The sequence below is a fragment of the Rhinolophus sinicus genome, linkage group LG04 (genome assembly GCF_036562045.2).
Source record: "Rhinolophus sinicus isolate RSC01 linkage group LG04, ASM3656204v1, whole genome shotgun sequence".
NCBI classification, from domain to species: domain Eukaryota; kingdom Metazoa; phylum Chordata; class Mammalia; order Chiroptera; family Rhinolophidae; genus Rhinolophus; species Rhinolophus sinicus.
The window spans coordinates 164817193-165043982 of NC_133754.1; the positions used below are offsets into that span (position 1 = coordinate 164817193).

Consider the following 226790-nt stretch of genomic DNA (forward strand, 5'->3'; position numbering starts at 1 on the left):
AAGAAGCTTTAAAAGCCAGTGTGTCTTACCGTGTTTTCTTTTCACGGTGACAGGATGACTGGCAGTGTGCCAGTTAGTGGCTGCTGTCAGTCTGGGTCTGAGGATGCAGTCGACATGGAGCAGAGCCAAAGCGACTCATGAAGGACACGCAGTGTAAACAAGAAGGAAACATTTGTCGTCTGTCATTGAGATTTTCAGAGTTGTTTGTTACTGCAGCATAACCTAGTCTCTCCTGACTCACAATACTCATTTTCGGATACGGGAACTGAGGCACATTTAGAGTGTGTCAGGAGTCTGGCTTGAGTCTAAGCGCCTAACCACTAGTTGGTATTACCTCAATGAACCTCAATTCCTGGTTTATGAGGTTTATTCTGTACCCTACCATGTTTCCCCGAAAATAAGACCTAGCTGGAAAATAAGCCCTAGCATGATTTTTCAGGATGCTCGTAATATAAAATAAGCCCTACCATATTTTCCCGAAAATAAGACCGGGTTTTATATTAATTTTTGCTCCAAAACACGCATTAGGGCTTATTTTATATTACGAGCATCCTGAAAAAAGCATGCTAGGGCTTATTTTCCGGTTAGGTCTTATTTTCGGGGAAACAAGGTAGATGAAGGCAAATGAATGCTGTTTCTTTCAGTCTCATTCATCTAGTTCTCACTCATTCCATTGCCTGTTTTCTTTATAGCTTTAAACATGTTTGGCATATTTATTTTACAGCTGACGCTGGTAAAGCGCAAGGAAACTGAGGCGTTCACAGCTGCTTACGGATGTTCTCATCATGGGTATAACTAGAGACCCTATCATCCATGTTCCCAGCTCAGGACACACTCAAGGAAAGAATTCCTAAACCTCCACTTCGCCCCACCGAGCTTCCCATCTTTGGTGTCTGGGAAAGGATAATAATTGCTATGCTTTATTTAGTATCTGCAATGCTCCAACAACCACACAAATATGATTTCTAATTCTTAAAGCTACACTACCAAGCAGGAATTATTCCCATTCTTCTTGATGAGGACATTGCGGTCCCATAACACAAAGGTGTCTAAGGTCACACACCTCGCATGTTTTAGGCTCCTGATCCCACCTCAGAGCCACCTGACACTAAGGCCTGTGTCCTTTCCACCAGGCTGCTATTGTAGCAAGCATTGCTCCAGCTGGTCTCTTTTATCATCTGTGACCTGGGAGGTATCTGAGTCTTTCAGTATATTCTATGCTAAGTAATAATTAAAATGCTTCTGAAGAAGGAAGGGGCGGCAAGCTGAATCTAGGCAAATTCCTTGGAAAGCCTTAATGTAAGAACAACAACAACAACAACAAAAGAAAACAGGCTTAAAAAAACAAGTAAAACAGCCAAAGCAGTTTGAGGTTTTAGTATTTAAATAATAAGGCCGAGCATAGAGCTGAGGAGTCTTTGATTCCACCTTTCTGAGCTCTCGACCAAACCTTAATGAAGCAAACCTCCACGGGAGGCATCCCAATTAGCCCTATTTTCCAGATGATCTGACCAGGACCCCAAAGTCTGATTTCCTGTCCCTCGTGTTCATCTGGGAACAAAACTATCGCTATTGAGAGACTATGCACCAAATACCACCTGTACATATAACTGCCTGATTTTTACAACAGGCTTATGTTGAACCATTGATCATTGCTGTCTTTCAATATTTTTTTTCTGATAATGAGCCAATTTATAATCTAAAGCCAAGCGCTGTCAGGCCTGGTCTTTTTTTTTTTTTAAAGTGTCATCATAATTATTATTTGGTATTGCCATCTGAGTCACATTTTTAAAAATTAAAGGCTTTCTTGTGCTTCTGGAAGCTACTTCTTCTGGAATATTTTGTCCTCAAAACATCCCCTCACAGCATGGCCTCACAAATACCGAGTCATTAGTGTAACCTTCTCAAAACCCTTTCTCCTTCTTGATCCCATTTTCAACAAAACCCCCAAATCATAACACCTTATTCACACAGCTGCCACTCACAGAATGCCTACAACATGCCAGGCCTCCTGCTAGATGCTGGGAAAAATGCAAAGCTATACAAGGCACAGCCCTGCCCTCACCACTCAGTCTCAAGGGCATTAAATATAAAAATCAGTACTGTTACGTGATATTAACAATTGGAAGCCAGGTAGGGTATTTTGCTTCTAGAGAGAAATCAAGGTTCCATCCACTTCCCCAAGCCTCCATTCTATCCCCACAATCAAGGAAACGGTGTTGATGGGAATTGATCAGGTTTAATATTCCTTGGACCACAGTGCCAAGAAGTGATGTTTTTGGTTATAAAAGCAAAGAGACTGAGCGCTGAGGCCCCTGGGCTCTCTCTGGACTCTTTGCAATCTTCTTTCTCCCTGGACTAGGAGTGAGAGAGACCTGGGGCTACCGCCTCCTTGGGAAGGACCTTTGTTTCCTGATGTGGAACCAGAGTGGAGCCCAGGAGGAGACCACAAGGCCTCCCTAAGCTGGCAAAAGGCTTTCTTGCAGTTCCATAGCAGATGACATTAGGACATGAGCGTTAAGAGAAATTATCCAAAACATGATCAATTCAAGAGAGTACAATCTGTCCTTTCAATGTCATACTGAACTGCTGTTTAACAGGCCTATCCAAGAATTATTTGATGTGTCATGAGAAGGTACCATTCTATGAACATGCTATTTACTACTAATTAAGACTCAGACTCAATAACATTGCCTTTTAACTTATAGATTTATGACTTGTAGAGATGCAGATGATTTCTGATAAGTAGATAAGATAAACCCAAAGGTTTTGGTTTTGTTGCCCTGTGGGACATTAAAGCAACTTTGTATCTAACCCAGTGATCTTATTCTGACATTTCTTTTTAAATATAGATTAGAATTTATACTTTGACAGAGACCGGAGACCAATCAGTGATAAGGAGAATTCCTTTCCCTGGCCTTGTCCTCCGGCATTTATGTCCCTTGGGAACCTCAAAGGGGAGTGGCTGTGGCAAGAATAGATTTCAGTGTATGGGATCTTAGGTTCTGGCCAAATACCCCTCCATGTCTTCGAATCAAGACCAGAAGTGACATATTGTAAAAAGCAGAAGTTTAAAATCAAATTATGTGCAACAAAATGCATAAATTAGTATTGGATAATAACCCAAAATATGGAATAAATATCCATGAGTTCATACTGATATAAATAAATGATTGAAGAAATAAGTAAGTGGGGAAGAAGAGAAAAATCTCCTGTGCAGAAAAATCCCAAATAACTTATATAGACCCTCTGCCCTTAAGGAGGGGGGAGCATAATTCCCCCCTCCTTAAATCTCTTAATTGTGACAAATGTACCAGACTAATGGATAATACTAATAACAGGAGAAACTGTGGGGTATACAGAATCTCTGTATTAGTTTCACGATGTTTCATAACACCACATACAGATTTAAAAAAAAAAAAATCAAATTGAATCCCAATTCCACAGCTTATTGACTGTAACCTTCGATAAGTCATTTAACCTTTCTAAGTCTCATCCATAAAATGATGATAATATTACCTGCCTCACAAGATTGTAATAAGGCTGACAAGCGAAAGTACCTGGTTCTCTCCATCTTCACTTTAGGGCTATTCAAAGGCACTTGAATGAACCTGGAAGGTGTGGGGTGGTAATGCACTCTCATTTGCCTGGAAACCAATCTCCAATGCATCTTCTTGAGACACTCTTTCGCAGTGCCAGGTAATGAGCCCAGCCAGCATAAAGCTAAATAAATGTAACCTCAGCAATTTCAAAAATACATCTCCAATGCCCTCCCAGTCTCGCGTTCTTGGTCTCCAAAGAAGGAAGGATGGTGTGGAAAATGTGGTTGAGTTTGTCTGGGCTTGCAAAGAAGAACAAAGCTTGAGTGTGGTATGTGGGGAAGGGAGCCTGGCCTCAGAATAAGCCTGAGGGGCTTTGGAGGGTGATTAGCTAAAGAGAGGAGCCAAGCTTCTCCCCTAGAAGCTTCTGTTTGGATAGGGTAGTCACACAGTCCACATGGGGCCTGGAGCTCAGGGATCAGGCCGCTAGGCAGAGCTGGGGTGCTCCCTGGCATGCCTCTCTGGACCATGAACTGGGCTTGGGAGGATGTGGGACTTTGATAAGCTGTCCCTTACAATCTGTCCCTTTTTCTTATCCTGTTATTGTTAATGTGTTTGTGTGTGCAATCGGTTTCTCATTGCACATTTTAAGGAAGTTTGGCTGTGGTGAACTGTTCAATTGGATCTGCTTTCCTCTAAAAAGGCTCCTGTGTTAGGTCGGCATCATCATTTTCACGGTTTTGTTCATCAGGATTCAAACCACCAGATGCTTTCTAAGAAAGGGAGTTCTACTTGCACATGCCTGTTTTATCAGAGAGCTACACCAGAGGGCAGTGTGGGTGCTCTGTTTTGGAGACGCCCTTTGTTCCTAGAGTGTACAGCTGAGTAATGGGTATTCTCCTGGTGTTTTCCTGAGTAATGAAAGAGGAAGGGAGGTATATTCATTTTCTATTGCTAGTGTAACAAATTACCACAAGCTTACAACACCCATGTATTAGCTCACAGCTCTGTAGGTCAGATGTCAATTGCTTTCACAATCACAGATAGGAGGCAACAACAGGTGTGGCTGGTGGTGAGGTGTGATCCAGGAAACTTAAGTCTTTTACATTTGAGCCATAAACTTGGCTAGTGAACTTTCTCTGGCTACAGCCACTTTAGTCCAGGAAAAGAAAAGGACAGGATTCACCGGGTTTGTGAAGAGCACCCGAGAGCCACTGAAACGGGATTCTGCTAGGTTTACAAACTTCCCTGGGTGTTCCTGAAATTGGACTTCAGATCCAAGTTTCATTTCCTGTGACAGGAGAGCTGGGACGGTATTCGATTCAACAATACTGAAATTTTTCTAACTCTCAAACAAATTTAAAAGCCCCTCCTGACTCTAGAATTTTTCTTCTGAGGTCTAGACCCCCTTCAGGCTGCTCTTTAACTGTTCTCTTTTGCAAGTTTCCCTGGGAGGAAATGAACCTTTCAGGGCTTCAAAATGAACAATCAACCAAAATCCTCCCTCCACTTTTGTTGCTGTTGCAATAGACCCATCGATGTTACGCTAAATGGAGAACCGCAAAGCAGAACTGGGTTTAGCTGTACTGTCCCATCGTATAAGACAGAGAAACTGAAGCCTGTGTTTTCTTATTTTCTCAAATACGCTGCATTTTCCATTTTAGAGAATAGAAGCAGTTGAAGACAGGTCTGTGTTCTCTCTTGACTAGAGACATTCTTTTTTCTTTACAAACTTTGTTAACCAATTAGGAATCTTCACTTACTTCTTACTTGGTATTTAAGATACATAGGGTTTTGCTGTTCAAATATGGTGAAGAAACATGTGCATTTAAGTAGTATACTTGGTTCCAAGATGTGAGGAGATGCTGGAAACCTCTACAGACTCCTTGGGATCCCAGCTGCCAAGCAGTCACAAGAGAAAGAGTGTGCGAATGGGCTCTTCAAAGAAAATAGCAAATGCTCCTCTTTCTTCTGCTTCTCTCCCTGACAGTCCTGCAAATAAGATACGGTTGTTAATCTATAACAGGAAGGGGATGCTAAATCTGGTGGACAGTACAGAAGATGCTACAATGAGGGAAAACTCTGTGGGGAACGGCTTGTTACTTGAGTTGACTTTGAGACACTTCATTGCCTACGTCTGTTCTGCCAGCTGGCTTCACAGGGACCATAAAGCCTCCAAAAATACTTTGTGTAAGATTGTGTGTGTCTTCATTAATTTACCCGGGTGACTTCAGGTGGGGCATCACTCCACAAGGAGAAGTCGGGTCCCAGCACAGACATCGAGTCACGCTCATGGAATCACCAATGCCCACATTGTCACAGAAATCCGCTCACCCACTGCTTCCTTTTTGGCAGCCTTCCCTCGGCTCAGGGTGCACCCTACTCCCCTATCAAAGCTGACTTTGTGTTTCTCACTTTTATCAGCACATTTCCATTCAGCAGCCAGGCTGTCCTGGACCAATGGCACTGTCTAGTCAATATGCCTAGCACATAGCAGGCACTTAAAATTCATTAGCTGAATCCAACATGTCCTCCTTGACTTCCAAATTAACATTTTCTCTCAGCTGGATGGGATGGCTTCCTTCCCCAATTGAGATGCAGTTTTCTCTGACTCTGTACCAGGACTGGCCATATGAGTAAAGAAGATAAACTATCCCCACTTTCAAAGACATTGCCCCAACTGGTGTTACATACTTGTAAAGATCCTAGGCATTCATTTTTCTAAACCCGCATTAAGAATAGTTACACATTAAGCTGGTGCTCCTCGGTTCCAAATGGACATTGGGCTTATTTAGGGCCTTTCTGACAAACAAATTGTCAAAGCATATGGCTATTTTCTTTACTGATACCACAGTTTCTCTTCTACAGATTGACACCAGAGAAAACACTTTAAACCTCTGGACCCATGAGAGACCTGAGGAGCGGAGAGAAGGGAGAAGAAAAGGCCAAAAGGGAGATAGAATATACTAGAAAAAAGTGAGACTATGCTGAGAAATAATCCCAAAGCATAAGAATGCCAGGTATAAGATAACAGTCTTGCCTTTCAAAATTAGAATAACCTAAATGTCCAATATTAGAGGAATGATTAGGTAAAGTATAATCTATTCATACAACGTGCAGGCATCAAATGTTTACTTTGAAGAATGTGTCACAGCAAAGGAAAAGTTTATGGAATGATAGTGAAAAAAAGCAAAACAAAACTATATTGTGCTGTAATCTACTTATCAATTTATGTGTATGTACCGTGTTTCCCCGAAAATAAGACCTAGCTGGACAATCAGCTCTAATGCGTCTTTTGGAGCAAAAATTAATATAAGACTCGCTCTTATTTTACTATAAGACCAAGTATTATATTAATTTTTGCTCAAAAAGATGCATTAAAGCTGATTGTCCGTCTTGAGAGTATGATGCTAAGCGAAATAAGTCAGACAGAAAAAGCAGAGAACCATATGATTTCACTGATATGTGGTATATAAACCAAAAACAACAAGAGAACAAGATAAACAAATGAGAAACAAAAACTCATAGACACAGACAATAGTTTAATGGTTACCAGAGGGTAAGGGGGGCGGGGGGTGGGAGATGAGGGTAAGGGGGATCAAATATATGGTGATGGAAGGAGAACTGACTCTGGGTGGTGAACACACAATGGGATTTATAGATGATGTAATACAGAATTGTACCCCTGAAATCTATGTAATTTTACTACAATTGTCACCCCAATAAATTAAAAAAAAAAAAAAAAGCTGATTGTCCGGCTAGGTCTTATTTTCGGGGAAACAGGGTACCACTGTTAGACTGAGGGAAAAGTAAGGGTGGAGGGGAGGTCAAGTGAATAATAGTACCCTAAAGAGCACTGACATCCATGGAAGGAGTGCCTTCAAAGGAGATAGAAAAGACAAAGCAAAGACGCCATGAAAAGGAGTGAACCAAGAGAGCTTGAGGTCCTAGAAGCTGGGAGAAGATGACACGTTCAAGGTGTCAGGCATTTTACATATATTACTACACTTAGTCCTCACCAAGAGTGGGTGACCCCATTCTAGCCATTTGTGTGATGAGCAAATTTTGAGCAAAGTTTCAAGAGGAGCTGAGCAAGCTGGACAAGATCTCAGGATAAGGGAGTGATAGGATTTGAGCTGAGTTCTGCCTCTTAAGCAAAGCCCATGCTCTCTGCTTTACCCCAGGCTTCCTCCCTGCCATATTAAAACTTTCTTCTAAATGCACTTGTATATGACGTCATGATTTAGAGGGATCAGTCAGTTGCATTTCCTATTCAATGAGTACACTTCTGATACAAGGAAGGACAGAGGTAGGAGGGAAGCGTAAGACAATGGACCCCAGGGTGATCAATTAGTATGGGAATTGCAAACTGCATTGCTTACAGGGCAGGTAAGGCAGAAGGGGAAGCACTGTGGCAACCTGGAGCATGCAGACACTGTCTAAAGGGGGCAGGAATCCAGGAATCTCACGGGCTGACATCAGCTATTCCAATTTGTTGAGAGACACCAGATATCTGGATTTGATCTTTCTCCATGAAATTTTCCATTTTTAAAAGTGGGGAGCTAAATGAAAACATTGTTAAACACTATGCAAACAAAACAATTCTGTGGAGGAGATTGAGCCCAGGTTTAGGCCACTGTCGTTGTATCTCTCCGAAGGTAATTTGTCTTCAGGAGCTACACCTTCATGTAGAGCCAATCCTCGCAGGCTAAGAGGAAATCCCCGAGCTGGGCTTGGGTGGAGGTGCTCCTCTTTCCATCTTCCTTCCCCAGCTTCTCTCATTGGGCCCATCACTCAGTTTTCCATGATGAATTCTTTGTTGGGTTCTGTTCCATGGAGTTAAAGGAGCACGGAATGTCTTTCAGCTCAGCCCTTCCTTTCTAGGAAAATAAATGGCTAGTTCCCTGGAGTTGGGGATTTTTTTATGCAATGAATTTCCTCTTTTGAGATTTATGGCAGTAGCTTTGTGAGAGATTTGTAGTAAGTAGTGTTCGGGCTGTATGTCTTAAATCCTCAATGCCACAGTCATAACTCTCCAGGAAGGAAATGATAAAAGATCACAGTAGCTAATATTGCATTATGATGATACTGTCTCCGCAGAAATGATTGCCGTCTTGCTACTGCTGTCTTACTTAGGAAACGTGAGCTCTTCAAATGTGCTTGAGATATCTATCTTGGTGGTGCTTTGTGAGATCCAGAACCTACAGGTGAAGAGAGCAAACATTTACTGAGTGTCTTCCGCTCCCCTTTTCACTAAGGATCAAAGAAATGAATGTTCCCAAGGTCTCCATCTGTAAAACCTCTCTGGTTCCAAAGCAGATCTTGTCTACCACAACACATGGAATATATTTTTATATATAAGAGAATGTCCAATGAATCAAGGTTGATAGGAGAAAATGGTGAAATATTCTTATCTTTTTAGGTTTAACCTGAATCTGTTTCACTTTTAGATTTAGTGTGTAGTGTATGGGAAGCACAGGAGATAAACAGTCTAAATGACACCATGAGGAAACAATCAGACAAACCCAGACTATGGAATAAAGACAATCATCCCAGTCACTTCGAAAAGCCAATGTCATCGTGAAAAATGTTGGGGTACTCGTCTAGACTAGAAGAGATTGAAAGGACAAATTAACAAATGCAATATATAAACCTTGGACCCTGATTCCAATTTTGGGAGCAATTGACAAAATGTGAATATGGGCTAGATGTTAGATGATTTTAGAGATTATTATTAGTTATCTTAAGTAGGATAATGGTACTGTGGTTATGCAGGAAAACAAACTTATTCTTAGGAGATATGTGCTGAAATACTTAGGAGTAAAGCATCATGATGTCTGCCCTTTAATTTCAAATGACTGAGAAAAAAATTAAATAGGTGTAAAATATTATCAATTGCTGAATCTAGGTGGTGAGTATGTAGGTATTATTACACTATTCTTTTAACTTTTCTGTGCATTTAAATTTTTCACAGTATAGCCACGGGGATACGAAAGTCAATTTGGGGAATGTAATCAATAATGTAAAGATTTTGCAGAGTATCAGATGGAAACTTGTCTCATTAGGGAGACCACCTCAGGGATGATGTAGATGCCTGATCACTGCACTGTACACCTGAAGCTGAAGCTGAACAATAATAAATGTCAACTACAATTTTGTACATATATATATATATTTTTTCACTATATATATATATAGTCACAAGAAGTGGAGTACAGGATTAGGAATAGAGACAGTGGAAATGTAATGGCTGTGTGCGATGTCAGAGGGGTAGTGGATGAGGGGAGGGGGGTTATCACTGTGTGAGGGATATAAATGATAAATTTCTAACTATTACATTGGTTGTACACCTGAAACTAACTAACTAACTAACTAAATAAATAAATAAATAAATAAATTTTTCATGGTGTAAAGTGAACATACACAAATAAAAAACTTGATTAAGCTGCCTCAGAATGATGGCGAGGGGGCTGCCCTGAATAAGGTCAAAGCATTTTATAATTCCGTTAGAAGATCAAAACTATGGACAAGCTTACATAGCTTAGACTATATGTTCATTGTAATAAATATAAAAAATACTTTAAAAGGATAGATGTACATAACTATAGCCATGTAAAACACCATTTGCAGGTGGACATGAACTAGAAATGTATCTATTAGGTTAGTGATTTATTTTTTCAAAATTACTCTTGCTGTATTATCTTTTCCATTAACATAGTCTCATAAAGTAAGCTCATAAATCAAGATGGAAAAAAATCATAACTCTTTTGCTCTGGTGTTTAGTTACAGATGAATATTTTTCTTTTAAGAGCTATTCTTGAAGCCCAATGAAAAGAAATACTCTATTTTTATCATCAGTAAATACATTGAGTTTATTGTATTACTAATAACAAATCATTGTGGAAACCTCAGCTTCATAATTCTAGAGTGGTTAAAAAGATCTGGGAAATATAACAATAAGTGAAATTAAATAATTAAAAATTCAAAACAGCTTCAGAAAGTTAAAAGTTGGTTCATGAATGCCCAAACAAATAGTTTCATCTAAATTATAAGAAAAACCATCTAAAAGAGTGATCAGCAAATATAGGGTGGCCCCTTGTTTTTTGTAAATAAAGTTTTATTGGAACACAGCCATGCTCATTCATTTATATATTGTCTGTGGCTGCTTTCATGCCACAATAGCAGTTAAGTGGTTTCAACAGAGACGGTGTGGCATGCAAATCCTAAAATATCACTATCTAGTCCAAAAAATATTTTGCCCAGTCCTAGTCTCAAAGAATATATGTATGTAAAAAAGGATTAAATGAAAACATGGAAAAACAAAGTTGATTCATTATGGTAGAAGTATTATGATTTTTTATTCATATTTTTAACATTTACTCATTTTATTCATATTTTTAACATTTACTCATTTAACATTTTATTCATATTTATAACATTAATTATGGTTATAATGTGGTTTGTTCATTACATAAGTGTTTTTAAGAAAAAATAATTGAATGAGTCTTATTACTGCTTTTACAGTATGTGAAATTGTGAGGAGGGAAGCCAATAGCAAATATATATTATATAGTTATTAAAGCCTGACATGGAAATTCTAATTCTTACGGTTGCGCCAAAGAAAAGCAGAAATACAGAGGGAGAAGGATTATCAAGGTAATTCTCACAGGATTGTTCATAATAACAAAATAGTGGAAATAGGGTAACCATTAAATAAATGATGGTGTCTATATCGTGAAATATTATACAACCATAAAAATGATACTTTAAAAAAGGATTTATTACTTTTGTAATTAGAAAAAAATATTTTTAAAGGATGAGGTAATTTTCACTGACAATGAAAAATGTTCATGATAGTGGTATTTAAGAAATAAATTACAGAACATTTCAAAATATCTATTTACAAGCATTATCTTCATAAAAATATCTGGAAAATATAAACTATATCAACAGTAGTTTAGGAATGATAGTTGGGAGGACTTTTCTTTCTTCTTAATAGAATTCTAGAGTATTTAATTTTTTTATGATCATGTATAACAAGAGAAAAAAAATATATATATCCATATTTTAAAATAATACTTATTAAAATTTTTAAATGACCTAGTTAAATGTGTATGAAAACTAAATACAAAATTACAGAGAGAATATGATCTCAAGTTCAAGAATAAAATGTATACAAGAAAAAGTCAAAATATTAAGTGTTGCTTCTGGGTGATAGCATTGTGGATGATTTTTACCTTATCTTTTTTTATACTTTTCTCTATCTCCCTGATCTTTCTACAATGAACATTTACAACTTGGATAATCCAGAAAAAATCTTAAAGTAAGAATTTGTTAAAATAACTTTTAAAGGAAAAGAAAATTATTACAGCTACTGCCAATCCATATTACCTGACTTTTGAATCTCTTTCTCTCTCTGTCTCTCTCTCACACACACACGCACATGCATGTGTGCAGTAATTCCTGACAATAATGAGTTCTACTATTGTAGCTCTAATTCCTTTAGTGACCCACCCATCCACACAAATCCACACAAACTCAGGCAAACAAGTAGACCACTGTCCCTGAGATTTGTCCAAAGCACCGTTCTCTACTTCTTCTGGTCCACCCTTCCTTACTTTTCCTCCTTCCCTATGTCTTTAAGGCTCATCTGTCTCTACATCTCAGTAAATGATACTTCTGGCCTATTATGCTCTTTTAACAAGTTCAGGGAAGATTTTAGCCTCCACCCTCTTCCATGATTCTGTTAGTCTCCATCCGGAAGTTTACCATAAAGTCTCAGAGAGGAGACAATTTTCATTTTTGGACCCATCCTCACCTCAGGATCCAGGCAATTTAGGTGGCCATTCCTCCCCCACCCTGCCTGGGCGGGGGGAATTGAACAGTTTACATAGGCAGCTTCTTTGAACCAGTCTCCCTCAACTTGCTGGGTGGGTCAGATTTTGCAACCTAAACTATGTGCTGCAATGATATAGGATAAAAAGAAAAGAGAATGATTAGAAAAAAACAAAGGAAAGAAGCACAAATTGAAGAGCAGAGCTTCATTTTTAAGTGACCAGTTTAAGGAAGGAGATGAGTTTTCTGCCTGACTTTGATTGTCCAGGTCTAGGCTGGGCTCAGGGGAGCACCCGGAGGAGGCAGAACAGAAGGCTCACTGCTTATGGGACTTGAGCTCTCAGTATTCAGGTCCTCCCTAGACCTGTGTGTGTTGCCATGGGCTTGACATGTTACAGGTGGCTATCTTGGGTTTAAATATTCTGCCCCCTATCTTGACTCCACAAGTCAATTAAGACTTCTTTGGAGGAGTGGGTCTGCCCTGCCTCACTAGGCTGGAAACAAAGGGCTCAGCTCCGTGAGGGGAATGTGGTCAGCCCTCTCTCTCAGCTCACTAAGCAACCTGTTGACAAGCTTATAATTACCAGAACTGTGCGCTACACAATGAATGTTCTTGGGGATTTTAATGATCGAAGTGAATGACCAAGCTTCAACATTTGGAACCATGCTTGAGAAGAATAATTGCTTTAAAGTGTTTCATAAATTGTTGCTAGGAGATCACATCAAGATGGGCCTTTTTACTTACAACTTGAAGTTCAACTGGCAGGAAATTCTCCCATTCAAAATATTATAGATAGGCAAACATAACAATTCAAAAGAGAAAGAAAGACAGAAATCTACTGCCTGTTAGAGAAAATCTTTCGCCTGAACCAAAATGCAGAATAAGAGGCAAGACAATGTTGATGCCAGTTATGGACTTGCATCTCAGTTCTTACTAGTTATATGATCTTGGACAATTCTTTTAATGTCTTTTATTCTTGTTTTATAATCTGAAAAATGGGACTACCAATAGCTCACTCATAGAATTAGAGATAACGAACACATGAACGTACTCTGCACGTAATACTCAATATTTTATATATTAATTATTTATACTCACCTATTCCAAAAGGTTTTGAGGTAGCTTACATAATTATTTCCTGTCTTAGTTTCTGTTCCTGACAAAGCAGCTCCTGACACAAGGTATTGGGTACAGGTGGCTTATTTGGAAGGTAGTACCAGGAAGCTCAATTGAGACAGTGAAGAAAGTAAGATTGGGAAGGGAGAACAGTCAATAAAAATTGCATCAATGAGCAGGAAAATCCACTATGGATCAATCCTGCTGGGAACCCTCTGAAGGACCATGTAGACCACATCTCAGCATTCTGCCGAGAGATGGGGAAGCTCAGGTATTTACCCATTGACTCTCATCTCAAGGTGGTTAAGGCTTGCCCCTGGGAGCCTTAAATAACCAGCATCTCCACCGTGCCCCTAGCAGTCTGGTAATTTCTGGGCGGACAGAAGAAAACACTCAGGAAGAGAAGCAGGAAACTGCAGTTATGTGTGCCCAAGAACTATCTTCCTCCAGCTGCATGTGAACTTGGAGGTGGGCGAAAGGAATATGGGTGGGGCATCAACAGAATCTGCTACACTTCAGATTCAACAAGGTAAAATTAGTTGATAAGAAACTGAAGTCAAATAAGAGTAGATAATCTGTAAATGTTGCTGTATCTAACACAAGGTTGTTTTGTAGAACGGCTGGCTGTGATGACATAACATTTTTTTCTTTTTTTTCTAGATTTCCAATCAACAAAATAGCCTGGAACTTGGACGAGGGTTCTACATTAGTGTGGGCAATAAATGGTTGAGCAAATCCTTTATATATGGCAGCCCCTTTTTGACCATGATTCAGGGGATTTGGAATATTCTTATGGGATTCAACTATAGCTGGACTTCAGGCTTCAAGCATTAAATTTGAACTCTGGGCACCCAACCTCCATCCAGTTCCCTGTCAGGAATCAGAAAGGTGAGCTACGGAAAGGAAAGAAGGAAGTCAAGAAGGGAAAAACAAGCAGGAGTACTTACTTCAGCTACTTCCCTGTCTAGTGGTCCCTCCCCTGCCTGACAGCTACTTGCCATCTACATCACTAAAAAAGTTAGGCGGGCTCAAACTTAGCACTCCTTAGTATGGAAGAGCAAAAGCAGTTATCCTCCAAAGTATTCTCAGCATGTCTGTTCCTCACCCAGCCCTGAGAAGAGCGTTAGCAGAAACCTGATGTTCCCAAAGGAATAAAAAGCCATGTTGATGGTATAGACAGGAAGGAAAGGGATAAGGCAGGGCAATGTCCCAGGAGGAGGCAGAAAGGCTGGCAATGCCTCCCCCCAAGACCCCCAACCTCCAGCTCTCTGCCAGGAATCAGAAAGGTGAGCTACGGAAAAGAAAGCAGGAAGGAAGTCAAGAAGGGAAAGACAAGCAGGAGAGAGGCAACCATTATATAGCCTCCTGATGGGAGAACACAACACAACTTATGAAGTAGTCTGGCTGAAAAATTGAACCTGAGTTTGATCAAGGCTCTAGCTTTATCTACCGATGTGCAATATATGCAGAGGACAGAGAAACATGCTAAATGCCACTACGGGATGCATGAAAAATCCAGACTGGGAAACTCTATAGAATAAACAAGCAGGTTTCTTCAACAAATAAAGAGAAACCCCATAGATTCAAAGAGACTTACAAAAAAAAAAAAAAAAAGAGAGAGAGAGAGAGAGAGAGAGAGACTTACAAGATATATTAACTAATTGCATTGTGTGAATCTTATTTAAATAATAAAGATAATTTCGATCTTTATTCAAACAAAAATTATGAGTTTATGAGAAAGGAAATTTGAATACTGACTGAATATCATATTATGAGTAATATTATGATATTGTTAATTACGTGGGTCATGTTTATTTTAAGATAAGAGTCTATCTTTTAAAGATACATAATTAAATATTAGTGGTGAAATTACATATTTTCTGGAATATTCTTTAAAAAGAATAAAGGAGATAAAGGTAGATAAATAGGCTTGGTCATGGGCTGATGGACACCTGGGGCTCTTAAGCTATTTTGTCTATTTTTGTGTATATTTGAGATTCTCAACAATAAAAAGGTAAAAATACAAAACAAAATAACAACAAAACCCACTAGGCAAGTGTACTACCTTTAGGAATGACCAAGAGGCTTATGAAGTCTATTTCAGCAGGGGGTGTATGTTGGATCTGAGGACATGTTCGTGAGGAAGCTTTGGTTTCCCAGCCCTAAGAAGGATCAAGGTGAGGTCCAGAGTGGAGGGAGCAGAATGCAACAAGATTGACACCTGGTATTAGGGATCCAGCCTCCTGCCATCTGGCCCCTAACAATCCAGCCCATAACACTGGAACCAGTGTCTGATTCCAGAATCCACATTTTTCACCCTTTTTACCAATAGGCTAAATTGTCTACCACTGAAGGGACACTGGCTTGGGTAAAATCACAGGTACATTCAACAACATTATAAGTTGTTGATTTCCATGGTCTAATCATCCTCTGCACCAGGCCCATTTCTCCAAGCCCACTGGTACCCTCAGCCTGTAATGTCACAGTGTGATACAATAATTCTCCTTTTCCCTGCCTCCACCCAATGCTCCTCTATGACAAGGGTTGGGGCGGGGGGAGGGGGGAGGACAGTGAATGTGTGTGTGTGTGTGTGTGTGTGTGTGTGTGAGAGAGAGAGAGAGAGAGAGAGAGAGAGAGAGAGAGAGAGAGAGAGAGACACAACAAACCAGACTAGCTTAAGCCAAAAACAGGGACGTAGTGTTCAGCTTCAGTCCAGGTACCAAACTCAACCTCTTCACCAATCTCCACAAGACAATCATGCATACTAAACATCCCATTCATTTAATATATTGTACCAAATATTTGTACATCTCCACAAAGTTCTCCACAAGGGGTTCTTGAGGCAAGGGGTTCTTGAGGCTTTGGGTTCCATTGTGCAGCAGACATGTCTCTGGTGGTCGTACTCTCTTCCCTCCACCTCCCTGCCCTCTTCCTTCTCTGCCATCTCTTAGGAGCAATAACATTCCTCTCCTTGTCTCATGCAAAGCAGTTTAGCAGATATTTTTTCTTGATGGATAAGGCCCTTGGGACTTCACCTTCCACTCCAAATGTCATTTCAAAGTATTCCTTCTAATCAAATAGAAAGCTCTCTCTAAGAGAGTTCTGGTGACCAACATTTTCTCACCTCATTGCTTGTCAGTCCTCACAGGTCTGCTATTTGGCTGTGGATAAAGCTGTACCTCAGGCCCAGACCAGATGAGTTGATAATTAATAGGACAGAGAGCCTCCTCACGGGACAGCATCCCTTGGCTAAGGAGCCTGTCAATTCATCCCACTGAGTCACCACACTGCCCAGAACAGTCTCTGGCACACACAATGGCTATTTGATACTGTTTGTGTAATACAGAGTAGCTTGAGTGATTAACCAGCATCTCTTATGAGGCAGGGAAAAGACGATACACAACACCAACAGAGAAAGGCAGGGCTTAGAAGGGCCTATGAGATGCAGAGGCCAAGCAAGATAGGGTGAAAGGAATTATTGACACTTCCTCCCTTGGGTGGAAGGTGGTTTTCTGTACCTAGAAAATGTATCCATGTATCTGCATTTAGTGCCTTCTATAATACAGAAGGTGCCAAAAAAATGTATACACATTTTAGCAAAGGAAAACTATTAAAATTGTAATAATATATACCAATAACAAAAGATGAATACAAGTCACGTTTGACTTCTGCAATCACAAGAGGTGCTCAAAGTGGTTACCATCAGTGTCCAGACACTTCTGATTACAGCGAACTACTGCTTGAGCAACGTTGACCAAAGTGTCCACTTGTATACTTTTATTTTGGCACCCCTGGTATATATTTACTTTATATCCTTGTTTTTTATTTCATTTGTTTTGAAAATACAAGACTGTAGGAACTATTTTAAGAGAAATCCAGATGTTCTGAAATGACCCAACCTAATTTGGCCACTCAACAGCTGCCAGGCTCTTTGAGTAGACATCAGTCACCTTTCGTACTTATAGGTGAGCAGTGACATACATCCTCTACAACGTCTACACCAAGTGAGGTTTAGACCAAAATGTGCCAAAGCTACAAATGTTTACTAGCCAGCAGGTACAAGAACTATCCTCCAAGGGGTTCTTGAGGCTTTGGGGACCCATTCTCTGCTTTAGGCACTACAAGTAACGTAAACAAAACAGTTCTCAGGTGGACACAAGATGATGAGAAGACCAGCCAGCCTTTTATAGGATCAAGTCACAGCCTTCATGAAGGAGAGAAACACAGGACAAAGGGAACACTAGAGCCCAATCACTATACAAGAAGTCTAACCACTGAGCTGTTGCTGCCTTATACTCATCCATGCAAAAGCAGTGGGGCTTCTGTCTTTCTAAGCAACCATATGTCCTGGACCATCGTTTATTTTACCTATTCAAAACTATTTCTAAATGGGCCGGCCCGGTAGCTCAGGCGGTTAGACCTCCATGCTCCTAACTCCGAAGGCTGCCAGTTTGATTCCCACATGGGCCAGTGGGCTCTCAACCACAAGGTTGCCAGTTCAATTCCTCGAGTCCCGCAAGGGATGGTGGACTGTGCCCCCTGCAATAAGATTGAACATGGCACTTTGAGCTGAGCTGCTGCTGAGCTCCCAGATGGCTCAGTTGGTTGGAATGTGTCCTCTCAATCACAAGGTTGCCGGTTCGACTCCCATGGTGGGCTGTGCCCCCTGCAACTAGAAAACGGCAACTGGACCTGGAGCTGAGCTGCACCCTCCATAATTAAGACTGAAAGGACAACAACTTGAAGCTGAACGGCACCCTCCACAACTAAGATTGAAAGGACAACAACTTGACTTGGAAAAAAGGCCTGGAAGTACACACTGTTCCCCAATAAAGTCCTGTTCCCCTTCCCCAATAAAATCTTTTAAAAAAAGAAAAAATTTCTAACATACCTTATACGAATTAAAAACATTTAAGTGAGATTTTGATAAGGATATTTGAAGTGTTATATAGCCATCTTTGGAGTATTAATTCCTGATGAGAGAATTTTAAAAGCTAGCCACTCTGTCCCAGGGTATGTATATATTATACATATATATTACACCATGTTTAAAAAGTATTGGTAAAGTAAATGACTATGCAGACAACGTGACATTAAAAAACAGTATCTATTCCTTGATGGGACAGGAGTTGCAAGGTTATAGGGAGAAAGGAAAAGGCCCCTTTTGGAAGGGGCAGTAGGAGGAATCCAAGTAGGAGAAGCTCGGGAGAAAGAGGACGATGCACAGATGAGGCAGAGTCTGATTGAAGGTCAGCTGACAAGCCGAACTTTCCTCTGCTGACATATTACATGATTTGTGTTTCTTTTCATGTTGGAGGCTGTTCCATCCTCTCTGGACTTGAAAGAAGTGATTTCAGCCCTCCTTTGATAACTCCCCTTTTTAGAAGGGGCAGTTTATTTTCCTGCTGGCGGCACAAATGTAAAAATGAGGAACACATCTGTTTGCACCTGTAGTTACCCACTTGCAGCCACAATTAGACATAAGCACTCTCCAAAAAATGGCAAACGCAGTTAAGCATGCCTGCAATTAAGTAATTATGGGCATCATTAGTTGCATCATTAGTCACATGAGTAACTTTTATGGTCGCCATGGCTACCTTCTGATACCAAATTACCCACCCAACAAGGGAGCATTTGGGCTGAAAACTGACCCCCTCGTTCTCCAATGTTGTGGAAACTTTGTGCTTTCCCCCCCTAATTATTTCACTCAAGTGAATGGGGAATGTTTGCAAATACAAACTTTTGATGTCAAACCAAAAAGAAATGATCACCCTGGGTCCTGTGTGTTACCCATTCAGTTTTTCGTTTTTGTTTTTGTGGTTTTTTTTCATTTGACATACAACAAATCAAAGCTAGCATTTTTTTCCCCCGGGGAGAATAACTCGCTTGTGGTATCCAGGTGACAATATAATCTTTCATGTATATAGTCTGTCCAATAAAGTTTTATTTTACACCATAGTTATCATTTCCCAATTTCAATATCTGCTACAGATTTTCAATTGGAGAGCTTTACTTCCTGTTTGAATTGAAATGATTAGATCTTTTTTACCCCAGAGGGTTTTACTCTGAAAGGGAAATGGGCCTAGACTAGGAAGATCGTTCCTGCTTAGAGAATGATGATCTATGAAAACGTCATTGAGAAATGTATTCTTAATGAATCACCAGCCTGAGAATAAAACACCATGTTCTTCAAAACCCCAGGAAATACATATTCACACACTAGAGCAGAGCGGGGTAGGGAGATGCATGTTTTAATTTATATTTATTTATATAATAATTTCAAGATGCTTGACACAGCAACCAACTAATCGTCCCTCAGTAAACAGCATGTTTCAGATTTACCCGTCCCAGAGACTAGTAGCTAGGACTTATCACTCCCATCTAAGTGTTTACAAAGTATGGAATAGATGACTGAATAGCTCAGAGTCCATGATCTGTCCTTTGGCTTCACTCGCCATTTGAAGAGAGGAAAGATTCGATCAGGTTTTTTGATCCTAGTGACTTTGGATAAAGAAGAAAATCTGTCTCTAGAGCAGTGCTGCCCTTTGGAACTTCCTGTAATGACAGAAATGTCCTCTATCTGCACTGTCCAATATGGCAGGCACTACCCACAGGTGGCTAGGGCGCACTTAACATTTTCGCTGGGACGTTCGTCTGTAGGCGAATGGTATTTCCATGCTGCTGACTGCAGCGTTCGACTTTACCCCACGAGCCCAGTGTTCCAGAAAGGAGGTTTAGGAAAGCAGATGTACATTTTTCTATATTTTTGTGGTTTTCAGGAATGAATAACAATAGGAACTTTTTATACTTTAAAGTAATAATTTACTTTAATAAAATGTAGCACCTTAACTGTATTTACTTACAAATCTAAATACAGTAATTATTTTTTGTGGATTTTTCACACATTTTGAAGAACAAACTTGAAATCTATTAATGCAGTGAAAAGGTTAAAATGGGACTAGAATGACTGAGGACCTGATTTTAAATTGTATTTAATTTCAATTAATCTACATTTAAGTAACTACATGAGACTAGCAGCTACCACATTGTACAATGCAGCTCTAAAGTGTATGGCTATAGCCAGAAAAGGAGGTCGACAGTGGCTCCAAATATGAGCAAATCTGTGATAAACGGACAGCAAAGTATTTGAATCCCAAATCCCAGGCATAGTTTTGGCTTTACCACCTATCAGCTCGAGGCTCATCATACCAGCACGGGCCAGGGAGCTGTGTCCTACACAACTAGACTGAGAAACAACAGCTTGAACTGGAGTGGAGTGGGGGGAGGTGGAAGAAGGGGGGGGAAGAAGCAAGATGGGAAATGTTCTTACACAAATTAGGACCCCCAAGCTAAACCTGCCTTAAGCCAAAAGGGAGACCATGAGTTTGTATCTTAACCCTCAGACCTATGCTGGCTTCAGCCAAGTAGATTCCGGCTTCAGTTGAAGTCATCTGGATCTGGTTCCCCCAATCTCTTGGCTCCGCATTCTACTATGCTGACAGCCGGCCGAGTCCCTACAAACCCTCAAATCTACCTTCAAGATAAAAAGTGAGAATCTCCATCACATGTGTCTTATAAAGATCCTTCATTATGGCTCATTGTCTCTGGGGCAACTAACTAGCCTTGTGTTAAAGCCAGGTCTCCTCTGGAGCCTGGGGTTGCCTCAGCCTTGCCCAAGCCACAGGGGCTGAGAATGGGGTGGGGGAGGGGAGGGAGAGGAGTTTCCCAGAGGTAAAGCAGAGTACATCTAGGGGGAGGATGAATTGATGCATGTACAGTGGTAGAAAACAACAGATGTCCTCTGGAGTCCTGCTTCCAGGACTTTGAAAGAGTGAAGTTCTGACACCTTAAGTAATCATAGCACAGTGAATCCAATTCCTCTGAATTCAACACATTTCAACTAACACACCCTAATACTACCTGGGAGCCTTCTGTTTCTAAGCATATACATGTGGTAGCTATTTTGGAAATGGCTTATTTTGGAAATGTATCTGGTCTTTTACCTTCATACATGCTATTGCTTATACAACAGATCAGATTTAGTATTTTCTACCAGCTGGGTTTTAGGATTTTATAATCTTTAGGTATGGTGCTAAGAATGGACAATAGTTCTTCAGAGATTCCATTTCCACTTCACTTGAGTGGCATTCATTCATGCTAATACTGCCTTAAAACCCAAAACACATTCTGCCAGTTTGCTTTCTTTACTCTCTATTATTCTGGGGGAGTGGGGGGAAGAAAGAATCGGGCAGTAGAGTAGCTGTTATTTGTTTATACATCCAACAATTATGTGCCAGGAGTGGTGGTTGGTGCTGAAAGAGCCACCAAGAGAACCAGATATGACAAGAGAGTGGTGTGGGTAGAAAAAGCACTGGACTTCTAGTCAAAAGACCTGAGTTCAAGTTCAGACTTTGACAGTAATCATCATGGTGCTTTGGAGACAGAGGCCTTATTTGGAAGATTTTGAAAAATCCCTTGAGCTAAAAAAAACTCTGATTTTACGAAAGGTTAGATCTCCATTAGCATGACTAAAGCTTGAGCCTGACCTTTGAGAACTAAGAGAGAAAAAATACTCCCTCACCCTCAGAATTCAGCACACATACCTCCTCTGGGATTCAAGCTGAGAGGATCAAACTAAAGTAGGAGACATAAAAGGAGCTTTTCATTAACTCTTAGAAATTGTTTTCTCCATGGGACCAGCTCATCACAAAAGAATCCCCAGGAGCTGGGGCACACACCTACTGCAGGAGAAGGGGGGCTCAGAGAAAGAAGGGTCTTCCACAATGAGCCGGAATTTACCAGCTGAGGAGTGGGGGTATGGGAGAAAAACATTCCAGGCCTTTGATAGGCTGGGGCAAAGCAGAACGGAAGCTGGGAGACTGACAGTAGCAGTGGGAATCATTTGCTCCTCTGGAACCTCAGGCCTGGGAGTGAAGAAGGGGGATCTCCAGAGGTATCCATACTTTCCCCAGGTTGGCTTTGCATATCTGCACTCTCAAGTTCTCTTGAGTTCCAGGATCCTGTATCCAGTCCTTAGCTACAATCTCTATGAAACCATCCTGCAAACAAACTGGAACAAGAGTTATGTGGTCCCCAGGGTTCTTGGCCTGCCATATCTTTGGTAGAGCCTCCACCTATACACAGGACCTGGTGGAGTAAGGGAGCCCCTGACCTCTCAGCCAGTCATCAGAGCCGGAGGATGAGAAATGCTGGTGACCTGTGTGTGTGTGTGTGGTGGGGGGGAGGGTTCAGAATGAGCCACCCCAAGATGTGCTTCAGTGGTATGCAGATGATTTTGAGCTAAAGGCAATTTTAGCTTCAGGCTCAAGAGAAACTTCTGCCCTTCCCTTTAACTACCTAGAGCTTGAATTAGGGGCCTTGCCCATGTCAATGAAAAAATATCCAGCCTAAGAGAAAGCTTAATAAGAGTTTATTTGAGCCAAACTGACGACAATTGCAGGGAAGCAAAGTCTCAATGGATTGAGAAAATGCTCCAGCAAATGGCCATTTTGCCACTTATTTTATACATTAGAATCAAAGGAGGAGGGTTACATGAAATCCATTGGTTGTAGATTAAGGGCGTGAGAGAAAGCAAAGTGGGGAAATCTCTGGGATTGGATAAAAAGTAAAATGGAGAGACACACACTTCTTTTACATTGGTGGGTATGGGATAGTTAATAGCATTTTACAGCACATAGAGATGGTATTTGGGGAACAAGATAACAATGAGGAATTTTGTAGTTTCCTGCTCTGGTGTAGTGGGTTGTGCCCCCTGGGGGGCTCTGGAAAAGGGGATTACTCTGACATTCCAAGGGTATGTTATCTTAGATGCAAAAAGGACAGACAGGCTCACTTAAGGTAAAAACTGACTTGTCACGGTAGCTATAGGCCAAGGATGTGACTTAACGCCATGGTCCACCTTAGTTAGGAATTTTTATGTTCACACCATCCTATGTGGTTACTTCCAGTCTCCTGAGTTTGTCAGGTTTAACATGTGGCCTCTTTTCCATCCACACCCATAATAAGACACTGTCAGAAATAATCCCTTTTTAACCCACCTACAGAGCAGGGCAAACTTCTATTTGCTAAACATCTTCTACACGAAACATTTACTTGTCTTATTATCCTGCAATGACCCTTTGAAGCCCTCAAGGTGCATTACCTCATCCCTAACTCTGAATGTCTTATACTTGTATACCTCAACCCCGCTTTTTATCTCTGAACCTCTCATGTATGAGGGTTCTCTGACTCTCTGATGTATAATATGTGGGGTACCCATGCACAGGAGATTACATTTTATTTCCTCTTATCAATCCTTTTCTTGTTGATTTGATTACTTGACCAGCTAAGTGAACCAGAAGAGGGAAAGGGGAATTTTTCCCTCTTCTCCATACCTGTTCCTCCATATCCCTTGACTAGGAGCTGAGAGAAGAAAAAGCTCCATTTTCTTGGAAATGCGTTTCCAGGTCAGAGCTTCTGTCATCAGGCTGAGATGGGAGGTGATGAGAAAGCAGGTTGTGTCACAGACTTACTGTTCTTATTAAGATCTAACAGATTTTCTTTAATAAAGATTTCTTCATTTGCCATATGCCCTTAGGACAATTTCTGCAGATTTTAATGGCTGGGATTGTTGACAAAAATTTCCAAAGAGATGTAGAAAAAGATGTTCACTATATTGAAGTGAAGAGTTTGCAAACGTGGAAAATACAAAACCGAAAGTGTGCTCCACCAAGACAATGGGAAGGCTGCCTTTTATAGGGAAAGTTCCCATCCAAGTTCCCAATTGGTTCAATTTTATGCAAATGAGGTTTAATAGTCATACAGTTCTGATTGGTCAATATCATGTGTTCTCATTTGTCATTACGGAGCAGTTCTGATTGGCCAGTATTGATGGAAATGAGGACATATTGTGCAGTTCTGATTGGTGGGGCAGGTTTCAGTCCATTGGTTGAAAGACAAAATTAGGGCTTCCCTGCAATGGTTGACTAAGATGGCATCAATAAGCATTCATAGTGCAGGAAGCCAAGAGTTCAATCTGAGGTTCTTCCCAGTATACAGAGTACGTGAGATTGCCAGCAAATGGCTGCTAGACTCTTATTATTTATAAAATTTGGATCCTCTGTTGACCATGAAGAGACCATCTTAGCAGATAAATTCCTTCTCAAGGGTTCATATCAAATGAATCTTCCCAGGGAGACATATATATATAGTTATGGCTGTTTCTCTGAGGAACTCTTGAAGAGTCCGTAGAACTCTTAGTATCACTGTTATAGAAGTAGAAGTCCTGAGGATTTTAAAGAGGGATTTTTAAACATGATCAAAAGATTCTTCTGGCTATTGTGTGGAAAATGGAACAAAGGGAGAACAGAATGTAATCAGGAGGTAAATGGAGTTGCCCAAATGAGACATAATGGTAACTAAAGTGGTCGTGTGGAGATGGTGTAATGGATGGGACCACATTTATCTTTTGTTCATTATTACAACCTCACCACCTAACACATTAGTAGATACTCAATAAATATTTGCTGAATTAAATAATGATTGACAACTGTCAAGTTTCAGCTTTGGAATTAAATTCACACATTTTCAAGCTTCCCATCATTGATGTCTCTTTTCCTCTGATTCTAGAATATAGCAAAACTTTTGTGAAAAGGAATGAAAAGTTACGTAGGAATTCTAGTATATCAAGAAGACTTTGTGTATACTAAGATGGGTCATTTCATCTGAGGCAAGAAAGCTTTACAGAAGAGAAAACATTTGATCAGACCCTTGAAGGATAATGCTAATAATGCTATAAAGGAAAGCGGGGGAGGTAGGGCATATCAGACTCTGCTGACTACGTTTTTTTTTTCAGAGGAAGGAAACATTTTAGTTAGCAGAAAGCCTGTGGAATATTGGCTGCATTGATAATCCTAATAAATTTATCTTCATCCTTTCCTCAGTGTCCTTAAATGTAAATTAATGAGGTGAGTGATGTGATCTGTACAGATCTGGCCAGCTCTAACATTCTAAGAGAGAGTCTGTGTACCCATGAATGGAAATCTGCAGGGAACAAATTTTGAAAGAAACAAAATGCTCTTCCTACCAGATGCTAAACCTGAACTAGGACCAATGCATTTATTTGGAATACATGTTGTTTCTCCCTTACCCTTGAACTTCTCACAGATGGAAGTATATTTTAGAAAAAGGAAAATAGGTTTTGTTGAACAAATAATCATTATTTTGGTCACTGGCAGAGATTTTCAAAACTCAGCAACATTTAAATGAATAAAACACTAGCAAAATCTGCTGCCCTTTTCCTGTACTTGCTTGATTTCTAATAATAATTTCAATTTTCAATTGTATACTAAACAAATTTTGGAAGTCAATGGATCCTTTGAAAATCTTATGTATGGAACACAACACAGCAAAATACACGTATCCTCAAATTAACACATGCAATTTGAGGAGGTTCCCTAAAGCTTAAGAGCCCAGAATTCCAGAGTAAGTTTATATTGTGATTTATAATTTACAAAGGGCATTTTAATGTCTTGTTTAACACTTATAACTCTGGGTGAAGCAATATTAGCATCCCCTTACAAATAAAGAAATTGGACCTCAGATTACTACTCATATTTTTACAGGAAAGTAAGAGAAAGCATTAAGACTGCTTACCTCCAACACCCACTCACCCCACCATGTTGTTGGTCTCCCAAGGCAAGGAGGAGGAAAAAAAAGCCCAAAATTGATTCCCTAAGAAGAGACCCCTTCATCACCCCATTATCAAAGAAATTGGGACATCAAAGGGTTATATCTCTCCCCAGCTTCAGGGGCTGCAAGAAAATCACCGTGTTGCTGAGTCCCAGGTCTGGGAGAGAAAGACTGAAAAGTAGCAAGTTACACTCAAATTTGTAGTCTATATTCATACCATTGAATTTGATTGGTCCAAAAAGTTGCAACTTCTGAATTTATTTAAAATGACCACAAGTTGGCAGTGCCTTTGAGCACCTGGCAGAATGAAATGTATATCCTCTCTGGGGCAAAACACCTTTATCCTAGACCACAAGGATCCCATGTATAATTTTTAAAAATATATTCATATGAGCACAGTCAAAAACAATCAAGCACACATACAAGGTACCGTGAGTAAGAACCTTTTAAAATAAAAGAACAAATAGATAACATCAACAGACTTTCACATATCTGATGTCAGAATTATGAGACCCAAGCTATAAAACAATTATGCCTACTCTGTTGTTGTTGTTTTAATAGGTAGGGAAGGGGTATTAAAAAAAAAAATTCCTGGAGAAAGTAACCTAACATATTTGAAAAAGAAACAGAAAGAATGTCTATAAATAAAAATTATAATAACCAAAATTAAGCACTCAGTAACAAATTAAATATAATTAAATACAGAATAAATGAACTAAAATTAGGTCAGAAGAAATTACCCAGAATGTCACATGAGAGGTAAATATATGGAAAATATGAGCATTAAAAATACACAGAGGATAGAATGAGAATGTACATTCCATTGAAGCTCCAGAAGAATGGTTATGTCCCTTATATCTCTTTAAATAATTTTATAATAAAAAATAAACACACATGAAAGAGAGAACATAGTACTATAAACTCCGTCACCCAGATTCCATGAATATCAAGATTTTGCCACAATTTTTTCATTTTCTCTTTCTATTTATGTCTTTTTTGGTGTGTTTTAAAGCAATTCCCAGAGCTAATATCATTTTTTGCCTGAGAGGCAATATTTGAATACCAAATGGCTGAGAGTTTTCCCAAACCAATGAAAGCTACCATCCATACAGATTCAAAAATTTCAACCATTCCCAAGCAAGATAAAAAGAAATCTACATCTAGATACTTTCTACAGAAACCACAACATACCAAGACAAAGAGAAAATCAGAAAAGCAACCGGGGGATTACCTTACTTGCTCAAGGCCAGGCAGCTTATGAATGACAGTCAAGCCTCCTTTTGGGATCATTTAGTTCAGAATTCAGCATCTTTCCCTAATACTACATTAAGCCCCTATCCTCTAAGCCCCTTGCCCAGGTATCATTCAGAGAGCTGATCTATTTATGTACTCCTTCAGCAGCGGGGCCGGACAACTAATACCCAGGCTTTCGCTCTTCTGTTTTTACTGAAGGATTAGTTCTAGGCAGGGGCTTCAGACATCAATGACTCTTTGTCTGCATTTATAGATGAGAAAACTGAGTCCCATGTAAAGAGATATGCTGAGGACCCTACAGCTAACACATCATTGTTTTGATATCTAGGAAGTTCATGGTTGTGATGAAAACTGCTAACCATGTTCCAGATTTCTGAAGAGAGCTGGTTACAGGAAGAAAAATTTAAAAGATGTTCCATCTGATTGGAGAGTTGATCTGTGTAAATATTTCTTTCTTTAATTTCCTAATGAGATAAAGGAATTGGATGTTCTTTGTAAAAAAGCAGTCAGAGAAGTAAATGAATACCTTCTGCCCGGGAAGGTTCGGAGCAATCAAAGAACTGGTTGAATTAAAGCCACTAACAGTTGAAGGTTAAAGGAGACAGGAGAGAAGACAATAAAGTGACATTTAATTCCAGCCTAGTCCAAACGTTGTTGGAAAGTGTTAGCTGTACAAAACATTTCAATCAAACTGTGTTTGGAAAATCAGGACTCAATGACTGATGAGCTAAAGAAACCAAAAAATTTACCAACATTTTTTTAAATAAAATGTTTTTCAAATTTTTAGAAGACTTCACATATCAGAAATTTCACTTTCTTATTATAGAAATTTCAGAAAATATTGAAAAATATATACAATAAAATAAAAGTCATCAATAATTCAGTAACTAAGAGTTACCCATTGGTAATGTACAACTGTTTCCTCATCTTTCTTCCATATACCTAAATATGTTTTTACAACTATCACTGTGATAAATATTCTCATTCATAAATTTTTGAAAGCAATTCTGGTTATATCCTTTGACTATATTCCTAGAAGTGAGGTTATAAAGGTATAAAATAATAGATTTGATAAGAGATTGGGCTTTTAGTCAAACAGAGCTGTATTTGAACACCAACTTTGCCACTAACGAGCTCATGCTTATAACCCTGGCCTACTTATAAAACTTCTCTACGTCTCAGTCATCTCCTCTGTAAGAAAAAAAAAAAGAACCTACTTCAGCTTAACATACATCATAGGTTCATATTAAAAGTTAAAATAATGGAATGAATGTACCGTTCCTGGAATACATACAGGAAGTGATCAATTATTATTGTTGACTTTGGATAACATGATTACTAAGACTTTTGTCTTTTGTATACTTTTGTAAAAGTAAAAAGGTATACTTTTTTATACTTTTGTATATTTTCATAAATTAGAAAGCATTTACGTATTGCTATTGTTGCAGAAAAACATTACTCTTTGTAAAAGGTAGTGATACTTCTTTATTGGGAAGTAGTCATATTTCCATGATTTGTTTTCTTCTCTTTCTGCAACACAAAAGTAAGACCCTAGGAATCTCTTTGGTTTTAAAGGACTTGTAGCAAAGTAATAACAATTGATTCCTGTTGAGTGCTTACTATATGCCAGGAACTTTGCAGTGGTATGCCAAGAGCAGGGTGGTAGGAGTGGCTGGCTCTGGCTCAACAATAGAAGGTGCATTGTCTGCAGAGAATTTTACAAAACAATCAAGCCCAGTCTGTCTGCTTTTTATTATTACCATCTGCCTGCAATTTTAAATAATGTCAGTGATAAAATGCCCTTTCTGAAAATATCTTTGGTTGGTCTACCTTTGAAATTGTTGAATTTTAATATTAATAATGTATATTTGTGTTATATAATAAGTGTACATACACTTATAGATATGTTTATTACATAATATGAATATGTAATACTTGTTGCATAATACTTCAAATTAGCAAATATTTATTACTTATTGCTTAATAAATATGGTATATTCTTAATGGAAGTTAATCCAGACAACCCCTAGTTACACAGTCCACCCTGACATATGTGGACACAGCTTCATGAGTTTGCTTCAAGAATAAGTTTATAACAGTTAGGAATTGTTCAAGTTCATTTAGGGCATTATTCGTTTATCCAACCCCTGTGGTAAGACATATCCCAAAATTTAAACAGTAAATACAAATAAAGAATTACAGCACAGTAGTTCTAAAGAAGAAATGGGATTAATTTAATTCAATCATTCCATGTAACATTTTTTTAATAAAAATTTAAAACCTAAAACGATAAAACTGTGAACTGCAAGGTATAATTGTTTAGTAAGTGTATATCTTAGTTCAAACTGTGGGGGAAGAAGAATAACTTTCCCTTTACCCTTCTAGGTTGTTGGCTGAGACACCCTTGTAATAAAAAGACAGATTAACAGAAGAAAAACAAACAAGTTTGATAACATGCATACCTCCTCTATACATGGGAGGTTCCCAGGAAAAGTGAGTAACTCTGAAATGGCCCAAGACACCACCTTAAATACCATCTGCAGCTAAAGGCAAAAGAAAGATGGGGGGTTGGGGAGCAACTTTTGGGGATTACCAGGAAAGAACAGCAAGTAAGGGTATGGTTGTTATGCAGATTTATTGGTACCTTCTTCATTGATAAGAGTTTCTAGAAATTTAGTCATCCCCTCTTTCTGGTACAGCAAGGAAGACCCCCTTACAAATGGAGATTTCCTTTATACATATGTCTCTGACACAAGGGTAACTTCTACCTAGTTTTCAGAGCTTTCTCCTGTGTCTGTTATATCTTTAAAAATAATTTGGCTTAAAATAATCTATATGCCAAAGAGGCATATTTTGGGGTAACAAATTCTGCTTCCCTTCAATACAAAACATACATTTAGTTCTTAAAAATTTGAAACTAAAAGATAAATTAAGAAAATGATTATTAATGAAAATAATTTTATTATTTAAATGAGTTAAAAATGATCTGTTCCAGGTGTCAAACATGCCAAACACACCATTTGTAACCTTGCAAACTGTTACCCTTCATTTAGTTATCACAGATGAGGACACAGGTTCTTCTGTAACTTGCACAAGGTCCACAGCTACTAGTAGTTTGCTGAGCAGATTATCAAACACACAGTTGTCTGATGCCACAGCCCAAGATTGTACCCAGTGTGTGAGGATGTTTGAGATGCTAATGAGAAAGGCAACGTAAGAACTAGAAGTTGTGATGCTCCTTTTGCCTTGCTTTAGAGAAGGTCATTACCTTTGCCATGAACCTTGACTCCTATGATTGTAAATTATCTCTATCAATACTCTCCTAAACAATTACCCAGGGGCCTTCTGAAAGAGTTTATGCACCTTCCCATAGGAAGCAGTTTATTTTCCTTTCCCAGAAGAAAAAAAGGCCCATTAAGCTTCTAAATAAGACCTTTTTTGCTAAATAACATTAAAATAAAATAATATAGAGGGCCCATTTTTTCAGAGTTTAGAAGAGGCTACAATGGTAAGCAACATGGGCCTTCTCAAATAGGTTGGTACCCGAAGGTACTGAGCTCACTCCATATTAGCATGCCTTGACATTTACTTCCTAGAGTGGTTCCAACATTTACAGTGTTTTAAAATGTAAGACTGCTCTCAGGCCACAACTTTAATTCCACTGTGACATTCTCCTTTCCTTTTACCTGAAGTCATGAATGAGTTGTGCTTAGCAGCATATGAAGAAAATTGCTGATATCAGGTAAAGGACTGGTAATAGAATCAGAATTTTAATGCTGGAAGTTTTGGGATCAGGTTACTGAAGGCTTTCCTCTGGCAAAATTTAAACTAGAACTTTCAGTGAAAGGTCTCCCTATGGAAGGATTTACATCCTAGGAAGGCACTTGTGTAACAGAAAGGGGCAGGAAGAAGAAATGATAAGAATTCACACATAAACCTTCATTAAGGGAGTGTTGTATGTTATGTAGGTTCTCATATTTTCGTCTTCACAATGATCTAAATGAGTTTTATTCATCCCTATTTTACAGACGGGAAAGCTTTTGTCCTTAGCAGAGGCTTTGGGACTTGCCCAAGGCCTCACCATTAGTGAGTGGCAAAACAGGTATGCAAACACATCTGTCTCACGTTCAGGGACCTTCCTACTATGCTACCACTGCCTCCCACACATGGCCACTTCTATCCGTCAAATGGCATGATGAAGTTATGAAAAGAAAAGACAGTGGTTAAGAGCACAGGCTCTGGGTTCAGCAGATTGGGTCTAGATGCTAATCGAGCCACTTGATAGCTATATGATGGTGGGCAAATTATACCTTGTAAAGCAGTGACAGTAAATGCTGACCATATATTACAGTTATTGTACAGTTCCTTCTTCTTAGTTATGTGAGGATATGATGAGTACTAGCTGATGAAATGCAACCAAAAGAGAGGAGATTCAAGATGGCAGAGTAAATACTGTGCCTGCTTCCTTGCATGAGAACATTAAAATTACAACTAAATTATAGAAGAATCAACTTGGAGAACTATCTGAAGTCTGGCTCAACAAAAGTTTTATAACTAAAGATATAAAGAAGCCATGTTGAGACCAGTAGGAGTGGCGGAGATGCCAAACGCCTGGCCCCAAACCTCCATGTGGCGATTGTGAACTGGGAGAAATATCTTGGTCATGGAGGTACCTCCCTGAGTAGCGAGACACCCCAGTCCCACACTGATCTCCCCAGCCCAGAATACTGGTGCTGGAAAAATGAACCCTCATAATGTCTGGCTGTGAAAAACTGTGGGGATTTCAGCTATCCATGTGGGACAGAAGGCTGCAGGAAACCCAGACATCTTCTTAAATATCCCGTGCACAGACTCACTCATTCTCAGGCACTCACCTCGGGCTCCAGCGGAGGGATGGTGACTTGGGAGGCATCGGAGGCATGCAGGGGACAGACTTAGGTGTGTAGCTTTGAAGTGAGGGCTGGAGGACAGTCAGCATTTTCCCTGTATGGGGTCTTCCTCCCTGGCAGTTGGCAGGTGGACGCCATCTTTCCTGTGCTGAGCCCTCCCTCACAGGACAAATCTGAATCTGATTGGCCTGGTGAGCTCTGCTGGGACCCTGCCCCACCAAACTCCCCCAACAGAGGCACTTTCTCTGCAAGCAGCTAGTCACACCTGCATTGCACTCTTTCTTGAAAAACTATCAGAGTCCACAGGACCCAGGCAGACAATAGCTGGCCTCGTATGCTCTGAGAAGTTTGCTGAGTAGCTCCAGGCTCAGCACGGGCACCAAACCAGAGTGTACATAAACCTAGTGACTCCCTGCCTCACCCAACTCATGTGCACCACGAGGCTTCATCAGGATCTGATCCTTAAGGGAGCCGGCAGGGGGCAGCAGGCCTCGCAGTGTCCTGGCTTCTGTGGAGCTGTCCCAGGCCTGGTATTGGTGGCAGCCATCCTCAGGTTGCAGTGTGGCCTCTCTTACATATATCCAGGTTTAGCACAGGCAGCAAACAACTACGGGTCACTCTGTAGCTCCTACCAGGTAGTTCCCGACCTGTCACAGGCAGTGGGTGACCCAGGCCTGCACCAGAGCCCCTCACAAGAGGTTCCAGAACCAACATACTTGGAGGTTGGCTTCAGTCCACAGAAATCACCACCCAATTAGCCCCACAAGTGGCACACCCAAAAAGCGGTCTTAATAGGCACCAGAATCTGCTGGGGCAAATCCGACTCAGTGGTGTAAGTCCCCTGCACAGTGACCTGTAACCTGTGGATGTGGCCAAACTCCACAGCTAATCAGCCTGAGGGGCAATCCCACTCACTGATGTGCCAATAGCATTTAAGGCTCAACTATAACAGGAGGGCACATAACAAACACAAGGGACACTCTTGGAGCACCCAGAGCAGGTGACCAGGGAGACTGTGCCAGGGCCCCACAGGGCACCTACTACATGAGGCCACCCAGCCAAGACTGGGAGACAGAGCAGATCTACCTAATGCATAGAAACAGAGAGGCAGCCAAAATGAGGAAACAAAGAAATACATCCCAAATGAAAGGACAGGAGAAAACTCCAGAAAACGAACTAAACAAAATAGAGGCAAGCAACCTACCAGATACAGAGTTCAAAACAATGGTTATAAGGATGCTCAAGGAACTTAGTAAGAACTTAGAGAGACAGCAAGCATAAATAAGGACACAGAAACCATAAGAAAGAACTACTCAGAAGTGAAGAATGCAAGAACTGAAATGAAGAATGTACTGGAAGGAATCACCATCAAACTAGATGAAGCAGAGGTTCGAATCAATGATTTGGAAGACAAGGTAGCAGAAAATACCCAATGGGAACAGGGAAAAGAAAAAAGAATAAAAAGGAAAATGAGGATAGTTTAAGAGACATCTGGGACAACATCAAGCATAACAACATTCACATCATAGGGCGTACCAGAAGGAGAAGAGAGGAAGCAAGGACTGAGAATCTATTTGAAGCAATAATGACTGAAAACTTTCCTAATCTGGTAAAGGAAATAAACGTACAAGTCCAGAAAGTTTATAAACAAGATGAACCCAAACAAACCCACCCAAGACACATTATAATTAGAACGGCAAAGGTTAAAGACAAAGAGAGAATCCTAAAAGCAGCAAGAGAAAGGCAACTAGTAACTTATAAGGGAGCTCACATAAGACTGTCAGCTGATTTCTCATCAGAAACTTTGCAGGCCAGAAGAGATTGGTACAAAATATTCAATGTGTTGAAAACCAAGGACCTACAATCAAGATTACTCTATCCAGCAAAGCTATAATTTAGAATTGAAGTACAGATAAAGAGCTTGCCAGGCAAGAAAAAGCTAAAGGAGTTCATCACCATCAAACCAGCATTATAAGGAATGTTAGAGGGACTTAAGATGGGGAAAAAAAGAAAAAAAGAAAAAAAAGGAAAAAATCTAAATTATGAATAAAATGGCAATAGCTACATATCTATCAAGAATAACTTTCAATGTAAGTGGATTAATTGCTCCACTCAAAATACATAGGAGCACTGAATGGATTAGAAAACAAAACCCTTACATATGTTGCCTATAAGAGAAATCACTTCAGCTTGAAAGACACACACAGATTGAAAGGGATAGAAAAAGATACTTCATGAAAATGGAAACAAACAAAAAGCTGGGGTAGTAATACTTATACCAGACAAAATAGACTTTAAAACAAAGGCCATAACAAGAGACAAAGGAGGACCCAGTAATCCCACTTCAGGGTATTTATCTGAAGAAACCTAAACACTACTTCAAGGGGACATGTTCATCCACATGTTCATTGCAGCATTGTTTACAATGGCCAAGATATGGAGGCAGCCTAGGTGGTTGTCGATGGAAGAATGGATAAAGAGGAGGTGGTACATATATACAATGGAATATTTCTCAGCCATGGAAGGGAATGGGTTCTTGCCATCCACAGTGGCATGGATGGATCTGGAGGGAATTATGCTGAGTTAAGTGTAAGAGAGAGAAAGACAGACACAATGTGATTTTGCTTATATGTGGAATATAAAGAACAAAATAAACAAACAAAACAGAAACAAACTCATAGAGACAGAAAACATATTGATCATTTCCAGATGGGAGAGGGGGTTGGGAGTGAGTGAAAAAACAGAAGGGATGAAGAAGTACAAATTGGTTCTTACACAGTAGTCATGGGGATGTATGGTACAGCATAAGGAATATAGTCAATAATATAATAACTTTGTATGGTATCAGATGGGTACTAGATTTTTGGGGGATGATAGATGGAAGGGGGTTAGCGGGCAGAGTGAAAAATGTGAGGGGATTAAGAAGTACAAACTGGTAGTTACAAAATAGTTATGGGGATGTAAAGCATGGGGAATAGGGTCAATAATATGGTAATAACTATGTATAGTGCCAGGTGAGTATTAGAATAGTCAGAGGGATCATTTCTTAAGTTATATAAATGTCTAACCACTATACTGTACACCTGAAATTAATATAAAATAATATTGAATGTCAACTGTATCTGAAAAATTTAAAAAGGGGGGAAAAGTGAAAGGGAATAAGAGGTCCAAATTTCCAGTTATAAAACAAATAAGCCATGGGGATGTAATGTATGGCATATGTAATATAGTTAATAATATTATGATACAGTGTCAGATGGTGGCTGGACTTATCATGGTGATCACTTCTTTAGGTATATAAATGTTGAATAACTATGGTGTACACCTGAAAGTAATATAGTATTGTATGTTAGCTATATTTTAATTAAAAATCTTTTTAAAAATTTGAAAAAAAAAAAAAAAAATTAAATACAACCAAAAGAATGTGTGTCATTTCTGTGCTGAAGCAGTGAAAAATCCATGGGTGATTACCAATTTCTTCTCTCTAAGAAGTTGAGAGACTTCACGTTGCACGGCACACAGCTAAAGTATCTGTGATCCTCCCTAAACCTGGGTACCTGAATGATTATATGGAGCAGACACTACCATCCCACCTCTCCCCAACCAGGCCAACTGCTGTGTCATACATACTGTAAAGGAGAAGTAAGCCTTTGTTGTATTAAACCACTTAGATTTATGATAAATTTGTTGTACCAACATAATCCAGTCTATCAAGACTATTGTTACATCTCATTTTATTAATCTCTAAAATAGTGATAAAAATTTTTACTTCATAGAATTATCATCGTGAGGATAAAGAGATTTCTATAGGCTACACCTGAATATATTGTCAAACTAGCATAAGGCAGGAGGAACGAGTTGAATATTACGACAATCTTTGTGAATCACTGTCTGTTTGTTTTTCCCAAATGTAAAGGAAAGTGGAGTACATGATGTACAAGATTCCTCACCACTAACGGCAATGTTTTGTTACTTCTCACCCCTAAATTTTTCTGTCTTCTAAATTCGGTTATTCAATTGTCTGACTCAAATTCATTGGTGATTATTTCTGTGTCAAACGCTGTATTAGAAGCAGACTTCAAAGGCAATTCATAAGAAGGAGCAATCTGGACTTTCTCTAAATCCAAACTGAAAACAGGGTGCCCATTTTCTGGGAATGGAGAGAGGATAGTCTGGAGAACCTTGGCTTAGTTTCTCTTTCCTACTTTTGAAGAAGCCATAAATGAAACTCTCCAGGAGGGAGTCTAGGAAGGCTGGTGATAGCCATGAGATGGCCCTTCAGGAGGGGAACAACATGTCATTTTTGCTTTAGTACTCATCTTAAATATCTTTCTACATCCCTGCAATAGGCTGAGGGGGAGTAAGAGAGCAAAGGTCTCAGACTAGCAGCATCTTAATTATGGAGATTAGAAATACTTTATGCAATGGACACAGACTCTTCTAAATTACATAGTATTATGGAAAATGACTTTGTCTAGTGCCAATGAGAAAGGAGCTCTGAGAAAAAGAACAGGTGGATTTTGACAGTTTGTCCAATAAAATAATAGCTGGGGGGACACTTTGAAAACCAGGCCAATGCTACAATTTTCATAGCCTGACACAAATCTCTTAACAGGACTTAAGGGAATGACTGTAGCTCAGTTTCAAATTGCTTGTCCAGCCAGACCTCACAGCCTCCCCACCTCTGCCTTCATTTTGTTCCGCACCACACTAGGAGACAGACTACTTACAGTAGCACTTGGAAAGTGAGTAAGTTGGCGGTCAAGTCTGGGCTCAATTCCCAGGAAATTTATGTCCTTTGCTCACTTGGAGAAATTGTTAGTAACCCAGAAGTGGTACCTTAGTATTCTGAACAAGTTCAATTACCTCCCATGGCCTAGTGATTTCCTGCCAGACATAGGAGCACATGGTCCTACACAAATTGAGGCCCATTGAGAGCATCCTGAAGACTGAATGCTTTGGGCAGAATATGGAGGACTTCTGTCAATCATCCTTAGGCATCATTTTGCTAAATTGAGCAGCAGAGTTCACTAGCAGGGGCAACAGCTTTAGCACCTACTGTTTTTATTATTTAATCTCTCCTTCCTTTAGACTTCCTTTTAAGATATCATCATAGTGATAGTTTTAAAGCAAAATCTCCCTCTGTTACCTATTTGCTCTAAGTGCTGTGTTCTTCTTGTGCGTATGAGGTGCAAACTCCAAGGAGGCCAGGGATAATGCAGATGGGAGAAGCTGGCTTCCATTAGAAAAGACTTTAGAGAGTGTTGGGAACTGTGGCAAATGGAGAACTCATGGCAAGATCTCCATCCCACATGCTCTTCTTGCAATGTGACATTGATATTTCTTCCATTGGAGGTGGGTGATGGTGGCATCTATGGTCCCTTGAATCTGAATGGGACTGTGACTATAGCAAAAGTCATGCTACCGTGTTTCCCCGAAAATAAGACCTAGCCGGACCATCAGCAACCGGTTCTTATTAATTTTTGCTCCAAAAGATGCATTAGAGCTGATGGTCTGGGTAGGTCTTATTTTTGGGGGAAACACGGTATCTCCTTTCTGAGGCGGGGTTATAAAAGGTAAGGCGGTGTCAGCCTGGTCCTCTTGGAACCCAGACACCATGCTGCCAGAAAGCCCCGGTTACACAGCCAGGTTCCTTGTAAGATTCTGGCTAACAGCCAACAGCCAGCATCAACCACCAGGCATACGAGCGAGGAAACTTTATTTCCTCATCCACTGTCTGATGAAACCACATGAGAGCCCCAAGCGAGAACTGCCAGCCTACCTGCGCCTACTCAGTCCCTAGAACTGAGAGATGATAATATATAATCGTTGTTTCAAGTCACCAAGTTTTAGTTTGATTTGTGATACAATAGATAACTGGAGCATCCAACAGATTTTATTCATTTCTAAGCCTACACCTTTGCTTAAGTCATTTTACACCTGAAACTCTTTCCCCACCATTCACTTATCGAAAAAACAACCTGTCCAACAACCAGCTCAATGCTGCTTCCTCTATGAAGCCTTTCCTGACTATCACATTTAACAGTGATCTGTTATTTTTCTGTACTCTGGACACTGCATACTTTCTCGACTATTAATAGGTCATTTAGGAGGACTCCTTCCCCTCTACAGACATTTAATAAAAGTATTTTAATACAGTTTAAAGACAACACATGCTATAAACAATATCAAAGTCTATAATTCAGAAAGTGTCTCCCATCTGTCTTGCTCCATTTCACCCCCATTTACCCCCATCTCCTTTCCAAAGGTGATTGGTCTAACAGAGTGGTATTTATTCTTCACAACCTCTTCTACACACACACACACACACACACACACACACACACACACACACACACACTTCACATAAATAGGATTCCATTGCAATACTGTTTTGTAAAGTGCTTTTTTAGTCAAGGGTACATTGTAGTTATCTACATCAGTTAATACCAATCAACCTTATACTTTATAATACCTGTCTAGTATTTCCTATTATTTAACCAATATTCTATTTATAGAAATTTAGGTTTCCCCCATTTTTTTTTCCTTCTTGAAAACCAAACTGTATTGCTGTTGCATACATTACTAGAAGAATTGCCAAGGTAAAAAAAGCGCATTTTTTAAATGTTGCTATAAATTCTTACATTCCTCTTCAGAAAGAGTTAATAATATCCCCATCAATAGTACACGAGTATATGATAGTACTGTGACTTTTTCTGACACTGGATACTATCAAGCTATTAAATCTTTGCCAACTTGATAGGTGAGTAATGAAAGCGCCTGATTTTTCAGTCTTAATGTTAGTGAGGTTGAGCAGCACTTCACATTTTATGAGTCCTTGTATTTCTTTCACTGTGGATTTTGTCTGCTATGTCCTTTGCCCATTTTTCTATGGAGAGTTTTTTAGTTTTTGTTTTTAATAGATTTTTGAGTACTGTAGATAATAAATGTCTTAGTCTATTTAGGTTGCTTTAACAAAATGTCATAGACTGGGTGGCTTATAAACACCAGAAATGTATTTCTCACAGTTCTGGAGGCCACAAGTCCAAGGTCAGGGTGCCAGCATGCTCAGGTTCTGGTGAAGGGCCTTTTCTGGGTTGCAGACTGCCGACTTCTTGCTGTGTCCTCACATGGTGAAAGGGGCTTGAGATCTCTCTGGAATCTCTTTTATAAGGCACTAATCCCATTCATGAAGGCTCCATCCTCATGACCCAAGTACCTCCCAAAAACCCAAGTCCTAAAACTATCGTCTTTGGGGGGTCAGGATTTCAATATATGAATTTTTGGTGACACATACATTCAGACCATTGCAGTAAATCTTTTATATATCACTTTGCAAGTATTACTTACCTGTTTGTTGGTTGTGTTTATTTATGGTACCTTTTCCATCTAGTTTAAAAAGGTTTAATTAGTTAATCCAATTTGTTTTTGCTAAGGTATTAGGCTATAATGTCTTCCAAAGAAAAGTTCTGTATTTCCAATATTATATAATTAAATGTTATTCCAGACGTTTTACAGAAAAAAAGCCAAACATTTTTAAGAAGGTAATCATTAAATATTTCAAATAACCTTTTCTTTGAGATATTCTTGGGCATTTATACATCTAATTTCCTAAGAACTCATTGATAAAATTCATTTATTCTTTGAAAAAATATTTATGACACATTCTTGGATATCAAGCTTGTTTCTAGGTTTTTGGTACACAGTGGAACTTGCGTAGTGGAAGTAAGAATATAATGGTTAACAAACAAAAAATGTAATGTAGCTAAGATTTTTTATAAACAAAATGAATCAATCAATCTCTGTGGACCCCCTCTGAGTTTATATACTATGTGGACTCATTCCTCTCATTACATTTAAGCTATACTCTAATTCATGGTTTAAATGTCTTTTCACCTCACTAAAATGTAAACAACTTAAGGGCAAGTAATGTACCTCATTCATCTTTGAATCCCTAGCATCTAGCTAAGTATCTGGCTCATTATAATGACTCAAGAAGTATATTGTTAAACAAACAGATTTCTGTACTTTATAAATCGCCTCTTTCCTTCTCAAATGAATATTCATAATCCTGCCTCCCTTCCCCCCTTTGCTCACCACTCCAAAATAAAACCAACACTAGTTTTATGTTGGAAACAGCTCAAATCCCCAAAGACTGATGTTTGCATATGTGATACTTAATCAAACAGGCTTAGTTGTTAAGAAGGAGTCAATTAAAAAAATTATTGAACTACAGATTTAAAATGTCATTCAGAAAAGTATAGGGAAATGCTATCCTCTACTAAACACCAATTCACAGTAAGAGATTTTTAAGAGAACTTGTAAGTTTTCTGATCTTGCAACAAAAATCCAAGTGAAACCATAAATAAAAGCCAGAGTTATTAATTAACACTGGAGAAACATCAACTTACAAGTGTGGACAGAAACAAAGTTGCAGAGCTAAGGATTTATAAGTCTCACCAGAGTCTTGCTGGAAACAATGTTGTATTATTCTGTCACATGCCTGAGTTCAGGGAAGCTCTTTTCAGGGGTGCTAACTTCAGGGTTTTAACCGGGAGGCTGAGATACATTTCCATCTTCTGAAATAGAGACTTGCTCTTTCCTCTCTGGAAATGAATGAACAGTTACAGCCCTTGGTTACAATTAGTTTTCGCTTTTGGAGCATTTCCCAGGGGTGACGTGAACGCTTGCAGGAGGTAGTTGTGAGGCAGATCTGGAAGCTTGGGTTCTGCTGAGGCAAACGTGCTCTTGTGGGATGCGGCTATGCACAGTATGTGCTAAAATGTAAATAACACAGCCTAAGCACCAAATGCCTCTTTTTTTATTTTTTAATTAGAGGACTATTTTGAGCAGTTATAGATATATACAGATGCATTTATATTTCTGTTACGCAAAACCCTGAAATCATGAGAACAATGAGTCAGGCTTTATTATAGCATCAGAAAGACTATTAGTGCAATGTTTTCCCTCGGTGAGTGGCCAGCACCAAGCCCTCCATCTGAAGCTGGAAACCCTGGAATTCACATGGCCAATTATACGATACTAAGACCACTGAGAAGCGTTTCTGGCTGGCTCAGCTGGTGATCTGTTTTTACCCTGCAGCACCAAGATTGATAGACCTTATAATTTTATCCTGGTTAGGGCAGATGCTGTTCTTACATAAGTTTTATTTTAAAATCCTCTTTTTCTCAAAACAAAAAACAAAAGCAAAAACCCCTAAGCCCTTCCCAGTGGCTTGCCTTGATGACACCTCTTGGTGGTGATATCAGTACCACGATCACGGGCTAAGAAAAAAAAAACTTCTCTTTCGAGATCTCTGAATTTGCAGTAGTTTAATTTCATTGAATGCTGTGCATGCTTGTTTATGAGAAAGAACGTAAAGGAACAGTAATTTGGCCCCTTCTAAATCACTCCTTTTATGAGGCTTCTTTGGTTGTGAGGGGGATGGGAAAGAGACTCCTTAGAAGTCACAGAATATAAATTCAGGAGCTGTTAGTTTCTCTCATGCTAATGATGAGGTATAATTTTAAAACATCACATTCATATGCATATGTGGTGCATATGTACATAATTAGTTTATTTACAAGCACCTCGCAGAACCTTAGAACTTGATAGTCCCATTAACCCTTAAAGGGAAAATGAGTTCAGATCAGTCAAGCAAAAAGGAATGTGCTCCCTTTCAATTATATTCACTCATCATCCATGTCTTGGAAGGAGACCTCCAAAGAAGTGAAATACATTTTTTCTGAAGCACTGCCAGTCTGTTACAAACGAGTATTTATCTGCTTCTGCCGTTCTAATTACAAAATAAGCACTAGCTGCTACATGGAATAACTACACTGAGCAAAAAGAGTTTTATAATCTGAGAGAAAGGCTCCTATATTGACTCTGCTAAGAGATACAACTCCCCTTTCCTTGATTATAAAGAAGGAAGACAGATGGTTTCTTGTTTAAGACTGTAATTTTACTTTCAGCCTCCTCCCTCAGTTAAAAACAAGATGTACTTTGAGGCTGTGAGGGAAAGTCTCAAGGGAAGGCTTTTTATTCCTGGTTGCATTGAATAATTCAACAAACACTTGAGATTGCTGAGGGAGGTACAAAGAAGAAAATGCTCTCCCTTGTTCTCAGGGAGTTTACAATCTAATTGTGGAGTTTACAACCAGAATTGGGACTACAGCCATTAAATTTTATTTTTTCACTTCTATTTTATGGCCTAATGTTACTGGTAACACACTTAGGATTCACCAGCCCAGAGGTATGGTGGATCATCTGATCAAACTGAAGAGCACAGGGAGGCGAATGCAGAGGAAGAATTAATGATCTCAAGCAGTACTTGTTGAGCGTTGACCGACCTACTAGCTGTTTTCATGTTATTTCATCTTGACAACAACCTTCTGTGGACATCCCAATTATTTCACAGAGGAGGAGAATGAGGTTTAGAGAAGGGATTCGTCCAGTAACATCTAGGAAATGATACTGGAACACATCAACTAGGAATTCTCTGGCCTTTTCTTTAGCTGTCCCCAGGTTCCCATCTTGACTTTCCTTTGCTTAGATTCCCTTTCCAAAGCTCGTTAAAGTCTACTTACTTCTGTGCTATTTCCCCCCCCCCCTTGGATTTTGGGTAATCGTTAAAACTTGATGTCTTTTATTTGGTCAGGCCTTCTCGAGTCTCATTCCCTTGCATCTCTGCAAATAAAAAAAATAATTTTTTTTTAACTGATTCTGTCTTTGAGACATTCTTTGACAGGATGAAATGAAACATAAAAGGCTTATAACAGTGCCCAGTACCGTGGTTCTCTTAACATTAACCACGATCTTTAGTTTTATTCTTGCCACCTTGTAACTGTTCTCATCTCACACTATTTCCCAACGACTCTTTTGGGGCTGCAAATTCCTTGAAGGTCGTGACAACACCTAGTCTAACTTGTTGCTACAGGGACTTGTAAGAAAACAAAAACTTGTGTCTTCTGTTCACCTCTTTATTCCCAGCGCCTTTAAGCTACTGGAACTTAGACTGTCTTCCGTCTGGATAAGAAAGTTTAGTTCAGCTCCAATATGGCTCTGAGTTGGGAGACCTGGAGAACTTTTTGCCTTTTCCCTATTTTGGCTCTTTATAACAATTTTGACCTTGGGTGCGTTTCATTACTTTCTTAGCCCCCTTTCAAGGCTGTTTCCACATCAGCAAAATGAGGCCAGTAGCAACAGACGCTTGTTTCTCTTCGTCTCCTATCACTTACCCCTTCTCCAGGGAAGGTTTATTGTGTACGTTCCCTCTGGATAAAAAGCTGCCGTCGGAGCAGTAAGAAGCCATTAGGGTCTCTGGGCTGCGCTCCCAGCGGGGACAGCGAGCAACTCCGGGCGCCTCGGCCGTGTCTCCCGGTCCGGAAGCAACCCGGCCCAATAACGACTGCGAGCCCGCCCAGCCCTCGGGAGCCTCAGCCCCGGCGCCCGCGCCCCGAGCCAGCGCTCTGCCTCGGTGCCACCGCTAAATGGGCTCGGCACCGCGCAGGCTCCGACGCGCGCCAAAGGGCCCGGCCTCGTTTTGGCCACCGCCGCCCCGCCGCCCGCGCGGCGCTGCACTGGGGGCGGGGAGTCTGATGGGAGACGCGCGCGGCGCTGAGGAGGCGGCGGCCCGGGAGAGGGAGCGGGAGAGGGACTGGGCGCGGGAGGCGGGAGGCGGGGGACAGGGGGAGGCGCCGCCGCCGCCCGCCCCTTTCCGCTGGGGAGCAGCTGCAGCAGCAGGAGCCGAGCAGGAGCCGCGCAGCCGCCGCCGCCGCCGCCGCCGCCGTGGGATGTGGCCGGAGCTTGCCCCGAGCCGCGCCGCCTTCTGAGTGCCCGCCGCCGCCCGAGCCGCCGCCGTCACCGCCGAGCCGTGCGGGGCCAGGCCGCGCCCTCCCCGGGCGCCCGCCGGCTCGCATGCCGAGGGGCTCCGGGGCGTAGCTGCGCGCCCGGCGCCGCCTCCGGGCTCCCCCGGCCCCGCCATGGGCTGCTGCAGCTCCGCCTCCTCCGCCGCACAGGTGAGGGTCTCCCGCCTCCCGGCCGCCCGCCTGGATGCCTCTCCTGCACCCCACTCCCCGCGCCCCGTGCCCCGCGCCCGCCGCCCGATGCCTCTCGCTGCCCGCGTCCCTCGCCCCCCGCTTAGCCCGCCGTGCACTCCAGAGCCCCCCACCCCCCCCCCCGCCTCTCCTGCTCGCCTGTCCCGCAGATGCCCTCGCGCTGGCTCCCCGGCTGCCGACCCGCGGGCGCTTCTGCGCGGCCCCCAGGGCGCTCAGCTCTTTTCCGCCCCTTCGCGACGTGGCCTCCTCCTCCCAGTCACACCTGAGCAGCCCGTCCCGCTCGCTTGCAGGTAGAGGCCACACAGGGGCCTCCTTTCTGCCCCAGGAGGCACCCCCTTCCCTTGTCGTCTGGCCTTGCTCCTCTCTTCCCTCCCCATCACCGACTATTTTCTGTGCTCCCAGGAGGAGTACCTCCAGCTTGGGCTCTTCACCCGTCTTCCACCTTATTCCAGTTTCTGCTCCATTAGCAATCTGTCCCTTTTCTCCTGCCTGCCGCCCCCCGTCCGGGTTCAGGTGTTTACGTGTGTCCTGGAGCCCTTCCACGGCCCACTTCCCAGATCCCACCCGCTCGTCTCCCCCCCCCCCATCCCCCTTTTGTGCCTTGACCCCGGGCACCGCGGCCTCTTCTCACACCGAGGCCCCTGCGGGAGCGCGGGGACTAGGCAGGAAAGGAGATTGGGCACCTGGTGGGTGACGGGAGCGCTACGGAAACTCCCTCTTTGTTGCCAGTGTAACAGGAGGAAAGGTGCCGAATTTAGTTTTTCTGTGGGCACTGGCTGAATGTTGTCGCTGAGGGCTGAGATGCAGAGATTTCTCCTAGCTGCTACCCTGCCCCCATTCAAATTTCGCCAACCTCCTCGCTCTCTCTTGCGGATCCGAGCCCTTAACCTGGATGGAAATGTTTAGACAACTGTATAAGGATCAAATGTAATAGGACTTGACTGCTGGCCACTAATAAGTGAGAGGACCTGTTTGTAAATTACCCAATTTAGTGGATTAGTGAGTGTATTTACAAATACGATAAGAAGCAATCAGGAATACTGCATCAAACTGTCTGGTGGTGGTGTATGAAAAATAGGCTCTGACAACGCCTGGGATGTAATCTCACAGTTTCATTAGGGTAGAATTTAACTGTGGTCTTTGATTTGTTTGTTTGGGGAGGGGGGAAGACAAGGGCTCATGTTTTTAGAAATAAAGGCTGGTGGGCTCTTGGTGAAGAAACATGCTAGTTTGGAAAAAAGAAAAAAATCCTCCAGAGATCTAGCATCTGTGATAATACCAGAAGTGTTTTGCTGCTGTTAAATGACTATATATAACTCAGTTTTAAATAACCTGCATACTTGTTCTGAAAATCTGAGATCTGTTAGAAAAATGACTAGAATTGCAGATGAATGGAGGACATTTATGTTTTATCAAGTATCCATCCTTTTTGTCTAGTTCTTTTTTTTTTTGAGTGTTTGCTTACCTGTGTGCTTTTTTTCCCTACTAGTATCATAGACTGGTTGGTTTAGTTAAACCTTTCTATTTAGTTAGAATAGCAAAGAAAAACTATGTGGTGCTGTTGTGAAGGAGAGGTTCATAGACCAGGGTTTTCATATTAGCAAATAAAGATGTAGAATTACACAACACCTTTCAACTAGTTGGGGATTTTGGAGTGGAGGGGGGATCAAGTTGAGTGCTATTCATCTAATATTTACTTAAATATTATTTTCACCCAAAAGGTATCTTTTATATTGCCTTTCTTTTAAAGAACTGGGTAACTTTACATCCTCTTTTGGTGGTGAAATGCTTTTAAGTCAGGAAAGTACTGGTAGTTGATGGATGGTTTGTTCAGTGCATGAACAATTAAATTTGGGAGGGATGATGCTACACCAGAACTCTGCTTTAATAACAGGTATTAGTAAGTCTTGGCATTTCTCTAGCTCCCTATCGTACTTTTCAGAATGCTGTCACATACCTTTATTTTCTTTGCTTTTTCCTCCTCTTGGAGCCACCGTTTCCTTCATGCCATGTTCTACAGACAAGATGTATGTCATGCACCCCAAGGGGTGCGTTTTTTTCCCCCTGTGAATTCCTATAACCAATCAGCAGCTGTCACATGCCTTTTAGTTCAGCTTTAGGGACTTGTAGTGCTCACTGGAGCATTGAGGAGCAGATTTTGTGCCGAAGAGCTCATCATTTTTTTTTCCCCTTGTTTGAGATTTTGGCATCATTCTTCATTTGTGAAATGTTACCAATCTGCTGACATTTTAATATTCCATTTAGGAGCATCACCAGCATTAAAATATTACTGTATCTGTATGTGTTGTGTTGAAACAAAATAGGGATGCAAGACCAAATCTTGTCCAGTCAAGAACCTCCATATCACTTTGAGCCTCTCCTAACGGCCTCAACTATATTTTCAGGCAGAATGTTTCTTTCATCCCTTCTACTGGATTGTAAGCTTCTGGAGTATAGGAACTACTTTTGTTTTCCTCATCTTTGTATCCACTGCAGTGCCTCACTATACCTTGTACATAATCGCTGTTCAGCAATAGTCAATGAACAGATTATATACACAGATTTGAACATCTGGCTCCCAAGTGACATTGAATATGAATCCACCCCTGACCCATGTGTTGTTTCACTTCCATGGGCTGGTTGACTAATTCTACCAAGGCATCTTCTTCTAAACTCAGATTTGAACTGTTGAAGTTAAATTTCACCCGCCTTTCCCACATTCCTTCCTATTGTGTCAGTGGTAGTGTCAGTTTACAAAATGAAGCAGGTTTTTCCTTTTCTTCTGGGCGCTTTGCTTAATGCTTATATTTCAGTGAGAGCAGTGGTTATAATATTTTAAAAAAAAGCTTGTCTGCAAACTCTAATGATAACCTTCGTGCCACATCAAAACAATGTGCTTTGAGGTAGTCTGCATTTCAGCTTAGCTTTTCTCTGGTTTGTCAGCAACTTTAAAGCCCTGGCAGGTTTTAGCAATGTAGATTAAGTGTGTTTCTTTCTCTAGTAGGGATTCACTTTTAAAATCTAATTTATTTTACCTTATAGTCTCTTGCTATGTTGTAGACTCTCCTAAGAGAGTTCATGGTCTTCTAAACTGTTTTATCTCTTGTAGTCTGTCCTGGAATTATTTTCATTTTCTTGGCAGTATCTGGGTATCATAGTTTGCCACCAAAACAATTATCTTGTTTTAGGATTTAGATCAAAGAGAAGTGTCACATTCTATACTAACTTGTATTGCATTGCTGAAGGAGCAAATGATTGGCAAAATAATTTGTCCTGTATCAGGCACGTACATCTAAGAATGTGAAGCATGTCTTATGAGCCAGGGCTCTTACAGAACTCTTAATTATGTTTCGTTTTTTTGTTAGTGACCATTACGAGTTGTATCTTAATATTAGTAATTGCTCAAAACAAGCCAACACATGATGATAGCCTTTGCCTAAAACTCTCTTTGAAGGGAACATAAAAGTGAGATAGTCTTCTTGAGTTTTTTTTTATAACACTAATCCTCTCTAAGACTCTTAAAATTTATTCCCAGCTCTCCCTAATTCGTTTGTTCTGTTACAACCTGACATAATTTCTACTCTTATAATGTTAAACTTCAAAGTCCACTTGTAAATCTTCAGATTTATTAAATGTTCTTTCCCATTGACAAACCAGTTTGAATGAAGGAGGCTTTTGAAAGATTACTTAGCAAATTGCCCTAAGTCTTTGTCGTTAATGGTTAGATCATTATTTCTCACAGTAGTGCTTTGGAGGCCAGGAGATTGCCAAGTGCTCTGAAGTTCTCTCTCCTTCAGTTCTAACCTTAGAAATTGTGGGAGGGATGGCAGACAGTCTTTCTGATTGAACAAACTGCTCCTTTGTCTGGCTTTGGGATAAATTGTACTCATCTGTCTTGTCCCATGGTCTTCAAGTGGAGAGTTACATATTTGACTGTATTTTTTTCTAGCTCTCATATCTTGTCTTGGGAGTGATGAAAAACAATCAAGTGGTCCACAAATACTGGTTAACTTTTGAGTATGTTAACTGTTCCTTAACAGAATTTTAATAATACTGTAGTCTCCATTTGCTTTGTGGCATTTGAAGTCACAGGATAAACATGAAATTTGAAGAGTATAGTGCGAATTATCAACAAAGACTAGGTTGTTCCATTAAAATATTTCCAGCAAAATAGATTTGCTCTAACTAACAAAAAAGTGTCTAACTGGCATTAAGACAGTTTTTAGGATTTTTTTGTTTTGTTTTGTTTTGTTTTCTTCTTCTGAACACTATGCTGATAAGCAAAGAAGAGCAACTGCTCAAAAATTGTATAGCATTAAAATTGGCTGGATATAATGTGCAAATTTATTGCTATGTTTCGCAGCCATTTTCATGTCTTTATTTCTACATTTTTATGTCTGAAGTTGATATTACTTCCATTTCATAGCTGAGGAAATGGAGACTTGGAGATTGGGAAAGTTGGCCAAAGTCGCAGAGCTACTAAAGGAAGCAAACCACACCCCAGGTCTTCCGAATCTGAGTCCTACACTGCTCTTTCTGTGCTAACATGTGTGCTTCCCAATCTTAAATTGCAAATCACTTTAGAAAAGTTCCACTTAATAACATTTTTTTTTTTTTTCAAATTGGGAGATATGGGGAACAGTGTGTTTCTCCAGGGCCCATCAGCTCCAAGTCACTGTGCTTCAATCTAGTTGTGGAGGGCACAGCTCAGCTCCAAGTCCAGTGGCCGTTTTCAATCTTTAATTGCAGGGGGCTCAGCCCACCATCCCATGTGGGAATTGAACCGGCAACCCTGTTCTTCAGAATTCACGCTCTAACCAACTGAGCCATCTGGCAGACCCTCAATAACATTTTGAATGAAGGAATTTCCAAGTTAATTCATGCCACCGTTTTGGACTTCCTACAGTTATTAGCTGGGGAGCAACATAGTATATATAATGTAGCAAAACTAATCCAGTTAGAATGTTCCCAGTCTTAACAAATAGTGTCAAATACTCTTTGATGTGTTAATTCTATCATTAAAAATGTTATTGGCTGGGGAAGATAATTATTTGTAAAATTTTGTCTATATTCTGTATTAATTGATTAATAGTTGTTTTTTATGGCCCCCTTCCCCCCCCCAAGAAGAAAGAAATATTTTAATTTTGTAACTTTTGCTAAGATTTTTGGGACCCTGGGGGATATTAGAGAAAAACTAGCCCTACTATCTCACTTTTCTATTGAGCCAAACTAGAATTTAGACATATGAAGTGGTCTGAGGCAGAGAGATAGATATCTTATGAGGTAGCTAGGACTAGAAACCTAATTAGTCTCTTAATCTCTTGATCTTTCTGTACTACAGTTAATTCTTAATGTCTTAAATCTCCTTACCTTTGCAACCGTGGCTGCACATTGGAAACACTTAAGAACTCTAGAAAACACTGATGCTGGGGTCCCACTCCCAGAGATTCTGATTTCATTTGTTCAGGGGTGCTGCCTGGGTGTCAAAATTTTTTTAAGTTCCCCTGTTGATTCTCCTGGGTTGCAGAGGTTGAAAACCACTGTTCCATACCCTTTCTGTAGGTAATATCATCTTCTGTGGTTTCAATTGCAGTCTGTATGCCAACGATTCTCAAACTGAATTACTGAGTTGAAACAAACTGCCCTCGCCCTCTGATCCTTATACCCAACTGATTGCTTAGCTCTTTCACGAGAGTATCTTGTAGGCAAGTCAAACTTGGCATGTCGAAAACTGAACTCAAAATTTGTGTAACACACACCTTTTTCAGTATCTCTGGTTCACTGAATGATACCAGTATCCTGGTGTGGAAACTGGAAACCTGAATCATGTAGGGAACTTGCCTTTCATTAGTTCGCATCTAGTCATGACATCTTACCTCTTTACCCTTCTCAACACCACTGCCAGCGTTCTAGTCCAAGCCTCTGTCATCTCTGGCCAGAACCCTCCTCGCAGATCTCCCTGCATTTGTTCATGCTTTCTTCTAATTTTTCTCCCTACTGCAGCCTTGGTGATCTTTAAAAAGTAGGAAGCTGATTTTGTCCCTCTCCTACTTGAAACCCTTAAGTGGTTTCCAGTTGCTTGTAGGACAAAGACTAGAATCCCTGACAAGACCCCGCATGGCCTGTTATCTCTTTCCAGCATCATCCTATGCCTCGCTTCTCCTTATTGTTTGTGCTTTATCCTCACAGATGTTTCTGTTGATTATGTGCCTTGTTTTAGAGCTTTTGCACGTGCTGCTCACTTGTCTTAGAAGGCTCTTTGCTTTTCTCCCTGCCTTTGGCTGGCTACCATTCATCCCTTAAGTTTCAGCCTAAAACTCACTTCTTTGGAAAGCCTTCCTTGATCCTTCAAACCAGGTCACGTCTCCTCGTTAACCCCTCACAGCCTTATATATTTTCTTTCCCCTTGACCACTTAGAACAATAAAGTAATTGCACAATTAGTATTAACTTCTAGACCAGGAGTTGGGAAAACTACAACCCATGGGCCAAATCTGATCAGCTGCGTGTTTTTGCATGGCTTGCAAGCTAAGAATGCCAAAAATGTTACCTATATTTTTTTAACAGTTGAAAAAAAATCAAAGGAACATTGAACAAGAAATTTATTTCATAAAAATTATATGAAATTTGTATTTCATTGTCCACAGATAAGTCCCCCCCCGAAAAAGTTTTATTGGGACACAACTATACTCTTACATATTGTCTATAGGTGCTTTCAAGCTACAAAGGCAGAGTCAAGTAGTTAGTTATGACAGAGACCTTATGGCCTCCAAGTGTAACTATTTACTCTGTATCCCTTTACACAAAATGTTTGCTGACCCCTGGTCTAGACTGAGCTGATGAAGACAGGTTCCACATCTGCTTTGTTCATTGCTGTATTTTCTGTGCTTGGCTGATACCTGGTACATATGAACAAATTAACAAATCCACAGATGGATGTGGATGAACTCCTACCTTAACAATTCTGATGCTTTTAAATTCAATACAAACACTTTTTTAAAGGATCAATATTTTAGAAGATTCTTAACCGAATTTTCAGCAGCAATCATAAGTGGCTTGTCCGTTACAGCTGTACATCTCATTTGTGAAGCAGGTGTGCTTGTGGAGGTTTCAGTTAACAGGTTAAGGTGGGTGGGGAAAAAAAGATCGGTCCACTCCAATATCAGGCCAGTTGGATTTATAGTGCTGGTGTTTTTGTAGCAGGTGCAAATGCTTGGTGCTTTATGTGTAGAGTTATAAAGAAAAAGTGTTTGAGCTGGTGAAAAACTTCCGTCATTAAAGAGGCATTGTTCTCTGTACTGTGGGAATTCACTCTGAAAATGGTTCAAGTTTCTGGCACAGTAATAATTCTTCCCTTTTAGTAGTTTTGTTTTCTCATTTGTTTGGAATATAGCATAGCATAATGTTCCGATTTTGAATTTATGCATTGTATCAAATTTAGTGCTCTTTTTAAGAGGTGATTTTTGAAAGAGATTTGCATTTTTCAGTATGTTTTAATGTACTCAAAAAGGGGGTGTTAGTTTTTTCCCCTAAGTGGACTTCTTTCTGATTTTATATCAGTTGTATAATAGGATTTACTTAAAAAACATTTGATTGATAAACTGTTGCAATTTATTTTTTGTGAAAATAATCATATTATTACTATTTTTTGATGCTCTCTTTAATATCCCACAACCAAATATTTAGACATTTTTGTCTTGAAAGTTATTTTTATTCTTCTAATTTTTAAGGTTGCCAGACAGATATTGTGAAAATTGTGAAACATAAGTGTTTGATGTCTGGATACATTTGTATAATGGAAAATAGCAAAACGACGGAAAAATTGAATACAGACAGTTATTTTAAGATGTTCCAGTAGCAATGCTGGTGTTCAAGTTTGCTCTTTATTTTTGCTAATGTAATGATGAGAACGATGTTGTAAGATTTTTTTTTTCATTATGAATTGCCTAGGATGAATTCCGCTGTTAATAAATTAAAACAAACAAACAAAACAACTCTTAAACTAAACAGCTAAAACCTTAAGGAAAATTTGTTATCTCATGTAAGTTGAGAGGTAGGGTGGCTTCCAGGTTGGTTAGTTCAGTGGCTTGACGATGGCAACAAGACCTGAGTTCTCTTCTTGTTCCTCTTTGGCATTTTCAGGAAGGGTAGCTTTTCCTCCCTTAGCTCCCCTCGCCGTCCCAAGATAGATGTGGTACTTCCTGCCTGTCTCTTACTGAGCTGATGAACCCCAGTGGCTTTCCTTTCAAAGGAGTTAAGGAGGGCTGCATACTCATTCTTAAACAGTCTCTAGCAAGGGGGAGACAAAGGATCCAGAAATTGGCGTAGACTAACCAGGATTTCCCTTTGAGCCATGTGGAGGACAGAACAACACAGGAACAAAATTAGTACCCTGCTAGCAAGGCAGAGGGAGAATGGTGACTGGGTAGGCAGCCAGTGGTATCTGCTACCTATTCACACTTCTGTAGTGTTTCCTAACATTTTGCTTATAGTTCCACTATAAAATTTGTCATAGTTCTTAGTTGAAAGTCAGTTATCTTCCTGTTCCCATAGTGATACAGCTCCAGCCACTGCTGAGCCCTTTTCTCTTTTCCCCATGCCTACTGCCTCTTTTCCATTCTGAGGCAAGGCTAGCTTCAGGATACAGAGGAACATTTAAGGTTGGAATACTGATTTATAGTAATTAGTATTCCCACAGGCACTGGGCCCCAAGAGAACCTGGGGGGTTATTACATGTAACCTTTTCCTTCTAGCTCCCTCAATTTCCTTTTTTACCTCTTCTGACTTCTCACCTCTGTGTGTATTTATCTTTGTCTGATTGGTGCTCATTTTTTCTCTTATTTTTTTCCTCTTTTCCCCTAAAATGTTGTTTTTCCTTTTCTTCCTACCCTACCTGATACATTTAAGGAGCCATAATACAGTCTAAAAATTGCATCTCTGCAACACATAGCTAATTTACAGAGGGGAAATAGTAAACTAATATATAAATATATTCAGTCTTGCTGATAATCGAATTAACTCAATTCAAAGCACAGAGACACCCTGTTACATCTGTAACTTTGGTAAAAGTTAACAGAATGATAATTAATTGCTCATGTGGTTTTGACTCAAGTTTATTTTATTGATTTGCTGAATAAATTGAAATGACCCTGTTGGGACATTGTTTGACAACATATACTGAAAGCCATAAAAAAAGTTGACGCTCTTTGTTTAGTAATCCAAAAGTATAGTGCAAGTATCTTTACATGTGGTATTATTTATAATAGCAAAAGATTTTAATTTTAAACATAATTGTTTCTGGAGTAAAATTTCTTTTCTTAAAATAATGTTCAATTGAATTAGTCTGTGAGATGTGTCTCATGTTGCCATCATCCCCAGCTAAGTGATCCTCCCTTAATGGGTGAGTGACCTGCTATCTGTAATCAGAAGTCCTTTCCCTACTGCTGCTCTAATGGGCTCCTAGAATCCAGAGAATTGAACACCGTCGTGTACAAGCAGGAGTACGGGCTGTGTAGCCAGATGATAAGGGTTTGAATCTTAGCTCTGTCATCAGCTGGGTTATTTGGGCCAAATCCTTTAACCTTTGGTGCCTCAATTTCCCTAGTTGTAAAATGGGAACAACAATAAAACCTACCTCATGGCTTGTAGCAAAGTGCACAACCCATGAAAATATCTCAGACATTACCATGTGAATGTAAACTAACTCTCTTCGGTGTCTTCATATCCATTAATCCTTCCCTAAAAAAAATTTAAAAAAATAAAATATCCTGTGTTTGGGATTTGGGAAAGGGATCCTGACTTCCAAAAATTTTGTGTCAGTAAGATGAGTGCTAAGGGTGAAATAAGAAGCAAAAATGGGACTAAGTTGGGTGTTAGGCGTTCAGGGAATGGAGAGACTAAGAAGGAAGGACTAATTGGAGAGTGGGCTTCTTGACAAGGACCATTGATCTGGCCTTGAATGGGGCTTAGAAAGAGTAGGAAGATAGACAGATTTTAGTAGAAAGCCCAGGAGACAAGAGGACATTCCAGAAGAAGGAAGAGTTGAGCAAAGGCAAGGAAACCTTTAAATACTGCATGTCAGTTTCAAAAGGAGACCGGGCCAGAGTAGAGAGAAGAGATGTTGCATGTAAGGAAGGCAATGATATATGAAGGGGAGGGAAGTGGACAGACATGGAGGATTTTTCAGAATGATTTAAGGAAGATTCATCTGACAGCATTGTCTGTGCCTGAAGTGGCAGAAGGGGAAACAGAAGCCACCCAGGAAGTTGTTCACTAACTCGACCCAGAGTGTAAATGGGAAACAGGAAATACATAGAGTTGAAGTAGGACAGACTTTCTTAACTTAATCTGGATATGTGGGATGAAGGAGAGGGATAAAACCAGTTTAGAGTGCCATATAATTAGAGAAAGGCATTATGATTGATAGACATGGGAGTGGCGATGCAGACCAGTATGTGGGGAGAAGATGAAGTTTTATACAGACGGAGGCTGAGTTGATGTTGATATTAATACCTCCATGTAGCAATCTCCCACAGGCAACTGAAGACCCAGTACAGGATTTCTGAGAATGCTGTAAGTCACGCGCGTAGAGGAGATGCATTTTTTTGGGGGTATGGGGTGTCTCTGAGGGGAAAGGAAGGGTATGAAATACGAGAGCAGACAGCTAGGGAATAAGTGCAGGGAATGGTGGTGACCAATCATTAACAGGGTTTCCAGTGCTCGTTTCCCTGGTTGTTCTTATATAGTAAATTTCATTTTGTTCTTGCAACTCAGATGGGTACCAGTGTAAGCCCCATTTTATATGTTAGGAAACAAGCTCAGAAAGTTTAGGTGGCTTGCACAAGGGCACCCAAGTAGCGTAAAGCCAGAAGTAGTAAAAGCCTGTGCGTTTCCTGCTGCACTACAGTTTCCTTCCCTCTGCTGTACTGAGAACCACTGTTATACGTTTAGGTAGCATATTAAAGGTACCTTAGATATCACTTTTCTGTTACTGAAATTCAGAGAGTGTGTGTATTATTTTCTCTCAATTTAAAGAGTGTGTGTAAGGAGGGGGGTTAAATCTGTGCAACTCAAACTAGAGGTCAAAGTGTGACCATTTGGAGCAGAGTCTGTGTAAGTGGTGGTTATAACCTTCAGACTGTGGATCCTTGACTACTATTCATTTCCTCTGGGGCTCTTCTGCATTTTCTTGTAAGAACTTAAATCTGAACAAGTCCGTCATGTAATTACAGTTGTGTTGTTTCCTTATAACTCAGATTCTTGAGAATACAGTTTTATAATAACGAATATATATATATATGTTATATATATACATATTATGTATATTATATATGTTATGTTATATATTGTATATATGTATATATACATATATACATATACACATACATATATATATATATATATATATATATATATATATATATATATATATTTAGTCAGTCTTTGGAGAGCCATGGCCTCTGAAAGGGTTAATATAATTGATGCTAACGTTATTTAATATTGAGTGCCAACAAAGCTCTGGAGCACTGCTATGAAAGGAAAGGGTGAAGAAATGGCCACAGTGAAGTTGACTCGAGCACAAATGATTAACGTGCACATTAGGATCAAATTACAAAGGCAGGGATTTTGCACCACCAGGGCAAAGGCTGAAATTTTTTCAAATCTCTTTTGCATGTGATTTTGTATTTTCATGATTCTAAAAACATCAGGTGTTGTAAAATGATTCCGAAGACATCAAGTTTTAAAGTATAGCATATTAAATATATTTTGAAACCAGCCACACTTTTACATCAAGAAAAAACATTTTGGAATAGACACCGGTGGTTGAAGCAGACTTCGGTAATGAAGGTTTGGAAATGATATTTTAATAAGGCTCTTGATTTTAAAATTGAGTGCACGTCTAGCTTTGATGATACGTTTTAGAAGTTTATAAAGTCAGCCAAGACCAAGTGGACCCCCGTTTCTGTTGAGGCAGTGAGCAGCAAACAGAGCAGGGAGCCTCCTGGGGAGGAAGGAGCACTTCCCCGTGACCTGCTTCTTACCAGGCTCTGTACTCAGTGGGTGGTGCCCTGTATGCCATCCCATTTAAGGATACAAGTGTTCTCATGCAAGAATACCTTAATCAGGCTTTCCCCAAGTATGTGCTCCCCAAACACAAGGATGTCCTCCAAGAAAGGGTTGAGGTCTAGAAAAGTTTGAGAAGTTCTTGCTTCTGCCATACCACCCTCCTAACACCTCGCACTCACCTCCCCTTCTCTCCCCATCTGTAGAGTCACAGTGTGTAGTAGCATATTGAGGACTCTTTGCTCCGTATCCTTACCTCCAGGAAACCAATTTAACTTTGCTTAACAGCCCTTCATTGAACTGATTTGTCCTTCACAATTTTTTTTCATTATTTCTTGCCCTATTCTGCACGACACTTATTGAGAAACGGTGCTTGAAATATTCCCTCTCAGTTCCATTCTCTTAAGTGAGAACAAAAGTGAGAGTAGCAGCAACAAGAATGTTGTTGGATCAGTAACCTGTAGGCAGATAGGCAGCCCTCTCCTCGTATCTGCAGCTGAGAACTTCAACGTGTTCGTTAAAATTATGGCAAAATAATGTAAATGAATTTCCAGTCACTTGTGTATATTATGATAATTTAAAAGCCTTTCATGTGAATTGTTTCTCAGATTGTTGTTTGAGATCTCCAAGAAGGTAAGGAAGAGGAACAGGTTTACAAAAGGATCCTTCAAGTTTCAAACTTCAGACTCTGGACTGTTGTGAGGCCAGCTGGGCCAACAGCAAGAAAGGGAACCAGCCACCTGTGGTTGGGAGTTTTCTTCTCCTTTCCTCCAGATGTGTGGGAGAGACACTTAGGGGCAGTTGTATTATCTCAGCACTCCAAGTGGCCACCCCGAGATGGGACCTGCAGATGGAATACTGACAGTGTTTTGTTGGAGGAAGAATTGAGGACAGAGATGATGTTACATGGGCTAAGCAAATAATAAATCCTCAGTAAATGTTTATTGAATAAATGTGGTGGGGGACCGGTTATTCAGGAACTGATATTTTGTCTTATGGTGTTAATGATACTTTTCAAAATTACTATTAAAACAAATAGAATCTGTCAATGGAGAGAAATAGGAGTGAACCCGAAAATTAAAAGTAGCCACTATTTGAAATGTTTTAAGTTAACTCTGGTGGTTTTGAACCTGACCTTATTAGTAGGTGTTCCTACAGGATAATGATATATTGGTGAAAATGTTACTACAGCCAGCCAGGGAAAAGAAAAAGAGCACATCCTAAGCTAGAGACCTCTGGGCCTTGTCAACACCTAAGGATGCTAGGTAATCAGCACTGGTGGATTTATAAGAATGAGGGCTTCCCTTCTGCTACACCTCCCACCCACTCCCCCCCACTTTTTTACTGGCCCACCATGAAAGCTCTTCTAGACCATCTCAGTGCCTTCCTGGAAGCAGAGTGGGTAGAGCTACCGATGCTACATATTTTCAAAGTATGACTGAAGGGTAGAGAGCCCCGCTGCAAAAAATGACCCCTCCTTGTGACCGGGGTGTGGGAGTGATGAAGCTCTGAGAGCAGTGGGAAGGCAGTGTAAAGAAAAAGGTAAAAATAAAGAATGTTGGTAAAATAAACAAAATTCCTGGCCAGCCGCATGTTTTGGTTCAGTTCAACATTCATTGACTAGTGTGCCGCTTTGGCTGCTAAGGACTGGATTCAACCAAGAATGAGACTTTGCTCTAGAAGTCTACATAGTCTCTTAGGTGAGACAGTACAGGGGATGTGGGGCCCTCCACAGACTGTCTGTATACCCGGATCTCTTTCATAAATAGCCAAAAGTTATACTGGTTTACAATGTATAAAGCATGGGTAATTTCTTGGTAGATGCTGAATTCATTTTTTTTAATTTATTTTTTTATTACTTTCAGGTGTGCAAAGCAACATACTAGACATTTAAACCCTTCATAAAGTGATAACACACCCCCAAGCTACTACCCCTCTGACATCGTATACAGCTGTTACAGTATCATCAACTATCTTCCCTATGCTGTGCTCCACATCCCGTGACTATATACCTATGTATTTAGTTACAGTTGACATTCAATATTATTCTGCTTCAGCTTCAGGTGTAGAGCACGTTGGTCAGGCATCTACACAGTCTATGATGTGATCCCCCTGATAAAGCCAGTGCTCATCTCACATCTTACATGATCTTTACAACATTGTTGATTATATTCCTCATACTGTATTAGCTACCAATTTGTATTTCTTAATACCTTCACCTTTCTCACCCTGCCCCAACGCCATTCCCATCTAGCACCCTGATAGATCTAGTACCTATCTGGCACCACACCTAGTTATTACAGTATTACTGACCATATTCCTCATGCTGTACCCTACATCCCCATGACTACTGTGCAACAACCAATTTGTACTTCTTAATCCCTTCCCCTTTCACCCATACTTAACCCCCCTCCCATCTTAAGTCCCTCTAAGATTCCTTGTAATACTGGTTTGGTGGTGATGAACTCTTTCAGCTTTTTGTTGTTTGGGAAGCTCCTTATCTGTCCTTCAATTCTAAATGATAGAATGCTGGGTAGAGCAATCTTGGTGTATATCATTGCTTTTCATCACTTGGAGTATTTCCTGCCACTCCCTTCTTGCCTGCGAAGTTTCTGTTGAGAAATCAGCTGACAGTCTATGGGGGCTCCGTGTAGGTAACTAAGTGCGTTTCTCTTGCTGCTTTCAAGATTTTCTCTCTGTATTTAACCTTTGGCATTTTAATTATCACGTGTCTTGGTGTTGGCCTCTTTGGATTTATCTTGTTTGGGACTCTGTGTGCTTCCTGGGCTTGTATGTCCATTTCTTTCACCAGGTTAGGGAAGTGTTCTGTCATTGTTTCTTCAAATAGATTTTCAATTTCTTGCTCTCCCTCTTCTCTTTCTGGTACCCCTATAATGCAAATATTGGTACACTTGATATTGTCCCTGAGGCCCCTTAAACTCTCCTTGATTTTTTGGATTGTTTTTTTCTTTTTGCTGTTCCAATTGGGTGTTTTCTCCTACCTTACCTTCTACATCGCTGGCTGGATCCTCTGTTTCATCTAATCTACTGTTGATTCCCTGTAATATAGTCTTTGTTTTCATTATTGTATCCTTTATTTCTGACTGGTTCTTTTTTATGGTTTCCATCTCCATTTTTATGCTCCCTGTCTCTCTGTAGAGGTTCTCCCTGAGATCGCTGAGCATTCTTAAAACCAGTGTTTGGAACTCTGCTTCTGATAGATGGCTTAGCTCCATTGCACTTAGTTCTTTTTCTGGAGCTTTGTTCTGTTCTTTCATTTGGGAAATGTTTCTTTGTCTCCCCATTTTGTCTTCCTCCCTGTGTTTGTTTCTATTTATTAGGCAGGGCTGTCATGTCTTCTGATCTTAGTAGAGTGGCGTTATGTAGTAGGTGTGCTGTGGGGGTTCAGTGGCGCTGTCTTCCTGGTCACCTGTGTCATGCTCCAGGTATATCCCTTGTGTGGGTTGCGTGTGGCCTCCTCTTGTAGTTGAGCCTTGGTTGATAAGTGCACATCAATGTGAGGGACTGACCCTTGGGGTCACTGGTTGTGAGGACTGGCCGTGACTACAGTGGAAGAGGTGTTGTGCAGGGGCTGACCCTACAGAGAAGGATCTGCCTCAGCAGGGCTCTGGTGCCTGCCCAATTCGCCCCTTGGGTGTGTTGTACTTGGAGGCTGCTCGTTGATGCTCCAGCTCGTTTTGAAGCTGGCCACTAGGGGTGCCAGCCCCAGGACCCCCTCAGAGAGGATCTGCTGTAGGTCTACTTCAGCCACAACCCATGCCCCACCCAGGCTACCCATAGGAGCCACAAAGAAATATGCAGATGGCTGCCGACATGCTGTGCTTGGAAGCACCTTGAGAGGCCAAGTTGCAAACCAAGGCCACCTGGTTTGGAGCTGCTCAGCCAGAGGTACAGGACACGCTCAAGGCAGATGCTGCTTGTCTGGATTCTGCAAGTCTTTGAGAGACCCTAGAAAAGTCTGCAGCTTGAGCCAAAGCAGATGTTGTGCACAAAAAAGCCACTGGATGTGGCCTGGGTGTGCCCGAAAATTGGGCGGAGCCAGGTCTCAAATCGCCAGGGCATGGCAAACTAATGGTGGAGACTCAGAAATGATGACCATCTGTGTTCGCTCGCTCGGAAGGGGGAGGACTCAACAAAGAAACAATGGCTTCCATCAGCTTCCCCGTCCAGGAGAAAGCTGCCTCTCCAGCCCCCATCCCAAGCTAGACAACTCAGTTCTCCCATATGACTCTGCCACCTTTCCATCTTCTGCCCCAGCGCTGAAGCTCAGAGCCAGTGATTCCACTGGTGGGTAAATCCACACACAATCCCTTTAAGAGAAGGGCCTGTGAGTGCAGCCGCACTCAGTATTACTCAGTGACAGTCTCTGCTGGTTTTCACAACCAAAAATTATGAGGACTTCTCTCCTTAGCATTGGAGCCCTGGGCTAAGATGGGACTGGGATCCCTCACGCCTTTAGGGGGTGAGGGGGTCCCCCACAGCTGAAAGAGTCCTCCTGATCTTCAGTGGTCACACGTGGGAGTGGAACCAACCCATTCCGCGTCTCTGCCCTTCCTACCAGTCTGGAGGTGGCTGCTTCTGCACGTCCTTAGTTGAAAGACTTCAGTTCAGCTTGATTTTAGGCAATTCTCAATAATGGTTGTTTTGTAGATTAGTTGTAATTTTGATGGGGTTATGAGAGAAGGTAAACACAGTGTTTACCTACTGTGCCATCTTGGTTGTCCCTAAATTCATTTTTAAAACCAAGAGCTAGAAATACGAAAGTGCCCTAAAGAAACATAGACATTATTTTTGAGGTATGATCTGTGTCTGTACTTAACTGGTAAGGATGGAGTTCAGCACACTTTAAGATAAATTTATTGTATCTGGAGGCATGACAGTATTTTATGACACAGAGTGAACAAAAAAATACTGTCCTTGAGTAGAAAATAACAAAACTTCAGGAGCCTTTAGACAAGTCACATTGATTCTGAGGCAGTCCCACAGAAAAGATATGTTTAATATTTTTATTTCCATGTTGAAATGACCAATGATTAAGCTAAGGTGTGATTTTTGTTCTTTGGTACTGCAAAATTCTAGAAACTTTAAAGTGGAACAAATCAAAGTGCTTTTGTTTGTTCACTAATCTCTGTTGGCTCTCTTGTTGGTCATCTGCATCTGTTCACTGAGTCACTGATCTCTGCCCTTTCACCCTGCCTGGAAGCCCAAGCACTTTGGTGATGGTCTCAGCGTGTCCTACCTAACTGGGTACTGTGGCCTGCGTAATGTCCTACGGCCACCGATCCCCCGGGGTCCAGAGTCTTTCTTTACTTCATCTCTTACCACATCAGACCATCTTCTTGTTTCTCTTCCAGCCTTCTCCCACTCAGACATGCATTTTCTTTTCTGCTCTGTAAGTATTTATACCTCATCTGCTTCCAAAAATATTTTAGGTGATTTGTAATCAAATGTAAATATATTTAAGAGTTTTGAAATGATAAATCAAAAGCTAACAGGAAATAGAGATGGAGTAGAAGTAAGAAGCACACGTGTGCTAAGTGCCTGAGCTTCCTTACCTATGTGTTCGAGGCCTGCTTTAGAATGGTACTAATTCAAAGGAGACTATTACATGGAATCCTTTTACAGAATTCCAAACTGGCAGGGATTTAAGAGGTCTGTCATCCAGCCCACCAAGACATCACTTAGTGGACAGTCCACTAAGTGTATTTTGTCCAGGCTCTGCTCAAATACCTCCATCAGCAGAGAACTCACCACTTGCTGAGACAGTTCATTCTATTTCCACGCAGTTAATAGAAGTCTCTTTTCCTTTGCACAGCTGAGCTTTTTCTATGTGACTTTATTGTTGGTTCTTATCCTGTACCCATTAGCCAGATAGAATAACCAAACCCCTGGAGATAGAACAACTGAAATCAGTCTTTAATGTGTGCCAAGTATTGTGTGTGTGTGTGTGTTTTAAACTTAAAAGCCCTTAGTTTATATTAATACAGCCATATCTAAATGTCATAATTCCAGATCCTGTACTATTCTGAATTCCCTTTTTTACCTCTTATGCTTTGATTTATAAATTTAGTCATTTTTCATTTTTATCAGAGCTAAACCTGCATATATTTTAAAGAGTTAAACATTTCTAGCAGGATTGTTCTCTTTTTTATTTCTAAACCTCTCCCCCATTTTCTGCTGCCCCAAGACCATCATGTTTAAATGTTTGACTAAATCTCTTGCCTTTTCCCCTTTGTAGCTCTAACATACATATATTGTTGTCTCCTAAATCTTCAGTGTTTGGAATTAATTTTGGCCTGCGTTATGGAAGATGAAGATGGAACTCTCTTCCAACACTATTTTTTGCCTCGATCCCAAGTACATACTCCCCAGACTCCTTGGCATAGCAGAAACAGATCCAGATCACCAGAGACCTAAGGCCCAGGGATATCTGAGGGTGTGGGTGAGAAGAGAGGCTGAAAACATCGGAACTGGTTAATGGTCTGTATCAGTAGGTAGACCCTCAGATCACTTCCCCAACCAAGTAGCTTAGATAACACACTGCCCTACAATTTGTTATTTTTACATTTTATACTTAGGTCTGTGTTACATTTTGAATTCACTTTTATATAAGTTTTGAAGTATAGGTTGGATTTTCATTGTTTTTGTTGCATATGGATGTCTAATTTTTTTCAGCACAATTTGTTGAAACGCTATACTTTTTCCATTGGGTTGCCTTTGTACCTTTTTCAAATATCAACCATATATACATGTATCTATTTCTGAACTTTCTATTCGGTTTCATTGATCTGATTGTCTTAATACTAATATCACATAGTCTTGATTATGGTAGCTTTGTAATATATATTGAAATCAGGTAATGTGAGTTCTTTAACTTTTTTCTTCCTTTTGAAAAACTATTTTGGCTCTTCTAGTTCCTTTGCCTTTCCTTACACATTAGAGAATCAGCTTGTCAATATCTACAAAAAAGTTCAGCTGGGATTTGGGTTTGGCTTGCATTGAAACTATAGATCATTTAGGGAAAAATTATCAAGTAATATTGAGTCTACCAATCTGTGAATGTGGTATAGTTCTCCATTTATTTAAGCTTTTGATTTATTTCTTTTTTAAAAATTAATTTCAGGTGTATAAAGCAACATACTAGACATTTAAACACTTCATAAAGTGATAACCCACCCCAAGCTACTACCCCTCTGACATCTTATACAGCTGTTACAGTACCATCGACTATCTTCCCTATATTGTACTCCACATCCCATAACTATATATACCTATGTATTTAGTTACAGTTGACATTCAACATTATTCTACTTCAGCTCTTCAGGTGTATAGCACGTTGGTCAGGCATCTACACAGTCTATGATGTGATCCCCCTGATAAAGCCAGTGCTCATCTCACATCTTACATGATCTTTACAACATTGTTGATTATATTCCCCATTCTGTATTAACTATCACTTTGTATTTCTTAATACCTTCACCTTTTTCACTCTGACCCCAACCGCATTCCCATCTAGCACCCTGATAGATCTAGTACCTATCTGGCACCACACCTAGTTATTACAGTATTACTGACTATATTCCTCATGCTGTACCCTACATCCCCATGACTACTGTATAACAACCAATTTGTTCTTCTTAATCCCTTCCCCTTTCACCCATACTTAACCCCCCTCCCATCTTAAAGTCCCTCTAAGATTCCTTGTAATACTGGTTTGGTGGTGATGAACTCCTTCAGCTTTTTGTTGTTTGGGAAGCTCCTTATCTGTCCTTTAATTCTAAATGATAGAATGCTGGGTAGAGCAATCTTGGTGTATATCATTGCTTTTCATCACTTGGAGTATTTCCTGCCACTCCCTTCTTGCCTGCGAAGTTTCTGTTGAGAAATCAGCCGATAGTCTTATGGGGGCTTCCGTGTAGGTAACTAACTGCGTTTCTCTTGCTGCTTTTAAGATTCTCTCTTTGTATTTAACCTTTGGCATTTTAATTATGACGTGTCTTGGTGCTGGCCTCTTTGGGTTTATCTTGTTTGGGACTGTCTGTGTTTTCTGAGCTTGTATGTCTGTTTCCTTTAGCTTAGGGAAGTGTTCTATCATTATTTCTTCAAAACGTTTTTTAATTCCTTGCTCTACTCCTCCTCCTTCTGGTACCCCTATAATGTGAATTTTGTTATGCTTGATATTGTCCCTGAGACCCCTTAAACTCTTTCTCAATTTTTTGGATTGTTTTTTCTTTTTGCTGTTCCAATTGGGTGTTTTTTCCTACCTTATCTTCTACATCGCTGTCTGGATCCTCTGCTTTATCTAATCTACTGTTGATTCCCTGTAATATATTATTTGTTTCCATTATTGTCCTTTATTTCTGACTGGTTCTTTTTTATGGTTTCCATCTCCATTTTTATGCTTCTTATCTCGTTATTGAAGTTGTCCCTGAGAACTTTTGAGCATTCTTATAACCAGCATTTGGAACTCTGTTTCTGATAGATTCCTTATCTCCAATTCGCTTAGTTCTTTTTCTGGAGCTTTGTTCTGTTCTTACATTTGGGACATATTTCTTTGTCTCCCCATTTTGGCTGCTTCCATGTGTTTCTATGTATTAGGCAGGGCTGCTATGTCTTCTGGTCTTAGTAGAGTGGCATTGTGTAGTAGGTGTGCTCTGGGGTTCAGTGGCAGAGTCTTTCTGGTCACCTGAGTCACGCCTTCCAGGTGTGTCCCTGTGTGGGTCGTGTGTGCCCTCCTCTTGTAGTTGAGCCTTGGTTGATAATTGCGTATCAATGTGAGGGACTGACCCTTGGGGTCACTGATTGTGAGGACTGGCCTTAACTACAGTGGAAGAGTTGTTGTGCGGGGGCTGATCCTACGGTGCAGGATCTGCCTCAGCGGGACTCTGGTGCCTGCCCAATTCGCCCCTTGGGTGATTTGTTCTTTGAGGTGGCTGGGTTATGCTCCAGCTTGTTTTGAAGCTGGCCACTAGGGTGCTAGCCCCAGGACCACCTTTGAGGGGATCCACTGTATGTCAAGTTCAGCCACAGCCCATCCCCTACCCGAGGCCACACATAAGAGCCAGAAAGAAATCCGCAGATGGCTGCTGCCTGTGCTGTGCTTGGAAACACCTTGAGAGGCCAAACCACGAACCAAAGCTGGCTGCCACTAGTGCTGGCTTAGGGCTGCTCAGCCAGAAGCACAGGACATGCTCAAGCCAGATGTTGCTTGTCTGGGTCCCGCGAATCTTTGAGAGACCCTTGGAAAGTCTGCAGCTTGAGCCAAAGCAGGTGGTCTGCATGAAAAAGCCACTGGAAGCAGCCTTGGTCAAATGTTGGGCGGGGCCAGGTCTCGAATCACCAGGGTGTGGTGAAGGAATGGTGGAGACTCAGAAATGGTGACCACCTGTGTTCCCACGCCCGGAAGGGGGAGTGCTCAACCTAGAAACAATTCCCTTCGCCAGCTCCTCCGTCCAGGAGAAAGCTGCCTCTCCAGCCCCCGTCCCAAACCAGACAACTCAGTTCTCCCCCCATATGACTCTGCCACCTTTCCAGCTTCTGCCCCAGCGCTGGAGCTCAGAGCCAGTGATTCCACTGGTGGGTAAGTCCACACACAATCCCCTTAAGAGGAGCGCCTGTGAGTGCAGCCGCATTCAGTCACAATCTCCGCTGGTTCTTACAACTAAAAATTATGGAGATTTCTCTCCCCAGCACTGGAACCCTGGGCTAGGGTGGGGCTGGGATCTCTTGCCCTTCTAGAGAATGGGAAGTGATCCCTACAGCCAAAGTGGCCCTTCCGATCTTTAGTGGTCACACACGGGTGTGGAATCAGCCCACTGTGCTTCTCTGCCCTTCCTACCAGTCTGGAGGTGATTTCTTCTGCACGTCCTTAGTTGAAAGGGTTCCTTTCAGCTTGATTTTAGGTGAGTCTTAATAATGGTTGTTTTGTAAATAGTTGTAATTTTGATGTGGTTGTGAGAGAAGGTGAACACAGCGTTTACCTGCTGCGCCATCTTGATTGTCCTCTAAGCTTTTGATTTCTTTCTTCAGTGTTCCTATCCTGGTGTTTGTTTTTTTTCTTGATTTGGTAAAATACTGCCTTTAATAACTTCTTGAGAAAGGATACATAAGGTAATTTTTTTATGTTTGTATTCTTATCTCCTACGTATTTAACATTTGCCTGGATGTAGAATTTTAGATTGGAAATTATGTTCTCTCAGAATTTCAAATGTGTTGTTCTTTTGTCTTCTTGCTTCTAGGGTGGCTGTTGAAGTCTGATGCCATTCTGGTTCTTGATTTTTTTGTACTCTGGAACCTTTTAGAATCTTCCTTGTAACCCCTGTGCTGACATTTTTCAGTGATGTGACTTCTGTGAATCTGTTTTCATCTATCACACTGGACACTGTCGGGATCTTTCAGTCTGGAAATTTGTGTTTTGCAGTTGGGAAAATTTTTCCTGGATTCTTTGATTCCTTCTTATCTGTTTCCCCTGTTCCTTAATTTTCTTATCTTTCATTTCTGAACTTCTTGTCTTCTCCATATCCTCATAGATTTGTTCAATTTACCTTTCAGCGTTTCTATTGCATTTTATCTCTGCTATGAGTTCTTAATTTTCTAGGGCATTTCATTTCTCTTTTTGTTTTTGCATCATCTGTTCTGATCTCTGTGTGTATGTTTTAAGTTCACTTCTCTCTGTAGCTCCATCATCTGTTTCTTCCAATTTTCTTCTGTCTTTGCATTCATGTTAAAGGTTTCCTTAAACTTTGGCAGTCCTTAGCTGTCTGCTTATTATTTAAGTACAGCTCTAAAAGGTTGTTTGAAAGTATTGTATTTATTTGGGAAGGGAATTGTTGACTGGGGTTTACTGTAGGGTGGTCTGGCTGGCCTGTTTCCTTGGGAAATGCCTACTGTCAGTATCTTTTGGTCTTTTCTCTTGGACTGGTCAGATTTTCCTAAAGAAGTCTGTTCTAGTCTCTTGCGGGGTGTTAATCTGGCTGCAAGTGTTCTGGAACCCAAGCAGGGAAAGAAGGTTGGAGTGGGAGTTGGTCTAAGTATTGTAAACTTCCACTTTTGTTTTCCATGTGATACCCCTGCCCACACTCTTCTGGGAAGATGAGGAGCAGTTAGCTGCCCAACTGCACAGGGTCTAACTGCTCTTAAGAAGCCTTTCACTGAATCCTCCCACTTTTAGCCCCACTGTCACCTCCAGTTCCAGAGATAGCTTTTACCATTAATTCCTGGGGTTTGGGGGAGTTTTGTGGTGTAAATTGGTTTGCTTTCTGACCTTTTCCACTGTTGACTCAGAATTTACCTTTTTGGAATCTGCTAGGTCAGCTTTCCATCTTCCACCTGCTTCTTAGTTTCAAGTATTTTAAATCCCTTTACTGTCATTTTATAATAGCAGAGTTAAATGCATTCATTGAGTTAGTATTTCATGAGGTACTTTCTAAGTCTCTTTCATCTGTATGAGTTCTAGTTTAACAGTTTTTTTTAAAGTGGGGTGCACAGAAAGGAACTCACTAAACTAGATGTAGTTAGGCCTTTTTTTTCTGGGTTCTGAATGTTGCCTAAGGTGGAATTAGCCTTTTCAACTTCACTTAAATTAGCTTGCAGTCCACCAAATGCCCTAAGTCCTCTTTTTTTCCTGTTCTGATGTTCTTATAATGTTGCATTAAAACAGAAGTATGAAACTTGAATTTCTCTCGGAAATTTAAAGCCATTGATTTTTTTTTTCCTCAGTTTTGTAGACTGCCGTGAGCTTTTGGAATTCTGGTTTTATTATCCAGTATATTTGCTATTTCTTTCTCAAGTTTTTATTTGATAATATGTCTTCATATTAGTTTGGGGAAGGGCTTGTTGATTCGGGGGTTCACTGTAGCATGGTCTGGCTGGCCCATTTTCCTTTGGAATCCCCCCAGTGTTATTATCTTTCGTCTTTAATATTATTTATCATTTTACTTTATTGTTAAAAATATATTTTTTAATTTCTTTTTAGGACATCTGTTTAGTTGGTCTGCTCTTTTCTCAAAAGACTATTCGAGCAGTCCCAAAGACACTTGACCCTTATTTTAGTCTGTTTTCCCCCATCTTATCTCCAGAGATAGTTTTAGAGGTGGGATCAACAAATTTTAGTAAAATTCGGCTGTATCATATATTTCCAATTTCCATGCTCCTAACTGTCAAACATGATGAACATGACATTTGCCAGGTATGGACCACTTACTAAGGTACAAGTGCTGGCTCTTATGTTTCACCTTTTCCTTTTCTAAGTGCCCGCAAATTCTCCTTTGATAATCTGTTCTAGAATTTTACTCCGGGTTGAAATTATGTTCAATTGTAAAGTTGATGGCATTCACTTTGTTCCCCTTTCTAAAAATGGGGGTCCTAATATGGTCCTTTCTCTGTTGTATTCCTCGTGTCCTTTGCTACCATGTTTCCCCGAAAATAGGACCTACCCCGAAAATAAGCCCCAGTTAAGATCGTCAGCCAGACGGACACATTTAGTATGTTATGACGATGTTCCAGAAGATGACATGATTGTATTTCAATAAATGTAGATTGTTGCGCATGAAAAAATAAGACATCCCCTGAAAATATGCCCTACTGCATCATTTAGAGCAAAAATTGATATAAGACCCGGTCTTATTTTCGGGGAAACACAGTATTACTCGAAGGTACTGACACCTGCTCAGCAGGTCGTGGAAGTCGTCTTGGTGCTCAGGCATGTAACTGGTGGGGACCACCAGGGTGTAAACTCCTCCCTGGGAGACGGGAGAGGCAGTCAGTGACTTTCGTCTGGGGTCTCAGCATTCTGCACTGGTCTGACATGTAGAAGTGTCAAGACTTATTGAAAAAGTCTTTTAAAAATACCTGTTGCTGTTCCAAGCATTACGCTGGGCTTTGGAGATAATAGCAAGGAATAAGACAGCGCCTGCTCTCTTGGAATTCACCAACCAGTGGGAGGAGAGGGCTAGAGAAGTGCTAACAGTGTTGTTTTGGGTGTGACCCATCCTGTGCACACGCTGTATTGACATTGAAGCTCGTCTATGTGATATTTCCCCTTTTTCTAAAAATTTTCTCCTAGGACCGCCTTTAGTCTTTTTTTGCATATCGTACTCGACACATGCCAATTTTAATGCCACCACCCTAGTCAAAGTGACTGTTGTCTTGTGCTTAGGTGTCTTTTCTTCACACAGCAGCCTGAGTGACCAAAAATCTAAATTAGATCCCATCTCCTTTGAGGTTAGAGCCCTAGCCTCCCGGTAACTTTCATCACACTTAAATATGACATCTAGACTTTCTCTCCACCTTAATCTGGCTGTATTTACCTCTTCTCCTCCCTTCCCACCATTGTTTTCATTCACTATGTTCTGGCTGAGTTCACTGTTTTCAAACATGTCAAGATTCTTCCTTGTCAGAGCCTTGCTCTCTCTGCCTAGCTCTACGCTCAGATCTGTCAGACTTGCTCCCTTAGTTCTGAAACAGCCCTGCTGCTCCAACCCTGTCATTTTCTATTTTTTCACTTGGCTGTATTTTTCTTTAAGCTGGTCACCGCCTGTAATCATTTATGTATGTTTATTGGCTTTCTCCCTTCATAAGCTCCATGGGCACAGTTTACATCATTTCTTCCACCTCTCCCTTTTTAATTCAAAGCCCATCTGTTGAGATAGACCAGTTTCTGGGCAAAGGCCTTTTTCCAGACTTAATAAAGTGCCCTGTGGTAGAGTTAAGTGCTTCATCATTGCAGAGTCTTAAACTGTAAAAAACTACATTCTATTCTTTGATGCTGTCTGTGACTGGTGATTAACTTTCCATATGCTTCTTAGTCCTGTTGGAATAATAGATGAAAAGACCAACTGTGGCTCTAAGTTCTATAGTTTCATAATTCCTGGTTACATTTCTCAGATTTCTGCTGGTGGTTTGTTGTTGTTGTTGTTATTGTTGTTGTTCCATAATTTTGACAGGCTTTTTCTCACCTCTTGGGTTCCTCCTGTTCGACCTTGTTAGACTTGTTAATTTTCTATGTAGCATGAGCTGATGGTTTTCTAAAAGGTTCTGAAAAATCCTTTGTTTCATATTTATCTTGTAGTTCCTCTGGTACAGATTTTTCATCCTTCTTTCTCTATATTCCCTGGTATCATTTTTTTTTTTTTAAATAACCTTCCTTTGTTCCAACTGGTCATGGGAAATGCTTGGTGAAGGAAAAGGAATGGAATTAAGTCTTGACGGGTGAATACTAATTTCAGTGGGATATACGTAAAGGAACTTGAGCCTACAAGAATGGCATGAGCAAAAGCACGGAAGTGTAAAATGCACCGTATGTTTGGCAGCGTGGTTTGGGATAACTACAGTATGTGTTTATCTGGAGTGCGAGATCTGGCTGAAAAGGCAGATTGTAGCCTTAAATGTTAGCCTCAGAATGATGGAGGTTCTGCATTTTGGTCTCATAATATTTTTGTATTTCTAGTATAAGAATGGTTTTGTTCTTTTCATATATTTGTTAGCTGAAGGTGAGGGACTTTTAATTTTTTTCACCATCATTAACAGTACCCAATATAGTACCTTGCGCATAACAGGTGTTCAGTGTTAAGTTGAATTCTGATAAGAGGATTTAATTTTCCCAAGAATCTAGAAAGCCAGACTTTTTTAATTTAAAATCCTATTGAATTAGTCTTAGAAAGGACATATATAAGTTGGGTTTTTCTGTTTTTTTTGTTTTTTTTTATTATTGGGTAATATTGGGGAACAGTGTGTTTTTCTAGGATGTCAAGTTTTTTCAACCTAGTTGTCGGGGGTACAGCTGAGCTCCAAGTCAAATCGTTGTTTTCATTCTAGTTGTAGAGGGCGCAGCTCACTGGTACGTGTGGGACTCGAACCGGCGACCTTGGTGTTATGAGCACTGTGCTCTAACCACTTAGCCAACCGGCCACCCACCGGAGGCTCAAGCTCCAAGCTCAGGCCCTTGCCTCCCACTGGACCATGTGGGAATTGAACCAGTGACCTTGGTGTTATGAGCACTGTGCTCCAACCACTGAGCCAACTGGTTGCCCTGACGTATATAAGTTTTTAAATTGCATACTTTATATGAGTTTGCACTATGGCTATTCATTTTCTGTTTTCTTTGTAACTCCCACATCACTTTTCTCATTTATAATATGTGATCACCACAACGGCAGTGCTGGCATCAGGGAGATGGGCCTGGAGGATACTTAGCTTCCTCAGTATCTCCATCGAGTCCCCATTCTTTGATAGGACAGTTAAGATTTTCATAATCGCCAGTGCAGTGCTGTGCAGAGGCATCTTCACACACTTCCTTCCAATCAGAAAACCACCTCTGTGTCCCTCAAAGAAGGAAATCCAGAGGCCCCATTGAGAACAACCTTATGTATTAGATATAACTATCCTGTGTACAGATGGGAAAACCAATTCGTAGAGGTTAAGGGTCTAAGATTATTTAGCTGGTCAGCAAGGAAGCCGGAATTGGAACACAGATCTCACGTTATTTTATTCCCTGTATTTTTCAGCTATCCCAAATTCCTCTTAAGGCTGATGAATGGCCTACTGGCCCAATGGAAAAAATGCAATTTGTGCAGCCTTGGCTAGAACACATGCTGAAAGTGAGCTTTCCCCATCTGCTAAGTGGTATAGGCAAATTCAAATTTATGCATGGGACACATGCATGAAAAAGATAACAAAAAGAGAAATGAACATTACTTTATACCACATTAAATAGTATGTTAAGATAAAATAATTTTATTCAATATGTTTAATTTTTAATTTTCTTTATATTTTCAACAATGATGTGATTCTCAAAAGGCCCTTTCTCCATTTGGCATAAACTGTTGCTGTTGATTGATAATTTTAATTAGAGTAAGAGTTAACCAAAATTGACTTCTAGGACATACAGTGTTGATAAATTAGAGGTGGGAGTGTTATTCCTTATTGTCAACAAAGTTAATAGGGACTATGGGCATGAATGGACTACATTTTGCTTTCATTAATACTTGTCAGCCAGGTTTTTCCTTTTTTGTTTTCCTAGTTCTGGTTGAACAGGTGCCCATTGATTTGAAAACTCCATATGTAAACTCAAGATGCTGGGCTCTTCTACCATTTCATGGTGGATGATTTGTGTAAAATTGCAACTGAATGAATTTCATTCAGGTAACAGGAAGGAGTCTTGAAAATTTGAGTCCATTGCTAAAAATTGTTCTGTTCTGTGTATGTTCCCTGATTCTTTACCTGCAGTCACAGAACAGTGATAGTTTGTACCATTGTACATCTCAATATCATAGTTCATTAACTAGTTTTGTCTTGCCCTAAAATTGCTGTTTTTGTTTTTTTCCTCAACAGAATGTGCCTCATTTTTCTGTCCTTAGTAATATTAATAATGAATGACTTTTCCTGGCTCCCATGATCTTGAGAGATCAAACAGCATTTTTAAGTTGTAAGAAACCCTCAGCCCTGCCTTCTTCTGTGTTTTAGCCACATCCATCGTCACATGTGAATGAATGTGATCATTCTGTAAGTTATTATTTCTCTGTGTATACAATTATGTTTCCCAGTGCTAAAGGACAGGGTAGGGTAGGAATACTGACAGTGATGTAGAGATAAAAATGGTGAATAAAGCTAATAAAAGACAAAATCAGAAGGAGTTTGCTTATGCTCATTATTGTAAACTCTTATTCAGGTCTTTATTAGATAAACCACTAATTCTCATTTTACTGGATGTTTTCCTATAAGCAGTATGAAGCTTCTCCTTTTCCATTTTTATTCTATTTAGCAGTATATCTTTTATGTCAGCATTAGATTCAAAGTTCCCTCTGGACTCTGCCCTCAGTTTATTCATCTGGCCTTTGCCCACTGAGCAAGAATTGTAGTAGAGGCATAGTCTGTGAACATGCATCTTTACTCTTGCCTCACTGCTTTTACTTAAGATGTTCTTTCTCCTTGTTTGCAATTTTTTTTCCCTTCTGTCCAACTCCTGTCCTGATGAGCCAGCGCATACTTCTTCCTTTGAAGGAGCCTTTCTCTTTAGTCCACACTGATCAGCCCCTTCTCTGAACACTTACCTTTTAATAATATACCAGCCCGGGTATTGTTATCTAAGTGTTTCATGTTATTTACCTATAGAAATATTGACCTTTTGAAAGCATACAGATGAGGCTCTGTCATTCTGGGTATGAAACAAGTTCTCACGGCCAGAATTTAATAATAATAACACCTAACGATCAAGTGTTCAGTTTGCTATATGTAGTGCTATGTATTCTACACATATCATCATTAATCTCACAGTGTTACAGATGAGCAATTAGGGACACATTGGTTAAGTGAGTTGCCCCAAGATCAGATAACTTCTTTGTAGTAGAGCCAGGATTTGTAAACAGGCTTACCAGGCTTCAAAACCTGTGTTCTTTGTACTATGCAAAATGCTTTGTACCTCTGATTTAAACATTTGTGTGTGTGAACAACTGAAAGAATTAAATAGAAGTCTTAGTCTCTCTGAACGTGGTTTTCTTCTTTGACAGACACTTATTTAGTACTGCTGCCCCCATGGCATTATCCTGGGTCCAGGCTATGAAGGATCATAATTTAGCTGTTCCCATCCTCAAAGGTCTTGAGTCTAATGGGTAATGTAGACATATGTGTTGTTACCTACATAAAAGGCAGGATGAAATCAGATCTATAAAAGGGCATGAAGTAGTCATTTGGGTCCATGGAGATTAACATTTCCAACTAGAGGAATTAGGGACGGTACCAGAAGTTAGCATTTGTTCTCGGTCTTGATGGGAGGATGGAAGTTGGAAAGAAGATTGTATATTCAGAGTTTAGACTTTGGAACTTGGGGTTTTCATGTTCTTACTCCATCACTCACTAGTGCCAGATAACCTTGGGAACATTAGCTAGTAGCTCTGGCTTTTTCTCATTTAGTAGCACTTATCCTTGGAGATTGGTGAGAAGACTACAGGAAAAAAATTACATGTAAATCTCAGCTTTTTACCTACTAGCACATAATAAGCACTCAGCAAATGGTAGCCAAAGTAAGTAATTTTATTATTGAGAAGGGTATGATCAAAGGTTTGGAGGAAGCTCCATGCTGGGTGTTGTAAAACGGTTTAGCTTCTTTGGGACTAAATCTGATGGGACATCGTGGGGGCCTTGTAAGGTAGGTTGGAAATTATGGCCTTGGTGAATCATGTCACCCTTAGAATATTATTTCCTCTTCTTTAGACAATAAGTAGAACCATAGCCATTAGAGGTTTTGTTGTTTCTGTTTTAACACCTAAGTGACGTGTTATTACCTGAATTTTAGGAAAATAAGTTATAAGAATGGGAAAAGTAAACTGAAGATGAGTGAAGGGGTCTGGGGGGGACTGGCTGATGATACAACAGACTAGGGGGGAATTGATCAGAGTCTAAACCAGTGCAGGTTGGTGGGGACAAAGAGGGGAGCAAGAGCGTGTGTAAGAGCTCGCGAGAGCAGAAGTAACCTCTTATTTTAGCACAAGATCACAGGCACTAATACCAATATGTATTTTGCTTGTTGTTCAGATTATAAAATCTTTGTGCTCATTGTAGAGAAAAGTTTAAAGAATAAAGTCATCATGTATGATTCTAGCACATAGAAACAACTGCTGTTTGCTTTAAGTCCCTTCCAAATTTAGAATGTCCTTCAGACCCAGTATTGGTTGGAATAATTTATTCTAATCTTCACGTAACTTCAAGTCTATGTAAATGTGAACATTGTTATTACCTTGAGGTGGTTTTCCTTTGTTGGTTTTTGGGTATTTATATTTTGTTGTGATAGATTAACAGCAGATTTTATTTTTGGTTCGGGGTATCTATTTTTGACAATTTGCATATTGAGAAAAACAAACTGAATTTCTAGGTTTTTGTAGCGCTTCATTATTCTATATCAATAAACTAAGTAAAACCAATTTTGTGGGATTGGCTTTTTTATCGATCATCCTAAAATGGCTCAAGTTTTTTGTGTGTTTCTAGAATTAGCACCCTCTTTTAAATTTTTACTTGGAAATAATTTTAAACTTACTGAAGAGTTGCAGAGTACAGAGTGTTCCTATATTCCCTTGATCCAGCTTCTCCTAATATTAGCATCTTACACGTCCATGGTCCATTTATCAAAACTAAGAAATTAACACTGGCATAATACCATCAACTACACTACAGCCTTTATTCAGGTTTTCCCAGTTTTTACACTATCATCCCTTTTCTAACCCAGGATCCAGTGCAGGATCCCACATTGCATTTAGCATCATGTCTCCTTAGCTAGCTCCTCCAATCTGTGATGGTTTCTCAGGAATTCCTTGTATTTCATTACCTTGCTCCTATTGAAAAGTAAGCACCTGTGCTTTTAAAGAAATGAATTATATAATTTGAAATCTATATATGTGTGGGCCAATGTGAAATTTAAATTCTTAACAATAGTGGTATAAACAGATCTATAATATTACAATTTTAAGATTCAAAAATCAGTTTGAAAATAATAAACATTTTAACCCCAAAAGTGCAAAGTTATAGGCCTGGAGCTAGTCATAAGCATTCTTGATGTAATGACAGGAAAGTGGCATTTAAGAAATACCCATACTCTATCTACAACTATAGTGTATATTAGGCATATTTCAGTTCTCATGACTCTTGGCTTACGTCATAGATGGTAGCTCCAGTGTTATTTCAGCCCTTTCCTAGAAAAGAATGTTTTCACAGCATCAGGGATAGTAAACATGTTCCAGAGTTGAGCATATGTTTTAGGATTGCTTTAACCTTTTAAAATTCATCTTTAGAGTATCATGAATATTGACTTTTTGTTGCTCAAATTTTGCTTTCATCTCCTGTGCATTTTGTTCATGAAAATGTGAACCATGCCAGTTGAGGCCCGTCCCAGAGGGATGCACTTCAAAGGCAACCACACTGAAAGTGCGATTCTTTCTTTCAAACATCTGTGAATTTCTTTTGGAAATGATTTATAAAATTCTCTGATTTTGTAATTCAGTGATTCCACTGAGTGTGGAGGCTGGTCAGTTGTGGAAAATGAATGCAGTCTCCAGTTGCTTGATTCACATGTCCAGTTTGATTCAGAACGCTTGTATTTCCTTGGTCACATCAGCAGTGCTCCCCCGACCCCCACCGCAATTTCAGTTTTAGTGTGTTCAGATGTCTTGTCACATCATGGAAGAACAATCTCGTGAGTCGCCAGGGGGCTGACAAGATGAGCCACTCAAAGCCCTTTAATTCCAAGTGTCCTTGATCTGTGGAAGCAGCTCAGTAAATCTCTTGAGTAAGTTTTCACAACCTAGTCTTATGACTGCATAAAAATAAACTTCTGTGCACTGCTTCACCTTCTTCTAAGTATTCCTGGAATTTGAAATGATGAAGGCCATAACCTCAAGAGTCATCATTCGTTACTTCCTTCATCACATACTGCAGTGAACCTGATTCATTCATTCTGTAAGTAGCTGTTGAGCATTTCTCTTATTTCTATGTTCCAGGAACTATTGTAGGTGTTGGAGATACCACAGAGAGCACCCATCTTCTTCTCTATTAGACAAGGCAGCTACATAAATAAGTAAAATAACATGCTGTTATGGAGAAAAGTGAGTTAGGGGAGGGGAAAAGAGAGAGAGACATTGATTGAAGTTTACAATGTGGTGGTCAAGAAAAGCCTCACTGAGATGATGACATTTGAGCAAAAACCTAAAGAAGTGAGGCGGCATGCCAATTTGATTAGCTAGGAGAGGAGTATATTCTAGTCAGAGGGACCAGAAAGTGCAAAAGTCGGGAGATGGAAGCAAGGCTGACAGGCTGAAGGGACAGCAGGCCAGAGTGGTTAAAGGAGTGTGTGGAGGGAAGAGAGCAAACAGGGCCGGAGCCAGAGCGCCTAGGGTGTTGTAAGCCATCATAAAACCTTTGGCTTTTGCCCTGAGTTTGGAAGACATTGTGGGTTTTTGCAAAGAGAAATAACGTGATCTGGCTTACCGATGCAAAGGGTCTCGTTTTATTAAAACTAATGTTAAGGGGGAAAGGATTAAAGTAGATAGAAGGGTACTGCAGTATTCAGGTGAGAGATAATGGTGGCTTGAACCAGGAAGGTTGCAGTGGACATGTGATGAGAAGTGGTCAGATTCTGGACATGTTTGGAAGATAGAGATATCAGCGTTTCTTTTTTTTCCCCCCTTTCTTCCGCCCCCTCCCATCCCCACTCCGGTTCAAGCTGTTGTTTCTCAGTCTAGTTGTGTAGGACACAGCACCTTGGCCCATGCTGGTGTTATGAGCCTTGCGCTCCAGTTGGTCGCTCACGGCAGCTCTAGTCGGCTGCTGGCTGATCACGATGACTGCCGGCCACAGCAGCCCAGCTCCAGGGAGAGCTGTTGTTCACAGTCTTAACTGTGGAGGGCACAGCTCACTGGCCCATGTGGGAATCGAACCGGTGACCTCCACTTTAGGAGTACGGTGCTCCAACCACCTGAGCCACCGGGCCGGCCCAGCATTTCTTGATAATTGAGATATATGGTGTGAGAAAGAGAGGCCATAATGTTTTCAGTCTGAACACCTGAGAAAGTGGAATCACTGTTTACAGAGATGGGGAAGGCTGTTGGTGGAGCATATTTGGTGTTTGGTGACCAAAACACCAGGAGTTTGGTGACAGACTTGCATTGTGAACAAGACAGTGGGGCCTGGGTATGGCCAGCCTCATTGTGTGAATATACTTCAGAAATTGGCACACCCCCTGTCTTCACTGAAGGTACTCCATCTATGATAAATGATTTCAACTTCTCAATGTTTAAATCAGTTATCTTAAAATTCTAGATGGCAGGTCCTTCATGCCTATTAGCTGACTGGGTTAAAAAAAAATCTCAAATCTCAAGTGGGCTACATTGTGATAAACAGGTTTCATTAGACCCAGTGGTTCTATGAGGAATACAGATGTTTCTGCTGCCACCCCATATAAGTGAAGTTGGAAAATATAAGTAAACAGAAACAGCAAGACTAAAACCTGGACAACCATCTAAAAATAAACAACCTCATGTTGTGCAAAATCAGGCATGGAAAATAACAGGCTGATGGGAAATATAGAGTTGGAACAGAACACTAAAAACTAAGGTACTTTGTAACCAAGTCTAATGCTAATAGAAGTACTAAGAAAAAAACTAGCACAGTTTACTGGTGTTTGTACCTGCTGTCATAGTCAGAAAATTCTTTGTAGCTTTAAACCCTGGAACTCATGCTCTCTTCTTTGAGAAGTCAGTCTTCGAATAGAGACCTTTCATCAACATTAAAATTCTGATCCAGGACATAGCCTTGTTAACCCATTGTTTCAATATGTCTGCAGCTTTTCCAGATAGTTTAAAAGAAGGGAAGTGTAGTGGTTTTTGAAGTCACTGAATCAGTCACCCCCTTTAAGTCCGTCAGTTCTGTAGATTTTTCAGCCTCCCCACCCCCTTCAGTTCTTATATTGCTCAGGTTTTCTCTTTAGTAATCATGAGGAAACTTGAGTCTGATTACTTGGAAACATTAACATGCTGGGAAAAATCGCCTGTGAGTCAGTGTGACTTCTCCGTTATACTGACATCATTTATCTAGTCACCAGTTGTGTATGAGGTAATGCCTTTCAAAGGAACACATTGTGGCACACCAGACTGTAAGGCTGACCTAGGACTCCTTACAGCTGACGTACCCCAGGACCAAACTCAGATCTGCCTCCGTATTGGACAGTCCAAAGTTTTCTGTTTAAAATGGGTATTTAGTAAGGAAAATCCTAAAATGATCTCAGTAGGATTTTCAAAAAAATGTTTGAAAACAATTCAACATCTATTCCTTTAAAAAGCTATTTTAAGAATTAGGAACTAAAAACTATACTTTGAACAAGATCCACTGTCTTGACCAGCAGGCAATATCATACTTGACAATGTCACACTAGAGGATTTCTTTTTATTTCAGGAACATATAAGCAAGGCTTCTATCACCATTAACATTGTTCTAGAAGTTCTGACTAATGCAGTAAACCATAAAACAAAACTAAATAGAATGATTGAAAAGGAGATAAAATACAAAACCCAACAACATCAACAAAAAATTATTAAAGAGGGCTGTATATGGTAAGTATACAAAAATCAGTAACTTTCCCAAGTATCAGCAATAACAAGTTAGAAACATGCATGGGAAAAACATCCCATTCACCATAGTAACAACAAACACAAAATACCTAGAGGTAATCCTTATAAGAAATATGTGCGATTGAAATGAAAAATACTATAAAACTTTTATTGAGATTTATAAAATTAAACGAATGAACCAGAGGTACATACCTTGTTCCTGGGTATAAAAACTGGACTATTGAGATACCATGTTTTTCAATTTATAAATTTAACATGGTCTTAGTAAAAATGACATATGTTTTTCGATAGACTTGACAAAATGGTTCTAAGCAATAAACATAAAGGAGAGACTAATACCAGCTAATAAAACTTAAAAGCTGTAGCAGTGTGTAGCAGTTTAGCGCAGGGGTCATGAGTTTAGGTTCTGAAGGTAAGAGTTCTTGGATTCCAGGCCTGCCACGTAGCAGTGATGTGAGCATGATCCTGTTACTTAATCTCCCCAAGTCGAAGTTTATTCACCTGTAAAGCATGAGGTTTTGTGTAATGTAAATAATGTAAATAAAGGGCTGAGCAAATTACCTGTACATGGGAAGTACTCAAAAAATGTTGGTTACTATTGTTTTGTTGTTGACACAAAAGTAAAATAAGTCAATGAAAGAGAATAGTGTGAACATAAGACCATACTATAGGTAAGAATGTATTGTTTATTAAAGGAGCCATTTTAAAGCAACAGAATTCATTAGATATTTAGTTTAAAAAATTTTGGGTAACTCTTACTATACATCAACATAAATTCCATGAAACCATAAACAAGTAGGAAAAAAATATTTACCAAGTAGTTGAAGAGCTTTTAAAAGCAGTGAGAAAAGGTCCAAAGTCAAATTGGTTTGGCTATACAAAAATTTGTTTCTGTATGAAAGAAAAACTAATTGAATGACAAATTGAGGAACAAGTGATGGTGTATTTGTAAATATTCAACAACCAGCTCTGCAAGGGAAGAAAGAAAATTCCCAGGTTTGTCATATTTGCAGATTTTCATGATAATAATACTTCAGGCTTCCAAGGTGAAGCGAGCAAGAGTTGGAAAGAGACGTGCATCGCTGACTGCAGCTCACCACCTGCACAGACATGGCAGAGCATGCTGAGAAACCGCCTAAAGATCACCCGAGGCTAGAGCACATACCTGCTTGAAGCTGCCTTCCCCAAGTTCACGAACTTGTTGCAATGATTTTGCTAACCCTTTTTGACACCAGAGGGATTATTCATTGAGTATTTGTACCAACTGGACAAACAGTTAACCAAGTTTACTATTTGGAGCTGCTGAAAAGGATCCATGAAAAAGTTAGATGACCTGAACTTTTCATAGCTCTTGCATCAGGACAATGTAGCAGCTCACACGGCACTGTCTGTGAGGGAGTTTTTAGCCAGTAAACACATAACTATATTGGAACACCCTCCCTGCTCACTTGATCTGGCCCCCAGTGACTTTTTTCTTTACCAAAAGGTAAAGAAAATATTGAAAGGTAGACATTTTGATGACATTCAGGACATCAGGGGTAATGCGACGACAGCTCTGATGGTCATTCCAGAAAAAGAGTTCCAAAATTGCTTTGAAGGGTGGGCTCGGCGCTGGTGTTGGTGCATAGCTTCCCAAGGGGAGCACTTCAAAGGTGACCATAGTGACATTCAGCAATGAGGTATGTAGCACTTTTATTAGGATGAGTTTGCAAACTTCATTGTCTGACTTTGTAAGATAGAGGTAATTGAGAATAAATATCTACTGTGCTGTATCATGGAGGGAACCTTGAACTGGATGTCCACCGGCTCAAGGATGGAGGAACCCTAGGGGGTGTCTGGAGCCTACCCTGGAAGCAGCCTGTTTGGGGCCAAATCATACAATGGCTGAGGACTAAGAAGAGAGGTGTTGCTAGGCAAATGCTTAGCAGAACAGGTAGACCAGAGCAGTGGGTGTTTCTCCCTTGGTTTCTTCTTCTGGAGCCCATGGTACTCTTGGCAGGGGTGCATGTGTTTTGCTATTTTCCTCTGTCTGCATATTTATATTCTTATATCTGTATTTCTCCTTTTGCTACTGTTAAATTACTCTCTACAATAGTTTTTATAAGTGTGGTCACCAGAAAGATCAGTCATGGGGGCAATGGTGACGTGTGAAAGCATGAACACTTGTGTGTAGACAGTGACAAAGTGACCCAAATGATATTTTGTAGACCAGGAGGCCAAAGATATGTCTCATCTTGGCCAGGGATGAGATGTCTTACGATATTGTTGGGAAGGGAAGCTTCAAAGCGTGGAGAATTGGGGTCCTATCTCAATGTTTGTTGAACACAGGGATTCCATCAGGGGCTTGTACTTTTTATTTAACAATGGACTAGGTACTAGCTGGTTATTTGGTAAGCCAGTCTTACGCATATCACCTTAGAATGGGTTGTTTCTTTGCTGTAGTTCTAATACAAGATGGGTTTATGATAAGGTCAACTTTGTGCAGAGAAGCAGGATTTAATTGGCTTTCAGAGAAATGGAGACTTTTTCTGAATATGGGAGCGATGTTGTTGGAAGTTGTGTAGTTGTTGGAAGCCTGTGATTGAGAATCAGTACTTTTGGTGATACAGAAAGAACCAATTGTATGGGGGTGTGGAGAGAGGAAAAAAACAGTACTTTTAAGGGGTTAATGAAGACTAATCTTATGATATGAGAAAAGTAGCTTTAACAGACACAAAGTGGAAAAATAGGTTGCCAGAATTGGATAGAGACCAGTCAAGATGTAAACGATGTCTGTCTGAACTTGAGACTTGGCTTTGAAGAGGGACAGAAATTATTTCTAATGAGTGAGCTGTTTGAATGATTCATTGGGTGTGGAGGTTTACAGGTGCTCATGTTTTCAGAGCATTTATTCAAGGTTGGTCCATTAACATTCATTTCTCTTGGTTGACTTTTTTTTTTTTAAGAGCAAATACATATACAGGGCTATTAATTTGATGATTCATTGTTCCTTCTCACTTATTTGGGTGTTTCTTGTCTTTTTGTGTGAGTCTTTGCTAATCACTTTAGATCTTTAGCTGGTTTCATTAATTTAGCTTCTCTTGAAAACCTTTGCTGATTGTGGAACCATTGTATCTCAGGGTTGGAAGGGGCTGTAATAGTTTTCTAATCCAACTGTCAATTTGATGCTCAAATCCCCTGTATTATTCTTTTCTATTTCATACTTAAATAATTGATGTCTTGATTTTTAGTAGCTGGATTTACCAAGCAGTAGAATTCGGGGGCTTCGTGATAATATAGCATTCTTAGACCCAGCAGTCATTTGGAGATAACCAATTGGTCATACTTTGGGGTGGGTGAGGGCCAGCTGGTGCTCTGATGCTGAATGTTTACACCATTCAGTGGCCCCTTCTACAGGGTACTCTGACACCTAACTTTAAACGCTGGGCGGGGGTGGGGGGTGGGAGTATAACTGAACTTAAGACCTAGGTTCTAGAGCCAAGCTAAACACAGGACTTGCATATTCCTGGTGCTTCCTCCCTGGTTCTGATCTAGTCACAGGCAGGGAGAGGGGGTTGGTTGGTAATGGTGTAGAACCAACCTCTTTGCTTCCAAAGCTAGTTGGCTAAGGCCAGTCTGTATGTCCAGGAGCTGCCTGTTTGTAAATTATGCTGAAATGCCGGGAAATGTTCTCTGGAAGGGTTCTAAATTATAGCTCTTTAATATTTTCTGCTTATAGAATTTGAATGCAGAATACTTGGTGTGGTTCAGGTTTAACTGAGGAAGCCCAGCTGCTGATTGCGAGGGGGCTTTACCAAGTGTCACGTATCTTAGAAGTCACCAAGCCCTCTTCCTTTGGAGGCTCAGAAACTTAATTTTGCTAGTACATTTAAAGTGCATCCTTCCATTAATAGTATTCATGTAAATCAAGGTCATAAGACACACATGTCAACTCAGGAGGCTAATGTATTAAACTGACATGCCAGATCATTTTTGTCAGATTAGCTAATATTGAGGTAAAGCCAAATTATTATTTAAGAATTATTTACTTCTAATACAACAGTACTATGATTAAATTTTTTAAAAATCCAGTTCAAAAATGGAAATGCGGAAGTAGAAAGTCCTTTCTGGTCCCACCTCATGAGGTAACAATTGTCAAGAGCTTAGTCTGTATGTATTCATCCGGACTGTTTGCACATGCAATAACCTCTTTTGCTCTATTGCTTTCCCGTTCGGTCGCTCTCTAGTGATGTCATGCGCATTGCTTGTTAACTTGTGGGAGGCCAGAGGACAGTCAGAAGGTTGCCTAATGACATGAAATCAGATGAAGGGGAGTAGGCAGGTGACCCACGGTAGCAGCAGCATCGTGAATTGTCTATTCAGCAATCTGGAGTCTACTACCCTGGCACCCCTTCCCAAGACAGTTTGAAAGGGCAGTATTAACCTTTCTCTCACAGACTGTTGTTTTTCAGTATAACTGGCCAAGTACAGATCTTGGCACCTAATAGGTGCTAAATAAATAGTAACTATGCGTGCACTGCCCTTTCCAGTCCCTTTTTTCTGACAAGTACATTTTTTCGGTAGCTGTGTTTATACCACAGTCTAGTTTTGCCTCGGCATGTGTGTCCTATGGTCTCTTGAATTTTCTAGCTCTACTTTGATCTATTGGATCTTTTATTTTGGTTCTCTGCAACCTTATTTCTCTTATTGCCTATACAGTTCAATACAGGAATTAAACTGTTCCATGAAAATCGGCACTTTATCTAGTAATTCTTATAACTTCTGATTTCTCAGAAAAATGCTTTCTTTGATTACATTTCATTATTACCCAGCTCTTTAGTTAAAACTATTCTGCTTTTATTTTGTTGTACACCTAATGTGGCTATATTAAAAGGGCTCATATGGAGTCAGAACTATATACTCTCATGAAATGAGCAGAACTGCATATGTGTAGTGGACAGTGTGGCCCCCTTTTAAGTGTTTTGTGTGATTTCTTTTATATATAAAATTTATTGAGATACAATTCACATACCATACTGTTTACACATCTACAGGGTGTACTCTTCAGTGGTTTTTAGTATATTCCCACAGTTGCGTAACCATCACCTCAATCAATTTGAAAACATTTTCGTCATCCCCAAAAGAAGCCCCATTTCTACTAACAGTTATTCCCCACTCCCCCTGAACTCACATCCACCCCTTGGCAAGTGCCAATCTACTTTCTGTCTCTATAGATTTGTCTCCCAAGGGGTGTATGGCCAAATAAGTTTGGAGAGTCTCGCAATAGGTCTCAGAGAAGTCCTGCGCTAAAGATTAGACTTTGTTAATCGGCATTTCTAAAACTTACTTAAATCTGGAATTTATTTTCCTTGTAGAACCTCTTAACAAACATCTTTGGGAAATGCCATGCTATATAATACTTGTAGGGAAAGTAGCTAGCTTATGATACAATAGGATGCTTTTTAGGGAAATGATCTCGTACAGGAGAGGCAGTCAGGATGTTTGCTCTCACATTATGCCACTCCACTGGTAAGAGACCTAGCCATGCTCATTCACTCATTAAATGAATTTACTGAGAGCCTACTATGTGTCAGACACTGTTCATATACTGGGGTATAGCAGTGGATAAAATCAACAAGTCCCTGCCCCCAAGTAGGTAGTAAGGTGGAAGGAATGGACATACAAATGTTCAACCATATAGGAGGAAGGTTCTGTACACATTGTTTTGCGTAGAATAGGCTTCCTCTTGAAGACTTTTAAATGCCTACTCTAAACAGTGCTGATCCCTGATTTAAGCAAAACATAGACACATTATCCTTACTCTCAAGAAGTTCATAATCTACTCCGGAAGCAAATAATTATGATGTGAAATGGTGTTGCGACCTGCACAACACAAGCCGTGGGAAGGCGAGGGAGGCGAGGGAGTGTTAAACTATAATAAAGAGACAGAGACTCATATACAGTTAAATCACAGAGAACCAAGGGACTCGCAGCCTCAATAGACTGGAGCCCCGAATCAGGTCACTGACAGTATTTATTGATTACAAACAATGAACATCACATGATTAGAGGCAGGGCCTGTGAAAATCCTACACCAATTCAAAAAAATGATTTCCATACCCAATTATTTGTCCCAAAGCAGCCGAAGCATGTCGTCCCAGGATGACTAAGGTGCAGTATGCACCACCCTGGGGGAGAGAGTCTCTCAGGGTGAAACTGTCCCATGAGCTGAGCAGAAAGAGCTTGATCTTAACGCTCTAATGGGCCTCTCTCACAATAAGGTGAGAGGGAGTAGCAGAGGCAATCAGCAGCTTCCTACAAGAACAAGAGGAAGGAGGGGCAAGGCTGCTTTTTATTATTTCTTATTACAGCTCATTGGGGTCTCAACAGGGTCCCGTCTAGTTTGAGTTGTCCCTCCTGTGAGGAATCTTACTCGTCGTTGACCACAGACCCTTCTCTTGAAGACCAGATGGAGAGACTCAGGATATTATAAACTCAATCCCAGAGAGGCACAGTCCCACAACTTCTTCTTTCCTTAGGGAAAGGTTGGGGGGGACAAACGGTTAGGCTGCCATGTGACCACAAAATGGTAATTACCGAGATGGTGGTATATACATACTGTTCTCTAGGAACACAAAAGAAGGGACTCTACTCCATACTTGGGGTGTCCCTAAATTATTTTTTTAACTACAGTAAAATAAGACCTGGTCTTATATTAATTTTTCCTCCAAATGATGCGTTAGAACTGATGGTCCTGCTAGGTCTTATTTTGGGGGAAACACGGTATAATAGGGATTTAGTGACTTAAGATTTCTTAGGTACCACCACAGAACTGAACATACATTTGCTTGTGGGTAGGATTGCTGTGGACTAAAACATCTTCACTGGCAAAGACAATATCTAATTTTGATTTAAAACATAAATTTATTGAATTCCATTGATCCATTAGCTATGTTATGATCAGTGTAATATTCATGTTCTTCCTCCATAAGTCACTATAGTCTTCATAAGTCAGTTTTTACCTGTTCAAAAGAAGAAAGATTGGAATAAGAATCCTGTATTGAGTACCCATCAATTCCTACTTTTAAAAAATGGTTATGGTATAGCAAGAACAGTCAGTAAACCTGTTAGCTTTCTGAAAATGGCTGGACTGTAGCAGTAGGAGGTACAAAGTAGAGCTTTTATCCCATCAGTCTGTCCTTGGTATCGTCAAGTACTGAAGAGTTTCTGACATTTGTAAGCTGTAATGGGGGAAGGGAAAATGAAGCCCACAAAACGAAAATTTTTAAAAATTAATAAATTTAAATTAAAAATTGCTCTCACTGATTCAGAAGAAAGACATTTAGAAATACTGTTTGAGAATTGCAGACAGCTCTGTATAATTTTAATCATGTTTCATTGATGATGGAGGTAAAAGGTGCTATTAGTTCTGTTGCAGAACACGACGAACTTGACCTCTGCCCAGTAATTATCATGTGCTCATGTGCAAGGAAGACAGTCCCTGAGAAGTCTGATGTAAGGACTTCTTTGTAACAGGCCCACATTATTATTATTTGGGGGGCAGTTGGAGGAAGAGCGAAGACACTGGCTGAATATTTCCTTGTGATCTTTCTATTACTATATGAATACATAACTTATAATACAGCTCTACGCAGTTGCCATTTCCCCATTTATCCTTAAACAGATGAATGTTTGTGATTTAGCATAAAGTTCATGAACTAAGAAAAGCAGTTGCACACAGATGCCTGTATCTTTCCACTCAATGTGTCTTATTACCTTTAACTTCCTGTTAAAATCATGCTTTTATTTTTACCTTTCAAATATGAATTGCCATCACCAGGCTTAGCAAATGAAACGGATTACTTGTAGTAACTGTAAGTAGTTTTGCACTCCAGATCCTTACAGAGCTTTCCCAAAGGACAGGCAATGTCTTTCAAAATCCTATTACAAGATTTTATTTGCAGGTGCTTATGAACAGAAGGCTGAAAGCCTCCATGTTTTATTGCTACCCAACTTCATCAGGTCTGCTCACTCTACTGAAAATTGTGGCAAAAATGATACACATCAGCTCTTTTATTCTTTTGTTACTACTCTGCACAAATAAAAGCATATTGGGGAATTTAATGAAGCAGTATGTCCTTGGAGGGAGCTTTGGAGATTTGGAGTGTATTTGCCTTTGATACCTGAGGTTTTTGTGTAAAACAAATGGGCACGACCAAAATAAAGTCCTCACAGATAGGTCAGTGTTTGTCACATACGTACTTAAATCACACAAATGTCTATAGAAGCAGTGACCTTAGAGATGCATTCAGTGACTACGTAGGAGGCTTTTTGGATGTGCCAGGGAATAGTTGGGACAATGAAAACTACTGCAGAACCCCTGGAACTCTGACATTCTTTTGGAGGTTGTCTGTTGACCCAAGAAGTAGACTTCGATGGTCAAGAAAAATATTAGGGCGGGAGGGATTTGCTTATTCAACAAATGAATGAGCATTTCCCAAGGATATATTCTGGGAACCTGTGCTGGGTGAGAGGCCACATCTTAGCTTGCTTTGGCCTTCACACAGAGTTGGTATTGCATTGGAATCTGGGAGAGGCAGCGTGGATGGAAAGGATGAATCTGCTGCAGAGATCTAGGCACACATGAAGGATGGCACCTGTATGCTTGTTGTGAGCTGTAAGTTTCAGGTTACTGCAATTCCTAGCCTACCAGTTTAACTCTCCTTTATTTCTGTCCTATAGAAGTGTAAGCATGTGTGGAGGATAATCTTGATTCTGCTTAAATTTCTAAGCTTTAATACTTAATTGATAGTTATGAATACTAGTAAACTGATAAAAACACAGAAGCATGGGCAGTGCTGTAATTGTGACTTGCTGGCCCACATGATATTGGAATCAATTCTGGTTTGTCCTTTTTTTGCAGGGTTAACACTATCTTTACATCAGTTCTCTTCCTTTGGACCAGCCTCCCAGGTTGCCACTTACTGTTGCTCTGAATGTAGGAGAATGCAATTCTCTGGCTTACTCTGGGGGAATGACAAAGGAGCCTGTAGTCGTTTATCCCATCAGAAATTCCAAATCGCAGCAACTCTAGATGTACAAGGTGTGATCAACAAATATGGTAAATGTTTAAGTTCAAAAAATGTATTACAGGGCCGGCCCGGTGGCTCAGGTGGTTGGAGCGCTGTGCTCCTCTAACACCAAGGTCGCTGGTTCGATTCCCACATGGGTCATCTAAGATAGTGAAAACCAGCTGGAGCTGGGGTGCCATGAGCAGCCAGAGGTTGGCGTGAGCTGCCTGTGGGCTGCTGTGGGCTATCGTTTGCCACCATGAGCAGCAGTGGCCAGCGTGAGTGGCTGGCAGCCAGTGAGAACTGCTGCGAGTTGCTGTGAGCAGTCGACCAACGACTGGTGATAGACTGACTACCTCAGCCGGGAGGGAGCGCAAGGCTCATAACACCAGCATGGGCCAGGGAGCTGTGTCCTACACAATTAGATTGAGAAACAACGGCTTGACCTGGAGTTGGGGTGGGAGGGGGTGGGGGTGTGGGGAGGCGGAAGAAAGGGGGGAAAATGTATTACAGTAAAAGACACCTTGTCATTAATCCCCCCTCAAAGTACTCCCTCTCACTTCAAATACACTTATCCCCTCATTATCGCCACTTTCTGAAGCAGTTCTGGAAGTCCTCTTTTGTGAGTGTCTTTAGTTGCCCTATCGTGGCTGCCTCAATGTCCTGAGTCGATTCAAAATGTTTACCTTTCGTGGTCATTTTGACTTTGGGGAAGCGCCAGAAGTCGCACAGTGCCAGACCTGGTGAATAAGGTGGATAAGGACACCCTGCAGTGGTTTTATGGGACAGAAATTGCCATATACCAGAAGCAATGTGTGACATGGAGTCTTTCCGTTGTGATCACAAAATACGGTGAATGCTGCTGCCAAGTGCCATCCAGTGGAAAGGCAGGGGTCTTCAATATGGGAAGCAACGTGTCGAACCTTAGTAACAGTGTGTGACAAATTTCAACTTGTTCAGTACAGTCAGTCAGGTGTGAACTACAGTTGAAGGTGTTTTAAAGTGTACCATAAATCATCGTCCATCATGACAACACTGTGTCACACATAGCTTCTAGTATACTACAGTTTCTGTCAAATAAAAACATTACAGTGTGTCCTCATCTACCTTATTCACCAGATCTGGCACCGTGCAACTTCTGGCTCTTCCCCAAAGTCAAAATGATTCAGCACATAGAGGCAGCCACGACAGCGCAACTAAAGAAAGACATGAAAGAGGACATCCAGAACTGCTTCAGAAAGTGGCAAGAACAATGGGATAAGTGTGTTGAAGCGAGGAGGAGTATTTTGAGGGGCATTAATGGCAATGTGTCTTTTAATGAAATAATTTTTTTTTTTAAATTTAAACATTCACCATATTGTTTGGTCATGCCTTGTATGTGACCAGATAGTATTTAACTCAGTGGTAGTAGGAATCTCACCAGTGACATCAACATGAAAATGTTATTCTAGTAGCTTAGTAAATAGAGCCCTGTGCTAATTGTGTCAGAAAATGAAAGATATTTTTCCTGTTCTCCAAGACTGGAAGGCCCCTTCCTAACTGGAACAACCATACCATCTTTAGGATAAAGGAATCTTAATGGATACAAAGTGAGAAATGGATGATACTTGTTTTTTTAAGCCAATTTCATGTTCTGTTTGTTTACTACTAAGCATTTCTGAGTGGGATAATTCTTACTTGGCAGTCAATATTTCCCCATCATAGCTAGTAAGAATTTTTAGTATGTTTTGGGCATAAAACACATTTTATTTTAGACATCAAAGGGTCATTTTTCAGTGTTTGTTTCAGAAATTTAGGAAATAATTTCAACTGATTTCACAAATATTTGCTTAATGGTTCCCCATCTGTATTCCAGCAGTACTTTTTACACATCTCTATTTTGGCATTTCTCATGATATCATAGTACTTAGCTTGCCTCTTTTGCTGAACTAGAGCTCAGTAAGCACAGGGGCTCCTCTTACCTGGCTTTGAATCTTTGTGTGGTTCTCAGTATGTATTTGAAAAACCACTGGTTCTTTATGAAGAATATTGTCTGAAAGTATGGTAACTACTTAGTTTAATTGACTGTAACCATGTTGTAGCACATTTGCCATTATTTTCAAACCTTGTCTACAAAAAAATCTGGTGTATCAAGGAAAGATTCATAGCATTAGGTAATACTGTTATTAGATTACTGTAAGAATCTTTTGGGAAGCTTTGTACCTCTATCGTAATTAGGAGAAAGTCATACACTATGGACAGTAAGTATAAAAAGAGGGCAGTGAAAAAGCTCCGAGTAAAGTCTTTGCCTTTAGATATCACCTAGGTGCCTTCTGACTTCCTGGATTTTGAACCCTACTTACTTCCAATCTTCCTAATTCTTCCTGGGCTGCCTACTTCTGTAAACTAGATTCACATCTGCCAGACTTTTTCCTACTCGATTAGTCCCCTGCCTTTGCACCCTTCCCGCCCTGTTACTTCTGATGCCATCCAGTGATATCTGATTTGACCAAATGGTTATTACATATTACTTGTCAGAACCTTTGTGTGTTATTATTATCTACAAATACATTTACTCAACAACTATATCTTCATTAGAAGTAACATGAAAATTCAGGATAAAACTTTTTACAGGTTTATTTCCTGAAAAATACACACCCCTAGTAGAGCGTATCAAATTCACTGGAAGGCCTTGGGTTTAGCTATCAAGGCTCATAGTGAATGTGGAGTCCGGGACATAGTTGCCTGTAGTATGGCTACTGTAAGAGATATTATAGAAGCTTTTTTATTTTTCATCTGTAATATACAAAATGTAGGAAGGAATGTGAATATATTAAACATTGTTCTTCCTTAACTTTAAGGATATGAATATAAGACAAACATGAAGTAGATATCAGCTGTGTTCTGACTTAGAATTATTTATTAATGGTCTATTACTAGTTTAAAAATTAATTCTGCCTTCTACATTATTAACCTTGTAAAAATGCAAGAAGACTATATAATGAGAATGTTTATATATACATACATTCACACCTTTGTTTTTTAAATTTTCTTAAAAAAGCTTTTTATTATGGAAAATTTCAAACCTTCATTTTACCCACTTTTGGAAATTTTTATTTCTTTGTGTACATCCAAGTTTGTCTGGTACCATATTCTTCCTGTCTGTAAAACTTTCTTTAACATTTTTTGTAATTCCAGTTTGCTGCTAATAAATTCTCTTAGTTTTTTTCTTTTTGCCTGAAAAAGTCTTCATTTCTGAGAGACATTTTCTCTGGGTATAGAATTCTGGGTTAATACTGGTTTTTAAAAATTCTTTCAATAATTTAAAGATGTCATTCATGGTTTTTTGCTTTGCATAGTTTCTGACAAGTTTGCTTAATCTTTGTTTTTCTGTATGTAATGTGTCTTTTCCTGTCTTTTGCTGCCATCAAGATGATCTCTTTATCTTGACAGTTTGAATATAATATGTGTAGAGGGTATATGTGTATGCATGCATACACGCGTGTGTGTGTTGTATTAATCCTGTTTAGGATTCTCTGAGCTTCTTGGATCTGTGCTTTGATTTGTTTTGTTGTTTTTGGAAAATTCTCAGTCATTATTTCTTCTAATAGTCCCTCTGCCCCATTCTATCTTCTCCTTCTGGGATTCCAATTACACATATGTTAGCCCATTCGACATTTTCCTATAGTCCTTGAATGCTATGTTCTGGGTTTTTAATTTTCACTTTTCTTTTTCTTTGTGTTTCACTTTGGGTAATTTCTACTGACTTATCCTTGAGTGAATTGATTCTTTCCTTGGGTGTGTTTAGTCTGCTGATAATCCTGATCAGTCATTCTTCATCTCTGTTATGTTTTTACTTTCAGCATTTCCTTCACTCTTTCTTACAGAGTCCTCAGAATTTGAAGACTCAAGTTTCAGAAATAGATTTTCCACTATTTTCTCTGGAGCTGTGTTTCCTCTTTTACAAAGTAGGAAAATTGGGAATACCCTGTTTCCCTGAAAATAAGATCTAGCCAGACTATCAACTCTAATGTGTCTTTTGGAGCAAAAATTAATATACGACCAGGTATTATGTTATATTATATTATATTATATTATATTATATTATATTATATTATACCTGGTCTTATAGTAAAATAAGACTGGGTCTTATATTAATTTTTGCTTCAAAAGATGCATTAAAGCTGATTATCCGGCTAGGTCTTATTTTCAGGGAAACACAGTATATAATAATAACCAACAGATTTGTTTTGAGGATCAAAGAAGTTCGTCTGGGCAAGTTCCTTCTTCCTTTTCCCTGGGTCTCAATCATTCTCATTGAAAGGTTTGGACTGTGTGATTACTTTGGTCCTATTTAGTTCCTAAATTGTAAGATTCTGTGAAGGGGAAGGGACCTAACATTTATTGACAGCCTGTATTAATCTCATGTAGAATTTGAGAAAGAGACAAAAGTCACATTTAAAAAGTGCTTTTGCAAAACACTTTACTTTTTGCCGGGTCTATGTGGATTTTAATTGGAAGAAATGGGCAGCATTAAATCCAGTTACCACTTGGTTAAATCTGTTAGAGAATCATTAAAATTTTTCAACCATTGGGTTTCCTGACTCACTTGAGAAATTTCATGGCTCATAAAACATCTCACTCTCTTTTTCTGTGCCTGTAGGATTTTAAATTATTGGGTTGACTCCCAAATTTTGCATGTAAGAAAAAACTAATGGAGGTTTTTGCTCTTCACTGATTAGTACAAATGAATGATATTCTCATCAGATTTGGCTTTGCAGTCACAGTCTCGTGTTCAAATCTTGATTGCACTGCTATGAAACCTTGGGCTGCTTGTTTAACTTTTGATCCTGAGTTTCCTTATCTGTGAAATAGGGATCATGCCTACATCAGAGAGCTGTTTTGAACATAGAAGACAATGTATGTGAAGCTTTGGGTATACTGTCTAGTTAATAGTAACGAATAACTGGTGGCATTAAAATAGTAGCCAAAATGAATTTTGCCACACTAAGTCAAATTTGTAGTAAATAGAAGGGGAAAAGCAAGTTTAATATTCTTTTTACTCCTTTCAATGGAAAGGTCCACCTGGTAAAGGGATTTTTTTTTGCGGGGGGGTGGGGGGGGAGGGAACAGGACTTTATTGGGGAACAGTGTATACTTCCAGGCCTTTTTTCCAAGTCAAGTTGTTGTCCTTTCAATCTTAGTTGTGGAGGGTGTCGTTCAGCTTCAAGTTGTTGTCCTTTCAGTCTTAGTTGTGGAGGGTGCAGCTCAGCTCCAGGTCCAGTTGCTGGTTGTGGGGGGGCGCAGCCTACCATCCCTTGCGGGAGTCGAGGAATCAAACTGGCAACCTTGTGGTTGAGAGCCTGCGCTCCAACCAACTGAGCCATCTGGGAGGCAGCTCAGCTCAAGGTGCTGGGTTCAATGTTAATTGCAGGGGGCGGAGCCCTCCATCCCTTGCGGGACTCGAGGAATTGAACCGGCAACTTTGTGGTTGAGAGCCTACTGGCCCACGTGGGAATTGAACCAGCAGCCTTCGGAGTTAGGAGCATGGAGCTCTAACCGCCTGAGCCACCGGGGCGGGCCCCTAAAGGGATATTTTAACAATAGGGACAGGGTTAACTGAAAACTGAGTGTTGATGAAGTAGTAGTGCCTACTATGTGGCAGATGCTCACATTTAATCCTCAGAACACCTATGAAGGAAGCTGCCTCTCCGCTGAGAAGCCTTTCTGTATCTGGGTGATGGTGACCACCCCTTCTTTGTGTTCTTGCATTCTACTTTGTACTCTGTCCCTATTTTTTGTATGTAATACCTATCCGCTTCCCACTTCTCATCCCCACTGAAAGGTTTTCTATGTGTTTGGCCCAGAAATGGCCCACAGTGAGTTGAATTGAATTGCTGCGATGTTGAATCTTTGGTTTTTTTTCTGGTCAAGACTGAAATCCCACTTTCTTTGTAGATGAGAATTAAAGCATTGAAAACTGAATGTTGGTCTGAGACAAAAATACTAAGAAAATAGTTGTAGATAAAATGCTTAATCAATCAGAGTCCTTCCCCACCCTCCAATACAGTTTGTTAAGATAAACAAATATAGTATATTAAAGTAGCTGTTGATCTGGATATTACCTTTGAGTAAATAAACATAATGCATTTCAAAGAGTTGTTCAAATTCTGTGTTTCTAAGTAATTTTACTGTAATGGGTATTATTGAAGATTAAAGTTATTTAATACAAAGAAACATTCTTTATTCATACTGTGAGCAACTGTCTTCCAAACTACAGACCACAATACAGGCATTCTTATTTGAATAACACAGGGAATATGTCAAATTATTTTTGCAGTTTTTTTTCTTGTCATAACAAAAATTTTTACAAAATTGCATTCCTGATAATAAATTTTTTAAGAGTTGGAAGGAACCTAGGAGATCTAGTCTAATTTCTTCCTACCACCCAGGGAGATGAAGCAATTTACCTTCAGTCATACAGCTGACTAATGACAGAGTGAGGGAGAAAGCAGAGTCCTTTATCCATTTGCCATAGTATTACATTCCTCTGGAAAAAACTGCCTCCTCACTCTTCATTTTTAATGCTAGAATCTTGGGGTAAGGTTTTTTCCATGACTAACTAGTGTTCTTGTTTTCTTGTGTGGGTGTCTGGGAGCAAGCGATGAAGGGTGGTGGTGTTTTTTTGTTGGTGGTGAACAACTGAACCGAGTAAGGCACTAAACACAGAAAATGCATTTATCTAGTTAGCATTTAAGGGGTCAGGAAGAAGTGGTTGAAGCTCAAATTTTCTGCCTTCAGTGTTGATAGGCAGGTATTCTAAGGTTCAGTTTCTTAACCTGGGCTCTGAATTCCTGAAACTTTTATGAAAATTATGCAATTATATGCTGACCTCCTAAGAAAAGAATCTGTAGCTTTCATCAAGTTATCAAAGGGTACACAATTAAAAGCTACTGTTTTTAAAGGAAGGGAAAGCTAAGCAAACTTGATTGAGAACGAGCTCCCCACTCTGACACTCTAACTACTAACTATACTAGAGGGCTTCCTTATCCGCAGCCCCTTCTGCTTGTGCCCTTCCTACTAACAAGTCTTCTCAAGATGGCTTCCTGGACCTTGTCATGGAAGCCACTGGATGCCCCAACCTTCTTTTTTGAACAAACATTTCCCATAGATTTTCCAAGGCTCCCTTCTTTCTCCCCCCCCCTCTTACTTTCCAGGTGAGGGTGTGAGACTCAGGGATTTCTGTTCATCAGAAAGCTAAGAAGTGTTGTTTCAGTTACATTCTGGTTAAAAGGAATTTGTGAGCTGACTTGAGAACCTAAGACTGTTACTCTAAGAAAAAAATGTAATTACATTCTAACCTAATACTTTGCAAATTAACTTTTAGAACGCCTCTTGCTCTTTAGTCAGGAAACTCTGTGTTTGATATAGAAACTCTTTACACCTTCCAGAAACAGAATGAAAATTTATGGATGGTGGTGTAGGAGTTGCCCAGATCTGTCTGCAACAGTGTCTTAATTTAGTTTTTCCTTCCTGAACTTTATAAGACTTAGAAAAATCTACCCCTGAATAGAAATTTATTTTAATGGGCTTCCTTCCTAGAAGAGAACATATAGAAAGCAGATTCTAAATTTTTAAATCTGGCATCTGGACACACAATAAAAAGCTAGCACCAAAATTGCAACTGGAAGAATTTGTTCATTTGTTTATTCATTTGTAAAAGTTCATAATGAGTACCTATCATGAGCCCTCAGGCATCATGTTAGATGCTGGGAAAAGAGAAGTGGTCTCTTCCTTTGCAAAGCCCATGATCTACTGGGGACACAGCTCAACAAATAACAGTTCAACATGCTAAGTGCTCTACTAGTGGTACCAGAAAAGCACTGGAATCAGTACTCTGCCTGGCCAGGAAGTAGGGTGGGAGTTGGGATAAACTTCACAGGAAGGTAGTAATTATTGAAGTTGCATCTTAAAGGTTCAATAGAAACTTGTCAAGCAAAGAAGGGATCTAGGTATAAATGGTATATTTGTGCTTTCCGGATTTTAACTAAATTTAACATTTACTACCCTTTTATTTTATATTTCCTGTTAGAGCTCCAAACGAGAATGGAAGCCACTGGAGGAACGTAGCTGCACAGACTTACCATGGCTGCTGCTTTTTATCCTCTTCTGCATTGGGATGGTAAGGAAACTCTCCCAGATGATCAGAACTTGAACTCATGATCCACGGGAATGATGGGGAACTGGCTTAAAGAGGGAGCTTGTTATTTTTAAATTTATTTTTAAGTCCTCCTGAATTGCTTATAAATGGAGGTCATAGGATACCACTGAAGCACGTTATTTTTCTGCCATATAATTCACTGGTACTATTTGGTACCCCTTGATTTTTTTTTTTTTTTTTTTGTACATGAAAATAGATCAAAATTTACGGAGCAGTTGGAACCCTATCTCTTTGACTAGATCATTTCAGAAAGCCAGATGATTTGACATACATTTCTGTGAACTCTGATCTTTATGGGGTGGTGAGCAGAGAGGGCGTTGGCCATGGAGTCAAGAGTCCTGAATATTTATCCAATCCGGTTACATAGACCTAATGGTTATTTTTGCATCAGTCAGTTTCCTCTCAGGGGCTGGTGTTCCTTTGTATAAAATTAGAGGTTGTGCCACATGATGCCTACAATGCTCCCAGTATTGACATTTTGGGGTTCTTTTTAGAGAAGAGGCTGGTTGCTCACTGCTTCTTCCTCTACCCACACTGCGCCCCTGCTGCCTATTGTGTTTACTGTATAAGTGGCATCTCTCAGTTGAGATCAGGGGACCTGGTGATTTCCCAGTGGGTACAGAGGTTGGAGGAGCAAAGTCCCTGGCGCTAGGTGTTGGGGCTGTCCTCATCCAATCTGTGTAACCACTCTGCCCTGCAGGAGTTTCTGACACCGATCTCAGGGACTTCAGAATGACTGCCTGTGTGCAGCGCTGGGAAAAATGAAAACAGCGGTTTTCAAACTAGCTGATGTTTAGAGCTAGGAAAGACTTGCAACTCCTCTTCTGGTCCATCACCCTCATTTTATAGATTAAAAACCTCAGACCCAGAGATCAATTCCCAAGGCCACACTCCTAATTAATGGCAGAGCTGGAAACGGAGCCCCTGTCTCGTAACTTCTAGGCCAGGGCTCTTTCTGCCACTTTGTTTCTTCTTCCTCAAAGGGCCTGTGCAGACAGTATTACTCTCTCTTTCATAGTCTTTACAACTCAAAACACAATTATGCTACCTCAGCAGCCATTTTTTTCACTTATGTGTCAGTATTTTTAATTCCCCTTTTCCCATGCCTTTTATAGAGGTTCTTTAGGAAAATCTTATTCTGGGTCTCTAGGCAACTGCCGACCTGCAAATGCCATTTGAGAATCACAGGGCAACCCTAATCGTGGCTAATAGGTATAACTGTAGGTATCACTTCTTCCCCTGAACCAAGGAAAAGAAAGCAGTACATTTTAATGAGATACAACACATCCAGTAAAATAAGGAGTATTAATTTTAAAGATAATAGACAGCTCAGTTTCAGCAAACTTATGATATTAGAAAAGTCAAAATGGGTACATTTCCTAACTTAGGACTTCTAAGATCATGTTTAAAAATCCACTTAGTTTATTAGAGTGGCAACTGAAATGCAGCATACACTAATATACAGGGAGAGTGTGGAAAAGAGTCTTTGCTAACAGAATTCGTCCACAACCTCTCCCCACCCCCTGAATTTAATCCTGGGAGGAATACCAGCTGACCTTTCAAAATTATATTTATAAAAACATGTCCCTGCCACCTGAGGCACTTATGATATTCTGTGCTAAAATAGCTCAGGAAAGTGCAATCATTAATGTTAATAGGCTGACTTGGGAGTGACTTGAGAGTAAGGAGCTATTTGTTTTCTGAAATGTTTTAATGCAATGGTAATTAATATAATGTTGATTTTAGTGCACAGATAATTAAGACCCACTGTGTGTACTTTTAAATTCAGGCATAACTTTATTTGTTTTGGAATGCCTTCATGGAGTTGAACTAACATGAACTTTTGCAATGTGGAAACTGGAGAGCTCTCACAGTTCTGTTGCCCACCCTACTGGCACAACAGTAGTTCAAAGTTTGTCTTCTGGGTATTTATTTTATATGGTTTTCTAAAGTTCTTTTCTCCCCCTTTGGATTTCATTCTGTTAGTACTTTAAAGAGAAACATTCAACATATATGTGTTGAACATTAACTTATGCTTGAGGCTTTCATGTATGTATTTATCTCATTGAATTCTCCCCATTACCCTGTGAGATAGGTTTTTATCCCCACTTTATAGACAAGGTATAGCGAGATTAAATATTAGCTTATCTAAGAAGATACTATAAGTGGCAAAGATAGACTAGGAACTGGAACTTGCTGCCTCTTGTGGCCCAGTGGCTGCTTCTTTTATAGTCTTCTTTCTCAGTCATCTTGCGTCCTAAACCATATCTTTATTCACTATCTTTACTTGTCGTTCTTTGCTCATTCCTTGATAACTATGCTCCAGCTCTGAAATATTTTAAGACCTTTTCATCTTTCACTCATCTTCACCATTAAATATTTTTATTTATACATATTCGTCTCTTCATAAATATTTAAATTTCTCTTTTATTTCTTCCCTTACTTTCAAGGTTTTTCCATGCTTGAATTGTCTAGAACTTAGGGTATTTTTCAAAGTGAATTGCTATCAGCCTTCTTGAGAGCTGTCATCTTCCACATGAACTTACATGAATACTTTGAAATTATCGGACATATGCTTACCCTGCTGTAAAAAAGTACATGTAACATTGGACTTCTAAATTTCTATTTTCCATTAAAGTAATAAAAATGTGGTTTGCAACCCTAGCTGCATATTAGAATCAACTGGGATCTTTAAATAAAAGATTCATTTCGAGGCCCCCGCTCAGTGATTCTGATTCAATCTCTGTGATTCTAACGCTCATGCAGGGTTGAGCCCCACTTTTGTGGATACTGATAAACCACTAGAGTTTTGAGAAACAATGATAAGACTGGGTTTAGTAGGATAGCCCTGGTGGTCTGTGTTCAAGATGGCTGTTAAAGCTGCTGTAAATGAGGAGGAGATGCAGGCAGACCACTTTGGAGGCTGATGCAATCGTCCAGATAAGTCCAGATAAGAGATGAAAAACCTGAAATCAGGGGAGGAGGAGAAAGACTTTAAAAGTAGGATTTGGTATCATCAATATTGCTGGCGAGTGGGAGACAGATTAAGGATGACTAAGAGGTTCTTGTGTTAGTGGTGCAGGGAAGGGTTTTTCAGCTCACATCCTACATTATCTCCTCATAGGATCCAAACCATGCCTCTGTACACATAAGAGAATAAAAATGGGATGGGTAAATAGTATCATTTTATTCGTAGCTGAACAGTTACCTGCTTATGCCCAATAGAGTACTCCATTGTAAAAATGACTTGTGGAATAAAGCTTGGGCCATGTGGGCTCAAGTTTCTTCCCGTGTTGTAAGGTCTGACTTCATTCTGTCTCAGGGAGAGGAATATATGAGGAGGGGAGGGAAAGGGAGGTGGCAAGAGAAAGGTGGTCCACCTGGACCAAATCAGCTCAGATCAGCTTGCCACAAAAAGACAAGAAAGAGAGGAGGCTGGATGGCCCTAACAGGAGTGTTTACCATGGAAAATAGAAGCTAGAGACTCCCTGCAACTTACCCCTGATAATTATTGCTGCTTACTATTCGTATGTACTAGGTACTATTCTCTGCATTTGACACAGAGACTCATTTAATTTTCCCAACTGCTCAAGGAAGTAAACATTATCAGCATTCCCATTTTACAGATAAGGAAACTGAGGCATAGATATATGTTTAATAACTTGTCTAGATTATACAGTGGCAACATTGAACCTAGGAGAGAAGAGGAAGAAGGTGAGGCTTCAAGAAACAGTCCCCCCCCTTTTTTTTCTTTTTAATTAGTTTCAGGTGTACAAAACAAAGTACTAGTTAGACATTTATACCCCTCACAAAGTGATAACCCCCTTTCCTCAATCTACTACCCTTCAGACATTGTATATAGTTGTTACAATTCCATTGACTCTATTCCTTATGCTGTACTCCACATCCTGTGACTCTCTCTCTCTCTCTCTATCTATCTATCTATCTATCTATATAAAATTATAGTTGACATTCATTATTATTCAGCTTCAGCTTCAGGTATACACTGCAGTGGTCAGGTACCTATACCATCTATGAAGTGGTCTCCCTAATAAGACAAATGTCCATCTGATACCCTATAAAATCTTTACAACATTATTGATTATATTCCCCAAACTGTATTTTGTATCCTCGTAGCAATCTGTGGTTACCGATTGTGCTTTCTAATCCCCTCACCTTCTCCCTTATCCCTACCCCCCTCCCATCTAGCAACCCTCAGTTTTTCCTCTATATCTCTGAGACTGAAGAAACAGTCCCTTTTTTGTTGCCTGGAACTGGGAATAAAAGAAAAAGTTCAGAACATGGACCTGTAGGACACGGTAACCTTACCGGCCAGTAAAATGTGGTCTAGTCAATATTTCAGACTCGGAGCAAATCCCAGAGCATCACCACTTTCTCTAGTGCAGTGTTAGGAAGCTGGGGTGATGGCCCAACGCATGGAGAGAGGAGACTGAAGCTTCCTCTCACTCTGTATCTTACATGTGCAGTCTAGTAGATAATGATGCTACAAATGGACATAGGGTCTATTCAGGAAAGGGAAATGATTTGGCAAAGTGTGAAATGAGGAGATGACTTTTTGACATGTGGAATGTATGGGTAAGGGTAAGCAATTGGAAATGCAGAGTTGGAAATTTGGAGAATGCTAGGGACTAGAGCTGGATTTAGGAGACATCATTGTATAGTTTGTCCCTTCAGACTGCTTTCAAGGACCTTTTTTATTTTATAACATTAGCCCAGTTCCCAGAACATAGTGTTTCTACCTCATTAACTATTGTTGATAGCAGCACAAAGTGAGAGACTCAGCGACTCACTGCAGTATTTTGTCACCTCTGTGAGGGTCTGTGCTTTGCGAGGATCATAAAGTAGGAAGAACAGCATGCCAAAGATTACCTTAAGGTTACCTGACCCAAATGACTCCCTACTTTCCGTTCAATCCTGTTTTTACTTTTAATTGTGGTCATGTATACGTAACATAAAATGAACCATTTTAACTGTTTTTCAAAATACAGTTTAGTTAAATCCATTTTGCTTTTACTCTTGTTTTTTTGTTTTTTTCCCCCTGGGTCACTGTAGTGGACCAAATGGGTTTATAGTCCCTCTGCAAGTATACCCTGAAAAATTTACGTTGTATCTACTATCCCTTAGAATCATAACATTTTGGAAGCCAAAAGAGCTTAATCTAGAGAGAGATTAGTCTAGTTTTATCCTTGTTACAGGTAAGGAAACTGAGGAGCAGAGAATTTAAAGTGACTTGCCCAGGGTCATAAGGAGCATTTGGGACAGAGCTGGGTTCAATTCCCTGTATTCCATGTCTGTTATTTTTGTTGTTGTTTTTCCATTTCTTAAGCTGCTCGTGATACTGAGCCTCACGATTTTACTCCCTCACGCCGCATTGTTTTCTTCTCTTTTGAGATATTTCAGTTCTTCTAGGGTAAACTTTATGTGTTATAACCCTTTTGTACCTTGCATGGCATTTTGCATTTGTATATTATCAATAAATGCTTATTGAGTGGATATTTCCTAGACTTCCAATCATTACTGTCTTCCTTTCTCCTCTTTCTTGAGTAATGCATCCTGTTAAATGTTAAACTTTAAAGAAATCCAAAAATCTAGCAGATTGGCTGAATTTTTTTATTTTTTCAGGTCGTTTGCATAAGTAATGGTTCTGCATCTGGCATTCTCATCCTACCCTGTCAGCTGGGACTAATAGTCTTGCTTGTCTCAGGGTTCTCCAAAGAGGAGGAACAAGCCAAATGTTACGCTAAGGTTTGACAAATTGGTTATTAAGAGATTGACACACTAAGCATTGATTGAGATGAGAGATTTATAAAGCTAAAGGAAGTAGGATTTGAGGAAAAAGTAGAATCTGGATATAATTTCATTAATTCCTGGGCGAGGGGCTGTAAGCTTAAGACTTTTTCCCCCACATTTTTATTTCAAAACATTTTGCCGTATTCATACTCCATACTCCTCCTCCCACTCGTGTTTTGTTGACTTTTATTTTTTTTCTCAAAACTAAAGTAAGGCTTTCTACCTTGCTCAGTAAGGCTCCAGGTGTGAAATTCAAACATGCTTGTGAAATAAAATCCTATCCTCCTATTTGACCAATAGTGAATGAAACTGACAAAAGCTCTTAATTAAGTCAAACTAAACTTTGTGATGTGAAGGCAAAATGAGCACAGTTCATTAATTAGCAAATTGTCTTTCCCTCGCTTAGGCAGTAGGCACTGACTAATCGCCAGATCTTGCCTGTGAGCCTCCATCCCCGTGTGCCTTCATCTGCTTTGAGTCACCTCCTCCTTGTGATTCAATTTGTCTACTCCTCCTCTCTTAAAATAGCAGTTTTGAAGGCACTTCAGTGGCTCAGTCATTTTAAGATTTTAGCCATGGTTCTCTTCATTACTAATAGGCTTCCTTTCTCTCTAGTGATTGCTCCCTACTCTAGGCTTGTAAAAGCTCTCCTCATATACCCCTTATCATTTGCTTCATTAATGTGATTTCCTTCTGTTGAATGCCTCCCCCACCCCACCCCTACCCTCTATGGAGCCATTAAATTACTGAGTGTATTCTGTACAGTTTCTCTTATCCTATTTTAATTTCGTGGACCACATGTTTTCTCATCTGAAACTAGGTATATTGCTTCTTGCATTTGGATTCCAGAATTTTTTTTTTTTTTTAAGGAAACTGTATTTTTAATTATATTTGGCCTAGTTCTTCATTATCAGTGCTTTTACCATATGGGAAGTCCCTGGGATAACAGTCATGGTTTCTTCCTATCTTATTATCTTATTATTCTCCTTCTTTTCTCCCCTGCAGCTTTTCACCCTCTCTACTCTAATGCTTTTGGCAGCTACTAAGAAGTTTACATGGCCTATTATGAAAATATGTCCCGTCTTACCTGTGATGTTTGTCATTTATCCTTTGCCTACATCCCGAAGGGATGGGAAGTAGCTTATACTTAAAAAGAAACACAAAAATCCCACATGTCCAACAGTACTGTTAAAAATAGGGAAATCAGAAACCATTTAAAGGAATTGGTAACACAAAGTACTAATCAAGCATCAGAAGCAAATTCCTATAAAAAGTGAAAGAAGAACATAACCTTTTTAATTATATAAGGGCTTTGCTATTTTAGACTAGTAGTGAAAGAAGATTATAATTGTGGTCTCAATGTTTCTGTGTAGTAACAGAATTACTGACAATATCTCTCACTTTTATCCCCCAAGAAATTTTTGTTCTAAAATAGAGAATTGCAGGGGTTTTTGGTTAGGCCCCAATTATGGTTGTCAACCTCTTTAGTCTTTGTCTTTCAAATTTACCGTGAATAACTACTAGACAGAGGATGCCAAAAAAATGTATACACATTTTAAGAAAGGAAAACAATGTGTTAAAATTGTAATACTCAATATATACCCTTAACAAAAGATGAATACAAGTCATGTGTGTACATTTTTTTGGCACCCCCGGTATATTGATTACTTGCCATGTATTGGAACAGCTGGGGGCTAGATACGCATTATCTCATTTAGTCCTCTTCATTAGGCTGTGAAGTAGATGATATTACACTAGTCCCCCTTATTCACAGGGGATACCTTCCAAGACCCCCAGTGGATACCTGCAATTGTGGAGAGTACCAAACCCAAATGTACTATGCTTTTTCCTATATACACATAACTGTGCACTTAAAGGAAGTACTTTATGGCTTCTCTTTGGCATACTCAAATTGCCAGCATCACTACTCTTGCGCTTTGGGGCCATTATTAAGCAAAATAAGGATGACTGGAGCACAAGCACTGTCGGTCTGATAACCAAGTAGGCTACTAAGTGAGTAACGGCACGTAGCATATGTGGAATGGATACGCTGGACAAAGGGATGATTCACGTCCCAGGAAGGATGGGTGGGGTGTGGAGCGCAATTTCATCATGCCATTCAGAACGGCATGCAATTTAAAACTTACGAATTGTTTCTTTCTGGAATTCTCCATTTAATATTTTCAGACCACAGGTGACTACAGGTAACTGAAACCATGGGAAACAAAACCTCAGTACTCTGTTAGGGATGAGGAGGAAACAGTCTAAGTAAGTAATGGGTCAGTCACACAGGTAGTAAGTGGTAAAGTGAGGGTTTGAATCCAGGTCTTTCTGGATTCTCTTTCTGTTACTCTATGCTTTTTGTTAAAGAACTGTATTGGAACTGTTAGCCATTAAACCTCCTAATGTTGACCTCCACGTCCAGTTTTTGCTCAGTTGTAGGAATTCCTCTTTTGAGGTTCAAAAATATGCTTGCAAAATGGCATGCTGATTTGCACATGTGTATGTATGTAGGGGATTAAATTTTTTTTTCTCACGTGTTAGTATTGGCTTGAAGTTCTGAGATGGGACTAACTGCCCTGCAGTATCCTTGGAGAAGTCAGGAGAGAAGGGGAGTGGTGAGAGAGTGAGAGGGAATGAGTGAGTCCTGACCACCGTGTGCTTAATCCTAGATCTAGCCATTAGCTGCTGCTTTGAGGCAGAAGGGCACTAAAAGTTATTGAGACAGACACTTTACATTTATTATCAAATGTGACTTCTTGCAGCAGCCTTTGTGGTAAGTGGTTTCAACCCCATTTTTATGGGTAAACTGAGGCACAGGGAAGTAAGCAAGTTTGTCCAAGATCACACAAGTAGAAAATGGAGTCATCAGTGTTCCATTGAGCAATGCAAGTTTATCTGACCCCAAAACCCATGGTCTTTCCCGTAGAGCCTGTTCTCATTTTTACCAACAATAATAGCTAATACTTATTGAGCCCTTGTTATGTGCCAAGCAGGATTCCTGCCACTTTACTGGGGATTATTTTGTTTAATCCTTACGGCAACCTTATGAGCTGCCATTATTTCCATTTCACAGGTGAGTAAATTGAGGCACAGAAAGCTAAAGTAACTTGGCAAGGATCAGAGAGCAAGAGAGTAGCAAATCAGGGATAGTCTCTACTCAAAATCTACTTTCTTACAAAGTGTAATTTCAAGAAGTTTCTTCTAGCTAGAGCTGCACTCTCTGCTCTTCCTTACCTGCATGATAAAAATAGAGGAGTTATTTTGAAAAAAGGAAAGAGTTTGTTTGCCTTTTTAGGAAAGTGTATTTAAGGGGGAAATACTTTTCTCTGAGGAATTGCGTGTGAGTACAGTATTCACCACTGTAGGCCTGAGATGTAACAGGGCTGCTTAGGTAAGTACTACTCATAATACTTGGATATGATGAGTGAAACAGTGATAACTTCTGCCTGCATGAGCCATTTTAATAAAGATAACACAAACTCAACCTATTAGTGACCAAGTGGCAAGAATATTTCTTAACCCCAGTCTTTTCTGCCATTTTCGTCAGCTGATCAGTAGTGATTCATGTGGCTTCCCATTCTCCTGCCTTGAGTATAGGCTTTTGTTGCTGTGTTTTGGTTGTACTTGACTCAACAAGCATGATACGCGTTTGAAGCATCGACCACTTGCCTTTGGCGCTGTGAGGAAACATATTCCCATGAAATAACATGACCTTCGCAGTCCCTACAACCAGTACCTCACTCTCCCTGAGACTTCAGTATTAAGAGCATGGTGGTGCTTCATGGTGTAATTCTTTGGCTTGGATACAGCTTTACTGCAGGAAGCAAACAGAAGTGTTGTGTGCGCTGAAGTGGTAATAATTTAAAACCCACATACCTATTGTTCTTTGAATTTTTTTTTCTTTTGTCCATCGTTGTGATTCATTTAATAGGACTCCTTTACAATCAAATAAAACTAAAAAGTGAAGAAAGCTGGGCTGGATTCTATGCACTGATCTTTATTAGCTTCTATGGCCTTGGAAAACGTATTTTAACCTCCCTGGGCCTCAGTTTCTTCATCATGAGGATTAGCGATAATGTATGGTAAGCACCCAATACAGAGCCTGGCTTAGAGCAGATGTTCAATACAGAGAAGCTGCTTTTATTACTATCGAATGCAAAGAGGATCTTATGATGTAAAAGCTTAGAGATGTGTTTTGTTATGGCAGTAAATAGTGTTTCCTGTGGACATATTTGTGCTGCTTATGTGAAACCCAAGGAAAACAGTGGAATAGTGTTTGCAACAAGGAAAGATAGCTCTTTGTTCCCTTCAACAGACAAAAGAAGGTCATTATCGTATCAAGTAGTGACTGTTGCTATTGAAATGGTTTATTTGTATGTTTTTTCTGTTTTTTTTTTTCCCTAGGGATTTATTTGTGGCTTTTCAGTAGCAACAGGTGCAGCAGCGAGACTAGTGTCAGGATACGACAGCTATGGAAATATCTGTGGGCAGAAAAATGCAAAGTTGGAAGCAATACCAAACAGTGGCATGGACCACACCCATCGGAAGTGAGTAGACTGTTGCTGAATGATGGACACTATGGAAAGTTTGAAGTGGGGGGAGAAAATCCTGCTTTTCTTACTGTTACAAAGATAATATCTTACTGAATGTTATTTTTACATGACTCATGTTGGTGTTTTTTTTTTTTTTTTCCTTTATCCACTTGAATCATTCCTGGTCTATATATACTTTTTCCAGGAAAAAAAATTAGCAACCCTGTTAAAAATGGGCTACTTTGAGATGGTAATGGATAAAGGCTTAATTTGAGAGGGTTACTGTTGTTTTTTCATTAGCTTTTAGATTGTACACTAAGTTTTAACCCAGAAAATAACATGATATTTTTCTTCCAAGATTATACTTGATGGGAGACAGAGGGATGATAATGGATTTTGAAACATTAAAGTTATAATGAAACACTTCGTAATGCATCATTTATAAATACACATCAATCCAACTATAGAAGGTGTATTTCCTTTGTCAGACTTTAAACTTTGTTTTGAATTCCTAAGGTTCATCTTTTGGATTTCATGAAATTCCTGACTTAATTGCCTTTTTTTCCTTCCGAAGAGCTATTATTTCATTTTTAACATCTCTGGGGAAAATGTATTTCATCAGACATATTTTATGTTTGTATATTTGTTTACACTGTATATTTATGCCCTCATCAAACTTTATTAGACAGGTTTAATAAATAAAGGTAGGTCTTCAGAATTAACCAAAGTAATTTTAAGGTAACAGGTTAACCAGTTCAATTAATGAACTTTATAGGAAAATGCATAGCAGATTAAAAAGAATTTTAGGCTATATTTCTATTATTAAGCATTTCTCAGGATGTAGTAACTCTACTGTTAGATAAATCTCTTGGTTAAATCTGGGTTCCTACTGGAAAGTATAACATTAATTTGATAATTTCACAAACGTGAAGAAATCCAAATAGCTAATCATATCACAGAGATATTCCTCCATTTAATGAAGGAGTAATGAAGTTCAAATAAATAAAAACTTAAGTAAAAACAATGTATATCTGTATATCACACCATTGTCAATGAGCATATGAGGCCACATTGTGAGGTGAGTGTAGCAGATGAGAGAGACTGAAATGACTTTCCCAAAAGTCTAGCAGGCAGTGGAATATCCAGTGTGGACCATGAGCTTTTCTCTTGTATGCACCTGCATCCCTTGACAGGAGAAGTGAACATTGAACTCTTAGAGAGTAATTTGGAGAATTGTTTCATTTCTCCTTTTTGATTGCCTCATGAAATTAACACAAATTTTTAGCCTTGTGTTATTTCTTGTAGCAAGACTACCCATATATTTTATTTCCTTTTTTTACTCATTATTTTGAAATAATTTTACACTCAAAGAGAAGTTGCAAAAATAGTGCAGACTTCCACATACCTTTCTTTTTCCTTTGTAGGTAGTGTTCATGCTGTCAAATATTGTTTAACTCTTTAATGCTGTTGACATGTGTGAAACATAAAATATTACCATTTAGATACTTGAGGAGCTAGGAGGAAAAGGGCTCCACTCACTCAGGTCTACTTCTCAAATGAGGCTGTAATCATTTTTATGGCTCCCTTTATAACTCGCTGATGACTGCAAACATATTCTCATCATAAGGTTTCTGTAAATGTCACTCTTCACACTTAACCTCATGGAGGTTCATTTGGTCAATTTTTAATTTCAAATCAGTGGATTATGTAGTGTACATTTTGATCTCTTGCAAAGAGAGCCTACTATGTTATTCCAAAACAGGAGTTAACTTTTCCCTGATTGCTTAGCATAGTTGGAGCCATAGGTGCATAGCTGTAGGGGCAAGTTTCCTAAGTATAGTGATGCCCTAACTCATGTTTAAAATTTGTTTTTTATCTCTACTTGCTTCTTCTTTGCATATGAGCATTTTAGTGCTCACCTAAGTATTTCTATCTATAAATGGTAACTTAAAAAAATGAATGGTACATTTTTGAACATTCCTTTCTCAGGTAAGTCTATTTGGATTTGAAAGGAGGCAGAAAATCTTTGTGTTTGTTACTTGTACTACATCCTCTTCTTTCTTTCTGCCAAGTACGTTGGTTTCCTCCTTTTCCACTCATTTCCTCGTATATCTTGGGCTTTATTATCAACACTTGGGCCTTCCGTAACTATGGAATTATTTTATACCTGTGTTGTCTGCCGTTTCCTCAGCTTGACTTTGATCACCTTCTGCCGTCCCTCATCCTCAGCCCCTATTACCTGGTACTTACTAAGCCCTTTGTACATATTTGTTGAATAAATTAATGAGTGAATCCTGTAAAATCCTGAATACAATTAATGCTTTCTTGCCTTCATGAGTATTATTTCCTCTGTCGGGAAAAAATTTTTTTCTCATTCTTCACATGGCCAAATTCTATTCATCCTTCAGTTTTCAGTATAAATGTTACTTCCAAGGAAGGTCTTTTTTGATCTCACAATTTAAATCAGGTATTTAAAAACACTCTCTCATTGTGTCCTATAATTTGTGTAATTATACATTTATTTTGTGATTATTTGTTAAATATTTGGCTCTTCTAAGTTCTACAAGAGCAGAGGTGACGTCTGTTTTGTTCACTGCTATATCCTCAGTACCTAGAACACAATAGGCACTCAATTAAATGTTTGTTGAATGGTAAATAAATTTATTTCCTTATGATATGTTCTAAGAAGTGAATTACTGAGCCTGAGCATCTAATGTATTTTAAGATTAATAATGCATATTGCTGAATGGCTTTCCGTAAAGGTGGTTCCATTTACATTCCCACCAACAGTGTCTGAGATTGCTTTATCTTCGCTAGTATTACTGGTTTTTATTTTTTTACTAATTTATCGACCAAAAAATGGTGTTTTATAGTTTTAATTTGCGTTTCTTTGATTATTCATGAACGTGAACCTTTTCCCCCCCATGTTCAGTGAGCCTCTTCTGAAGACTATTGTGCTAGCATATCTATTCTTGATCTTCTCCGTCTGTTTTACTGTGATAGGATTACGTTCTTTAAAACACTTTTTATTGTCAAGTCCCTGCCTTTCTTTTAGTGTTGTTTCCTTTAGTGTTGAGGGTGAGCCCACTTAGCCCCTGCCATTCCGAGGCTTTTTGTGAAGAGACCCACTGTACCTGTTCAGTATTCTCTCACTGTTGTATTCGTAGTGTCCATGATACTCGGTTGATTCTACCTCCATGCCATTCCCTCTACTTCTCTGCCAATCTGAATTCTTTAAAGACTTAAGGTGGGTCTCATAACTAACCTCTTAGTCCCATAGTGATCTTTCCTTTATTACCTGAACTTTCCTATCTCACACTGGTTTTTCTATTGCCTCTAAGTTGTTCTCTAATTATATTCCGTTTCTCATCTGCCTGTATTCATTATCAGTTGCTAGATAACAATGTTACCATAAACTGAGTGGCTTAAAACAACACACCGACATATTTACTATCTCTCAGTTTCTGTGGGCCAGGAAGGAATCTAAATATGCTTAGTTGGGTCTCCTGCGTCAGAGTCTCTCACAGGCTGCTGTCAAGGTGTTAGTCAGGGCTGGGCTCTACTCTGGAAGTTCCCCTTCCAAGTTCATGTGGTTATTGGCAGCATACAGTCCTTGAGGATGCTGGACTGAGAGCCTTAGCTCTTTACTGGCTGTCAGCTGGAGGACTCCCTCAGTGCATGCTATGTGGACCTCTCCATATGGCAGCTTACGTCAAACCAGCAGCGGAGAGCATCAGTAGAGAGTCTGCTAGCAAGACGGAAGTTCCAGTCTTCTATAATGTATTTATGAAAATGATATCCTGTCACCTTTGCCATAGTCTACTGCTCAGAAGCAAGTCTCAGTTCCTACCAAAACTCAAGGGTGGCAAACAAAGGGTGTTAAACAAGGGTGTGAATTTGAGGAGGTAGGGATGATTGTGCCATTTTAGAATCTGTCTGCCGTACTGTCCAGCTCTGTGTCCCTGGAGCACCATGTTTTTTCTCAGGTTTGAGTTACTTCATAAGGGCTTATTAATTATGATAAAGTAGGAAGGAGGAAAGCCAGAGAAGAAATAGGAAAGGAAATGTTTTTAACCTCTTATAACCAGAAAATAAAATGCCAAGATGACTATAATGATTCTATTAGTAGTAAAGAAAAGGCAATATTCTATTTTCTTCTAATTCTAATGTGTTCTTTTTCTCCAAATAATATTTTTGACCTGATCACATATTTACTATAGCAATAAGGTTGTATAGGACAATGGCAGACAGTATTGTATGAGAAATAGGAAGGCCCCAACTTCAAATCGATTATGTTCCCAAAGTTGATCTTTAAGTTGGTTGTTTGAGGTGTATAAATCTTTTCTGCATGGGAACAATGCTGTGACTAAGGCTCTGAGGCTGGGTCAGTTTAGAAAAGCTCATTAATCTTACTTAGAATCTTAAAGTGCCAGAGATGAAAGGGCTTTCTAAGATTACCTAGCTTGTAGCCTCCTTAATGCCTCCCATCAAATTTTTGTGAGTTTCAGTTAAGGCCCGGAGAAGAAAATGACTTTTCATAGCTCAGTTTTGTAGCTGACTATGGTGGATGGCGGTAATGGTACATATGACATGGGTATGGCTTACAGCCAATTTTTTTGGTGCTAGGAAGTGGGGTGGTAATAATATATTTTGAACTCTGATTGACAGTTCCAAAAACATATCTCTTCTGCCACATTCTAGATTGCCTACAATTTTCCAAACCATAAAGCCAGCCTTAGAGTGTCTGGGTCAATTTTTAGACAGATGAGGATGAGGATGAGGATGATGACAATGATGATAACTCGTTCTCAGAGAGGAAGTCCCCAACATTCCTATCAATTTGGACAAAGCAGGGGTGCTTTTAATTCTAAGATTCCTGTATTAGTAGACATGGGACGATGCTGGGGTGAAGTTTCTAGCTCTTCTGGCCCTTGGGGAGATGATTAGAGGAGAGAAGGTATTGTGTTTGTACTATGGACATACCCTTGTCCTGGGTGCCTGGGATGGGAAAGGCTATGGCAAGGTGGCAGTGGCTATTGGGATACACAGGTTATTGTAAAGCCTGGTGAGGGTAAGTAGAGAACTGCTTTTATTTTTTATTTTTTTGATAAAGGCATTATATAATTATTAGAACTCTGTTCTCCATTCAACAAACAATCCTAACACAGAGCTTAGTGTCCACTTTCTTTGATACTTTAAAAAATTTTCCCCTTTGTATCTCACCTATGAATATTGATTTTTCCATAAAGGTTCTCAAGATATATTTTTTGTGCAAATGTAACTTTCTTCTTTATCTTTTTGTCTTCTCTCTAAGGAACCCAGTTAAAGTCCCAATTACTGATAAAATCTCTGTGGTCCTAAAATGCCTCTCAGATTTCGGATAATCAGTGTTAACAAGATGTACAGGAAGTAGAGGTCTGAGGAGGTTGATGGCATACATGACTATTGTCTATAGGGAATATTCTATTTGAGACTTTTTTCAGTTTTCTTTATTCCCTTTAGCAGAGGATCTGGTAAAAATTAGAGTGTAAGTTTTACTTCTTTAACTTTCTCATTCCCCAGAAATCCACAGCTTAGAATGTTTGTGCTTGAAGGGCCTTTGAGATCATTGAGTCCTTTCATTTTACAGGTGAAGAAACTGGGGTCTAGGACACATGGGTGACACGATGAAGACAGTATACTCATATATCAGGACTAGCTCTCTACTTTCCATGCTCAGTCTAGTGATCTTTGCATTACCGTGTATCTTCAAAAATAAGACCTAGCTGGACAATCAGTTCTAATGCGCCTTTTGGAGCAAAAATTAATAAGACCCCGTCTTAATTTATAATATAATATAATAATGTAATGTAATAATATAATACCGGGTCTTATATTAATTTTTGCTCCAAAAGACACATTAGAGTTGATTGTCCGGCTAGGTCTTATTTTCGGGGATACGCTATATACTGCACTGTCTCTGGTAAGCTACTCCGTGATCTAGTATCCAACCTTTTTCACTGTTGGGTCCTCTCCTTCCCAACATTTCAAGATGAAAGAAGTTTTTGGTAGCACATGCAGAGAAGAAGGGGCAGGTTATATAAATTAATAAAGTTATAACAAAAGAAGTTTTGAGCCAAAGAACTTATATAACCTATGAAGGCTTTAAAATAATTTGAAGGCAGTCTTTGCTTCTTTCTCTGTCAGATAAAGAATATGAATTTTAATGATGAAAGGTATAATTCTCGTTTCACATTTGGATATTTTTACCATTTGTATATTTTAATTATTTACTGGAAAACATGTGGCTTAAACTGTTAATGTTAATTTTTAGTAAGATAATTGATTGTTTAATAGACAATAGTCTTATTTTAAGGAAACCCTATTTTTCCTTATCTCTACATGGATACAAAGTAGGACTTCAGTGGCACTGATTACCTTCCCTGAAGCTCAGAGCTCTGTAGGTTTAGTCTGTAGGTCTGGTTCAGTCTACCCAGTGATTGCTAATTACTTATTAACTTTTAAAAAGGCTTATTAAGAGGGTTAGTTGTGATATTACACCAATATGGAGAATGTGTTCACTTTTTAAATTACTTATGAGAACTTTGCCAAGCTTTTTGGGCCCATACCACACCCTTTCACCATCTGTTTTAGGAAGAACATTTCTCTTTAGTTAATGTGTAAAACACACTTCTTTTGAAGACCTTTTAAAATTAGCACATCTTGTTGACTGCATATTTGTCCCTGTTTGAAAAGAAAAAGAACTAGAAAAGTACAGATATAATTTGCTAAAAAGTTTGCTTTGAGGATCATTTTCTTCATGTTTATGTGACTAGGACTTATTTCTCTTCCTCCCCATGACTTAAATCAAATTACTCTTTACTGAATGACTATCCTTCACCATTCTTGAAAATTCTGCTTATTGATTTTTGTCCTCAGCAAACACTTATTGAAAATCTCCTGTGTGCTAGAGACCTCCGTTAGAAATAATAAAATAGGAAACAACCTAAATGGCTGAAAAAAGAGGTTTGGTTAAATTCATTTATTCATTCATTATATTTCTTGGACACCCTCTTTGGATTCAACTCTGGAGATGATACACTTGAGCAAAATAGGCACATTGTTTTATCTCATGGAATTTATAGTCTGTGGAGAAAACTGAATTTAATAAAATCATCCAATCACAGCTGTCGGGAGAGGTATAAGGGCATGAGGGACGTTCTAACAGAAGGACCTAGCCCAGCCTGCTGTTCTATGGAGCAGTAAAAATGAACGATGTCCATTGACATGGAATAACAACATAACATTATTAAGAAAAAAATAAGTTATAAAGCAGTATATAGTATAATATATATACTATGATTTATATATTTATATATACTATGAATTAAATATGTTAATATATACTTGTAATGATTTATTTATATACATGCACATAGAAAAATATAAAATGACACGAAAATATTAACAGTGTGGTTAAGTGTTGAATTGTGGATGGTTTTTAATTTTCTTTTACATGCATCTCTTTTTTTCTAAATTTCCTACAATCAATGTATATTACTTGGGTCATGAAAAAAATTAAAAAGCATAAAAGGCACTCACAGTCTCTGTCCTAGAAGAGCTTGCATTGGTGAGGAAGACAAAATACACAGATAAAATTATGACAACGGAATGTGGGACATCCTATAAAAATGTTGTATATTGAATGCTGGTTGACTCCAGCAGGCACGTGGGGAGAGGAAAATAAGGCAATTTGATGGTAGCATTGGGGCCACCATTGTATTAGTTTCTGCTACTGCAGTAACAAATTGCCACAAACTAAGTGGCTTAAAACAACAAAGTTCTCTAAATCAGAAGTCTGGGCATAGCATGGGTTTCCTCCTTCAGATTTCACAGGGCTGAAATCAAGTGTTGGCAAAGCTGCTGCGTTCCTCACTAGAGGCTCTGGGAAATGAATCTTTTCCCAAGCTCGTTAAGGTTGTCGGCAGAATTAGTTCCCATGTGGCTATAGGACTCAGGTCCCATTTCCTTGATGGCCACTAGCCAGGAGTCATTCTCAGCTTCTAGAGGTAGCCTATGTATTCTGTAGCCTAGATCTTGTGGCTCATGGTCCCTTTCCTTTAATAACAGCGCGTCGGATCCTTCTCGTGTTTCCATTCCTCTGACCTCCTTTTTCAGGGTAGCATCTTGGTTTCAGACTGTGAATGTGGGTTAAAGAATCTCTTCAATGACTGGGGACTCAGGGAGAGAGTCGTTTTAAGTAGGGTTTTAGAGCCCCAGTTAGGTGGGTTGAGGATTCAGAGCAGGGATTGCATTGTAGCAGGGGAAAAATCAAATAAAGCAGGTCTCTGGAAGGACGGTATACATAGATGTGATGTGGCGGAAGGTGGTGAATGGATGGTCATGTGGGTTCTTAGGCTGAGCGACGGCTCCAAGGCCCATCTCTAGTGAGGATGGGATTTGGATTAGAACGCCAAGATTGGTTGTCATTGGCTGAGTCTACAAGTTGGAGTTCTGAAGGCCAGGCTAAAGCCAGGTGAAAACTGGCACACACAGGAGGGAGCTCCCAACTCTTTGTTGTGGAACTGTAGAGGCTTAGAAAAGAAAAGGTAGTATTTATCCACTGTGCTAATGTTTGAGTTTTACAGTGTCAGGGGTATTCTTCAGAGCAACCCAGTAGATCACTTGCTCGTTCCCACACTCAGGGATAAGTTTGAACAAATGTAGATACTCGAAGTCTTGGACAATTTTAGTTTGCTTTGAGGGAAAGCACTCTCCTCTCTGCCTCCTGTCAAATACTCTTTGATTTCTAACATTATCCTACCACCTCTACTAGTTTGGCTCAACATGAAAAAGAGCAGCCTGGATAGATACTTCTCTTGAACTTGAATTTGTGGACTCATTTTTCCACAAATTTCCAAGCATTTGGAAACAGTAACATTTATGATATTCTAATGGAAATTTCCTGTATTATGTATGCAAGTTTTCCTGAACTTTTATTTTTCTCTCATGGCAAATGTTTGAAGTTATAAGAATGATAGCTAAATTTTCGAAGGTGAATTTATGGGGGCATACTTGGAAAATATTTTTGTAATTTTGTGACCACACCACTCTTTAGCCTGAATATTTTTCAACTCTCTGTGAAGGTAATATCTGTATTGCTAGTGTAATTCTGTCTCTAAGATAATACTTGTCATGGATGACACTGCTGGCAATTTGGAAGAAGAAATCCAACTGCATACTTTGAAAAATGCAGGAGTTGAAAGTCAAAATGTTTTGCAGATTCTAAATAGGGAAGTAAAAAGCTACGTAATAGAATTAGATACTATGCATTCACCAAGGTAAGGATAGGAGGATTGTTTTTTCTGTCACCTGCCTAGGTGTGTATACTTGACATATTTAAGTTAATCTGTAGCCTTTAAGTAGCTGGCTACACATGCCCAATCCAGAGTCTCACTACTTGGGTTGGTTCTAGGTTAACCAGGCAGCTGTAAAGATTCCAAAAAGCTTTAGTCATTGTACATAAGCTCCTGGATATGATCTTTGTAATATACTTTGGACAATTATTAAGTACTTCAACTATGAATTTTATTATTATTAATTTGCAACCTGTTTATGTTTATTTGGGTGTGAGAGTTGAGGGCAACTGCAAAGTTATCGGGTACAGTCCACACAATGACCATTCTCACCCTGACACCAATTACAAGTTCAGGGGTCCACAAGACCACCTTTACTTCTGACACCAGTTTCAAGTTCAGGGGTCCACAAGAGCACCCTGAGGTTTGATAATTTACCTGAAAGCTTCACAGAACTGACTGAAATCGATTATATTCATAGTATGGTTTGTTACAGGGAAAGGCTACAGATTAAAATCAGTCAACGAGAGAAACGCATAGGGCATAGCTTCCGCTGTCCTCTCCCCAGGAAGTCAGGGCATGTTACCTTCCTGGCATTATTGTGTGACAATACACATGGAGAACTGCCAACCTGTAAGCACACCCACACCTCAGTGTTCAGAATTTTACTGGGGCTCCATTATGCCGCCATGATTCCTTGCCCACGTTGCTTATTTCAGTCCCAGCCCCTCTGTCAAGCTGATAGCACATGACCCCAAACTCCCAGTCTACGTGACATTGCTGGTCTTTCTATTCAGGGTGGCCAACCTGCCCCCTAAATGCTATCTGGTGTGGCCTGCTCCCACCCTAAATCACACTGTTATACTATCAGCCATGACCCAAGGCCCCAGGCAAATAAGATGCTCCTTAAAGGCTTAGAGATTAACTCCAGAAGCTCAGGGCAGAGCCCAGACCGCTTTCTGGGTCCCTTAAATTCTTTACTATCCACTGGGATCCTTTAGATTAAGTTGGATTTTGTAAAGTATATTTTCAAGAAGAATCTTAAAATATTTTATTTTTATAGTTTTATTAAAGTATAATTTACATATAACAATTTACCCATTTTAAATGTACAGTTAGAGTTTGGGGAGCTGTATACAGTCATGTACCGTCTACCACAACCCACACTTCTGTTGCCCCCAGAAAATTACTTCAGTCCCCATTGTCATTAATCCTTACTCCCATCCTTGTCCCCAAACAACCCCTGATCCGCTTTCTGTCAGTACAGTTTTGCCTTTCCTAGGATTTCATATACATGGAATCATATAATGTATAGTGTTTTGTGTCTGGCTTTTTAAACATAGCATAATAATGTTTTTGAGATTTATCCATGTTGTTAAATACATCAGTAGTTTGTTCCTTTTTTAATAACTGAGTAGTATTCCACTTTGTGGATATATATATATATATATATATATATGTATATATATATATATAAATGTGTATATATATATATATAAATGTATATATATATGTGTGTGTGTATATATATATATATATATATCACATTTTGTTTATCTATTCCAGTTTTTGGTTATTTTTATCTATTGTGAATAACACTGCTTTGAAAATGTGTGTACATGATAGTGTATGGACGTATATTTCATTACTTTTGGGTGGATACTTACCATGTTTCCCCGAAAATAAGACGTAGTCAGATAATCAGCTCTAATGCGTCTTTTGGAGCAAAAATTAATATAAGACCCAGTCTTATTTTACGATAATATAAGGCCAGGTCTTAAAATATAATATAATATAATACCAGGTCTTATATTAATTTTTGCTCCAAAAGATACATTAGAGCTGATTATTAGGCTTGGTCTTATTTTCAGGGCAACAGGGTAGGACTGGGATTGCTGAGTCATATGGTGAGGGTATGTTTAACTTTATAAGAACTTGCCAAGCTGTTTTTCAAAGTGGTTGCACCGTTTTGCATTCCCAGTAGGAAAGTAGGAGGGTTATAGTTGCTCTACCTCCTCACTAACATTTCGTATTGTCAGTCTTTTTAATTTTAACTATTCTAGTGTGTGTGTAGTGATATCTCATTGGGGTTTTAATTTGCATGTTTCTAGTGACCAATGATATTGAGCATCTTTTTAAGTGCTGGTTGACCATCCATATATCTTCTTTTGAACATGAAAAAAACGACAAATTAGTGTTTTAAAAAGTCATAGGGGTTCTTTATATATATTCTGGATACAAGACCTTTGTCAGGTATATGTTTTGCAAATATTCTTCTTATCTGTGGTTTCTCTTTTCATTTTCTTAATGGTATCTTTCAATAAGCAAAAGATTTTTATTTTGATGAAGTCTAATTTATCCATTAAATACATTTAAAAACATGTACACAAAAATGTGTCTTTTTACTGGCTTATGCTTTTTATGTTCTAAGAAATCATCAATATACCCCAAAGTCACAAAGATTTTTTTCTGTTTCCTTCTAGAATTTTTTTATTTAGCTCTTATGTTCATGTCTATGATCTATTTTGATTTAATGTTTACATACGATGTGAAGAGGTCAAGGTTTATCCCTTTTTTTTGCCCCATATAAAAATCCAGTTATTTCAGCATCATTTATTGAAAAGACTATCTTCCCTATTGAATTAGCTTGGCACTTTTGTCAAAAATAGATTTTAGGTCTGAGGACATGAAAGAAAATTGATGGAGTTTATAGTTGTGGCAGAAACAGTATCTAAAATTAAACAGGATAATGATATCTTTTTTTATAGCATTGATTTAAATAACTAGTTGCAACAAATCAGGTAAAAGAAATAAGTGGAATGTGTGTAGGTCAGTAGAGAGAAAAATAATACTATTTGCCAATGACAAGGGACTATAACCTGAATGTTTAAGAGATTAAAGAAAAACATATCTTGAAATGAGATGCTTAAATCCTGGGTTATAAAACATACACCTAACTGAATTCAGTGATTTATTTTATCAGTAGAGAAAATATAATGAAAAAGTTAATACTTGTTTTATTAAAAAATAAAATCTAACAAGATAATAAGGTCAAATACAGAGAATTATAATATTTTAATAGAAAGAAAGGAAAACAAATAATAAAAGATATATAATCTACTCCTGGCTGAGTAGTCTTAATATAATAAATATGACAATGCTAACAAAGTTAATTTACAGATTTAATACAATACCAGTCAAGATCCCAATAGGATGTTGAATTGAACTTGATTGATAGTATAAATCATACAATAAAGGCGCAGGCAAGAACTTCAGGGGGGGAAACCTTTTTAAAAATTATTCTTGTTCGCAAAATAATTTGAGAGGATTAGAATTAGGTGCATATATTAAGATAATTAAATGGGGATAAATGATCAGGAGCCATGCCAGGAAGTAGAGAAGAGATTAGACCAGAAATCTAGGCTAAATGTAGTTACTGAAGTTGAGCACCAAATTAACTGAACTTTTCTGTCTTTGAAGGTAGAAAGGGAAACTGCGGGTTTCCCCAGAGGTCGCACATCCAGAGGCCTCTAAGCAGTTACCATAAATCACTCAAGTGGGCTGGAAATAAGACAACAAGGAATGTTGGACACTTTGAACTTTGTATGTGTGTGTCCCATAAAAGGAGACAGTCACTACTCAGTTCTAGCTGATTTTTGGCATGTGGGTTGATGGGCCCAGTGATACTAATTTATCAGGAGACGCCAGAAAGCAATCTATTGGTGGAGGGAGAGGAGAGTAGAAGCTCACAGGACCTATTGTCTTTGTTTATTCAGGCTGCTATAACAAAATGTCACAGACTGGCTGGCTTATAAACAACAGAAATTTATGTCCCTTGGTTCTGGAGACTGGAAGTCCAAGATCAAGGTACTGGCATGACCCCATTCTTAGGAGGGCCTTCTTTCGGGGTCATAGCTGGCACCATCTTGCTCTCACATGGTAGAAGGGGGTAGGGATCTGTCTGGAGCCTCTTTTATAAGGCTCTACTTGCATTCATGAGGGGTCCCCTGGCCTGGCCTAATCACCCCCCAAAGGCCCTTAATAACATCACCTTTGGAAGTTAGGTTTCAACATAGGAATTTGTGGGGGACACATTCAGACCATAACACTTATCCATCGTCTGAATTTTAAATATTGGCAATTAGTGTACTGGCCAACAAAACATATCAAGGGGAGGTGTTACTTATTGTCTGAGTCAGGTTATGTATCTATAGTTGTCATTATCTAATTAATGATTATGGAGCTTAGAGGGGAACAAAAGGAGTTTTGCCATTCAAGACCAAAAGCTATTCCAATATATGTTATTAACAAGACTACCTGAAGGCAGATGAATTACAGTGATGGAAACAAAATAGAAATATCAGAAACAAATTGATGGTGGTTTAATGTATGAGTAATCAAGTAAAATAAAAACTAAAAGCAGTCGGTGTTTAACAAAAGACATCTTTGAATGATGCCATGAAGAAAAAAACTATTATACATTTAGATCTATTTTAATTGTATGCTATGCAAAATAAATTCCACATGAGTTAAATATTTTAAAACAAATGTTATACAGTACTTACCTTTGTCACGGAGAGGAGATCATTTATACATTGTTGAAGCAATAGAGAAATAAAGTAGTAACCAAGGTAGGTATGTTTGATCAAAAAGTTTGATTCTCTGATATAAAGATAAAAGCAAGATAATGGGAATGGTATTTGTAGTTTTTCTATGATGGATAAAATTTTTTATGTAATTGGGGATGTAGACAGATAACCAATGGCAGTTTGCACTGGAGGAAATAACACCAATAATATGTTTGGCCTAAAACTCTTCATTTGTAAAATTAAGATAATAGTAGTACATAGTAGCAAGGGTGTTTTGGAGAAATAATATGAATGATGTATTCTCTTTCGCACATTGCCTGGAAACATACATGTTAACTGCTTTTATTATAATCATCTTCATTATCATCATCTTCTGAAACAAGTTTCAAAGTTACTTGTCAGAGCTCCTTCCCTTTTTAACCAGAAAGGGAAAACACGCTAGTTTAACCAGCTTTGTATTTATGTAGTTTATAAAGTACTTTCACATATTCTTTCTCATTGATTTTCACTCTGGCCCTGGGAACCATTTGAATTTCTTCTCTGTGGGGGCTTTCAGGATTCACTCTTCCGTAGTCATAGCTTGAAGTTTGTCATCATCCTTAATTGCTCCACCTACAGAATCACTTCAAACTAATTATTCAGTAATTCCCCATCCTGACCACAGCCTTCTCTCCTTCCAGCTTGCATGTTCTTTGCCCACTGGACCCATTCTTTGACTTCTAATCCTTTGACTCCTATACTTCCAAAGTGCTCTTTTTTTCTCTACTTTTATTCTTATTTTCTTTTGTACTATAATTTTTTTCATAATATTTTGACATTATTGAGTGCCTGTTTCTGCCTTACTCTGTCTTTCTCAAAGATTAAAAGGAAATCTATGATGGACAAAGGATTCAAACAGACATTTCTCCAAAGAAGAGATGAATGGCTGATAAGCACATGAAAAGATTTGGTCGTCAAGGAAATGCAAATCAGAGTCACAAGGAGATACCACCTGATATCCACTAGTATAGTTATAATAAAAAAGACATATAGTTACAGGTGTTGGCAAGGATGTGGAGAAATTAGATTCCTCATACATTGCTGCTGGGAACGTAAAATTGGAAAACAGTCTGGCAGCTCATAAAATGTTAAACAAAGAGTTACCCATATGACCCAGCAGTTTTACTCCTCGGTATCTATCCAAGAGAAGTAAAAAAACATGTCCGTACAAGGAATGCATACAAATGTTCATAGCAGCATTATTCATAATAGCCAAAAAAGGAAAACAATACAAATGTGTACTAACTGATGAATGGATAAACAAAATGTGGTATGCCAATGGAATAATATTCAGCCATAAAAAGGAATCAAGTACCGATCGATGCTACAATATAGATGAACTTTGAAAACATTATGCTATGTAAAGGAAGATGGTATCAAAAGACTGCATATTAAATGATTCCACTTATGTGAACTGTCCAGAGTAAGCAAATCCAGAAAGTAGATTAGTGGTTGCCTAGGGCTAGGGGTTAGGGAGCGGAAGGTGGTGACTGCTAATGGGTTTGAGGTTTCTTTTTGGGGTAACTACATGTTCTAAAATTAGATTATGGTAATGAATAAACAACTCGGTAAAATATACTTAAAAACAGTGAATTATAGAAAACATTGAATTGTACTATTTATAGGTGAATTTTATGGTATGTAGATTATATGTTTATATATCAGTAAAGCCTTTAAAGTAAAAAAAAAACAAACGAATCTCTGGACTTTGGCTCTTAGCGCATATTATGTCTCAGTATGAGTGCTAGAAGGAACTGACGATTGAGAATGCTCCCTCTGAATATGTAGAATTTAAGATCAAATAGAAAACATTTTCTTCCTTGTAGCTCTTGTGAAACATTTTTAAAAGATGTTTTAGTTTGCTTTCTTGTCTTAGTATGAGGACTACAAGTTGATGTCTGACACTTGGTTATCATTCTGGGAGTTATTTCTCCCTTTATAGTACATATATAAGGAGATAGGCACTGTCTCCTTATAAGAGTCATTTTTGCCCCCGTGCAATTCCATATCCATGCCTTTGTTTTACAATGTTAGTATCTGTTTTGGTTCTTTGCTTGTCTCACTTTACTTTTGGTTTTATTCTCCTTGGGGCCCTTTGACAATCTGTTCAAAACTATGAAATATGAAGTCTCTCGTTAGAAAACTGCAGGTAAGCTCGGCATCTGGGGACACTCACAGTTCTCGGCGCTCAGCCCAGTTTCTTTCAAACTGTCTACTGTTCACGGAATTCTGCTCACACTCAGCTTGGAGGGTGATCACTCTATACCCCCAAGTGCATATGGGTCAGTCAAAGCCTACACCAACTTCAATTCCGTCTGGGATGCTTTCAACTTTGAAACAGCCATCAAGACCAAAGGTGTGGGTGAGGTCACCATTGTCAACATTTTGACCAAGTGCAAGCAAGAACAGAGACAGGATATTACCCTCGCCTACGAGAGAAGGACCAAAAAGGAACTTGCAATAGCACTGAAGTCAGTCTTGTCCAACCACCAGGAGACGGTGATTTGGAGCCTGTTGAAAACACCTGCTCAGTATGATGCTTCAGAGCTGAAAGCCTCCATGAAGGGGCTGTGGGGACTGATGAGGACTCTCTCGTTGAGATCATCTGCTCACTGGCCAACCAGGAGCTGCAGGAAATTAACAAGAGTCTACAAGGAAATGTACAAGACTGATCTGGAGAAGGACATTATTTCTGACACGTCTGGTGACTTCTGCAAGCTGATGGTTGCCCTCGCAAAGGGTAGACGAGCAGAAGATGGCTCTGTCATTGATTGTGAAGTGATTGACCAAGATGCCTGGGATCTCAGTGATGCTAAAGTGAAGAGGAAAGGAACTGATGTTCCAAAATGGATCAGCATCATGACTGAGTGGCGCCTGTGTCACCTCCAGAAAGTATTTGAAAGCTACAAGAGCTACAACCCTTATGACATGTTGGAGAGCATCAAGAAGGAAGTCAAGGGAGACCTGGAAAATGCTTTCCTGATCCTGGTCCAGTGGAGCCAGAACAAGCCCCTGTATTTTGCTAACCAACTGTACGATTCCATGAAGGGCAAGGGGACTCGTGATAAGGTCCCGATCAGAATCATGGTTTCCCACAATGAAGTGGACATGTTGAAAATTAGGTCTGAATTCAAGAGAAAGTATGGCAAGTCCCTCTACTACCACACCCAGCAAGACACCAAGGGTGACTACCGGAAAGCGCTGCTGTACCTGTGTGGTGGCGATGACGGAAGCCCGCGATGGTGTGAGCATCCAGGAACAGTGCCCCTGTGCTTCCATCGAACAATTCTAGAAAATCAGCTTGCGGCTAACACCCTCCTGCCCATGCCCGTTAGGATGACGTTAGCGTTGGCTGCTGCCACATCTTTGTTTCAGTTGCTTTCCCGTAAACAAAGAAATGAACATTCTAAGGAGTTGGAAGTGAAATCTATGATGTGAAACACTTTGCCTCTTGTGTACTATGTCATAAACAGACGAATAAACTGAATTTTTACTTTAGAAACAAACAAAAAAGGAAAACTACATGTGAATTTGCACATGCAATTTTGCTTACAATTTCAGAAGGGTCACAAATTTTCACATAAGAATCGCAATTTACATACTCACCTTGGTGACCTCGTGTCCTCCCAGGGGTGAGGTGATCATTTATATGCTGATAATTCCAAAGTCTCTGTCTCTTGTCCAGATTTCTCTGCTGGGACACTGCAGTCAACTGTCTAGGTGCACTCGACACTCCACAGATATCCGAGACTCAAATTGTCTGAAGTCAAAACACGATATTTTTCCATTTATACTCTACTCCTCTTCCTGAGTCCCCGGTCTTAGTGAATGGAACGGGAACCCAAACCAGAGTCCCCTAGCCACCCTGGTCTAAATCAGATGCTAAGCATCTTCTTTATTTCTTTCCCTCCACATGTAGTTAGTCATCAGGTTTCATAATCGTGCCTCGCTGCTTTAGAAATCTCCTTTTGATTCCCATTCCAGCCTAGTCCAAGGGATCATTTCCTGGGAGCGATTCAGTAGCCTGTTGACCAATCAATCTCCTTCCTTTCTTGCTTACCTTTAATTCAGTCTCCACATTGCAGCTGGTGAACTCTCAGTGGCTTCCCAGTATCTTTAGGATGAATTCCAAACTTCCTAGCATCTTTAAGACCACTTATGCAGCCCTACGTGCTCTGGCTCCAGCTTGCCTGTCTAGCCACTTGTCTCTTTCATCACAGTCCATCTCAAGCATCCTGATATTTTTCACTTTCTCAGTGATGCTATACTCTCACTTTATAATCAGCCTTTTCATGCTCTGTTCCCTCCCTGCTCCCACCTCCTTTCCTCCACACCTTGCTAACTCTTACTCCTTATTTAGGTCCTGGCTTTAGATTTTCCTTTCTTCTGAACTCCTGACTCTCCCTTCATGGCACTCTTTTGATGCATCCTCTGCTATCCTCTTTTCTCTGCTATAACGTTTACACACCTTAGTAATTGCTTCCCTACTCTATGGACTGTAAATGTTGGGAAGGGAGATAATTGTTTATGTCAGTCTTATTTATCACAGTATCGCTAGTGCTTATTTAGCCCTGCACCTAGCAGAGATGTTAATAAATTTCTGTTGAATGAATGAGAGCATTTCCTTCTACCTAATATGTCTTCTTTCTTACTTTCCCTCTACCCCTGCCTCACTTGGCAAAACTTCACATAATTACCATCCATTTCTTAATTCAACAAATAGGAAAGGAGTTCCTGCCTTATTCCAGGCACTATTTTAGGCACTGGGGATATAGTGATGAATTAATTAGACAGTCAAATATCTCCCTTCTGGGAGCTGGTATTCTACCAGTGGAGACAGCTACCAAACAGATAGTAAGTAAATTATGCCGTGTGTTAGTGAGTGTAAGCTCTGAGGAAAAGCAAATAAGGCAGGAAAGATGGCTAAGGCGCATCAGAGTGGAGAGCTGGCATTCTAGATAGGGAGGCCGAGGAAGGCTTTGTTGAGAAGGTGGCTTTTGAGTGAAAACTTGAAGCAAGTGAGGGTGCTAAGCAACAGCCGTGCTGCTCCTGTGGAGAAAGAACATTTCAGGCATACAGAAGTGCAAGGGCCCCAAGGTGAGACAGTAGCAGAGTGTTTGAGGAACGGGAAAAGAGACCAATGGGAGGAGAGGTCAAAGAGTAAACAGTCTCTGTGTACAGCTGTCTTCATCTGACCCCTGGGCTTCCCCCACAATTTTAAATGGTTTTCAGTTCTCAATGACATTAGTTTACCAGAAAGGACTATGGAAGTTTCTCTTCTTAGCAGTTACCTGTGCACGGAGGGCCATAGAAGTGCTAATGTAGAAACTGCCCTGCTGTTTAGAGTTCAGCGGTTTCTTTGGAGGTTGGGGAGGTACATGCTTGGGCATTTCTTTAACAAGTTCCATTTCTTTCTCAGGATATCTTTGCCTTTTCCTCGTTTGGATTGGGAGGCCTTGGAAGCTCGTCACCCTCCTGGGTCTGGTTTCCTACAGTGCACCTCCGTCCTTTTCTTTTTCTTCTCTAGTCTGTGTCCCTACCATCTTGGGGGCATTATGAACATTGTACAACTCTCTCAGCCTTGAGGTACAATTTTAAAGACAAATTGTTGCTGTCAACTTGTTTCTCTATCTCCCCATAGCTTTGTTCCAGCAAGTTGAGGGCCAGTGAAGTTTTGGTTAATTCTGGGTTGCCATCAGTTGTTGGGTTACTAGGGTTTTACCCACACTTGAGTGTGCTGGCCTTATAGCTCTCCTTGTACATAGCCTTCATGGGACAGCTGGGTCCCACCCCGATGGGATGACTGGAATTGCCTTGCTGGTACCCCACCTAGGAAATAAGAGGCCTCCGGGGCAGGATTCTACTGTGGGTGGTACATCGATCCAGGCTCTCAGCCGTCTATGATTCGCAGTAGCAGGGCCTCTGCCAGCCTGTCGTGCTTTTCCTCTTGGTGTGATTCCCTTGCAGCACTAGACTCTGTAGGAAGGGGCTATAAATTGTAAGCTGATATGAGGTTAATAATTGGAAAAATGATCAGACTCCATTTTTATTCCCCTCTGGGGAAAACACACGTCAGGAATCACTAACGCAGAAGGCGACAGAGGAATTGTTGAGCCAGCTTTCCGGCGCTCGGCTTTAGTGCAGCAGCACTTCCATCCTGATCAGAGAGGAGAGAAGCCAAATTCGGCGCAGGCAGCCAGCAGCCGGTGTATCTGCTTGCGACGTTTTGCTCCAGAAGGCCTTGCTGCAGAGTTGCCATGGCAGCAGGAGGCAATTTAATGGCAAAGGCTCATTTCTGAAGCAACGCCACTGGTACCCCAGCCTCACGCTCTCCGGCCATCAACCCGAGAGGCTGGTTAGAGCGGGCCACCACTGCCGTGGCCATGTGGGAGCACGTTACCTAATGGAGCGGAGCTGTAAGATCCTCCAATTCCAAGGATGGCCGCTTCTCCCCCCTGCTTCTTAGCGCACAGCACTTTCATGTCCCATCCTGTTGTCCACCTCATCAAACTGTTTGCAGTTCCTTAAATAATGCCCTTTACACATGCAGTTCCCTCTGCCTGGACTGTTCCTTTCCCCATCTGTCTAGAAGATTCCTACTCACTTTCAAAATGTGGCTTAGATACTGCCTCCTGCTCCATAATGCTTCCTCGGAAACCCTTATCCTCTGTGTATGCTTACACTATTTCCTTTCCTCTACCTTCTCAACTTTGCCATATACCATGTGACTTTTGAAATGACTCTGTATATTTGTCTTTTCTTCTCCAGACTGTAACTTACTTGCCTTTAGGAACTGTTTTGTTATTGTTGTTTGTTTGTTTATTTGTTTGTTTTTATGAATTTCATATCCCCAAGGCCTAGGCCAGGAGTGGACACACAGGAAACACTTAGTAATGTTTGTTGAATGAATCACATGTTTTCATATCGTCCTATTTAATTCTGATCCCGGAAGTGTTGCATGCCATAACAGAACTGTCATGTCCAGGTAGGACTTCAGCTGCTCTGGGTCCCACCGGATTGACCCAGTTTAATCAGCTGACTTGCTTGGTCTGTACCTGAATCCCCATTACATTTAGTCTCACTTTCCGGTTTCAATTGGAATGGCCGAGGTGGAAAGAGCAACACTTGGGAATCAGTCTCCCCAGGGTTCACGTCGGTGTGGCCTTCGGTTTGTTGCCCAGCTTGTCAATCTCAGTTCCCTCTTGTTGAATTAGGATGTGTGAGGACAGCATCTAACATGCCCTGTGGCCCCAAGTGAATTCTCAGTAAACCTTACTTTCTTTACCTCGCCCTGTCTTCCGTGAGGAAAGTGAAAGCAAAATAGAAGTTGAAACTAGTTTTGAACCATCTCTGGCATCTTTATCATTCAGTGTTCATCTTCTTGCTCTGAGCACAGCTTTAAAGGTCACCTTTTTGTGTGTCTCTTGTCCCTTTTCCTGGGATTCCATACCTGACTGCCCTTCTATTGTGTCATTGCCCCGTTTTCTTCTTTGGTGCATCTCTCCCCTTCAGTTCGCTGTGTAGTCGCACATTTTATTTATATATCTTTCCTTTTCTGCCTTGTTGGGGATCACTTATTTGTATTTCAAAAATTTCAATTTTAAATGAACTTATCTTTTGCTCTCCTTCAATAAATCCCGGAAACCACCTCAACTGTAGTACATATTCACATGCCTTACCTGCCATCCTCTGTAATGTTTGCTTTACAGTTTAGTCTGAGCATTTTTCTTCAGTCCCTAACATTTGAGGTCAAAGCTCACTTAGGCTATTTCACAATGCTCTTTGCAAATATGGTCTTCTCAATATCGTGATCATGTCCTGTACATCTTGTACCTGCCAATGCCAGCAGGTATCGAGGCTGTTTAGTTTGTATTTTTCTCTTGTTGCTTCTCTTCCTTCTTTAACTCCCACTTTGGGTATTATATTCATTCCAACTCCTCTAAAAGATGTGAAACATAAACAGAGTTGTTTTTAAGTTATTAATAGGTCTAGTCAGAGATTCACTAAGGATAGCAATGAAAATTTACTTTTAACTTAGGTTTCTGCGCTATCTGTGACAGTGGTTCTGCACCCTGAAACGATAGGGCATAGGGACATAATCAGAGTTGGGCATAATCAGAGTTACCTAAGATGCTTTTTAAAAATTCATATGCCCCGTCCCTTTCCCAACCACTTCTCTGGTTGCAGAGTGAATGTAGGCTGAGTGTTTTAAGAACCTTTCTAGAATCTTTGTAGCCTCTTACCTGGTGTCTCTCCCTTCTCAGTTGCAAAACACTCATCTGTAGATTTGTTCGTTATAATAATCTGGCCTGCCAATGTCATGCTTATTTGAGAGCTGTTATTTGTTTCATTTCAAAAAAATAAAATTGCCGCATATACTTCATTTTGTTTTAAGTAAAAGTAAAGCCAAGGATATACTTGCCTGGCTAAGGACATTTTCAAATCAAAAGACAAGAAAGTGTAGTTTTAATGAATCATAAATTTGTTTTATACAGACACTTTTTCTACTAAGCAAATATTTAGTTAAATACTAATTAATTAAAATATAATTACATATAAACACGTTGCCATGCATTGAATGAACTCTGGAATGCTGGAAACAATATGTAAAGTTAATATAGAACAGTTAAAATTACTGTATTTGTAGGAAATATTTTGAGAATAGAGCAGATCAAAAATAGTAAAACTCAGAAAGACTAGGTTTGATTTCATGTGTTGTCATCTACTAGCTCTCTGGGGCTATTTGCTAGCTCTAGCTCTTTACTAGCTCTCTTGGTGTCTCAGTTTTGTCTTCTGTGGAATGGTGATGGCCTTTCATAAAGTTGTGAGGATCAAATAAAGTCATGAATGTGACAATTCCCAACACCTACGAGGTCTGACAATTAAGTTCACAAAGTCATACTAGAAAAAGTGCTGCAAACCTCATTGCTGAATATCACCACACTCACCTTAGAAGTACTCCCCTTGGGAAGCTATACACTGACACCAGCACCTAGTCCACCCTTCAAAGCAATTTTGGAACTCTTTCTGGAATGACCATCAGAGCTGTTGTATTACCCTTGATGTCCTCAACACCATCAAAATGTCTTCCTTTCAATATTTCCTTTATCTCTGGATAAAGAAAGAAGTCCTTGGGGCCAGATCAGGTGAGTAGGGAGGGTATTCCAATACAGTTATTTGTTTACTGGCTAAAAACTCCCTCACAGACAATGCAGAGTGAGCTGGTGCATTGTCGTGAAGCAAGAGCCATGAATTGTTGGTAAATCAGGTCGTCTAACTTTCCTGCAGCCTTTTCAGCTCTTCCAAATAGTAAACTTGGTTAACTGTTTGTCCAGTTGGTACAAATTCATACTGAATAATCCCTCTGATGTCAAAAAAAGGTTAGCAACATCATTTTGACTCTTGGTTTGGACTGACAGAACTTTTTGGTCGCGGAGAATTGGCTGACTTCCGTTGTACATTTTGACACTTTGTTTCAGGGTCGTATTGGTACACCCATGTTTTGTCACCAGTGATAACACATCTCAAAATATCGTCTTGCCTCTCCAAAAGGTCTTGGCAAACTTCAACCCTCCTTTGCTTTTGTTCATCGGTGAGCTCCTTTGGGACCATTTTTGCACACACCTTTCTCATGACAAGATTTTCGGTTGTGATTTTCCTACCATGTTTCCCCGAAACTAAGACCTAGCTGGACAATCAGCTCTAATGAGTCTTTTGGAGCAAAAATTAATAAAATAAGACCGGGTCTTATATAATATAATATAACATAATGTAATATAATGTAATATAATATATAATATAATACCCAGTCTTATTTTACTATAATATAAGACCGAGTCTTATATTAATTTTTGCTCCAAAAGATGCACTAGAGCTGATGGCTAGGTCTTATTTTCAGGAAAACACGGTAACTGTTTCTCTGTCGATGTTCACTTGGTCTGCTATGCTTCCCACAGTCAGCCGATGATTTTGACATATAATTCAACGAATTTTTGCAATGTTTTTGTCAGTTCTGCTCGTTACTAGCTGCCCTGACTTCTCTTCATCAGTGACACGTTCTCTCCGCTCAGAAAAGCACTTAATCCGTTTGTACATTGCTGTTTTCTTCATGGCATTATCCCCATAAACTTGGACTAACATGTCCCTGATTTCACTTCCACTCTTGCCAAGTTTAATAAGAAATTTAATGTTTGTTCGTTGCTCTAATTCAAGCTCAGACCTTCTCACAATGGCACACAAAAACACGCAACAACAATAATGAACTCCACTCAGCAAGACACCGCCACACGTCAACACGAGCACAGCTGTGAGACACTGATATACCAAGGTTATGAAACCTTACAGAGCTGTCTGTACAGTGCTGCCACTGTAAGCACACAGTGGCAAGTTCACAAACTTAATTGGCAGAACTTGTATGTGTGAAGGGTTTAATACACGGTCTGGCACATAGTAAGTACTCAATAGATGTTGGCTACCATTATTTTTATTTTTATTGTTAATAGTATTATTGGTGGTGGTGGTAAATAATTCAAAGGTTTTATGACACCTTCCTCAAGGATCTGAACGTTCCCCAGTGATTCATTGCACAGGGTCCCTGGCATGGGCCTGCTCAGCAAGATGTACAGGACAGGTGGAGGGAGAGTTAGTAAGGGAATAATTGTTTCACCATGAAGGTTGCCAGAAAGTTTTCTCTGTGCCCTACCTTAGTTCCTTGTCATCAGCCAGAGAAGCAGTCGGTGAATCTCACTTCCAAACCCCATCTTTCTGCCTGGCTTCTTTTCTTTCCTTCTATCTATGTAGAACATTAATGGTATCAGAGTCACTAACAGGGTTACAAATTATTTGGGGGGTTTAGGAGTTGTAGCTTATATTTGACCTTCATGCTGGGTTCTAGGTCCCCTGCTCTGCTTAAATGTGCAGTGTTATTCAACCTGCAAAAGCCTCTTTGGTCACCCCCACACCCCAATGCACATACCTACTTTTTCTTTTTTCTGTTTATTTTCTGGTATCCCTTTATATTGTCCATCCCAGTACATGTATTGACTTTACATTTTTGTTTCTCAGTGTTCTCACCTAATTCTTTTATTTTGTTCTCTTTCCTGATTTGATTTAACTCTGTATAGCAACAGAGTTGAACAATGTGGGAAATGTTAGGTACATAGTTTTATAAAACTTTCCATGTACCCAGTAGCATTGCACCCAGGGCTAGATGTTTTTTAACTCTTATTTTGCATGAGAGCATTTCTACTTGAACTCTCTCCCTTGATCCATAATATTAGATTTTGCTCATCTCAGTTAAGAATGTTTGGCTCTTATTTTCTCTTTGGGCAAATGATAACGTTTGCAATCTTTGTCACCTCTTCTACTTTATAACATTTAAAAAATCTGTTTTAATGTAATTTCTAATTAATTTTCCCTTTTCTAAAATATAGTTGTACAGTATACACAAGGGAAAATTTAGGATTGGGGATTCTTTTATTTATAGGAAATGGACCTTTTAAATAAACAATATTTATTATAGTTATTCAATTCAAAAGTAATTTGCATTCTTTCTAGAAAATGATAATTCTAAAAAGTGAAAAAAGTAAATTGAAATTACTTTATTCTGACACCCAGAGATGACTATAGTTAAAATGTTGGTTTATTTTCTTCTCATCTTAATTCAATTTTATATATTTAATTTTATAATGCAGTTTTAGAATTATATATTCATTAGCTAAAGTGTCTATGTTCATTTTTGTAATTAAACATTTTACATATAATTTTATATTCATTAACTAAAGTTTACATATAAACTACAATTCATATTATATAGCAGTATTGGGATATTCCACTAATTTTTTTTAACTTTTTATTTATTTTAAGTGTGTTTTTCCAGGATACATCAGCTCCAAGTCAAGTCAAGTAATGATTTCAATCTAGTTGTGTAGGGCACAGCTCACAGTGTCCCTTGTGGGGATCGAACCGGCAACCTTGGTGTTATGAACACCACGCTCTAACCAACTGAGCTAACCGGCCGCCCCCCCTCCCAGTAATTTTTTTTATATAACTTTGACAAAACAAACAAACAAACAAAAAACAAACTCTAAAATTAATTATTTAAAAAACTAAAATAGTTTCTAATTATAAAATACACATGACAAAAATTTAAATATTAGAAAAATAATCATGAAAAACATGAGTCCTACAATACCTCCATTCCCACTGTTAACAGTATACATATAAGCACTTAAACAATGTATCTGTGATTAGATTCGTGAAGTGTTTGATCATCTATGATTAAATTTGTGAAGGAGTATGGAATAGATGTTCTTTGCTTTTAGGCTGAGTCAGATATGCAGTGAACAAGAATGTAGTTTGAAAAATAATATCTCAATGTTTTTCTCCACGCTTTAGGTATGTGTTCTTTTTGGACCCATGCCATCTGGACTTGATAAATCGGAAGATCAAGTCTGTAGCACTGTGTGTAGCAGCATGTCCAAGACAAGAATTGAAAACCCTGAGTGATGTTCAGAAGTTTGCGGAGACGAATGGTGAGACAATAGGCCATCCAAGGCTGCACCCAGTCACTTATTCTCTTTGTGAAATATTATCAGTTTGTCTTCGAATACAAATGTGCCCTCGTGTTTAAAAAGTCATCAAAGAACTTTAAGAAAAAGAGACCTGAAAGCATTTTTGGACTTCCTTGATAAAAAAAAATGTTATGGTCTCCTAGGGAGTTCAAACTCTAGATTCCTGGACTCCACCCAGGGAAATTCTGACTGAGTAGGTCTTTGAGCTCTGGAAATTTGTATTTTTAACAAATGTCTCAGGTGATTTTGATGTAGCCCCTCAGGTGATTTTGAGTGGGAATTATTCGATTACTCTAGGTAATATTTGTTTTTTTCTTTTCCTTCCTAAGTATTGATTAAAAGTATTTCAATTAGTATATTTTATTTTTACTCCTGGATAGCAATGTAATATATGTCTATTTTAGGAAATTTGAAAAGTTCAGAGAAAATAAAAGAAGTAAAAACCAAAATTTCACCATTTTCCAATGTGTTAGTATATATAATTTTGTTTTTGCTTTTTCAGTGGAACATTATGTCTTAACCAGTTTTCTAAGAAACTTTGAGGTTAAACATATGGGAATTAGCTGAGAAACAAAAAGGATAGTCAATTCCCTGAATTCTAGTTCAGTTCTCTTGGGTTCTAATATCCAGGTGCCATCCTCAGCTCCTTATGACTCGCCTCAGTCTCTTCAGAGAATTTTTTTTAACCTCTCTTTGTGGAGGGCCACATATTGATAGTCCTTAAAGCCTGTGTTTTTGAACTTCTGTGGTTTCATGTTTGTATTTTGTGTGTAGGAATCCTCAGAGCTGCCTCAGTCCTTCCCAGATTCACCGCTGGTTCTAGTTCCTTTGAACAAGCTCTGACTCGGGCATCCACCTGGTATAACTTTTAGCTGGATGGAGAAAGAGCTTGGGAACACAGCTGTACACACACCAGCGTGGCTCCACAGTCTCTAAGATGGGGGTGCTGGTCTTCTGAGGGCAAGGACTACAGACTGGCAGTATTCCTGTGCCACTGCTAAATGCCCTCAGCTTCAGAGAGTGGGAAGTGAATGGAATTGGTTTGGATCTGGATTCTAATTCTGCTTCTGTCACTGACTGGCTCTGTAATGAGGGATAGAAGGTATAGCCTGTCTGAGCCTAGATTTCCTCACCTGAAAAAAATGTGCATTTAAAATAATGCCGCGCTCGTAGCTTGTTGTAAATATTAAATGAGGTGATGTGTGAAGAATACTGGGATTTGGTGGGCACTGAATAAAGAGGTACCGACTACTCTGTAAGATACCATTTTCTGTTCCTATGTGATATCCTCAGATGTGTTGATTTGCTGAGTCAAATACCAGAACGATCAGCCTTGACATTATCAGGGTTCTTGGGGTGGGGGGGTTAGTTATTCTCTAAGGCTTTTTCTAAAATCTTAGACAATGTGAGCACACACAGCATGGTCTGGGAGATGGTTAGGAGTATTGGCATTGGAGCTAGATTACCTGGGTTCGCTTGTTGGTCCTTGCACTTAATAGCTATGAGACCCCTGGGCAAGTTACTTGATCTCTCTATGCTTTAGTTTCCTGACTATGAAATAGGGATAAGATTTGTACCTAAACTACTTCCGAGGGCGGTTATGAGGAGTTAATACATGAAAAATGATTAGAACAGTGTCTGGCAAATACTAAGTTGCTAAAAAGAAGTGTTGGCTGCTGCTGTTCCATTATTATTATTATTATTATTAATATTATTAATATTCCGCACAGGGAATGTAATAGTCTCCTGCCTCTAGTCTCTCTCTACTTCTAGCTCCCTTACATACTGCTGCCATGTTACTATTCATAGAGCTGCAATCATGTTAATCCCTTACTCAGAAATCAGTGGTAAAAATAATAGAAGTCTGTATGTCTTACCGTGGCATTTAAAGCTATGATCTAGTGCCGAACTACCTTCTAATACGTTCTCTTGAATCTAAGGGATGTGAGTGAGTCTTGGTCCCTGGACCTGACATGTCATCCAGAGGGCCGAAAGAGAGCTAGTTCCTTGTTGGCGGTATTGCCTGCTGTGACAATCAACTAGAGAGAAATGCCCGTGCTGCCTTGCTGGCATTGTTTGTTTCCCGGTCAGTATCCTTCTAAGTCTACATGGTACTGAGTATGGCCTATTACGGTCCTGTTCAGAAGACCCATCTGGTGAATTTTGCAGTGTTGTATTTCCCACATTGTCCCACAGTGTATTTCACACAGAGTAGGTGTTCAAGAATATTAATGAGTAAACATTATTTCAGAAAACAGACTTCTTAAATTGATGCCTAGCTACAAAGGCACCCTTACTATTTGCAAAATGAGTCAACCAATGTGACATTTTAAAAATAATAATAATAATGGCAGCATCAAGAAGCACAGCAATGGAAGATGGAGAAAATAATAATTTAAAAAGCAAAAAGAAAAACTATAAAATTATAATAGGGAGCCTTTGGTGTAGAGACCTAAACACCTTAATTTTAACAGCAACCCTAAGTTGAAATTTCTGAATTTTTCAAAAGAATCAATATTGTTCTTTGGATTGGTGACTTAAAATTGGACCTGGTAAGATTTAATTTCAATATTACTTTTTTCACTGAGATAATTCTTTCTCTACTTTTTGCATTATCTTTACCCCCTTTTATCTTTCCATCGCTTGAGGTGCAAATTGCTTTGGAAGAAACAGATAATTTTTATTGTTATCTGTGTCCACATATTGTTACAGCTATATTTCTATTAGAAAATACACAGGCCTTTTTATCTCAAATATGTAGGTCTCAATCATTAATTTCAGAGAGGAATATTTTTAAGGATAATTTAGATTTAAGTGGGAAATTTCCAAATCTCTAAGAGAATTGTCAAAAGTCCACAAAAGAGCTCAAATGCACGAGTAAGCTATAAAGCTCTTTGAAGAAAACATAGGGCAAAACTTCGTGACTTAGGATTTGGCAGTAATTTCTTGGATCTGAACCAAAAGCATAGGCAACAAAAGAAAAATATAAATAAATTTGACTACATCAAAATTTAAAACTTTGTGCATCAAAGAACATAATAGAGTGAAAGGCAATCCAAAGAATGGGTTAAAATATTTACAGATTTTATAAGGGTTACTATCTAGATAAGGGGTTAATATCCAGAATATATAAAGAATTCCTACAACTCAACAACAAAAACAAACAAACAACCTAATTTTAAAGTGGACAAAGGACTTGAATGGTCAAATGACTTCAGACATTTCTCTAAATAGATATATGAATGGTTAATAATAAGGACATGAAAAGATGCTGGACATCACTAATCATAAGGGAAATGCAAATCAAAATCATACCACTTCACACCCAATAGGATAGCTCCTATCATAAACAAAAACCAAAAACTCCACAAACCAGAAAATAACAAATGTTGGTGAGGATATGGAGAAATTGGAATCCTGGTGCACTGTTGTTAGGAATGTAAAATGGTGTGTCTGCTATAGAAAACAGTATGGAATTCCTCAAAAAATTAAAAATAGGATTACGACAGAGAATTTTTAGGGCAGTGAAAATACTTTGTTTCATACTCTAATGTTGTGCATACATGTCATTATACATTTGGCCATGCCCATAGAATGTACAACACCAAGAGTGAACCTACTGTGAACTATGGACGTTGGGTGATTATAGCCTGTCAATGTAGGTTCATCAATTTTATCAAGTTTCCACTCTGGTGAGGGATGTTAATAACGGGGGAAGGCTATGCATGTGTTGGGGCAGGAGGTATATGGGAAATCTCTGTACCTTCCTCTCAATTTTGCTGTGAACCTAAAATTGTTCTAAAAAAAACAAAGTCTTTAAAAAAATAGATTACTATATGATCCAGAAATCTCACTTTTAGGTGAGATTTGACAACAGGATTTCGAGGAGATATTTGCAGACTTATGTTTATTGAAGGATTATTCTGCCAAGAGATGGAAGTAACCTGAATGTCTATTGATGAATGAATGGATAAAGAAAATGTGGAGGGTGGTGGTGTGTTGGGGTGTAATGGAATATTAGCCTTAAAAAATAAGGAAATCTTCTTACATGCTATGATATGGATGAACCTTGAGGACGTTATTCTAGGTGAAATTCACCAGTTACAAAAAGACAAATACTGCATGATTCCACTTATATGAAGTATCTAAAGTAGTCAAACTCTTAGAAGGTAGAATGCTGGTTACCAGGGGCTGGGAGGAGGGGAAAATTGGGAGATAGTGTTCAATGAATATAGATTTCAGTTTTACCAGATGAAAAAATTCTAGAGATCTATTGCACAACAGTGTGCATATAGTTAACACTACTATGCATTTAATAATGGGGAAGATGGTAAATTTTATGTTATGTGTTTTTATCACAATTTTTTTTTCTAAAAGGAAGGCAATTCTGACATATGCTACAATATGGATGAACCCTGAAGACATTATGTCAAGTGAAGTAAACCAGTTCACAAAAGGACATACACTGTGTGATTCCCCTTATGAGAGGTATTTAGAGTAGTCAAATTTATAGAGACAGAAAGTAAAATGGTAGTTGCCAGGGTCTGTGGGGAGAGAGGAATGGAGAGTTGTTGTTTTGTGCGTAAAGAGTTTCAGATTTGCAAGAAATGAAGAGTTCTGAAGATAGATGGCGGTGATGGTAGCATAACAGTGTCAATGTACTTAATGCTACTGAACTGTACACTTAAACATGGTTAAGATGGTATATTTTTTGTTATGTGTATTTTACCACAAATAAAAAGTTCATGAAAGAGAAAGAATGATAGTAACTTTTTAAATAATGATTTTAAACCTTATTTTAAAGTGGAAGGTAAAATAACATTTTTCTTACCAGAATGAAAAGATAATATAAATCTTTTTCAAAGAAATTTAAGCTTTCATGACAACATTTGAATGTACTTTTTAGCACTTAACAACCATCCATTCTTGTGAATTTCTGTTACCTTTACAAATTATTTAAAATCCCTTATAAGGGATTTACATTCCTGTAGTAATGTTTGTAAGAAATGCATTTATTAGGCAAATAAAATATTTCCTCAGTTATTTGTTTCTTTTAGACAAGAAAAACGAGTTGTTTTCTTGTATTCTTAAATGCCTCTGTCATGTATATCTGACTAGAATAGAAAGTTTGGAAGAAATAGCTAGGTATTAGTTTGGTTATGTGGAGATGCTACCATATTACAAAGAGCTTGGAAAGGCAAGCAGAAGAATTTAGATGAATATATAAAAGTCTAAGTTCCCGTACATGAGTGGGGTGGTAGGTATACAAATGTGCATTTTATTATTGTGGTTCATAGTTTATATGACACAAAATCGTAAATATATGATGCTAGAGAACAAAACAATTTAAAGTTTTAAATTAAAAAATTAAAGTTGCCAACTATCATAAGGACTCAGTATTAAACTTCTTTGGTCCTTTGTTTATCGTCTTCCTGCACTAGTGCATGAGTTTCCTGGGGGCCTCATCTCAGAATATCCACGCCCTAATATAGGAGGTCTTATAGTAGCTATTCATAAATGTATTTTGAAAGAACAATGGACTGGATTTCCCTCCTCATCTCTATTGCCACTTAATAGTTTCTCATTCTCAGCGTGTACTTTATCCTTTGCTCATTTCTGTATCCATGTTCCCACTAGCAAGTAAATTGTTTAGCTTCAGTCTAACCAGAATGCTGTCAAATCAGTTCTTTTTCTTCATCTCTTTAATAATTCATCTTACTCGTTCATTTATCTCTCTTATACATACTCTCCAAGTGATTATTCATACGTGTTCTTAAGCCCTCTTTTTCTTCTTCTTTCCTAACATTATACCCTGAGCCGGCTGGTGAGAGCTCCCGTCTGAGTTCTTAGTTTCAGCAGAGCATGAATTCTATCAACGTTCCTTGCCTCCAGTTTCTGATGAACAGGTTTCTTTCCTCCTTTATTATCATTATTTTTGAAAACTCACAAAGAATATGTATATTGTGGGGGGTGGGAATAATCCTCCCTCCGCTGCTAACTTCAGCTTTATATGAAATTTTCATCTCAACCCAGCCAGACCATGACAGGTGGTGAGGGGAGGGGAAGATAATGTCTGCTCAGTTTTCCCCTTCCTCTCTCTCTTCTCTCACCACCGCTAGCTAATCAACCACCTTTCATTTTACTTCACTGCCCTCCTTTTTCAGCATGGGCATCCAAGTCTGAGGACATAAATCATGCTTAAGCCCTGTGTCTTGTTTCAGTATACCATTTCTTGATACCTATTTTGTGCTATGCATTGTGCCAAATACTTTGCATGTTGTTTTATCCTTTCCACTTGCAATCTAAATTCTAAACGGCAGTTTAGAACTGAGAATAACTTGTGATTAAGTTAGGGGCTGACTGTATGTTCTCAGTGGGTGCTAATATTTTACATGGAGTTCCTTATACCTTTTGCATTATTCTTGTCAAACTGTTTTGTAATACATATTTTGTTTTCTCTAACACAGTAGTAAACTGGCAGAAATCTTATTTTCCTTTTGTTTGTGCCTCATTTATAGCATTTGAAAAAGCACTCCCTTTTAAGAGTGCTTCTTCAATGTACTGTATTTTGTTTAAATTCTGAGAGCTTTTGTGACCTGCCATTTGGACAATGTTCACATTTTGAGTCGTGCTTTTTCGGTGATCACTGTTTTGCCATTGAAAGATTATGTGATCCATTCAGATAAAATTTATAAATGTTAATAAGTCTTTTGATTATCATTATCTAGTTGTTTAGAGTTAGTATCAGTAGGTATTCAGTATATTACTGTCTTACCAGTCAGTAACAATATAACTTAAACTAGGGCTGGCCCGGTGGCTCAAGTACACACTGTTCCCCAATAAAGTCCTGTTCCCCTTCCTCAATAAAGTCTTTAAAAAAAACACATACCAAAAAAAACATTTAAAAAAAAAAGTATATATATATATATATATATATATATATATATATATATATGTAACTTAAACCAGAGTTAGTATGGATTATTTTGGCGCAGTGAATCAAAAGATTAGACTTGATATCATTTATAAATGAACGAACAATCCTAGCAACTGATTTAATTGCCTCTAAGTCAGAGACTAGCAAGGGAAGCCTGATTGTTAAAAAGGGGAAAAATTCTTACATTTGATAATGCACTTTAAACTAATTCCTCATTCAAGAAATAATTACCATTCATTAAGTATGTGCCAAAAAGACAAAAACAAGGAACAGTCCCCATGTTTAAGGAGCTTGCATTATAGTAGATAATCAAACTTCTATTTGCCCTCCACAATACCTAGTAGAAGTCTTGCACATAGATGTCCAAAATTATTTCACTCAGCATATACGCGTACGTATTTATTGAGTGCCTGGTATAAGCCAATAGTAGTTGACAGATAATGTCATGCCACCATCTAGTCAATGCGTGCTTTTTGGGAATTGCAAATATGACTATACTTCTCATTGGTTACTAGAAATTGAAATCGGAAATTGCCTTGCATTCTTCCAGCATATACTCATATATAACACTTTCTTAATTGGGGGGGGGGGTTAAATTAAATTTGGACTTGCCTATAGCAATATAGTTTGTTTCTCACAATGAAAACTATTCTGCATTGAGAGGTTTTTTGTTTTTTTATTAACTAGAATTTTCTAAATCATGTTTTTTAAGGAATCTTTTTTCTCTTAATTTTAGTGTATCCTACAAATATTACTGTGGTGGCATATCAAACAAAATTTTAAAGCAAGAAGAATTAGCCTCTAACTTACCAACTTTTTGTTTTGTATCTTTTTTTTCAAATCATTTGGTTTTTAGACCAGTAGTTCTCAACTAAGGGTGATTTGCCCCGTAGGACATTTGGCAATATCAGGAGACATTTTTGGTTGTCACACCTGGTTGAGGAATTAGGGGGAGGCTACTGGCATCCAATGGATAGAGACCTTGGATGATGTTAGAATCCCCCAATGCACAGGGCAGCCCTCTCCAGCCAAGAATTGCCAGGGCCCAAAATGTCTTACTGCCAAGATTGAGAAATCCTGTTTTAGATATATGGTGAATAGTATAAAGCATATGAACATTATACATAACATGTAACACCAAAATATAAGAGATTAAAAATAGGTATTTTTTTCTTTCTTTTTAAAAAAAATCAGAATGTCTGTTGTAGTCAACAGATGGCTTTTGAGTACTATCTACATGCCAGGAGAGACAGGTTCCAGATATTTTGAAGGCATAAGGTCCCAGTTCTCAAAGAGCTCACGTTCTCAAAATAGAGATGATATATAAATCAAAAAGTTACAAAATAATATGCTAAGTTTTATTATAGAGCTAAGCAGTAAATAGCTTTGTTTGGGTACATCAGAGAAGGCTTGATGGAGGAGGCGAAGCTTTGGTAGTTTGTAGAAATTATGCTCCAACTTGAATACTCACTCAGATGCCAGTTACAATAAACTGAGGGAACACCCTGCGGAAAAGCCTGAAAGCTTGTTAAACAGCAACAATTGTAAGTAGTTTATTATGTTAAAATGAGGCTGGAGTTTTAGGCAGAGGACTTTTAGGAGAACTTGAAGCCAAGGAATTTGAAATTTAACCTGAGGGCAGGGATGTAATACCATTAATGCCCATTTTACAGAGACCATTCTGAAGGTTGTGTTTGTGCAGGATGGAGATGAGAAACCCTCTGAGAAAGTAGTTTAACTGACTCGATTAGAGATCAGAGATCATGAAGGTCTGAGATAACATAGAATGGGCTGATTGTCAGGACTTGGCATCTTGCTTGATGTGGGGGATGGTAGATTAAGAAGAAGAGAAAGCATGATTTCCACATTTCATCTGGGGGATTTTGTGGATGATGGAGCCATTAGCAGGATTGAAAATATATGGGAGGAGGCAGAGCAAATTTGGAAAGTGGGTGATAGAAAGGTTTGTTTTCAAATATGTTATTTTTGAGGTATCTATGGAACATGTTTTTTGCTCAGGAGCTTATTGAATACTTGTCTGATTATGATTATTTGGAATGACACTGAAGAAGCACTGTAGCCTAGGAGGTAAGAATTCTATTTCTAAATTTGCCAGTGATTGTTGATAAGGCCTTGGAAGTATTACTTTATTTTTCATCTGTAATGTTTAGAGCATGGTGATGGGAACACACCTCTTAGGGGGAGTTGTAAGTGATATTGAGCTAAAGACTAAATAATTGAATATTATAAGGCATTTGAAAAATTGTAGTAGTTGAACATTCTGGGGGCTGTGGCAATCATTTACCAAGATAAATGTTTATATACCAAAGTTAGGTTCGTAAAATCACTTATCTTGACCACATTTGAATAACATTGGCTGAGTTGCGTGGATTGCCTCTGGTATAGTTTAGATACGCTTTTTGTTTTTGTTTCAGACTTTTCATTACTCAAGTATAGCTTTTGCATTAGAAGAAAAACTTTGTCTTACTGCTTATGACCAAACCTCTTGTGCTAAGTATTGTTTATACTTTCCCCTATTAAAAAAGTAAGACAGATACTACCTTAAAAATGTTCACTGAAATTGCATTAGCTAATAAACATGAAAAGAAACACAACTGTAAAATGTTTGCCATTACTGGTTGTCTTAATGTTCTTCCTTGAGGCTTCTCTGTCCATCAACCCTCTGGGCAGGAAGCAATATAAAGTTTCTTATGATTGTTACTACAAACACATTGTAAAGATCTTTTCCCTTTAATCTATTTAATACAGGATCTATTTAGTACTGGCCTGTGTCCCAGAATACCATCAGAGATAAGGCTATTATCCTTTCATTGAGCATTATCCTGGGAAAGTATTTATAAAATTGAACTCTGTTGCACCTGCTGACCTTCTTTTTCTAAATGAAAAAAGGGTGGGGATGGAGATTATGTTCACTGAATTCAGCTGGAGCCGTATGTTTGACATTACCGACACAAAGTGCCTTAGTTAGGACCTGTTTTATTGTGCAAATTGATTCCATCTTAGACTCTGAAAGAAATAAGTTGACAATTCAGATCAGGAAGTTGATGATCACATTGGGTGCTCTCCAGTTATTGGCACAGTTGCTGTTTTTCATGCACAATTCTATAATAGGACTCCCAGCTATTTCAGGGATTAGTCTAAAATGTTTGTTTGCCATTGCTGTCATGTTTTCTCTAAAATTGTTATAAATGGAATTAAGTGGTATTATCTTCACGCAGGAAAGACTAATTTGAGAAGAGTTAGATATTTAATATTTTGTTTAACTTAAAGTAAGCCATTAAAATGTTGAAAAGAATAATCAAAAATAATTTCGAAAACTCAGTTTCTTATTGAGTCTGTCTTAAGAAGATGAAGAGATTTGAGCAGGGTTGTGTAACTTTCGGGTATCTCTTTAAAAATATTTTACATTGTCAACTTGAATTACCTTTAGGTGCTACACGTATTTATGTAAGTATGCTATTACAGCCCACATATTTAAACACTTGGCATGTTGGTTGCTGGTTTGAGGGCAGCATTACTGAATTAAATGCAGGTTTGTGGCTTTCTAAAATTTTCTTTGATTGATAGGACAAGAAATAAATGAAATAAAATCACCCCCAGTTTTGTTGGCCCAACAAATCTTTTTCCTGTATTCCCCTCTAGTTTCTTCTCACATCTTCACATGATGTTTCCATAATTATTTCAGCGTTAAAATCTGCCACTTTTATTTCACATGATATTTTAAACTTTTTCCGTGGTGGTTCATTGTAGAAGTCCATGATTGCTATAATACAAATGCAAAGCTAGTCTATTTGTATTTAATAATAAAATTAATAATCTGTTAGGAACATCAATTAATGAAATAAATATAAACAATTTGCGTGATATAATGCTGTAGGTCCTCAGCAAAACTAGGCTACATCCTAGATCTCCTCAGTTAACACTGTCTATTGTACAACGAACCTTACAGTATTTTAGTTGCTATATTATAAAACTTAACAGGTCAGTAAAGTAAGATTTACCAAGAATTTGATGAACTATACTCAACTGAATTTTGTATATTGTTTACCAATGGGAGAAATAGATGATTGCATTACTAATCTAGGATTGAATTTAAGCTGTTTTAAACTATCTGAAAACTGAGAACCCTTCTATCAATTTATCAGTGTTATCAATTTGTTCAGTTTCTTTATAGTTAGCATGTCCTGCCTTTTGAATTAAAAAAAAAGTCATGTAGTATCTGAATGCACATGTGCTCCATGCAATACTTTTAAATATTTAGTAACGGAAAGCACAGAAAAGAGAGGCAACATGTGCTGTTGATTATGGGTTTTGTAATCAAAGAGATCAAGCGTTCAATCCCACCTCTGCTACTTAGTGTCACTTGGGGCAAATTATTAATATTTACCTTATCTCTTAGCTTCTATTTCTTCCTCTGTAAAGTGGGTTTATAGTACCTGCCTTAGAGTTTTAGTCAATGCTATAAATAACACATATGGGGTGAGAGGAGAGGCTCACCCCACCAGTAGCTTTCTAAGAGTTCCCAGCGCGGCGGGAGAAGGGGTGAGAAAGGTCTCTGCCCTTGGCCTCATCCTCACAAGCACTGGCAAAAACTCACTGGCAAAAACTCTTGGTTTCTTCGATAGAGAATTTCATCATGTTTCTTTTCTTTGGTTTGGAGACATTCCTGGATTAAGTTCAGTCAGTTACAATTAAAGGTCATTCTTTTAAAAAAATTATATATATAATTGACATAAGTGAATTAATAAGACGATTTATTCAGACTCTGCTTGCTAGCTAACATACAGCTTTTCTTTCAACAGGCTCAGCACTATGTAGCTACAACCTAAAGCCTTCTGAATATACTACATCGAAAGCTTCTGGTCTTTGCCCCAAACTGCCAGTTCCAGCGAGGTAAATTTTATTGTATTTTGTTAACGTGTGACTTTTGTTTTTATTGGTAGACTTTAAACTGTGTATGTTACTCTGAGAAAAGAGTCGCTTGATGATACCAGTTGGCCAGGCCCAATACTTTTACATCAAGATTCAAAAAGTAGTAATAGAAGTGATAGCATGTAATGTATATCTTAAAAAACACACACGGGCAAACAATTTTTCTCATTATCAGGTATTTTAAATTTCTTTTGGGGGCTTACTTTCTTTTAATGCCATAATTTTTAAAGTATACAAAACAGCTGAATGATTATGAAATCTACAATAAACTTAAAAGCCAAGTCTCACAGTCTTCAAAGATTCTTTGAAGTTGATCCTAGTAATACTTACGGGAGTTATTTTTTAATTTGCAAATTTAAAAACTATACCAGTCATTATTTTCCGTAGTTTCTTTCAGGCTATATCCTTTAGGTACATTCTCTGTAATAGACTGTTTGCTATAGCCAAGATCTTATTCAGCAAACATGTATTAAGTGCCTACTCTGTGTAATGGAAATAAGGATGAGGAAAAAAAAATCTCACAGTAGTTATAAGTAAAGCAAATTTTAAAATTACAAATAGATTTTTAAGAAAGGAAATAAATTTTCAAACTCTGTAGAATAGAGCCTCAGAATTAGGTGTGTAGGATTTGGAGCATGTCTGATCTTGAGAACCTTTGTGTGTATCACTAACCATATATGACATGTGTCACTTCTCCAGGAATACTGAATTAACACCACTTTTATTGTATCTCATCAGCATGTTACAGCAAGCTATTGGTTAAAATTCTGAGACTCCTGTCTACTTCCTTATGGATTGCTTATTGCACAAGTAACCTGTGCTTTATTAACTTGAATTTGAGATTTTCTGTTGAAAAGTGGACAAAGAATATATCAGTTAAATTGATTCAGCTTTTAGTCTTGTCAAGTTGCTATTGGTGTTAAAATTTAAAGTCTTTGAACATAAAATAAGGGGACCATTTAAAAAAATACTAAATAAGAGGGACCTACAAATTACAGGCTTAGACCAATAGTTTAGGGGACTCCATTCATGAAAATTGAAACTATTAGAAAGGCTATGACAGTAAAAAAAGGAGGTCCTTTGAATAGAGTCACTGGAGAAAATTTATCAATGTAAAAACAAGGAGCTCGGTCCTCTTATTATTCAACTGCCAAAGTTTGTTTTAAATGCGCGCTTAGAGTACAGAGTCACTATTTTAGGGCATAAACATATTATAAAAGGATAACCAAAAAGCCTAGGTATGAGAAAGGTTGCTTTACTGTTGTATGACACGGGGGTTGGGGCCGGGGTAGGGGGCGGCTCACACTGAAAATCTTCCTCCGCCTCTGAGCTCTGATTCTACCACATTGAGGACCTGTTTCTGGTTATCTTGGGTGATCCAGTCTCGGACACATGCACCACCAGCCCCACCACCCACCTCTACCTCACATGTAGCATCCTAAGGGCATTCGCCAGAAGACAAAGCATAGGATTAGGGGCTTGGATTTTAGAGATGGACGGACTTGGCTTCTAACAGGGTCATCCACTAACGTGTCAGGAATCCAAGATGCAATGATGAATCTATACCATCAGAAAACTGACAGCATATACTATGTTTATATTTTATTTAAAGATCGTCATGTTTTACTTATTTTAGTACCTCACAGTCTAAGTATCTTATCTCTTTTGTCTGAACTCAACCTGTTGGAAAGTAAAGAAGAAGAAATGGTTGATGGAAGGAAGATAAATTAGGACCTTGTAAATATCATCATTTAGTATTCGTCAAGCAAAGTGAAAGGATCAGAAAACAGAATAAAGTTGTTTTAATAAAGACCTTGGGACACTACGTTGTTCCACACCCAGGCACCTTCTGCAGCCAAAGGTAGTGTCTATTTTAGAGAATAGCAATTGTAAACTAATTTGTAATAAAACACTAGCACATAATTGCCAAATGGTTACCATTCCTAAGAGCTTTTGGATTTTAAAATCAGATGCCTAAAAAGGGCCATATTTTACCCAAATTCATACCTCTTTCTTGATGACGTGCTAAGCATGGTAGCAATAGGGAGACTAGGTAGCCCGTATACTTAAACGTTTAGAATAGGGCTAGAGAAAAGTTGCAATAGTAGAAACTGATTACATAAATTCAGGTTACTCATCAAACATTTATTTTGGTACTTTTGGAGGCCAGAAAGCATACTGGGTGTTGGGGAATTAATAACATAATGACACAATACGGGAATGAGAAAGTAATAGCCAAGAAAAAAATATTGCTTATTTATATTTTTTAAATCAAGGATTAAAGATAAATTAACATTTATAAATCACCTACTGTGTACCAGCCACCACATTAAGCTTCTCATATGTATTATCTCATTTAACCCTCAAAAAAGCCTGTAAGGGTATTGTCCCAATTTATAGATAAGGAAATAGAAGATAAGAGAGGTTAAATGAGTTATTCAAGGCCACACAACTAATTGTTGGATGTCAGAATTTGAATTAAGATCTTGTAATGTCTATATCACAATTTGTATAAAAACAAGAGTACAGGAATGAAAGAAGAAAAAAATGAAACGTGAAAACCACTGCATATTGCAATTAGTTTCTTGACTTATTTCCTGCCTGTTCTGTGCTATATATTGTCAGAAACCCCTATTGTTTGTTTCTCAAATAAAACTTTTAATAGAAATCATGTGTAATTGCTTATTAATAACCTGAAAGTATTTTTTAATTGAGGTAACATTGGCTTACAAGCCAATTATTAAGTTATATAAGTTTCAGGTGTGCAACCATATAATGCAGCATCTGTATATACTGCATTATACTCACCATCAAAAGTCTCACCATTTAATTGACCCCCTTTACCTGTATCTCCCTCCCTCCACAACCCTTTCCCTCTGGTATCCACTAATCTGTTGTCTGCCCTTTGACTTAGTTTTTGTTTTATAACATGAAGTTTTAAAATAATTGTGTGAGATGCAAACTCCTTTCTTCTCATATGAAGACGTATGGATAAGAAAGCTTAGACATTGTTTGTCACCATAGTTTGAGGGAGCTCATTAATTGTGATAGTCTAGACCGAAAGACAAATGGATAGTATGTTTGCCACGGTAAGATACAATTTTCCTATGAGTGGCTAATTTTTAAAAAACATCTTTAAGAGACTCATTATAAATTCATCCTGTTCTTGTTGATGAATGTTTCAATAATGTGAAACAGCAACAGTTCCTAATGGGACTATGTCGATTTCTTAAAGATTCAGTATTTTGTGGGCTTCAGAAAGTAGTCAACCTTACTAGAAATGTAATTCTTTAGGTTTGTCCTCTTAATTAAGAAGCACAGAGTATATCATGTAGGTTAGATACGAAAATAGAAATGATCTCATATACTAGGTTCTCAGAATTACTGTTTTCTGAGAGGTATATGAAATCAGCTAACTCATCTTAAATTCATTATATTACATAGGATTTAAGCAGTAACCTATAAGATAAACCACATCAATGCCATGATTAGATTTTTTTTTAATAAGAAAATAATTCAGGTACTTAAAACTCATGGCTGGTCGAATTCTTTTTATTTGGGGAAGAGTTGAGAAAAAAATGACATATAAGGTAAACTAGTGCTTTTTATGTTAAAGCTAAGTATTTGATTTAATTTTTTACTACTGTGTCCAAATAGTATCTTCTCTTTTATTTGCCTTCTATTTGCATACCAGTAAGAGAAGATTTTGGCCATCAGCTAGACAATGTAGTTAATCAGCTTGTGTGTGCTAAATTTATAACCTTCAAATTTAGAGCTGCCAGCGTTTTTCTTTAACTGACGCAGATTGAATTATAAGGTAAGGGACTGTTGTTATTTTGCTTCAGTTCTTTGAAGGATACATATAAAAATACTCTTTCTAATTGGCCACATGTTTACATACAGTATAAAAATGTCTTGAAAGGGTAAGTTCAGGGCAGATATTACTCAGTATTTCCTCTTTGAAAAATGAAGGATTAGAATTTTAAGAGTAAAATCGTCCCCTTTTCAAATCAGCTGTTCTCATTAAAAGTCTAAAAAGCGGAAAAATACTAAGGATGCTGGGCATGCTGTTCCTATTAATTTAGAATCATTGATTTATGGGTGGGCATATTTGTTATTATTGTTAGTAATATCTGGAAAGACAGAAAACTTACTCCTCTTTCAACTAACAAACAGATGGAGAAATTGAGATGGAGTGACATGTCTCTGTGTAATGTTAGGAGAATTACCCCAGGTTTCTGAACCCAAGTCCAGTTTTCTGTATCACAGGCTCCACTCTCTTTTAGAAATGATGTGTATTGCTCTTAGAGTATAAAAATACATTGACATCTGTTATGATATGAGAGCTGTAGGAGGAGCCACTTCTGGACAAAGGATAAGTTCACCATCTGACAGGAAACGGGAAACGGGAGAGCAGGCCCAAGAAAATTGGGGGATATTAAAAATAAGAAAAAGACATCAGTATCCTTAAGATGGATATATTTTATGTTTAAGGTTGGAAGCAAGTGAGTTAAAACAGAGACTACATCAGAGATAACAGGGTAATAAGTAAAGCAAGTGAAGATGTACATAATCGTGGACCAGAGAGGACTTCAGTTTTGAAGAATAGAAAACCAGGATTAAAAATACGGTTAGAAGTCCTTAAACCAGGGACGTTAACCTGGTAAGGACAGTATCTAGACAGCATCAAAACAAACAAACAATACAAAACAACAACAACAAAAAAAACACCTTTGTTGTAGGTCCCAACAAAGTTACCAGTTTAAAGGTTTCTTTCCCAAATCAGCCTCCATTGACTTAGGAATTTACAGTTAATCCTATTTGATTATTTCCTGTAATTGTCATTAAATCCATTTCACTTAAAAGTATTCTGTAATTTAATACCTTTTCATATCATTAGTGAAAGTTTATTATATCATTAACTGAAGTTTAACAACATGGAAGATGTTGCTTGTCTTTCTCCCAGTGGTGCTCATTTACCATCATTTAAGGAAAAACAATACATACTTCACTTATATTCTTAATGTTTTTGGAGGAAGGAAACAAAGATAGTGTGTTGCTTGAGGTCATAGACAGTTGCTTTGTTGAGATTAGAAACCTTGGAATTTGATGCTCAACTCTATAATCTTAGCCACTAATTTGACCAAAGTACCATGCCAACCAAGAATAAGAACATATACAAGAAGCGGGGTACAGCGTGAGGAATAGAGACAGTAGAAATATAATGACTGTGTGTGAAGTCAGAGGGATGGTGGATGGGGGGAGGGGGTTTATATCCCCCCACAGTGTGAGGGATATAAATGGTAAATGTCTAACTATTACATTGTTTTGTGCACCTGAAACTAATAATAATAAAAAAAGGAATAAGAACATACTTATATCCTTCCAGTCAAAAATGTTACATTAGAACTGTGACTGATAGTCCTACAAATAATTCTGAAGATGTGGGATTATGTTAGCAATGACTAAAGTTTAACTTAATGCACACGTAAGTGTGTATTCGTGCATTGACACAGGTACAGGCTCTCATTGAATCCAAACGACTCAGAACTGAGGGCATGTTCATAGAGCTTTGTTTAAAATCTCATTGATTAGCTGTATACCATCCTCTCGAAGCTAAAGCAGAACCATGTTAATAACAAATCTTATTTATGTCACAGTTCACACATAGCTATGTTCCTTCACAAATAAAAGCTGCCATCTATACCATATAAGCCTGATGTAACAGATTACCTCTTTTTTGGACACAAATAATCTCATAATAACAACATATAAAAAGAAAGTAGATAGCTCAGAATCCCATGACCCTACCAAATCAGAGATTTTTTTCATTTGTTTATATTTTTTCTGTTCTCATTCTTCTGTGTATATCTTTTGTACAGGGATGCAGTCATCCCATTAGATATAAATTTTTGGTTTTTTCCCTTATACTATTAGATCATAAGTATTTCCATATGTTAGTAATCATGGTTATTGTTTTAAATAGCTGCATATTATGCTGTCTGTTGATGTCTTGGAATGACTTAATTTATATAAGAGTTATTAAGCTTGTGTCCAAACACCTTTTTAAATCTAAGGTTTTATATGTTGTTCTGATACAGGAAACATTCTATTAATGGTGGCATATTTCAAGCAAAAGCGCATTGTTTTTGTTTTTGTTTTTTAAGTAGCTTATGGCAAAAATTCATTTTCAGTTCAATGAAGTATATGTTTGTAAGTTTGTCATCTGTCCCTTGATTGATAGATGTGTAGGCTAAGGAGTTTAAGTGTTTGGTGTTGCTTTTGGTAGTTTTGTATGTGTGTGTATATGTGTGTGTGTTTCTTTTCAGAAGGGGAGGGTAATGTCTTCTGTTGGAATATGCACTCCACCCTCTTTGATAAGGTTCGTGGTAAGATTTGCATCAATATCCATGGCAGTCATCTTCATAGCATTAAGCTCACAGCTCTTAGCTCCCCTATGACGTGTGGAGGGTGGAGTGTATTGCAGTCATACTCACCTTTCATTTCTGTGTTTGATGTGGCATTTGTATTAAGTAGGAGTAATTTTTTTTCTGATTTTTTTTTTCTTGTGTCACCAGTGCACCTATTCCATTCTTCCATCGCTGTGCTCCTGTGAACATTTCCTGCTATGCCAAGTTTGCAGAGGCCCTGATCACCTTTGTCAGTGACAATAGTGTCTTACACAGGCTGATTAGTGGAGTAATGACCAGCAAAGAAATTATATTGGGACTTTGCTTGTTATCACTAGGTAATTGTTTTTCTCATTATTAGCTATGGCATCATACTGCAGTAGAAGACTGTTTTGTCTTTTAACCAAACTATGAACACAACTGGGGATACTTGTAAACTGTTTTACTTCCCATAGACAAAATAATTGTTTCAGATTATATATAGTTATAAATATATATACATCTGAAACTCATTTCTTTTCTTTTTCTCTCTTTGGAGAAAACTGGTATTTTCCCAAACTTTGATTACTAAGTCTATAATCACCTTTAACATTATATAGGAGGAGGCTTCTTTTAAGGAATCAATACCCCTTTGTTTTTAGTTATGAATCTAATCTTTGGCTATTTACTTATAAAAAGAGGCCACAGAGTTTCTTATATATTTCCATCAAAGAACATAGATTTCTGATAGGTTAGTTTTGAAATACATAATTTTTTTTTTCATTGCAACAGTTCATAATATCATTGTATTGCTGGAAAAATTAGTAAATCTCCACTTGTTAGCCATTGAGTTTTCTGGTCAATAAGTAGATAATGTCATCAAATAAAACTCTTATTTTCATGAAGTAAGCTTCCCTCTTTGAGCCTACAACTATATGTGGCCGTATCAGAATGTACAGACCTTTTTAGTTGGGAGAAGTAAACTGTGGTAGGCACCAACCATTTCATTATATAAGTGAAATGGGTATTTATGCCTGCTAACAACAATTATAGTCATTGAGAATATGAGCTGTATTTCCACCTTGTCATTAGAGAGTATTTTCTTTTTGCTCAGGTAGTGCTTGATTCAATTGAAATAATGCTGTCCATATGAAAAGCTATTTCTGTGATATTTGAAACACTCCCATCTGTTTTTTGGTTCCTGTACATTTATTGCAAAAGTGAGTAGTTTAATGTAACCTAGTCACAGATCTCAACCATTTATTTGGCTTTGCAAACGGCCCAAAGAAATTTGACTGTTAGCCTAGCTTTATATAAAAATTATTTGATTTCTAACATAGTTGAATACTTTACCAAGAAAAAAAACCACACTAAACATTAAAAATAGTGATAATAATTTGTTAAGCCATTGAAATTCCATTGTTTTTATTAGAATGGTTCTCTTTTGAGTCTTAAGATCTTTGTGCATTTGTTTGGGAAGTGGGCCTTGGATAAAGATGAATAAATTATCCTTTCAGAAACAAATTTTCCCCTTTCAAGGGTTAAATTCTCCCACTTTCTTTTTTGAGATTTTTCACTCGAGATTTTAGCCTGTTACAATTTAGCTGGGGATGGGAAGAAGAGTTGGCTAAATAACTCAAATTAAGTTTTGCTCCTTTTTGAAGAGCTTCTCAATCAGGGCCCTTGAGCCCAGTTGAGAAATGAGGTCAGAGGAATTTTGTCCTCAGTAGGCTTCAGAATAATGTTCCTTAAGGTCAGATCATCTCTTGGAATTTTAGAGGAGAAACAACCAGAAAAAGATAAAATACCTTCTGGCTTCTTGGCCAACCATGAAAGAAGTTGGTCCTGAAATGCATAGATTAGTCAGGGAAGTATAGCACCTAATTTAACTGATCTCTGCTTACGTGTGATAATTTTTCTGGTCACCAACATGACATGTCATTCTCTACACTTGGTGTGTTGGCACGTGTGTTTGCATGTGAATGTGATGCCTTCCTGTGGTGAATCCACAACAGTTCTGCGCTGTTTTTGAGTCACCATGTGCATTTGCATGTATTCTTTTCTGTCATAAACCCGCAGTTAGGTTCCTTTGGTTTCAAGTGATGCTATTCTCGTGGCACAAGTACCAAAGTCAAAGTGCAAAAGCAACCAGTTTCCTTTCTTACCTAAATTGGGGTCATGAACTTGTCAGTAGCATCAAATTATTTCCCTAAGAGAAAACAATTGAAAGAATCTTTCTTTGTATTTTCCAATGTTTTCAAATAATATTCTACATGTTCTCTATCTTCCCTGCAGTTCTGTCCATGATTTTGATGGTGATAATTAGGTATATATCAAGAATACTTGTGTGGATCGTAACAATTCTGGTCATACTGGGTTCACTTGGTAAGCTGCTTATTTCTTTGTTTTTCAGTAATTAAAATTGAGAATTAAAGATTGCTTTTGACACTCCCTCAACTCAGAACTACTTTGATTATTTTAAGTAATTTTCTGCTTGTCAATTAAACTGTAAAAAGACTGGTAAGTGGATTATATTAAAGTTAGTTCACTATGAGATCACTAAATTAAATAAAATGTCAAGGTCACCAGCATTTGGAATAAAAGCAAGTGGAGATTTTTTTGTTTTTTTTTAAAGGAGCTAACATACTTTTGTCAGTTATTAGTTTTGGGGGAAGAACCCAAGAGAAAAGACAGCAATTGAGGCTCTGTCCTGCTTCTGGCTGTTTAATTTTCACCTGATCCTTTCAGTATTCTCTGCCCAGCAAGTGAAGGGACCTTTTCTTTTTATCTTGTACTTTTTAAAGGCCTGAATCTGCCATTTTAAGGTGTCAAAGTTTTTTCTGGTTGAAAAGTGTTCTTAGCAGGATAATGTGTGTGTGTGTGTGTGTGTGTTTAAAATTTTATTACTCATTTTTCTGTCTACTGACCTTCTATTTTGTTTTACTGTTTATAATGAAACTTTCTGGACTTTCTGTGTTTATTGTCTTTTTTAAAAAACAAATAATTTCCCACTCCAAGTTATAAATGTGACACTTACTTATGGTAGTTAGCTATAACTACTTCCATGGTAAAAAAAATAGAAATATAAAAAAGAAAATAAAAGTTTTGTTTTCACATGCTACATATTCTCTTTAAAGAAGAATATTTACTTTTGCCTTTAAAAATTTAATAGTTATATTTACCCCGTTCTCAATTCACCACTGTTAGCATTTGAAATCCAGACCTTTTTCCGGTGTGTGTGTGTGTGTGTGTGCGTGTGTGTGTGTGTGTATGTGTGTGTGAAAGAGAGCGAGACAGAGAGACAGAGAGAGACAGAGAGAGAGAGAGAGAGAGAAATATATAATACATTTTTTTTAACCCAATATGCAAGTCTTTTAGTAGGGGAATTTGCCCCCATTACATTATAATACTAAATAGTATGTTTGATCTTACCGATGTCATCTTTTTTTATGTTTTCCTTAAATTTATGCTTTCTCATTTTGTTTTCCCTATCTTTGCTTTATCAACTATGTTTTCTTTGGTTATTTTCACCCTTACTTTGGATGGTATACACTTTATTTTTATTTCTGCAGTTGGTAACTTGTACATTTTCAGAAAATATTCTTTAGAATTCTGTAATTATTAGAGGTTGAAATGAAATGGTACATGTACAGTTTTCCCCTACCTCTTTTAAATTTAAATAAACTTTTCTTCCTTTCCACTCCTACTCCTTTCTGCCTCACTCTCTCTTTTTAGCCCTTGTTAAATATCTGAGTTTTTGTATTCAGTTTATTATTTAAGTTAAAATATTATTTGATATGCTGTCTTTTAAAAATAATTTTGCTTACCTTTACCTTGAAACGTTTCATAATTATATTTAAGTTTTCCTATCTTAGTGTTAGTGAGAACTACTGGTCCTGTTTTCACAGAACCTCATTCTTGAGTTCTTGATTTTAGTTCACCTTTGTTTTCACTGGAATCTGAATCAAGTAACTTATTCATGAAGGATTTGAGGGTTGTATATATTCTCTACTCTTGATTATCTGAGATTGTCTTTGCCTCCCTATGTGAATATTGAATTTGCTGCGTATAAAATTCTTTAGGTATTATACATCATGTTCCCTTGTGTCTGTACTTTATTTCAGAAAGAACTTGGAGACCAGTACAAATTTTGTTCCTTTGCCCGTAACCTGCCTCACTTACCTAGATGTTAATATAATTTTTAACTTATCCTTATAATAATTTACAATTTTTGTCTAGTTCTGAATCTTAACTAAGTCTGCCTGTGATCTCTTTGAGGAGGATCTTTTCCAACTCTGAAAATTTTTCTACATTTCTGTATTTGATTATTGCTTCTGTCCAATTGTTTTCTTCTTACAATCATTGTTCATTCTGCTTTCATCTTCTAAATTATCATTTTAATTTTTTGGTCATATTCTTTACAGTCAAGAACTCAAGTTTATCTTCCATATCATTGATTCAGTTCTCTTCACTGTCAGTTCTGTACTTGACTACCTAATTTTCTTTTTCCAGTTTCATCTTATTTGTTATTCTTCCTTCTCTCAACCATCTTTTTTTTTCATTTCAGCTTGTAGCCTTCGTATCTAGAGGATTTCTTAGTCAGTTTGGGCTGTTATAACAAAGTATCTTAGACTAGGTACCTTTTGAGCAACAAATATTTATTTCCACAGTTCTGGAGGCTGGGAAGTTCCAGATCAAGGCACCAGCAGATTCAGTGTCCGGTAGGGCCCGCTTCCTGTTTTTTGGCTCTGTCTGGCAAAAGGAGCTCTCCGGAGTCTCCTTTATATGAAGACTAATCCCATTCATAAGGGCTCCACTCTTATGACCTGATCATTTCCCAAAGGCCCCACCTCCAAATACCATCACATTGGGAATTAGGTTTCAACGTATGAGTTTTGGGAGACACAAACATTCAGTTCGTAACAGATAGATAGTTTTTATAATAAATGTAGGTTGGAATCCCAACTCTGCCATTTACTAGGTGTGTGATATTTGGCATGCTACTTAACTTTCCGAAATGTCAATTTTATCATTTGTGAAGTAGAGCTAATCATGTTCACTTAATAGTATTGTGGTGATTACATGTGACTACATCTATTGCACAGTTCCTGGCACAAATTTAAATGTTCGATAAATGGTATCTCCTGTGGCTGTTGTGACCAACGTCCTCTTTGATGTCATCGTTATCTCATTCTGTTTCCCTTGCACCTGACCCTTTCTCTCATAACTTTTTATTCCTGTGTGTAGAAAAAATATCTTCTTCCATTTTTATTGAGGCTATTAAACAGTTTCTTAAATAATATTCTTGTACCTTCAAGATTTCGAAATAGGAGTATTTCCCTTGCTCTGAAATATTTTTCATAGACATATGGTTGTTTTGGCTTGTTTACGCATCTTCAGTAGAAGAAAAATTCAGTATCTGCCAAAAGGTAAGGGTATAAAATTTCCCTTTGACTCATTCACTCTTTACTTGAGTGAACATGGAGGTCAGGTTGATTTGCATAGATCTTAGCTCAGTTTCTTATTTCCCAGGCATTTATCTTGTCCACCCCAACCCCCAGCCCCCCCAACACACCCTCTACTCTGAATCTTCCATTTCATTACTGTGGCCTACAAGGCCCTCCAGTATGATCTGGTCCCCACCTACCTCGCTACCCACATCTCTTACCACCATTGCCTTGCTTATTGCATCCCCCTATCTCTTTTGCCAGGCATGATCTTACTTCAGCATCTTAGAACTTAACCTCTTGCCTGGAACACTCTTTCCTTAGATAGTTTCATAGACTGCTCTCTCCTCTGTTTCTGATTTTCTTGCTCCAGTTCTTCTCACCAGTGAGGCCTTGCTTATGCATCTTATATAAAATTGCAGTGCTTTCCCAACACCAGCACTTTCTATCCCTCTTACCAGATGACTTTTTTCTTAGACTTAATATACTATGTGTTTACTTTTTTCTTTATTTTTTTGTTTCCCCATTACTGTATAAGCTCCATGAGGGGTAAGGGTAGGGATGGTGTTTTGTTCATTGCTCTATCCCTGATACCTTGAGCAGGAGATGCTATTAGGCACTTAAAATATTTACTGAATGGATCGAATGCAGGTATCTGATGCAGCTTTCTTACCTGGAGGTAGGTTTGCCTCTGTCTTAAGTCTAGGTCTTGCAATCTTTGAACAAGTAATAGAGATAAAAAACTCCATCCCTAGCACCTACTACTGATGAAAGATTTCCTGTCTTTGTTCCTTCCTTTGGTGGAAACTACTCTTTTGATTATCATATAGTTGTTGTACAAATATTTCATCAACGGCATAACTGTGTTGGCTCAGGGGTGACTTATGAGTACAGCAGAGAAGATCTTTGCCATCCTCGGCTTCACTGCTGATTCCGAAGACCCCTACTTGCTTCCTACAGGCTTCCCTACAGGCGCTGAAGCTCTCTTTGTGACCCATTCCTCTCAGGGGTATATGTCTTTTCTGGTTCTCTCTTAGTTTCAGAGTCAGTAAGCACAGTTGAAGACAGTTTATTTGATACACTGGAAGAAGATTTGTAAGTGTCTAATGTGGAAGAAGATAGTGCATAATTGGAGCTCCTCTTATGCTGGCAAAATGTTATAGCCACCCGCCTCCCAGCCAAATGGATTGCTACTGCATTAGTCCCATAGCGATGCATAGGAAAGGTCCAGAAAATGGGGGATTTGTGTTACACGGTTTTTTTGTGTGTGGTAATTGTTGCAAAAACAATTGTTCTTTTGTCTCCAGGTGGCACAGGTGTACTGTGGTGGCTGTATGCAAAGCAAAGAAAGTCTCCCAAAGAAACAGTCCTCCCTGAGCAGCTGCAGATAGCTGAAGACAATCTTCGGGCCCTCCTCATCTACGCTATTTCAGCTACAGTGTTCACAGTGAGTATAGGTTTAGGTGTATCTTTCAGGTCTATGTTTTTATTTACAGGAGATCATTAATGGAGGAGAAACTCACCTCTAGCTATTGCATGCCTAACCTTGATCTCCGTGAGATAAAAATCTGTCCCACAAAATATGACACACTACAAAGTCTTCAGAAGGTTGTCCTAATTGATGAGTGCTATTTGATGCAACATTTTATTCTGCAGTACCTGCTTTTTGAGAAGATTTTCACCTAGAATATTTACATTATCATTTACTAGTAAGCATATATAGTCTTACAGACATAATGTAATCTATTTACTTTTAAAAAAGTAGTTCTCTTTACTATAGAAAAGTATGTTAAGAAAAAAGTCACTTCATATCATTTATTTGTTTACTAATTAGTTTCTCATTTTTTTCTTTCAAACTTTTAACAGTATTTCAAACATATAGGTGAGCTTCACTGCCTACCCACACTATACAGTCAAATTACGAATTAACATGTGGTAAAATAATCTATACTCATATCTTTGGCTCATCTTCTCCTCTCTGAAAAAAGGAAAAAACATCTCAGTCCACTTCTAGGTATAATCCCAAGCTTTTTATTGTTGCATTAGAAGCAAAACAAATAAAGCCACCATAAAACCACTGGTGCCAAAAGATATTTGTTTGTTATTATTGTGCAAATATTTATTAATCATCTTTTAAACACAATTTTCTGTACCAGGTGTCAGAGCAGGAGGGTGGGGGGCTGGCGAAAAAGGGTAAATCTCCAGTGGATGCTGTACTTAGGAGCTCTTGGCCTCCAGGGAGAAGAGGTACGATTGTGGCATGTGGTCCTCTCGCCTACTTTTCGGAATGACAAGCATGTATCTATTCTAGTAAATTAAGTGTCTCATCCTGACTGACAAACACCACATTTTGATTCCTAAGGAGCGGAGAAAGGAAAAGTAGAATAATTCTAGGATTTATTAATAAATTGAGAAACCTCTTTATTTAGCTTTAAAGGACATTTTCAATATGCAATTGAAAATAAGTGCTACAAGAGGGATAGCAGACTGATAAAGTATTATTGGATTCAGAGTATGAAACTTCCATGATTTAGAATGAAGGGTTACATTAAAAATATCCGCCATTGTTCAGTTTCTATTTTCACTACTTAAAACAGTAACCGGATCCTTTCCCTGCATTCTCTCCGCACAGGTTATCTTGTTCCTGATAATGTTGGTTATGCGCAAGCGTGTTGCTCTCACTATCGCCTTGTTCCATGTGGCTGGCAAGGTCTTCATCCACTTGCCACTGCTAGTCTTCCAACCCTTTTGGACTTTCTTTGCTCTTGTCCTGTTTTGGGCTTACTGGATCATGACTCTTCTTTTTCTTGGCACTACTGGTAAGAAGATATTTTGCTTCTTTCTCTTAGTACTGCATCTGATTTGCATTAAAATATTTAAAATATCAAAGAGATTTAATTCTTCAGATATTTATTGACTATAGTCTAACAGCCATCAGAACTAGTAGCAGTTATGGCTCTTCAATGACTCGTTTTCCAGTCATGATTTTTAGATCGTACTAGCAAAGTGGGTGTATACCAGATAAAACCTGAAATTGCACCCTAGTTTTGGGATGGTTGTGGATTTGAAGTAAGCTGCTATATTGACTCAGATGCTGACGTAGACATTTGGATCCAACCTGTGATGAACTAATGAATGGAGTGCCACTTTGGCGTTGCCTCAAATCCCAGTTACAGCTAAAGATCAGCTTGCTTCCTTGGGATTTTCTAGTTTGCAAATGACCTGAATCTAGCTAGAGCGCCTAGTGATGATAGTTTATAGACTCTGAGATTTGCTTGTAGCCATACTTAATATCAAAGGTTACACCTAAATGGAATTCATTGTGAGGAGTGGTGTAAGGGTAGTAAATGTGTATGTAACTTCTCTGGCCCTTCCGTACACGTTCACCAATTGAATACAATATGAATTTCTGTACTTTGCTAGTAATTTAGGTCTATAATTATTGGCCAAGTAATAGCTCCGAAAAGAAAATTGAAGTATTTGAAAATTCATGCCTAAACTAAATAACTGATAATGTGGTAAGTTATTGTTGGAAATGAGATTAATCTCTTGAATTTAATAGCCATATTTTTTGGTTTACACTTTATGTGCTTCTTCTTTTCTTTGATTTTTTTTTTTTCCTAGGCAGTGCTGTTCAGAATGAGCAAGGCTTTGTGGAGTTCAGAGTGTCTGGGCCTCTGCAGTACATGTGGTGGTACCACGTGGTGGGCCTGATTTGGATCAGCGAATTCATCCTAGCCTGTCAGCAGATGACAGTGGCGGGAGCTGTGGTCACATACTATTTTACTAGGTGAGAATTTATACTTGTCAGGAAACTTAAGATCATCTAAGTGATTGTGCCAGGAGGGAATGGAACTGAGGCTTCGAAGAGTTTCATTTCTTTAAAAAGTAATTGGAAGTGAGTATCATAAAATGTTATAGTTGATCATTCTGGAAGGTAGAAAAATGAGAGGCCGTTATTTTATTCTTTACACTTTTTTAAAACTTTCTCAAAAATTAATCAAAATGGCAGGCCATGGTATAACATAAATTATATTTAGCGGAAGAATATCTTGTAGTAGGGCCTTATGTACTTTTGCTTTATATAAAAGCCCATCAAAGGACAACAAGCGTTTTTAATTTGGATCAGAACAGTTGTGTGACTCCCTTTCCTAACTTCAGAGCTGAATATAAGCTGTGGGCCTTTTAGTTTTCTATTATAATGAAATACCAGATCTAGACTGAACATCTTTTTAAATTCAATATTTTGACTATACAATTAACTCCATAAGTATTTACTAATAAGAGCTTTCAAAGCACAGTTTTATTTAACTTAAAATATTAGAGCATAAGAACTCCATGAAACTACCATAGAGAAATGAAACATTAATTTTATATGGTACACCTGTAGCATTTATATTTGTTGTGCTATATTATTTTGCCATTTTGTCATAAAGCTCTGAATAAGAAAAATGAACCAATTTTTTACTGCATTGGACTCTAAACCATTCCTGTGTTTCCATCCTAGTCTAGCCTTTGTTTTCATTGTCTTTTTGGTTATTTTACAAATAGGGATAAAAGGAATTTGCCATTTACACCTATTTTGGCATCCGTGAATCGCCTGATTCGTTATCACCTGGGTACTGTGGCAAAAGGATCTTTCATCATCACGTTAGTCAAAATTCCACGAATGATCCTTATGTACATTCACAGCCAGCTGAAAGGAAAGGTAAGGGGAAAATGCTTTTCTGGACTTTCCGTGGGCACATTCCAGATTTCAGTTCTGTATGTAGTAGAGCACCCAATGAGGTTTTAAGTAAAAAGTTGCGAATGTTTTCTTCGAAGTCCCAGCAAAGTGGAATCCAGTTCTTCCCACCTTGTCCCCCACTCTTGCTCTCCATATGCTCTGGCAAAATCCATCTCATCACTGGTTTCCAAAAGTGTCCTGTGCTTCTCTTCCTCTGTGTCAGTTCACACACCTTCCTCCTTAGAACCACTTCCCTGTCCTTGACTGTGGAAATAACATGCATTTCAATATAACTTAGCTCAAATGCCGCCTCTTCCTAGAAACTTCCTCCATTCCTCCCACCTCCCAAATGATGTTGTCTCTCTCTGTTTTCCACTCTCCTAGCATCAGTATCCATATCATATTCTGATTCTAACCTTCTTTATGTTTAGCATTTTTTACTTTCCTACTAGGTTGTAAGTTCCTTGCTGGTCTTATATACCTCACTGTATCGTATGTATAATAGGTACTAAATAAATGTTCAACTGATTAAAAATAATCTAGCCATTACATTTTGAGGGAAAAAGAGAGGGTGTGGAAGCTTTGAAGCGTAGGTTGTGATTTTTTTAATTTTTACTTATTTTCTAATATTTAGAGTATCCTTTATGATGGTTTGATTCTTTGTTTTTTTAATTATTTCAACTTTTCCTTCTTTCCAGGAAAATGCCTGTGCTCGATGTGTGTTGAAATCTTGCATTTGTTGCCTCTGGTGTCTTGAAAAGTGCCTAAATTATTTAAATCAGGTAAAATATTTTTAAAATAAATCTAACATTCATTTCAAAGATAGGTTTGTTATTTCTTCTTCCAAGATAAAATGATTGCGATTAATTAAAGATGTTAATGTTTTTCTCATGCTGTTGTACGTTGTACCTTGATCAAGTATACCTATTTCAATCATACTATTATTTCTAAAAGTGACATGTTTTTACCGAGGTTCACTATTAATCAATTGTAATGCATGGATAAACTATCATTAGGAGTCCTCTCTTAGGAAAGACATTTCTCTCTTCTCCCGTAGTTCACATCCTTTCATCTTTGATTTTCCCTAAGAAGCTGTCTACCCTAACCCATAGTTCTTTAATTCTTCCTTAAAAAATAACTTGGAGTTGAGCCAGAGCAAACAAGTGGTTAGGCCACACAATGTCAGTTCTCTGGGCCACTAGTTTGTTGCCACTGCTTTAATGGATTTAGAAGATAATAGTAAAGGAGCATGTCGCTAGGGAAGTGGAGTGGTAGGCCAGTCGTTTTGCAGCAAAGGATGAAGTCCCCAATCCCAAACCATGCACCAGTGCCACACAGCATGGGAAATGCAGCTGTCTTCAAAAAAGAGCTTTCAAGTTTTTAAATGAGCCATTTAGTATGGCAGCACAGGTATTAGAGTTTTGCAAATAAACAGAGTGAACTGTGAACTGCCCTTTGTTTCTGTGGATGCTTATCTTCATGTGACGTGAAGGTGACTATATATCTAACAGGCAGAATTCACTTTAGGTAGAGAGATTGTTAAAGCAGGAATCTGTTTCTCTTGGGCGTTGGATTACTCGGGCCATGGTTTACCTTAGCTCTATTTGGAGATAGTACACGTAACACTGGAGGGTATCTGCTCTCTGGCTGATAAGCTCTTAAGGTTATAAAGCTTTTCTCTACTTAGCATGAGTGGGAGTTGTAGAGAATATTCTTTGAGCACGTACTACCTGATACTATACTAAGCACTTTATGTACATTATCAGTTTCTCTCCGCAACTCTGTAAGGAAAGCTCACTTCCTCGGTTTTATAGATGAGAAAATTGAGACTGGCATCTCCATCCAGGCAGATCACATAATCTAGAGGTGGAGAAAGTTTTCAAATCTAAGTTTGCCTAGCTCTTGCCCTGATAACACACTGCTTTTTGTATAAATACATACGTGTTTTGTGCAATATAAAGAAAACTGAAGTGTAGTTTATTTCAGAGAATATGCAAGCATCTCACATTTTCATGTATCATGCTATAAACTAAGACAAGGGATGATTTTAAAGGCAATCGATTTAAGATTTGCAACATAGGTTTAATCCTGATGACTCTTAAAAAGTCTAAAACCTTAGGACCAAACTGAATGAAATCTGTGGCATAAGTTTGACTTTGTGTCCCCTCCATCCCTCCCTCAAAATAAGAAAGGGATCATTTTAATTGCCTTTTCCCTTATTTAATATATACTGATCCACACACAGAGTTGCACATATCCTATTCCCCTTTTCCTACCATTACTGTCTAGTTTGCCCTTATTGAGTTACATGTAATATTTTCAACTTTAAGAGAATTTCTAGGTCCTTAAGTAAAGAAAAGGAAAGAAGGTGTGAACGTGTGGAAGCTGTGCTGTGGGACAGGTGCCCAAGCAGGCCTGCCTGTGTTACCTGATGGTGACCCTCTGCCCTAACATAGTTCTTCCACATGATAACTACTTTTTCACTGAATCCTGTCACACAAAAATGCTATCAGTGACCACTTGGGCTAATAGGCATCCTTTTAGAAAGATTCCTGGATGGTGATCATCTTTTATTTTGCTCTGGGAATTGAACAGTCTCCAGCCTATGTCCTGCCTGAGCAGAAGTTGGGCACGAGCAAAATGTTAATCAGTGATACCTTTCTGTGGGCAGTTTAGCGCAAGATCAGGAAGGCTATCTGAGAAGAAGGTGAGGGGGCTCTAAAAATCTCAACTAAGTAGTCTGCAGAAAGCTCAGAGAGCAGTTAATAGGGAAAGCTGCAAAGGCCTCAGAATTTCTTGAGAACCTTAGCGTGAATCCTTTTAGACTAGGAAGTATAGAATCGGAGAGAAATTTTATTGACCTGCTGTGATCTGCAGCACGTTTTTCTTCCTGAAGAGGTCATCTTGACCTTGGTGTATCACATGCAGCTCATCTAACTGCCCTGGGAGTGGGAGAAAGCTTATAAAATATCCACTTACTGTTCTCAGTTAGGTTAAATACAAAGGAGTTGCACAGATCTGTAGGAATATTGCCAAGAAGGCTAAATTTCTCTGAGCCAATGCTACCCTGGAACTGGGGAGTAGAGAAAAGAAATAATTTCTGCCTCCTTCTATGTCTACAGATAAATAGGCTTCTGCTGTAAAAGTAGATGGGATGGGATGAGTGGGGCAGGGTGGGGGGAAGAAGAAAGAAGCAGCAGAGGAGGAATTACAACAGTTCTCAAATAAACTGACACTTCTGAAAACTAATGAGGGCAACAAAAAAGCTTTTATAATTTAGTTAGGAAGTGCTGCACCTACTCCTACAGTCAGCTGGCCTGATGATAAGAGGAGAGAGATGGAGTGTGTGGACCCTCTCTTCTGTCTCCTCTTTCAAGGAAAGTCATGTTCAAACTGCAAATGGTAGAAACTGCACAGTTAAGAGAGTTGCCTCTCTTTATTGAGGGGGTGGGATTTAAGACAGTCTGTAATTGACTTAAGTGTGTTATCCAATATCCTTGATTCTAGACAGTATAATGCTTTTTATGCTTTAGGAAGCCCCTCATAACCAATGTATATGTAGTTAATATGGTAGGGTATTTTCCTCTGAAAACCTGCTGTTAAATACGGTTGGCCCTGTGTGTCCCAGGATTCTGTATCTGCAGGTTCCACATTTCATAATTAACCAACCACGGATGGAAAATATTGAGGTGGGGGGATGGTACTTCGTTGCTGATGTGTACTATGTAGTAAGGCCTATGATGGTTGCGTCTGTACTGAACATGTACAGACTTTTTTTCTTCTCATGATTCCCTAAACAGTTCAGTAGAACAACTACCATGCTTCCCCGAAAATAAGACCTAGCCGGACCATCAGCTCTAATGCGTCTTTTGGAGCAAAAATTAATATAAGACCCAGTATTATATTATCTTATCTTATATAAAACCCTATATAGTATTATATAATATAATATTGTATAATATTATGTTATATATTATACTGGGTCTTATCTTACATAAGACCCAGTATTGTATTGTATTGTATTGTATTGTATTGTATTGTATTGTATTATACCAGGTCTTATATTAATTTTTGCTCCAAGAGACGCATTAGAGTTGATGGTCCAGCTAGGTCTTATTTTCGAGGAAACATGGTATTTACATAGCATTTAATTGTATTAGGTATTATAAGTAATCTAGAGATGATTTAAAGTATACGGGAGGAGGTGTGTGGGTTATATGCAAATGCTGCACCATTTCATGTTTGGGACTTGAGCATCCTTGGATTTTGGTATCATCAGGCATTTTGGAGCCGATCTCCCACAGATACCGAGAGACCATTGTAACTGGTTCATTAGTCTCTTGAGCATGTCTTAGAATAGTGGTAGTAAATATTTTGGCTTTATGGGCCATATAGTCTCTGTCACAGTAGCTCAGTTCTGCCATTGTAGCACAAAAACAGCCATAAACAATATGTAAACAAATGAAGATGGCTATGTTTCAATAAAACTTTATTTGCAAAGTAGACAGCAGGAGAGATTTGGCCCACAGGCAGTAGTTTGACAACCCCTGCTCTAGAAAAATTGTTAAATGTTTTGTACATAGGGAACTGATGAGAACTGGGAACTAGTTACGGTTTATTGAAAATAGATGCATCTAGGGCAGAGTTGCTATTACACAAGATCAATAGTATGGTTTATTTTGATGTCATTGAGGCATTTTGTGGAATGTTTCAAAAAGAGCTTTGTAGAAGATGAAGAAATGTGGGCCACTGCTGTTAGGTAGTTAACTCTTTGGTGCCTAATATCTTTTTTTATTTAATTGGGGTGACATTGGTTAGTAAAATTATATAGGTTTCAACTGTACAATTCTATAATACATTATCTATATATTGCATTGTGTGTTCACCACCCAAAGTCAATTCTCCTTCCGTCACCATATATTTGACTTCCTTTACCCTCTTCTACCACCCTCCGCCCTCCTTACCCTCTGGTAACCACTAAACTGTTATCTCTCTATGAGTTTTTGTTTGTCTTGTTTGTTTGTTGCTTTTAGTTTTATATTCCACATATGAGTGAAGTCATATGGTTCTCCACTTTTTCTTTCTGACTTATTTCACTTAGCATGATGATCTCAAGATCCATCCATGTTGTTGCAAATGGCAATATTTCATCTTGTCTTATGGATGAGTACTATGCCATTGTATATATGTACCACATCGTCTTTATCCAATCATCTGTCAAAGGAAACTTTTGTTGTTTCTATGTCTTGGAATAATGCAGCAAAAAACATAGGGGTACATATAGATAGCATATATCTTTATGGATAAATGTTTTCAGATTTTTGGGTTAGATCCTCAGAAGAGGGATTGCTGGGTCATATGGTAATTCTATTTTTAATTTTTCAAGGCACCTCTATACTGTTTTCCATAGTTGTCTCTGTATGAGTTTGTTTGCATTTCCACCAGCAGTGTATGAGGGTCCCTTTTTCTCCACAGCCTCTCCAACACTTGTTTTTACTTGTCTTGTTGATAATAGCCATTCTAACAGGTATGAGGTGGTATCTCATTGTGGTTTTGATTTACATTTCCCTAACAACTAATGAAGTTGAGCATATATATCTGTTGGCCATTTGTCTTCTTGGGAGAAGTGTCTGTTAGGTCCTCTGCCCATTTTTTAAATTGCATTATTTGTTTTTTTTGCTGTTGAGTTATATGAGTTCTTTACGTATTTTGGATATTAGCCCCTTATTGGAAGTGTTACTTGCAAGTATCTCCTCCCATTCGGTTGAGTCATCTTTGTTTAGTTGATGGTTTCTTTTGCTGTACAGATGCTTTTTAGTTTGATATAGTCCCATTCATTTATTTTGCTTTTACTTCCCTTGCCTTTGAGGTCAAATTCATAAAATCCTCTCTAAACCCAAGTTCCATAACTTTAGTACCTATACTTTCTTCTGTGCAATTTATTGTCAGATTTATATGGAATCACAAAAGAACCTGAATAGCCAAAGCAATCCTGAGAAACAAGAACAAGGTCAGAGGTATCACATTCCCTGACTTCAAATTATACTACAAAGTGACAGCAATCAAAACAGCATGGTGTTGGCAGAAAGACACACAGACCAATGGAAGAGATTTGAGAACCCAGAAATAAACCCACAAATATATGGGCAAGTAATTTTCAACAAAGGAGCCAAAAACATACAATGGAGAAAAGAAAGCCCTTTCAATAAATGGTGCTGGCAAAATTGGAAAGCCACATGCAAAAGAATGAAACTAGACTGCTGTCACCATATACCAAAGTTAACTCAAAATGGATTAAAGACCTTAATATAAAAGCTACTATTTTTAAAATGATAAACACTGGCAAGATAACAATAGAAGAGAACAAGCAGGAAATGAATGCCAATAGAAAAACTTAATATCGTATATGTTAGCTTTTGAGATAAAAACACCTGAAAACTTAATGTAGTAATATATTCTGATAATTAATTACAATTTGTGTGATAGAATTTCATCTATTAAAATCATTCTATGTTTCTCAGAAAGAACCACAGGTTCCTACTGCTCTGTTACTGAAAAAAGGTTATGAACCTTGAGTAGTGATCTTCTCAGAATAGTGATCTTTTCTTGGCCCTGAAATGCTCTGTATTTTAAATCAATAAATTTGATCATGTAATGGCAAATTAAATTTTTGATGACTCACACCTCATCTCCATACCAGGTTCCTAATAACTAACAGGCCTACAATTGGAACATTCATCCTTTAAAGACTATCTCTCCCAAGCTCAGTATTTAAAGTTTTATAGACAACACAATATAAAGTAAACCCTTTGTGTCCAGCAGTTTTCCAGTAACTTTAACATTTTGGACCCACCAATAATAATTCTTAAGTCCATACTTAAAACCAAAAATAACTCAGGGCCAAAAGTTTTAGCCACAAAGTCCATATACTTTTCTAAGACTCAGACATACTTGATATAGTACTTATTCACATCTCCAGAAAAATGTCATGCTATTCTAAAATGTAATATGAAAAAGGACAAACACAATCCGAGTCTGTGCCTGGTGGGTCAGAGAGGACATTGAGCAGCAGAACCAGGTATAATTGAATGAAAGTGTGTCACCTGGGACTCGGTACAACAAAGGACAGAAAGCCAGCTCAGTCTGGCCTAAGAAAGAGAGAGTGATGAAGGAAGGAGGGGGAGAGATTCTTAGCAATTTATTAGCTTCTGTAATTGAAAAGTCCAGAAATCTGTCCAGTTCCTAATGACGTAAATATCATCACCAAGTGCAAGTACCTGGTTTCTCTGTGATCTGACTTCCGTGCTGTTAGCTTCCCTCCCCCTCAGCTTCAAACTGTGACCTCCAGCAGCTCCAGGTTTTCCCCTGTACATTGGCAAAACAGCCATGGCAATCCATACCCTCACATCTCAATAGCCAGGAAAAGGAGAAAGCTTCTCTGTCAGGAGCACCTATCAATGAAAAAGGAAACTTCTTTTTCCCCGAAGCCCAAGGGAATATCTTTTTGTTTTTTTCATTGGCTCTGATTAGTTTATGTGCCAGTTCTGAACCCGTCATTACCTACCCCCACAGCTGAAGGTAGTGTCACCTCCACAGAGACTCTAAGAGAATGAGGAAGGCTGTTTTCTCAAATGAGAGTTTGGGTCCTGCACCCAGAATGGCAGGGTATAAAATATTGGGCAACAAACAGCTATCTACTACGAGAGCTGTGAGAAGGGACAGCATAGAAGAAAGCACCAAGGAGATGGTAGGTGTTCCAGATAAAACAACACAGCAATCTGATGCCTTTACATCTTTGTGTAGCTTTTAAAGCATCACTGAGATGGTAATAATGCATCACTGATATTCACAGTGATGAACCTGAGACATCTAGGAAAGGCCAAATTATTTTTGATTTACTAAGACGGGGAAGAAGTGAATGGATGTTGGAAAAGTTAATATGTGTTTCAGTTAACACCAATGTTTTTGAAGGACCAAGACTAAGGCAACTGAAAAAAATTCTTTCTACCGTATCAGGGTGGTTTTCGTTTGTCTGTCTGTTTGTTTGTTTGTTTGTTTGTTTGTTTGTTACATATCTCATATTTTCTTGTGCATAATCTTAATGTATACCTCACCAAACCGTGGGTTTAATTTTGAAATATTTTTTATTAAGCTGTGCTTAATGATGCTTGTTTTATATCTTAAAGTAAGATTACTTTTGTTGATGAAAATATTGTTTTGCTTTTGTCCAGAATGCATATACAGCCACAGCTATCAACAGCACCAACTTCTGCACCTCGGCAAAGGATGCCTTTGTCATTCTCGTGGAGAATGCTTTGCGAGTGGCTGCCATCAACACAGTGGGGGATTTCATGTTATTTTTAGGCAAGGTAAGACCAAGTATATATCTGAGACATACAGTAAATTTTTATGCATATATATATATATATATATATATATATATAAAATTATTTTTTATTTTTTCTTTTTTTCAAAAATATCCAACCCACCAAAAAACTAAAAGTAACTTAATATATAGCAAGCACTTACAAAGCCGTTCATACGTGTTAGGCACTTTTCTAAGTACTTTTACTTGTATTGTGCTCATGTAGCCCTCACAACAAATTTATAAAGGCACCTCTATTATTATCTTTTTACAGATGGGAAAACTGATTTTAACCACGGAGTGCTTAAGTACTTTGCCTGTGTTTCTCCTTGTGTATTTTCAACTGGAAAGAATTAAGAAAGTCTGTGTAGTGGTTAAGGGTGCTAACTCTGGAGCTTGACTGCCTAGATTTAAATCCTGGCTCTTTCGCTGACTAGCTGTGTGACCTGAGGCAGGGTTCATAACCACTCTGTGCCTCAGTTTGCTCATTTATAAATTTGGGATAATAAGAATGCCAAAGCCCTAAGGTTGTGAGGAGTAGACTCGTTAATACGTGTAGTGTATCTACATTGCTTGACACATTGTAAGTTCTTGAGGAATGTTAGCCGTCATTGTACGGTATATGAACCCCTTTAAAATAGAGCTGTTGGAGAATGAGACTTAACTGTCCTTAAAAGTGTCTGAGAAGAGGTCATTTATTCTATAATACTATCAAAATCTGTAAAATAATAGATAACATTATAATTAGATTTTATTGTATCTGTATTTCAAACCATAAAATACTCAGAAAACCTGAGTTAAGTAAAAGACACCACCACTGGAACCTATTAACTTACTGGTTTTACATATTCCTTCCCACTTTTTTTTCATAGGCTCATATTTGTATAGTATAAGAATCATAGCATACATACCTGTTCTTCTGCTCTGTTCACTTCACATTACGTCGCATACATTTTCGTATTGCTTTGATATTTACTCATTGTCATAATAGTATTTTATCAAATGCTATTCTTAAAATTCTCTTGCTACTGAACACTTAGTGGCATTTTCAAAGTCAGTGCGCTTTGAAATGTTTTTGAAAGGAAAAAATATTTGGTGTAAAGAGGCATTGATAGCTTTGTGCGGTTTTAAGTTCTTAAGCAGCTGTCATCTAAAAAGAATTCTAAAATGATACAGATGGTTATTTATAAAAGTTCTAATTAAACTTATATTATGACTGTTGCATTTGTTCTTGTAATGTTTTTACAATAAGAGGAGATATTTTATAGAAAGAATTGAATGATTTAATCCACTGTTAAAGACAGTATAATGTCTGACACTTATTAACTGCTACTATCATTTACATGCTATATGATTAGTTCTGGGAAGCTTCAGAATTTTTGCTTATTTTTTGCATATTTATAATTTATCCCTACTGCTAAGAAAGATATGAAGCACCTTAAAATAAAAATGAGGTCTGACAATTAGGTTCACGAACTTGCCACCGTGTGCTTACGTTGGCAGCTCTGTACACACAGCTTATTTCATAACCTTGGTATATCAGTGTCTCAACTGTGTTCATGTTGACATGTGGCAGTGTTTTGCTGAGTGGTGTTCATCATTGTTGTTGCATGTTTTTGTGTGCTGTCTTGAGAATGTCTGAGCTTGGATTAGGGCAATAAACAAACATTCAGTTTCTTGTTAAATTTGGCAAGAATGGAAGTGAAATCAGGGACGTGTTAATCCAAGTGTATGGCGATAATGCCATGAAGAAAATGGCAGTGTACAAATAGATTAAACATTTTTCTGAGGGGAGAGAATGTGTCACTGATGAAGAGAGGTCACGGTGGCCAGTTATGAGCAGAACTGACAAAAACATTGCAAAAATTCATCGAATTGTGTGTCAAAATCGTCAGCTGACTGTGAGAGGCATAGCAGACCAAGTTAACATCGACAGAGAAACAGTTAGAAAAATCTTAACTGAAAATCTTGGCATGAGAAAGGTGTGTGCAAAAATGTTCCCGAAGGAGCTCACTGATGAACAAAAGCAAAGGAGAGTCAAAGGTTGCCAAGACCTTTTGGATAGTCAAGACAATGTTTTGAGCCGTGTTTTCGCTGGTGATGAAACATGGGTGTACCATTACGATTCTGAAACAAAGCATCAAAGTGCACAATGGAAGTCAGCCAATTCTCCACGACCAAAAAAGTTCTGTCAGTCCAAATCAAGAGTCAAAATGACGTTGCTAACCTTTTTTGATATCAGATGGATTATTCATTATGAATTTGTACCAACTCGACAAACAAGTTAACCAAGTTTACTATTTGGAAGTGCTGAACAGGCTGCAAGAAAAAGTTAGACGAAAACGACCTGAACTTTTTACCAACAATTCATGGCTCTTACATCACGACAATGCACCAGCTCACTCTGCATTGTCTGTGAGGGAGTTTTTAGCCAGTAAGCAAATAACTATTGGAATATCCTCCATACTCACCTGATCTAGCCCCCAATGATTTCTTTCTTTACCCAAAGACAAAGGAAATATTGAGAGGAAGACATTTTGATGACATTCAGGACATCAAGGATAGATAATATGACGACAGCTCTGATGGCCATTCCAGAAAAAAGACTTCCAAAATTGCTTTGAAGGGTGAACTAGGCTCTGGCATCGGTGCATAGCTTCCCAAGGGGAGTCCTTCGAAGGTGACCACAGTAGTTTTCAGCAATGATGTATGCAGCACATTTTCTAGGATAAGTTCATGAACTGAATTGTCAGACCTCATACACAGAGCAATTAAAATAAAAGGGAAATAAGAAGCCATATAGAGGAATAAGGGAAAAAATTATACTAAGTGGCAACAGTTGATCATTATGGTGATTTTAGTAAACTGATTGGAACACTTGCTTGGTATTAGGTACTGAGGGAAGTGCTAAGAGTTATATTTGGCCTCCCCTGTAAGGTGAGCTGTTACTCTTATCTTCCATTTTTTAGCAGAAGAAACCCAAGTTTAAACAGCTAAGTAGGTTGCCCAAATTTAGAGAACTAGAATGTGACAGAGCTGGAGTTCAAATTCAGGTCTGGCTTCTAAGTTTTGAATCACCATGTGCTATAATTGCTTCAACTGACAATTTTGCCCTTAGAACTTTTTTTAAAAAAAAAGACTTTTGATTCAGTAATCCTGATGATGGTAAACCACTGCTAAAACAATTCTAAAAACAGAAAAAATACAGCATTATTTTGTAATAGTGACTAATTGTAAACTGTCTACTGCCTAACCATAGAGAAATGGTGGAAAATAATAATCAACAGACTATTATTCACTTATTAAATCATGTTTTTTATTGAGTTTATAATATGACAATGCATATAATATAATAAGTGAAAAAGCTGAGGAAAGCTGCTAGATTATCACAATACTGTTTTAATATATGCATAGGGTGGCTGGTTAGCTCAGTTGGTTAGAGCATGGTGCAAATAACTCCAATGTTGCTGGTTCGATCCCCACATGGGCCACTGTGAGCTGCGCCCTCCTTAAAAATAAATAAATAAATAAATAGTGTATAAAACATGAAAGTTAGTATCTTAAAATAGTAATAAAGATTGTCTTTGGATATTGAAAATATTAATTATTCCAGACTCCTCCCCCTACTTTATCATTAAGATAAAGTTCTATATATTAACTATGCATTCCTTTCACAATGGAAAAATATATAGATGATAAAATACAGTGGTTTAAAATTGGCTATGAGTTTTTCAGCAGCCTAGTGACCTATCTGTCAAAATTTTTTCATTAGGTTTATCATAACCTTTTATTCATTCAACAAATATTTATAGTGTGACTTAGTGATGTCCTTGGAGCTATTCTGAGTGTTGGTTATATATACAATTGTTGTAACTTTTATTTAACCAAGCCCCTCAGTTTCTTTCATAGCTAAATTGTTCTCATTTTTTTACTAATGTAAAGTATGCTGCAGTGAAACCTTTGTATACAAATCCTTGTCCACATCAGTACTTATTTCCTGAAGCCAGAATCCTAGGAGTGGAATTAATGAGTCAGAGTACGTAATAGGGTACTTGATATGCATTGCCAAATTGCTTTCCCGAAAGGTATAATTTTGAATAATATAATTATAATATTGTTAAAAATTGACTTTTAAAACCATGAAAGATAAACATTTTTTTAATGAAGAAATCCAACAAGGAGAAAAATAAGAGGAAAGAAAAATCTTCTGGGTTTCCAACAGTCTAAGATAGATTCTTTAGTTTTCCTTTTTAAAAAATATAGTTCTGGTCACAGAATACAGTAAATCTTTTGAAAAGAACTTATTTCAATACTATTAAGTGGTTGGTAGTGTGCAGAAATATTTTCTGATTAGGTAGTTCAACTAGCTAAATCATAATAAACATTATAAAAGACTGTGTCCAGAACAAACCATTGATACAACAACTTGTATAAATCTTGAGGGAATTATGCTGAGTGAAAAATGCCAATCCCAGAAGATTAAATACTGTATGATTTCATTTATAGAACGTTCTTGAAATGAAAACCTTACAGAAATGTAAAACAGATTTGTGGTTGCCCAGTTAGAGATGGGGTTTGGGGAAGTAGGGGTAGAGATCAAAGGTTCAAGTGAAATCTCCTTGTGATGATGGAAATGTTCTGTGTCTTGCTTGTGTCACTGTGAAAAGGTCCAGGTTGTGATAGTGGTCTACAGTCTTACAAGATGTTGTCTTTGAAGTGAACTAGATAAGGGTACATGGGATCATTCTCTGTTATTTCTTACAACTGCATGCAAATTCACAGTTGTCTCAAATGTTATAATTTAATTTTTAAAACCCTGAGTTTAAAAAGAATACAGAAGACAATGTAATGGATTCCATTTCTGTAGGTCATTAATGGTTTTGTGGAGTATGGTAAATTAGATTTGGAAGAGACCTAGCTCTAGTTTAGTGGCTTGTGACTTGTGATCACGGGCCTACCGGGTCCTCAAAGGTAAGAACAGAGATTTAGAAGCTCTTCAAACATTTTTAAGTTTAATAGATATTGAATATTTGCCCCAATAATGCTATACCAAAAAAACCCCAAAATCTGAAGTTTCTTTGCTTCTGTATGAAATTATTTTTCCTCTATTTGATACTTTTTTATAATACGAATATGTTCTGGTTGACGATTTGGCTTTGAATTAATTTTTAAAATGAGAATATGAATTATTACTTTTAAATGTTATGTTATTGGTAAAATCTTTGAAAACATGGGTTCCGTGGGGAAAGGGCATCATCATAAATGCAAGACTTAGGGTGGCAAAAAGAAAGAAAGAAAGAAACTAAGATTGCTAGGCACTGTGTTAATGCTTTCAGAGTGCTTGTTTTAACAATTATGGGATGTAGTTACTATTGTGTCTTCTTTAAAGATAAAAATAAAGGCTCCGAAAGGGTAAATGAGCCACCCAACTAAGAAGTACTAACTTCGTGATTCAGAGCTACATCTTTCTGACTCCAAAACTAGCATCCTTTCTGTCCTCCTTCTCACATCCTACCCTGTATATGAATCTCTTCTACTGTATCACTAATAATTTATCTTCTAGAATTTTTGAAGTCATGCATCTTATTACCAAAAAAAATGTGTGCACACTTCCTCAACGTATTTACATTTACTTATTAATGATATCTGTATAGCTTTTACTAATACATGCATTATAAAGCTTAGTATAAAAGAAATTTTAAAGACATGAGAAATACGAGTAGACATCACAGGTGATTCTCTTGAACACTCCTTTGGGTCTGAGTACTCCGACACGGAGACCCCTGACTTAGATCTTCTTGTAGGCTGTGGACTGTATCAGAATCATCTGGGATGCTTTTATATAATGGACACTGCTGGGCTTCATCTTAGATCCAAGCAATCAGACTCTTGGGGGGAGGCGGGCCCAGGAATCTGCATTGTTCACAAACTCCCCCAAGTAATTCCTAGCCTGCTAATAGTTTGAGAAGTGTGTAGTACCCTTTCATTATGTTAGGTTGGTGCAAAAGCAATTGCGGTTTTTGCAATTATTTTAACCTTTTAAACCATAATTACTTTTGCACCAATATTTGGGAGTAATTATTACATTTCTTTGTCTTTTTGGGCTGAACATCGCTAATTCTTGAAGTTGTTTCTCATGTGACAATATCCAGCCTTTTCCGCCTCAACATCTAATTTGTTTGAGCCACACCTTCTACTTATATTTAACGTTAACATTCCAAATGTGGTTAAACTTAGTGGCATAGTGAAAGCATAAAGAACCTCAGTCTTCCCATTGGGTAGATGTAAAAAGTTAGAAGAAGAGTGTAAGAAATAACTCATTCTAAAATTGAAACCAAAGGAATGAAAATAAAAAAGGATGTGATTAACTATCTGTGGAAATTACCCCAGAAAATAAGTCACTATAAGAGAATATTCGTAAGTTGGCCACAAAAATCATGGAGGTGAGGTCTTCCAAATCTCAGGCAGACCCAGGTTTGCTCCCTAAAATCATCTGAGAGAAGGATCAATTTATAGTATAACTGGTGTATCAGCTAATGCATTACAACACCTGGTTAAGGTAATAGTGAATAAGAGATGCTTTGATGTTGATAAATAGTAGGGAAGAGACAAAAGAAGAATTCTCTATCTGGCTGTCCTCGGCACTGGACAAGGAAAGGCTGCTGTAATTCTAGAGAATTCCTCTTTCTCTTTGTTATTTAAACTTGATGTTAGGCCAAGTAAAGGGCTGGGCAAGAGTGCGTCTAGGATTCAGTATAACCTGTTACTGCTTTGTATCACTATCCAAGTATTTGCTCAGTTTTTACCTGGACAGAGCACTGAAGTTAGCATCATAAGATCATTATTTGAGTGACATCTGCTCCTCTACCCTGTGATCTTGGGCAGGGTGGCCAGCATGTTTTCCAGTCTATAAAATGAGGTTGATAATGTTTGCCATAAACCATTCATACGGTTATTGAAAAGCTGAAATAAAATGTATTAAAAGAACCACAAAAACTGTGAAGTACTGCCTATGAGGTGATGAAGCATCAGAGTAGGTGGTTCTTGACAAGAGTCAAATTGGCTGTTTCTTTTCTTCTTATAGCATGGATGTTTTGGGCAACCTGTTTCTTCATAGATAGCCCAAATCTAAACTTCATGGCAAATCATATTAAATTTGCCACATATTCTATGTGAAATAAAATACGAAATAAAGAAAAGGCTCTTAGAGATGTTTGTTGCAGCATTATTTATATCTGAAAACAATGTAAGTCTCCAACTGTAGGAGAATGGTTAAATAAACTTTAAATCACCCATAAGGTGAAATTATGTAGCTGAATAAGTGTTTATGAAACATGTATAATGATATTATAAATATTAATAAGGAGCCTTTAATGATATTTTTATATAATACTATTTCATAAACGTAAAAGTGCTTAGAAAAAAATACATAGCAATACCCTGAAATGTCAGTAATTTTCTTCCGAGTGCTAAAAGCATGTGTAATGTCTTGTTTTTAATATATGCATATATTTATCTTTAAAATTGCCATAGGTGCTAAATATGGGAAGCTTTAGGAAACAAGCATCACATTTGGAAAACTTGTTTTTAATGTCAACAAGGATTTTTTTTTTAATTTATATTCGATGATATACATGTGTAACTCCGTGTGTATATGTTATCCCTGGATTGTACTTTCTAATTTGAGATGGGATGGACTCATGCGACCATCTTTTGTAAATAGTAAAGAGACATTCAGGTCTGCACAAGACGAAGAAAGGGTGGTTTTCTACAGCAGGATGTTAACTGTGGCCCTTGTTCTCTCTGCCTCAGGTGCTGATCGTCTGCAGCACAGGTTTGGCTGGGATTATGCTGCTCAACTACCATCAGGATTACACAGTATGGGTGCTGCCTCTGATCATCGTCTGCCTCTTTGCTTTCCTAGTCGCTCATTGCTTCCTGTCCATTTATGAAATGGTAGTGGATGTGTTATTCTTGTGTTTTGCCATTGATACAAAATACAATGATGGGAGCCCCGGCAGAGAATTCTATATGGATAAAGTACTCATGGTAAGTACTCCCGATGTCCTCGACTGCTTTAGGAGCAAAAATACTAATAAAAATAGTTTGCGAAACATTCTTTATATTCAATTGTCATTATATGCAACAGATTAATTCAGAATTAAACCCGTAACGCTCCTGAATGAAATTAATCTTGGGGAAATGAGGGAAGAAGGCCCTCTTGGCATGGATGAGACCGTTGAAAATCCACCTAGCTAGAACAACACCAGTTAATAGACCTGAGCTCACACTATTCCATGCTGCTGCCCCCTCTCTGCACTTAGACAAGTCTGAAGTGACTTGTTAAACCTGACTTTTAGCCCTTGAATTAGAACACTGGACCATTGATGTTCTAAGTGCTCTTTCCTGAAGTGGGGCTCAAAGACAAAAGGTCTTATTTCCCAGGTTGTAGCGCCTACCTGTATTTCTCCATCCACCAACTTTCCAAATATTATAGTTGTCAACTCCATTAAAACTCACTATGCTAAGTATGCCAGGCCAAAGTAAAGCCATTTTGTAATGAATACAGATTATTAGACCTGTGACTGGTAGATTATATTGTTTTGTTTTAGTCAAGATCTGAACCTTTACACAGATGTTATATTCAGATTCTTTAGAATGAAGTAGCCTCTGCAGCTTCCCTATATTAGAACCTCAATTAAAACTTTTGGAAAATTGAGAAACTGTACTAATTTAAATACTATTATCATCAATGTCAAATGCTACCAAATTAAAGATGCTTTTTCATAGTAGTACTTGGTTATTGAGCTGTGACATATTCCTATCTTAAGAGTTGCTAATACTGAAGACTAAACCATTAGTGAAATAACAAATCATCTTCCAGAAGCATGGATTTACTTTAAATAAATTAAAATTTTTTTATTTAAAATAAATGTGTTAATTAATAAGCTAGATTCTTTTTGTTTTCCCCAATCATCAAAATACCAAGCAATTTAACTGACCTATTTGGTAATGATTATCTCTTTTACCAAGAACATTATCAACCAAATTTTGGGCATTCTCATAATGTCTAAATTATCATTCTAGCTGGTTATTTCCATAATAGAATTTGACCTATGAGCATTGCCTCTCTTTTGTGATTAAGGCATTTAGAAGAAGAGTTTGTTTTTGTGTTTTAAGCCACTGATCAAAAGCAAAGTACACAATACCATTTTCCTTCTTTTAGTTTTCTCTGTAAGAATGATGAGTATGTTTAATGAAGAGGTGCTCTATAAACCTGGACAGGATATAAATGTTTCCTTAGGGGCGTAATCCCATTTTACCACTTCTGACACAAGTTCTCTGGTTGTTACTCCCTGTCTACCTGCTTTATGGAGTAATTTCAAATCTAGATGGACTTTTTTTTAAAGGAGCTTATTTATGGTTTGGTAAAAACAGTTTGCTGAGCTTAGCAGAATTAAGGCTTTGTTTTACCTTCTAGGGTTATTTTAAAGAGGAGGCTTATGGAGTAAAACGTTCTTGTTGTTCCATTTAACCGTGATATGGACAAAGTGAAACAACAAATAACACAGTGTTCTAAGAGTGGAAAAATAGTCTTTTTAAAAATATTGGGTATTTTCTCTTTTGGACAGAACTAACAGTATCTCTTAACATTATCCTGAGATTGTCACAATGGATGAATGCAAAAAGGATTTCATACCAACAGATTGCAGTCCTTTCCTACACATTTAACAGCGCTTATGTGTGCTACTAAATATTATTTATTGCTGTGATTTTAGGCCATCCATTTACCAATACTGAGTAAAAAAACTGTAAATCTTCTTTAGCATTCATCTACCAACCAAAATCTGAAAGGACCTAAGAATTTATGCCATTTGATCCTTATTTTGCAGGAGTTTGTGGAAAACAGTAGGAAAGCAGTGAAAGAAGCTGGTAAGGGAGGCGTCGCTGATGCCAGAGAGCTAAAACCGATGGTAGGTGGAGATGAGGAGGTTGCCAGCCTCCAAGAATTTCACTTTCACTTCCTCTCTCTCTCTGTCTTCACTGACTGCACTTCTTCAGGAGAGGCTTTTGTTATCTGTATCACGCAGGATGTGTTGCTCTTTCTGTTTGTGTGTTTACCCATCACTTGGATGGCAGAATTATTGTCACAACTGAGACCACCTTCTGTAAAAGTAAGCTGAAAGGAACATCATTGTCACAATGAAAAGTGGTCCTGGCAGGGTAGGGGATGTTTTTATCCCTAAGGTAAAATTGCTGTTTCTATTGTTTTCTTTTTAACTGTCAGTGTTTAGTTTTCATGGGACTGAACATTTGGTTGTACACTTGAACTGACGGTTTGTTTTGTATCGTTTTGGAAGGTGCTAATAGCAATTCCTTTCAACTTGCTAAAATCCATATTCCCCCATTTTTTAATATCGGTTTGTTTATGTTGCTGTCTTTTCCTCTTTGCTGACTTTCTTCTGTTGCCTGGATTGTACTTTCTTTGTTTCTGAAGCTATTTTTCAGTAGCAAGCAAGTCTATTTCCATCAACACTCGCATTTCCCACTCAGTAAGAAAACCTGGTCTTCTCCAACCTCAGCTTAATTGTGAGAAGGATAAATTGTCTCTGGTCAGTGACACATATATTCTATTTTCATTTGAAAAAAGCAACCTAAAGTTAATCAGTGTGAGAGAATCCTGAGCTGCTTTTTCCCTGAACATTCTCACTGCATAACAATAGATGTCTCTTGCATATATTGCTCTAATTAATGCTTATTTTACAAATTTCTTGCTCTTAAATAGCATGTTTATCTCAAAATATAATAAAATTGCCTATACTCTTAAAGAGTTAATTTTAAGCAATGGGCTTTCTGACTGCATATGATGCCCAAAAGTGGGAAGACTCTTCTTTATACTTTGATAAATGGTTTGAGTCATAGTGTTCCAACTTAAGAAATATATAGTATAAAACAAGCCCATTTAAGTATGTCAGAATAAAGGAATTGCGTTCATTTAAAAGGAGTGGGGAAGGCTATATATATATATATATATATGCAAAATGATTGTATATTCAACCTAAATTAAAGTCTTAGCAGAATGTTTAGATATAAACTCTTTTCCTCTGTAACTTCTTCCAGTGACTATTTCGGTGTTGCTCTCAATAGCATTGATGATTAGAAAGCAAAATATCAATATTTAGATTCCCAAGGCACAGATCACTCTAATCATAGGTAAAAGGATGAAGAATGGTCGTATAGCTCTTAATTTTACGTGTACATTAGCCTGAACTGGATTGAAGAATTGAGTGTGTAAGGGGCATCAATCAGCAAAACCTCCAGTCAAGTCTCTTGCCTCCCTACCCCTTCTTTCTGTACCCCTCTTACTTCATGTAGGCTGAGGGGGGCTGCAGTGAAGATTCTGCCAACCCTGTAGTGGCATGACATGACCCTTTTCTGTCTTTCCAGTGGTTGGAGTTTCCAGTAAATTATTCTGCAGTAATAAGCATTTAAAGAAAGGGAGACATATTGGGAGGTGTAAGACTAGCTAGTTTAACCACGAATTGGCATATATTTCTGTATTCTTGAGGGATAGATGGATTGTGGTAGACCAGAATGCAAGTATACCTTCTCTTATCTAAACCCCTAATTCATAGTTAATAACACGAGGAGAATGCCCAGGTTATGTGGCGTTCTACCAGAAGCGAAAAATTTAGAAAGATTAGTTTTCCCTAATATTGCTTTCAGTTTTAAGTTAATGACCCTTAAACAATGCATTAAAATCTTCATTCAGTTTTTGCTTTTATTTTTTGTTGCTCATCAGTTCATTGCTTGCAGATTAATTGCAAAACCCTCAGCTTTGTCCCCAAATACATCTTTTATGTTCATTGTTCTTCTGGTGCTTTGGACACTGTAGCATTTGGTCCGAAGAATGATGTTTTAAGTGGTTAAAAAACTCAGAAGTGTAAAATGTTGCTCACAGGGTAGTTACATTTTTTAAGCACATGAGTACCTCTAATTCTTATCTCATTTCCACAGTGTACATGGTAAGAGTTGACCCCTTACCACCACCACTATCTTTTATGTGTCCTTAGGATTATCTGAGAAATTACCCCCTACTATTTGGGAGATGGTAGAATTTACGATTGTGTCCTGTATTTGCTTGGTTTAATTCACATGGTGTTCCCTTAGATGTAAGTTCTGTAAAAAAGCATCAGACCTATTTTGCCATATCTGTAGAAATACGCTGTTTGAGTTCCCTGTCTATCTTCCTCCTGAGTGGGATATTTTAATTTAGGGTTTATTTTTAGTCTATAAAATAATATTCAGGAAAATGAGGTTTTATATTTTTCTTTTGACAGAGGGATCATTGAACTAAATATAAGTACTCCTGGTTTTCCTCTTGGACATTTTTTTGCGACAACTTACTAGTTAAAGAAACTTTGAAGATTTGTGAGGTCTTTCTCTAACTCTTTGAAAATGATTTTAGAAAAATTTACCAAATGTGGTATAGAGGTTTAAAAAAAGAAACATTCTGGCCATGTGCTTGTACAAGAAAGAAGCTACAGAGGAAAGGAAAGAAAAAAACCAAAACTGGGCACTATAGCAATATAGTCAGGAGAAGTATTCTCTGCATTTGTCAGAGATTACCCAGAGGGCAGCGTGATTTCCAACATTCATATGAATTTCAGCCCTTGGACTATAGGTTCAGAGGAGGAGGAGTCTCAGTCTATTTTGCCTTGTTGCTATATCTGTCCGTTTTGTATTTGTACCATCATTCATGATCTTGTTTTAATGGTAATTGTCTAAGATTATACTCTGTATGACTTTGTTTTCTAGGCTTCGGGAGCAAGTTCTGCTTGAACCTAGCCGACCATTATGGAACCCATTGACATTCCAAAATATATATACACATAACTATGTATTTGTGTGTGTGGGTGTGTGTATATATGTGTATGTATATATATATAGACACACACACACACCCATAATCAGCCAAAATCAGAGAAAAGGAACAGGGATTTAATACCTTTTTTATGCTTATTTTTGTCAAACATGTACTCCTTTCATACGGGTGGCTTTTACAAGGCAACTGCCGTCATTTAATGTTTTCAATTGTAATTGTCTTAATGGAAATGTTAAGATTCATATCTGATTAACATTTTTAATAACTTAGAGGAGATTTTAACTTTAGTTATTTAAATTAGGTAAAATTGTTGTACCGAATTCTCTGTCTAAAGTTTATTCAGGGGTGATTTCCCTGATGTGTGCATAAAATCAAGATCTTATTTTACTGATGCATACATCCTAGTGGGATGAGACTAGGCGTATGCTTTCAGATAAATAAGGAATTACTCCAGTCAGTTTTCCCCAATCAAAGAAGCCATGTCATTTTACTTTTAGAAACATGCAAGTGGGTCCGATAGGGGAATTTTCATAACCGCTCACGCATTTGTCAGCCAACATTAAAAAGTAACCAACTCCTCAGGTATTTGTAGTTACCCTAATGCTTATATATAAGAGAGTAGGTAAAAAAAGAGAAGGGTAGATAATCTTTCTTATGCAAACTTTTTTCTTATGGTTTGTCTTTCTTTCATTTTTGACTTCAGTAGCACCCTCCACACATTTGTGTGCCTGATTTGAAAGGAAGCTGGAGCACCCAGCAAGTTTAGCCTTTACGTTTCTGTGTATTGATCTGCAGATTAAGTAATGCTTGGAGGAATAAAGAAGGGAGAGAAACAGGGAACACAAAGCATTGAAAATTTCAGTGCTTGGGTTCCTGCATTGGAGGAACTTGAGTAATTTAGGGCTAGATCGCCATTTTATTCAAATGCTTGCTATAAAATCTGAAAACTAACGGGCGGGTGCTCCTTTCTTTGGCAATTCATGAAGCATCCAAAATTCTACAATGTTTAACTGAAAATTGGTTAATGTTTTGATCCTCAAGTGTTTGTTTTTTTGTTTGTTTGTTTGGGGATGGGTTATGGGTTGTTTGGTTTTGTTTGTTTTTAATTCCTGAAGCTTACCAGATATGAATGGCTAATATTCCATTATTCTGCTTATTGTAATGGTGAATGCTTTAAGAAAAAAAATGTAATTTGCTAAGAACAATTCATGATCTGTTTATGCGATAACTCCTTTTTGTTACAATTTTTTTAAAAGAAGCTATTTTTGTTAATGTAAAGTAAATATTTCAGAGCAAATTTTTTAAACTTATTGCACTAAATACGGGCTCTGTACAAAAAAAAAAAATAGCCTCAGCATTTTATCATTCCATAGAAGGAGAATCTTTTGAAAGAAAGCATTGCCTCCTACCAGAATTAGTGAATTAGACCGGTTTTATGGAAATGTGTACATTTAATGTCACGAGGGCTTAATCAACAGCTGTTTGCTAATGTGCTTCCTTTCAGAGGGTTGGACCTTTAAATTGCTGCAAAAGGTAAATTGTATTTTTTTTTAAGTATTCGTTTTCTTTACTCTAGCTAGGCTGAAATTTGCTGAATGCCTTGGTTTCTTTTCAAAGCTCATGTAATATTTCTGATTTTTCAGAATATTTGCAATAAGAGTCTGATTTTTTTTTAACACACAATTAAGAGCTCATGTCTTGGCAAGATCTGGAAAATCAACATTGTGAGAGTAGCTATTTTGAATCAATAATTCTCCAGAAGTTACCATCTAACATCGCCAAACAGCACCATTATACTCTTTTATATCATTTGAAAGGAATAAATATAATTACATAACTAACAATTATCCAAATAGGTGAGAGAGCAAATCATCTAAGAAAATTCAGAATACCTTCTGTTTCATAGCCACACAGATTTTGGACATTAAGAAATATTGGGAACTAAATTTAGGATTGGCAAAAATCTGGAAGATGGGTATCAAAACAGAAGACATTCCAGCAGCTAGCTATTTTAGGAGGTGTCCCTCCAAAGTGACCTGACGGAAGGCTTGAATTTGGAAATTAGTTTCTACTCACTTGGACATCCCAACATGATGGACTTTTGCTGCTCCCTGATCCATATGCTCGCAATCTCAACTATTTGGAAGCCACCAGGAATCCTTTCTAATTATCATTTGCAACTAGAACTGTATAATCAGAAAGAAATTTTGTATTTTTGTATAACTTGATTGTGTGCCATTTTATATAACAGGTCCTGTTTTACAAAATAAATTCTGTTTTACTAACATTGTGTTTAGAAATTATGATCTATGTGTAACCATGTCATTTGAGTTCCAAATTAACTGCCAGGCTGTTTTCCTTAAGTCAATTTGTGTGCCCTATAGGAAGATATATGCAAGTATGCATATGTATTACCCAGGCACACAGAGCAATTTGATATATAGAATATCACTCTCCTATGAGTTTCATCCCTTGATTCATTTTATAAAACCTCACAGAGGATTTTTTAGCAATATTTAAATGTTTTGAGGTTATGTTTGGATGTTCCTGCTGCCTCTTTCATCCATCGTAAGTCGTTCTTCAGCTAGCTATGGGCTGCCTTATTGCTGTTCGCTCTCTGCCTCCATCTTCTGCCCAAGTGAGAATAGATGAAAAACAAAACTTATCTGTGTAATGGGGTTACCTGACTAATTTTCTAAACCACTGACTCTTGTGTTGTGGTTTTGTTTTTTTCCTGTGGTAGACCCTCAGAATTGCATTCAGGACTCCTATCTCCAGTGGTAGTTGGGGTCCTCCATTGTAAATTGTGATCACAGTGGCCAGAGTATCATGATGGCTTCTGCCATCAGATAATTTAGGCTCTTATGCATGATGTAGACTTTCGAGGCTCCTGCCTCAAGATTAACCTCTGCTGTAATGTCGTGTGGACAGGAAAAGGTGGTATTTCCACATAAATTGAAGAGACCCATCTTGTGTGGGAGGCTTTAAGTTAACATTAGGAATTTAGGGCTTTGAGATTGTATAATCCTTGCATGGATGAGCAGAGCTCAAAGCAGGTTGTTCCTTTAAACCATTTAATGCAATGTTTAATGTTTAGGATTAAAGCTTTTATCCTATCCTATAGCATAATGAAATCCTAAATTATTGCAATTTAAGTAGCTTAAATGTGTGTTGGTCACCCAATTTTTTCCATAATGGTTGAGGAGGAGGCACTCACTGAGTCTATTTAAAAATTATGCTGGAAATAAGTGTTTCCTTTGTAGAGATACTCCCTTCCTCTTTTTCTTTTTTTCAGCAAAGGGCATTAAGCTGCTGATTCCCAGTACCACTGATCTTGCTTGGTATCTGCCAAGGGGCTCTCTTGCCTCCCTAGGCAGTTACAGGATTTCATCCCAATAGGAAATAGTGAGGAGATGATCCCTTCCTTTCTCCTGGTCATGAGCTGCTTTAAACCAGAGTAATGCTTCTCCTATCCCTTGCCTCAAAACAGCTAAAGGGACTGCAGGCACCAAATATTTGTGAGGCCCTATCACTGCCCCGGAGGCTTCAGCCATTTCCAGCATGCGCCACCAGCTAAAGGCCATGTCAGGAGGTCTCCCCATCTGCAAAATAGAATTCTGGGATCAGTTCCAAAACCAGAGTTGCCAGTTTTGTTATTGTTGGTCAATAACCTTCTCGTTTGAATTTTGGGAGTTTCCAAGTAGCCTTAACATAGCCTCTGAGAAGTTTCCTTCAGAAAGGACTTGAATCTTTCGCCTTTCAATAAATAAGTTCTCTGCTGTTCTTTCACTGTTACTTACAAAAAAATAATCCTCAGAGTCAAAGCTTATGAAGGTACCAGCCACAGTGAATTTCTGTGTTCTTTTCATATATTCCATCTGACAGATAGGAATGCCCTATAATGGCTTGCCTAGAGTTGTTAAGATGTGGGAACCCACACTGGAAAATTGTGGGTTCATAAGTAAATGCATAAAGCAGAGATTTATGTATAATGTATTCACAGCATAGAATGCCTTTTGCTTTAAATGCATATTCATGTATCTTTGCGCACATGATGCGTGTTAGCACTTCTGAAAAGAAGGCTCTGTTCAGATACACTGGCTGCTTTTGGAATTAGCTCATCTTTGTTTTATGGCATGTAGCCCAAATTTTCAAAAAGGAGGAGCTTTGAACGTGCCAAGAGAAAATCTAAAGCTAGCAAACTAAAAACAAAAAGCTAAACATGTTGTATACACTCATAAATTTAAAATAGCACACTTTCCCCCATTCTGATTGCATGAGTTTGAGCCAAATTCTTATTCTCCAAGTTTTAAGAGGAAAATTTTAATCCAAGATGTAAATCTTTGAAAATATTTCTTATAAAAAAATTTCAATGCAAAATTTATAAACTTGAAATTTTCTGTGGAAAACCATTCTTTTCCATACAAATACTATAGTAGTCTTTCTTCCTGCTTATCTCCTTGATTTTTAGGTGTGTAAAAACCGATAAATGATGCTCCCATTTCAGTATTGCCTGAACAATGATCAATTTTGTAAATTACATGGGCAGAATTTAAGTCTGATATTTTCCAAAGGAATTCATTAGCAAATTTGTGGAAAAGACATGAAATTGTTAGGGACCCAAATACTAGGCTATTTTATTCAGTGTTGATACTCAGTTTTACAACTTCAGCAATTTCCTGAGGAATAAACCCTTCAGACTAGGAAGTTCAGGAGAGTAAAGCTTTCAGGTTACTCATAGTCTAGTCAAGATCTCGTTGAACATGAAAACATTGTAATTCCCAAATGTTTCAGAAATTTTTCACTTTTATTCGCTAAAACCTGAATTTAATATTTGATACTCAGTAGCAGGTTCTTAATCTTTTGAGGGGACGTGGGCCCCTTCGAGAAGCTGACAAAAGCAATGGACTCTCTCTCAAATGCACATAGCCCGTCTGTGAATATCTAAAATGCTAATAAGAATTTCAGGGTCCTCATACTGCCGGTCCCTACCCCACTATCCATCCCCTCAGAGAGAACGAGCACAAGTCAGAGGCAGCTCTTAAGTTTGTTTGATAATATGTTTTGAATTGACTTAGTGATTAAGCCTCCACTGAAGATACTTTTAAGGTGGTACTTACCAGCTTCTGACCTGGAATCATTTTTATGACTTGGTCTTTAATTTAGTACCAGCTTTGGAAATTGAAATCACACTAATCTGAATGAATAACAAGATGGTCAACACTGAATCTTCAAGACAGTAAGATTTCTTTCCTGTGAGGGTGTATGTGTGGGGGGTGGGGAGGATGGATTTTTGGCAAGTTAGCAAATTATTTGCAATGGACAAGAAATCCAAGAAATGAATATGGAATCTTTGTAATTTTCCATTTACCAAAACACTTGATATTTTTTCATCGTAGCTCAGAAATGACATGTGGCAGTGTTATCAGTAGATTACTGTCTAAAAATATAAGTCAGCATGACTGGAACAGTTGAAGATGATAAATTCGCACACTCAGTGTAGTCCACAGTTGACAAAGTTTTAGTGGAAAGTTGGAGGAGCAGATGCTGGGAGAGAAATTCAAAAGTTATTTTTCTCTACATAAATCAAGGAAGTGTTTCTTGTTCTGAGTGTTTTCAGTCACCACTAGAGCAGCCTTGAACTGCTGCCAATGTGACTGCCTCCACTCCCCACATCCACCCTCTTCTTCCTTTAGGAAACACGTGGATGTCTTCATACCGGTACCTTACTACTAAGTAAGCATGCTGCATTTACATGGAGAGCCCTCAGGGTCCCTGAAAAAGGTGGCAGAAACCCTTAAAGGAGCTTGAAGTACTTTTGATTCCAGTGGGTCATGACTTATGGTCAGATAACAAACCATTACCTACCATTTTTAAGCTAAAGAAAGTAGAGGAAATCCTGTAACTGGCTGGTGAAAAAAGTAATCAGCTCACTACCCCTTCTCCCACTCCTAGAAAAGCTTTAACAAACTGTCCACAGGAGCAAATGGAGAGACTGCTGGTGGAAATTCCTTTATTGGATGGAAAAGGGCTTAAGGCCAGTGTGAATATCTACATTTGATATGACCTTTTGTCCTGGAAGTGTATAACTTAAAGGCAATATGCTGACCTTCACATAGTAATCTGAACCCACCAGCTAGGAAATTCGTTTGAGATAGTTATTTTTTGAGGAATACGTGTTCTGCCATTCCATGTAAGTAAAAGGAAGCCTTGAAAAGACCTGAGGACTAAATGGGCACAGGACAGGGTGAAGGTACTGCCAGCATCCTGCAGACCATTCTACCTGCCACGGGAATGAGACAGTTAGAGGACAGCTTTGGGGGCTGATGATTTGAGACAGACTAGTAAGTCAATTTTCGTCCTCTGTGTTTAGTAGTCTGCTCAGAACTACTTTTTGGCCCCTCTTGTTTTTGCTAGTTTTGATTTTCAGAAACATCACCTGGGGAAAGTTACCTTCTGCGTTTCCTTAGAGCTACTAGATTATGCTGTGTTGTTGGGGTTTTCGGATTTCTTTCCTCCCATAGAAGGGTACTGGGAGCTCCATAATGAATAGAAGTTTCAATTGTATAGTTATACTAACAAAAAGGTGGGGGGAAAAGTGTGGGAGGTACCTAACAAAATGATAGGCGCTCTGAGAAAACAACCAAAGACAAAAGCATATCTTCTGAAGACCAAAGGTCCAACCTTAAGTTCTTGTTGGCACAGTCTATCTGAACTCCTGGAGTTTAGATTAAAGCTCCTGGAATAAGGCAGCCAAGCTTTAAAGATCAGCCGGTGCACTAGGGACCTGCTGTTGACCTCGCAGGCTCTGAGCCTTCACATCCAGTGTCAGGCCCAGCACAGCATACGGGGTGGTGTGAACAGAAAACACACCTCAGTGTGTCTTGATTTCCCAGTGCTGTGCAATCCAGCCTGGGAAGTATGTTGTGGTGCCACATATTTCTCAGTCTGATGCCTTTTTTGTCTTTTTTTTTTCCATACACATTCTATTTCCTAGTGTCAAAATGAATTTTGTATCACGTCCTGTCTTTGTCCGTTACGAACTATAGGATCACAGTTAAGCCTTCCATGAATTCTATAGTTCGGGGTCTTTTACCTTAGCATTCTTTTGAGTTTTTCCTTATTGCTGTGTCACTACACTGTATTCAGGTGGGGAAACAAACATGTAGGTGCTTGAACATGCCCCACAGACACGGTTGTAGCCCTAGTATTTGTGACTTATTATTGATATTGTGCAGACTTTACGAACAGAGCATTATGCTCTCAGAGGACTTTAAAAATATGTATATTGAGCAATTAACTTTCTGGACTTATCAAATCTTGCTGGGAAATTAACTTCCAAGAGCTCTGAATTGGATGGAATTCCATCTGGCTTCAGAGTACAATGAGCCTATATGAAATGGAGCTTTGAAATGTTTTTCTTGTGCAGAAATATGAACTAGAAAAAAATGCTGATCTAATGCTAAGTTTTCTCTGTGTACTGACTCAGTTGCCAGAATTATAATGAAAACTGTATTTTAGTCTAACAAATGTATAGAATTTTTTATGTAATAAATAAAATTTTATAGGAAAGCATGTCATTGTCTACTGTGTCGTAACACTTCCCCATGCCCAGGGTGGTGATTAAATAGTGTAGAGGAGAAAAGTAATTTTCCCCCTACCCTTATGAGTTCTTAGCTGAGATCCCTGTAACGGAAGACAAATTGATGAGAGAAAAACACGCAGAAATTTGTTAACATGTATACCTCATGGATACGTGGGATATACCAGAGGAAAATAGGAATAACTCCCTCAGGTGGCTTAAAATTCAAGCTTAAATACCATCCTAATAGGGAAAGGGGAGGAAGGAGGTAGGTCTTTTAGAGGAGAGTAAATGATTTTCAGGAAAGATGAATGAGCCCTTAGAAGAATAGATGGGGGGTATGATAGCTTGTGAGAAAGTTTGTCTGGGTGTGCTGTCGACCTCTACTCTATCCTGTGATAAGAGTCAGTCTTCCCTGGTTGATGAAACTCCCAAGAAGGGGATTGATGGCAACTGAGTTCCTTTTGCAGGGTCTGTCTTTAGGCAGATAAGGAGAGTTCAGAGAAAGCCTCTCCCTGCATTTGCTGTTTTTCAAGTGCCTACAGCTCAAAATAATCAATATTCCAAAGAGGCATATTTTTGAGGTAGCATGTCCTGAATTACAGTCATATTTTGGGGGTGGCATATTCTGCTACTCTTCAATAGGAAGTGATTGTGGACAACATCTTGGTTTCAGTTTAGGTCAGTATGCTGTAAGGGTTCCCTAGAATTTCCCAGCTGTTCCTTCCTAGCATCTCAGCGTGGCCTGGGGTCCATGAAGTATGAAATATAAATGTACTAAAAACTAATTTCTGAAGTACAAAGTTCATCCACTGCCCAGGGAGGATTCCTAGTTGGAGTCCGAGTCTCCCTGTGAATGCTAAGATTGCAACTAAAGTCGATCATCAGGCAGAGTAGAAAAGCCTGTTGGATAAGGTTTGTCATGGAAAACACTCATCGTGCCTGCTACAGTGCCCTGGACATAAATTGAAACCTGGATCTGTGCTAAGTTAGTAGGTTTGTGGAAGACCTTCTTTGGCAATACCAATAAACCTCTCCTGATGTGATTTGTAATTTTGGTTTTTTCTTGAGAGGCTGCTATACAGACCGCTTTTTATTAGCAAATGTGAGTAATGCCCAGCTCATAGACCTGAATGTTTAGCTATACCATCTTGCCAAAAGGAGTTGTTACAGAACATTTGTGAGGTTCCCTCAAATACTGAAGGTGTTTGAGATGCTAAGGAATATTAGCTAGTCTGGACTTAATTCTTTGTGTGTGTGTGTGGGCTGATTCTAATGCCTATTTACACAATTTCTTGTAGGTGTGACAATTAAGTTCGCAAACTTGTTGCAACACTGTTGCTAACCTTTTTTGATGTCAGAGGGATTATTCATTATGAATTTGTACCAACTGGACAAACAGTTAACCAAGTTTACTGTTTGGAAGTGCTGAAAAGGCTGCGTGAAAAAGTTAGATGACCTGAACTTTTTGCCAACAATTCCTGGCACCAGCTCACACGGCACTGTCTGTGAGGGAGTTTTCAGCCAGTAAACAAATAATTGTATTGGAACACCCTCCCTACTCACCTGATCTGGCCCCCAATGACTTCTTTCTTTACCTGAAGATAAAGGAAATATTGAAAGGAAGACATTTTGATGACATTCAGGACATCAAGGGTAATATGACTACAGCTTTGATGGCCATTCCAGAAAGCCTTCCAAAATTGATTTGAAGGGTAGGCTAGGCACTGGCGTCTGTGCATAGCTTCCCAAGGGAAGTACCTTGAAGGTGACCGTAGTGATATTCAGCAATGAGGCATGTAGCACTTTTTCTAGGATGAGTTCGCAAACTTAATTGTCAGACCTCATTAGGCCACCTAGTGATTGGAGCTTGTAGAAAGCTTCACATCTCCTGAAAGTACCCAGAATTTTTTTCTCTGTTTGGCTATGAAAAGCTTACTTTATTCAATCTCAAATTTTAGAAAATCAAGAAAAAACTAGAGGATTTCTTTTAAGAAGTATACTATTTGTGCACTGTAGGATAATATGTACTAAGTCATGATTGAAATTCGAGTTTCTTCAAATAGCTTTTTAGCTCTCAGCTCTTACAGGTGTTGAAAGATTCGGAAAGAAGCCAGTGTCCTATGAGGGTTTTTGGCCTTATACCTTTGACCAAGTTTGCTGTGGGACTAACCCACAAGACCATGCCCCTTCACATTGTTTGGTTGTGGCAAAGTAGCTGTGAAAGTAAAAAATGCTTTGTGCCCTGAATTTGAGAGTGTGTATTTACTGTTCAAATCCTGAGAAAAATTACTGTAGAAGATGCACCTAGCTTAAATTTAGGATTCCAGAAAACGCAAAGCTAAACTATTAGGCCATTTCAAGGGCTTATCAGCAATTTCAGTAGAAGTCTTAGAGCTCTGTCGGTAGTTTGAAGCTCCCTAGATAGGTATGTCAGACTCAAGAGGCAACAGTTATTGCTTTCCAGGCAAAACGACAGGGCTTTCAGTTATCCAAACTCATCCTATAACCTTACACTTGGACACAGGATGGAAGGGGTTTGTGTTTGGTCTATTCTCTCCATCTGCCAGAAAGGATTCTCACAGCCTACAACAAAATAACACAATTTTAACACAAACATTAAATTAAAAAGAAGCAGGTAAAAATTGAGCAAAGGAGATTAGCTGTATAAGAAACCCTAGGCTGAATTCTTAATTTTTCTGTCAATCCTAAAAAGAGAAAATCAAGAAAGGTACATAGTTTTACATGTCTAATAAAAAGCGTTGAATATAACTTAAAGGCATTAAAAATGATGTTACTAATATTTACTGATTTGGAATAATGTCTACAATATAGTCAAATGGAAAAGGGAGTAAGGCAGTATGATGGCATGATCTCATGTATGTAAGAGTCTTACACATTTTTAATGACTAAAGGTATAGTAGATGCTCTCTTAACTAATACTATAGGCACTGGTAGTTGATCAGTTAATTGAAAATTTTCATTAAGGAAGAGAATCATAAATGAAATGTTTTTTAAAAAACCACAAGTAAATATTCATGGGCCCATCTTTGGCATAGGTGTAGTTCCTTTTTCATGATTCTGATTCCTCTGAAGTTGTCTATTGTCTTTTTTGCATTAACCATCCCAATAATGCAACCACCCAAAAATGTAGTAATGTGAAATATTGATTTCTTCAAAATCGATCAAGATTTAGAGATGCTTATGAAGCCGACTGAGTATGGATGCCCAGATTTTTTTAATTTCTTTCCAATGTTTATACTCACCCATATACATATAATGCGAGAGTAATATTTTTAGTATCTTTATAGAGTCTTTCCAAACCATTCAACTTAGTTTTCATAGAAATTACTCTTTATACTAATTTTTATCAATATACATAATATTTAAATAATCATATCATTAGAATAACAATTGCACCTGGCAGGACATGTTGGAGCAAACACACCTGACTCTTGCTAAGCACAGTTCCCTAATGTTGAGAAAAGAGTACACAGGCCCCTGAGCGTCGGCCTCACCCCAGGAACATTCAGCCTGATGTAAACATCAGCCAGTACATTCTACAGAGGACCAGACAGTGTCCGTTATTCTGGCAAGGTGGTTAGTGCTAGTCAGCTAAGAAAGTCACCCTTTTCACATAAATATAATAATTATGGTTATCTCTGTGTTACAGGATTATGGATAGTTTAATTATTTTTCTTTGCTTATCTGTATGTTTAAAATATAGTTTTTTAATACAAAAAAGTATAGTTCCATTAAAAAGCAAATAGCCAGGTAAGTAGAATAAATGACAATAACTAAACCCTTGTGATAATAGGACAATGGAGTACAAGGGAATATTCCCCAAACAAATTCTATTATGTTTAAGACTTGAATAAAGCTAACATATACCTCAAATGAATATGAAAGGAAAGAATCCATTTAACAAGTGGTGTTTAGGACAATTGGCTTTCAGTTTGAAAACAAATCTAAGTCAAATCCAAATGGATTAAGGGGGTTTTGTTTGTTTAGACAATGAAAAGTTCAGGGGAAAGAGTGGGGGCAACTTAATAAATTTTGAAGGATTAGAAAAAGAAAAATAGAAGCAATAGACTGGTGGGAGTTTGTGAGATCCACATCTCACATTTTGTGGAAATGTGATGAGTGAGCCCACTTCAGAGGCATTTACTCTGCCTGTCTATAGCAGCGTATCCACTTTCATTCAACAAACGTTTCCTGAGACTCCTCTGGTCAGCCAGATTTGTATTCCGGGAACTCAGTGGTAAATATTCACTCCCTGATCATAAGTAACTCACAACTTAATGAGGGAGATAGACAGCAATAAGGGTTATGATAAGTACAGGTGCTTTGGGAGCAATTGGGAGATGATGGGGTCATTGGGAAGAAGCTCTCTGAGCTAAGTCTTGAAGGATGAGCAGGAATTAGCCAGATGATGAAAGGGGAGGCGGGGGGAGGAGAGAAGAATTTTACCCAGAGGAATAGCATGGGCAATCCAATAGTAACATGAGAAAACACTAGTGGTTTAGGATGTCCAGAGCCAAGAATATGTGGATGTGTAGAAAGAGGTGACCCTGGAGAGGACACAGAAGTCTTGCCTGTGCATTCAGACCTAAACTGAGAGGTGATGGGAGCCTGTCATGGGATTGGAGGGGAGACAGGAGGACGGGAAGAGGAAGATTCCAGTGGGAAATCTAAGAGCCCTAGTGACTAGATCTGGGGGGGTGGGGGGGGGCAGGGAAAAGAAACCGTGGCGGCCTACACTCAGCATGGTATATGCCACTGCTTCATTTAAAAATAGGGGTTTGTGCCAGATGTTCAAGTTCATCCAGTCTCTGATTCTCTAATTCACTGAATATTGGAAATATTTACCATTTCTTCTCAATGCCATCTGATGCAAAAATCTCTGTAATGAGACAAAGGAGCCAGTAGGAGAGGAGTTTAAGAGGTTAAAAATATTTCTCTGTGCCAACAAAATATTTTCCCCTTCCCTGATGAATCAAATCTACCTTTTGGTTTTCATTTATGAGACCCCCCAACCTAACAGTGGCTTATGCAGCTTAGAGGTAACTGCAGACAAACTCTTTCTTAATGGTTCTAACTCTGCTTTTCCACAATGTCACCTTAAACATCTGTGTGCGTCTATGCTAACAAACATGCAATGTATTTTTAGTGCATGTGTATTTACATATTTGTGCTCCACTTTTTTTCTAAACAGGCTTAGATACAAAAAGATTATTAAAATAAAAATAGAAAAGCAAATATATAAACAGGAAGAAATAAATATGGCATACTCTAAGACTGATACGGTCACTATACAAGGCATTAAATACTTTGAGCTCCCTAGCAACCTGAAAAAATAAAAGGAAAACACCAAGGTTTATAGAATTTTATTCTTTGATGGAAGAGGTATATGAATTCTTCAAGTTACTGTGAAAGCAAAAATAATCTGCGTCTAGTTTTTGAATTGGGGTTTGGAGGTGCTGAGCTGATAGAGTCCAAGCTTGTAACTTCCTGATTCTTTTGCTTTTATTACTTCCTGATTTGATTCTTTAACTGAATTTGTTATCTTGTCCTTATTCAGATCTGCCTCGATTAGAGCTTATAAGCCACATTCTTAAGTATAAATAAAACAGAAAGGTAGTCTTTGTTTATTCCAAAGCCTTTTGCCAAGTCCTCTATTCAATAAGGATACAGAAATGAAAGACCCAGTCTTTGCCTTCCCAAAACCTCACAGTCTGTTTAGGAAGGCAAAGGGGTAATAAGCAGAGGATTGTAATATAGTGTATAGTGTACCAGCTGCTCTAACAGTTAACTCAGGAGCAGCACAGAGACTCCCTGAAGAATGGAGGGGCAGGGAGACAGGGATGAGATGAGGTAAAGAAGCCTTTTGAGGAAGGGTGGTAGTGTTCCAAGCAGACACATGAAATTGGAGCAGTCAGCAGGAATCAGATCTTGAGGGTCTTGTGAGCCATACTAAGGGACTTGATTTTATGCTGAAGAAAATGGGGAGTCACCGAAGAATTTTAAGCAAGGGAGTGCTTGGTGATATTTGCCTTTGGGGGCAGGGGGAGAATCACTGTGACAGCAGTGGGGGGAACTTAACCTGATAGAGGGTGTTTATGGAAAACTCCCAGCTAACATCATACTCAATGGTGAGCTTTGCCCCTAAGAACAATAACAAGGCAAGAGTGACTTCTCTTGCCGTTTCTATTCAACATTGTACTGAAGGTTCTAGCCAGGGCAATTAGGTAAAACATAAAAATACATACATACATACATACTTAAAATACACCCAAATTAGAAAAGAAGAAGTAAAATTATTTCTCTTCTCAGATGACATTGTGTTATATAGAGAGAAGTCATAAAGAATTCACACACACACAATTAGAATTAAAGGAATTAAGCATTGTTGTGGGATACAAGATCCATGTACAAAAATCCGTTTTATTCCTATGCCCTAGTATATTTTCATGGTTCTTCTCTGGAGCTACTACTACTGTCTAATGGTGATTTTTTTTGGTAAAGTTTATTGGGGTGACAATTGTTAGAAAATTACATAGATTTCAAGTGTACAATTCTGTATTACATCATCTATAAATCTCATTGTGTGTTCACCACCCCAGAGTCAGTTCTCCTTCCATTGTAATGGTGATTTTCTAATACCCTCATTCTTGCATTTATTAGTTGGTGTTCTACAGGAAGGGGGAGTTTTCCCTTTGCATATTTTGTATGCTCAGGTTGTCTCCGATTTGGCTAATCCTGTAAGAGCCCGTTCATGCCGGCTGCTGTGAACCTTTGACGTGTCCCCATCATGCTCTCAGTGCTGCCTTGTCTACTGACAGCCAGATGTATCAGGCTTCCCTGTCTCAGCCCTATAATCAGTCACGTCTTCAAGGAACCCTGGTTCCTTTTCATGTAAATTGGTATTTAGAAACCAAGACCTGGGTCCTAGATAGACTCACTGTGGTAGCCATTATTGAAAATATAGAAAACTGGCTTTCTACCAAATACCACTTTGGAATACTTTGTTTTATTGATGAGACAATATGAAAATATTGAAAAAAATTACACCCCTTGCCCATATCTTTGTGCCAAATCTGTTTTTATTTTATCCACATTTCTTCCAGTTCTACATAAGAATACACACACACACACACACACACATACACACATGCAACCATATGCCATGTTACTTATATCTTCCTTTTTTCACTTATATTAAATTCTAAATATTTTTCATGCTGCTACAAGGGCACAGGGGCTCAAGCCCTCTCCTCTTAAATGGCTAGCATAGTTCCATTGAGCAGCTGTGCCCAGTACACTAAGTTTTCTTCCATCCCCAATGTAGGCAAGTAGTGGCTGTTAGCTTTTAGCTGTTAAGAGATAGCCCTGAAAATCTAGCATCTATGTTTTTGCTTCAGTTGAATTTGTTCCTTTGGATAAATTCCCAGAATTAAAAAAAAAAAAAGAAAAAGATTTTTTTTTAAAGTATAACACTGTTTTCTTCACTATATTTTCTACTTTTAATCTTTCCCCTTCCTTTCTCCTTCATGGATGCGTGAAGCTCTAACAGTGGGCTGGAGTTTCCCTGGTCATACTCAATGTAACAAAGCAAGGAGTGCCTGCCAGGTGCCATATTCTGTGCAACGTGGTTACAGAAGTGCGCTTGTGTGTGTATATGCATGTGAACTTAACTCCTCCCAACAATACACAAAGTAGGTCTTATCAGGAAGAAAATCTAGAGACAAAGAGGTAAGGAGTTTGTCCAGTGGCAAATGGCAGGTGCTGAACTCAACCTGCAGTCTTTCCCACTCCAAAGCCCTTGAACTTTCCCCCGCCACAGCACTCCACACTGCCATGATGTTTGCTGGGCTGCCACACTTCCTCCTCCATTTAGGTCATATCTCCCATTTTCCTTCAGCATAGCCTGGTTCTGGGATCTGATCCTATTTATCCAAATTACAAAGGACAAAGATCTTAGGAGCTAGGCAGACCTGAGAAGAAATATGAGTGGAGTAATCATTAATTGAAGGACTAAGCCTAAGGCGTGCTAATTAATTTGAACCCAAGGGAGGGCCCTTGTAGAGGAAGCTGATTTCAGATGTGAGTAACAAAAATATCCCAAAATAACAGTTGCCAAAATAAGACAGAAGTTTATAGCTGTCACACATTGCCCAACGGCAATGCATTATAGTGATTATTTTAGGAGCATGAGTTCCACTCCCGTATACCTATGTCCTTTATGAGATATGTGACCTTGGGCTTCAGCTTCTCTAGGCCTCTGTTTTCCCACTTTTGAAATAGAGTACTAGTGCCCAACTTAAGAGTATTTTTGTGGTAATTAATTATATTATGTCATGTAAAGTGCATAAAGCAGTGTTTGGCACATAATAAATGTTCAATAAACAATAACTTATTGTTGGTCTTTTGCCTTAGTCTTGGACTGTTTATTATTTTTACCACTGATAATGGATTAAAAAATGGAAGGAGTGGCCAAGACTACAAGTTGTTTCCCAATATCCTTTTTCTCAGCCTTTGATGACAACAGTCACCGGATTTTTAAATAGATAAAGACCACATTTCTCAGTCCCTCTTACAGCTAAATTGTAACCTTGTGACTCAGTTCTGGCAAGTGGAAATGACATGTAAGTACCAGGAAATATCTTTAAAGGGAAAGGTCATTGACCCTTCCTTGATTTCCTCTCCCCGGCTGCCTGGAATTCAGACATGACGGCTGGAGGTCCAGTAGCCATCACGGACAACAAGGTGACCTTGAGACTTGAAGACATGCATGATGGAGCAACAAGATAGGTGCTATATCCCTGATATTTTGGCAGAGCATGTCAACTCTGGCCTGAGAACCTCCAGACTTTTGAGTGAACTTCTGTCTTACGTGAGCAACTGTTATTTGGGTTTGGTTTTTGTTTTATTCATTACAGCTGAACACAATCCTCACTGCTAGCAAAGACATATCATAGTTTAAGGTGACTTAGAGCTAAAATGCTAGCTGGGTAATGATGAAAGTTTGGGAGCAATGGACTAAATCTGACAGCATGGAGTTTAGTAATGACACTGTAAAGTGCTTCCTTGGGTCCATAAAACCAGCCTTCACTGACCAAATGAGCTTGGCATGGCCTGGGGGGAGGGAGAGTTCTTCCGACTGGATGTCTTATAAAGGAGATGGCAGAATACCTGTCACAGGGTAGGTACTCAGTGATATGCTTCTCCTTTACGCCACCTTTTCCCCACAAGGCATGCTCTGTACGAACTGACTGTGGATGTTTCAGGTTCAGGGGATTTTAGGCTCTGAATCACAAGGTGTACAGAAGGAGGAAGAACATGACTGCATTACTTTTTATAGGTCAGTTACACCTAGAATGTAAACAAATGGGAGTGTTTTCAGAGACAAGCCTGGAAAAGACATCTACTTAGAAAAGAGGTATCATGGGGTGGGGAAAAAGAAAAGAAATAATCGCTGTATTCAAATATATAAATGGATGTTACAGGAAAGAAAGAAAAAGTGTTTCTATAATCTTGTGCTAAGCTCCTACACAGTTCTAACGATTGGAAAGACAGATTTCCTCCATTAACGTGTGTTAATCACCTATTGCTATCAGGCTGAGGCAGTCACTGATAATTGCCCTACCCAACGTTTGTTCCGCCCTTCTTCCTCCTGAATGTAACCCAGATATTGTTCCGGTCAGCAAAGTGCGCAGCTACAATCCCCACTTTCCCGGACTTGCTTGAAGTTTGAGGTGGTCATTTGACACAGTTCTGGCCAATGAGATGAAAGCTGACATACAATGATGGGGAGTTCCAAAAAGGTTTTGCCTTCTAGACAGGGACCTGCCCATCTTCCTGGTTTTCCCCTTCTTCGACCTGCCTGGAATACAGATGTATGCCCGGAGGGGTAGCAGTCGTCTTAGAAGCAGGAACAAAAACCACACGCAAAAGATGGCAGAACAGAAAGACAGAAGAACCTAGTTTCTGGAAGACATCCTTGCACAGCTTTCCTCGCTTGAGCTTGCTGTTTTCTGCGTTTCTTCTTACATAAAAAGAATGAATCGCTTTGTTGTTTAAGGCACTGGAACAGGTTTCTTGTCAATGCAGCCGAGATGCAATCCTAACCCACGCATCATTCTGTTCTAGAGAGGGAAAGGCTTTCTTGTGGAGCCACTGGCTTTTCCTGCTTAGCAGACAGGAGGTGAGGAAGAAGGTCTTAAAAAATCGGAACAGTCCCAAGATGAAGTGAGCTGGGAGTTGGGGGGAGGAAGTGATCCCCTGACCCCAGAGGAATGCATGCCGAGGCTGTGGGGAACTTTTACAGCTGCGATGTTGTAAAGCAGTATTGAATGTGAAGTGAAAGGTGGGAGTCAATGACATTTAAAGTCCATTCTAGAGCAAAACATTCCTAATGGTCAAAAAGTTTTAAAGAAAGAAAAGACAGATGGACTCAGGGCATGTAAGTTTTGGTCGCTGAACAGATAGTGTGTTTCAGGTGTAGTCTGCAGTGAGATACACAATTTTCATTAGTTTCTAAGAAAGCTCTCTCCCTCAACTATATCATGGCAATTTTAAGTTTCTAATGGAATTTTAGTTTATGTTTTACTTGTAGTCATGTGATTTATCCCACTTTTTTTTTCACTACTAGGATTTTCATTTATCTTGGATTTACAAAGTTAACATGGCAATGGAAATTAATACTCAAATACAAATAGATTTATTTATTTTATCTGTTTTAAAACCATGGATATATTATTTTTGCCTCTGTTTTAAAGGATGAAGCTTGGTAACAAATTGCTTCCCAACTATTTATTACAATGTGTACATCCTATAACTATATGTCCTATAAACTAACCATTAGGGATCCATTTATTGGCAGAATTTTTGTACATGTGTGAGTGTTCTTTATGGAAAATGGGGGCTCTTTTCCTCTCGTGGTGGAAGCCAGGTTCTTTGATGGGTGCACATAAGAAAGGACAGGTTGAGTCTTTACTGGATTCTGTGGTTGATCCCTGATAATGAGATAGGAGGGGGGACCCGAGCCTGTAAGGGCTTAATGTATATTTATTTGGTGAAGGAGTAAACAATTGAGTCCCTTTCCAGCCTAACTGTCTCTCAGGTGGTATTGTAAAGTTTGTGTAGGTGCAAATCCATGTTTCTCAAAGTACATCACAATGGGAGGATGAGAAGGTGGTGCTTAAGATGGAAATTACTGGAGGGCCCCATCCAGACCTTCTGAATCAGAATATCTGCAGCTGGGGTTCAGGAATCTGCCTTTTAACATTACCCCCCACCCCCTAAAGTGATTCTCCTGTATAATGAACTTTGATAATGGCAGAATATTATACTGGCTGTTCCAGGTGAAGCTTCCACAGGAGGATGGGACCTTCGGAGGCAACCGGAATTCCAGCTGGAGCAGGATTTGGGGTTATCATCCTTGAGGAGGCGGCCATAGCAAATGTGCTTGTCTCTGCTGACACCTGCTGGTGGAGAGTAATATAAGTGGCAAATGCTCAAGCCCTCAAACTACAAAGGTGTTTTCTCTTGTGGAGTCTATGATATTGAGGGTGCTGCCTTTTAGTGTTTGAATTCTCACAGTGATGATTAATATACCCAAAGCCCCAGGTATTTGGGGTGGGGGAATACTTGCTTTTATATCTGTATCCTCTCTTAACTGGCTGCAGGTAGAATCAATATATATTTGAACAATATTGTCCTTCAGTCATCTTACATGTTTCTTACAACAAATGTTCCTATTTTATACTCATGTGAAACATTACCAATTTTTGGATTTCCCTGGAAAGGATTTACTGAACGCTTCAACTAAGGAACTTATTGTTTGTGGTTGTTCTTGGGAAATGAGAAGCTAACTGTTAACTCTCATTGAGGTCTCCAGGTAAGATAAAGAAAAGTGTTTCACAATGTCTTAGGATAATTGTTTCCTGTCCTTGACTGAGCAGCTACCATATGCCAGCCCTCCTCTCAGGTAGCTCTCAGTTCAGGGATGGAGAGGGGCAGGTGTGGTCAGTGCAGTGAGGTGAGCATGATGTAGGAAAGCGATGGGGGAGAAGGGGGAGATGTAGTCTTCCAAATCCTACACAGACATCACCAGGTCAGAAGTTCCCAGAAGAGGGACTGCTACGTGCTGCGATCTAAAGGTGCAAAATGGCATTTGGGGTGTTTGCACTTAGAAAGGGATAACCTCCAAATAATTTATTCTTGTAAAGCGTGAGGCTGGAAGTGATAGAAAATGGAGCCAATCAGGCCTCACCTGCCAGCCAAGGTTAGCTATCATCCTACAGGTGGTGAGTACCCATTGTAGAGTGAAATGTAGGATTTGCTTTCTATTAGATTGTTTATTCCATTGCAATATCAGTGCACAAAGTATAGCACCTCCTTTTTAATCTGACGGTGGTCAAATCTATCCAAATTTCTGATTAACATTGTATCTAGTAGTTGAGAATTTCATGCAGATTCAACACAAAAAAACGTCTCTTAGCATTCTTAATCGATTGAGAAAGTCTCTTAACACTCTGGTAATTAGATTTGCCTATGTGCTGTAACAGGTTCTTTTTGTGTAGGTATTTGGCAGAGCTGGCTCTCTGGGCTTGTTATTTCCGAGCTTCTGCACTGCCTCCTCTTCCTGTCCTAACAAGGCCCCTGCCCCCACATCATTACCCATCACACAGACCCTAGGAAAACACCACAGGTGTCCTTATTAGGGCCAGAAGCTGAGCACTGGTTCATATTCAGTGCCTGAGGCATGCAACAAACCAATTCATTATTTTGTGCATCATTTTTTACCTTTTAAAAATAATAAGGGATAATGGGTGTATTTCCATGTTGCGCTGCACACCGGGGTGAGGTGCTCACCTTGTGGTGATGCTACACAATCAAGACCTTCCCTCATGACAGATGGATACACAGAATCTCTCTGTTTCTGCCCATGCGCTTCTGCTTGGTCTTCAGCCAACTTGGCCTGGACTAGCGGGGAAAGCATGGGATTTGGAATCTGATGGGCTTGTATTTGACTCTGGTTCCCTCCTCTCCCCTGCACTGCATCCCCCCCCCCCCCAATTATGTTGGAAGTCACTTAGCTTTTCCTCTTTCTTTACCTGGCAAAAGAAGCTAATAATACCTTTCCTTGTGAATGAAGTGAGAAAACTATGTGTAAGATGCCTAAGACTAGTGCCCAATACAGAGAAGCTTCTTCATAAATGTTAGCTCCTTTCCTATCCTTCCCTTGATACCAGAGTCATGAAAAAACCAGGAAGCACACAGCCTTCAGACTGCAACAGTGGTAAGTGGCTATTACTTCATGCTGTTCCGTGCTATTCTAGGGGATTTACCTCCGAAACAGGTTAATTAAATAAGATACCTTTTCTTAGCTTACAGAGTTCCTGTCTCAAACTGTCTGTAAAGAGTTTGAACTCTTTCAATATGGAGTCTGATGGTCATTAACCAGCCCCCCCACTCCCTCCCCACTTGCTGTTCTGAGAGGAATCCAGTTCTGTCAATATTTGCTCACCACTGGACATGGCACACAACCCTGGGGTGATCCCCAAAGCAAATGCTCCTGCCCCATCTGCACAGATAAGTAGCTTGTGCCTGACTGGCCTGGCCCCAAATCAGGAGAGGGTCTCTTAGCCACTGGTGCCAAGTGTGACTTTCTTACTGGAAGATATTACCTAACAGACCTTGGTGTCTTGTTCATCAGTCAACAGCCTAAAAGGCATTACTCTTAAAGGTCTGGTCCAAAGTTAATCTTTGGCTTAAAGGGACAACAGGGACAGTCCCCATTGCACAGGTTCTGAAAATCCTGGAAATGCTGAGATGTTGCCAAATTGTAACCGAACAAAGTTTGGCAGTGAACACGACAAAAAATAGAACCTAATGTTGCAACAACTATGTATCGTGCCAGGTGGGTGCTAGACCAATCGAGGGGAACAGTGCATAAATTATGTAAATGTCTATTATGCTGTACACCTGAAACTAATATAAAATCATATTGAATGTGAACTGTAACTGAAAAAAAGTAATTAAAAAAAAAAAGAGAGGCAAGTGACTAAAGATTGAAAAGCCACAAAAGGATAAGACTCCCAAGCTGAAGAATGAAAGTGTTTGCAAAGAGACGTATGGTAGGAAGTGTGCTAGTTTGCACAGCTTCAGTACTTCTGAATAGCACTAATATAAATGCCTGGCTAAGGAAGGCTGGAAGACAAAGCTGGTGACTGATGTGGAAGGATAACAATAATGCTGAAATAATGCTGAAACATTCAGCTATATTCGTACTTGAAGGATTTTAAAAGTATATTCAAAGTCATTTTTATTTGAGTGTTTAATAAGCTCAAGACTAGGAAAGAAAATTGTACCTTCATTGTAGTTTTACAAAGGGAGTATCTTTCAGGAAATACGCAAGTCAGGAGAAAAGGCCTCTGGACAGACCACGTCCCCATCTGGGATTTAGAAAGTTTGAACATCCTACATTCCAGGAAGCTTCTTGTTTGTGCTGGATCTCCTAACTTGCAGGTACAGCCAACTGCTGATTAGTAGTAGAAATTGATTTAGTAATTCCAACCTTCTAACGAGTTCAGAAGTCTTCTCAGAAGGCAGCGTGCGCCCACGCTGTCTGCTTTGATGGTTAGAGAGCAGTGTGCCGCTTTGCACCTTCCACAGAGCTCTTTGCATTGCCTCCTGGAACAGCTGGCGCCTGTGCTCTTGGACAGCCCTTCAATCATTTGCTCAGAGGTCTCTTTTGTCTGCCATTATTCAGGGCAAATGCCACCATCTCCAGAGCCCTTCCCATCCAGGATCCCCTGATTTGGATGGAATGCATCCTGTTACCTATTGCACCCCCGAGTTCTGGCAAGGACAGATGCAAGAAACTAACTGCCCTAATTTACTTCTTGTTAGATTGCTAGAAAAGAGGGAGGAAGTGAAAGCACACGATTAAGTAAAAGTCATGGTCATCTGTAACTTTTATTATTCATGAAATGTTCTCCTACTGGGAACCAAAAATTGAAATTATCACAACATTCTTTAATTTTGTCCTGGAGACATGTGTGCATAGTAGAGTATGAGGGAGAGTTAGAAAGACACTTTCTTCCTTTCACTGGGAATCACACATCCTTTTTTTCTGCATCTTTCTTTTCTTCCAAAGTAAGGAAGTCTGTAAAGTGCCAGGAAGTTGAGCTGGTTACAGTCAGTGCAATGCTTGTTTGAACAGGATAGCCTAGATTGATCTGTTATGTTGCGTCAACATCCTACTGAGCAAAGAACTGCAAAAGCCCATTCAGAAAGACACAGACATAGCACATCATTTTGGTAAATAAAAAGTGTTCGGCAAATGTTCAATAAACTGACAAATAGTATCTAAAGTTCCAAAGTTTTAACCGCATCATATATTTTTAAAAAGCAGCTGTTAAACCTTTCAGAAATCATTGTATGTTAACTTATTTTTCATTACAAAACAATAGCTGGCAATGGATCCTTTTCAAATAGATGGTCTGATAAATTTAATGCATTAATATTTTTATGAATCAGGTGTGCTAGAAAGGTATACCTTGCTCCAGGAATAGCCACCACATACTGAACATTTACTAAGGGAAAGTTTTTGAACTAGGGGCTTTAGGTGATTTATCTCTTTAAATCCGTATAAGAATCATGTAGAATTGTTGTTCCCATTGTAAAGGAGAGCACACAATGACTTCAGAGACTTCAGAAACTTATTAGAGGGCAGAGAGCCTCTAGCAAGTTACTTACGAGCCACCCTCGTTAACAGAGCTCTGGAGTGCAGTGGTTTATATAATAGTCAATGTTCAGAAAGGAGACTAACAATACTCGTAACCAAGCTTTGCATGGGGTTCACAATACGCCAGGCATCTCCTTTTAATTCCTTTGGGACATAGGTACATTGTCACTATTGTCCAGCCTGTATAGGGCCTACGTCTTTCAAGTACCAGCAGTAAATACTGTTGGGCACGCTGAAGTCTTTCCCTAAGTGCCAGTTGTGAAGACAAAAGATCTTGTCCAGTTGAATTCTCCTATCTGAGTTACAATAGAGGAAGTCCACCAGGGCCTCGCTGAACTCGAGGTCAGAGTCAAATCTAGCAACTTAGGTGCTCAAGCCAAGAAGTAGGGAATCTACTCTCAAACCAAGAGGGTGGAGGCTGGCCCTAGGCCGCCACATGAGGGCCTCATGTGGGGAACTCCTGCCCCGACCTGGCTAGAGCAATCCTTCCTCATGGCCTGGAGAGGTGATATGGCCGTTGGCTACCAGGGTACAATTTGCACAATACTTTAAAAGCTCATTGTAAAATGGTACCCTCTAACTTACAGTTCCTTGGGGCAAAGTCTGGTCTCAGTGTCCTATGTGTGGTCTGCACAAAGGTAAACCTTTTTTCCTTCCAAATTGCCAGAGTGGCATTGCCAACATAATGATGAAGGAATTTTAACTCATTTGGCCTTCTACAAAGAAGTGTGTGGGTAGGATATCCAAGTCATCTGATTCAAAATTCTAGAGTCTCCCATAGCTCTTCCTTCTCCCCAGTTGTCTCCCAGCCCCCAACAAGGAACAAAGCTAGATTTATCTCAGGCCCTGTGTGGGACATAGTAGGTACTTGACTAAGGTTTCGTCACTGAATGGACAAAGGAACAGTGGGAGGGAAGTGAGGAAAAAGAAAGAGGGGAGGGAGACTTAGAACTTCAGTACTCAAAATCTACCCTAATGTTAACAGTGTGAGGAAACAGTTAGCTCTTTTAAAAGTTCTTTGGCAATGCATATTTAAAAATCTAAAAAATGTGCACATCTTTTAACCCAGCAATTCTGTATTTAGAAATTAAGGATGTGTGAAAAGATTTTGCTGTAAATCAGAGTATTGTTCCTAATTATAAAATATTGCAACCAACATCAATGTCTGACAATAGGGAATCAGGTCAACGAATTAGGATACGTCAATACCCATTCTTCCCTTGGTCTTTCCCATGTCACAGATCGCACCATTGTTAAACCAGTTACTCAAGGTAGAATCCTAGAATCATTTAAAGATGTCCCTCCCTCTCTTTCAGCCTGTCATTCCAAGTCCAATCATTTTCCAAAATCTACAGAGTCATCTTATAGATGTACTAACTAGCAGGCAATAGTTGGCATCAAGCCTAAAAGCCAATGTATAAAGAAGAAATGAATGCTTTCAAGGGTTTACTTACCATGGATACAGAGGAAATACATTAGTAGCCAGGTAAGTGGGCGTTGATCACCAACACCATGGAAGGTGAAATTAATTTAACTGAGAGCTCTAGGGAAACATGGACAAGGAAGAATGAGAAAACAGTGATACAGGGTTGTACACATAACACACATGTACAGTACTGTACTTTATGGATGACTTAAGAGATTTTTCAAAGTGAATGTTGGCTAGATGCAGTCAGTATCACCTTAAGACCCTGAGCATCAGCGTCCTCACTTGCCCTCCTCCCTCTGGACCCTTTCCACAGGGTAAGGAGTCCATGTGGCTAAGGGGATGTGCCCACCTATAGCCCACTTCGTCCCCCCAAGACCACACTGGAGAAACCCAGGATTCTAGAACTCCCTTCTCCAACAAGGCCTGCATGGGTCTCTTCTCCAGGTAATTCCTCCTAAGGGTGGATCCTGGCTATGGCAGGGGGCATGGATGGCGCTTGGACTAGTGAGCTCAGGTGTCCACAGGTGAGCATGAGAGAGAACTCCAGGTCACGGTGTGGGCTGGAGCAAAGATGGGAAGAGGATGAGAGCAGAGTCTTCCATTTGCCCTCTTGCCTCAGAACCCACAAGTTTTCCCAGCCATCCTGGACTCAATGTTTACTGCCGACTACTCGGACTAACTAACTGCCCACCCCATTGTATATCATATCCAATCATTATTATCTCTACGCTATTCCAAACCCCAGCATCTCCTGTTTGGATTATCACTGTCCTTGCCTAACCAGGCACCCATGGTACATGCTTGCCTCCTAATCCATTCTCCTCCCCAGAACAGGCAGAGTGAGCTTTCTAAAATACAAAGCAGATCATGTTACTGCTACAGACTGAAAACACAGCACATACACCTTTCCATGGTAGGGAGGCCCTCCAGCTTCATCTGTCCCATCCTCACTGAGTGCAAGCCTCACTGAACACCTTTCAGCTTCTAGTGATGCTAAGAACTTTTCCACCTCAGGGTCTTCACGTATGCTGCTCCTTTTGCCTAGAACGTTCTTCCTCTGCTTTTACATGCCAGATTCTTTGTCCTTCAAGTCCAATCTTTCTCTAGTCTCTCAGACAGGCCTTCTGCAACCAACTCCTGTACCACTAGTATTTTCTCTTCTAGTATCCGGTTCTGTTCTTTTATGGCATTTTATCACCAACCGGGTTTCTGTATTTATTTTTCTTGTTTATTTGTTTAACGCCTGCTCTCCCCTGCTCCCATAAAACTGTAAGTGCCATGTCCAGTAACGTATGTACTAGAACTCAGTACTGCATAGTACATGTGTGCAATTAACACATCTATATAATGGGATACCATTCAGTCAATACAAATAAAGTTTTCTATGGGTATTACTGGCATAGAAAGTTGCACGTGATATAATTTTAAATGAAAAAAATTATATATGCATAGTCGTATAATTCCACTTTGTTTTAAAAATGTGAATATATACTACATATATATTACACATATATGTGTATGTTTTAAAAACCTGCAAGGTGTTACAGTGGTCATCTGGGTTGGGAAGTTGTGAGTGTAGATTATTTTCTTAATTTTCCTTTTTAAAAATACTGTGTATTATCTTTGCAATAAGAACATACTTTAATTTTTATAACTAAATAAATGCAGTCATAGCTACTTGTACAGAAACTCTCTCAGTAAATGACTGAGCAGCAGTCTGGATGTCCTGCTTTATGGGAACATGGGGCCAGGGTATGGCACATCTTTTCAAAAAAAGGTTAGGCAGCTATTAAAAATCATTGTGAAAAAAAATCATTGTGAAGAATGTCACAGCATGGAAAATGCTAATTATATAATATTAACTTAGAAATTTTAAAAAATGGGATGAAATAATAAAAATAATTTTTAAATGATGTTATTGTTTTGCAGTGATTGGATTATGGTGATGTTTTTGGTTGTTCACCAAACTTCCTATAATATTACTTTCTACATTAAAACTTTTTATTTTTAAATTAAGTATGTGTTTGAACAATTTGTGTATAATCTCACCTTGTTAAATGTTAATTTTTTGTTAAGGATACGGAGGGTGCCAAAAAAAAATGTATACACATTTTTAAAAAAGCAAAAACTATATTAAAATTGTAATACTCAATATATACCGATAACAACAGATGAATAGAAGTCACGTTCGACTTCTGCAATTACAAGACGTGCTCAAAGTGGTTACCATCAGCATAATTTTAGTACAGTTTTTTCCTTTCTTAATATACATTAGTATACATTTTTTTGGCATCCTCTGTACTTATATAACTTAGCGTGTCTATATAAATCACTTCAAAATAAAATTTCAATCCCTGGGATATGTAATGCATGACTAATTCCACAAGGTGGCAATATCATAGTTATTAAGCAGCACTGGGGAATTTGCAGGGGTGCCTTATGTTATTCCTAACATTGTGTTTGCTTAATTATATTTTGATCTGAGTTGTGTATTGTTCCTTGATTTTCATTAATATTTACACTTCTTTTGAGTCCCAAGAATGTAATATATTTGATAATTTTATATTTTAAAATTGTAAGATAAATAATTCCCCTGACTGGGAGAATGAGAAGCTCTCTGCCCACACATTATCATCTTTCTACTACTTCTTTGCTTCCTAAATCTTTTCCATTTTTTAAAATAATAATCAAATAATATCAACTGCTATTTCTTGAAAACCTTTTCTGGGTAGGTCATTGTGCTGGGTCTTTATATGCATTGCCTCATTTATTCTTGCAGAATAGATGTTCCTCCCATTTTACAGATGAGAAAACAGAGGCTAAGGGGACGATTGGCAATTTACCTAAAGTCTCACAGTTATTTCTTGCCAGAGTCTGAATTCAAACCCAGTCTCTGTAAAGAAATTGTTAAGTGGATAAATCGGAAAATAAGCAAATAAATAAATAAAATGACTATACATTAATGAGTGTGTGTGTGTGTGTGTGTGTGTGTGTGTGTGTGTGTACTTCTATCTAATTTAGGTCATATTAAAAAGAAAAGGGCATAGTAAATAAGATACATGTTAAATAATTTCTATCTTCTGTTTTCTCTTAACATATGAGAATTCCCCCATGTTATTAAAAGTTCCCTGAAAGCAGAACTAATAGATTTATAATATTTTCCTTTGCTATATTTTACTCAGTCTTATTCTCCTGTTACTGAATATAGCAATTTCCTCTCAAAATTAGGGGATTATCAATAATGCTAAAATAATCATCTTTGTATCTAAAATCTTTGTCTATATCTCTGCCCAATATTAAGGATACATTCCTAGACCTTAAATGATTTATTAGACCACCAAAAATGAACTTTTAAAAGGCTCTTTTTTGTTATAATTTTAACCTGATTATTAAAGTAACAAATTTTCATTTTAAAATATGTAGAAATTTTTTTCAGAAAAGAGAAAAACTATGCTTGCCTCCCTCTAACCAAAATAATAACTATTTTTATGATTTTATGTATTTCCTGCTAGGTTTACATATTTATGTATCTATATTTATCCACATATACACCATTTTCACAGATTTGATAAAATATATACGCACAGAAACTTTCATATCCTGTCTTTGTCATTTTACATTATATATATATTAGGCATGTTTCATATCATTAAATATTCTTCAAAAACATGATTTTTAATAGTGGATTTATATTCCCATATATCCTTTTATTACTGTAAAGACGTATTTGTCACACTGCTAATTACTTCCTTAAGATAGACTTGAGGAAATATTGTAGAGCAAAGGGTGAAGATAAAGTTGATACGTATTGCCAAATTGATGTCTACAAATGCTCTACCCATTTATATTTACACTAAAATCTATGAATATCCCCATTTTCCACACCTGGCAGATACTCATGACATCATTCTCGGTTCACCTTTGATGACCATAAAGGGAAAATAGAACAGTCCCTTGTTTTCATTTGCATTTCTTTGATAGTGAATTAAATATTTTGCATTAAGTTATCAACCATTTATATTTCCTTTTCTCTAAATTCTCTATTCATGTCCTTTGCCAATTTTGCTATTGAGATATCACTGCTTTTCTTACTGTTGGGTAAAAGATTTTTATGTTAGTGATATTAGCATTTTTTCTGTCACATTTACGGCAAATATTTTTCATCCTGTATAATTTGTCTTTTATTTTTGTTAGTGATAGTTTATCTATAAATGATTTAAATTTTTATGAGAGACAAATTGATCATGTATTTTATGTTATTGTCCTCTTTTTTGTTCAAAATTCTTGTCTGAACCCCCTACATCAGTAAAATACATACCTATATTTTCTTGTATTTTTTTCTTTCTAAAATTAAGGTATAACTTATATTCTATTTTTAATGGTTTTATCTCTTTCATTTTTCGTATTTGTTAATAGCTGAAAATAATTTTGTTATATCAATGTAGTGAGGCCCACACTGAATATTTAACAAATTTCTGCCAATCTAATTAAGCAATCTGTCCCTTCCCCCATTGGTTAGTGAAGATGTTTCATCATATGCAGTAGACCCTTAATTAATAGTCCAAGAAGTATAGTAGTTGGCTTTGGACCTTGATCAGCCACAGGTGGGTTCAGATCCTGACTCGGCTACGTTTTTTTGGTCTCAGGCAAGGTATTTAGCCCATCGAATCCTCAGCTTTCTCACGTGTATCAGAGGGATGGTAAGGAGGATTCATTATACAGTTCTAGATTTAGCATGCGGTGTATCACCTAAGAAACATTCAATACAGTACATATTAGCTACTATGATTTGACTATGATATCGATACAGTTATTTCATACGTTAATAAATCCTGATGTTCTTGAACGGTGTACAAAGCTTTAATTGAGTTACTGAGAAATAAAAAAAAATTAAACGAAGCTGCATTCACATCTCTACAATAGGCATTAGCGTGGCTCACTCATAGCTAAATGATACCATTCCACATCCACGGGGCACATAATTCATACCATGCCTTAGAAGGAAGATTTGGAAGGATAGAAAACCAGATTATGTCAAAAGTTAGAGGAATTTGAAGGTAGGGATTTTCTGTATTACTTTAATTTTTTACAATAATTATGTATATTGAGGGAAAAACAATAAAGATGTTTATGGAAAAAGTGCATACCTCAACAAAGTTAGGGATCAATCACCATCCAAGATTTCATTGCAAATAGGAAAAACATCAACACTTAAAGCTGCAAATGCAGAGGCCTTTTAGGAGCCATTTCACGGTATATCTCGTTTTGTCAATCTCTAATTTCTTGTGCCAGTTTTATTTATTGTAGTTTTAGACTGCACTTTCATACCCTACATTAATCTTCATTTTGAAATTTTACTTAGCATCTCTTGCCCATTTTTCTTCCAGATGAAATTTAGATTCACTTTAGGCCTCTCCAATTACCTACCTGTCATCTCTCCCTTGGATTTCTGACAAGTATATCAAACTTATTCTCAAATCGAACTCCCTTCTCAGTAAATGGCAACAGTGACCCTCCATTTGCTGAGAATGAAAACCACGAAATGAATCCTTAACCACTCTTTTCCTCTTCTACCCTGCATCTAGTCTGTCAGCAGTTTGGACTTCTATTATTCTATAGAGACCCATCATTCAATCACTTCTCACCTCCTCCACTCCTGCCACCCTTTATTTCTTGCCTGAAAAATTGCCCGAGGTTCCTAACTAGTCTTCTGGCTTCCAGCCTTGTCCCCCTACATTTTATTCTCAACACAAGAATCAAAGGGATCCTTTTAAAATCTAAGTCAGATCTTATCCCTCCTCTGCTCAAAACTCCCCAGTGACCTGCCATCGCACTCAGAATAAAACTCAAAGCCGCTACATGATTCACCCCACCCACCCACCTCTTATTGCTTTCAAATCATTTCCTACTACTCTCCCTTCATTCACTCTGCTCCAGCCACGAGACCTCCTGGCCTCTTGTTCTTTGCATAACCAGGCACATCTCACCACCTTTGCTTCTACATGTCTCATACCCTCGCTTGCTTCGGGTCTCAATACAAATGTTACCCTATCAGTGATTCCCTCCTTAAACTACTTAAGTAAAATGGTAACACCACTACCACATTCTGTCTTGGTTAACATCCTTTCGTTTTCTTTATAGCACTTATTACTATCTTTTGACATGTAAAATCACTTACTGTGTACTGTCTGTCAGAAGGTCTCTGCGATGTTAATGAGAAGACTATTAGATACATAAATTAATTTGAAAAATTTTTTCAATAATTCTTCTTCCCTTGCAGAACTTTGGTATTATCTCAGTTTGTTGAAATCTTTTCTGTCTCTTAGTGTGTGTATGCCTTAATTACAGTTCTTATTCTGTGGGACTAAATCATTTCTTACAAGTTTTTCATAGTTATTTTCTTTCTCTTTTAATTGAGATATACTTCACATATCATAAAATTTACCGTCTTAGGGTACAATGTATGGTTTTTAGCCTGTTCACAAATGGTGCAACCATGACATTATCATCATCCCAGAAAGAATCCCCATGCTCTGTAGCAGTCAGTGCCTATTCTCCTCACTCAGCACCTGGCAACCACTACTCTCCTTTACTTCTCTGTGGACTTGCCTATTCTGGATACTTCATATAAATGGAATAATAAGGTATATAGACTTTTTGACCTGCTTCTTTCACTTAGCATAACATGTTTTCAAGGTTCAACCAAGTTGTAGCGTATATATATATACTATACATATATAATATATATACATACATATATATATATATATATATATATATATATATATATATATATATCAGTATCTTACTTCTTTTTGTGGCTGAATAATATTCCATTGTATAATATACATATTATTTATCCATTCATTAGTTGATGGACGGTTGTTTGTACCTTTTAGCTATTATGAATAATGAGACTATGAATATTTGTACAAGTTTTTGTGAGAACATATGTTTTCAATTATCTTTCGTGTGTACTTAGGAGTAATATTGCTAGGTCATATGATAACTATGTTTAACTTTTTGAGGAACTGCCAAATTGTTTTACACTGCAGCTGTACCATTTTACCTTCCCAATGGCTATGTATGAGGCTTCTAATTTCTCCACATCCCCACCTATTTTCTGTCTTTCTTATTATAGCCATCTTAGTGGGTATGAAGTGGTATCTCATTTTGGTTTTGTTTTGCACGTTACTAATGACTATTGATGTATGCACCTTTCTGTATGTTTGTTGGCAATTTGAAAATCTTCTTAAGAGAAATGTCTATTCAGGTCCTTTGCCCATTTTTAAATTAGATTTTTGTTGTTGAATATAATAGTTCTTCATATATTCTGGATACTAGACCTTTATCAGATATGTGATTTGCAAATATTTTCTCCCTTTCTATGGGTTCTCTTTCTCACTTTCTTATAGTGTCCTTTGAAGCATTAAAATTTTTAAAATTTTGATGAAGTTCAATTATCTGTCTTTGGGGATGGGGTTGCTTATTCTTTTGTTATCATATCTAAGAAACCATGGTTTAATCCAAAGTCATAAAGATTTAGCCCTATTTTTTCTTCTGAGAGGTCTATCGTTTTAGCTCATACATTTAGGTCTTTGATCTATTTTTAGTTAATTTAATGCATGGTATGAGGTAGGTGTTCAACTTTCTTCTTTTGCATGTGGATATCCACTTGTCCAATCACCCCTTATTGAAAGACTATTCTTTCCCCACTAAATGGTCTTATCACTCTAGTCAAGGTCAAACTCAATTGATTATGGATCTATGGGTTTATTTCTGGACTTTCAAGTCTATCCATTGGTCTGTATGTCTTAGCTGAGCTTTTGATAAATACAGAAGTGAAATGGGTACATTTTGTTCTCTAACAAGTACCTGGAATATAGTTGAACACTGACCTATGCTTCTTACCTGTCAGCTGGCATGGGTAGGAGGCTGACATCCTCCTCTGAGAAATGAGAATCTTAAGAAAGACGTGCATCTGAAAAGAAGGTGGAACTCCGATCAGCACCAAGAGTCTCCTTGGGACAAAGTGACAAATAAGGGCCCAAATTCCAATCCATATAGTGTGGCTTCAAGAATTTGAAGCCTAGTAAATTTTAGGTAGATACAATTCGATACACCCATCTCAGCACCCTCAAATTCATCTGGTAAATATTTATTGAGCCCCTACTCTATGCTGTGCACAATAAAGCAGCTTTAATTTAAAGACTTTTTTTCCTGGCATACTTCTGACATAAACTACTTGCAAAGTTACCAAAAATAGTTAAGTTGGTTATATAAAAACTATCAATTTTTTTATGGGTCAAAAACAGTTGAATGGTGGCTCTAGTTTGCAAACAGTGAATTTCTAGTCCTTTTCTTTATCAGTAATTAGCTCATAGGCCTACTATCTGTTCAGGCCATTCCCTGGTCAAGGTAATAACACTATCATCTGTGTATGATAGAAATGCTTGTCTTTCTGTTCGACTTTGTTGAAGGGGGGAGATCTAATGGATTGCATAAAAATTACCCAAAATGATACCAGATTATTAACAGGCAATATGTAAAGAAGGGGGCAGAGAATAATTTTTCTGGGTCTGGAAGCTTTGTCCATCTGTATTTAGGGTCCAAAGCTTTTTTTGCAATATTATATGGTCTGCCAGAGCAACCAAAAATTGATCCCTTTCTTCCTCTTTTTGGTGCCAGAGATCCTAGGGCAGCATTGTATTGTTTGTGTCTGGTAATATTTAATCTTGATGACAGCTGGAACAAACGTGGTTTTATGCTCACCTCAAGTTCTATCACAGTGTATTACAGTGAACTCAGAAAAACAACCCATACTTTTAAATAAAATTATTCTTTTTTAAGTTGCTTAAAATTGAGACTTCCATTTGACATTATAAAAATCAACAACTCTGTTCATCAAAAGACACCATTAAAAGAGAGAAAAGGCAAGCCACAGACTGGAAAATTGGTATTTACAAAACACATTTGCAAAACTCATCTAAAATTTATAAAGAACTTCTGCAAATCAGTAAGAAAAAGACAACCCAAAAGGCTAAAAGACTTGCGCTTCACAAAAGAGGCTGGTCAACTGCCCAATGAGCATATAAAATGATATTTAACATCTTCAGTTATCAGGAACATGCAGATTAAAATCATAATGAAATTCTACTATCCATCCATCAGAAAGGCTAAAATCCAAGGTGTTGGCTAGGTTATGGAGCAACTGGAACTCTCATACACTGCGCATGGGAAAATAAACCAGTACAAGCGCGCCGGAAACTTGTTTTACTGTATTGTTAAAGCCAAAAGTAAATATATGTCCTAAGATCCAGCAAGTCTACTCCTGGGCATGTACCCAACAGAAATGCATACATATGTGCATCAAAAGACATGCTCCATAATGTTCATGGAAGTATTGTTTGTAAGAGTCAAAAACTGGAAACAGCTCAAGTGGTCATAGCAGTTGAATAAATTAATAAATTGTGGTATATTCATACAATGGCACACTACACAGCACTGAGAAAGAATGAAGTACAGCTAACTTGAAATGACATTAAACCTCACAGATATGTTGAGCAAAAAACTAGACACAAACAAGTACACACAGTGTGGTTCCATTTAAATCAAGTATAAGAACAGGCAAAACGAATCTATGGTAAAAGAGATCAGAACAGTGGTTACTTTAGGTAGTGCTTTGCTGGGATGGAGGCTTGAGGGAGTCTTCTTGGGTACTGGAAATATACTATAGGTCAATCTAGATAGTGTTACATGGATACATACATGTGTAAACATTCATTAGCCATGTATACTTAAGGTTTGTGTACTTTATTGTACTTCAGTTATAATTAAAACTTTTAAAGGTATATTTAAAAAATAAAGTTTTCCAGTTTACCATCATGTCTTCTGTGAAGTCAGGCAACTGCCCCAGCAGACAACTAGAGGGATATTCTCTGAAGAATTCAAGCAAGTAAAATTGGAGATCAAATTGGCTTCATTAAGCTATTCGTGGACATGGCAGCATCCCTTCTAGCAACTAGAAGGCAGCTCCCAGAGGTATACAAACTGGACGTTTTTATAGGAAGAAGCGTAGGGCAAGGGAGCTAGTAACAAAAGATAAGACTGGATTATTTTGGGCTGGGACATTTTTGGGAGGGGGTAAGAAAACAGGAAGGTGTTTTATCATGCAGATTGCTTCTTTATAATGGGGGAATGGAGACGATACACTTTAGTTATATTTGGCTTTTAAAATAATATTTTAAAATGTAAAAAAAGAGGAAAGCTAAATGTAATGTGGTCCCCTGGATGGAATCCTGGAATAGAAAAGGACATTAGGGAAAATCAATAAAATCTGAATAAAGTATGGAGTTTAGTTAATAACTATGTGCCAGTGTGGGTTCATTAGTTGTGAGAAATGTACCATAGTGATGAAAGATGTTAACATAGGGGAAACTAGATGTGGAGTATATGGGACCTCTCTGTATTATCTTTGCAACTTTTCTGTAAACCTAAGACTATTCTAAAATTTAAAAGTTTATTTAAATTTAAAAAAAAAATTGGAGGAAAGAACTTTTACTTCAATCTCAGACAAATCACAACTTTGGCATAAGCGTACCGTATTTTCCTGAAAATAAGACCTAACCAGACCATCAGCTCTAATGCATCTTTTGGAGCAAAATTAATATAAGACCCGGTCTTATATTATGCTATATAAGACCGGGTCTTATATTATAGTAAAATCAGACTGGGTCTTATATTATATTATGTTATATAAGACCCAGTCTTATAGTAAAATAAGACTGGGTCTTATAGTGAAATAAGACTGGGTCTTATATTAATTTTGCTCCAAAAGACACATTAGAGCTGATGGTCCAGTTAGGTCTTATTTTGGGGGAAACACGGTAGTGTTCAGGCCACATGACTGTAACTAAGCATCAACCTTGATCAGATCTCAGTCTAATCATAGGTTCTGTAATTTTCAGTAATGGCGGAAAACAAACCATGAAAGCTGAAACTACAAGTCAAAACACGTAAAATCATAAAACATGGAACTGATTAGACAGGAAAGTACAGGTAAGGTGTTGTGGAAATAGGAAATCATTGTAATTTCTTGAGTTAGGAGCTGATGTGGTGAGAGCAATGATTTAGGAATTTATTCTATGAGCAGTTTGCAAAATAGATTGAAGTTGGGGAGAAACTGAGGCAGGGGGACCAGCAAAGAGGCAATAACAGGCATGTGAAACGAGTCTCAATTCTAAAACCCTAAAATGAAACTTATGGCAAAGGGTTCAAGCAATGTTATTCTTAGTGCCACATACAACCTGTCTTAGGCACCTGGGAACAAGAAAAGCTTATTGTGGAGATGGGTGTATCAGGAGATCTTACCCCGACTCCATCAGGTATTTGAATCACAGAACTATTTTATGTCCCCTTCTTCCAAGTCCAAGCTCTCCTAGTGCCTTGTCAGGACTGTATCTTGACATCTTTGCATGTCTTGCAGCAGCCCCATGCTTGTTTGATTGTCAAACTTGAGAAAACACTTCTTTTTAGTTGGAAATTATTTCAAACTTACAAAAAAGTTGCAAGAATAAGAATAGAATACTACACAAAAAAACGTAGACGCTTGTTACACCTATTGTTAAATCTCTCTCTCTCTCTCTCTCTCTCTCTCTCTCTCTCTATATATATATATATATATATATATATATATACACACACACATATATATACATACATATATACATATATGTATACATATATGTATGCATATATATCTTGTATTTTTGAACTGAGAATAATTTGCACATAGCATGGCCCTTTAACCCTAATGACTTCATTGTGAATGTCCTAAGAATTAGGATATCTTTTTACAAACCACAGTATAGTTGTCAATTTTGATACATTTACTCAGTAACTGTCTCTTGAATAGAACAGAACTATGAAAATACTCATTATCCTGGTCTGACCTGTCCTATTGTTAACTGAGTCACGGGCATGAAAAATCCAAAGTTTCATTTGAATTTCAGGTTTGGGTGTTTGAGGGTACCATAGAATCAGATTTTTCATATTAGTTTTGAATTTGATCCATTATGTGTTTGTTTGACTCAGTTGTTCAGCTATTCTAAAAACACCTTTGTCAAAGAATAATACTGACACCAATAATGGCAAATACTAATCTAGCAATCCTAATTACTCATATGTGCCAGGTACTATTCTAAACATTTTGTATATGTTAATATTAATGCAGTTAATCCTCACAACAACCATAAAGGAACATACCGTGATTATCTTCATTTCATACATGGGGAAATGTGGGCACAGAAATTAAATAACATCCACAAATAAACAGCAGGTAAGGGAATAAAATCAGGATTTGAACCCAGGCTCTTAGACATCTTTCTTGTCTGTTAATATCTCTCTCTCTCTCTCTCTCTCTCTCTCTCTCTCTCTCTCTCTCTCTCTCTCTCTCTCGTGTGTGTTTAGCCTTATTACATTTCACAGTGTCTTCTCTAAAGATGATCCCACACTATTTTTTTGTTATTGATTACTTCTCATTGTGTCACGTTCCCCTAGGAGAGAAGCATTCATTTTCTTGATGTGTTTATTTTTCAGCTGAAGAAAAGGTGACTGGTCCCTTGAGCCCGGAAGAATGAACTCAGAGGAGGCTGTTTATACAAGGGTCTCCCACTCACCAGCTGTTGAGTCTGTACATGAAGAGCAGGATCGTATTACTTCAATGAAAGCATGTAACCATGTTCCCAAACCACTGACAGCCAAGTAGATTTAGTACAGTGGGGTGGCCTAATAAATATTTAATCAGAAGCATTTGATACAAATCTGTCTTGCAGCAGCGTCTTCAATTTAGGGTTGTCTCCTTATCTAGCCTCATGTATGCTAAAGTGATCCTTGCTACTTCTCACCGCAGTGCCAGCACTGATCTCTGGAGCCACGATGGAATTCTCCTCATTTGGGCTGTGTCTGTCCTGTTTGACTGCTATTTATAGAGACAATGTGGGTTAATAACTACTTGTTGAGTGCCTGTTCCAGGCCAGTCATCAGGCTGGGTGCTTTACAAACATTTAATCCTCACAAAAATTCCATGAAGTTGCACTTGTTTTCTTCACGTTGCCTCCGAGCAAACAGAGGCTCAAAGGGGTTGTGCGCTATGCGTGAGAGCCCACAATTGGCAGAGTCAGGGCTCAAATCGAGGTCTAAATCCAAAGCCCCTCCACTTTAACATGCTGCTTTGCCTATTACTGTTCTAGAGATAATTAGCCCATAATATCATCACTGGTCTTCCTTTCATAAATAGAGGTGGGGATGAGGGTATATGAGAAGTGCCTGAGAGAGAAGGTCAAGGAGGCTTTAGTGTCACCGCACCGAAGAATCACAGAATTATTTTCTAAGAAAAATAACACAATGTTCTTTCAGATCAGAAGTTGATTAACTATGGCCGGTGAGTCAAATCCAGCCCCCAACCTATTTTTATAAATAAAGTTTTGTGGGAACACAGCCACACCCAATGTTTTATGTATTATCTACGGCTGCTTTCTCTCTACAATGGCAGACACTGTATGGCCTGCAAAGCCTAAAATATTGACTATCTGGGCCTTTCCAGAAAGTTTGCAGACCCCTGTTTTGGATGACTTAGGAAGAAAGCCAACTGTTCTCATTAAGGCCAATTTATTGTGTGTGTTTTTTCCATTTGACTGAAAAACTACTTAAAGATTTGTGATGCTGAGATAATCACCGTATTCTAATGGTGGTAGGGGAAGGGTAGAGGGCTGTAGGGATGTAACCAGGGAAGGTTAAGGGATGGAGTAGAAGAGAAAGGTCAGGCCCTCCGCGTCCCCAGCCAACTCCTCACCCCAGGCTCATGTCACTCATTCCTTCCTTTTCCTCCTGCCAAATCAAGTTTCTTAAAATAGCTCTTTGCTCATAAACTTGGAAGTGGCTTCCCTCTTACCACATGCTCAAATCCCAACACCCCAGCCTGCAATTTAGAGACCACAGCAATGTGACCCCTACTAACCTTCCTTTCCACCTCCCCTTTTTTCTTCTCTTTTTTTTAACTATGAGGAAGTCATGCCAAATTTGAGTTTATATTTCAAAGCCATTTTACTTGTCTTTGGTTCACTTTTACGTAAGCAGAAAAGCAGACATATAATATTTGTAGGTCATGGATTTAATAACAGAAAACCAGGTTGAGCTTTCATATAGGATGCCACTTCACCTAAGGTAAAAGTTATAAACAAAAGAAAACTTTATAAATGTACTAGTTACTTTTCTGTACTAGACATTATCCAATTGTATTTAGAAAATAAGTTCTAAGGTTTTGTTTCATTTTTAGATTGTAATATCATAAGCTTTCTCCCACATTGCTATGTATTTTTCATAAAGATAATTTTTCATGGCTGCAGAATATTTCATCTTTTATATGTTGCAAAGCTTTCTTAATACTTCCCTGGCATTTGGGCATTGAAGGTTGCTATTTCCATGCATTTCTTCTCCTATATCCATTCCCTGGAGTTGTGCTCATTCCCACCTTTGCTCAAGCTGTTAAGAGGTCATATCTTCCCTTCTTGTCTGCTTGTCTTAAGTCCTACCCTTCCACTGTGAGTCCTTCCCCCTTCAAACTCCGATTGCTAGGGACATTTTCAAACTGACCCTCAAAATGAGGGATGGATTTCAAGAGACTTATTTCCCTAGGAAGTGCTGACATACTGGAGAACCATCTGAATCTGACAGCAATGACATTGCAGTACCAAAGGGCTCAAAAACATCCTCGTTTCCTGGTGATATACTCAGTAGAATGACTTATTTTAGAAAATAATAATAGCTAACATATTATGTCCTTTCTATATATCAGGCATTATTCTAAGCACTTTATATACACTGTCATTTATCTTCATGACAACCCTTTCAAATGGGTGCTGTTAATACTTTCATTTTACAAATAAGAAAATTGAGGTACAGAGAGATGAAGGCAACGTAGCTGTGAAGACTTGGTATTTGAATTCAGATGGTCTGGGATGGGAGTCTGGATGCTTATTCACTATGGCCTTTTATCTCCCTAGTCTCAATCACCCAGTCTCAATCCGGCCCACATCATTTTCAGAGTGTATGCAGAGGGACAGGGGATGCTGAGTAATGTTCTTGCTGGGAACAGAGAGCCTGTTCCTCTGTTGGAGAGACCTGGCTGGAGGCCAGCATCCTTTCCTAATGAGATCAACAGGCAGACACTTTTGCTTTGTCCTTGGTCATTCTCTGACCAAGAGGCATTTCCAGAGCAAGGCAGGATGTGATGGAAACACCTGTGTCTTCCAGACCTCACTCATTTCAGTGTCCCCAGTGCCTAGCATAAAACAGGCCATCATACATGGAGAAAGTATTGTGACATGGTAATATCACAATTGTTATAGCCTAGTTAAATGCCCCTCTCATGCCCTCTCCCAGGAAGGAGTGGGGCCTCTTGCAATGATTATATGAGAGTGAGTTTGGAAAGAAGAGATTCAGAGCACATTCCAGAGGTGTGTATAATTGCAAAGCTGAGTCAGAAAGGGAATGAATTGGCCTCTAGTTTGAAGAATGATAGAACATCAGTGTTCAAAAAGGTGTTAAAATTATCATTGCCAGCCACCCTCCAGTGCCTGATTCCGCTAGGATAGCTCTGCCAAGCAAATGCCCAGCCCCCTACTTGGATACCTCTACTGATGGGGACCTCATTACCAAACAAAGTTCATTTCAGTTTTGTATGGATGGTTCTGTTAGAAAGTTGGACTTTTGTTGAGGGGAAATCTATCTTTCTGTAGCTTCCATCCATTGGTCTAATTCTATAATACCTGTGGGATGCTAGAGAACACGTCAGCTCCCTCTTCCACACAACAGCCCTAGAGAGATTTGAAGTATGCCACATCCTCCCTGAATTTTTTCCTCTCCAGGCTAAATACTCATAGGTGCTTTAATTGTGTCTCTTCTCACATGGTTTCCAGGCCCTTTGTCAGGTTTGTGTGTACTGACTACTTCTCATTTTACTTAGAGGTCTCCAAGTATGGAGCTAGCCCACCCCATAGAGCTCCAGCTCACATCAGAGCAGAACCATCCTCTCCCTGCTATGAGAAATTAAATGTCTATCATGAGTTTCTAGGATCAGAAATTAGTATTCTGTGTTCCCAGGGGTTCCAGGATTTTTGAGTGACTTTGTTTTTTGAGTGACTTTGTTTTTAGGTAGAAGGAGGCAGGAAGAGATGTGGTTGGGAAGAGATGATAATAGCTAATATTTTTTGAATGCTTATTATATGCTAGACACTGTGCTAAACACTTAACATGAATTATCTCATTTAATTCACTCAGCACCCCTTGTAGGTGGTACTGTTATGACGCCTATTTCACAGCTGAAGAAACTGAGGCTTAGAGAAGCTCAGCGTTCCTCCAGACTAGGTGGTGTATGCCAAGACTCAGGCCAGATATTAGTAACAGGGAGCAACAGGTGGAGATTTTGGGCTTCAGAAAAGAGCAGTATCAGGGCAGTGATTGTGCTTCAGAAAAGCCAGGTATATCAGTGAAAAGGGGAGTTAGGGGTGAGCGCAGAACTTCTAAGGCCCCAAAGATTGAGAGGGAGAAAGCCACACAAGGGTGGCACAGAAGGATGTGATGTGCAGGGGAGTAATAATAGTCACAGTTACCGTTTGCTAAATGTGTACGAAACCAGGAGCTTTGCATACGTAATCTCCCTTAATCCTCACAACCCTAACTGGGAATCATTATTATGATTGCTATGTAACACATGAGGAAATTAAGGCTTATTGAGGTTAAATGACTCTGAAGGCTGCACAGCTGGTAAGCCACAGGGTCAGGATTTAAATTCAGGCCACTGACTCCAGGCCTGTGGCCTTATACCTAAAGGGGAAGACTGTTGGCAACATTTAAGGGGAGGAAGTTTCTCTTCTAAGAGATGGGGGAATCCCAGAATTTATGAGGGATCTCAGGCTGCAGGCAATGCTTGGCAAGAGAGGACAAGGAACCTGGCTCTGGAAGACACAATTTTGTCAGACTGTTAACATCAGCAGTGTCAACCCTGAGGCTATCCTAACTTATTCCAGTAGCAGAAACCTAAGAGGTGAAATGTCACCTGTTTTTATGCCTCCCTAGCTGCTTTTATCCTTTTTTAAAAATGTAAGCAATGTGCTTTCTCTTAGTTCAATGGTCCTTAAGCTTTAGTGTGCATTAGAATAACCTGGAGGTCGTGTTAAAATACGTTACACCCCACTCCCAGAACTTCTGATTTAGTACATCTGAGGATGAAGCCTGAGAACTAGCACTTCTAACAAGTTACCAGGTGGTGCTGACGCAGCTGGTCCTGGGAATACATTTAAGAATGCTTTAGTTTATTAGTAAGGCTACTTTTGCAAATTTCTAAACTCACTTGGCTGTGAAAAGGTAAGTACAGAAAAAGCAAAGGACTTGCCCATAAGCCAGAAGCACCGGGAATGAGTTGGTGGGTGCAGACTTAGTGAGTCACTCCAGCTAGGTGAGTGACTGGCGGGAGAGCCTGTATGTGCTGGGGAAGATAAAAGTCACAGCCAGAGGAGACTAGCTATTCCTGGATAGGAAGGAGGGGAGCAGAAGGCTCCAGTGACCTGGTCAAGGGAGCAGAGTGGCCACAGTGACAGAGACCTGGTGAGGGCAGAAGTCAAATGGGGTAGAGCTCTTGTCAAATGCTACAGGCTTCTGGCTGGGCTGCAGGGAAAAACAGGAGAGGGAGAGGGCAAGCAGCCAGGAGTGAGCTCCTTGGGATCGTGGCCTGTGACAGAATCTGGTGATCACATTTCAGCTGCGACTCACTGTCTCCAAAGCCTCTTTCTGCCTGTGGATATGCCCATCAGTCATAAAGTGCCCAGGAGTTGCCCTCTGACAGTAGCGAGGTGAAGTCCTTGCAGCAAGAGAACTGAAGACAGCACTAAATGCTATTTCTTCCCCTTAGTGGTGGGTCCCACAGTGGCAGGCAGGGCCAAAGCTGGGGAGCTCGTAGGCAGGTGGTTTGACCTCTGATGTTCTCCAGTTCCTGGAGCGGCATTTCTCCCTCGTGGGAAACTGACTCAGCTGCAGTCTGTGCGCAGTGCAGAGAATGGCTTTTGTGGCTGCAGCAGTGGGCTCATGGCTGGGTGTCTGGCTGCTCTCACTGCTCCTTGAGGTATTAGAACGGCTTGGATGGGAGGCTCCTTTCCCTTGGTACCAAGAGATGGACCATCTCTCTGCAAGACTGCATGCCATTAGTCCTTTCAGCTGCAGGAGCAAAATCATACTCACAGGCCCTCCCTGGACCCTGGCCTTCAAGCACTATCCACCTAGCTTGAGCCAAGTTCCTGTTTTCCCTCTTGTGACCTTCATCCTGTTTCTTATACATATCTGTCCAGTTAACAGAGGATTTGTTGAGGGCATACTAGATGGCAGGCCCTCAAGGAAATCACAATATAGTCAAGGAGACCCATGTACAGCAATAATTACAAATTACAGCCTTGTAGGATAAATGCTGTTCCTTAAACACAAAGCTCTTGCCCTCTTAGGACATTTGTATTTGCTGTTCCTTCTGTCTAGAATGCTCTTCCCCAGATCTTTGGGTGAGGTCACTT

General features: G+C 38.6%; 1 protein-coding gene, 2 long non-coding RNA genes and 1 pseudogene across 5 annotated transcripts; 2 read left to right on the plus strand and 2 right to left on the minus strand.

The window, feature by feature from the left end:
• Window positions 1-7061: 7061 nt before the first annotated feature.
• Window positions 7062-44245, minus strand: LOC109448655 (uncharacterized). The gene is made up of 4 exons (XR_012496033.1): window positions 44199-44245; window positions 43565-44154; window positions 40785-40930; window positions 7062-8740 (listed from the first exon to the last, which is right to left on the minus strand). It is a non-coding gene; the product is annotated as an uncharacterized LOC109448655 (long non-coding RNA).
• LOC141571163 (uncharacterized) lies at window positions 42932-44878 on the minus strand. Its single transcript, XR_012495873.1, has 2 exons — window positions 44795-44878; window positions 42932-43013 (listed from the first exon to the last, which is right to left on the minus strand). It is a non-coding gene; the product is annotated as an uncharacterized LOC141571163 (long non-coding RNA).
• Window positions 44057-222580, plus strand: SLC44A1 (solute carrier family 44 member 1). Of its 3 annotated transcripts, none has more exons than XM_074330783.1 (16): window positions 44057-44344; window positions 96696-96785; window positions 107043-107185; window positions 133530-133666; window positions 145466-145556; window positions 152174-152343; window positions 154280-154369; window positions 158739-158878; window positions 160064-160250; window positions 161056-161221; window positions 161983-162139; window positions 162856-162939; window positions 170389-170526; window positions 178335-178571; window positions 180416-180496; window positions 220771-222580. In XM_074330783.1, exons 1-16 carry the CDS (start codon window positions 44309-44311, stop codon window positions 220783-220785), a joined length of 1962 nt encoding a protein of 653 aa, XP_074186884.1. In that variant the 5' UTR covers window positions 44057-44308; the 3' UTR covers window positions 220786-222580. The 3 variants fall into 3 exon arrangements, with proteins under 3 accessions (XP_074186884.1, XP_074186883.1, XP_074186885.1); XM_074330782.1 differs by lacking the exon at window positions 220771-222580 and adding an exon at window positions 183342-185695 and having other exon boundaries at window positions 44070-44344; XM_074330784.1 differs by lacking the exon at window positions 220771-222580 and having other exon boundaries at window positions 44162-44344; window positions 180416-180760.
• LOC109448623 (annexin A2) lies at window positions 116825-124644 on the plus strand (annotated as a pseudogene).
• Window positions 222581-226790: the final 4210 nt, after the last annotated feature.

Bases quoted from the DNA above. Each gene is read 5' to 3' on its own strand.
- SLC44A1 (XM_074330784.1), top strand. From the start codon at position 44,309: ATGGGCTGCTGCAGCTCCGCCTCCTCCGCCGCACAG. The intron at 107,186-133,529 runs GTGAGTAGACTG...TCCACGCTTTAG, and splicing joins ATGGACCACACCCATCGGAA to GTATGTGTTCTTTTTGGACC. The intron at 133,667-145,465 runs GTGAGACAATAG...TTCTTTCAACAG, and splicing joins GAAGTTTGCGGAGACGAATG to GCTCAGCACTATGTAGCTAC.